This window comes from Sciurus carolinensis, chromosome 5 (assembly GCF_902686445.1).
Source record: "Sciurus carolinensis chromosome 5, mSciCar1.2, whole genome shotgun sequence".
NCBI classification, from domain to species: domain Eukaryota; kingdom Metazoa; phylum Chordata; class Mammalia; order Rodentia; family Sciuridae; genus Sciurus; species Sciurus carolinensis.
This window is the reverse complement of record NC_062217.1, coordinates 102,666,262-102,954,619: the sequence shown is the minus strand read 5'-3', so window position 1 is coordinate 102,954,619 and position 288,358 is coordinate 102,666,262. Positions and strand designations below refer to the sequence as shown.

The following is a 288,358-nucleotide window of genomic DNA, read 5'->3' as shown; positions in this document are numbered from 1 at the left end:
TAAAGAACTCAAAAATATCAGTGAAAAATAACAAGTAGTTCAATCAGTAAATGGGCAAAAGAATGAAACAGAAACTTCTCAAAAGAAGAAACACAAATAACCAACAAAGTATGAAAAACCTTCAGCATCTCTAGCAATTAGGGAAATGCAAATTAAAATACACTAAGATCTCATCTCACTCCAGTCAGAATGGCAATTATCAAGAACATGAATAATGATAAATGCTGGTGAGGATGGTGGGGGGAAGGTACACTGTTACATTGTTGGTGGGATAGCAAACTAGTACAACCATTCTGGAAAGCAATGTGGAGATTACTCAAAAAACTAGGAATGGAATCAACATGTGACACAGCTATCCCACTCCTCCTTGTATATCCGAAAGATCTAAAATCAGCATACGATAGCAATACACTTCAGTGTTTATAGTAGAATACAGTAGCCAAACTATTGAACCTGTCTAGATATTCATCGGTGGATGAATGGATTAATAAAATGTGATAAATATACACAATGGAGTTTTACTCAGCCCTAAAAAAAGAATGAAAGAATGGCATTTGCCAGCAAAGGGATGGAAAAGGGAAAAATCATGCTAAGGGAAGTAAACCAGACTGAGAAAACTAAAGGTTAAATGTTTTCTTTCATATGTGGAAGCTAGAGCAAAATAAGGGAAAGAAGACAGTGGGGGAAGGAGTCAGAGTTCATAAAGATACAGTAAAGAATAGTAAAGTAAATGTAGGAGAATGAGAGGAAGGAAGGAAAAGGGGAAGATAAATGGAATGAAATTAACAAAATCACACTATGACCATATATAAAGATACCAAAGGGAATGTCACTTTCATGCTTATGTAAAAGAAAGGACGTTTAATAGAGAAGAGAGGGAGGCTAGCAGGAAGGAAGCAAGTGAGGAAAAGAGGGGGAAAGGGCCTTGAATTCAACTTCCTTGCAGGTAAGATTTAGTCAAAATGAACCCAAATACTACATATAATTATGGTACTCTAATAAATATATCTTAAAAAGAAGGAGTATATTAAGGCACATGGGACTTTATCCGACATGAATAGCTCAAATTTTAATCACATATATGACAGCTAAACTGGTCAGAGCAGAAACATATCTTAAATGCAGACTGAGGCAGTATCATGAAATACAACATTTTATAAAACATGTAACAAGTTTCCTGATATTTTCAAAGTGATTCAGCTTATGTTATAACATAAAATGCCCAAATTAACAATTACGTTAGTGAGTTAACTTCACTCACCTTCCATTACTACATTCAGAAATGATGTTGAGCATCCATTAGAAGTCAACATTTGCAATAAATAATTTTAGCCATAAAGGCCATCACTTAACTTTAGGATGAGATAGTCTTTTGTTTTAAATCTAAATAATGTAGTCATGCATAGCATAACAATTCTTTAATAGACAACACACTGGATATATAACAGTGGAAACATAAGAGTATACTGCAGGGTAGACATCTTCAGTGAGTGTGAGTACAAGCTTATGATTGCATAATGATGAAATTACTAAACAATGCCGTTGTTCTCAGATCTTATCCCAATCATTAAGTGAAACATGACTACATATATTAAATTATACAAATATCATAATGCTGAAATAAGAAGTTTGAAACTTTACTGAGGATTACTTTACCTCAATTAACTTATTTCTTGCAGCACTCAGTTCCATATCTCTTGTTTTAAGAGAGATTTCAAGTTGTGTTTTTATTTCCCTTTCTTTATTATAATCTTCTTCTTTTTCTCTTAACTTGGTCTTAATTTTATTTAAAAAATATTCAGCATTACTTCTCCTCTTCTCCTCTTCTTGTAGGTCACAGCTGCAGTTAAATAGGTTATCTTAAAATTCATTTTGTTAGAAAGTGAAAAGTTCATTTTGTGATCTGGCTCTTCATATGTTAATTTATCATTCTAATCAAAAATTCTGTGTTCTCAAATACATTTCCCTTCTTGTTTTCATATTTTATTTTCTTCTTCAATCTTTCTCAAAGGGGATATATGTATATATAGATATAGAAGATTTAGACACAGAAAGGTAATAAAGAACATTCCATTAGTGGTTAAGAGTCTGTTATAAATAACTCTGGTAGAAATTATGCAAAAAGAATTTTGAGATGATTCTGTAAATTGACAAGTTGAAACTTAACTTTCAGGCAAAGTCATGTTTCCTCCTCAATTCTAAATAAAATTTAAAGATGTTTAAAAAATGTATTTTTTACAAATCAGTTTATAAGTTTACTAGAAATAAGGTTTTATCTTCATGAAACACTGAACATATTCCTAGCAATGATTCACAATGTAAGATATAGCACCTTTTTATATTGTTTTCACACAATACATATCAGCACATTAATATAACCCAAGGCTAGTCCACGGAGTCTAATTCCTGTTATTACACTTTTAGTTATTTCTTTCTGGGTGACACTTTCAACTGATCTTGTTGACTATTTTGTACTTTATAAACAACTTACAAATCACCCTTGGAATAAGAAAGGGCCTTATATTTAATCCAAAAATAAAGAGTAAAATGTCCTTTTACCAGAGAAATTTGAACTAATTTTATTTATTTATGAGAAAAGGTGAATAAGCTAGTCTGTAATCACTTTTCAATTCATAGTTTCTTTCATGGGTCCTAAGAATAAAACAGTACCTGGGGATATAGCTCAGTAGTAGCACACCAACCCACTTGAACAAGATCCTGGGTTTTGATCCCAGACACCAGAAGAAAAAAAATATGTAATTTTTCAAAACATGTTCTTGGTTGAAGAAAATGCCCATTTCATCTCTCCTGGAACTGTAAATTAACATAAACTTTCTAGAGTACAATTTAGAAATCCTGATCAAATACTTTTTAAAAAATCTCTCTACTTTAATCAAATAATTCTATTTTGAAGAATGTAGTAAAAATAAACATATAGAAAATGATTTCTATAAATGAGGCTTCTTGAAGCAATGATTGCAATACAAATGTTTTTAAAAGAATGAAAGACAACCCAAAACTTCATTTCTTACAAAATACTGAGATTCCTGTAAAGTAAGCTTCTATGTAGCCAGTAACATTATGATTGGAGAGAATATGCATTTAATTAGTAGAAGCAATCATTTCTACTGACTTGTTATTATGTCCAAGATTTTCACACTCCACATAAATAAGAAATTTACTCCCTTATGAAATGCCAAAAGGTAAGTCAGGAAATACATTATATCCCCTACATATCTGTAGTTAAAACAAAAAATCATTCAAACATTCCTCTAAGTTTAGGATATTGTACCTCAAATTAAAGAGTTTTTGTTTCCACTCTGCTTTTTTATGCTCTAGCTTGCATTTCACTCTCATTGCTTCTAATAGCTTCATCTCTAGTCCACAAACTTTATCTTCCATTTTTGCAAGTTCTTCTGTAAGTAGTAAACACTGTGAACAGTGACATTTTTTATGTTCTATTCTTTGAGAGGAAATAACTGCATCCTCAATTTTGGATAGACTAACAGAATCTATATGAGGGAAAAAATAAGATAGAAGTAAAATATTTGAATATTTTTCATATAGGAATGACTTACATTTTCACATGCACTCATTCCTGCACTGAACAAATTCATGCAGTCTGCCTACAATTTCAGGCATATTATATATTATATAGGTAGACAAACCTATCAGACCCATGTTCTTCTTTAGCTTAAAGTGTAGAGGAGAAGACAAAAAAAATGCATAATGTAAGGAAACAGTTTTGTAATCACATAATGGAATCAAATCTACAGAAAGATTTCCCTGAGGAAAATATGGCTCCCCAGAGAAATGAAGAATGATTAGGAAGTAGCTGGGTAGAGGGTGAAGAAGAGCATTCCAGTCAACATACAGCATGCACTGAATGAAGCTCTATTACAGTCTGCTTCTGGTCAAAATGGAGTAACACGTACTCACCTGAAATACCCAAACCCAAACAGGCAAAATACATTAAATACCAATTTTCAAGACAGTGGACTTCAGACAATGAGGACAATGTTCCCCGGAAGACAGGAAACAAATGATGTAAGCTTTGCAAGTGTGTCATCTCCCTGTTGTGAGAGAGCTTCCAGCCCTGACTCAAGGAGAACAAGCAGTAGAGTCTATCAGCCTCCCTGAGCTGAGATAATAGGGCTGAGATTCTGGTAAAACCAAGGCACAGAGAGATCTCAGGATAGAGCAGGAGAGGAGAAAGCACTACAGAGAAAGAATCCTGGAGATCTTCAGAGGGACCCTTTTGAATATTTAGAAGACCAGTGGACAACAAACCCATGAGTGCCAAGAAGCAACTTGAGATCAAAGGCAAAAGCACTGCAAAGCATTGGAGGAAACTGCCTTCGGTTCACAGAGTGCCAGGAAGTGTGTCTCTTCCTACAAGTCAGTGTGGAATATCCAATATTTCACAGGACATGGGAAGAGTCATCAACAAGTCCCAGTAGTGGAGAATTCATAACCAGTTGATCACCTGACAAATCATAAAAACAAGACTGGGAAGAATCAAGCTCATTACCAGTACCCTAACTGAATTCCAAAATAAAATTCAAAAGGAGAATAGGAGGCATGAAAGATATACTTTAAAAAGAAACACAAATTACACTTGTAGGGAGGAAAACCGACAGAAATCAAAGAGCACAATGACAGGTAAGCCCAACTACATTAACCATTGAACAAAACAGGTTTGAACTCTGTGGGTTGTCTTATACAAGGATTTGTTTGTTATTTGAGGAAATTAGAAACAATTTGAAACAACTCAGAGAAGTCAGGAAATGTCATAGTACATAACTACACTACTCTAGTAATTTTGTAGTCACCTCCTATGGGTACTGAGGTGAACTCAAGTGTTACAAGCATCTGCTTAAAAGGTCACTTGAGTTGATCAACTCCATGGGAGCAGTTTACCTCCAGTAAATTGACTATCACTGTAAGCAGTGATCTCTCACAGTTTTTTATACTCCCCCCACAACACCTTTAACATACAAAATGTTGTTTATATTATGAAGAAAGTTTTGGTCAACAGCAGTCCTTTAGTAACTCTGATTTTGCAGGGTTCAAATATACACTCAGATTTTTTGACTGCAGAGGTGGTTGGCACTCCTAACACCAAGACTGCTCCAGGGCCAAATGCATATAACAATTATATTAAATCAAAAAGTTCTAACAACTTCAATTAAAAGGCAGTGTGGACAAAACAGTCTGATTCAACTACACTTCCTGGAAGAAATATGCTTCCTACAACCATAAATTTCCTACAAGAAATACCTTTTTAATACAGACACAAATTGGTTAAAAATATGAAGAAGACAAACCATACTGACACTTGGTAGAATGTGGCTTAACAGGAATGGCTATTTAAGGGTATAATTACAAAACACTAACAGCAATAGACATGGTCATTTCACAGTGATAAAAGATTCAATTAATGAAGAAGACACACAATCTTGAGTGTTTATGTACCCCATACAGATGCAAAATTCACGAAAAAAAAAAAAAAACTGATAGAACTACACACAGTAATAAGCAAATGTACAGGTATCATCTAAGAGCCCAAAGCCTCTTATTCAGTAAGTGAGAGAAAAAATAGGCAGAAAGTCGGCCAGAATGTAGAAGAGTTCACCACCACCTTTCTTCTCACCAAATTACAACATGTGATAACACCATACAATAAATTGTAATTAAAGATTGTCATAATGATTTAACAATGCACGGTAATGTGCCTAATTACAAAGTCATCAGATCGGAAATCAACAACAAATATATGTTTATTTTCTTTATCCATTCATCTGTCAAAGGGCATGTAGGTTGGTTTCATAATATCTATTCTCTAGAAAGAATTTTACATGATTCTAAAAGAGATGAAAGATAATCAAGGTGACAGATATCTGAAACATGCTTATCTTATAATTACACATAATATATATGAATTGAAATGTCACAGTTTACACCATATATATGTCCAATTACTGTGTCAGCTAATAATAAAATGGTTTACAAAATAAATTAAAATGCTGTAACACAAATATCTGTAATTGAACAAATACATAAGTTAGACTTCATCAAAATTTAAAACTGAAGCTCTTAAAAATAAACTGTCAAGAGGAGAAAATATCAAGTCACAAAGTGGTGAAAACATTTTGCAAAAAGAATAGCTGATAATGGAATGGTATCCAGATCATATAATGAACTCTCCATCCTCATCAAATAATGAAAGAAACTAATTTTTTAAGTGGCAAGAGACAGTGGAATGAATCTGACAAGTCTTTCCAATGTACTTATTTGTGAATCTCAACTGTGTACATCCACAAGACTAGAATCCTAACGGCAATAAATTATATTTCATGCTTATATAAATATATCAAAATGGATTCTACTGTCATGTATAACTAAAAAGAACAAATAAAGAGAATTGAAAGGATAAATTGTGGGAAGTCATCCTTATTTAGTAGAATCAGACTAGGTTAAGCAATGGGATGCAGAGGCCTGGCTTGCCAGGAAGCATGCGTCGATGCACGGGAGTGGTTCCCTGTCTCCTTCTGGAATTTTCCCCCTAAGAGGATGGCTCTCCTAACTCCACCCTATCCTGTCCATCACAGAAGAAGCTCCTCCCCATCCTTGCCTCCTTTTACCTGTGCATCTATGAATAACAGACAGTTGGACTACTGCAGGTCTAATGTTGTAAAGAGGCCAGAGCTGGTATGGCCAGACCCGTTACACCCCCTCTCTCATAAAAAGAGTATTGGCTCTTGTGTGTTTATTGAGGAATGGATAGAAAAACCACCAACATCCTCCTCTGGCAGTCAACCCTTTCCTCCTCCACGTGGGACACAACACAGAGGACCCCAACAATAAATGACCAAAAAGTTATCCAAATTAATAATAAGCTCAGGGAAACATGCTCAACATTAATTGTCATTAGTGTAATGCATATTGAAACCATACTGATGTGTACATGTGTGCAGAGCACCCCCATTAGAATGATTATAATTGTAAAAATTGACAATACTATGTGAGATTCAAGATATAAAAGAATGGGACCTCTCATATCATGGGCATAGAAAATGGTGGAAATATTTTGGAAAACAGTTTGACAGTTTCTTAATCAGGGAATATAAAGGGGCATGAAAACTATTTTGTGAGTATTGGGTTTCTTAACTATCTTTTGTAATTTGTTATTTTTCATTACACATGACAGTAGAATGTATTTTGGGAAATTATACAACATAGAGTATAACTTATTCTATTTAGGATCCTATTCTTGTGGTTGTACAAGATGCAGTTACCCTGGTTGTGTATTCAAATACAAGGAATGGAAAGTTATGTCTGATTCATTCTACTGTCCACTCCCTTCCCTTCTTTTCTCTTTGTCTAATATGATGGATTTCAGTTCTTCCTCTCCCCACCCTCCCTTGCTTTGGGTTAGCATCCAGGAATCAGAGAGAACTTTTGGCCTTTGGTATTTTGAGATTGGCTTATTTCACTTAGCATGATATTCTCCAGTTCTATCCATTTACTGGAAAATGCCAAAGTTTTATTCATTTTTATGGCTGAGTAATATTCCATTGCATATATCTACCACATTTTCTTTATCCATTAATCCATCGAAGGACACCCAGGTTGTTTCCATAGCTTGTCTATTGTGAGTTGACCTGCTATAAACATTGATGTGGTTGTGTCACTGTGGTAGGCTGATTTTAACTCCTTTGGGTGTATACCAAGGTATGGGATAACTGAGACAAATAGTGGCTCCATTCTAAGTTTTCTGAGGAAACTCCATATTGATTTCCAGAGTAGTTGCACCCCAATTTTTAGCCCACCAGCAATGTATGAGTGTTCCCTCTCCCCCACATCAGCACCACTAACATTTATTTTGCTTGTATTCTTGATTATTGCCATTCTAACTGGAATAAGATGGAATCTCAGTGTCAACATCTTGATTATGGTATTTAAACATGTTTAATACATATGTCAAAATTTGTCAAATCACTCACATTATATATGTGCACTTTATCATATTTCAATAATAACTCATGAAAGGTTTTGAAAACTAAAAGCAGTACTGCAAGGCCAAACATCTAAGACACTGTTTGGGACACAGAAATGCAGAATAAAGTTAGATAACTGAACTCTTTAACCTTATAACAAAGATAAGTGAGAGTTTTCAAGGGAGGGGTTAGTATAATCAGATCTGAATTTTAAAAAATGTGTAATTATGAGAGCAGGCTTGAGCATGATTTCAGGAGGTCAGGCAGCAGGAAAAACAGGTCTAAGGTTACTGCAGACTTCAGATAGAGACAATGGTAACCTGACCTGATAATGATCAAGGCATAAGAGAGCAACACAGCCAATAAAAGTAGTTGAGGTGCATTCACAAAGAAAAGTGCACTGGGAATTATCATAGCTCTTTGGCTAAGGCTGTAACATAGTTCTCCATCTATTTTAATATAAAGTATATTTCTGATAGAAACAGATATAACACATCACTGCTCCACAGTGCAGTGCCCTATACTATACTATTACTATAATATATATAAAAGGCCTAATTTCTATGCAAAGGTCCTACCTTTACATGATGTTTTGTGTTGTTCAATCAACAGCAAAATTTTCTTATAATTAGGGTGAGCCAACTCAAAATCCTTTGAGGCTGTTTCAGATGATTGGTTTAAGTTATCAAGGTCTTCCATGGCATTGGCTTGTTTTTCAACCTATAAAAACCAATATGATTTCCAAGGAAGAAATAAAAAATTACTTATAGGTAAATGAGAACACCAATACAACATATCATAATTTCTGGGATACTATGAAAGCAGTGCTAAGAGGAAAGATCATGGCATTGAGTTCATACATTAAAAGAATAAAAAGTCAACAATTAAATGACCTACCATTACAGCTCAAAGTCCTAGAAAAAGAAACAGATCAACACCAAAAGCAGCAGAAGACAGGAGATAATTAGTATCAGAGCTTTATTTATTAATGAAATTGAAACAAAAGTAATAATTGAAAAACTTGACAAAACAAAAAGTTGGTTCTTTGAAAAAATATACAAAATTGATAAACACTTAGCCACACTAACAAAGAAGACAGAGAAAACTCAATTCATTAAAATTCATGATGAAAAAAGAAATATCATAACAGATATTACTGAAATACAGAAGATAATTAGAAATTATTTTGAAAATTTATACTCCAATAAAATAGAAAAACTCAAAGACATCAACAAATTTCTAGACATATGTTCTATCCAAAACTGAAACAGGAGGCCATACACAATTTAAACAGACAAATTTCAAGCAGTGAAATAGAAGATGCCATCAAAAATCTACCAACCAAGTAAAGCCCAGGACCAGACAGTTTCTCAGCTGAGTTCTACAAGACCTTCAAAGAATAATTAACACCCATATTTCTCTAGTTATTCCATGGAATAGAAAGGAGGGAACCTTTCCAAACCTATTCTATGAGGCTAGTATCACCCTGAAACCAAAACCAGACACATCAAAGAAAGAAAACTTCAGACCAATATCTCTGATGAACATAGACACAGAAATTCTCAATAAAATTCTGGCTAATCTCATATAAAAACATATTAAAAAGATACTGCACATGATCAAGTGGGGTTCATCCCTGAGATGCAAAGTTGGTTCAACATATGGAAATCAATAAATGTAATATTATATCACATTAATAGACTTAAAGACAAGAATCAAATGATCATTTCAACAGATGCAGAAAAAGCATTTGACAAAATACAGCACCCCTTCAGGTTCAAAACACTAGAAAAACAAGGGATAGTGGGAACATACCTCAACATTGTAAAAAGTTAGCTATGTTAGGCCCATGGCCAACATCATTCTAAATGGAGAAAAATTGAAAGCATTCCCTCTAAAAACTGTAATAAGACAGGGATGCCCTCTTTCACCACTTCTGTTCAATAGCATCCTTGAAATTCTAGCCAGAGAAATTCAACAGATGAAAGAAATTAAAGGGATACAAGTAGGAAAAGAAGAGCTCAAAGTTTGCCTATGTGCTGACGACATGATTTGATATTTAGAAGATTCAAAACATTCTACCAGAAAACTTTTAGAACTCATAAATGAATTCAGCAAAGTAGCAGGATATAAAATCAATACCCACAAATCAAATGCATTTCTATTCAAAAGTGACAAATCCACTGCAAAAGAAATTAGGAAAACTATCCCATTCACCATAGCATCAAAAAAAAAAAATACTTGGAAATCAATCTAACAAAAGATGTTAAAGACTTCTACAATGAAAACTAAAGAACACTAAAAGAAATTGAAGAAGACCTTAGAAGTTGGAAAGACCATGTTCTTGGATAGCCAGGATTAATATTGTCGAAACAATCATACTACCAAAAGTTTTATACAGATTTACTGCAGTTCCTATGAAAATCCCAATGACATTCTTCATAGAAATAGAAAAGGCAATCATGAAATTCATTTGGAAAATTAAGAGACCCAGAATAGCCAAGGCAATTCTTAGTATTAAGTGTGAAGCAGGAGCCATCACACTACCAGACCTTACACTATACTACAAAGCAATAGTAAAAACTGTATGGTATTGGCACCAAAATAGACATGTAGACCAATGGTATAAAGTAGAAGACACAGAGACAAACCCACATAAATACAGTTATCTCATACTAGACAAAGGTGCCAAAAACATACATTCAAGAAAAGATAGCCCTTTCAACAAATGGTGCTGGGAAAACTGGAAATTCATATGTAACCAAATGAAATTAATCCTCAGTCACCCTGCACAAAAATCAGTTCAAATTGGATCAAAGACTTAAGCACTAGGACAGAGAGAGACCCTGCACCTAACAGAAGAAAAAGTAGGACCAAATCTTCATCATGTCAACTTAGGACCTAACGTCCTTAACAAGACTCCTAAAGTGTAAGAAACAAATTTAAGAATCAATAAATGGGATGAATTCAAAGTAAAAACCCTCTTCTCAGCAAAGGAAACAATCAATAACGTGAAGAATGAAGCTACAGAATAGGAAACTTTACCACACACACCTCAGATAGAGCACTAATCTCCAGGATATATAAAGAACTCAAAAAACTTAACACCAAAAATACAAAGAACCCAATAAATAAATGGGCACAGGAACTGAGCAGACACTTCACAGAAGAAGATATACAATCAATCAACAGATATATGAAAAAATGTTCATTATCTCTAGCAATTACAGAAATGCAAATCAAAACTAAGATTTCATCTTACTCCAGTCAGAATGGCAATTACTATGAATACAAGCAGTAAGAAATGTTGGCAAGGATGCAGGGAAAAAGGTACACTCATATTGATGTTGGGATTGCAGATTGGTGTAACCACTTTGGAAAGCAGTATGGAGATTCCTCAGAAAACTTGGAATGGAACTACCATTTGACCCAGCTATCCCATTCCTTGGCCTACACCCAAAGGACTTAAAATCAGCATATGACAGTGACACAGCCACATTAATGTTTATAGCAGTCCAATTCACAATAGCTAAACTATGGAACAACCCAGATGCCCTTCAACAGATGAATGGATAAAGAAAATATGATACATATACACAATGAAATATTACTCAGCCTTAAAGAAGAATGAAACATGGCATTTGCAGGTAAATGGATGGAGTTGGAAAATATCATGCTAAAGTGACATAAGTCAATCCCAAAACCCAACGGCCGAATGCTTTCTCTTGATAAGTGGATAATGATCCATAGAGGGGGGAAGGGAGGGAAGAATGAAGGAACTTTGGATTATGCAGAGGGGAATGAGGAGAGGGGTGGGCTGGTAGGGATGTGAAGGATGGTACAATAAGAGAAACATTATTACCCTATATACATGTATGAGAAATAATTTTTAAAAATTAAAAATAGAAATAAATAATAAAAATATGATTTCAATATGTCTTCCAAATATATATACCATGTACTAAATTCATGGGAGGGAGCAATTGTCTGTCATTTTATATTCAACAACACAGGTACTTGTTAAAAGAGCTAATTTCTGTTAAAAGAGCTAGTGACTGCTTCTTAATCACTTTCTCAAAGTAGAAGTCTTTTTTTTTATTATTGTAAACAAATGGGATACATGTTGTTTCTCTGTCTGTACATGGCGTAAAGGCATACCATTTGTGTAATCATAAATTTACATAGGTTAATGTTGTTTGATTCATTCTGCCATTTTTTCCCTTCCCCCCACCCCTCCCACCCCTCCCCTCCCTCTATACAGTCCTTCCTTCCTCCATTCCTGCCCCCTCCCTAAACCCAACTCCAACCCCAACACTAACCCCTCCCACCCCCCATTATGTGTCATCATCCACTTATTAGCGATATCATTCTTCCTTTGGTTTTTTGAGATTGGCTTATCTCACTTAGCATGATATTCTCCAGTTTCATCCATTTGCCTGCAAATGCCATAATTTTATCATTCTTTATGGCTGAGTAATATTCCATTGTATATATATACCACATTTTCTTTATCCATTCATCAATTGAAGGACATCTAGGTTGGTTCCACAATCTGGCTATTGTGAACTGAGCAGCTATGAACATTGATGTGGCTGTATCTCTATAATATGCTGATTTTAAGTCCTTTGGGTATAGGCCAAGGAGTGGGATAGCTGGGTCAAATGGTGGTTCCATTCCAAGTTTTCTAAGGAGTCTCCACACTGCTTTCCAGAGTGGCTGCACTAATTTGCAGCCCCACCAGCAATGTATGAGTGTACCTTTCTCCTCACACATCTTCCCTTTGTTAGTGGAAAAAAATCCTTTTGTATAATAATATGAGTTAGTTTCTCAAAACTTACTATGTAACCACTCTGCATGTTTCCAGCACTCTACATGGGTTCAACTTCTTTGCATCTTCACAATTCCACAAGGCAGATAGCATATTAGGTATTTATAAGGGAAGAAACTAGGCAAAGAAAGACCAAGTAACTTGCTCAAAGGCATACAGATGGTCAGCAGCAAACCCAGAATACATGTTTCAGGTTCTAAACATGTGTTTCACAATACACTGTAAAAAATGTTTTAAGAGATATAATAGCAGATAAGTCTACATTATCATCCCTTATCTGGTGATAATTATAAATAATAATTTTTGAATCTTGCCAATATTTTTTAAATAAAGAGTTTAAGGCAATTTTGGAAACCTAGTTTTGTTTCAATAACTGGAGAATTATTTTTTTCTACAGAAATTTACCAACAGGCATCATTATCTATTCATTAGTTTATTTGTACATTTCACAAATACTTTCTCAGCACAGAATCCATTTTTAATGCCACTATTGATATGAAGAAACAAGAGTTGTATGCTTTAAAACTTTAAAATCCCAAAGCAATATTGGATCTAGGTTGTCAATTGTTCACATTTCTGTTGTGTACAAACAAAACCTTCCATTTTCCCAGACAACTATTAAGTTGATACACCTGATATTTTAGAGCACCAAACAAAATCATAGCTACACATGATGATTCCCAAGAATTAGAACGAAATGTGTTTAAGAGGCATCATCAAACTGTTGTAAGTGTACTTTAATTGTGAAATTATCAGTGTGCTATAGAACCAACCTCATTTTTTAAATGAGTTCATACTGCATTAGTTTATGGAAATGGCATTTCACCTACTTCCTTATTGATGAGTATTTAGACTATTTCCAACTTAATATGACAGTGCTATAATAAACACCCTTAATATACATATTAATGTACATATTTATATAAAAGTCCTTAACATATATATTGTGTGTTTAATGTACCTGTTACGATTATTAGATATATTCGCCTACTGTGTATTATGTATAACATATATTTGTCCTTAATATATGTGTGCAGGTAATGCATTTACAAGTCATCTTTTCTATTCCAAGAAGGATATAGTAATAGAAGTGAAGCTTTTAGGCTTGAGGAATAATATTTTGAATCTTTGGTACATACCACTAACATATCCTTCCAAAAGTGCTGAACAATTTAATGCAAGAACAGTGTATGAGAATGTCTTCTTCCTCACAGTGGTTATTATTTTGTAAACAAAATATTAATCAATACATTTGGAATAAAATGGTACCTCATTGTTTATTTTCATTTTTCTGGAAACCCTCCAAGGTTGAATATCCCCAGTTAAACCTTAATATTTCTTAATCATGAGTATTAGACCAAATTAGTATGAGATTTAGAAGAGAATAACAATTATCTACTGTGAAATACTGCCATAGGCTTACCCATCATGTTTTTGATACTTCCTAACAGAAAAACATTCATGATCAGTTTTTTTGCTCTCTCTCTTTTCAGGTGATTCATCATCTTCTTTTTCAGCACCTTCACATAGGTTTTGTGATTCTTTTATTTCAATTGGGTGCTCCTTGTTTCTTTCTTCAACCTTTAAATGAAAACTGATACTTTTTAATAAAAAGGTTTCTCTTTCTGTTTTCATCCTTAATTTTACCACCTGACTTAGTTTAATTGTCACTATTTCAGCCCATAAAATATTTTGTCCTTCCTTTAATTTTATAAAATGTCATTGAAAAGTTTTGTAAATTCTGCTTTGTTTTTGAGTGGAGGAAACAGAATTCTTCAAAGTATCAAATAGAACAATTCTTCAATCTATGCTTATATTTTGATCCATTCTTTGCTATCTAACATTTACATTCCCTGTATGACTGGCAGATGCAGAAAGAAAAGGACATGAAAGGAGTCCTCTTTTCTCTTTACTACCTGGATATTAAATGAATCATCCAGATTCAGAGACTGCATCTGTGGGCCTCAGTAAACACAGGAAGATTTCCCCTTTCTTCTCTGGTCTTTACCCCTTTCCTTTTGCAATTTTTTTATCATTTGGATCCAGGGAAAGCAATACAGTGAAGGTGCTCACTGCACTGTATGCACTAAGTTTGCTGCAACACAAGGAACAGGACAAACCTGCTGCCTTGTAACTGGAGTGCTGGAAAGTGAGATGCTTCCCAGACTGGTTTTCTACATTAGCCCCACTATCCACCTGGGAGTAAATTCAAGAAAGATTTAATGAGTCTATTAAAGCTCCCCAGTGACACTACCTAGCATCTTGGTGGCATAGAAAAATACTGCAATTTCATAATGCTGGATCAGATAAATTATCCAGAATTTCATATCTAAACAGAAATATTAAATGCAACCAAGGCAAAGTGAAGCAATGCTTTCTTGGGAGATGGGAAGCCTCCCAGTTCACAGGCAACTACATTTATTTTAAAAAGGATATCTCTATATTTTTGCTTATATTTAAAACTCAGTGATCTTCGAAGTCCATGTTTATATCAGTATTAAGTACAAACTTTGGGGCTGAGATTTAATGCTTTTTTATGTGATAAAATCATTTCATACCAAAATTAACAAATTTTCCAAAATGACCTAAAGGGCTGCCTGAAACAGAAACATTTAAAAGTAATGATTTTTAAAATGCAGAACTACATATACTTAGTCAAAAATGTTTAAAGTGCTCATATTAGAATTATAAGTTTCAATCATTTGAGTAAAACAGATAAATGTATACAGATGGAAACACAATAAACAGATTAGTTTGGCTGGAAATATATGTCACACCTCCCCAAACTAGGCACATGGATATATTCTATCTCAGTCATGACTTCCTTCCCCTGACATTTCCATATTTTTGTTTAAATAAATGCTAATTAATCTTAGTCCAATAGGAAAAACCAAACAGAAAACACTTCAAGTTTATTACATCCTGTAAGCAATTTTCTCTATACTTATTTTGGTTCAGAAGGTTACATGGTACAGGACTAAATTTCCCAGTTCATATGCACTTGAAAGATTGATTGATTTAAGATAATGAGGAAGAAAGATCATGAGAATGTTTTCTCCTATTTATGGAGAGAGCAACGAGAATCTATTTCTAGATAAAATTTCATATTTATATAACCCCATTTAATACATGAGCTTTTTAAAAGCAGGAAATCAGAATATAATCGATAGAAGAACCAAAAGTAGCAACAAGAGAACATCTATCCCATTTTGAAAGTAATCTTTTGCTTTTTCTAATGCCAAGACCTCTACCTGTACCATGCCTATCTCATTCCTAAACCTTCCCTTGCCTTGCAGTAAGTGATCATCTAGACATTCTTTCATTATTCTGTCACTATGTGGTAGAGAGAAATTCACCTTTTCTAATTCAGTTCCCATGCTCTTATGGCTGTCAGCACTGCGATGATCATATAATGACTTCTGGAACACATCTTGTATTGATTTTGTTTTCTTATAAGTATCTTTAACAGTGTAAATACTGTGCCTTTTCATTTGAGTCATGTGATTCACTTCTTGGGAGTAGGTAAGACGTGAATCAAGATGGGTTTTTGACTTACTAGACCTAGGTATATGTCCAACATTTAAATTCCAACCAGGAGTACTTATGTTCATAGTTGATTTTATTTGCAGAAGAAATTCTTGATCTTCATTCATTGTATCTATTAACAACTTCTGGTTTGTTTTTTGTATTTTCTGTATTATAAAAATCGTCCTCTTCAGACTTAGAAACATGTTCAGTTTCTAATTTGTGATTTTCAGGCTCTAATTTATTTTCACTTAGATGCATCTCAGAAGATGAATAGTGAGAATGCTCCAGGAATTCAGAGCATTCATGAGAAGGAAAGATATTTTCAACACTGGGTTTTTTTGGTTTAAGACATTTCTGCAGTACCACAGAGACAGACACTCCAGAAGCAACTTTTTCCTTACAATCAAGTACATGACTTGTCAAATTAAAGGGTGTTTTCTTTAAATTGGTTCTTCCTTTGGAGTTATCATATTTTAAGAGCCAATATCAGTATACACCAAACAAGGCAGTGTATGGATATGAAGGACCTGAATCCACTGGATGACAGGAATATGGGCTTGGCAGGGTGAACCGGGGTCTCCCTGCCCCCACAGCTGCAGTGGGAAAACACTGCAGTTCAACTGTACAGTCAGTGACCAGGTGAGACTGAGAACACATGTAGAATATTAAGAGAATTTCTAAAAAAAAAAAATAGGCTACTGTACATTTTGGCTAGGTGGGAGAGGGTAAGATTCCCTCTGGGGAGACAAGTGAAAGAATTCTAGCAATTTCAAGAAAACTGGACACTATGATAGGCTAAAAAAAACTAGAGTTAATATCCAAGATACACAAAGAACTCAAAAAACTTAATATCAGAAAAGAAGCACAAATAACACAATCAGTAAATGGGCAAAGGAACTGAATACACACTTCATAGAAGAAGAAATACAATTGGTTAAAATATGTATATGAAAAGATGTTCAACATCTCTAGCAACTAGAAAAAATGCAAATTAAAACTACAATGAGAATCCATCTCACTCTATTCAGAATGGCAATTATTAAGAATGCAAGTAACGATAAATTTTAGCAAGGATGTGGGGGGAAAGTTCAGTCATACATTGCTAGTAGGACTGCAAATTAGTGCAAGTACTATGGAAAGTAGTATGAAGATCAAAGAAAACTTGAGAGGAACCACCATTTAAACCAGTTTGCCTACTCATTGGTTTATACCCAAAGAAGTTAAAATCAGCATACTATGGTGATGCAGCCACATCAATGTTTATAGCAGCCCAATTCACAATAGCCAAACTATAGAACCAACCAAAGACTCCTCTCTTCAACAGATGAGTGGATGAAGAAAATGTGGTATACACAAAATGGAATATTATTCAGCCATAAAAATGAATGAAACTTTGGCATTTTCCAGTAAATGGATGGAAATGGATACTATCATGTTAAGTGAAATAAGCCAATCCCAAAGGATGAATGTTCTTTCTAATATGTGAATACTAACCCAGAACAAGGAAGGGGAGGGAAGGAAAGAATAGAAGATCATTGGATTAGGAAAAGTGGAATGAAGGGAAGGGAGAGGGATAGGATAGGAAAGACAATAGAATGAATTAGACATAACCTTTCTTTGTTCATAAATGAATACATGACCAGTATAATTCCACACTGTGTAAAACCACAAGTATGGGATCCTAAATGAAATGGGTTGTACTTCATGTATGTACGATATGTCAAAATACACTCTACCGTCATATATATCAAAAAATACCAAATAAAAATTTTTAAAAATAAAATAATCGAAGAGAAAAAACCAGTAGAGTTGAGTATAGTTTTAGAATTCCATGTGCTCTATCCTAGGTATTTTTAATGGCTGGGTAAGGAATTATTTTTTCCAGGGGTCCTTTGTGTAGGCTTACTGCATGGTTAACCAGAAATCCCTTCAGGTTTTTTTATACCTGCAAAACCCACCTGCATCATTAATTGACTGGGGCTTCAGGATTCAACTGCAAGTCAGGCCTCTTAGTATATCATTTGGAATTGCCATCTGACTGTTATTACACTTGTTCAGATGTCTTAGCACATCTGTGTCCTAGCTTGTCTATGGGAGCTAAGTGGGTACAATTCTGATTTATAATTAGTGGTTTGATCCTAGCAACAGGGAACAAATTCAGCACTGTGAGCTTTCCTCAGGACTTATTTACTAAATTTCTAAAAATATGTAGATTAATATTTGCTTATGTTTCTATACATTACAACAATAAAATGATTGTGATGATGTTGTCTGGCACCCTGTTTACCAGTCACTCCAGAATGTGAGGAGAAAATGACAGACAAATGCCACCTACTGTTCTCTCTGTCCAGAATGTCCTTCTCCTAGATTTATGGGTCTGGTTCCTTCCATTCCATAACTTGTCAGCTTAAATGACAGAACTGGAAAGATCTTCTTTGATTCCAGAATTCCACTCTTGCTCCTATCCACTTCTGAACAATACATAAACTACTTAAATTTAAAAGAAGTGTGAATTATATTATCTTCCACTTCTTACTTAAAATGAATTTTGAGTCTTTCAGAAGAATCTAGTTTACATTTCCTGCCATCCTTAACTTCACTATTTTTTGTTGGGTTTGCATTACATTCTGTGTCTCCACTTTCTTTTTCAATCTAGATATTTATATCGCACTTCTTTGAAGAATACTTCCCATTTTTTCCCTTCTCACCTTCAGATTCACCTAGCTCTTCATTTACTTTTCTTTCTAATTCTCTCCTTCCATAATAACATACCTGAGAATTGTTTACTACTAGCAACTTCTATGAATCTCAATCCTCTTGGTGCAATACTTATTTTCTATTGTGACCCAGTAGGGGTCTTATATTTCCTTCTTGAATTGTCAAAATCATTATGAGGATATGGGAGATAATATGTTAAATAAAGAATTGAGAGAAAAGCATTAAAAGATGACTGACCTTTAAGTGAAGTGTTGAAGGTGCAGTATTATGCAAGCTCATTCCTTTGATATGTCTTCTATCAGTGGTGGAAATCACAACTTCTTTTTGACTCTCAGAATTACTGATGGCAAGCAAGGCTTGATTTTCTTGTTTTGTAGGTTCATATTTTATTTATGGTAATAAAACAAAGAAAAAATACATAAAATTCTTGGAAATTTCTAGTCAATAAACAGCACAAGAATGGGTAGTTTTCAAAGAGATTACCATCATCCCCGGATTGCTGGAAATTTTCACGTACTTCTCCTTTTCCTTCATGGACATTCTAGGAAGGGAAAAGAAAAATAACACAAGTGTAATGAGCAAACATTCAATACACTTTCTTCTCAGCAGCACACAAATTATTTTCTAAAATAGACCATATCTTAGGCCACAAAGCAATGCTTACTACATATAAAAAATTAGAGATAATACCTTGCATACCACTGGATTATAATAGGATGGTATAGAAATCAATACTATAAGAAAAAAAGAAGCTACTCTAACACTTATAGACTAAATACTATATTACTGAATGAACAATGGGTAGCAGAAGAAATAAGGGATGAAATTTTAAAAGGCTTAGAGATAAATGAAAAGAGTGACACAACATATCAAAATCTCTTGAACACTGTAAAGGTGGTTCTTAGGGGAAAGTTCAGTGCACTGATCTCATTCTTGAAAAGAACAGAAAATCAGTTTTTAGAGGGAATGCTTTCAGTTTCTCTCCATTTAGAATGATGTTGGCCTTGGGCTTAGCATAGATAGTCTTTAAAATGTTGAGGTATGTTCCTACTATCCCTATTTTTCTAGTGTTACGAGCATAAATGGGTGCTGTATTTTATCAAACACTTTTTCAGCATCTATTGAGATAATCATATGATTCTCGTCTTTAAGTCTATTGATGTGATGAATTACATTTATTGATTTCCAGATGCTGAACCAACCTTGCATCCCAGGGATGAATCTCACTTGTGACCTCGGTGCACTATCTTTTTAATATGATTTTGTATGCAATTTGCCAGAATTTTGTTATGATTGTTTGCATCTGTGTTCATCAGGGATATTGGGCTGAAATTTTCTTTCCTTGATGAGTCTTTGTATGGTTTTGGTATCAGAGTGATACTAACTTCATAGAATGCATTTGAAAGGGTTCCCTCCTTTTCTATTTCATGGAATACTCTGAGGTGTATTGGTATTAGTACTTCTTTGAAGGTCTTTCAGAATTCAGCTGAGAATTCATCTTGTCTCAGGCTTTTCTTAGTTGGTAAGCTTTTGATAGCTTCATCTATTTCATTGAGTGAAATTTATCTGTGTATATCCTCCAGATTCAGTGTGGGAGGATCATATGTCTCTAGAAAATTGTCAATGTTTTGAGATTTTTGTATTTTGTTGCAGTATAGATTTTCAAAATAGCTTTTAATTACTTTTTGTATTTCATTGGTGTCTGTTGTAATATTTCCTTTTTCATCACAAATTTTAGTAATTTGAGTTTTCTCTCTCCTTTTCATTAGTGGGGCTAAGGGTTTATCAATTTTGTTTATATTTTCAAAGAACCATCTTTTTGTTTGTCAGTTTTTGAAGTGTTTCTTTTGTTTCAATTTCATTTATTTAAGCTCTGATACTAATTATTTCCTGTCTCCTACTACTTTTGGTGTTGATCTGTTTTTTATCTAGAGCTTTGAGATGGAATGTTAGGTCATTTATTTGTAGACATTCTTTTATTGAATGTGCTCCATGCAATAAATTTTCCTCTTTGTACTGCTTTCATTTTGTCCCAAAGATTTTGATTTGTTGTATCATTGTTCTCATTTACCTCTTAGAAATTTTTTATCTCCTTTCTGATATCCTCTGTTATCCATTCATCATTCAATAGCATATTATTTAGTCTCTAGGTCTTGAAGTAGTTTCTGTTTTTTATTTTATCATTGATTTCTAATTTCATTCCACTATGATCTGATAGAATACAAGAAAGGGATGCCCTCTTTCACCATTCTATTCAACATCATCCTTGAAACACTAGCCAGAGCAATTTGAGAGACCACAGTAATTAATAGGGGTATGAATAGGAAAAGAAGATCCTGAGCCATCGCTATTTGCCAATGAGATGATAGTATACTTAGAGAACCCAAAAAAATACCACCAGAAAACATCTAGAACTAATAAATGAATTCAGCAAAGTAGCAGGATGAAATCAACATGCATAAATCTAATGCATTTCTATTCATAAGTGATGTGTCCTCCAAAAGAGGAATTAGGAAAATACTCCATTCACAATAGCCTCAAAAAAAAAAAAATAATTGGGAATCAATCTAACACAAGAGGTGAAAGACCCCTACAATGAAAACTACAGAACACTAAAGAAAGAAATTGAAGTAAACCTTGGAAGATGGAAAAATCTCCCATGTTCTTGGATAGGCAGAATTGATATTGTCAAAATGGCCATTCTATCAAAGTGCTATACAGATTCAATACAATTCCAATTAAAATCCCAATGATATTCCTCACAGAAATAGAAAAAGCAATCATGAACTTCATCTGGAAGAATAAGAGACCTCGAATAGCCAAAACAATCCTGAGCAGGAAAAGTGATACAGGAGTTATCACAATACCAGACATCGAAATATACTACAGAGCAATAGTAACAAAAGCGGCATGGTATTGGCACCAAAATAGAGAGGCAGACCAGTGGTACAGAATAGAAGACATAGAGATGAACCCACATAAATACAGTTACCTCATACTAGACAAAGTAACAAAAAACATACAATGGAGAAAAGATAGCCTCTGCAACAAATGGTGCTGGGAAAACTAGAAATCCATATGCAGTAAAATGAAATTAAACCCCTATCTCTCACCCTCACAAAACTCAACTCAAAATGGATCAAGGACCTATGAATTAGACCAGAGATCCTGGACAAAATGAAAGAAAAATAGGCCAAAATCTTCATCACTTTGGCTTAGGACCAGGTGTCCTTAACAAGACTCCCCATGTGCAAAAAATGAAAGTATCAATAAATGGGGTGGATTCAAACTAAAAAACCTTTTTCACAGCAAAGGAAACAACCAATAATGTGAAAAGAGAGACTACAAAGTGGGAGAAAATCTTTTCTACATGCACTCCAGATATAGCACTAATCTCCAAAATTTATAAAGAACTTACAAAATTTTACACCAAAAACACAAAGAACCCAATCAATAAATGGGCTAAGGAACTTGGCAGACACTTCACAGAAGATATAAAAGTGATCAACAAATATATGAAAAATGCTCAACATCTCTAGTAATTAGAGAAATGCAAATCAATAGCACCCTAACATATCATTTCACTTGCATTATAATGGCATTATCAAGAGTACAAGCAATAATAAATGTTGGCATACATGTGGAGAAAGAGGAACATTCGAACGTTGCTGGTGGAGTTGCAAATTGGTGCAGCCACTATGGAAAGCAGTAAGGAGATTCCTCAGAAAACTTGGAATGAACTCACCATTTGACTTAGTTATCTTACTTCTCAGTTGATACCCCCCAAAATTAAAATCAGCATACTATAGTAAAGCAGCCACATCAATGTTTACAGTAGCTCAATTCACAATAGCTACATTATGGAACCAACCTAGATACTGTTCAATAGATGAATGGATAAAGAAACTGTGATATATATACACAATGGAATATTATTCAGTCATAAAGAATAATATTATGGATTTTGCAGATAAATGAATGGAATTGGAGAATATCATGCTAAGTGAAATATGCCAATATAAAAAAACCCAAAGGGTGAATGTTTTCTCTGATAATTGGACGACAATACATAACAGGGGTAAGAGAAGAATAGAGGAACTTTGGGCTGTGTAGAGGCAAATTGGGGGAGGGAAGCAGGTAGGGGAAGGAAAGGTAGTGGAATGAGATAGACATTATTACCCTATGGACATGTATGATTAAATGAATGGTGTGAATCTACATCATGTACAACCATAGAAAGGAAAAGTTTTAACCCATTTGTTTACAATCAATCAAAATGCAGTTTGTAAAAAATAAAAATAAATTAAATTTTATAAAAAGAATAAAAAACTAACAAATAAATAACCAAACATTATATCTCTAGGCCCTGGAAAAAGAAGAACAAAAAAAAATACAAAAAGCAGCACAAGATAGGAAATAATTAAAATTAGAGCCAAGATCAATGGAATTGAAAGAATAAATTTGAAAAAAAACCAATGATCAAAAACTTGGTTCTTTGAAAAAAAAAAAAGCAATAAAATCGATAAAACCCTAGCTACACTAACCAGAGAACAAAGGAAATAACTCAACTTTCTAAAATTCATGATAAAAAAGAAAATATCACCATGGACAACAGTGAAATTCAGAGGATGATCAGAAACTATTTTGAAAACTTATACCCCAATCAAATAGAAAATCTTGAAATTGACAAATTTCTAGAGAAAGATTACCTACCCAAATTGAGCCAGGAAGACATAGAAAATTTTAACACATGAATTTCAAGCAATGAAATTTAAAATACTATCAAAAGCCTACCAAAAAAGAAAGCCCAGGACCTGATGGAATCTCAGCCAAGTACAACTAAACCTTCAAGGAAGAACTAACATCCATCCTCCTCAAACTATTGTAAGAAAAAAATAGGAGGGAACACTACCAAACACATTCTATGAACCTAGTATCACCCTGACTCCAAAACCAGACAAAGACACAAAAGGAAAGGAAACTTCAGGCCAATAACCCTGTTGAACATAAGTGCAAATGTTCTTAACAAAATACTGGTGAATCTCATACCAAAACACACTAAAAATGATAGAGCACCATGATTACCTGGGTTTCATCCCAGGGATGAAAAGTCGGTTCAACATACAGAATCAATAGATGTAATTCACCACATCAACACACATAAAGATAAGAATCACGTGCTTATCTCAATAGGTGCAGAAAAAGCATTTGAAAAAATAAAGGTTCAAAATACAAGAAAAATGAGGGATAGTAGGTACATATCTGAACATTGTAAAAGCTATTTATGCTAAACCCAAGGCCAACATCATTCTAAATGGAGAAAAACTAAAAGCATTCCTCCTAAAAACCAGAACAAGGCAGGGATCCCCTCTTTTACCACTTCTGTTCAAAACAGTCCACATTACTCTAGCCAGAGTTAGGCAAAGAGAGAAAGAAAGAAATCCATAAAGGAAAAGAACAGTTAAAACTACCTCCAATTGAATGTGACACAATTCTACACTTAGAAGACCCAAAAAAGTGGGGTTGGGGATATAGCTCAGCTGAGAGTACCTGTCTCACATGCACAAGGCCCTGGGTTCAATACCCAGCACCACAAGGAGAAAGAAAAAAAAAAAAAAAAAACTGCACCAGAAAAATTCCAGAACACCTGAGCAAATTCATTAACCTAGCAGCATACAAAATTAATACCCATGATTCAATTTCATAAAAGTAAACTAAAACAATTTATGGGAAATAAGGCAACACAGATAAAGGTAATCAAAAGAATATCATGTATAAAAGAAGATGAAAATCAGACAATACATGTGAGAGAATAAATCTCACCAGAGTAGGTAAGCAAGTGTGAATTATGAGTGAATCCAAACTGAAAATAAAGAAAAATGACACAAGGAAATATATACCTCTCTACCATTCATCCTGAATGTAAATGGGTTTGATTTTTCAATTAAAAGACATTAAGTAGAATACCGAAAAAATATGAAATGTGAAAAAAATCAAGATCCAACAGTATCTTGTCTGCAGGAAACACACCTCACATGCAAAGAGACTCACAGAATGAAAGGATGGAAAATGGTATTCCCATTTCCTATAAATGAAGTCAAAGCAAGGAGCAGTAGCTCTTCTCATATTTGCCAAAGCAGACTTCAAGCCACAGTTAACCAGAGATGACAAAGAAGATAATTACCTATTGGTAAAAGGAATAATCCAACAGGAGTATTTAATGACTGCAAAGGTTTATGCCCTGAATATCAGTGCCCCCAATTTTGTGAGACAAAAACTACTCAAATAAAGTAACAGATGGGCCCCAGTAAAATCAGTGTGTGTGACTTCAATATACCACTCTCACCAATACTATGTCATCCATACAAAAAGTCAACAGTTACTAGAGAGTTCAACTGCATTTTTGATCAAGAGGACTATACAGATGTCTATGGAATATTTTCCTGGACAACAGGAGAATATTCTTTCTTTTCACAGAAATTTCTCTAAAGCAGACTCTAATTAGGCCATAAAAGCTATTCTTAGCAAATACACAAAGCAATCAAATTAATCCCTTGCATGTTATCAGATCATAATAAAAATACCATTTCAAACCCATACCAAGAAAATGACAGAAATTTTGAGAATGAGCAATACACTTTTGCATGAAGAATGTTCCATCAAAGAAATTGGGGTAAGTACTAAAAGTCTTTTAGAATCAACTGAAAAAGAGAAACACATCCCAGAAGTTAAGCAGGGCAAAGATGGAAATTTTTAAATACAGATACATACCATAAAAAATCAGAGGAATCTCAACTAACTCACCTATAGATGAATCCTGAGGTCTCAGGGAAACAAGAATAATGTAATTCCAAGTCCAGTGCAATGAAAGAAATGATAAGTATTAGTGCCAAAATTAATGAAATGGAAATGAATGAACAATAAAAAGGATAAATGAAACAAAGAATCAGTTCTTTGAAATGATAAACAAGATTGGTAAACCCTGAAGCAAACTAACCAAAGTACAGAGAGAGAAGATACAAATGAATAAAGCTACAGACAAAAAAGTGGATTTTAGACACTTCTGAAATCCAGAGGACCATTAGGGACTATTTTGAAAAGTGAAATGCCAATAAATGGGAAATCCATAGACTTGTTAGGATGACTTACATTGCATAAACTAGAAAATGTAGAAGAAATGGATAAATTTCTAGACAAATATGACCTACAAAACTTGAATCAATAGGATACAGGATATCTAAATAGACCCACAGCATGCCATTATACTGAAGCAGAAATGAAATGCCTACCAAAAACAAAAGCTCAGGACCAGACAGATCCATGACTAAATTTTGCCAGACCATCAAAGATTAACACTGATGCTCCTCATACAATTACATGGGCTAGAAAAGGTAGGATCCTGACAACCTCGTTCTATAAGGGCAATATCACTCTAACAGGAAAACTGCATAAGAACAAAACAAGGGAAGAAAAGTATTTAATATTATACTTGAGGAAGTTATTTTGAAAAACCCTCATGAAATACTTGAAAACAATTTCAACGACACATTAAAATGATCACACAACCTCATGAAGTTGACTTAATTCCAAAAATGCAAGGATGGTTCAACAAGTGCAAATCTATACATATAGTACACCACACAGAGAATCAAAGACAAAAATCTCATGATCATCACAATAGATGTAGAAAAAGTCTTTGATAAACTTCAGTAGCCCTTCATAAGAAAAGTCTTAAGAAACTAGGGGCAGCAGGAACTTGTTATAGTATTACAAAGGCTATGTATGCCAAACCCAAAGCCAATGGCACATTGAATAGTGAAAAATCTACAGCATTTCCTCTAAAATCAGAAACAAGTAAAAGATGTGCATGCTCACCACTCCTATAGAAAATAGCACCTGAAATTCTAGTTACAGCAATTAGAACAGGGAAGAAAATAAAAAGAAAGGAGTAAAGATGTGCATGCTCACTACTCCTATACAAAATAGCACCTGAAATTTTAGTCTTAGCAATTAGAAAAGGGAAGGAAATAAAAAGTAACAAATCAAATTATCCCTATATACAAATCATCTGATCCTCTTTCAGAAGGTCCTAAAAGCTCTACCAGAAGAACGTAAGATGTGATTAAAAAATTTGGCAAAGTAGCTGAAAATGAAATCAACATAAAAATATAAATAATATTTCTATACAACAAAAACAATCTCACTGAGGTATGGGGTTTGGGTTCAGTGATAGAAAATACTTACCTGGCACATGTGAGGCATGGGTTTCTATTCTCAATACCAGATAAAAATAAATAAATGAAATAAAGGTATTGTGTCCATCTACAACTAAGTAAATCTCAGTGAGAATGTAATCAGGATAACAACACTACTCACAAGAGATGCAAAAAAAAAAAATATATGGAAATAATTCAAACCAAGGAGGTGAAAAAACTATTCAAGGAAAATTGCAGAATGATGAAAACAAAATTGATGAAAAACACAAGGTAGAGAGACATCTTATATTCAAAAACAAAGGCACCCTGAATATGGGGAAGATATTCAAATACAGAAAGTGGTTCACAGATTTTTTAGGCTGTCCCTATCAAACCTCCTAAGTTACTATTCATGAACTGGAAAAATTATTCTGAAATTCATATGGATGAAAAACAGACCAACAATAGACAAAGGAAACCTGAGATATAAGAGCAATGCAGGAGGCATTACAATACCCAATTTCAAACCACAACACAGAGGAACAATCGGGAAAAGAGCATGATGCTGGCATTAAAATAGAAATACAAACCAGAATTGACTGAACACACAGAGACAAACACACATGGTTGGAGTTGTCTGATTCGTGGAAACAAGGCCAAAAACATTAGTACAGGAAAAGACAGTTTTGTTTTGTTTTGTTTTCTAAAAGTGCTGGCAGCCAAGGAAAGAATAAAGAACAGGAAGAAAGTTCACAAAAGAGGAGAAAATCTTTGTGCACTAATCCTCTCAGAGGGCATTAATAACAAGAATATATAAAGAACCCTAAACACTTAACATCATAAATACAATTAACCCAATTGATAAGAACTTAACGGACATTTCTAAAAGGAAGAAACACAAATAATTCATTATATATGAAAAATGTTCAAAATATCTAGCAATGAAGAAAATGCAAGTCAAAACTCCACAAAGATGTCCTCCCTCTAATTTGGAATGGCAACCATCAAGCATATAAATGATATTAAATGTTGATGAGGATGTGGGGATAAAAGTTACCCCCAGACAAGGAATGAAATTATCATAGGATTCAGCTATTCCACTCTTTGGTGTATACACAAAATTTGTAAAATCACCAGAACATTTGGAATACAAGTCCATCAAGGTCAATAGCAGCATAACTCATATTAGCCAAGATGTGATGAATGGAATATAAAATTCATTGTATATATATATATGACATTATATATATAATTAATTATATATATACATATATGACATTATATATATATATATATATATGACATGGTATTACTTTGTATTAAAGAATGAAATTATGCTATTTGTCAATACATGGTTACAACAGGAGAATGTCAGGATAAATGAAATAAGTCAAATAAAAAATTTGAGTGTTGAAATGATTTTGCTCAGAGACAGGAGATAAAGCAAACCAAGAGGGACAAAGGTGGGATGGATATCACAAAGTTAAAGGGAAGATTAGTAGAGTGGAAAAACAATGAAATATGAGACAGAGTTATGAGGACTGAGGAGTATTACATAAGGCAAGGGCACATAGAAGGAATCTGATGAAATTAAACTTCATGCATGAAAATACATAATGGAGAATTCCACCTTTATATATATGTTATATATTAATTAAAAATAAATTAATATATATTAATTAAAAATAAATATATATTAATATGTATGTTAATTAAAATATATATTAACTAAAAATAAATGAGTGGAAGGTTGACTACTAGAGTAGAAGATGATGAGGGGTAAGTGAAGGGAAAGGGAGGAATTAGGATCTGAAATAGTGTAAAAAAATTCATGTTTCCTAATATCAATATGAACCCAACTATTATATACACATTTAATGCAATACAAAAGCCAAAAAATGGCATTGGGCAAACTGGATATTCATTTGTAGAAGAACAAAATGAGATCTCTAATTCACACCTGTAGAAGATGACACAAAATGTATAGGGACATAAGAACAGAATTAAGGCAACTGCTGGCAGGAAATCTAGAGGAAACACCTCAGCATATAGGCACAGAATACACTTTATGAAGAGGAATAATACAGGTAAGGAAATAATAGCAAGAGGGAGAGTAACTGATGTATAACAAAATATTCTGCAGAGCCCAGAACCCAGTAACAGAGTGTATAGCATGAAAGAAGAACCAAGCCACTTACTCCTTGACAGATGATTACTAGATTAAATATACAAAAAACTAAAAAAAAAAAATTCAGCACTGGAAAGACATTACAACCCTTTTAACCAATGGCAAATGAACAAAGAGTTAACTAAAGAAGTTATAACCAGTCGACTATTATGTGAAAAAAGATTCAATGTCTTTTGCCAAAGGGACATGCAAGCGAAAATTATGTTGAGATTCCATCTTAACCCAATTCTGCAAGCAATACTCAAGAATACACAAAGTAAACACTGATGAGGATCTGTGTAATAGGAATCTATCAGTACTCTTCATGAGGATGCATATTATTACTTCCACTACAGGAAGCAGAATGGAGGTTTCTCTTCAAATTAAAAATAAAATTTCCCATGGCCCGGTTATACCACTGCCCACTAGTATTGAAAAAATACAGTCAGCATACAAACAATGGATTCTTATTGAGCCATAGAAATGGTGCCATGTGCAGGGAAATGGATGGAAATGGATGGGATTGTGTTAAATAAGCCAGACTCAGAAGTAAACATGTCATATGTGAAAAAGGTCATCATGAAATGTGTAGGAAGACTATAAGTGAGAAGGGTGAGGAAAAAATTGGAAGGAAGAAAAATGGTAAGGCTATATTTTGAGACTGACATTCATCAAACTAAGTTACACACACATACAAATATGACACAACAAAACCCTCTATCCTCTACAACAAATGTTGCACTGGTATGAAACTTTGACCCTCTTAATTATTTTCAGTCAATAATTCCTTAGTGCTAGGATACAATATGTATTCCAAGTATCAATGAGAAGGGAAGTAAAGAAATTTTTTTATTAAGTATCTAAAATGTGTAGGCATATATTTCTATGTGTTTCTTTACTATATAATCATAAAATGACTTTGGTGATGTTATCTCGCACCCTGCTTCCCAGTCACTACACAATGTGAGGTGAATGATGGAAGACAAATTTTCACTCTGTGCAGAAGGTTCTCCTCTTACACATTTATGAATCTGGCTCCTTCCCTTCCTTTATGTGTCAACTTAAATGTCAGAGCTGGGATAAATTTCAATGATTCCAGAATTCCCCTCACAGATCTATCCACCTCTGAATTATATATAAACTCTTCAAATATAAAAGAATTGAGAATTACATTTCCTTCCACTTATTACTTATAATGAATGTTGAGTCTTTCAGGGGAATTGAGTCCACACTTCTGCTATCCTTAATTCCACTATTTTTGTTGGGTTTTCATTACATCCTTGGTCTTCACTCTCTTATTCAATCTACATATTTACATTTGCTCTTTATAAAGAATACTTCCCATTTTCCGTCCATCTCACCTTCAGGTTCAACTAACTACTCATTTAATTTTCACTCTAATTCGTTCCTTCCACAGTAAGGATACCCAAAATTTATTTACTCCCACCAACTTATACAAATCTCCATCCTCTACATATGTCTCTCTTGGTGCTGCACTTATTTTCTATTGTGATCTAGTAGGGGCCGCATATTTCTTTTTAGGATCATTGCCATCATTATGAGGCCATGGGAAGCAATAAATTTAAAAAGGAGATGGAAACAAGTATTAAAAGACACCTTACCTTTGAGACAGGTGATGAAAAGGGAGCGTCATACAAACTCTTTTCACTGACATGGCTTACACTAGCAATTGAAACCATATGCTCTCTTTCACTCTCAGATATATTCTTGTCAAGCAAAGCTTGATGTTTTGGGTTCCCAGGGTCGCATTGTACTTTTATGGTAATAAAACAAACTAAAAAAAAAAAAAAAGAATGGATGAAATTCTCTATTATTTCAAGGTAATAAACAGCACAATTTGGGAGTCTTCAAAGAGATTACCATCATTCCTGGATTGCTGCAATTTTTCACACACTTCTCCTTTTCCTTCACAGACATACTAGGAGAGACAAAAAAAAATGAAAAGTGTAATGAGCAAGCATGAAATAACACTTTCTCCTCAGTAGCACCCAGATCATTTTCTCAAAAAGACCACATCTTAACCTACAATGCAATACTTAGTACATACAAAAAATTAGAAATAATACCTTGCACTGCATCAGATTATAATGGAATGGTTTAGAAATCAACAACATAACAAAACAGAAACTACACTAACAATTCCAGATTAAATAATACACTACTAAATGACCAATGGATAGCAGAATATCAGGGATGAAAGTTTAAAATGATTAAATGTAAATGAGAATAGGGGCAATACATATCCAAATCTCTGAAGCTCTCTGAAGGTGGTTCTAAGAATAAACTTCATAGCACTCACCAGATTCATTAAAAGAATAGAAAGTCAACTAATAACCTAACATTACATCTCAAAGCCCTGGAATGAGAAGAAGAAATCAACACTAAAAGTTGAACAAGACTGGAAATCATTACAATCAGAGCCAACATCAATGAAACAAAGTTTCAAAACAATTGATAAAAAATTGGTTATTAAAACAAACATGTACTTGATAAAAGTTCAACCTAGATGAACCAAGAATGAAGGAAAAAAATCAAATTCCTACAATTTGTGAAGGAAAAGGAAATATCACTACAGAATAAAAGGAAATTCAGATGATAATCAGAAATATTTCTGAAAACTCATACTCCAATAAAATAGAAATCATGAAGACACTGACAATTTTCTAGAGAAAGATTACCTACCTATTCTGAGCCTTTCAGTCACAGAACATTTTAACACATCAATATCAAGCAATAAAATTGAACATACTTTCAAAAATCTGCCAACAAAGAAAAACCCTCGACCCAATGGAATCTCACCCAAGCACAACTAGACATTCAAAGAGGAACTAACATCAATCCTCCTCAATTATATGAAAAATAAAAGGAGGGTAATCATCCAAAGTCATTCTGTGAACCTAGTATCACCATGATTTGAAAAACAAAGACACATCAAGGAAAGAAAACTTCAGGTCAATAATCCTGAGAACATGAATGCAAAAATTCTGAATAAACTACTGGGAAATTGATACCAAAACTTATTAAAATGATAGCACAACATGATCAAGTGGGTTTTTTCACAGGGATGCAAGGTTGGTTCAACATATACACATCAATACATGTAATTCTCCACATCAGTACACATAAAGACAAGGATCACATGATTATCTCAATAGATACAGCAAAAGCATTTGAAAAGATAAAGATTCAAAACATAAGAAAACAGAGATAGAAGGAATATATCTGAACATTGTAAAAGCTATTCATACTAAATCTAAGTCCAAATCATTCTTTTTTTTCTTGTTGTTCTCATTAGTTGTACATTACAGTAGAATGCATTCGTACATTTTGATAGATCATACATAAATGGAGGGTAAGTTATGATTCTTCTGATTTTACATATTGTAGGATCACTTCGGTCATGCAGTCAGATATGTACATGAGGAAAATAATGCCTGTTTCACTCTATTATGCTTCCTAGGCCCATACCCCTTCCTGTCCCTTCACTCTGCTTTACGTGATATAAAGTAACAATATTCTTTCCTCTCTACCCCGCTATTGTGAACTAACATCTGCACATCAGAGAAAATTGGGCCTTTAGCTTTTTGCTTTTAGCTTATTTCACACAAAATGATATTCTAAGGCTGCATCCATTTACCAGCAAAGACCAAAACACTATTCTTCTTTAAAGCTGAGTAAGGCCTTTCTGCAAAGAGCCAGCTCCGGGTCGCGCAGTCAGCGGCGAGCTCCGGCCCACAGGCACCTTCATGGACCAGGGCACGGCAGCCAGGTACTTCCCCAGGCAGCCCTGCTCCCTCCAGCGGTGGGCTCCTTTCATGGCCAGCTTCTCGGAGCAGGCCACCCAGTGAGAGCCTTTCTGCACAGACCCAGCTCCAAGTCCCGGAGCCAGCAGCAAGCTCCAGCCTACAGGCAGCCTCTGGGACCCGGGCAGGGCAGCCAGAGACTTCTCCAAGCAGCCCTGCTCCCTACGACGGCAGGCTCCTTCCACGGGGTGATCCAAGATGTCGGACTGGAGGGTGACTGCATCTCCTATCCCTCCAGAACCCAAGATTTGAGAGGGGGAGGCATTGAGAGTCTTGGACTAAAATAGGGCCATGGGGTGAGTCTCCCCCACCGGGTGAAGCTCGCCCGGGCAGCAGGTCCGGACAGGGGCTGTTTCTCAGAGCAGGGCAGGGCAGCTAGAGTCTTCCCCAGGCAGGCCTACTCCCTCCGGCAGCGGGCTCCTTCCACAGCCAGCTTCTCGGAGCAGGCTGCCCAGTAAGAGCCTTTCTGCACAGAGCCAGCCCAGGTCGCAGAGCAAATGGTGAACTCTGGCCTGCAGGTAGTCTCTAGAACCAGGGCAGGGCAGCCACAGAATTCTCCAAGAAGCCCTGCACCCTCCAGCAGCAGGCTCCTTCCACGGGCCAGCTTCTAGGAGCAGGCTGCCCAGTGAGAGTCTTTCCACACAGAGACAGCTCCAGCTCTGGAACCAGTAGCAGGCTAGGGGCAGCTTTCTTCTGAAGCACTGCATTATCAAGTTCCTCCAAGACTTCAGGCTACTGAAGGCTGGGAGGTGATATACTGGAAATCTACAGGGACACTATAAGCCAATAGAGGAAATCTGCAATATCTCAGAGTCCCACTGATATCTGACCAATATGAGAAAACAAGGGAAGAAAATGTCCCAAACAAACCTAGATATTATATCAATAAAACCCCATGACAGCACAGCAGAAGAAATGTTAGAAAGGGAGTTCAGAATGTACATAATTAAAACAATCAGGGAAACAAACAAGGAGATGAAAGAGCAAATGCAGGCATTGAAGGAGGAGATGAAAGAGCAAATGCAGGCATTAAATGATCGCACCAATCAACAGTTAAAAGACCAAATACGGGAAGCAAGAGATCATTTCAATAAAGAGTTAGAGATACTGAAAAACAAACAAACAGAAATCCTTGAAATGAAGGAAACAATAAACCAAGTTAAAAACTCCATAGAAAGCATAACCAATAGGATAGAACACCTGGAAGACAAAACCTCAGACATTGAAGACAAAATATTGAATCTTGAAAACAAAGTGGCAAAATAGAGAAGATGGTAAGAAATCATGAACAGAATCTACAAGAATTATGGGATATCATGAAAAGGCCAAATTTAAGAATTATTGGGATTGAGGAAGGCTTAGAGAAACAAACCAAAGGAATGAACAATCTATTCAATGAAATCATATCAGAAAATTTCCCAAATCTGAAGAATGAAATGGAAAACCAAGTACAAGAGGCTTATAGGACTCCAAATATACAAACTTACAACAGAACCACACCAAGGCACATTATAATGAATATACCTAACATACAACATAAAGACAGAATTCTAAAGGCCGCGAGAGAAAAGAATCAAATTACATTCAGGGGGAAACCAATACGGATTATCAGCAGATTTTTCAATCCAGACCGTAAAAGCTAGAAGGGCCTGGAACAACATTTACCAAGTCCAGAAAGAAAATGGATGCCAACCAAGAATCTTATACCCAGCAAAACTTACTTTCAGATTTGACGACGAAATAAGATCCTTCCATGATAAATGAAAACTAAAGGAATTTACAAAAAGAAAGCTGGCATTACAGAACATTCTCAGCAAAATATTCCATGAGGAAGAGATGAAAAACAACGATGCAAATCAGCAACGGGAGGAACTAGCCTAAAGGAATAGCCAAATAAAGGAGAAAACAAATCATGTCGAAAAATAAAAATGAGTTAAATGACTGGGAACACAAATCATATCACAATAATAACCTCACATGTTAATGGCCTGAACTCATCAATCAAAAGACACAGGCTGGCAGATTGGATTAAAAAGAAAAATCCAACAATATGCTGCCTCCAAGACACTCATCTCATAGAAAGAGATACCCATAGACTAATGGTGAAAGGATGGGGAAAAACATACCATGCACATGGACATAGCAAAAAAGCTGGAGTATCCATCCTCATTTCAGATAATGTGGACTTCAAGTCAAAGTTAGTCAGAAGGGATAAAGAAGGACATTTCATACTGCTTAAGGGAAGTATAAATCAGTAAGACATAACAATCATAAATATCTATGCCCCAAACATTGGCTCATCAATGTACGTCAAACAAATCCTTCTCAATTCCAGAAATCATATAGACCACAACAAAATAATAAGAGGGGATTTTATCACACCTCTCTCACCACTGGATAGATCTTCCAAACACAAATTGAACAAAGAAACCACAGATCTAAATAACACAATCAACAATTTAGACTTAACCGACATATATGGAATATACCATCCAACAAAGAACAAATACACTTTCTTCTCAGCAGCACATGGATCTTTCTCTAAAATAGACCATATTTTATGCCACAAAGCTACGGTCAGCAAACACAAGAAGGTAGACATACTACCTTGTACTCTATCAGATCATAATAGATTGAAATTAGAAATAAAACAGAATAAAAAACAGAAATTTCTCCAATACCTGGAGATTAAAAAATAAACTATTATATGATGAATCGATAACAGAAGACATCAGGAGGGAAATAAAAAAATTCTTAGAAGTAATCAAGAACAAAGACACTTCATATCAAAATCTCAGGGACACTATGAAAGCAGTACTTAGAGGAAGATTTATTTCATGGGGTGCATTCAACAAAAGAAGTACAAATCAACAAATAAACGACTTAACACTACAGCTCAAAGCCCTAGACAAAGAAGAGCAGAACAACACCAAAAGTAGTAGAAGACAGGAAATGCTTAAAATCAGAACCGAAATCAACAAAATTGAAACAAAAGAAACAATCAGAAAAATTAACAAAATAAAGAGTTGGTTCTTTGAAAAAATAAACAAAATTGATAAACCCTTAGCCACACTAACAAAGAGAAAGAGGGAGAAAACTCAAATAACTAAAATTCAGAATGAACAAGGAAATATCACAACAGAAACGAGTGAAATAAAAAACATAATTAGAAGCTGTTTTGAAAATCTATATTCCAAAAAAACAGAAAGCCTCGAAGACACCAACAAGTTTCTAGAGACATATGAATTACCTAAACTGAACTAGGAGGATATACACAACTTAAATGAATCAATTTCAAGCAATGAAATAGAAGAGGTCATCAAAAGCCTACCAAAAAAGAAAAGTCCAGGACCAGATGTGTTCTCAGCCGAGTTCCACAAAACATTTAAAGAAGAGCTCATTCCAATACTCCTCAAACTATTCCATGAAACAGAAGAGGAGGGAACCCTCCCAAACTCATTCTATGAAGCCAATATCACACTCATACCTAAACCAGACAGAGACATATCCAGGAAAGAAAATTTCAGACCAATATCCTTAATGAACATCGACACAAAAAATCTCAACAAAATTTTAGGAAATCACATACAAAAATATATTAAAAAGATAGTGCACCATGATCAAGTGGGTTTTATCCCAGGGATGCAAGGTTGGTTCAACATCCAGAAATCAATAAATGTCATTCACCATATCAACAGACTTAAAGTTAAGAATCACATGATTATTTCAATAGATGCAGAAAAAGCATTCGATAAAATACAGCATCCCTTCATGCTCAAAACACTAGAAAAAATTGGGGTAGTGGGAACATTCCTTAACATTGTAAAGGCCATCTATGCTAAGCCCATGGCCAATATCATTCTCAATGGTGAAAAACTGAAAGCATTCCCCCTAAAAACTGGAACAAGGCAGGGATGCCCTCTTTTACCACTTTATTCAACATCGTCCTTGAAACTCTAGCCAGAGCAATTAGACAAACCAAAGAAATTAAAGGAATACAAATTGGAAAAGAAGAACTCAAACTATCCTTGTTCCTTGATGACATGATTATATATTTAGAGAAACCTGGAAATTCCACCAGAAAACTTTTAGAAAGAGAAGTAAGGAAAACTACCACATTCACAATAGCATCGAAAAAAATAAAATACTTGGGAATCAATCTCACAAAAGAGGTGAAAGACCTCTACAATGAGAACTACAGAACACTAAAGAAAGAAATTAAAGAAAACCTTTGAAGATGGAAAAATCTCCCATGTTCTTGGATAGGCAAAAATAATATTGTCAAAATGGCCATACTACCAAAAGTGCTATACAGATTCAATGCAATTCCAATTAAAATCCCAATGATGTACCTTACAGAAATAGAGCAACCAATTATGAAATTCATCTGGATGAATAAGAAAACCAAAATAGCTAAAGCAATCCTCAGTAGAAAGAGTGAAGCAGAGGATATTGCAATTTGAGATCTTCAACTCTACTACAAAGCAATAGTAACAAAATCGGCATGGTATTAGTACCAAAATAGACAGGTAGATCAATGATACAGAATAGAGGACATGGACACAAACCAAATAAATACAATGTTCTCATACTAGACAAAGGGGACAAAAATACACAATGGAGAAAAGTAGCCTCTTCAACAAATGGTGCTGGGGAAACTGGAAAACCATATGCAACAGAATTAAATTAAACCCCTATCTCTCACCCTACACAAAACTCAACTCAAAATGGATCAAGGTCCTCAGAATCAGACCAGAGACCCTGCATCTTATAGAAGAAAAAGTAGGTCCAAATCTTCAACTTGTTGGCTTAGGATCAGACTTCCTTAACAGGACTCCCATAGCACAAGAAATAAAAGCAAGAATCAACAACTGGGATAGATTCAAACTAAAAAGCTTTCTCTCAGCAAAGGAAACTATCAGAAATGTGAAGAGAGAGCCTACAGAGTGGGAGAATATCTTTGCCAACCATACCTCAGATAGAGCGCTAATTTCCAGAATCTATAAAGAACTCAAAAAACTCTACACGAAGAATACAAATAATCCAATCAACAAATGGGCTAAGGAAATGAACACACACTTCACAGAAGAAGATCTACAAGCAATCAACAGATATATGAAAAAATGTTCAACATCTCTAGTAATAAGAGAAATGCAAATCAAAACTACCCTAAGATTCCATCTCACCCCAAATATAATGGTGATTATCAAGAACACAAGCAACAACAGGTGTTGGCGAGGATGTGGGGAAAAAGGTACACTCATACATTGCTGGTGGGGTTGCAAATTAGTGCAGCCACTCTGGAAAGCAGTGTGGAGATTCCTCAGAAAGCTTGGAATGGAACCACCATTTGACCCAGCTATCCCACTCCTTGGCCTATACCCAAAGGACTTAAAATCAGCACACTACAGAGATACAGCCACATCAATGTTCATAGCTGCTCAGTTCACCATAGCCAGATTGTGGAACCAACCTAGATGCCCTTCAGTTGATGAATGGATAAAGAAACTGTGGCATATATATACATTGGAATATTACTCCGCCATAAAGAATGATCAAATTATGGCATTTGCAGGCAAATGGATGAAACTGGAGAATATCATGCTAAGTGAGATAAGCCTATCTCAAAAAACCAAAGGACAAATGATCTTCCTGATAAGCGGATGATGACATATAATGGGGGGTGAGAGGGGTTAGCGTTATGGTTAGGGTTAGGTTTAGGGTTAGGGTTAAGCAGGGGGGCAAGAGTGGAGGAAGGAAGGACTGTATAGAAGGAAAAGAGGGGTGGGGGGGAAGGGAAAAAATAACAGAATGAATCAAACAACAACACTCTGTGTAAATTTGTGATTACACAAAGGGTATGCCTTGGCTCCATGTACAAACAGGGAAATAACATGAATCCCTTTTGTTTACAATAAAAAAAATAAATAAATAAATAAAAATAAAGCTGAGTAATACTCCTTGGCACACGCATATGTGTCTCTGTATGTTTGTGTGTATGTATGTAGTGTGTGTGTGTGTGTGTGTGTGTGTGTGTGTGTTTTATAAAACACATTTTCTCTATCCAGTCATCTGTAGAGGGGAACCTGAGTTCATTCAATAATTTAGCTATTGTGAGTTGAGTTTTATAAACATTAATGTGACTGTGTCACTCTAGTATGCTGATTTTATAAAATTTGAGTATAAGCCCAGTAGTGGGATAACTGGGTCAAATGTTGGTTCCTTTCCAAGGTTTCTGAGGAATCTTCATAGTGCTTTCAATAATGTTGCACAATTTTGTTTTCCACCAGCAGTACATAAGTTTCCCACATTCTCATCAACATTTATTGTTGCTTGTATTCTTGAAAATCACTATTGGAAGTGAAGCACGAGACACAATTCTGGAACTCAAACTATACTATACCTATAGTAAAGGACAAAAAAAAAAAAAAAAAAAAAAAAAAAAAAACATAATGGTATGGGCACCAAACAGGAAAATAGACCAAAGACACAGAATAGAAGACACAGAGACAAACCCACATAAATAAAATTGTACCATACTAGACAAAGGTGCCAAAAACATTCATTGAAGGAAAGAGCCTCTTCAACAAATGGTGCTGGGAAAAAATTGAAAGCCATGTGTAAAAAAATGAGAGTAAACCTTTATCTCTCACCCTTCATGAAACTCAATTCAAGGTCGATCAAATCAGACAGTAGAACAGAGACCCTGCAACTCCTAGAAGAAAAAGTAGGCCCAATACTCACCATGATTGCCTAGGATCTGACTTCCTGAACAAGACTCCTAAAGGTATGAGAAGTTAAATCAAGAATCAATAAACGGGACATGTTCAAACTATAAAGCTTCTTCTCAGCAAAAGAAACAATAAATAATGAGAAGAGAGAGCCTACAGATGGAAGGAACATCTTAACCACAAGCACGTAAGATAAAGCCTGAATCTCTAGGACATATAAACAACTCAAAAACTTAATATCAACACCATTTTAAATGTAGAAAAAATAAAGCATGCCTTCTAAAAATTGGAACAAGATAGGGATGCCCTTTAGCCACTTCTGTTCAACAGAGTCCATGTAACCCTAGCCAGAGATATTAGGCAAAGAGAGCAAGAAAAGGGATACACACAGGAAAGAAGAGCTAAAACTAGGTCTGTTAGGTGAGGACAGATTGTATACCTGTAAGACCCAAAAGGAATGCACCAGAGAAAATTCTAGAACTCCTGAAAAATTTACCAGTTTAGAGGCATACAAAATTAACACCCATAAATCAATTTCATAAGAGTACTGAAACAATTCATGGACAATAAGGCAGCACTGCAGAAGGTTCTCAAAAGGATCCTACATAAAAAGAAGATGAAAATAAGATGCACATGTGAAAAATAAATATCACTAAATTAGATAAGCAAATGTCAATAAATAGTGACTCTAAATTTAAAAATCAAGCAAAAGGACATGAGGAAATACATCCCTGTCTACCCTTCACACTGAATGTAAATGGGCTTGATTCTACAATTAAAGGCATTAAGTGAAATAGTGAGTGAAAAAAATCAAGAGGCAACTGTATCTTGTCTGCAAGAAATACACATCACAGGCAAAGAGACTCACAGTATGAAGGGATGGAAAATGGTATATCCTTTTCATATAAATGGAAGCCAAAAGCAAGGTGAGGTGGGTATTCTCATGTTTATCAAAGTAGACTTCAAGTCAAAATTAGCCACAGGTGACAAAGAAGATCAATAACTATTGGTAAAAGGAATAGGCCAAAAAGAATGTTTAATGATTGCAAACATTTACACCTTGAACACTAGTGCCCCACATTTCATGAATCAAAAAATACTAAAAGTAAAGGGACAGATAGGCCATGTACCATAAGTATACTTCAATATACCACTCTCAACAAAACCTATGGCATCCAGAAAAAAAACTCAACATTCAACGGAGTTCAACTGTACGTTTGATCAAAAGGACTGTACAGATGGATGTCTATGCAATACTTCCTCAGACAACATTAGAATAATCATTATTTACATAGAATTTTCTCTAAAGAAGACTGGAATTGTCATGAAAGTTATTCTTAGCAAATACACAAAAGCAATGAATGTAATTCCTTGCATAATATCAGATCACAGGAAAGAATATTTCAAACACACACCAAGAAAAACACAGAAACACTACAATCCCTTACACAGTGAGAAATGTACTTTTGCATGAACAATGTGTCATCAAAGAAATTGGGGGAAGCATTAAAAGTCCCTTTGATTCAATTGAAAAAAAGAAAAAAACCAGAATATATGAGATACATTGTAAGCAGCACTAAGAAGGAATTTATAAATATGGTTATCTTACTTATAAATCAGAAGAAACTCAAATAATTCACATTTGGATAAATTTCAAGGACTTAGGGAAAGAAGAACAAACCAATGCCAAACCCAGCAGAATAAAACAAAGGATAAATAGTTGTGCCAAAATTTATGAACTACAAAAAAACAATGACTAATACCAATGATAAATGAAACAAGGAGTTGGGTCTTTGAAAAGATATAACAAGATTAAGAATCTTGAACCAAACTAAACAAGGAAAAGAGAGAAAAGATACAAGAACTAATGCTGATGTTTCTCAAAAAATAGATGGCAATTAAAAAAGGGGAGAAAATTGACAAAAATGGCATTATATGAAGGCAATGTCATCCTTATAGCAAAACTGCCAAGGAAAAAAAACAAGGAAAACCTTATTTAATAATATTTTTAAGATATTTTCGAACATGCTCATGCAATACTTCAAAACAATTTTAATATCGCATTTAAATGATCATACACCATCATAAAATTGGTTTAAATCCAAAAACTCAAAGACAAGTCAACACATGCAAACTAATGTAGTACATCACACAGAGGAATCACAAACAAAAACCTCATGATCATCACAACCGATGTATAAGAAGCCTTTGACAAAATTCAAAGTTCCTTCATGAGAAAAGTCTTAAGAAGCTAGAAACAGCAGGAACTTTTTATAGTAATACAAAGGCCATGTATGCCAAACCCAAAGCCAGGGGCACACTTAATGGTGAAAAGTCTACAGCATTTCCTCTAAAATCAGAACAAGTAAAACATGTGCATGCTCATCTCTCCTATACAAAATACTGCCTGACATTTTAATCAGAGCAATTAGACAAGGGAAGCATATACAAGGTAAGAAGTCAAATTATCCCTATTTACTGATTACTGACATTCTTTGAAGGAAGATCATACAGGATCTACCAGAAAAATTTTAATATGTGATAAACAAATTTGGCAAAGTAGCAAAAAACAAAAACAACAAGTATCAATAATATTTCTACACAACAAAAGCAATCAAACTGAGGGCTGGTTTGGGCTTGGTGGTAGAACACTAGCCTGGTGTGTGTGAGGCACCAGGTTCAATTCTAAGTACCATATAAAAATAAATAAGAAAAATGAAGGTATTCAATACATTTACAACTAAATAACTTAAAAAAATACAATCCCACTGAAAATGAAATCAGGATAACTGAAACTCATAATACATGCAAAAAAAAAAAAAAAACAATAGACAAGAAGAAAGGAAACCAAGCAGGTGATGCAAATATTCAAGGATAATTGCAGAACAATGAAAAAAACTGAAGAAGATAGAGTCTCCTCATATATTAATTAAAAGGCAACCTTATTTGGGGAAGATAGCCAAGTACAGAAAGTGGCTCACAGATTTTATGCAATCCCTATCAAACCTCCATCGAAGTATTCACGCAACTGGAAAAATTATTCTGAAATCCATATGGATGAAAAACAGACCAAAAATACACAAAGGAAACCTGAGACATAAGAGCAAAGAAGAAGGCATCACAATACTCAATTTCAAAGCAAAAGACACAGTAATCATCAGGAAAACAGCATGAAAATGGCACTAAACCAGAAACACAAAACAGAATTGATGGAAGTTACAGAGAAGAACCCACCTGGCAGTCATCTGATATTTGGACACAAGTGCCAAAAACATATGTATGGGAAAAGTCAACTTCTTTTTTTGATAAGTGCTGGCAGCAAAGGAAGTGATAAAGTGCATGAATAGAGAATCCACAACATAGGAGGAAATATTTGTCCACTACTCCTCTGAGAGGGCATTAAAAACAAGAATGTATATGGAACTCAAAACACTTAACATCTAATACAATTAATCCAATTAATAAGAACTTGACAGACATACCTCAAGAGAAGAAACACACATGGTCAAATATACATGAAGAAAATGTTCAAAGTATCTAGTAGTCAAGTGAAAACTGCAGAGCTTTCTTCTCTTCACAGAAAGAATGGAAATCATCAAGAATATTCGTAATAAATGTTGGTAAGAATGTGGGGGGAAAGGTACACTCACACATTGTTGGTGGGAGCACAAATTAGTGCAACCACTCTGGCAATTCATATGAAAATTCCTCAAAAACTAGAAATGGAACCACCATGTGATCTAGCAATTCCTATCCCAGGTACATATCCACAAGTTGTAAACTCCGCAGACAACAGGGATACAATTACATCAATGTCTATCCCAACACAAATCAGAGTAGTCAAGACATATTGAATGGATTATAAAATGTGGTATATGAACAGAAAGAAGTGTAACTCTGTCTTAAGAAATGAAATAATGCCATTTGTCAATGAATGTATAAAACTAGAGAATATCATGCTAAATAAAATAAGTCATATGAGAAAACTGATTTCAAAAGTTTCCTCACATACAGGGAAGCTAAAGTAAACAAAGAGGAACAAGTAGGAATGGATATGATTAAGTTCAATGAGAGATTAATAAAATGGAAAGAGCTAAATGGGGAGGGAGAAGGGATCAGGCAGGGAAGGGAACTTGGAAGGAATTTGACAATATTACTCTTCATGTAAGGAAATACAAGATAGAAGATCCACCTTTTATGTATAACTATGAATTAAAAATAAATAAATAAATGACTGGAAGATACATCAGTGCAGTAGAAGAAGGTGAGGGAAAGGAATGGGAGGAACCAGGGTCTGAAATGGTATAAAAAACATACATTTATGATTATATCAGTATGAACCTCACTATCATGTACATGTTTAATGCAATGTAGGAGCAAAAGCAAAGGTCTCAGGAAAGTGGATGTCATATGTAGAAGAATGGAAGTAGATCTCTATTTCTCCACATGAAGAAGACAATACAAAAGCTTTAACAAACCTAGATATAAGAACAGAAACCTACAACTATTTGCAAGATTTGGGAAAACATCTCAGCATATAGACATGGAGGATGGCTTTAGGAAGAAGAATATTACTGCTGAGGAAATAACAGCACAAAGAGATAAACAGGAGTGCATCAAAATAAAGCCTTCTGAAGAGCAAAGGAAACAACTAAAAGAGTGATGAGACAGTGTATACCACGGGAGACAATGCATGCCAGTTAAGTTTTGACACAGGATTAGCATACTAAATATATAAACAACTAAAGGAATTCAGCACTGGAAGGACAAACAACCCTTTTAACCAATGGCAAATGAACAGACAGTTAACTAAAGGAAAGGTATAATTGGTCAATTCTTACATGAAAAAAGATTCAATATCTTTTGCCATAAGGAACATGCAAGTCAAAATTATGTTGAGATTCCATCTTACCCAATTCAGCAAGCAATACTCAAGAAAACACAATAAATACTCACGAGGATCTCCATAATAGGAATCTATCAGTACTCTTCCTGAGGATGCATATTATTACTTCCACTACAGGAAGCAGAATGGAGGTTAATCTTCAAATTAAAAATAAAATTTCCCATGGCCCAGTTATACCAATGCTCACTGGTATTGAAAAAATACAGTCGTCATACAAACAATGGATTATTATTCAGCCATAGAAATGGTGCCATGTACAGGGAAATGGTTGGAACTGGATGGGATCGTGTTAAACAAAATAAGCCAGACTCAGAAGTAAACAGGTCATATGTGAAAATGGTCATCATGAAATGTGTAGGAAGACCATAAGTGGGAAGGGTGAGGAAAAAATCTGAAGGAAGAGGAAATGGTAAGGTTATATTTTGAGACTGACATTCATCAAACTAAGTTATACACAAATAGGAGTATGACACACAGAAACACTCTATCCTCTATAACAAATGTGCTGTGGTACGAAACTTTGACCCTCTTTTTATTTTCAGTCTTCAATTCCTTAGTGCTAGGATACAATATGTATTCCAAGTATCAATAAGAAGGGAAGTAAAGAAATTTTTATTAAGTATCTAAATGTGTAGGCATATATTTTTATGTGTTTTATACTGTATAATCATAAAATGATGTTGGTGATGTTATCTCACACCCTGCTTTCCACTCACGCCAGTATGTAAGGTGAACAATGGAAGACAAATTTTCATTGTGTGCAGAAGTTCTTCCTCTTATACATTTATGAATCTGGCTCCTTCTCTTCCTTTACGGGTCAACTTAAATGTCATAGCTGGGATAATTTTCAATGATTCCAGAATTCCCCTCACAGACCTATCCACCTATGAACTATATATAAAATCATTAAATATAAAAGAAGTGAGAAGTATATTTTCTTCCACTTCTTACTTATAATGAATCTTGAGTCTTTCAGGGGAATCTAGTCCACACTTTTGCTATCCTTAACTCCACTATTTTTGTTGGGTTTTCATTACATCCTTTGTCTTCACTCTCTTATTCAATCTACATATTTACATTTGCTCTTTATAAAGAATACTTCCCATTTTCCGTCCATCTCACCTTCAGGTTCAACTAACTACTCATTTAATTTTCACTCTAATTTGTTCCTTCCACAGTAAGGATACCCAAAATTTATTTACTCCCATCAACTTATAGAAATCTCCATCCTCTACATATGTCTCTCTTGGTGCTGTACTTATTTTCTATTGTGATCTAGTAGGGGCCTCATATATCTTTTTAGGATCACTGCCATCATTATGAGGATAGGGGAGACAATAAATTTTAAAAAGGGATGGAAAACAGGTATTAAAAGACATCTTACCTTTTGGACAGGCGATGACAGGGGAGCATCACACAAGCTCTTTTCCTTGACATGGCTTTTACTACCAGTTGAAACCATATGTTCTCTTTCACTCTCAGCAATATTGTCGAGCAAGGTTCCACGTTTTGGGTTCCTAGTGTCACATTTTACTTTTTTGGTTATAAACAAAGTAAAAAAAGTAGATGAGACTATTATTTCAAGGTAATAAACAGCACAAATGGGGAGTCTTCAAAGAGATTACCATCATTCCTGTATTGCTGCAACTTTTCACACACTTTTCCTTTTCCTTCCCAGACAAACTAGGAAAAACAGTAAAAAACATAAAAACTATACTGAGCAATCATGAAATACACTTTCTTGTCAGCAGCTCCCAGATCATTTTTTCCAAAAGACCACATCTTAGTCTACAATGCAATACTTAGTACATACAAAAAATTAGAGATAATACCTTGCACTGCATCAGATTATAATGGAATGATTTAGAAATCAACAACATAACAAAACATAGAAACTACACTAACAACTCTAGATTAAATAATGCACTAGTGAATGGCCAATGGATAGCAGAAAATCAGGGATGAAAGTTTAAAATGTTTAAACGTAAATGAGGATAGGGGCAAAACATATCCAAATCTCTGAGACACTATGAAGGTGGTTCTATGAGGAATTTCATAGCACTCACCACATTCATTAAAAGAATAGAAAGTCAACTAATAACCTAACATTACATCTCAAGGCCCTGGAAAGAGAAGAACAAATCAACACTAAAATTAGAAAAGAACTGGAAATCATTATAATCAGAGCCAACTTCAATGAAAGTGAAACAAAGTTTCAAAACAATTGATGATAAAAAATTGGTTGTTAAAACAAACATGTACTTGATAAAACTTTAACCTAGCTGAAACAAGAATGAAGAAAAAAATCAAATTCCTACATTTTGTGAAAGAAAACAAAATATCATCGCAGAGTACAGGGAAATTCAGACGATAATCAGAAATATTTTTGAAAACTTATACTCCAATAAATTAGAAATCATGAAGACATTGACAATTTTCTAGAGAAAGGATACCTACCCTAAACTGAGCCTTAAGGACATAGAATATTTTAACATATCAATATCAAGCAAAAAATATTGAACTTAGTATCAAAAGCCTGCCAACAAAGAACAACCCAGAACCCAATTGAATCCCAGCCAAGTACAAATAGACATTCAAAGAGGAACTAACATCAAACCTCCTCAAACAACTCTGAAAATATAAAGGAGGGTAATCTTCCAAAGTCATTCTGTGAACCCAGTATCACCATGATTTGAAAACCAAACAAAGACACACCAAAAAAAAAAAAACTTCAGGACAAAAATCCGGGGAATATGAACTCAAAAATTCTGAATGAACTACTGGGAAATTGATACCAAAACTTATTAAAATGATAGCACAACATGATCAAGTGTGCTTTTTCACAGGGATGCAAGATTGGTTCTACATACACACATCAATAGATGTAATTCACCACATCAATACACATAAAGATAAGAATCACATGATTATCTTATTAGATGCAGCAAAAGCATTTGAAAAGATAAAGATTCAAAATATAAGAAAACACGGAGATAGGATTATATCTGATCATTGAAAAAGCTATTCATACTAAATCTAACTCCAACATCATTCTTTTTGTTGTTGTTGTTCTCATTAGTTGTATATGACAGTAGAATGCCTTTATACATTTTGATAGATCTAAATAAATGGAGGGTAAGTTATCATTTTTCTGGTTTTACATATTGTAGTATCACTTAGGTCATGCAGACAGATATGTACATGAGGTAAAAAATGCCTGTTTCACTCTATTATGCTTCCTAGGCCCATACCCCTTCCTGTCCCTTCACTCCTCTTTATCTAATATAAAGTAACAATATTCTTTCCTCTCTACCCCGCTATTGTGAACTAAAATCTGCATATCAGAGAAAACATTGGGCCTTTAACTTTTTGCTTTTAGCTTATTTCACACAAAATGATATTATCAGGCTCCATCCATTTACCAGCAAAGACCAAAACACTATTCTTCTTTAAATCTGAGTAACACTCCATGGCACATGCACATGAGTCTCTGATATAAAACTCATTTTCTCTATCCATTCATCTGTAGAGGGGGGAAGCTTGGTTCATTCCATAACTTAGCTACTGTGAGTTGAGGTACTATAAACACTAATGTGACTGTGTCACTCTACTATGCTGATTTTAAGCACTTTGAGTATAAGCCTAGTACTAGGATAACTAGGTCTAATGCTGGTTCCATTCCAAGGTTTCTGAGGAATCTTCATAGTGTTTTCCATAATGTTGCATGATTTGATTTTCCACCAGCAGTACATAAGTTTCCCACATACTTATCAACATTTATTGTTGCTTGTTTTCTTGAAAATCACCATTTAAAAATGAAGCTAGAGGCACAATTCCAGAACTCAAAGTATACTATACCTATAGTGAAGGAAAAAAATAAAAAAGATAGAATGTTATGGGCACCAAACAGGCCCATAGAACAATGATACAGAATAGAAGGCACAGAAACAAACCACATAAATAAAATTATCCCATACTAGACAAAGGTGCCAAAAACATTCATTGGAGGAAAGATAGCCTCTTCAACAAATGGTGCTGGGAAAAAATTGAAAGCCATGTGTAACAAAATGAAATTAAACCTTTATCTCTGACCCTTCATGAAACTCAACTCAAGGTCGATCAAAGTCTTAGACACTAGAACAGAGACCCTGCGACTACTAGAAGAAAAGTAGGCCCAATCTTCACCATGTTGGCCTAGGATCTGACTTCCTTCACAAGACCCCTAAAGGTATAAGAAGTTAAATCAAGAATCAATAAATCGGACATGTTCAAACTATAGAGCTTCTCCTCAGCAAAAGAAACAATCAATAATGAGAAGCATACAGAAGGAAAGAAAATCTTTACCACGTGCACCTCAGAAGAAACCTGAATCTCTAGAACATATAAACATTTCGAAAACTTAATACAAAGGTCATCCTAAATGGAGAAAAATGAAAGAATATCCTTTAAAAAACTGGAACAAGATAGGTATGCCCTTTAACCATTTCTGTTCAACAGAGTCCATTGTCACCCTAGCCAGAGCTATTAGGCAAAAGAGAGCAAGAAAAGGGATACACACAGGAAAGAAGAGCTAAAACTAGGTCTGTTAGATGAGGACATGATTGTACACCTGTAAGACCCAAAAGCAATGCACCAGAGAAAATGCTAGAACTCCTGAAAAATTTACCAGTGTAGGGGCATACAAAATTAACACCCATAAATCAATTTTATAAGAGTAAACTGAAACAATTCATAGACAATAAGGCAGACTGCAGAAGGTTTCAAAAGGATCCTACATAAAAAAAGAAAATGAAAATAAGACACGCATGTGAAAAATAAATATCACTAAATTAGATAAGCAAATTTCAATAAGTAGAAACTCTGAATTTAAAAATAAAGCAAAAGGACATGAGGGAATACATCCCTGTCTACCCTTCACACTGAATGTAAATGGGCTTGATTCTACAATTAAAGGCATTAAGTGAAATAGTGAGTGAAAAAAATCAAGAGCCAACTGTATCTTGTCTGCAGGAAATACACACCACAGGCAAAGAGACTCACAGTATGAAAGGATGGAAAATGGTATTTCCTTTTCATATAAATGGAAGCCAAAAGCAAGGAATGGTAGGTATTCTCATGTTTATCAAAGTAGACTTCAATCCACAAATAGCCAGAGATGACAAAGAAGATCAATAACTATTGGTAAAAGGAATAGGCCAAAAAGAATGTTTAATCACTATAAACATTTACACCTTGAACATCAGTGCCCCACATTTAATGAAAAAGTACTAAAAGTAAAGGGACAGATAGGCCATGTACCATAAGTATACTTCAATATACTACTCTCAACAAAACCTATGGCATCCAGAAAAAAAATTCAACATTCACTACGGAGTTCAACTGTACGTTTGATCAAAAGGACTGTACAGATGGATGTGTATGCAATACTTCCTCAGACAACAGTAGAATAATCATTATTTACATAGAATTTTCTCTACAGAAGACTGGAATTATGTCATCAAAGCTATTCTTAGCAAATACACAAAAGCAATGAAAGTAATTCCTTGCATATTATCAAATCCCAATAAAGACCATTTCAAACCCACACCAAGAAAAACACAGAAACATTACAATCCCTTACACAGTGAGAAATGTACTTTTGCATGAACAATGTGTCATCAAAGAAATTGGGGGAAGCATTAAAATTCCCTTTGATTCAATTGAAAAGAGAAAAAAAATAGAATCTATGATTTACATTGTAAGCACCACTAAGAAAGAATTTATAAATATGGTTACATAACTTATAAATCAGAAGAAACTCAAATAAATCACCTGTAGATGAATTTCAAGGACTCAGGGAAACAAGAACAATCCAATGCAAAACCCAGTAGAATCAAAGAAAGGATAAATAGTTGTGCCAAAATTTATGAATTAGAAAAACAATGAATAATACAAAAAATAAATGAAACAAGGAGTTGGGTCTTTGAAAATATAAACAAGATTAAGAATCCTTGAACCAAACTAAACAAGGAAAATAGAGAAAAGATACAAATGAATAAAGTTACAGGCAAAAAAAAAGGTGAATCTTATAATAGACACCATTCTGAAATCCACCAGATCACCAGGTACTATTTTGAAAAGTTAAATGCCAATAAGTGGGAAATCCAGAGGCCTGTTGACATAAATTACATCATAAAATCTAGCAAATGGAAAGAAAATTGAAAATTTTCTGGACACATATGATCTACAAAAATTGATCAGGAGGAAAGAGGAAATTTAAAGAGAGCAAAAGCATGCCATTGTACTGAAAGAGGAATGAAAAACTTTCTACAACAACAGCCCTGTACCACACACATTCATGGCTACATTTTGTCAAAGCTTCAACAGAGAACTAATACTGATGTTCCTCAAAAAATAGATGGCAATTAGAAAAGGGAAGAAAACTGACAAAAAATGACATTATATGAAGGCAATGTCACCCTTAGCAAAACTGCCAAAGAATGAAACAAGGAAAGAAACTTATTTAATAATATTCTTAAGATATTTTAAAATGTGCTCATGCAATACTTCAAAACAATTTCAAAATCGCATTTAGATGATCATACATCATCATAACACTGGTTTAATTCCAAAACTGCATGGACAAGTCAACACATGCAAACTAATATATGTAGTACATAACACAGAGGAATCACGAACAAAAACCTCAAGATCATCGTAATCGATGTATAAAAAGTATTTCACAAATTTCAAAGTTCCTCCATGAGAAAAGTCTTAAGACGCTAGAAACAGCAGGAACGTGTTATAGTATTACAAAGGCTATGTATGCCAAATCCAAAGCCAGGCTTTTGGTTTGGCATACATTAAGTTTCCACACTTAATGGTGAAAAGTCTACAGCATTTCCTCTAAAATCAGAAATAAGTAAAAGATATGCATGATCATCTCTCCTATACAAAATAGTGCCTGAAATTTTAGAGCAATTAGACAAGGGAAGCATATACAAGGTAAGAAGTCAAATTATCCCTATTTACTGATTTCTGACACTATTTGAAGGAAGATCCTACAGGCTCTACCAGAAAAATTTTACGATGTAATAAACAAATTTGGCAAAATAGCAGAAAACAAAATCAACAAGTATCAATAATATTTCTACACAAAAAAAGCAATCACACTGAGGGCTGGTTTGGGCTCAGTGGTAGAACTAGCCTGGAGTGTGTGAGGCACCAGGTTCAATTCTCAGTACCATATAAAAATAAATGAGAAAAATAAAGGTACTCGATACATTTACAACTAAATAACTTAATACAAACCCACTGTGAATGAAATCAAGATAACTGCAACTCATAATAGATGAAAAAAAAATAGGAAGAAAGCTCACCGAGCAGGTGATACAAATATTCAAGGATAATTGCAGAACAATGAAAAAAAAACAAAGAAGATAGAGTCTCCTCATATATTAATTAAAAGGCAACCTTATATGGGGATGATAGCCAAGTACAGAAAGTGGTTCACACATTTTATGCAATCCCTATCAAACCTCCATTGAAGTATTCGCGCAACTGGAAAAAATATTCTGAAATCCATATGGATGAAAAACAGACCAAAATTACACAAAGGAAACCTGAGACATAAGAGCAAAGAAGAAGGCATCACAATACTCAATTTCAAAGCAAAAGACACAGCAATCATCAGGAAAACAGCATGAAAACGGCACTAAAACAGAAACACAAAACAGAATTGATGGAAGTTACAGAGAAGAACCCGCTTGGAATTCATCTGATATTTGGACACATGTGCCAAAAACATATGCATGGGAAAAGCCAACTTCTTTTTTTTGCTGGCAGCAAAGGAAGTGAAAAAGTGCATGAATAGAGAATCTACAACAAAGGAGGAAATATTTGTCCACTACTCCTCTGAGAGGGTATTAAAAACAAGAATGTTTATAGAACTCAAAACACTATATATCAAATACAATTAATCCAATTAATAAGAACTTGACAGACATACCTCAAGAGAAGAAACACACATGGTCAAATATACATGAAGAAAATGTTCAAAGTATCTAGTAGTCAAGTGAAAACTGCAGAGCTTTCTTCTCTTCACAGAAAGAATGGAAATCAACAAGAATATTCATAATAAATGTTGGAGAGGTTGTGGGGGGAAGATACACTCACACATTGTTGGTGGGACCACAAATTAGTGCAACCATTCTGGTAATTCATATGGAAATTCCTCAAAAACTAGGAATGGAACCACCATGTGATCTAGCAATTCCTATCCCGGGTACATATCCACAAGTTGTAAACTCAGCAGACCAACAGGGAAACAATTACATCAAAATCTATAGCAACACAAATCAGAGTAGTCATGATATATTGAATGGATTATAAAATGTGGTATATGAACAGAAAGAAGTGTAACTCTCTTAAGAAATGAAATGATGCCATTTGTCAATGAATGTATAAAACTAAAGAATATCGTGCTAAATAAAATAAGTCATATGAGAAAACTGAGATTTCAAATGTTTTCTCCCATAGGTGGAATCTAAAGCAAACAAAGAGCAACAAAGTAGAGATGGATATGATTAAGGTCAATGGGGGATTAATACAATGGAAAGAGCTTCATGGGGAGGGAGAAAGGTTCAGGCAGGGGAGGGAATTTGAAGGAATTTGACAGTATTACTCTTCAAGTATAGAAATATATAATAGGAAATTCACCTTTTATGTATTAACTATGAATTAAAAATAAATAAATAAATGAGTGGAAGATAGATCAGTACAGTAGAAGAAGGTGAGGGGTGAGAGGTGAAGGAAAAGAATGGGAGGAACCAGGGTCTGAAATGGTATAAAAAACATACACTTATGATTATATCAGTATGAACCTCACTATCATGTACATGTTTAATGCAATGTAGGAGCAAAAGCAAAGGTCTCAAGAAAGTGGATGTCATATGTAGAAGAATGGAAGTAGATCTCTATTTCTCCACATGAAGAAGACAATACAAAAGCTTTAACAAACCTAGATATAAGAACAGAAACCTACAACTATTTTCAAGAAATTTGAGGACACATCTCAGCATATAGACATGGAGGATGGCTTTAGGAAGAAGAATATTACTGCTGAGGAAATAACAGCACAAAGAGATAAACAGGAGTGCATCAAAATAAAGCCTTCTGAAGAGCAAAGGAAACAACTAAAAGAGTGATGAGACAGTGTATACAATAGGAGACAATACATGCCACTTAATTTTTGACACAGGATTAGCATACTAAATATATAAACAACTAAAGGAATTCAGCACTGGAAGGACAAACAATCCTTTTAACCAATGGCAAATGAGCAGACAGTTAAATAAAGGAAAGGTATAATCGGTCAACACTTACATGAAAAAAGATTCACTGTCTTTTGCCATAAAGGATATGCAAATGAAAATTATATTGAGAGACCATTTTACCCAATTCAGCAAGCAATACTCAAGAATACACAATAAATACTCATGAGGATCTCCATAATAGGAATCTATCAGTACTCTTCCTGAGGATGCATATTATTACTTCCACTACAGGAAGCAGAATGGAGGTTAATCTTCAAATTAAAAATAAAATTTCCCATGGCCCAGTTATACCAATGCTCACTGGTATTGAAAAAATACAGTCGTCATACAAACAATGGATTATTATTCAGCCATAGAAATGGTGCCATGTACAGGGAAATGGTTGGAACTGGATGGGATCGTGTTAAACAAAATAAGCCAGACTCAGAAGTAAACAGGTCATATGTGAAAATGGTCATCATGAAATGTGTAGGAAGACCATAAGTGGGAAGGATGAGGAAAAAATCTGAAGGAAGAGGAAATGGTAAGGCTATATTTTGAGACTGACATTCATCAAACTAAGTGAACACGTATAGGAGTATGACACAGAGAAACCTTCTATCATTTATAACAAATGTGCTGTGGTACAAAACTTGGACCCTCTTATCATTTTCAGTCTACAGTTCCTTAGTGCTAAGATACAATATGTATTCCAAGTATCAATGAGAAGGGAAGTAAAGAAACTTTTCATTAAGTATCTAAAATGTGTAGGCATATATTTCTATGTGTTTTATACTGTATAATCATAAAATGATGTTGGTAATGTTATCTCACACCCTTCTTCCCAGTCACTCTACAACGTGAGGTAAACGATTGAAGACAAATTTTCTGTGCAGAAAGTCCTCCTCTTACACATTTATGAATCTGGCTCCTTCCCTTCCTTTACGTGTCAACTTAAAGGTCATAGCTAGGATAATTTACAAGGATTCCAGAATTCCCCTCACAGACCTATCCACCTCTGAATTATATATAAACACTTCAAATATAAGAGAAGGGCGAAATATATTTTCTTCCACTTCTTACTTATAATGAATCTTGAGTCTTTCAGGGGAATCGAGTCCACACTTCTGCTATCCTTAATTCCACTATTTTTGTTGGGAATACATTACATCCTTTGTCTTCGCTCACTTATTCAATCTAGATATTTACATTTGCTGTTTATAAAGAATACTTCCCATTTTCCTCCCATCTCACCTTCAGGTTCAACTAACTACTCATTTAATTTTCATTCTAATTCTTTCTTTCCACAGTAAGGATACCCAAAAATTATTTACTCTCACCAACTTATACAAATCTCCATCCTCTACATGTCTCTCTTGGTGCTGCACTTGTTTTCTATTGTGATCTAGTAGGGGCCGCATATATCTTTTTAGGATCACTGCCATCATTATGAGGATAGGGGAGACAATAAATTTTAAAAAGGATTGGAAAACAGGTATTAAAAGACACCTTACCTTTTGGACAGGCGATGACAGGGGAGCATCACACAAGCTCTTTTCCTTGACATGGCTTTTACTACCAGTTGAAACCATATGTTCTCTTTCACTCTCAGCAATATTGTCGAGCAAGGTTCCACGTTTTGGGTTCCCAGAGTCACATTTTACTTTTTCGGTAATAAACAAAGAAAAAAAGTAGATGAGACTCTCTATTATTTCAAAGTAATAAACAACACAAATGGGGAGTCTTCAAGGAGATTACCATCATTCCTGGATTGCCGCACTTTTCACACACTTCTCCTTTTCTTCCCAGACAAACTAGGAAAGAAAAAAGAAAAATAAAAACTATAATGAGCAATCATGAAATACACTTTCTTGTCAGCAGCTCCCAGATCATTTTTTCCAAAAGACCACATCTTAGTCTACAATGCAATACTTAGTACATACAAAAAATTAGAGATAATACCTTGCACTGCATCAGATTATAATGGAATAATTTAGAAATTAACAACATAACAAAACATAGAAACTACACTAACAACTCTAGATTAAATTTTGCACTACTGAATGGCCAATGGATAGCAGAAAATCAGGGATGAAAGTTTAAAATGTTTAAATGTAAATGAGGATGTGGCAAAAAATATCCAAATCTATGAGACACTCTGAAGGTGGTTCTATGAGGAAAGTTCATAGCACTCACCACATTCATTAAAAAAATAAAAAGTCAACTAATAACCTAACATTACATCTCAATGCCCTGGAAAGAGAAGAACAAATCAACACTAAAAGTAGAACAAGATTGGAAATCATTACAATCAGAGCCAACATCAATGAGATTGAAAGTTTCAAAACAATTAATGATTAAAAATTGGTTGTTAAAACAAACATGTACTTGATAAAACTTTAACCTAGATGAACCAAGAATGAAGGGAAAAAATCAAATTCCTACAATTTGTGAAGGAAAAGGAAATATCACCACACAATAAAAGGAAATTCAGATGATAATCGGAAACAATTTTGAAAACTTATACTCCAATAAAATAGAAATCATGAAGACATTGACAATTTTCTAGAGAAAGATTACCCACCTAATCTGAGCCTTGAGGACCTAGAATATTTTAACACATCAATATCAAGCAAAAAAAAATGAACATACTATAAAAGTCTGCGAACAAAGAACAACCCAGGACCCAATTGAATCTCAGCCAAGTACAAATAGACATTCAAAGAGGAACTAACATCAGTCCTCCTCAAATAATTTTATAAAAATAAATGGAACATAATTTTCCAAATTCATTCTGTGACCCTAGTATCACCAGGATCTGAAAACCAAACAAAGACACACCAAGGAAAAAAACAAGAGGCCAGGTGCGAGGCGCCCTGGCTGTCCGGAAGATGGCTCAAGACAGGCCTTTACTTCCTGTGCAGGAGGCCTTGAAGAAGTGCTTCCCGGTCGTGGAGGAGCAGCACGGCCTGTGGCAGAGCACTCTGCGGGACTGCTCGCCCCTCCTGGCCTCGCTCAGCAACCTGGCAGAGCAGTTGCAGGCCGCACAAAGCGTGCGGTTTGAGGATGTGCCGGCGCTTCGGGCCTTCCCCGACCTACAGGAGCGGCTGCGGCGCAAGCAGCTGGCGGCTGGGGACACTGTCCTGGACAAGCTAGGGGAGAAGCTGTAAGGATTTCCTTGGTGCTCTTTAGGAAGATCTTCAAACTGGGTGCTTTTAAATAGCTAGGTTCATCCGAAGGGTGTTTTTGCTCGAGAGCATGACAGTTGGTGGCGTTTCAGCCTTTCCTCCTTTCCTTCTGTTGCAGCCAGACCACTGTCAAAAAAACCATATTCTAAAAAAAAAAAAAAAAAAAAAACAAACAAACCATTTTCTGGCATTTCCCTTTCAGAGGGCAGGCATGGTAGTGGGCTTAGTAGAAATTACAAAAGCACAAAGGAAAAGGAGTGGAGAAGGCTTGTTAGCCCTGCGCTATAGTTGTCTTGGTAAAGGCAATAAGGAACTATGCTGTAAGCTTGGTAGGTGCCAGAACTGAAGGTTTTATGTACATTACCCATGAGCCACAACCCCAGCCCCATCATTTTGTTCTGCTGTACACTGATGTCTCTGTGCCCAGCATATCTACAAGCTCTGTTTTTTGCCTTTTAGATATTTTTTCTCTCAGTAACCTACAGGTTATTGAGACAGGGCATATGTGGCCTTTTTTTGACTCCAAACAAATAAAGTTCTTGTGTATAGTGTCTGTGTCATAGATGAATAGGAAACTGTTGTTTGTGTAAAATACATTTTTTTCTTTTGTACACTTGTACACTTGTAAAAAGCGACATTTGTGCCTTTGATGCCAGGCACAAGGTGCTGTAAAGACAACAGTGAAGCAGCCTTGAGTTGAAGAGATGTTGTGCTATGTTCTAAGAAAGTGATGTGTGCAACCTATGGAGGGAGGAAACCTCTGGGAGGAGGTAATGTCAAAGTCTGAAGGATGAATTTGTGTAAAATGAGCCAAGATGTGGGTATGAGTACTGTTGCTGGAGTAGGGGATGTAAGAGATGAGGTTGGACAGGTAAATCAGCTCATGTGATGTGTTAGCTGTGTTGAGCATATGATCTGTAGATGTGGCTTTGGCTTCTAGATTGAGAGAACTTTGGTGAGGAGTGGAGGCAGAAATCCTTAGAACCCCCTAATTCATCACAACTTCTGTACAAATCAACTCCTTTTATCAGTAGTAACTGTTAAAGGACTCTGGTAATCAGTGTGATTCATAACAGCCAAAAAGTGGAATCAATCCAAATGTTCATCACATGAATAGGTAATATATGATAGATCCATACATTGGAATGTTACTCAGCCATTAAAAGGAATTAAGCACTGATATATGCTACAACATGGATGAACCTTGAAAACATTATGCTAAGTGAAAGAAATCAAATACCAAAACAAAACAAAACACATTGTATGATTCCATTTCTCTGAAATATCCAGAATGGACAAATCCAGAGAGGTAAAAAGTAGATCAGTGCTTTCCTTGGGCCAAAAGGAAGAAGGGAAGTGGAATAACTACTAATGAATTCAGGATTTCTTTTGGGGGTGATGAAAATGTTCTGGAATTAGGTGGTAATGATGGTTGCATAGTGGTTGGTGACTATATGAAAAAGTACTAAATTGTATACTTATTTAAAAAAACTAAGAAGCTTTAATTTTGAAAGTTTCAAGTTCAGAGTGAAGTTGGAATGTGTAGAGAATTCCCTTGTACCTTCTGCCTCCACACATGTATTACCTCCACTCTTACCTGCATGACAGTGGTAATGTTTGTTACCATCAATGAATCTATAGTGATATGTCATTATCCCCAAAAGTCCATAGTTTCCATTGGCTTTCCTGTTGGTTTTGTATGTTCACTGGATTTAGAGAAATGTGTAATGGCATGTATATACCATTGTAGTATTATGCAGAGTAGTTTCATTGTAAGTTGTATACTTTTTGAGAGGGAGGGTGCCAGGGATTGAACTCAGGGGAATTCAACCACTGAGCCACATCCCCAGCCCTATTTTGTATTTTATTTAGACAGGGTCTCGCTGAGTTGCTTAGTGCCTTGCTTTTGCTGAAGCTGGTTTTAACCCTTGATCCTCCTGCCTCAGCTTCCCGAGCCATTGGAATTATAGGCGTGTGCCACCATGCCCCGCTAAGTTGTATACTTTTAAAGTGTGAATTGCTTCTCAATTATTGATTGATTGATTGTTTTGGTACCGGGGATTGAACCCAGGGACTCTCTACCACTGAGCCACATTTCTAGCCCTTTTTATTTTTTATTTTTTATTTTAAGACAGGGTCTTGCTGAGTTGCTGAGTCTGACTTTGAACTCTTGATCCTCCTGCCTCAGCCAACCAACCTGCTGAGCCACTGGGATTTACAGATGTGTGCCACCATGCCCAGCTTGTTTCTCAATTTTAAAAAATGGTATATAGCTCAGCGGTAGAGTACTTACACTACACTACAAGAACAAAAATACCAAAAATTCCCAGCGAAAGCCTGCCTTCCAAGAGGCACCTGTTTTCCTTCAGATAGTGACTTTTAGTTGTTTGGTCATGATTTACAGGAAGAAATACATTTTATGTCATGATCCATACATGTGCATGTGCATACATATGTAACTGAAATATTCCATAAAACACATGTGCATACATATGTAACTGAAATATTCCATAAAACAATGCTAGGAGTGTTGCATTCTGATATTTTGCCTTCTGTTTTTTTTTTTTTTAATGCTGTTCATAATCTACAAGTAATTAGATCTCATAGTATGAAAAACAGCATTTGAGAGGGTCAAGTATTTTTACTTCAATTGATTACATTTTTGTGTGTGGGTGTTGGGTTGTTATTCTGTTTCTCATTGTGAGTCATGGTCAAACATTTTTGAAAGCCACAGTACTAGGCTGGGAAATGCCTTCTATTTTTGGAAGTTGTAGCCTTTGTCTTGATGGCTGGGTCCCTTGGGGTCACGGATGAAACCATAACCTAGGCACTGCTCTAAGCACTTTATATGCATTATTGCATTTGGTTTTTATCATAATTTCATTCATTCACTCATTGATTTGTTGAATAAGTGTTTACTCTATGTGCTAGTCTCTGTTCTGTATTGTGAGCAAAACAAACTGTTTTTATGCATGGGGAGAATAAATAACTTTCCTAAGGTCAACAGTGGTTTGTGCATCCTGAGCCCACACTTGACCATTCAAGAATTTTCTGGAAAGAGCTAGGGAGCATGTAGATAGGAATGGTTTGTTGCTTCAATACCGTTTTATTTCCTTTCCTTGTACATGGCATGGGTCTGTGAGTGAGCATTTGCTCCCCTTACACAGGTTATTTATTTATTTATCTATTTATTTATTTATTTTTAGAGATGGGCAGTACTGGGGATTAAGCCTAGGGCCTTGCACATGCTAGGTAAGCATTCTGTCTCTGAACTCAGTCCATCCTTAACCCCAGAAATGTCCCTTGGTCTTTCCTTTCTTTGGCAACTGGGCTTATCCCACAACTTTGAGAGCAATATAACTTCTTCAGCCTCTCCATCATAAAGTCATTTCTTAATTCTTGATCTACTTGTACCTCCAAAGCAATACCACCAGTCTCCTTAGCTCATGTTCTCAACTGGGGGCAGTTTTTCTGGGAGGGGATATTTGGCAATGTCTAGAGACATGGTTGTGATGTGGAGACAGTGAGGGCGTGGTTTATTTCTGTCATCTGGTGGGGAGATGCCAGGTGTGCTGGTACACATCCTGTGTGTGTGGGGTGGCCCTCCGCAAAGCAGAATCATGCGATTCAAAATGTCAGCGGTGCCAGGGTTGAGAAGCCCTGCTGCCTACATTCTCATGTCACCTAATTCAGACTCTTCCACAGAGCCACTCTCCTCAAGGTACGAGACACAGTCAGCAGCCACGTGGAGCAAGTGTTTCGGATCTATGAGCAGCATGCAGACGTGGTCGGCCTTGATGCTGTTCTGCAGCCCTCAGCTCTGAGCCCGTCTGTGGCTGACATGTTGGAGTGGTTGCAAGATATTGAGAGACATTACCGAACTTCATATCCTTTGCATACATTTCAGATAATGCCAGAGATGTTCCAAAGTCTTTTTAATTTTTCAATCCCAAGATTAGAAAACTATAGCTTGGATCCATTCTCTTTGGTTCTTGAACTTGAATTTCTCCTGCATTACTTTTTACTATGGTTTCTCAAATAATTGGTTGAGTAGCTGCCACCTGCCAGTCACTGCCGTGGGTGCTAGGAGACAGATATTAAAAAGGAAAAATATGTCGGGCGTGGTGGCGCATGCCTGTAATCCCAGCGACTTCAGAGACTGTGGCAGGACGATCTCAAATTCAAAACCAGCCTCAACATCTTAGTGAGACCCTAAGCAGCTCAGCGGGACCCTGTCTCTAATAAAATATGAAAAAAAAAAGGGCTGGGGGTGTGGCTTAATGGTTAAGTGCCCCTGGGTTCAATAAATAAAAAGAAAGAAAAATATTTGGAGAGTATCAGCTAAGTACCATGGAGCATAAAGCAGGGAATGTGAGGTGTGGTGGTGGGGCTGTGATTTTATAAGGGTGGTCAGAGTGGCATCATGAGAAACTGACATTTGAGCAAGGTACTGAAGCAGGCAAGGGGAACTGTGTGGATATTTGGGAGAAGAATGTTCCAGGCAGAGGGAACATCAGATGCAAAGGCCTGAGGTGACAGCATGCCTGGTATATTCAGGAGGCCAGTGTGGCTAGAGCAGGGCATGGGGGAGTCTGCTAGGTGTTGAGGTCCGTGAGGAGGTGGCTGGACTTCAGAGGGGCCACACATGTCTCTGAAAGGATTTTGGCTTTTGAGAGACAGAGAGCTATTAGATTTTCAGTAGAAAAGTAGCAGAAAAGATGTATGTTTTCAATGTTACCATGCTGTATCCTGGGGAAGTGTTGGGGGTGGTGGAAGGCAAGGCTGGAAGGAGAAGACTGGTTAGTTGAAGGTCTGGCCATTTGGTCTCCATTCTCACCTGATAACCTGCATCTACCCTCTGGCTCAAGTGTCTACTTTCATTGTTGACTCTAGTCTTCAGCCTCAGTTTCTCTCCACCTGAATTGCTCAAGAACATACAAAGTCAAATTTAAAGTTGAACTCTTCAGTCTAGCCCTCAAATTCAAACCCCTTTTCTTTTAGTTTAGAATCACACTGTCTGTCCTCGTCTGGGAGTGTAAGGGCAGTCTCTGCTTTTCCTTTCTGCTTTTTCTTTCAGTTGCAGCAGTAGTAGTGATGGTGGCGACAGTTTTAGTGACAATGGCAACAGCAGCAGGGCAGACATTACTGGGTACTTAGCATGTGCTAGGCTCTTTACACAGGCACTTGGCAGGCACTTTAATTCTGTTTCCTTGGTGCTGCTTTTCCAGTCATGTGCCACATAACATTTGGTCAGCAGTGGTATCACACATACCACAGTGGTCGCTTAGGATCGCATCACCTGGTGATATCAGAACTGTCTTAGTTGGTGTAAGTGCACTCTGGGACGTTTGCACAGGATGGCATTACTTACGATGCGTTTCTCAGAATATATCCCTATCGTAAGCTATGTGTGACTTTTTCTTCTCTATTCCTTCTGCCACCTCCACAGTTTTGTTTGGGCTCTTAATCATCTGTAGCTTGTTGGCAGCCTTCTTTGTCTCTGACTTTTGCCCCTCTAAGCTATCTCTGACTTCTGTATATCTTCAGGAAGTCTGGTTCTGAGCAGGTTGCCCGCATAGCATGTTCCAGTAGCTTCGGCTGCTTGTGGATGCAGTTCAAAATGCCTGCCTTGGTCCTCACTGTTCTCTGTGTTCTGGCTCAACCAACCTTTCCTACTACGTGCTGAACACCTGGCAGCCAGGCTGGAAGGTCTGCGATTCCCTGAAGGCACTCGCTGCTTCCGCACTCCTGTGCCTTTGCTTTTTGTTTAACTTCTGCTGAGTTTTATCTTTCATGTCACTTTGCTTCTTATTAGTTTCTGCTTTTGTCCTCACAAAAGACAGTCTAGATTTCAGGAACAGTATCTGATTCTTGTTTTCTGGTGTCATCAAGCCATATTATTAGAGTTGCTCAGAAAATATTGTGGCACAGTTTAATCTTGCTCCTCTCCCCAGAAAAATGTAATGATGTCTCTACTTTCACTTGATAGTTCCCTGTAGCTCTCATGAGGTACATTTTCCGCCCTTCAGCATTATTCATTTTCTTTTTGAGCTGTCCTTAACTTCCAGGAAAGTACTTGAAGAGAAAGTATCTCTTTTCTTCCATCCAGTGGGGAGACTTGGCAGGCATCCAAGCACTGCCTAAGGCCTGGGACCAGATTTCAGAAGATGAGCACCAAGATCTTGTACAAGATATCCTACTGAGTGTTTCCTTCTTCCTGGAAGAGTAAGGAAACTTCGTGTTATGTGAAGACCAGAAGCACCACAGTTGAAGATGGACATTGCTGCCCACTGTGATATTTCTAAAGAAGCATCAGGATAACAACCTGACCTATTTGAAATATCAGTGCCTAGGACTGGATCTTGGGAGGATCAAGGGTAGAAGTCTCTGGGGCTTCTCATGCCAGATCAAGGTTCCATTCATGGTTCATGGGCCATTGCTGGCCCTTTCAGGGAAGCGGGTGGAGATAGAGAGAAAGCAGGCAAGGCAGTACTGATAAACCTGCCAGTCTACATTATAAGGCCCAAAGTGGTAGGGAGGGAAAGGACAGGAGATAAAGGGCAGAAGTCACCCCTGGCATTATCTGAATCACCAGTCTGATTGACGTCAGGTCCTGGAAAGGTGTCTGTACCTGACACCTTGAAGATTGAGAAAGAGGTTTTGATGATTTAAAGAAATAAGGATATGTTTGTGGTGGGGTGCAATTCAGTAGTAGAGCTTGTGTTTGGCATGTATGAACCCCTGGTTCAATCCCTGGCACCAAAAAAGAAAAGGGTGACAGGTTGCAGAAGTTCCTTATCAAGCCAATTTCCATTTCCAAAACCTGCCACCAGGGGGAGGTGGTGCAGTACGAGTTGTCTGGAAGCTTTTGTGGAGAGCAGGTCCCCCTTGCTCATACTCTGAGAGAACAGTAACTAGGGAAATGATACTCCCAAAATGGCAGGGTGTTTTTGGCCACAGCTGGCATGGCACTTGCGTTTACGTTTGGAGTAGCTGCACAGGTAGGGAAAGCCAGCACAGGGCAGGTGACCGGGCTGCGGGTCTGAAGCCCCTGGCCTTCATCTGTGCCCAAGTCTCAGGCTGATGGAAAAGAACTTAGTAGAGGTGTTTTTCAAAATGAAAATGACTGTTTTTTCTTATTCTGCTTTTTTAAAAAAATTGTAAGATAGCTAGGAAAAATTTAACAGGTATAAAGGTATAAATATATCAACTCTACCAGGGACATTTTGATATATTTTCTTTTAGGGGCCACTTATAAATTTTTTTTAATTTATAATAATTTATAATTTATAATTTAAATTTTATAAATTTAAATTATAAATTAATTTATAATTTAAATTTTTTTAAACATATGCCATCAATATATACTGTTGTGTTTTTTTTTTTTTTTTCTGATACTGGGGATTGAACTCAGGGGCACTCCACCGCTGAGCCACATCCCCAGCCCTATTTTATATTTTATTTAGAGACAGGGTCTCACTGAGTTGCTTTAGCGCCTTGCTGTTGCTGAGCCTGGCTTTGAACTTTTAATCCTCGTGTCTCAGCCTCCAGAGCCGCTGGGATGACAGGCATGCGCCACTGCACCTGGCTATATACTGTTGCCTTTTAAAACTTAACGTAGTGTGGCATCTTTTCATACATGTAAATATACCTCTACACAATTACACACCATTATATGTATCATATATATATACATATATATATATAATGTTATGAATGTTATGTTTTACATTTTACATTTTTATCTTACATTTTACATATAATTTTTCTACCTATAAAGATAATGCATTCTGATGTGGAAAAACTGAAGTATTACATAGAAATGCACTTTATCCACCTACCAAATAACTAGTATTAATAAAATGCTATTGTATTCCTCTAGGAATTTTTAAAAATCTGTCACATACATAATTATTTTAAATAAAACTTAAAAACAAAAACAAAAAAAAACAAAACAAAAAAAAACAAGAGGCCAAAAATCCTGAGAATATGAATGCAAAAATTCTGAAAAACTACTGGAAAATTGATACCAAAACTTATTAAAATGATAGCACAACATGATCAAGTGTGCTTTTTCACAGGGATGCAAGGTTGGTTCAATATACATACATCAATAGATGTAATTCACCACATCAGTACACATAAAGACAAGAATCACATAATATCTCAAGAGATGCAGCAAAAGCATTTGAAAAGATAAAGATTCAAAACATAAGAAAACACAGAGATAAAGGAATATATCTGAACATTGAAAAAGCTATTCATACTAAATCTAAGTCAAACATTGTTCTTTTTTGTTGTTGTTCTCATTAGTTGTACATGACAGTAGAATGCATTCATACATTTGAATAGATCATACATAAATGGAGGATAAGTTATCATTTTTCTGATTTTACATATTGTAGGATCACTTAGGTCATGCAGTCAGATATGTACATGAGGTGAAAAATGCCTGTTTCACTCTATTATGCTTCCTAGGCTCATACCCCTTCCTGTCCCTTCACTCCTCTTTATCTAATATAAAGTAACAATATTCTTTCCTCTCTACCCCGCTATTGTGAACTAACATCTGCATATCAGAGAAAACATTGGGCCTTTAGCTTTTTGCTTTTAGCTTATTTCGCACAAAATGATATTATCAGGCTCCATCCATTTACCAGCAAAGACCAAAACACTATTCTTCTTTATAGCTGAGTAATACTCCGTGGCACATGCACGTGTATCTTTGTGTGTTTGTGTGTATGTATGTACTGTGTGTGTGTTTGTGTGTGTTATATAAAACATATTTTCTCTATCCAGTCATCTGTAGAGGGGAACCTGAGTTCATTCAATAATTTAGCTATTGTGAGTTGATTTACTATAAACATTAATGTGACTGTTTCACTCTAGTATGGTGATTTTAAGCATTGTGAGTATAAGCCCAGTAGTGGGATAACTGGGTCAAATGCTGGTTCCATTCCAGGGTTTCTGAGGAATCTTCATAGTGCTTTCATAATGTTGCACCAATTTGGTTTTCTACCAGCAGTATATAAGTTTCCCACATACTTATCAACATTTATTGTTGCTTGTATTCTTGAAAATCACCATTTGAAAATGAAGCTAGAGGCACAATTCCAGAACTCAAACTATACTATACCTATAGTGAAGGAAAAAAAAAAAAAAAAAAAAAAACAGAAAGGTATGGGCACCAAACAGGCCCATAGACCAATGATACAAAATAGAAGACACAGAGACAAACCCACATAAATAAAATTATCCCATACTAGACAAAGGTGCCAAAAACATTCATTGGAGGAAAGAGCCTCCTCAACAAATGGTGCTGGGAAAAAGTTGAAAGCCATGTGTAAAAAAATGAAATTAAACCTTTATCTCTGACCCTTCATGAAACTCAACTCAAGGTCGATCAAAGTCTTAGACACTAGAACAGAGACCCTCCGACTACGAGAAGAAAAAGTAGGCCCAATACTCACCATGTTGGCATAGGATCTGACTTCCTTCACAAGACCCCTAAAGGTATAAGAAGTTAAATCAAGTATCAATAAATGGGACATGTTCAAATGATAAAGTTCTTCTGAGCAAAAGAAACAATCAATAATGAGAAGAGAGAGCCTCCAGATGGAGAGAAAGTCTTTACCACATGCACCTCAAATGAAGCCTGAATCTCTAGGACATATAAACAACACAAAAACTTAATAACAACACAGTTCTAAATGTAGTAAAAATGAAAGCATACCTTCTAAAAACTGGAACAAGAAGGGGATGCCCTTTAACCACTTCTGTTCATGAGTCCATGTCACCCTAGCAGAGCTATTAGGCAAAAGAGAGCAAGAAAAGGGATACACACAGGAAAGAAGAGCTAAAACTAGGTCTGTTAGATGAAGACAGATTGTATACCTGAAAGACCCAAAAGCAATGCACTAGAGAAAATTCTAGAACTCCTGAAAAATTTAGCAGTGTAGGGGCATACAATTTAACACCCATAAATCAGTTTTATAAGAGTACTGAAACAATTCATGGACAATACATACGGCAGACTGCAGAAGGTTCTCAAAAGAATCATACATGAAAAGAAGATGAAAATAAGACGCGTATGTGAAAAATAAATATCACTAAAGTAGATAAGCAAATTTCAATAAGTAGTGACTCTAAATTTAAAAAAAAGCAAAGGACATGAGGAAATACTACCCTTCAAACTGAATGTAAAAGGGCTTGATTCTACAATTAAAGGCATTAAGTGAAATAGTAAGTGAAAAAAATCAAAAGTCAACTGTATCTTGTCTGCAGGAAGTACACATCACAGGCAAAGAGACTCACAGAATGAAGGGATGGAAAATGGTATTTCCTTTTAATATAAATGGAAGCTAAAAGCAAGGAGATGTAGGTATTCTCATGTTTATCAAGTAGACTTCAAGCCACAATTAGCCAGAGATGACAAAGAAGATCAATAACTATTGGTAAAAGGAATAGGCCAAAAAGAATGTTTAATCACTATAAACATTTACACTTGAACATCAGTGCCGAACATTTCATGAAACAAAAAGTACTAAAAGTAAAGGGACAGATAGGCCATGTACCATAAGTATGAGTAACTTCAATATACCACTCTCAACAATAACTATGGCATCCAGAAAAAAATTTGATATTCACTATGGAGTTCAACTATACTTTTGATCAAAAGACTGTACAGATAGATGTCTACACAGTACTTCCTCAGATGACAGTTGAAAAATTATTATTTTCATAGAATTTTCTCTAAAGCAGACTCAAATTAGGTCATAAAAGCTATTCTTAGCAAATACACAAAAGCAATGAAAGTAATTGCTTGCAAGGTATCAGATCACAGGAAAGAATATTTCTATCCCACACCAAGAAAAACACAGAAATATTACAATCCCTTACACAGTGAGAAATGTACTTTTGCATGAATAATGTGTCATCAAAGAAATTGGGGGAAGCATTAAAAGTCCCTTCGAATCAATTGAAAAGAGAAAAAAAACAGAATCTATGATTTACATTGTAAGCAGCACTAAAAAGGAATTTATAAATATGGTTACATAACTTATAAATCAGAAGAAGTTCAAATAAATCACCTGTAGATGAATTTCAAGGACTCAGGGAAACAAGGACAATCCAATGCCAAAACCAGTAAAATCAAAGAAAGGAAAAATAGTACTGCCAAAATTTATGAACTAGGAACAAAATGAATAATAACAACGATAAATGGAACAAGGAGTTGGGTCTTTGAAAAGATAAAGAAGATTAAGAATCCTTGTTTGAACCAAACTAAACAAGGAAGAGAGAGAAAAAATACAAATGAATAAAGTTACAGACAAAAAAAAAGGTGGATCTTATAATAGACACCATTCTGAAATCCACCAGATCACCAGGGACTATTTTGAAAAGATAAATGCCAATAAGTGGGAAATCCAGAGGCCTAGTGGGACAAATTACATCATAAAAACTAGCAAATGGAAAGAAAATTGACAATTTTCTGGACACATATGATCTACAAAAATTGATCAGGAGGAAAGAGGAAATTTAAAGAGAGCAAAAGCATGCCATTGTACTGAAAGAGGAATGAAAATCTTCCTACAAACAACAGCCCAGGACCACACACATTCATGCCTACATTTTGCCAGACTTTCAAAAGAGAGCTAATAATGATGCTCCTCAAAAAATCAGATGGCGTTTAGAAAACAGGGAGAAAACTGACAAAAATGGCATTATATGAAGGCAGGGTCAGTATTATAGGACTACTGCCAAAAAAAAAAAAAAAAAAAAAAAAAGGAAAGAATCTTATTTAATAATATTCGTAAGAAAGATATTTTCAAATGTACTCATGCAATACTTCAAAACAATTTCAACATAGCATTTAAATGATCATACACCATCATAAAATAGGCTTAATTCCAAAAATTCAAATACAAGTCAACACATGCAAACTAATAAATGTAGTACATCACACAGAGGAATCACAAACAAAAACATCATGATCATCACAATCGATGTATAAAAAGCATTTCACAAAATTCAAAGTTCCTTCATGAGAAAAGTCTTAAGAAGCTAGAAAAAGCAGGAACGTGTTATAGTATTACAAAATCTATGTATGCCAAACCCAAAGCCAGGGGCACACTCAATGGTGAAAAGTCTACAGCATTTCCTCTAAAATCAGAAACAAGTAAAACATGTGCTTGCTCATCTCTCCTATACAAAATAGTGCCTGAAATTTTAGTCAGAGCAATTAGACAAAGGAAGCATATACAAGGTAAGAAGTCAAATTATCCCTATTTACTCATTATTTGACACTATTTGAAGGAAGATCCTACAGGCTCTACCAGAAAATTTTTAAGATGTGATAAACAAATTTGGTAAAGGAGGCAAAAACAAAATCAACAAGTATCAATAATATTTCTATACAACAAAAGCAATCAAACTGAGGGCTGGTTAGGGCTCAGTGGTAGAATACTAGCCTAGCATGTGTGAAGCACCAGGTTCAATTCTCAGTACCATATAAAAATAAATTAAAAAATAAAGGTACTCGATACATTTACAAGTAAGCAACTTAAACAATACAATCCCACTAAGAATGAAATCAGGATAACTGCAACTAATAAGAGATGCAAAAAAAAAAAAAAAAGGAAGAAAGCAAACAAGCAGGTGATACAAATATTCAAGGAAAATTGCAGAATGATGAAAAAAACCTGAAGAAGACAGAATAATGAAAAGGCAACTTTAATATGGGGAAGATAGCCAAGTACAGAAAGTGGTTCACACATTTCACGCAATCCCTATCAAACCTCCATCGAAGTATTCACGCAACTGGAAAAAATATTCTGAAATCCATATGGATGAAAAACAGACCAAAAATACACAAAGGAAACCTGAGACACAAGCGCAAAGCAGAAGGCATCACAATACTCAATTTCAAAGCATAAGACACAGCAATCATCAGGAAAACAGCAGGATACTAACAATAAATCGGAAACACAAAACAGAATTGATGGAAATTACTGAGAAGAACCCACTTGGAAGTCATCTGATATTTGGACACAAGTGCCAAAAACAAATGCATGGGAAAAGTCAACTTTGTTTTTGTTAAGTACTGGCAGCAAAGAAAGTGATAATGAGCATGAATAGAGAATCTACAACATAGGAGGAAATATTTGTCCACTACTCCTCTGAGAGGGTATTAAAAACAAGAATGTATATAGAACTCAAAACACTTAACATCAAATACAGTTAATCCAATTAATAAGAACTTGACAGCGATCCAAGATGGCGGCCTAGAGGGTGACTGCACCCCCAGTCGCTCCAGAACCCAGGAGTTAAGAAGGGGAGGCATTGAGAGACTCGGACTGAAATAGAGCCACAGGTGAGTCTGCCCACTGGGTGAAGCTCGGCCCGGGTGGCAGGCCCATATGGAGATGGCTTATCGGAGCCGGGCAGGGCAGCTAGAGTCTTCCACAGGCAGCCATGCGCACTCCGGTGGTGGGCCCCGCCTACACAGCCAGCTTCTCCAGGTTCTCAGAACGGGCCCGCTAGTGAGAGCCTTTCTGACCAGAAAAAGCTCCAAGTCCCAGAGCCAGCGCAGCGCAGCGTACTCCGGCACACAAGCAGCTTCAGGGACCAGGATAGGGCAGACAGAGACTTCCCCAAGTAGCCTGGACCCCTGCGGTGGGAGGTGCCTTTCAAGGCTTGCTTCTCGGAGCAGACCGCCCAGTGAGAGGATTTCTACATAGAAACAGCCACAAGCCCCCTAACCAACGGAGAGCTTCGATCCACAAGCAGCCTCTGGGACCAGGGCAGGGCAGCCAGAGACCTCTTCAAGCGGCTCTGCCCACTCTGGCCACAGGCTCTCTTCACGGGGCGATCCAAGATGGTGGCCTAGAGGGAAGCTAATGAGGAGATGAAAGAGCAAATGCAGGCATTGAAGGAGGAGATGAAAGAGCAAATGCAGGCATTAAATGATCACACCAATCAACAGTTAAAAGACCAAATACGGGAAGCAAGAGATCATTTCAATAAAGAGTTAGAGATACTGAAAAACAAACAAACTGAAATACTTGAAATGAAGGAAACAATAAACCAAGTTAAAAACTCCATAGAAAGCATAACCAATAGGATAGAACACCTGGAAGACAGAACCTGAGACATTGAAGAAAAAATATTGAATCTTGAAAACAAAGTTAACCAAAAAGAGAAAATGGTAAGAAATCATGAACAGAATCTACAAGAATTATGGGATATCATGAAAAGGCCAAATTTAAGAATTATTGGGATTGAGGAAGCCATAGAGAAACAAACCAAAGGAATGAACAATCTATTCAATGAAATCATATCAGAAAATTTCCCAAATCTGAAGAATGAAATGGAAAACCAAGTACAAGAGGCTTATAGAACTCCAAACATACAAAATTACAACAGAACCACACCAAGGCACATTATTATGAAAATACCTAACATACAAAATAAAGACAGAATTTTAAAGGCCGCGAGAGAAAAGAATAAAATTACATTCAGAGGGAAACCAATAAGAATATCAGCAGATTTTTCAATCCAGACCCTAAAAGCTAGAAGGGCCTGGAACAACATATACCAAGCCCTGAAAGAAAACGGATGCCAACCAAGAATCTTATACCCAGCAAAACTTACCTTCAAATTTGATGATGAAATAAGATCCTACCATGATAAACAAAAGCTAAAGGAATTTACAAAAGGAAAGCCAGCATTACAGAACATTCTCAGCAAAATATTCCATGAGGAAGAGATGAAAAATAACGATGCAAATCAGCAACAGGAGACGCTAGCCTAAAGGAGTAGCCAAATAAAGGAGAAACCAAATCATGTCAAAAACAAATATGAGTCAATTGACTGGGAATACAAATCATATCACAATAATAACCTCACATGTTAATGGCCTGAACTCATCAATCAAAAGACACAGGCTGGCAGATTGGATTAAAAAGAAAAATCCAAAAATATGCTGCCTGCAAGAGACTCATCTCATAGAAAGAGACACCCTTAGACTAAAGGTGAAAGGATGGGGAAAAACATACCATGCACACAGACACAGCAAAAAAGCTGGAGTATCCATCCTCATTTCAGATAATGTGGACTTCAAACCAAAACTAGTCAGAAGGGATAAAGAAGGACATTACATGCTGCTTAAGGGAAGCATAAATCAGCAAGACATAACAATCATAAATATCTATGCCCCAAACATTGGCTCATTCACGTACGTCAAACAAATCCTTCTCAATTCCAGAAAACAAATAGACCACAACACAAAAATACTAGGTGATTTTAACACACCTCTCTCACTACTGGATAGATCGTCCAAACAAAAATTGAATAAAGAAACTATAGATCTCAACAACACAATCAACAATTTAGACTTAACAGACATCTATAGAATATACCATCCAACAAAGAACGAATACACTTTCTTCTCAGCAGCACATGGATCCTTCTCTAAAATAGACCATATTTTATGCCACAAAGCTACTGTTAGCAAATACAAGAAGATAGAGATACTACCTTGTACTCTATCAGATCATAATGGATTGAAATTAGAAATAAATGACAGAATTAAAAACAGAAACTTCTCCAATACCTGGAGATTAAATAATACACTATTATATGATGAATGCATAACAGAAGACATCAGGAGGGAAATAAAAAATTCTTAGAAGTAAACGAGAACAAAGACACATCATATCACAATCTCTGAGACACTATGAAAGCAGTACTTAGAGGAAGATTTAATTCATGGGGCGCATTCAAAAAAAGAAGTAGAAATCAACAAATAAACAACTTAACACTACAGCTCAAAGCGCTAGAAAAAGAAGAGCAGACCAATACCAAAAGTAGTAGAAGACAGGAAATAGTTAAAATCAGAGACGAAATCAACGAAATCGAAACAAAAGAAACAATTGGAAAAATTAACAAAATAAATAACTGGTTCTTTGAAAAAATAAATAAAATTGATAAACCCTTAGCCACACTAACAAAGAGAAAGAGGGAGAAAACTCAAATTACTAAAATTCGGAATGAACAAGGAAATATCACAACAGACACGACTGACATACAAAACATAATTAGAAGCTATTTCGAAGATCTATACTCCAACAAAACAGAAAACCTCGAAGACATCAACAAATTTCTAGAGACATATGAATTACCTAAACTGAACGAGGAGGATATACACAACTTAAATAAACCAATTTCAAGCAATGAAATAGAAGAGGTCATCAAAAGCCTACCAACAAAGAAAAGTCCAGGACCAGATGGGTTCTCAGCCGAGTTCTACAAAACCTTTAAACAAGAGCTCATTCCAATACTCCTCAAACTATTCCATGAAATAGAAGAGGAGGGAACCCTCCCAAACTCGTTCTATGAAGCCAATATCACCCTGATACCTAAACCAGACAGAGACACGAGGAAAGAAAATTTCAGACCAATATCCTTAATGAACATCAATGCAAAAATTCTCAACAAAATTTTAGCAAATCGCATACAAATACATATTAAAAAGATACTGCACCACGATCAAGTGGGTTTTATCCCAGGGATGCAAGGTTGGTTCAACATCAGGAAATCAATAAATGTCATTCACCATATCAACAGACTTAAAGTTAAGAATCACATGATTATTTCAATAGATGCAGAAAAAGCATTCGATATAATACAGCATCCCTTCATGCTCAAAACACTAGAAAAATTGGGGTAGTGGGAACATTCCTTAACATTGTAAAGGCCATCTACGCTAAGCCCATGGCTAATATCATTCTAAATGGTGAAAAACTGAAAGCGTTCCCCCTAAAAACTGGAACAAGGCAGGGATGCCCTCTTTCACCACTTCTATTCAACATCGTCCTTGAGACTCTAGCCAGAGCAATCAGACAAACCAAAGAAATTAAAGGGATACGAATGGGAAAAGAGGAACTCAAACTATCCCTGTTAGCTGATGACATGATTATATATTTAAAGGAACCAGGAAATTCCACCAGAAAACTTTTAGAACTCATAAGTGAATTCAGTAAAGTAGCAGGATATAAGATCAATGCACATAAATCTAAGGCATTTTTATACATAAGCGATGAATCTTCAGAAAGAGAAATTAGGAAAACTACCCCATTCACAATAGCATCGAAAAAAATAAAATACTTGGGAATCAATCTCACAAAAGAGGTGAAAGACCTCTCCAATGAGAACTACAGAACACTAAAGAAAGAAATTAAAGAACACCTTAGAAGATGGAAAGATCTCCCATGTTCCTGGATAGGCAGAATTAATATTGTCAAAATGGCCATACTACCAAAAGTGCTATACAGATTCAATGCAATTCCAATTAAAATCCCAATGATGTACCTTGCAGAGAAATAGAGCAAGCAATTATGAAATTCATCTGGAAGAATAAAAAACCTAGAATAGCTAAAGCAATCCTCAGTAGCAAGAGCGAAGCAGGGGGTATTGCAATACCAGATCTTCAACTCTACTACAAAGCAATAGTAACGAAAACGGCATGGTATTGGTACCAAAATAGACAGGTAGATCAATGGTACAGAATAGAGGACATGGACACAAACCCAAATAAATACAATTTTCTCATACTAGACAAAGGTTCCAAAAATATGCAATGGAGAAAAGATAGCCTCTTCAACACATGGTGCTGGGAAAACTGGAAAACCATATGCAATAGAATGAAATTAATCCCCTATCTCTCACCCTACACAAAACTCAACTCAAAATGGATCAAGGACCTCAGAATCAGACCAGAGACCCTGCATCTTATAGAAGAAAAAGTAGGTCCAAACCTTCAACTTGTTGGCTTAGGATCAGACTTCCTTAACAGGACTCCCATAGCACAAGAAATAAAAGCAAGAATCAACAACTGGGATAGATTCAAACTAAAAAGCTTTCTCTCAGCAAAGGAAACTATCAGAAATGTGAAGAGAGAGCCTACAGAGTGGGAGAATATCTTTGCCAACCATACCTCAGATAGAGCGCTAATTTCCAGAATCTATAAAGAACTCAAAAAACTCTACACGAAGAATACAAATAATCCAGTCAACAAATGGGCTAAGTAAATGAACACACACTTCACAGAAGAAGATGTACAAGTAATCAACAGATATATGAAAAAATGTTCAACATCCCTAGTAATAAGGGAAATGCAAATCAAAACTACCCTAAGATTTCATCTCACCCCAATTAGAATGGCGATTATCAAGAATACAAGCAACAATAGGTGTTGGCCGAGGATGTGGTGAAAAAGGAACACTCATACATTGCTGGTGGGGTTGCAAATTAGTGCAGCCACTCTGGAAAGCAGTGTGGAGATTCCTCAGAAAGCTTGGAATGGAAACACCATTTGACCCAGCTATCCCACTCCTTGGCCTATACCCAAAGGACTTAAAATCAGTATACTACAGAGATACAGCCACATCAATGTTCATTGCTGCTCAATTCACCATAGCCAGATTGTGGAAACAACCTAGATGCCCTTCAGTTGATGAATGGATAAAGAAACTGTGGCATATATATACAATGGAATATTACTCCGCAATGAAGAATGATAAAATTATGGCATTTGTAGGCAAATGGATGAAATTGGAGAATATCATGCTAAGTGAGATAAGCCAATCTCAAAAAACTAAAGGACGATTGATCTCGCTGATAAGCGGATGAGGACATATAATGGGGGGTGGGAGGGGTTAGCATTAGGTTTAGGGTTAGGTTTAGGGTTAGGGATAAAGAGAGCGGTAAGAATGAAGGAAAGAAGGACTGTATAGAGGGAAAAGAGGGGTGGGAGGGGTGGGGGGGAAGGAAAAAAAATAAACATCATTGCCCTATGTAAACATATGATTACACAAATGGTATGCCTTGACTCTATGCACAAATAGAGAAACAACATATATCCCATTTGTATACAAAAAAAATTAAAAAAATAAAAAAAAGAAGTTGAAGTTATTTTCATATAATACCAAAGAACACATTGAGGAGGAGGAAGAGAGAATATTTAATTTTAACCAAGTGTATCTTCCCTTTTCTACTCAAAGATAGCCAAAAATGTAATCTAGATACTTCAAAACCAAATTCAGAAATAAAGATCCACCTTTATATTCTTTCCACATAGAAAAAAAAAAAAATAAGAACTTGACAGACATACCTCAAGAGAAGAAACACACATGGTCAAATATACATGAAGAAAATGTTCAAAGTATCTAGTAGTCAAGGAAATGCAAGTGAAAACTGCAGAGCTTTCTTCTCTTCACAGAAAGAATGGAAATCAACAAGAATATTCATAATAAATGTTGGTGAGAATGTGGGGGGAAAGGTACACTCACACATTGTTGGTGGGACCACAAATTAGTGCAACCACTCTGGCAATTCATATGGAAATTCCTCAAAAACTAGGAATGGAACCACCATGTGATCTAGCAATTCCTATCCCGGGTACATATCCACAAGTTGTAAACTCAGCAGACCAACAGGGATACAATTACATCAATGTCTATAGCAACACAAATCAGGGTAGTCACGATATATTGAATGGATTATAAAATGTGGTATACAAACAGAAGAGGTGTAACTCTGTCTTAAGAAATGAAATAATGCCATTTGCCAATGAATGCACAGAACTACAGAATATTGTGCTAAATAAAATAAGTCATATGAGAAAACTGAGATTTCAAATGTTTTCTCCCATAGGTGGAATCTAAAGTAAACAAAGAGGCACAAGTAGGGATGGATAATGATTAAGGTCAATGGGAGATTAATAAATGGAAAGAGCTTCATGGGGAGGGAGAAGGGTTCAGGCAGGGGAAGGAATCTGACAGTATTACTCTTCAAGTATGGAAATATATAATAGGAAACCCACATTTTATGTATAGCTATTAATTAAAATTAAATAAATGAGTGGAAAATAGATCAGTACAGTAGAAGAAGGTGAGGGATGAGAGGTGAAGGAAAGGAATGGGAGGAACCAGGGTCTGAAATGGTATAAAAAACATACATTTATGATTATATCAGTATGAACCTCACTATTATGTACACGTTTAATGCAATGTAGGAGCAAAAGCAAAGGTCTCGGGAAAGTGGATGTCATATGTAGAAGAATGGAAGTAGATCTCTATTTCTCCACTCGAAGAAGCCAACACAAAATCAATAACAAACCTAGATATAAGAACAGAAACCTTCAACTATTTGCAGAAAATTTGGGAAAACATCTCAGCATATAGACATGGAAGATGGCTTTAGGAAGAAAAATATTACTGCTAAGGAAATAACAGCACAAAGAGATAAACAGGAGTGCATCAAAATAAAGCCTTCTGAAGAGCAAAGGAAACAACTAAAAGAGTGATGAGACAGTGTATACCACGGGAGACAATGCATGCCAGTTAAGTTTTGACACAGGATTAGCATACTAAATATATAAACAACTAAAGGAATTCAGCACTGGAAGGACAAACAACCCTTTTAACCAATGGCAAATGAACAGACAGTTAACTAAAGGAAAGGTATAATCAGTCAACTCTTACATGAAAAAAGATTCAATGTCTTTTGCCATAAGGGACATGCAAATGAAAATTAGTTGAGATTCCATCTTATGCAATTCTGTAAGCATTACTCAAGAATACCCAAACACTGATGAGGATGTGCGTAATAGGAATCTGTCAGTACTCTTCATGAGAATGCATATTATTACTTCCACTACAGGAAGTAGAATGGAGGTTAAACTTCAAATGAAAAATAAAATTTCCCACGGCCTGGTTTAACCACTGGCCTCTAGTATTGAAAAAATACAGTCATCATACAAACAATGGATTATTATTCAGCCATAGAAATGATGCCATGTACAGGGAAATGGATGTAACTGGACAGGATCCTATTAAACAAAATAAGCCAGACTCAGAAGTAAACAGGTCATATGTGAAAATGGTCATCATGAAATGTGTGGAAAGACCATAAGTGGGAAAGGTGAGGAAAAAATCGGAAGGAAGAGGAAATGGTAAGGCTATATTTTGAGACTGACATTCATCAAACTAAATTTTGAGTATGACACACAGAAACCCTCTATGCTCTATAACAAATGTGCACTGATACAAAACTTTGACCCTCTTTATTATTTTCAGTCTACAATTCCTTAGTGCTAAGATACAATATGTATTCCAAGTATCGATGAGAAGGGAAGTAAAGAAATTTTTTGTTAAGTATCTAAAATATGTAGGCATATTTTTCTATGTGTTTTAAACTGTATAATCATAAAATGATGTTGGTGATGTTATCTCACACCCTGCTTCCCAATCACTCCACAACGTGAGGTGAACGATGGAAGACAAATTTTCACTGTGTGCAGAAGGTCCTCCTCTTATACATTTATGAATCTGGTTCCTTCCATTCCTTTACGGGTCAACTTAAAGGTCATAGCTGGGATAATTTTCAATGATTCCACAATTTCCCTCACAGACCTATCACCCTCTGAACTATATATAAACTCTTTAATTATAAGAGAGGTACAAAATATATTTTCTTCCACTTCTTGCTTATAATGAATTTTGAGTCTTTCAGGGAATTTGAGTCCACACTTCTGCTATCCTTAACTCCACTATTTTTGTTGGGTATACATTACATCCTTTGTCTTCGCTCTCTTATTCAATCTACATATTTATATTTGCTCTTTATAAAGAATACTTCCCATTTTCCTCCCATCTCACCTTTAGGTTCAACTAACTACTCATTTAATTTTCATTCTAATTCTTTCCTTCCACAATAAGGATACCCAAAAATCATTTACTCCCACCAACTTATACAAATCTCCATCCTCTACATGTCTCTCTTGGTGCTGCACTTATTTTCTATTATGATCTAGTAGGGGCCTCATATTTCTTTTTAAGATCACTCCCATCATTATGAAGATATGAGAGACAATAAATTTAAAAAGGAAATGGGAAACACATATTAAAAAACACCTTACCTTTGAGACAGGTGATGACAGGGGAGCATCACACAAGCTCTTTTCCTTGATATGGCTTTTACCTCCAGTTGAAACCACATGTTCTCTTTCACTCTCATTAATATTTTTGCCAAGCAAGGCTTGAAGTTTTGAGTTCACAGGGTCGCATTTTACTTTTGTGGTAATAAAACAAAGTAAAAAAATTAGATGAGACTCTCTATTATTTCAAGGTAATAAACAGCACAAATGGGGAGACTTCAAAGAGATTACCATCATTCCTGGATTGCTGCAACTTTTCACACACTTCTCCTTTTCCCTCATAGACATACTAGGAAAGAGAAAAAAAAAAAAAAACGTGAAAAATATATTGAGCAAGCCTGAAATACACTTTCTCCTAAGCAGCACCCAGATCATTTTCTCAAAAAGACCACATCTTAGTCCATAGTGCAATACTTAAAACGTACAAAAAATTAGAGATAATACCTTGCACTGCATCCGATTATAATGGAATGGTTAAGAAATCAACAACATAACAAAACATAGAAACTACACTAACAAATCTAGATTAAATAATACACTACTAAATGGTCAATGGATAGCAGAAAATCAGGGATGAAAGTTTAAAATGTTTAAACGTAAATGAGGATGGGGCAAAACATATCCAAATCTCTGAGCCACTCTGAAGGTGGTTCCATGAGGAACATTCATAGCACTCACCACATTCATTAAAAGAATAAAAAGTCAACTAATAACCTAACATTACATCTCAATTCCCTGGAAAGAGAAGAACAAATCAACACTAAAAGTAGAACAAGATTGGAAATCATTACAATCAGAGCCAACATCAATGAAATTGAAAGTTTCAAAACAATTAATGATTAAAAATTGGTTGTTAAAACAAACATGTACTTGATAAAACTTTAACCTAACTGAAACAAGAATGAAGGAAAAAAATCGAATTCCTACAATTTGTGAAGGAAAAGGAAATATCACCACAGAATACACGGAAATTCAGACGACAATCAGAAACATTTTTGAAAACTTATACTTCCATAAAACAGAAATCATGAAGACATTGACAATTTTCTAGAGAAAGATTACCTACCTATTCTGAGACTTGAGGACATAGAATATCTTAACACATCAATATCAAGTAATAAAATTGAACATACAATCAAGGGCCTGCCAAGAAAGAACAAATCTCGACCCAATAGAATCTCACTCAAGTACAACTAGACATTCAAAGAGGAACTAGCATCAGTCCTCCTCGAACAATTCTATAAAAATAAATGGAACGTAATTTCCCAAATTCATTCTGTGACCCTAGTATCACTATGATTCCAAAACCAAAAAAAGACACACCAAGGAAATAATACTTCAGGCCAATGATCCTGAGAACATCATCACAAAACTTCTGAAAAAACTACTGGAAAACTGATACCAAAATTTATTAAAAACATACTACAACATGATAAAAGGGGTTTTCACAGGGATGCAAGGTTGGTTCAACAAACACACACCAATAGATGTAATTCACCACATCAATACACATAAAGACAAGAATCACATGATTATCTCAATAGATACAGCAAAAGCATTTGAAAAGACAAAGATTCAAAACATAAGAAAACACAGAAATAGAAGGAATATATATGAACATTGTAAAAGTTATTCATAGTAAATCTAAGTCCAACATCATTCTTTTTTGTTATTGCTGTTCTCATTAGTTGTACATAACAGTAGAATACATTCATATATTTTGATAGATCATACATAAATGGAGGACAGTTATCATTTTTCTGATTTTCTATATTGTAGAATCACTTAGGTCATGCAGTCAGATATGTACATGAGGTAAATAATGCCTGTTTCACTCTATTTCACTTCCTAGGCCCATACCCCTTCCTCTTGCTTGACTCCTATTTACCTCATATAAAGTAACTCTATTCTTTCCAATCCACCCCGTTATTGTGAATTAACATCCACATATCAGAGAAAACTTTAGGCCTTTGGCTTTTTGATTTTAGCTTATTTCACACAAAATGATATTCTCCAGCTGCATCCATTTACCAGCAAATCCAAAATTCTATTCTTCTTTAGAGCTGAGTAATACTCCATGGCACACGCACGTGTGTCTGAGCGTGTGTGTATGTATATAGTGTGTGTGCGCGTGTGTGTGTGTTATATAAAACACATTTTCTCTATCCATTCATAGGTAGGGGAGCACTTAGGTTAGTTCCATAATTTAGCTATCATGAGTTGAGGTACATTAAACTTTGATGTAACTGTGTCACTCTAGTATGCTGATTTAAGCACTTTGAGTATAAGCCCAGTAGTGGGATAACTGGGTCAAATGCTGGTTCCATTCCAGGGTTTCTGAGGAATCTTCATAGTGCTTTCCATAATGTTGCACCAATTTGGTTTTCCATCAGCAATACATAAGTTTCCCACATTCTCATCAACATTTATTGTTGCTTGTATTCTTGAAAATCACTATTTGAAAATGAAGCTAGAGGCACAATTCCAGAACTCAAACTATACTATACCTATAGTGAAGGGAAAAAAAAAAAAAAGAGAGAATGGTATGGGCACCAAACAGGCCCATAGACCAATGATACAAAATAGAAGACACAGAGACAAACCCACATAAATAAAATTATCCCATACTAGACAAAGGTGCCAAAAACATTCATTGGAGGAAAGAGCCTCTTCAACAAATGGTGCTGGGAAAAAATTGAAAGCCATGTGTAACAAAATGAAATTAAACCTTTATCTCTGACCCTTCATGAAACTCAACTCAAGGTCGATCAAAGTCTTAGACACTAGAACAGAGACCCTCCGACTATGAGAAGAAAAAGTAGGCCCAATCTTCAACATGTTGGCCTAGGATCTGACTTCCTTAACAAGACTCCTAAAGGTATAAGAAGTTAAATCATGAATCAATAAACAGGACATGTTCAAACTATGAAGCTTCTCTTCAGGAAAAGAAACAATAATGAGAAGAGAGAGCCTCCACATGGAGAGAAAATCTTTATCACATGCACCTCAGAGGAAGCCTGAATCTCTAGGACATACAAACAACTCAAAAACTTAATACCAACACCATTCTAAATGGAGAAAAAATGAAAGAATGCATTCTAAAAACTGGAACAAGATAGGGATGCCCTTTAACCACTTCAGTTCAAGAGTCCATGTCACCCTAGCCAGAACTATTAGACAAAAGAGAGTAAGTAAAGGGATACATACAGGAAAGAAGACCTAAAACTAGGTGTGTTAGATGAGGACATGATTGTATACCTGAATGATCCAAAAGCAATGTACTGAAACTTCTAAAACTCCTGAAAAATTTAGCAGTGTAGAGGTATACAAAATTAACACCCATAAGTCAATCTTATAAGAGTAAACTGAAACAAATCATAGACAATAAGGGGCGCACTGCAGAAGCTTCTGACATTAAAAGAAGATGAGAATTAGACGCGCATGTGAAAAATAAATATCACAAAAGTAGATAAGCAAATGTCAGTAAGTAGTGACTCTAAATTTAAAAATAAAGGAAAAGGACATGAGGAAATACATCCCTGTCTACCCTTCACACTAAATGTAAATGCTCTTGATTCTTCAGTTAAAGTCATTAAGTGAAATTGTGAGTGAAAAAAATCAAGAGCCAAATGTATCTTGTCTTCAGGAAATAAACATCACAGGCAAAGAGATTCACAGTATGAAGGGATGGAAAATGGTATATCCTTTTCATATAAATGGAAGCCAAAAGCAAGGAGTGGTAGCTATTCTATTGTTTATCAAAGTAGACTTCAATCCACAATTAGCCAGAGATGACAAAGAAGATCACTACCTAATGGTAAAAGGAATAGGCCAAAAACAATGTTTAATCACTGTAAACATTTACACCTTGAACATCAGTGCCCCACATTTCATGAAACCGAAACTACTGAAAGTAAAAGGACAGATAGGCCATGTACCATAAGTATGAGTGACTTTAATACACCACTCACAACAATAACTATGGCATCCAGACAAAAATTCAACAGTCTCTACGGAGTTCAACTATACATTTGATCAAAAGGACTGTGCAGATGTCTATACAATACTTCCTCAGACAACTGTAGAATAATCATTTTTTTACATAAAATTTTCTCTAAAGCAGACTCCAAATAGGTCATAAAAGCTATTCTTAGCAAATATACAAAAGCAATGAAAGTAATTCCTTGCATATTATCAGATCACAATAAAGAACATTTCAAACTCACACCAAGAAAAGGACAGAAAAAGTACAATCCCTTAGACAGTGAGAAATGCACTTTTGCATGAATAATGTGTCATTAAAGAAATTGGGGGAAGCATTAAAAGCCCCTTCAAATCAACTGAAAAGAGAAACAAAACCCAGAATCTATGGGATAACAATGTAAGCAGCACTAAGAAGAAAATTTATAAATATGGTTACATAACTTATAAATCAGAGGAAACTCAAATAAATCACGTGTAGATGAACTTCAAGGTCTTAGGGAAACAAGAAAAATCCAATGCCAAAGTCAGCAGAAAGAAAGGATAAATAGTAGTGCCAAATTTATGAACTAGAAAAACAATGACTAACACCAATGATAAATGAAACAAGGAACTGGGACTTTGAAAAGATAAACAAGATTAAGAATCCTTGAACCAAACTAAACAAGGAAAAGAGAGAAAAGATACAAATGAATAAAGTTACAGAAAAAAAAAAAAAAGGTGGATCTTATAATAGACACCATTCTGAAATCCAGCAGACCCACAGGGACTATTTTGAAGACTTAATGCCAATAAGTGGGAAATGCAGAGGCCTGTTGGGATAAATTACATCATAAAAATTAGCAAATGGAAAGAAAATCAAAAATTTTCTGGACACATATGATCTACAAAAATAGAATCACGAGGAAAGAGGAAATTTAAAGAGAGCAAAAGCATGCCATTGTACTGAAAGAGGAATGAAAAAGGTTCCTACAAACAGCAGCCCAGGACCACACACATTCATGCCTACATTTTGCCAGAAAATCAGATGGCAATTAGAAAACAGGGAGAAAACTGACAAAAATGGCATTATATAAAGGCAAGTCACCCTTATAGGACTACTGACAAAACAAACAAACAAACAAACAAACAAGGAAAGAATCTTATTTAATATTCTTAAGAAAGATATTTTCAAATGTTTTCATACAATACTTCAAAACAATTTCAATATCACATTTAAATAATCATAGACCATCATAACATTGGTTTAATTCCAAAAATTCAAAGACAAGTCAACACATACAAACTAATAGATGTAGTACATCACACAGAGGAATCACGAACAAAAACCTCATGATCATCACAATCGATGTATAAGAAGCCTTTGACAAAATTCAAAGTTCCTTCATGAGAAAAGTCTTAAGAAGCTAGAAACAGCAGGAACGTGTTATAGTATTACAAAATCTATGTATGCCAAACCCAAAGCCAGGGGCACACTGAATGGTGAAAAGTCTACAGCATTTCCTCTAAAATCAGAAACAAGTAAAAGATGTGCTTGCTCATCTCTCCTATACAAAATAGTGCCTGAAATTTTAGTCAGAGCAATTAGACAAAGGAAGCATATACAAGGTAAGAAGTCAAATTATCCCTATTTACTCATTATTTGACACTCTTTGAAGGAAGATTCTACAGGCTCTACCAGAAAAATTTTAAGATATGATCAACAAATTTGGTAAAGGAGGAGAAAACAAAATCAACAAGTATCAATAATATTTCTCTACAACAAAAGCAATCTCAATGAGGGCTGGATTTGGGCTCAGTGACAGAGCACTAGCCTGGCGTGTGTGGCACCAGATTCAATTCTCAGTACCATATAAACATAAATAAGAAAAATAAAGGTACTCGATACATTTACAAGTAAACAACATAAAACAATACAATCCCACTGATAATGAAATCAGGATAACTGCCACTCACAATAGAGGCACAAAAAAAATAGACATGAAGAAAGAAATCCAAGCAGGTGATACAAATATTCAAGAAAAATTGCAGAATGATGAAAAAAACTGAAAAAGTAGAGTCTCCTCATATATTAATGAAAAGGCAACCTTAATAAGGGGACAATATACATGTACAAAAAGTGGTTCACAGATTTTATGCAATCCCTATCAAACCTCCAATAATACTATTCATGCAACTGAAAAATTATTCTGAAATCCATATGGATGAAAAATGGATCAAAAACACACAAAGGAAACCTGATACATAAGAGCAAAGAAGAAGGCATCACAATACTCATTTCAATGCATAAGACACAGCTATCATCAGGAAAACAGCAGGATACCAGCAGTATATCAGAAACACAAAACAGAATTGATGGAAGATACAGAGAAGAACCCACTTGGAAATTATCTGATATTTAGCCACAAGTGCCAAAAACATATGTATGGGAAAAGTCAACTTCTTTTTTTGACAAGTGCTGGCAGCAAAGGAAGTGATAATGAGCATGAATAGAGAATCTACAACATAGGAGGAAATATTTGTCCACTACTCCTCTGAGAGGGCATTAAAAACAAGAATGTATATAGAACTCAAAACACTTAACATCAAATACAGTTAATCCAATTAATAAGAGCTTGATAAACATACCTCAAGAGAAGAAACACACATGGTCAAATATACATGAAGAAAATGTTCAAAGTATCTAGTAGTCAAGGAATGCAAGTGAAAACTGCAGAGCTTTCTTCTCTTCACAGAAAGAATGGAAATCAACAAGAATATTCATAATAAATGTTGGTGAGGATGTGGAGGGAAAGGTACACTCACACATTGTTGGTGGGACCACAAATTAGTGCAACCACTCTGGCAATTCATATGGAAATTCCTCAAAAACTAGGAATGGAACCACCATGTGATCTAGCAATTCCTATCCCGGGTACATATCCACAAGTTGTAAACTCAGCAGACCAACAGGGATACAATTACATCAAAATCTATAGCAACACAAATCAGAGTAGTCACGATATATTGAATGGATTATAAAATGTGGTATACAAACAGAAAGAAGTGTAACTCTGTCTTAAGAAATGAAATAATGCCATTTGCCAATGAATGCACAGAACTAAAGAATATTGTGCTAAATAAAATAAGTCATATGAGAAAACTGAGATTTCAAATGTTTTCTCCCATAGGTGGAATCTAAAGTAAACGAAGAGGAAATAGTAGGGATGGATATGATTAAGGTCAATGGGAGATTAATAAAATGGAAAGAGCTTCATGGGGAAGGAGAAGGGTTCAGGCAGGGGAGGGAATTTGAAGGAATTTGACAGTATTACTCTTCAAGTATGGAAATATATAAAAGGAAATCCACCTGTTATGTATAGCTATTAATTAAAAATAAATAAATGAGTGGAAAATAGATCAGTACAGTAGAAGAAGGTGAGGGGTGAGAGGTGCAGGAAAGGAATGGGAGGAACCAGGGTCTGAAATGGTATAAAAAACATACATTTATGATTATATCAGTATGAACCTCACTATTATGTACACGTTTAATGCAATGTAGGAGCAAAAGCAAAGGTCTCGGGAAAGTGGATGTCATATGTAGAAGAATGGAAGTAGATCTCTATTTCTCCACTCGAAGAAGACAACACAAAAGGGTTAACAAACCTAGATATAAGAACAGAAACCTACAACTATTTGCAAGAAATTTGAGAAAACATCTCAGCATATAGAAATGGAAGATGGCTTTAGGAAGAAAAATATTACTGCTGAGGAAATAACAGCACAAAGAGATAAACAGGAGAGCATCAAAATAAAGCCTTCTGAAGAGCAAAGGAAACAACTAAAAGAGTGATGAGACAGTGTATACCATGGGAGACAATGCATGCCAGTTAAGTTTTGACACAGGATTAGCATACTAAATATATAAACAACTAAAGGAATTCAGCACTGGAAGGACAAATAACCCTTTTAACCAATGGCATATGAACAGAGAGTTACCTAAAGGAAAGATAGAATCGGTCAACTCTTACATGAAAAAGAGTCAATATCTTTTGCCATAAGGAACATGCAAGTCAAAATTATGTTGAGATTCCATCTTACCCAATTCAGCAAGCAATACTCAAGAATACACAATTAAACACTGAAGAGGATCTGCATAATAGGAATCTATCAGTACTCTTCATGAGGATGCATATTATTACTTTCACTACAGGGAGCAGAATTGAGGTTACTCTTCAAATGAAAAATAAAATTTCCCATGGCCCGGTTATACCACTGCCCACTAGTATTGAAAAAGTACAGTCAGCATACAGACAATGGATTATTATTCAGTCATAGAAATGATGCCATGTACAGGGAAATGGATGTAACTGGACAGGATTCTGTTAAACAAAATAAGCCAGACTCAGAAGTAAACAGGTCATATGTGAAAATGGTCATCATGAAATGTGTAGGAAGACCATAAGTGGGAAAGGTGAGGAAAAAAATCGGAAGGAAGAGGAAATGGTAAGGCTATATTTTGAGATTGACATTCATCAAACTAAGTTACACACGTATACAAGTATGACACAGAGAAACCCTCTATCCTCTATAACAAATGTGCACTGGTACAAAACTTCCACCCTCTTAATTATTTTCAGTCTATAATTCCTTTGTGCTAAGATACAATGTGTATTCCAAGTATCAATGAGAACGGAAGTAAAGAAATTCTTTATTAAGTATCTAAAATGTGTAGGCATATATTTCTATGTGTTTTATACTGTATAATCATAAAATGATGTTGGTGATGTTATCTCGCACCCTGCTTCCCAGTCACTCCAGAATGTCAGGTGAACAATGGAAAACAAATTTTCATTCTGTGCTATAGGTCCTTATATATCTATGAATCTGGCTCCTTCCCTTCCTTTACGTGTCAAGTGAAATATCATAGGTGGGATAATTTTCAATGATTCCAGAATTCCCCTCACAGACCTATCCACCTCTGAACTATATATATAAAATCTTTAATTAAAAAAGAGGTGAGAAATATATTTTCTTCCACTTCTTACTTATAATGAATATTGAGTCTTTCAGAGGAATCTAGTCCACACTTCTGCTATCCTTAACTCCACTATTTTTGTTGTGTTTCCATTACATCCTTTGTCTTCACTCTCTTATTCAATCTAGATATTTACATTTGTTCTTCTTTAAAGAATATTTCCCAACACCGCCTACCCCTGCACCAAAGATGGGCGCCATCACTTGTCAGTCACAGTTGCGGAGTGAGCTAGTGGGTGATTCAGGCTGCCTGCATCCCAGAGGTAGCCTGAGGGCCCCCAATCCCCCTGCCTTGCAGAGCTAGGCAGGGGGCAGCCAACCTGCCCTACCTCCAGGCAGAAGTCATGAGCCATCACTGTTCGACCCTGCCCGACCACTATGTGGAGGTCTGCTGACATCGGGGAGCAAGCCGGCAGAGGAGCCAGCCCGCCTGCATTGTGGAGCTAGTCAGAGGCTTCTTTATAGGCTGGTGCAGGCATTTTGAATTATTCCTGAGGGCGTGGACATCATCATTGGAAGTGCAACTCCCTTCCTGAGACACCTACAGGAGGCTAGAGGACCTTTGACAAGACCCAGGAGTCAAGAAGAGGAGGTATTGAGAGACTCAGGACCAACTCAGAGCCACCTGGTGAGTCACTCCCACTGGGCGGGTTCCCCGGATTGGGCAGTAATCCCAAAATGCAGGGAACATCATGGAGTAGAGTGGCCCAGTGAGACTCCCCTGCTGGAGCCAAGAACCCAGTCAACCAGGAGCATTGCAGAGGAGGGCCGCAAAGCGAGAGGCTTAGACGTAGAGTGAGGGTCCAAGGCCCAGGCGATAGCTCCAGTCCCCAGGGAACGTAGCAGAGGAAGGCCGCTCAGTGTGGTAGTCACTCACAGGGCCAGGCTCCCCACCCCAGGCGGTAGCTCAGGACCCATGGGAACATCGCAGAGGAGGGCTGCCCAGTTCAGGTGATGGTTCTGGACCGAAGGGAACTTCTCAGAGGAGAGCTGTCTAGCGAAACTTCCCCACCGGGTGAGTCTTCCCCACTTTGTGAGGCTTTCCCACCAGGGCAGTAGAATCAGAGACACAGACCCAGATCAGACGTGCCCCAGTCCGCAGTCTAGTCCCCCTTTGACTGACCATCAGTCAACAAGTGGAAGTGCCTCTACCCACTGACAGGTAATATATACCACCAGAAGGCCACCAACCCTAGAGGGGCAGCTTCCTAGTGCACTATCAAGTTCCTCCAAGACTTCAGACTACTGAAGGCTAAGAGGTGAGTTATTAGAAATCTACAGGGACACTATAAGTCAATAGAGGAAATCTGCAATATCTCAGAGTTTCACTACTAGAAGGGTAGACACCTGAGAAATATGAGAAAACAAGGGAAGAAAATGTCCCAAACAAACCTAGATGGCATAGCAATAAAATCTAACAACAGCATGGCAGAAGAAATGTCAGAAAGGGAGTTCAGAATGTACATAATTAAAATGATCAGAGAAGCAAACGATGAGAGGAAAGAGCAAATGCAGGCTTTGAATGATCACACCTCTCATCAGTTAAAAGAGCAAACACAGGAAGCAAAAGATCATTTCAATAAAGAGTTAGAGATACTGAAAAAAAACCAGACAGAAATCCTTGAAATGATGGAAACAATAAACCAAATAAAGAACTCCATAGAAAACATAACCAATAGTACAGAACACCTGGAAGACAGAACCTCAGATATTGAAGAAAAAATATTTAATCTTGAAATCAAAGTTGACCAAACAGAGAAGATGGTAAGAAATCATGAACAGAATCTACAAGAATTATGGGATATCATGAAAAGGCCAAATTTAAGAATTATTGGGATTGAGGAAGGCTTAGAGAAATGAACCAAAGGAATGAACAATCTATTCAATGAAATAATATCAGAAAATTTCCCAAATCTGAAGAATGAAATGGAAAATCAAATACAAGAGGCTTATAGGACTCCAAATGTATAAAATTATAATAGACCCACACCAAGGCACATTATAATGAAAATAGCTAACATACAAAATAAAGACAGAATTTTAAAGGCTGCAAAGGAAAAAAAAAACAAATTACATTCGGGGAAAACCAATATGGATATCAGCAGATTTCTCAATTCAGACCCTAAAGGCTAGAAAGGGCCTGGAACAACATTTTTCAAACTCTAAAGAAAACAGATGCCAACCAAAAGAATACAGGCAACAATAGGTGTTGGCAAGGATGTGAGGAAAAAGGTACACTTATACATTGCTGGTGGGGTTGCAAGTTAGTGCAGCCACTCTGGAAAGCAGTGTGGAGATTTCTTAGAAAACTTGGAATGGAACCACCATTTGACCCAGCTATCTCACTCCTAGGCCTATACCCAAAGGACTTAAAAGCAGTATACTATAGAGATACAGCCACATCAATGTTCATAGCTGCTCAATTCACAATAGCCAGATTGTGGAACCAACCTATATACCCTTCAATTGATGAATGGATAAAGAAACCATGGTATATATACAAAGATATATTACTCAGCCGTAAAGAATAATGTAATTATGACATTTGCAGGCAAATGGATGAAATTGGAGAATATCATGCTAAGTGAGATAAGCCAATCTCAAAAAAACCAAAGGATGAATGAGCTTGCTTATAAGAGAATGATGACACATAATAGGGGTAGAAGGGGGGCAAGAATGGAGGGACGAGGGATTGTATAGAGGGAAAAGAGGGGTTGGAGGGGTGGGGGGAAGGAGAAAAGAATTAACAGAATGAGTCAAAAACTATTACCCTAGGTAAATGTATGATTACACAAATGGTATGCCTCTACTTAATGTACAGAGAAACAAGATGTGTCCCACTTGTTTACAATAAAAATAAATTAAAATTTTTTAAAAAAATTTTTTAAAAACAAAATATTTCCCATTTTTCTCCCTTCTCGCCTTCAGGTTCAACTAACTACTCATTTAACTTTCATTCTAATTATTTCCTTCCACAGTAAGGATACCCCAAAATTATTTACTCCCACCAACTTATACAAATCTCCATCCTCTACATGTCTCTCTTGGTGCTGCACTTATTTTCTGTTTCTGCACTATTTTCTATGTGATCTAGTAGGGGCCTCATATTTCTGTTTAGGATCACTGCCATCATTATGAGGATATAGGAGACAATAAATTTAAAAAAGAGATGGGAAACATGGATTAAAAGACACCTTACCTTTGAGATGGGTGATGACAGGGGAGCATCACACAAGCTCTTTTCCTTGATATGGCTTTTACTACTAGTTGAAACCATATGTTCTCTTTCACTTTCAGAAATATTCTTGTCAAGCAAGGTTCCAAGTTTTGGGTTCACAGGGTCGCATTTTCCTTTATGGTAATAAAGTAAAAAAAAAAGGATGAAACTTTCTGTTATTTCAAGGTAATAAACAGCACAAAGGGGGAGTCTTCAAAGAGATTACCATCATTCCTGGATTGCTGCAATTTTTCACATACTTTTCCTTTCCCTTCACGGACAAACTAGGAAAGAAAAAAAAAAAAAAGAAAAGAAAAGTGTAATGAGCAAGCATGAAATACACTTTCTTCTCAGCAGCACCCAGATCATTTTCTCAAAAAGACCACATCTTACTCCACAATTCAATACTTAGTACGTACAAAAAATTAGAGATAATACCTTGCACTGCATCAGATTATAATGGAACGGTTTAGAAATCAACAACATAACAAAACATAGAAACTACTCTAACAACTCTAGATTATAAAATACATTACTGAATGACCAATGGAGAGCAGAAAATCAGGGATGAAAGTTTAAAATGTTTAAATGTAAATGAGAATATTGGAAAAACATATCCAAATATCTGAGACTCTCGGAAGGTGGTTCTAAGAGGAAAGTGCATAGCACTCATCTCATTCATTAATAGAATAGCAAGCCAACAAATAAATAACCTAACATTACATCTCAAGGCCCTGGAAAGAGAAGAACAAATCAACACTAAAGCAGAACAAGACTGGAAATCATTAAAATCAGCAAAAATCAATGAAATAAAAATAAATTTTCAAAAAAAGTCAATGACAGAAAATATTGTTTTGCTAAATGAATTATATATTGATAAATGATTAGCCAAATAGAACAGAGTGAAGTACAAAACTCAAAATTTCTAAAATTCGTGACTTAAAAGAAAATATCAACACCAAGAACACTGAAATACAGGATAATCCAGAACTTTTGAAAACTTATACTGCAATAAAATATATAATCTTGAAGATATTGACAAATTTCTAGTAAAAGAATATTTACATAAATTTAGCTAGGAGAACACAGAATTGTAACAGATCAATTTCAAGGAAACAAATTAAAGAATCTATCAAAAGTCTTCCAAAAAGAAAAGTCCCACCCAATGGAATCTCAGTTGTGTTCAATAAGACTTTCAAAGAAGAACTAACCTCAATCTTCCTCAAACTATTCTGTGAAAAAGAAAAGGAGGGGACTCTTCCAAATTCATTCTGTGACCCTAGTATTATCATGATTCCAAAACTAAACAAAGACACATCAAGGAAAGAAAACTTCAGGCCAATAATCCTGAGAACATAAATGCAAAAGTTCTGAATAAAATACTGGCAAATTGATACCAAACATTTTTAAAAAGTATAGTACACCATGAGCAGTTAGGTTTCATTCCAGGGGTGAAAGTTTGTTTCAACATAAGGAAATTAATAGATGTAATTCACCACATCAATACACATAAAGACAAGAATCACATGATTATCTCAATAGATGAAGCAAGGGCATTTGAAAAAAAGTAAAGTTTCAAAACACAAGAAAAATTGGAACTAGCAGGAACATATTTCAACATTGTAAAAGTTGTTTACATTAAGCCCAAAGCCAACATCATTCTACATGGAGAAAAACTGAAAGTATTCCTTCTAAAACCTGGAACAAGACAGGTGTACTCACTGTCACCACTTGTATTCAACATAGTTCAAGTTAATCTAGTAAGTTATTAGACAAAAGAAAGAACAGGGATACATACAGGAAAAGAAGAGCTCTGTTTGATGATGACATGATTCTATACTTAGAACACTGAAAAACACTGGACCAGAAACACTCTGGAAGTCATGAAAAAATTCAGCAATGAAGCAGCATACAAAATTAACACCCATAAATCAACTGCATAAGAGTAAACTAAAACAATTCATGGATACTAAGGCAGCACTGAAGAAGGTGCTCAAAAAAAAAAAAAAAACCTACGTAAAAAAGAAGACAAAAATCAGACAATAGAGCATATGATAGAATAAATCCCACCAGAGCAGGTAAGCAAGTGTGAATTATGAGTGAATCCAAACTGAAAATAAAGCAAAATGACACAAAGAAATACATATCTACCATTCATACTGAATGTAAAAGGGCTTGATTCTTCAATTAAAGGCATTAAGTGGACTATTGGATGAAAAAATCAAGAGCCAACTGTATCTTGTCTGCAGGAAACACACAACACCTGCAGAGAGACTCACAGAATGACAGGATGGAAAATGGTATTTCCAATTCATACAAATGAAAGTCAAAACCAAGAAACAATAGCTCTTCTCATATTTGACAAAGCAGGTTTCCAACCACCATTAGCCAGAGATGACAAAGAAGATCACTACCTACTAGTAAAAGGAATAATCCAAGAAGAAGTTTTAATGACTGTAAAGTTTTATGCCCTGAACATCAGTGCCCCACTTTCTAGAAACAAAAACTACACAAAATAAAGGGAGAGACAGGCCCCGTTAAATAAGTGTGGGTCAATTCAATATGCCACTCTCACCAATAGCTATGTTATCCTGACAAAAACTCAACAGTTACTACAGAGTTCGACTGTACTTTTAATCAAAAAGACTTCAGATATGTCATGGAATATTTCTTCAGACAACAGAATAATCATTCCTTTCATAGAATTTTCTCTGAAACAGACCATATATAAGGCCAGAGAGGCTATTCTTAGTAAATACAAAGCAATCAAAATAATTCCTTGCATATTTTATCATATCAAAATAAAATAAGATTTCAAAAGCATACCAAGAAAAATGAAAAATAGAAAAAAAAATAGTATGATCACTTAGAGAATGAGCAGTACACTTTTTCATGAAGAATGGGTCATCAAAGAAATCAGGGGAAATATTAAAAGACCCTTAAAATCAACTGAAATGGGAAATACATATCACAATCTACAGGATACAATGAAAGCAATGTTAACAAGGAAATTTATAAATATGGCTACATACCTTAAAATGAGGGATTTTAGTAGAGGGATCTCTACTAAATTAACTATAGATGAATCTCAAGGTTTTAGGGAAACAAAAACAACCCAACACCAAATCCAGTAAAGAATGAGGACTGTGTTAGTCAGTTAATGCTGCCATACCACAACACCATGGACCCCACAGTTGAAACAATAAAATTTATCTTCCCTGAGTTATGGAGGCTGTGTTTTTATAAGAACACATTGAATCATGAGAGATCTATCCTCATGATCTCACATAAATTTAATCACATCTCAACAACATCTCTGATTATCACAGTGTTGGGTGTGACATGTTCTATATATGAATGTGAGAAAAGGGTGTGATTCAGTTCATAGCAAGAATGTAAGCCTCTTAAGCACCATTATGATAGATACAGGGAATAGAAAGAAAAGTCCAGCATACTCATTGGCATAGTGGGTGTTGTATTTTAAAAGACTCATAAAGTTTATGTAACATTTATATTTCAGTCAGTTGTGAAATAGGCAGATGGAAATCAAAATATCCCATTTAATACTGAAAGAACTTAGGCTAAAAGATGTGGTTTAGACCTGCTGAGAAATAGACTTGAAAATAATATACCTGATAATTAAACTTAAGTCCCAAAATAATAGAACATTTTTCAGATTATAGACTCTCCCTAAGCATGAAGTTGCCCTTGTCAATTTCTTCTTCCTGACCGATCAATTAGATACATCATTCTTATTTAAGTATGAATGCATAGTAGAGATATCCAGGGAGTGTTCCCCTAATAGAGATCACTAGACAAACAGCAATGAGGTTTAAACATTCTCATAAGCAATTGCAGATTATCTCCTTCACTTAGTTTTAACTACGTCTCTGTCTACCAGGGATGAGCTCATTCTCTCCATCAGGAGGGATTAGCACTTTTAAAAGATAATCCACTTTCCTGAGAAAAGTCTCTAATGCTAACTCTTTCATTAGATCTTCTCATCCAACAGTAGGAAGATTATCTTTTGACACTGGGGTGCTGTAAATGGATCAAGAAAGTATACTATCCTGTATGTAAAATTTAGATCTAGCTGTGGCCTAAAACTGGTAATTTATCATTATTCTTTTTCATATATCAAATCATATAAAGGTATTTTATTCCACAAACCCCTTCAGATAGTTTGTTATGAGAGTAAATAGTAACATATAAAGAAAAAAGACTACAGTACAATATTAGAAGTTTGAATGTAGGTCTTGTGAACATTCCAGAAAGAAAGCTGAGTTTAACAGCTAAAACAATTGATTTTGTTTTGTTTTGTTTTGTTCTCAGTTAAAAGGTAACACAGACTCAAATTCTCCCCGCACCCCCTTGTTACTATTTCTCATGCAGTGAGGCTATTTTTAGTAACAGGAACTTGACATCAACTGAATATTTGCAATAGTGGGAATCTTGGGCCTTCATTTTCTGTGACTCACCCTTTGACTTGCTTTCCCAGGAGGAATCCCTGGACACCCATTTGCTTCCTCCTTAGAGTGGAGTCCAGGGCTGAGAACCTCCAGGCCAATGAGCCAGGATCACAGCTCTGAGCTCTGAGCAACTAATTCCAGCTTCTTTCCAAATAGTGCCCTATGCTGACCTTCTCTTCCTGATTTTCCAGAGTCTTGTAAATTTACCCAAACGTGTCTATTAACACCTAGAGTGTTGTCCTTAAACTCTTTTTGGAGGTCTTTTCTTAGATTGTGTTGATTTTCTCCTCTTTCCCTTTCTCTATTTTTTTTTTTTTAGATTCTGAATCTGTTCCCCTTCCTTGATTAACCTTTTATTAATATCCATCACATATTAATTTATTTAATCCTTAAAAAAAAACAGTTGTGTGATTTTACTGAATAGACAACCATATTGGAAAGGTTAATAAATATTCATGATGTCAAAATAATTGTGTCTAAATTATTTTCATTTTAAAATTCAGAGGTATATTACCATTATACCTGATTTATATAGTTTCCTGAATTTGTGTTTGACCTTTATTTATATTTTTAAAAATTTTTATTTGGATTATTAAATATATAAAATCAATAATATAAAAATGAAGCAAGATCCATTTGATAATCTTTATCAATAATTTTGTCAGAAATGGAGTTTTAGTCAAAGTGGGAGAACATTTATTTGATGACAATTTTAGATACTAAAACTATCAGTTTTTCTAAAATATAGAGATACAAAAATGGAGGAACACATGCATGAAGAAACTTGTTCACTGATATAAAAAGGTATGTGAGAATCACTCCATCTAAGCTAATTGTTAATGCTAAATTAGAAATCATCATAAATAAAGATGATTCTTCTATCAGAAAAAAAATGTTCTCCTATTTTCTTTCCATATGTTATGATAAATATAAGAATCAACCACTTAGAAAATGTTAAAACCACTGGTTAATCTGCTAGTTAGGCATGATATGTACTTATCCCATTTTAAAATTTATCTCAGCAAAATTTTTATTCTGGTCTCTATAATGTTAATATCTCATAATTTGTACATTTAACAAGTATGAATGGGACAGGAGTTTTTCCAAGTCAATGTATTTTTAAGTATCGATAACATAAAATTATCAATATTGCACAGGACGAGTTAGTCAGGTTCCTATCATTTTAGGATATTGTCAAAAATGGAGATAAGCAAATATCGTAACAGAGCCTAAATTATGATTTTAAAATACTTTTTTCAATTGGTAGTTTCCCATTGTAGAAAAAGTGTTCTCAAGATTGTCACTGTGTTTAAACAGTTTACTCTGTAGCCAAGTGTGGTGAAGAGGAGTTACTGTTGGGGGGATTTCTATGCTGGGTAATAACAGGTGAGCAGGGGATGAACTGTGTATTCTGCCAGCACAATTTAAACCAGTAGAATTGTTTTCCTTTAATTTCAGTTTAATGTCTCTGAAAGGTATTTATGGAGTTTGTATTCTTTTATAAATATGTTTGCATCCTCACCATTAACGCAAATCCTTGAATTTGATTTTTCTGTTCAGGACAATGTAACTAAATTCTTTTCTCCTAAATAACTGCATTTGAATTAACAGCAAAAGTCACCAGTTTATTTTCATTGGAGATAAAGGACTGGAAATATTCAGTAGCAGAGTATGGTATGGAATAGAATCTGTTTATCCTTTTTGTGATTCTTCATTTAGTAAAAGAATTGTGGTTTGGTTTGTAGACATTTTGGAAAAGACACTGTAAGACTAGAACATGTTTATGAACTTGTCATTACTAGACAGACATCAAACTAGATTTTGTTCATCAATAAGAAATATGTGGGATAAATCAACAAGAAATAGTTTGAAACAGGTTAAGACAGTTACTAAAATCTTGTTATTTTATTTTGGGATATTTACCTGAAAACGTGGCAGAAGATGGCAGTATAGATCCTTTTAATTTAGACAAAGTTTAACATTCAATTTATTTAGAAAGTATTAATATATAGAAAAACTTTTCAGTAAAATAATTTATAATTTTGTCATTACTTAAATGTCATTTGGTTGAAGTCATGTTTTATATTATTACTATTATCAGACAGTTTATTACATAAAATGTCATTTCTTATATATAAACATATCAACTGATAAACTATAAGACTGTTTAGAAAAGTAAAATTTAAACAAATACTACCTAATGTAATTATTTTTAATTTGTAATGTCACTTTCCATGGAGTTAGATGCATATTTTAATGATAAATACATAAGATTTCAACAATAATACAATCATTAAAACTCATTCTGGAAATTTTTTTAAAATATGGAAAAGGTGAAAAAAATCAAAGATTATTTTCTTGGTAGTAGTTTACTTCCTCAGTGTGTTCAGCAACTTTGCTGAGACTTTTCTGGCAAAGTGAATTAAAATAATCAAATGGAAGATATACCAGAACTAACATAAACCAATAGAGAAGGTAAATTAACCAAAGAACATGGAATACCATAAATCGATTAACATAGAAAAAAACAATCAGTTGCTACATTGTAATGGTTGAATTGAATTACTTAAGTAACTTTTTTAATAAACTGTGACCTATGTTGAATTTACAAGTATATTATAACTTTAGACCTAAGCCTGACTTTAGCAGCTCATCACCTAATTTTTTAAGTTCATTTTGTTTAATTGAACTCTTCATTTTTCAAATGCCTCATAAGATAATATAAAGCAAAATATATTGGAAAGTTCATTTTAAAAAGTTAGCATTGAAGCTCAGAAAATAGGGTTTATGTGTTACTTTCCTGATTCCAAATACTTCCATTTCAACAGCACTTTTTTTAGCAGTGCAATAAAATAATAGTGCATGGATAAACTTATATAGAAATACTTTTATCTTCTGAAATGTACAGAATGACTTTAGGTAGAATCAATATTCGATTTTTAACCAGTATGTTAGTATTTAAACCTGTGAAAACAAAAATAAAACAATGTTACCTTACCAATATTCCTTTAATCCTTGATAACTCACAATTAAAAGAGATAGGAACAATATAAACAATGATTTTGAGAAGGGAAGAAAGCTCTTTCTAAATTATCAAGACATCTAATATTTTTTCACCAGAACATATTTTGACATGGTTCTTTTTATTATGTTGTGTTGTGCTATAGGGAGAATTGGTAGCTTAAAATTGTATACTCTCAAATGCTGACCCAGTCTTAACATCTATTAAAATAATACGAAAATAGTAATACCATGTTAAAACACATAATTATAATAGCATTAGTTTTACCCATCTACACACTCAACTGCATGGTCAAGGAAAAATTAAGCCAAAGTGAACAGGAATTGTTATTTCAAATGCATCATCTGTTTTGTTCTTTAAAAATCCATTTTTTTTCTTTTCATAATCTCTAATGCAAGCATACAAAGAAAATATTATTAATAAGCATTGCAATATGTGAAATACTAGCTAATATCTTGTGTATCTGAAATGTATAAACTAGAAAAATTTAACAATATATTTTCATGTGTGTCTAAGTATAATAAAGAGTAGTGAGTTGGGGATAATAAATAAGTTAGCTGGATAGTAGAAATCAATGAAAGAATAAATTCAAGTCTCCTGTGTGGCCCATAGGATTGTCTAACACAAAATATGTATGTCAAAGGAAGCACTAGAGAAGAGAGACTCACTGACATATAATAGAAGGCATATAATAGCCTCTTTCACGGGCTACAGGGGAAGCTGTCTTCTTAGGAGAGTGAAAAACTTCAAGACTAGAGAGTAGATAGGAAATGGGTAGAAGTTAAATTTAAATGAAGAAAGATATCCTAAGAATTGATATTGCTGTAAGGTGTAACCATGGAATGCTGGAACAGAAGAGGGAAATGGGTAAAATGATAAGGAAACAGAATGTGCATGCATTTTCCTTTATGATTAGCAATGCCAGGTATGTTGGATTTAGTAGGCAAAACGTAGTTCTGAAGAAATAATAATTTAGGAATTTACCTGGCAGATGGTAGATTTGCAGTCCTTCTTTTTGTCCTTATAATATAATAGGTAGATACGATTTAGAGCCAGTTGAGATATATATATATATTTTTATTGTAAACAAATGGGATACATGTTGTTTCTCTGTCTGTACATGGCGTAAAGGCATACCATTTGTGTAATCATAAATTTACATAGGGTAATGTTGTTTGATTCATTCTGCCATTTTTTCCCTTCCCCCCCACCCTTCCCACCCCTCCCCTCCATCTATACAGTCCTTCCTTCCTCCATTCCTGCCCCCCTCCCTAAACCCAACTCCAACCCCAACACTAACCCTTCCCACCCCCCATTATGTGTCATCATCCACTTATTAGCGATATCATTCTTCCTTTGGTTTTTTGAGATTGGCTTATCTCACTTAGCATGATATTCTCCAGTTTCATCCATTTGCCTGCAAATGCCATAATTTTATCATTCTTTATGGCTGAGTAATATTCCATTGTATATATATACCACATTTTCTTTATCCATTCATCAATTGAAGGACATCTAGGTTGGTTCCACAATCTGGCTATTGTGAACTGAGCAGCTATGAACATTGATGTGGCTGTATCTCTGTAATATGCTGATTTTCCATCTCACCCCAATTAGAATGGCGATTATCAAGAATACAAGCAACAACAGGTGTTGGCGAGGATGTGGGGAGAAAGGTACACTCTTACATTGCTGGTGGGGCTGCAAATTAGTGCAGCCACTCTGGAAAGCAGTGTGGAGATTCCTTAGAAAACTTGGAATGGAACCACCATTTGACCCAGCTATCCCACTCCTTGGCCTATACCCAAAGGACTTAAAATCAGCATATTACAGAGATATATTTTTTAACTTTAAATTTCATATTCTCTGATATTTAATAAACTGTTATCATCTTTCCCAAAACTATCAAAGGCATAATTTTTAAACAATGTTGATAGATTTTTTTAAGAAAGATTGATAAATTAACTCCTTTAATTATGCTATTTTTCATATTGTTACCAAAGAACTTAAAAAGGGATGGAGGAAAAGAAAGAAGATGATTTTCCAATAAATGCAATTCATTTATTTCCAATAAATTCCTGTAATCTAACTTATTTGCTTTTTCAGATTCCTATTGACTGGGGGAAAATATGTCTATAACATGTACAATTGTTCTGTATGTCATCTGGGTAATATATTAATAAATAAATTTTTTATGATTGCCATAGTTATACAGCAAGATTTTAAAAAGAAAGTTAAGAGAAAATACATTAACTGTTCAAATCCCACATTGCCTATTCCATGCCACTGCAGTGTAATAAGTGTTGGAAAGATTAGAAGGCAGATTCTGATGAAGGAAACTTGATGCTTGAACTGCGAAAGTTTGTAATTTCATTATTGGCCTCTAACCTCAGTGTGATAGAGGTTGGGTCCAAGAGCCTTATGATGCAGTTAGACCTTGGCTTTACCTAAATCTAACCAACTATGGTGGATGAAAATAAAGCAAAGCCAGCACAAGTCTCTATGAAGAAAGTAAAGTGAGTCAAGAAAAGAAAAACAGAAAGTAGTCCCTACAGGGTATTGTTAAAAATCAGTTTGACAAATGATACTAATAAATAGGCTGAGTACTTGAGGACTGAGAAGAACTCATTGAATCTTAAAATAGATAAATTATTGACAACCTCAGTGACTACTGGAGAAAACAAATCAGAAGTTATACAGAAAATCTGAAAAGAAAAAATATATGTGAGGAACATGCAGTCTACTTTCAAAGAACACTATTCCATTCTTAGCATATAAAAGTATATTTTTAATGTACTATAATTGCATGTATGTTTCTGCATCTTACAAGAAAATTGAATTTATTTTTTTAATTTTATTTATTTATTTATTTACATTTAAGTAGACAATTATTGTACTGCTCAAGAATAACATTATTTTCCAACTAACCTTTGTCATGAAAGAGAACTATCTAAATCACAAAGCGTAGTGGTTTTTTTTTTCCCATTGTACACAAATGCAGTACAAATTTTCATTTCTCTGCTTGTACACGATTTAGAGTCACACCATTTGTTTCATCATACGTGTACATAGGGAAGTGATGTTTGTCTCATTCTACCATCTTTCCTTCCCCCTGCACCCTCCCCTCCCCTCATTTTCCTCTACACAATCCAAAGTTCCTCCATTATTCCTTACTCCCAAACCCCGTTATGTATCAGCATCCATTTATCAGAAAGAACATTGGCCCTTTGTTTTTTTGGGATCGGCTTATCTCACTTAGCATGACATTCTCCAGCTCCTTCCATTTACCTGCATGTGCCATAATTGTATTCTTTTTTATGGCTGAGTAATATTCCATTGTGTATATTTACCACAGTTTCTTTATCCATTCATTTACTGAAGGGCATCTAGGTTGGTTCCACAATCTAGCTATTGTAAATTGAGCTGCTATAAACATTGATGTAGCTTCTTTACTGTAATGTGCTAATTTTAAGCCCTTTGGGTATAAGCCAAGGAGTGGGATAGTTGGGTCAAATAGTGGGTCCATTCCAATTTTCTAAGAAAGTGCCATACTACTTTCCAGAGTGGCTGCACTAATTTGCAATCCCACCAGCAAGATATGAGTGTACCTTTTTCCCCATATCCTATCCAACACCTATTGTTGCTTGTATTCTTGATAATAGCCATTCTAATTGGAGTGAGATGAAATCTTAGGGTAGTTTTGATATGCATTTCTCTAATTACCAGATATGTTGAATATTTTTTCATATATTTATTGATCAATTGTATATCTTCTTATGTGAAGTGTCTGCTCAGTTTCTTAGTCCATTTATTGATTGAGCTATTTGTATTTTTAGTGTTAAGTTTTTTGAGTGCTTTATAAATTCTGGAGATTAGTACTATATCTGAAGTGCATGTAGTAAAGATTTTCTCCCACTCTATAGGCTCTCTCTTCACATTATTGATTGTTTCCTTTGCTGAGAAAAAGTTTTTTTTTAGTTCGAATCCATTCCATTTGTTGATTCTTCTTTTTATTTCTTGGACTTTTGGAGTTTATTAAGGAAGTCAAGTCCTAAGCCAACATAATGAAGATTTGGGCCTATTTTTCTTCTATTTGTTACAAGGCCTCTGGTCTAATTCTGAGGTCCTTGATTCATTTTGAGTTGAGTTTTGTGCAGGATGAGAGATAAGGGTCTAATTCTATTTTGCTACATCTGGATTTCCAGTTTTCCTAGCACCATTTTTTGAAGAAGTTATCTTTTCTCCATTGTGTTTTTGGCACCTTTGTCTAGTATAAGATAACTGTATTCATGTGGATTTGTCTCTGTGTCTTCTGTTCTGTACCATCAATCTATCTGTCTATTTTGGTGCCAATATCATGCTGTTTTTGTTACAATTGCTCTGTAGTACAATTTAAGGTCTGGTATTGTGATGCCTCCTGCTTCACTCTTTTTGCTAAGTATTGCTTTGGTTATTCTGGGTCTCTTATTTTTCCAAATGAATTTCATGATTGCTTTCTCTATTTCTATGGAAAGAGACATTAGGATTTTAATTGGAATTACATTGAATCTGTATAGCACTTTTGGTAGTATGACCATTTTGACAATATTAATTCTGCCTATCCAAGAACATGGGAGATCTTTCCGTATTCTAAGGTTTTGGTTAATTTCTTTATTCAGTGTTCTGTAGTTTTCATTGCAGAGGTCTTTCACCTCTTTTGTTAGATTGATTTCCCAATTGTTTTATTGGGTTTTTGTGACACTACTGTGAATGGGGAAGTTTTCCTATTTTCTCTTTCAGAGGATTCATCACTTATGAATAGAAATGCATTAGATTTATGACTGTTGATTTCATACCCTGCTACTTTGTGGAATTCATTTATTAGTTCCAGAATTATCTGGTGGAATTTTTTGGATCCTCTAATTATACAATTATGTCATTGGCAAATAGTGATTGTGTGAGTTTTTCTTTTTCTATTAATATCCCTTTAATTTCTTTCAACTAATTGCTCTGGCTAGAGGGTAATGTGTCTTATTCTCTACGGAGAATATTCTTTAGTCCTTGTGCTTCCTTCAGAAGAATTTTTGTATCTTGTTCTTTGATTTTTTTCTTCTACATTTATTTAGTATATCCCATAAGAATTTTTTGATACTTACATCTCTTTGATATTATGACAATATATAAAATCTCTAGGGGAACAGGTAACTGTGCTTTATTATATTTTCCAATGCATTTTAACAGATACAGTGAATTTTTCAAAGAGCATAAGCACATTTCTCTTTGACTTATTAGCAATTGTTATCAAAGTGGAATTTCATAATATGGAAAGTTTAAAAAGCTTAGTCTTTTGTGTATGTTTGTGTGGTTGCATGTATGAAAATTTACAACTTGGTGGAAATAGGAAGGACCAAAATAATAGAAAATCATAAGGAGAAGTACTGAGTTGGAGAACTTCCATTGCCATCTACCAAGACTTTGCAATTATAATCCATAACCCTGCATAAGACTGGACCCAAAAGAAAAAAGTAGACCACTGGAACATTACAGAGATTCAATAAACATACTAATACATAAAGGATCTCTAGAATTTTTTTTACATAAAAGTAACACTAAAATATAGTCTGGGAAATATATTCTCTTTCATTGATTGAGTTGACTCAATTTGTTCACTATGGAATCATTGAGATTCATGGTACTCAATCTATAAAATCAATGTTTTACAGATTGTAAAACCATGGCAATTGGTACACTTGAAAAACACTAAACTAAAACATAAATTTTGATAAACTTTACATTTAAATTCAAGAGTTTAAAAAATACCCAGACACTGCTGATATTGTAAAATTGTAGTTCATGAAATAGAATAAAATATTTGTGTATATCTGGCAAAATACTAGTGTACAGAATACATTAGGTAAGCTAAAACATGAATAGGAAAAAAGACAATGTAATAAAATTTTGCATGTGTTAAACCATCCTTGTATGCCATGGGTAAGTCTTGCTTCTCACAATGTCTGATACTTTTAATGTGCCATTGAATATTTTTTCTCAAATTTTGTTGAGCATTGTGCATCATTGAATATCAGGGATATTGGTCTGTAACTGTTTTCTTGTAATTTCTTTGTGTATATCAGGTATTGACATAATTCTATTCTAGTGTAAGGAACTTTAAATGTTCTTTGATTCAATTTTGGGGGTAGTTTGAGAAAAATTGCAATTAATTCTTCTTTAGCGTCTGGTAAAATTCATTGTTGGGCCATATGGTCCTTCTACAGATTTTGGGTTTAGTATTTTTATTTGTTTGTTTCTGTTTTGTTTTGTTTTTCCCTAAAGCTTTCATACAGCAAAGGAAACAGAGTGAAAATACAAAGTATAAAGTGGAGAAAATATATTTGAAAAAATATTCTAGTTTCTAAATATATTTGAAAATACCCTAGCTTCTAATATTCTAAGTTAATCACTAAAGTATTTAATGGCAAGAAAAATGTACTAATAGACATTTCTCCAAATAAGACATAAATGGCCACAAGGTGTATAAAAGAAAAATGCCAAAAATCAATATATAAGGGAAATGCAGAATAAGTTATCATTAAGATGGATATTTTATAAACAAAAATGAAACAAAACAAAACAAAATAAAGGGTAAGTTTTAGAAAGATGAAGAGGAACAGGAATGAAAACCCTTATTCACTGTTGTAGGAATGTAAGTTGTTATAGTCAATGTGAAAAAGAATACAAGGATTCCTCCTAAAATTTAAAATAGAAGTGTCATATAATACAGCAATTAATACAGTTTAAAATTAACAAATATACATTTCTGAGTATATATTCAATTATATTAATCAAGGTCTTAAAGATATATATGTACCCTCATACTTATTATGGTATTTTTCTATCAGCCAAAATATGGAAACAGCACAAATATCTATTGACAGATAAATTTCAAAAGAAAATATGGCATATACACACAATGAAATATCATTCTGCAATAATAAGCAAGGAGATCTTCCCATTCGTGACACCATGGGTGAACTGAGAGGACCTCATCCTGAGTGAAAAGGACAAGAGTTGCATGATTTCCCCTACATGAAGTAAGTAAATAAAATATTAAAATTTATAAAAGCAGAGAATTAAACAGTGTTTGCCAGGGTTGGCCTGAGGGAAATAGTTCCTCAATAGGTATAGAGCTTCAGTTCTGTATACTAAGGAAGTTCTAGAGATCCTCTGTACTTACAGGTAATGATAGGGTATATATTGAGAATACACCTCATGTTTACCACATATTAAACAAACAAAACCCAAAGGAAGTGTTGGAGATGAGGAATATACTTAGTATCTTGACTATTGAATGTAATGATGGTTTCTTGGGTGTATGCACACATCCATACACATAAATATAAATATTTGTATGCATATATATGCAACTTTTCATATATCAAATATAACTCAAAAAGTGTAAACAAATCATATTATAAATTATATGCCCAGTCTCATTCAAAATATTAAATTGAAAAATATTTCCTTAACAGGTACACTTAATGATAATACAGAAAGTGACAAATCCCACCATTCTGTTGAAATAAAATATTTGAATAAAATAAAAATTGTATTTGCTGAATGAAATAGTTGAAATTAAATATTTGAAAATATAGAAATAAAATATTTCAATTACTCATTGACCTGTTCAATGACAATGAATCGATGAATTTAGAATTGTTCCCCTGTAGTCAGCTACATTTCATGTAATGATTATAAGCATAATACAGTTTATTTTATAATTTTATAATTCCTATATTAATAGAGTACTCATAAAATTCATTAAAACTTACCAGAGGTTCCAGGAAGTGTTAGATTAAAATATTGAATATAGCAATAAAATACATTGCTTATAATATTTTATTAGTAAATGTTTATGTTATTAATGACACATTTTGTTTTAATGCCTTCTTATTTAAATACTAATGATTAAAAATTTTTAGTATGATTAAACAAAAATTATACACTTAATTAAATCACCATTATGACCATTATGTGGATAATGCCATGAAAATACACTACGTTTATCTTTTCCTGAATTAGCAATAATAATTTAGTATGCATGAAATATACAATGATTATAATTATTATTGGCTGGTTTATATTATCATTGTATTTTAAAAAGATCCTGATAACATAAACCTAATTTTAATTAAATCTTAACTTATGTATTTTTGTACCAAAGGGAAATTTTTTCACATACATAATATATTTCTGTATGCAATTTGTGTCTCTATGCACAATTATATATTTATATATACATAAATAATAATGTACTTCTAATGCTCTCATCTTTACCATGATTTAAAGACATCAAGAAAATGTACCATGATGCCAAAAGTAATTTGTCCCCTTTGATTTTATTTTCAAATCAACTAATTTAAATTTTAAAGAAAACTAATAAAACAATTTTTCAAAATATAGTAAATTTGGGGGTAAGTCATAAAGATATTTCATTTCAGCTCATACCTTTTAATTTAGGCAATTCTGTAATAAGGGGATGTAGTGTCATTGAATCCAAGCAACTGTGAATACATATAATTGGCAAATGAACAACCAGCATTTCAGAACTGGTACTTGAAAACTTTATAAGGCAGATAACTGATCTCTGCATTGTTCAAGACCAGCAGGTGTTCTCACAAATTACCTGAAGTAATTTGCAGTAAAGAACCGCCACAAAGCTTCACATTAAATATGGTTATGATGTTTGTAGTTTTTTTCTACAGAAGTAAATCAAAGGTAATTTCATTTTTTTCCAGGTATTTATTAGTTACCATATAATTATTAACTTTGCCTACAAAAAAATACGTAAAATACATATTTTTAAAATGCAAGGTGGCATTTCCAAGAGCTTAAGTTACCTAAATAGTTAAGATTTAAATTTTTATTTTTAATGAGAAATTTTTATAGCTTAAATATAAACACATTTTGCACCTGTGCAAAATATTTTCCTTTATTTTTTTTTCTGTAGGATTCTTTCTAGGTTCATTTGTTTATTGTATTAAACATTTTATTAGAAACAAAGAAAAAGAAACACATTATTCTTTGCCTCCTCGGGTTACAATCATCAAAATCACTCTTCTATTTCTATGTTTTGTCCCACTAGAGGTCCTTAGGGACGTTCTCCTCTGATAGCAATGCTATATTCTGAAATACTCTCTGAAGGACTTGCTGATACTGTTATACAATAAACCTTCTTAATTCATAGTCAGACTATTCTCTAACAGCGAAATGTGTAGTATAATAAATACATAGTGAAGTAGCATTCATTTATCATTATCAAATATCATGCACTGAATAATATATATTATATATTATATAGTTTTATACAATGGTGGTGCACTTGGCTTGTTTACACCAGCATCACCATGAACACACAAGCAATGCACTGCATTGTAACATTTTAACAGCAGTAAGATCACTAAGCAACTGGAGTTTTCAACGTCATTATAATTGGATGGGATCATTATCATACATGTGCATCACTGGGTAAGACATCTATTATGCAGTGTCTCATAGCAAAATATTATTATCTCTTATTCAGGCTTCTTTGCTACAAATTTTTCTCTCTAATACAGACACTTAAACTTTAATGTTTATAAATTAGAAAAATTTAAAGTTGCTGAATTGATAAACACGAGTGATTTACATAATTTGTGGCAACAGTTAAGAACAAAGTCTACAGGAGGAAAGTATAGATTCATTGTATTTACTATAATTAGAATTTTATAATGTAATTAAAATGAACACTTATTCTTTACACATGGTCTGATACATGTCCCATAATTTTGAAAAAGTTTAAAGTTAACAAATAAAACTTGATCCTTATGCTATGGGCAAGAAATACCAATTGTAGAGACAATTATCACATTTTACTCATTTTCTTCAAATCTAACCACATTTTCATTTTGGGAAGATAAAAACTTCTCAAAGAAATGTCTCTTTTTAAGACAATTAACTAATTTTGGGAGATTTTTATATAAGATTAGAAAAACATTTCATGCCAAAATGTTATAGTTCTCTATGAATTATAAAATGTACATCTCTCAATGATGTGTATCCTTACGTTGCAGGTTGAAAAAAAATAGAATTGCCACCAAATTTTAAGGCTACTTTGGCAGGCAACATAAATATATGATTTAAGAAACACACAGGATCTCATTTTTATTAACTTGATTTGTACATATTTATTTAGTTATTTTTGTTTAGTTTTCAAAATTACTTGAAAATAATATGTAACACAAATTTGGAAGCTTTTGATTTTTGCATTTTCAAAACTGAAGAATTTTAATAAAACAGAAAAGAAGAAGAAGGAATAAAAAAAGAAAACTCTGAAAGTCATTTTAGGAATTCCAGAGCTTAATTGGTTACCATCTTCCATCTCAAAATGAACTGTATAAAAATAACGAGAGGGATATAAACTAATATTTAAACAAATGAGTTGAAAACCTCAGGTAACTGAAGCATGTTTCTGAGTGTAGATAGTCTGCAGTAGGAGGACTGTGCCTCAGGTACAGAGGTAGGAGGCACACAAGGACCTATGACAGCTCCCCAGGCAGACTTGTCCTCCCTTACGCTTCACACTGGGAAACATACACCACCCTCCCGCCCATCACCATTAATCTCAGAGCACCTTTCTTACAGGGAAAAAAAATCTAGACAGCACCAAAATTCTCTAAATGCTAATGGAAACTGAAGGACATGTATCCATACGGAGTTTATGGAGTTGTCTCTATCCAGGAATCCAAAAATAAATTATACCCCACTGCTGCTCTTAGCTTGGTTAAGCCCCTGATGGTGGCTTGATTCTCTCACACATACAGAAAACATTATAGTTGTGTTTATTGAATGTTTTACATTTAAATATAATCAGAGTTGTACTTAGTACTTATGTTATTACATGATAGCATATTTGACAAGAAAATTTATCAGTTTTTTGTTTCAGATGACTGAGGCAGGAGGATCACATGTTTAAAACCAGCCTCAGTACTTAGCAAGGCCCTAAGCAACTTATTGAGATCCTAAAAAACAACAACAACAAAAAATGGGGGTCTGGAGATGTGACTCAGTGGTAAGTGGTTAAGCACCTCTGGGTTCGATCCCTGGTACAATAAATAAATAAGCAAATAATCATTTTTAAGAGTTATAATGCCTACCTTTGGGCTCATAATGACTTATGTAATGTTAAGAATTTATTTGTGAATGCATGTATTTAACATATTGGTTATATTTATAATAGCAAATCTTCATTTTATATCTTTGTTACTTCTGAATTATTTTTTCCACAAAAAGTTCTTTTTAAATAACACATTTTTTACTACCCTTATTATGATGAGATCCATTTATTACCTTCATTGACCCTAATTAAAAGGTATGATTAAAATGTACTGATAATCTCTGCTGCTTTAAATAACCCACATGTAGTTTCCACTCCCCCTGCCTCAAAATTTATCTTTATCTTTAGGAACACTAAAAATAATTCTTAATTTATGCAGAATTAATTTAGTGTTTTATGACTCTTCAACTAGAATACATCAACATATGATTAACTCTCTAAGGTTTGCCTTTCAAATGATTGATTTTTAGAGAGTTATTTATGTATGTACAGTTTCTTCCAGGAAACACAAAGGATTTTCCCTTGAGGGTTTTTGAAACACAAAAGATAGCACTGTATAATTTTTGCAAATGAACTTTTTTTTTTTTTTTTGTGGTGCTGGGGATTGAACCCAGGGCCTTGTGCTTATGAGGCAAGCACTCTACCAACTGAACTATATCCCCAGCCCCAAATGAACTTTTAATAAGATGATACTGCCAAACAGAAACAATTTATATGCAATTGTAAAATACAAATACTTAATGTTGTTTTTTTAAGGCACTGACTGGCATTGCATCAGTCACCTCCATAAGTCGCGGGTGTTGATTTTTTAAAAACATTATTGATTTGTTAAAGAAAATGGTATCATGGGCCCGTTATTCTCCTCATTATGAAACAATAAGTGGTTAGAGGTTTTAAAGTAGTGGCTCAGCTAGGAGAATCTATTTTTAAAGGATTAGCTTTAGACTTCTCCTCTAGAGCATCTGTTTATAATTTTAGGACCATTTGGGAAATAATCGAAAATATAACACAAATGGTATGCCTTTACACCATGTACAAACAGAGAAACAACATGTATCCCATTTGTTTACAATAAAAAAATCATAAAAAAATAAATATTAAATAAATAAATTAAAAAAAAAGAAAATATACTTTTTTTTTTTTTTTTTTGCAGTGCTGGGGATTGAGCCCAGGGTCTTGTGCTTGCAAGGCAAGCACTCTACCAACTGAGCTATCTCCCCAGCCCAGAAAATACACTTTTTATTAGACCAGCCTTTACTTAAGTTCTTATAACTTAATGATGATTGGCACATTATGCCACATAAAATATCAATGCCACATAAAATATATTTTGTGTAACCTTAGGTAAAGCTAACAATAAAGCATGCTTCCCTGCTTAAGCTGCATTATTATCAAACTGGCATATGGTTATCATTTAATTTCTTTCTCATTTATGGTTGATTATTACTTTCACTCTCTCCACTCTACCTTTACATCATCAATTTCTTGGTAGTATTATAAGCATTACAACTATCACAGAAGAAAACATAGAGTTTTAAGGAGCACTCCTAAATACAGGAGATCTGTGTCTACCCCTAAATTGTATATGGGGATAATGACATTCTGCCCTTCATATTTAAGATTCTGCAGTGACAGCATGTAACAGATTGGATTGTATTTTGTTCCATTTGTGATACCCTGTTACCAGAGGCCTATCAGACTAATGAACAGCATGGTTATAGTCTTACAAATCTGACTTGTAAGAGAATTCAACATACTATAATTATTTTTAAATAAATTTACATGCAAAAACTATGTTTTTTCTGTTCAACCTTCTGGTGAACTTATCACTTGTTCACAATAATGCTATTGTAATCTGGATTAACTCTTGCTGGCCTAATTTATCTATTTGTATTCTATTGTGGATTATAGTAATAGATGTCACCACATCATTGGGTCTGATTGTACTTTGAAGTGTCTAAAGCCACGCCAGCTGACCCTAGTCTAAGAGAAAATGTGTGTATGGGTCCAGGAAGCTCTCTCTATCATGTTCAGAAGTACTATCTGCAGATGAGATGTAGGACTGCCAGCTGCATGGACGATCTCAGAAAAGCTTTCCATTCCTTATGCCTTGGATAGACCCACAGCGTCTAAGTGGATATTTATCTTCTTCATGTGACTGTCCAATGTAATTAAATTGATGTAATGACAGTTCCATTGTGTCAAAACACTACATCAGTGTTGCAGTGTTACTTCAGTTGATTCTCAAACTGGCTTAAAAAAAAAAGAAAGAAAAAAAACCTCACTGTTATCAAACGATGTCCTGTGGATTTGCTTCTACTCAAACTTGATAATGGAAACTTTTGCACCAACACGAAAATTTCCCATAACGAATGTACTAGCAAAAGATCTAAAAAATATGCAAGTGCCATATTTTGAGGCAAAATTGTAGACAATGACCTTACTATTAAAATCGAACATTATAGTTCAAATTATGGGGTTTTATAGTTCTATCAACAGAAGATGTTTAACTTAAAGTAGTTAACTTTACAAAATGTTAGACTTAACATTTTAACATTTAGAGCACTAAAGTATAAGTTATATGTATATTTGTTAATTTTTAATTTGAAATGAAAATTATTTTCAGCCTTCTGCTAATATTAATCCAGTCCCAACATTATAAAATAAGACCATCAATTATCTATGCCTTTCCCTGTAATTTTCTGTTAGAAGACAGTTCCTGACAGTCTAAGGTTCAAGCATCAAAATTTCATCTCAGATCTCTTTTCTCTCAGTACATGGAAATAATGGATATAAAAATTATCCTCTTTGCTTTCAGTTCAATGAATTATGACCTTTTAATTTTTATAAGGAAAAGATAAAACAGATTTCTGTTCAGGTGCTATGCAATATCTCTTTTCATTAAAATCTAAATGCTTATTTTTCCATTCGTTTTGCTTAACCATGGAATTTTGAATTCCTACCCTCTTGTGCCTTGACCTTAGATATTTCTAGCAGATGAGTGGGAAAATTCAAGATGTGTTTATCAATATCATGTGCATCAATCAGAAAGAATGGAAAAGGAAACAAAGAAAAATTAAGGAAACACACATAATAAATGTAGGAAGCATCTGTACCCCAAGGACTGGGTCCAAGGTTCAGAAAGCTGGGACCTGTGAGTTAATTTCAGTTGTTCACCTATTTTTCAAGGCAAATACACAATGAATTTCATCTTTTTAAACTTTTATAAATTGTCTAAATATACTATAATTGATTTCTCCTCTGGGTACCTAAAATACTTGCTATATGGACTTCTAATGAAAATTTTGTCAACCTCTGAAGTAAGAAAGAAAGGAAAATGTTGGAGGTATAGTATCTAGAATCCTGGAGAACAGACTTTAAGGAGCTGGGTCTGTCACCCTTTACTAAACCTCCTGAGGGACTTGTCTTCAGGATGCTTCTGACAAGGCAAAATAAGTTGATGACTAGAGTCAGCTGAGGCTGGCAGTCTGCAGGACTTGCTGGGGCAATGGAAAGGAGCAGTGTACACAGAAGCCCAAGTCCTCCTTCCCTTCCATGTTCAGGAAACTTCTATTCTTCTCTACCTGTCTTTTTCAGAGCTAAGGAGCTATCTTCACGATACTCTGGAGCTTTGAATATCTAGAGATGAAAGACTTTTACTTATTAACTTACTTGATATTCTGGATAAGTCTGAATTATCTAACAAGTAGGAAGTATGCTTTGATTTAGGTGAGATAATTTTCAAGGTAGAGGGGATAATGAAGACATTCTTAAGAAATACATTAAAACATACCTGAGGCTATTAAGTATGTTTTCCTTGGCTTCTACTCTCATTCTAGGTTATATATTTACTGTTAATGTATGAATATTGATAACTTAAGGGTTGTTTGATTCTCTGTAGTCCTTCCTTTTATTCAGAGTAAAGAATTTTGATTTTCACATAGTCTCTTTGCATAGGTACACAATTAGGGTTATAGAAAGCTTAATAAATACTAACTACATCTGTGTTAACAACATCCTTATTTTATTTCCCTCCAAGAAATTCACATAGGTCAATCGAATTAAGTATTTGTTATTATTATAACTCAGGATTTTACTTTTAGAAGAGTAATGCACAAATGAAAATTAATGGAACCAACCATTACTTCCTCTCTTCTACCCATTCCACTGAGTCATAAGTGAGCATTTATTTGTCACTGGATTTACTAAGCAGTATGCTCTCTGAAGTGAACTCATTAAATTTTGGAAAAAAATTGTACAATTTGAATCTTACATAAAGCAATTTTCTTGGTAAAAGGGAGAAATAGGTATTATATTAATAAGAATAAAACTGTGGGGGTTAGGTTGACTGAAAAATATACCAGGGTTAAGAGGTATGTATTATTCTTCTAGGACTACAATAGCAAAATGCCACACACCATTGCTTAGTCAATAGTATCATTTTTTTCAGTTCTTGAGAATGGAAATCCAAGATCAAGGTGAAAGTAGGGTTAGTGTCTGGTGAAGATGGGCAGCGGTCCTCCTTCTATGCTCACATGACTTCTTCAGTTTGTGTGGAGAGAAAATAAGTGACTCATTCTAATTGGAATGTTCATCTAATGGGATTAGTGCTCTGTTTGTAAGACATCATTTAAGCTCAGTTTCATCCCCATAGTCCTCATCTTCAAATACAGGTATGCTGAAGGCTAAGGCTTTAATACATGCCTTTGGTGGGGACATAAACATTGAGTCTATGACAACAAAAGCACAACAAGAGATTACCTGTGCATGCATTTTATCTTCTTTAGCTCTCTAGAAAAACATCTTTTGTCTGTTTGTTTCCTTGCAGTAATTGTAAAATGTTACACGATGAAGTCTGAAACAACGTCTTAGTTTGAGATGTTATAACAAAGTTCCATATACCATGTGGCTTATAAATGATAGAAATTTATTTCTCACAGTTCTGGAGGTTGGAAGTCTCCTATCCAATTGTATGGCCAGGACAGTTCTAATGTGGACCCTTTTCTGAATTGTATACTCTCTGCCCTTTCTTGCATCCTCACAAGGAAGAAAAGGGGCTGGAGAGATCTCTTAAGGTTTCCTTTATACAGGCACTAATTCCATTCCTAAGGACCCCACCCTCATGATGTAATTACACCCCCAATGCTGCTCCTCTAATACCATTACATTGGGGTTTAGTATATCAGCATAAGAATTTGAGGGGCACACATTTAGTCCATAACAAAGAACATGAGCACACTAGATCAGAAAGGACTCACATTGTAATACAGACAAAACCCAACTGAAAGTGAGCATTTTACTTTGAGTAAAAAATTGTCTTCTATATGTGCTTGCAACATTTGTCCTTGTACTGGACCAACACAAGGGACATTTTCTTCATTTAAAGTATTTTCCTATGTTGCTTATAGAATATTTTGTGTAAGATCAAGAGTGTGGGAGTTACATGCTTCATAACACAAGAGGAAATCTGTAGTGAAATGCGACAATTAAAGAAACAGGTTCATTTGCATGTTGAGCTGTTGCTGAATCAAACAAGGTTATTTTGTTCTAAAAAGTGAGAAGAATACATTCACATATTTAAATTTCTTTCCTTTTCATATCAACCAAGGGTAACACACATACCAAGAAAAAAAGATACAATTGAATTTTTACAAGGTATCTTTAAAAAGGTATTTTAAAAGGTGATAGATTAAAAGATAGGTCACAAGGGGTCCTGGAGGTACTGTGACAGTGAACTTCCAGGCAACAGCAGGCAGTTGGCGCTCCACTGGCGGTCCAAAGTCAGTCTGCTGGCTGCTGTGGGACAATTGGCAGATAAGGTGTGTAGCAGATATGCTGTTAACAACGCCGGGACCATGCTAATGACCAGGACGGTGACTCCAGGTTTTCAGATGTAATTTTGGCAACAATTTTGGCAACCAAGTTTGAAATGTGCGGCCAAAAACTTGAAATGAAGATAGATAATGTGCTGTTTGTTGGGTACACGACACTGCTGCAGCATGCTCTGGGGCAGGTCTCCAAAACAGATCCGTCTGGAAGAGGGAAGCGCCTACCATGATTCTTTTTAATGTGGTGTTCGCCCTGAGGGCCAACGACGACCCTTCGGTGATCAACTGTCTGCATACCCTGTCCCGGCGCATTGCCACGGTCCTGCAGCATTAGGAGCGACACTGCCAGTACCTCACTCGGGAGGCCAAGATAATCCTGGCGCTGCAGGATGAGGTGTCCGCCGTGTCTGACGCAAATGAGGGTCCGCAGTCCCCGTTCCATCACATCCCGCCCAAGCGACCTCAAGGAGGCGTACGACAGCCTGTGCTTGTCTGGTGGGTGGGGCTCCACATCAATAGCTGGCTGGAAGTGAGCTTCTGCCTACCGCACAAGATCCACTATGCTGCCTCCAGTCTGATCCCCCTCTGAGGCCATTGAGCGGAGCCTGGAAGCCATCCGCCCCTACCATGTCTTGCTACTGCTCAGTGATGAGAAGTCCCTGCTGGGTGAGCGCCCCGTCGACTGTTCCCGGCTCTGGTGCGGATGATCAAGACCACGTCTGCTGTGAAGAACCTGCAACAGCTAGCCCAGGACGCTGACCTGGCTTTGCTGCAGGTGTTCCAGCTTGCGGCTCACCTGGTGTACTGGGGCAAGGCTGTCATCATCTACCCTCTGTGTGAGAACAACGTCTGTGTGCTGTCTCCAGCCAGCGTGTGTCTGTACCCGCACTGGCTAAGCAGTTCTCCCACCAGTGCCCATCCTACGACCTGCCATCCATCCTTGCCTAGTTCTCCTTGCTCATTTCCTTGTCGGAGTTCAGGAACCCTGGCGCCCCCTGCAGGAGACCCAGCTCATCCAGAGGGTGGTGTGGATACTGCAGCACTGGCTCCTCATCCAGCTGCACACCTATGTCTGCCTGATGGCCTCCCCCAGTGAGGAGGAGCGCCGCCTGCGGGAGGAGGACGTCCCTTTCACTGCCCGGGTCGGTGGCCGCAGCCTCAGCACACCCAATGCCTTAAGCTTTGGCTCTCCAACCAGCAGTGAGGACATGATCCTCACCAGCCCCAGCATGGACAACTCAGTGCAGAGCTGCTCCCCAGTGGGGATTCACCACTGAACAAGTTGATGACAGAGAGCCTGTGGCCAGTCTGTCAGAGCACGAGCGGGCAGCCATCCTCAGTGTACCTTCTGCCCAGAACCCTGAGGATCTGCGCATGTTTGCCAGGCTCCTTCACTACTTCCGCGGCCACCACCACCTGGAGGAGATCATGTACAGTGAGAACACTGGGCGCTCCCAGCTGCTCCTGCTCTTGGACAAGTTCTGCAGTGTGCTGGTGCTGACCGCCCAGGAGGACGCTGTCATTGCTGTCTTCCAGGCGCTGCTCACATGAGCCAGGAAAAGAATGGGGCGTGAGGGTAGGCACTGTGGGTGGCCAGTCCTGGCCTGACTGAAGACCTGCAGGGCCCTTGACCTTCTTGCCACAGGCACCTTACTCCCGTTCAGCAGCCGCTGTGGGGTCATCACCCTCTGTGCTCTTAACTCGCACCTGGTCCTTGCAACAGCCTTAGCATCACCAGGCTGAAGGGGACTGTCTAGACTTGTGTCTGGTGAGGACCGTGTCCTTACATGTGTACAGAGGCTGTTCACATGTACGTACTTGATGTGACTCTGCCCCACTCTGTGTGGCTGTCGGCTTGTGTGGCCCCCTCACCCAGCACCACTTCTGCTCACCATGCACTGCATCCCTCCCAGACTGCTGTGATCTTCTCCTGGTCCCAGCCTCGCCACAGCACACAGGCCACCCTTGTGGGTGGCAGCTGAACTTCCTGCCAGGACCCTGCCCCAGAATGTGCATGTACTGTGTGGTTCTCCCTGTTGATCCTAACCCAGGAGGAAGGACTGGCTTTAGGCATATGCTGATTAGCCAGGGACTCTGCAAAGACAAACAGCAAAGTAAAAGCCTTTATTTGGTTTTTAAACAATTAAAATGCCTTTCTGAATGGGGAAAAAAATAGGTCACAGAGGCATCAGGGCTCTTATTCTAAAAATAATTTCAGTAAACCATATATAAATTAATAACCAGAATTATAGCAGTAAGATTGCATAGAAAGGGATGAATTTAGGATATATTTAGAAGATAATACACGTGTTTCAATGGTAACTTAATATAGAATAAGATACACTTCCATGGTATTACTAGGCAAACAAGGTATATGCTTTAATTCTTAGTTTTCTTTAAATACAGTTAATAAAAGTGCCCTCAGTTTTATAATGAAGATTGAATGAGATATTTCTGACTTCATGAGCATTATATCACTGTAACAGATACTTGAGATTATCAATTTATTATTTATTTTGACCCATAGATTTGGAGGTTCATGGTGGTTTGTCCCCCATTGCTTTTTGTCCTATGATGAGACAGCACATCCACCACAGCTGAAGTCCCTGGTAAAGAATGGTAGGGAAGTGAAGAGAAAGAAGAGACCAGGGTCTCCCAATTTTCTCTGAGGACATACCCCCAGTGACTTAAGACCTCCCACTGGGTCCAACCTCTTAGTTTCCACCACAACCCAAAAGTATGATGCTGGGGACAGTTCCCTAAATACAGTGACCTTTGGAGACACTCCAGATCCATACTATGGTGCTCAGGGTCTTGATGAGGAATGACTTAGTGCATGTGATGTCACCTTCTGTTGGTAAGGAGTAAACAAGTTTTATTCATTAGAAATATTTGAAAATGGAACTTATAGAGATGATACTAAAAACTTCATAACATGATTTTATTACAGTTGTATATGTATCACAAAGTAGAATGATGGACTGTTTTAATAGTTTATAACTAGGATCCTTATTCTCAGAGCCTAGTTATTAAATAATTAATATGAACTCACAAAATTTCACTACAATTATTTACCAGCTAAATTACCAGCTAATAAATTACCAGCTAAAATAACTGGTAATATAATTTGAGGATTTTTTTAAAAAAAACTATTCCTTATAGTAGACAAAAAGAATACAAATTATGTTTTCCTGTTTCTGACATTTATAGGATTTGTTGTATAAAACATATAAAAATACTTTTATTTTAAAAATTTAAGATTAGTTTAGATATTATTCAAATACAAAATTCTACAGAGTTTTTAAAAAACCTTGTTCAATTTTGAGCTTTTATAATCCGATAAACCACTAGTTCCACCATTTTGGGGGTACTTTTTTTTCATAAGTATTTACCATAAATATTTTAAATGTGTTTTTACATACGTGGAAGATACAGGAAAAAAACACTAATAAATAATTTCAAATAATTCTCATCTTTGGTACTATTTTGCATTCATGGAATGTACAGAAATGCAATAATAATGTAACTGTTTCCCTCAGATTTTCCACATTGATCCATTTTGTGGGTCTAATTTTTTCATGAACTTGAGTAAAACCTGAGACATATTCCAAGATTATTATTTATTGACACTCCTTAATACCAACTTTCAGATAATTTTGTCTCCAAAAGTGATAGTTCAATAATAAACTTGACCACCCAAGTGCATAGTAATATTTCTGAACTTCTTTAAAAATTAAATTTTTTCTCCTATCCCAGTATAGCTGCTTCTTCTACAGATGTCTGGAGCAGGACAAGGAAGTATTACCATTTTTCTTCTGTTCACCAGTGTTGCTTTTCCTCAATGTCCTAATCCACTCGTAGTTCTTTAACTTCCTTTTCTGATTCTTCCAGGTCTAGAGGGAGGAAGAAGAGGGAAAAGATGTAATGAAGTGGTTTATTGAATTGAAACATATTGATATAAGATTGTGTTGGTTTCTTATAACCAAGGAAGATATTGAGAGTGACATTTCCCATTGAGATGACATTTGTAGATTTTTTAGAGACTTTCTTTTCTTATACATCAATACCCTTTGAGTCCCTTAACACTTTCGCCTTCATCTGGTTACTTAGCATGTTGTCAGCTTCTGGTTTATGATAGTAGACCTCCACTGATTTTGTCTTTTGACATTTCACCCATAACTGTCTTGGAGATTATCCTTTTAAAATGTGCCCAGGTCAGTTTTTATTGTTGTCCATATCTAAGTGGAATATATCTAATGTTTTCCAACATATAAGTATAAGAATGTTTCCAACATAGCTTATTTGCATTCAGAAGGTCAGGTGATCATCTAATCAAGCTATCAGAATTTCAAGGCATGTGTGTGGAACCAACCATTGTGTACCCTTCTCCCAAACATGTCAAGGGAAATAGGCTAGATTCTCTTAATGATCTCTTGAGACTCTTTTTCTTGGGTTAAGAATGAAGTGGAAGCATCATCATCTGTTAGAGTTCCAAAGAAGGAACTTATACTGTATTAACAGTACATCCCTCCCATTTACCTCTTCAACACTACTGCTTTCATACAGTCTAAAGAGATAAAAACTCAAAGTTTACACATTAATTTTTGACTGCTTTTTTTACTTGTCCCTTTCCAAGTGATCTGGGAGCTCACAGATGTGGGGGTTGTTAATACCAAGACATTATGGGATTGAGCTGGTAGAAATCACATTTGGTGTCTTAGTACAATATGCAAAAGATTATAAGTGAAATGTCAGAGTAGTACAGAAAATGCAGACAGAGTCTTTAAATCATTTTTAGTGCTTTCTTAAATTATCTCATTATTAATTTCCTGCTAGGAAATCACTGCCCAAACAATGTATATAATTTTGAGATAAGTAATTATTAATTCTTTTATACTGATAGCTGAATGAATGGAAGATTTTTCAAATTTTATATTTCAGGACACAGATGTTTTAAGCATTTATTGTAAAATAAAATTCGGTGTACAATTGTGTATGAAATACATCACTCACTGCAGAATTTGTTTATCTTTTCAAGAGTTTTCTTGAGCTGCATAATTGATCATGCACATTTCATACTATTTTAGATCTGTGCATTTTTGCTTTTGGTATAATTTAGTTCCAACTGTGTTAGAAAATGAATATCAAATACTATCTGGAGGCAAACTAAGGGGAAAAGTGTTTTATCTGGTTAATTTAAATGTTAGGTCGTTAATTATATTCTTCCTCATCAGTTTTTTTTTTTTTTTAATTCCCAAGACAGAGTATTTCCATTCAAGTCATGTAAGTAGGCTCTAAGTCACAGCCATATCTGAGAGAGTTGGACATGTTTAATATTTAAAGTTTCACCATCTTTATTCCATTCTTTTTCTAGCTTGATTCCATGTACTTTAGAGGATAGAAAATTAGAAAAACAAGCAAAATGTTGTTCCCCAACTACTCAGAAGTTACATTTCTTCTGGTAGGCACATTCACATGAATGAGGCTTGCAAACAGAAAAGAGAAATGTGTTTTTTAAAAAGGAATTCCTGCCATATGCAATAATGTGAATGGGCCTGGAGAACAGTAGGATTCATGAAATAAGACAGACATAGAAGGACAATGCTACCTGATTCCATTTATATAAGGAATCTAAAATGGTGAAATGCAGAGAATCAGAGAGTGGGATTGTGGTCCAGGGGCTGGGGAGAAGAAATGAGGAGGTTGTTCAGAGTTTAAAAGGCTTCAGTTTTAGAAGAATGAGTCCTTGAAAGCTACTGTATGTCATAATGCCTATAGTTTACAGCACTGTCTTGTGTACCTAAAACTTTGTCAATAGTATAGATCTTCTATTAACTGTTCTCATCACAAATCAAATAAAACCTTTTGGAGTTGATGGATGTTTATGATACTGCTTATAGCAATGATTTTATGGCTATATCCTTATCTCATTAAAATGTATACAATAATGTGGACATCTTTCATATGCAATCACACCTGTATAAAATGGTTAAACTAATAAACAATAATGACAGCAGTTCATTATCACATTTCTGCTACAGAGTTTTCAGGGTAAGAGCTATAAATACATCTTAAATGAATGTGAGAAGTTGTAAACTTATCCATTCAAATTGCCTCCAGTTCATTTCCACTTTAATTTATATATACTCAGGAGTAGTTTATCTTATACTGGAGGTCAGCAAAAGGAGAAAGACTCCTGAAGTTTTCCCAGGCAAAGGAATGACACTTCTTCTGATGACCCTCTCCTTCCACTCTCACAGCCTCCAGATCAACTGCTAGTCAGATTCCTGCCTCCTTCAGGATATCAAGAACCCGAAGGATAAAGGTAATAAAATAAGAGAATTGAAACATTTCATTCTTATAATAGCAAGAATCTGAGAAATGTGTGTGAGAATGTATATTTCTTGTGTTAGATACATAAAGGCAGATAATTATATATTAAAATAAATACACTGATTATAGATTAACATTTGAAGATACATTTTTATATCAACATACTGGTTCTAACAGCTCTCAGTGACCATCAATTTTTTTTTTTAGATTGCTTTTGGTTTTGATTAATAGCTTATAACCTCCATTCAATAGAACCTATGGTAAATGAAGTTTAGATATTAGAAGTTGGTAGAAGTTAAGATATTAGAAGTGTAGTAGAGAGGAATTAATCTAAATGTCTGTGGAAAAGTTGCTCAACTCCTACCTGAATGCATCACAGAAAAAGCTGTGAAAAATATTTCTTTTTTATTTTGGAAAATGCTTTTGAAGACAAATTCAGTATAGTTGAACAAGTTCTGTCTATAGTTTGGGAAAACCAGTAGAAGACACAACCTCTGAAATAAGATTCCATTTCATCAGTGTTGGCATTTTTGAGTGAAAAAGACAGATGTCAACATGTAAACTGCAAAACAAACAAAAAAGAATTTGTCATTTAAGATAAAGATAGGTGGAAGAGTCTGAAGAACCCAAGGAGAAGAAGCAGCAGCGCTGCTGCAAGCCAAGAAAGCCCACCCGCCACGACAGGTCCCCCGGAGTCCCCTTCCAAAAGGGGACCCATCCCCATCCTGCGTCACTAATGGAGGACGTCGTCCAGATTCTCCTTGTTTTCATGGATTCAGGTGCTGGGGAATCTGGTAAAAGCACCATTGTGAAACAAATTAGGATCCTGATGTTAATGGGTTTAATGGAGATAGTGAGAAGGTCACCAAGGTGCAGGACATCAAAAACAACCTGAAGGAGGCCATTGAAACCATGTGGCTGCCATGAGCAACCTGGTGCCCCCTGTGGAGCTGGCCAACCCTGAGAACCACTTCAGAGTGGACTACATTCTGAGCATGATGAACGTGCCTGACTTTGACTTCCCACCTGAATTCTACGAGCATGCCAAGGCTCTGTGGGAGGACGAGGGAGTGTGTGCCTGCTAGGAGAGCTCCAATGAGTACCAGCCGATCGACTGTGCCCAGTACTTCCTGGACAAGATTGATGTCATCAAGCAGGCCGACTATATGCCAAGCGACCAGGACCTGCTTCGCTGCCGCGTCCTGACCTCTGGAATCTTTGAGACGAAGTTCCAGGTGGACAAAGTCAACTTCCACATGTTCGATGTGGGCGGCCAGCCGGATGAACGCCGCAAGTGGATCCAATGCTTCAATGATGTGACTGCCATTATCTCTGTGGTAGCCAGCAGCAGCTACAACATGGTCATCCTGGAGGACAACCAGACCAACCGCCTGCAGGAGGCTCTGAACCTCTTCAAGAGCATCTGGAACAACAGATGGCTGCACACCATCTCTGTGATTCTGTTCCTCAACAAGCAAGATGTGCTCGCTGAGGAAGTCCTTGCTGGGAAATCGAAGATTGAGGACTACTTTCCAGAATTTGCTCGCTACACGACTCCTGAGGATGCCACTCCGGAGCCCAGAGAGGATCCCCGCGTGACCCGGGCCAAGTCCTTCATCCGAGATGAGTTTCTGAGAATCAGCACTGCTAGTGGAGTTGGGCGCCACTACTGCTATCCTCACTTCACCTGCTCTGTGGACACTGAGAACATCCGCCGTGTGTTCAACGACTGCCGCGACATCATCCAGCGTTTGCATCTTTGTCAGTAAGAGCTGCTCTAAAGAGGGAACCCCCAAATTTAATTAAAGCCTTAAGAGCAATTAATTAAAAGTGAAACGTAATTGCACAAGCAGTTAATCACCTACCATATGGCATGATTAACAAAGCAACCTTTCCTTTCCCCCCGAGTGATTTTGTGAAACCCCCTTTTCCCTTCAGCTTGCTTAGATGTTCTAAATTTAGAAAGCTTAAGGCGGCCTACAGAAAAAGAAAAAGAAAAAGGCCACAAAAGTTCCCTCTCTCGTTCAGTAAATAAAATAACAGCAGCAAGCAGAAATAAAGAAATAAATGAAACAAATGAAATAAAAATGAAACAAATGAAATAAATATTGTGTTGTGCAGCATTAAAAAAATCAAAATAAAAGTTAAGTGTGAGTAAAGAAAAAAAAAGATAAAGATAGGTAATGAGGACTATATTGATCCACAGGGTTGTTTTTGCAGTGACTGAAATTGTGGATTTTAAGAACAAAAGCAATGAACAATCCAATAAATGCTATTTTGATCTATATAACAAGAAAAAAGAAAAACTATGGGTCTGGTGAATGAGGACTGATATGATCCACAATGAGAAAGTCATGCTCCCTCATCCAATTTGGTCTTGCATCTTCACACAATAATGATAACTCTATCGGCATCATGCTATTGTATAGGAATTCTGTGTGTGACAAGATAGAACCTTTGAAGATGCTTCTTAGAAATAGGCATCACAATGTCAGAAAAATTATTGTTATGTAAAAAAGTCATCAGATTCATTAATCATTCTCTACATTTCTGTCTCCCATAAAATTAGTTGTTGCCTCTGACATCTAAATTTTGCTTCCCTCTATCACTCTACTGTGCTTGAAACACCTCCCTTGTAAACTTGAGAGTTGATAGTGAACCACTAGATATTTATTTCATTTGTTTGCCAAATAAGGCCCCTACTTTTGGTTTTGCAGTGAATGCACCAGCTCTCCTCTGCCTCCAGGGAAGGAGTCAGCTTGTTCTGTTATCACTTTGCTGAAATCTTTATGTACTTCAATTATTCTGTTCCCCATTTCTGAAGGGCTTTGATTTTATGACTTGAAATATGTTACCATGGAAAACGTTTCCAACTATATTGAATAAAATATGTGATGGAGACCTTAAATGCTCACCTTTGTAATGCCACTTTGATGCCACATTGGCTTGCACCTGTAGATGCCCTTTTCTCTCTGTCTCTCTGTCAACTTATAAATATTCAGTCCCTCTATTATCTCATATGTCAATCTGCTATAGAAATTTTCTTTTTCATAGCAGATATATCAGAACTTCCTATTTAAGCTTGCAATGTTAAAATAGCTTTCCTTTTATCTGGTATTTTTCACTATCTTCTATTTGTTCCCATTTCTATTATATTTTCTCAAATATTAGTCACATAACTTAAATTTGAAAAATGTAGAAAAATAGAAAGGCAGGAAATATAATGTATATTTTTTAGATTGTGTTAATAATTTTATTTTCTTAATTATTAAATGCATATTTAATATAAAAGTCTATATACATACAGAAAAATACTCATTAGATAAGTGAAATTATAATCTATAGGTAGTATTATATGCAGTATTTGTTAAATTCAAAATTTAGTGCTATTTTACCCAATTGCCATTTCTATTTTCTCTTAATCTGTTACTCTAAATCATCTTTTACACTCTTCAGTGTTCAGCATTGAATTTTAGTTGTTCATTGACTATATTTAATCTATGTCTTTTAGGTAATTGGTAGCACATTCAAATAGATGTTTACCTAGCTTATGTATTGCCAGAGATATGTCTTGATTTATACTTAAAACCTCACAAATATGCTTTTTCCCTTACAACTCAATCCAAATGGTTCATGTCTAAAAGCCATTGCTGTTTCTTCAACAACAGCTGACAGAACTTTGAAACAGTCTTTGCATTTCTCAGGACACTTGCTCCTCCAGGTTTCCATGGAGTCACAGTCTTCTGAGTTTTGCTGTACCAGTGGTGCTCTCCATGTTCAGCCTTCTTGCTGTTTATCCTCTTTCTAAACTTTTATGATTGCTGTTCAGCAGTTGTTCTTCAGACTGCCTCCCATCTCTAGATACACCTATTTTTAATTGTAGATCTACTTAAATAGCTCCAATAAATCTGCTAATGGTTTCTAAATTTGTACCATTAGGCAGGTCCTATCCTCGGAGTTGACTCATCCATTAACACCTCCACCTAAAGAGTCATTTGAATCCCTGTTGTACCACTGCTCATGTCAAAGTGAATTGCTATTTTTTCTTATTTTTCCTATGCAACTTTTCATTCTTTGTTCTTAAAAAGTCTAGTGGATTTTCCACAATGTATCTTGGAGATTTTATTACTTATGAAACTTTCTTTTTGCCATTAGGCAAGTTACACCTGCCTTTGGATCCACATATATTCTGGAATTTAGTCAATCTGTCAATTATTAAGTAATTAGTTTTAAAACTATACAAAAAAAAAAAAAAAAACCCTGCCACTTTCCTCAGAGGTGCTTAAATAACACATGTGTGATTAAATGCTTGGCAGAAAAACCTTAAATCATTTGCTCTGATGATTTCAGGGCAGAGATTTGTGCTCATTTTCAAACAGTACATGGGCTATTTTGATTGAACTAGTGGAACACTAAGCCATGGTTTTATGTTGGTAGAAACTGCTAGAATACCATGAGGATCATTATCTTCATTTGAAGGTAAATGTTATATATGGAGGGATTAGCATGGAAGTTCAGTTGTGGAATATTTTTAAAAATAGTTTTATCATTTTAAAGCTGAACACATTTGTTACGCTTAGAATTTCAGTTGAATTTGCACAACATGATCACAGACTTTTTACAAGAGTGTCATTTGAACTAATCCATTAGCCTTGTCCAAATTAGCCCACTTGTTTGTAAGGTATTAAATGCACTACAAATCCTAACATGTTTGTTACGCTCCAGAATCATAGCACCTGTTAAACAGCCCACTGCAGCTGTACTTTCAGCAGATTACAGGCCATTAGGCAAGTTATACAGTACCTTCTTTTAATAACCTAATTTCTCTTCTTTTGCATGAGACTTTATGGTTCATAACATGAGAACTTTTTCATGGCCCTTCACTGATTGAGATGAGGAGAATGGTTTTAAAATTATTAGGATTCTTAGATACAATTTGCAAATGCTGAGATAAAATGCAATAGTAAATATTTTACTGTTTTAATACAATTTATGATTTTTTTTCACTTGGAATGGGATGGCTTTGGATTTATCATGCTCTTTTTTTCCTACAATTTCTTGAAAATAAGTTAAGTATAAAACTATGGGGTAAGGAAGCACAAAAACCCGTATTACAAGTTTTTGTTAGGGGTCCAGACAGTTGCCAAATGGAGGAAACATCTGGCATCTATTTTATTCTCTCATTAATTTTTAAGCATTTGCAGGTTGTCTAAATCATCAAAACCCTCCGGTGCATGCAGACACATACACACAAAATTACATTTAGAGTAACAAAGAATGTAAAATAGATGAGGCAATCTATTCACTTATTCAAAATTCAGGAGGGTCCAGAAGCTTGAGTCACTCTGCTGTGTACTGCCAATAAAAAAGGGAGAAAATGTAGCAGGCTGACTAGGTCCCTGTTCTCAGAGAGCATACGTTTCCTTTAGAAAACAGACTTTAATCAAATTAATCAGGAAAACAGTAATAGCAACACATTATATTATATATTTGTGTGTATATGTATGTATGTAGATAGAGAGAAATGATAAGTAGATAGATACATATATGTATATCTATATAAATAACCATGTATGTGCATATACACACATATATGTATCAGATACATATGTAGGTGATTTTTATGTGTGTATATATGCATATATATAATGGTGAAGTAGAAATATTTGAATATGTACACATATGCATACACCAAAAAACTAAGAACATTAAATATGCTATGGTTCACCACAAGTATAATTTTCATTGAAATATATTATTAAATAGGTGACATTAGAGTAGGCCATGTGAGAGGGACTATAGAATACAAGATTGTTCCTGGTGAAAGAACCATACATACAGAAATTCTGTATAAGGGTGAAGCAAGGAGAATTTGGAAATTTTAAACAGAATAATATGCCTGGATCACAGATAAGGGCAAAGAGTTCATTTGAAGAGTCTGCATAGATTCTCCTGGACCAGTTCATTCAGCACTTCATAACCAGTCTGCTTGTTTGTTTGTTTACTTGTTTGTTTGTTTTGTTTTGTTTTGTTTTGTTTGTCTTAATGCTCAGTGCAATGATAAACCAGAAGTGCTTTTAGACATGGAAGTCTTATGATCAGATTTGCATTAAACACTCCTTTTGCTGCTTTATGGAGCATGGTGATAGATAAAGAAGGGAAGTGCTGTGTGATGAGTGGATATAAATATGGTACTAGGCCAAAGAAGATTAAAAATCTTGTCACATGTTCCTCAGATAGAACATAAATATCCAGAATATACAAAGAACTCAAAAAAACTTAACACTAAAAAACCAAATAAACCAATCGAAAAATGTGTAAAAGAACTAAATGGATACTTCTCAAGAGAAGGAATACACAGTCAACAAATACATGAAACAATGTTCCATATCTCTACCAATTAGGGAAATGCAAATCAAGACTACTTTGATATTTCATTTCATTCCATTCATAATAGCAATTATTAAGAACACAAACAATAAAATGTTGGTAAGGATGTGGGGAATAAGGTACACTCTTGGTGGAATTGCAAGTTACAACATGCACTCTGGAAAGCAGTATGGAATTTCCTCAAAAAAGACTAGTGATGGAACCACCAAATGATCCAGCTATCCCACTCCTCAGTATATATTCAAAAGATTTAAAATGAACTCTTCATTTTACAAAACAGAAATGTTATAATCATTTAAACCTTTTTTATTATTTAAAAGTCTATTTTGTCTGATATCAGTATAGCCATTCTACTGTGTTTTGTTTACTGTTTTCATTGAGTGTTTATTCTTCCTTTTTTAACTTTGAGCCTTTTAGCATATTACAGTGATGCAAACATTTCAGCACAATTCACAATAGCCAACCTATGGAGCCAAAGTAGGTGCCATTCAACAGATGATAGATAAAGAAAATGTAGTACATATGCACAAGGAAGTATTACCCAGCCACAAAGAAGAAAGAAAGTTTGGCATTTGCTGGTAAATGGATGGAACTTGAGACTATCATGGTGAAATTAGTCAGTCCCAAAAAGTCAAAGGTCAGATGTTTTCTTTGATAGAGGAAAGGCCAAAATAAGATGGAGGGTATTAAAAAAGAAAGAGGTAAAGTGGAAAATAGTGAGAGAGAAAATAGAGGAAAGATCAGTAGAGTAAATGAAGGGAATTCAGGAGGAGGAAGAAGGGATAGGAAAAGGGAAGATCAGTGTAATGAATCTGACCAAACATTTGCATCGCATGCATGGATATGGCATGATGGGTCCCAGCATTGGTATATCCACAGGACACTAGTTAAAAGAAAAAAGTAAACTGTAAATAGTTTGATAGAGGGATTGGAGGAGTGGAGGGAGGAGAGAGCAGGGGGTGGGGAGGAGTACTGGGGACTGAATTGGAGCAAGTTGTTTTCCATGTTTGTGTAATTATGTCAGGGTGTATTCTGGTGTTGTACATAGCTAAAAAGATTTCTTTAAAAAAAGAAGATCTCATTTTGAAATAAACTTCAAACTAAGGAATCAGTTCCTACTTCAGTTTTCATAGCATTTTACTGCATGTATATGACCCCTGCATTAAATGAAACAATGAATTCATGGAAAAAGGCATTGTGGGAGTAAATAAGAATGTGAATTATTTGAGAGCATTACAACATACTTTGCCATTTTAGGTATTTGAGGCATCAATATTATACATCATGTCCCTCCATAATTTTTTTTCCTGTTTACTATAGAGATAGTAAAAATATTTTGTTATTTATAACCATTCTTATGGTTTATTAATGAACTTCTTAGAACTGAAACAACTACGTATTCCTGGAATAAATCTCTCTTGACCATGGTTAAGTTTTCTCATTAAAATAATTGTTTCTTTTCTTCAAATTTAAATTGTGATAAAATACACATAAGATCTGACATCTTAACCATTTTAAGTGTACAGTTCAATGATATAAAGTATGTTTATATTGTTATACAGTAATCACTAAGATTTAGAACTCTTCATTTTACAAAACAGAAATCTTCTAATAATTTAAACCTTTCTTATTGCTTAAAATCTGTTTTGTCTGATATCAGTATAGCTGTTCTACTGTGTTTTGTTTACTGTTTTCATAGTGTTTATCCTTCTTTTCTTAACTTTGAGCCTTTTAGAATCATTGTATCTAAAGTGAGTCTTTTTTATTGCTGCCTTATAATTATATACAGTAAGATTCATTATGCCATATTCACACATGCACATAATTTGATCATATTCCCACTACTATCCCTTCCCTACCCCTCAGCAAACTAATTTTTAAGAAGACAATAAAGAATAATTTAAAATGAAGAATGGTTTAAAATAATTTTCATAAAATGAAACAATAAGCAAACAATGAAACTATAAGCAAAACTAAATAAACAAAAAATAAAATATAATGATAATTTAGAAAAGGATTGACTGATGCTTACTAAGAAACTGTGGTTTAAAACTTACTTTTAGAGGTTGATTAAGTAGTATTAAATAACTTTCTAAATAAATCTGTAATATTTGTCCTGGAAAAATACTACTGGAAAACCCTACTTCTACCTACTGTTTACAGAAAGTTGAATATTCTATGCAAGAAAATTGATTGACTGATTTAAACTAATTAACTTATTTAAAGGCAAATGGAATTTTATGAAATAAATCATATTTTGTATTTTTCAGTATGTCTACACATACCTAATCACTTCTTCTAATTATATTTGTATAAGTAGTAAGGGAAGTTTTTAATTTCTCCATTTAGTGGAATGATAACTGAGAAAATCAATGTGGACTGACTTGAAATTAGAACAAAACTTGAACAAGACTTTCTTATCATCTTTCTGTAATTTACTCTGCTGAATGCATAATGATGAGGTTATAGGATTAGAACATGAGAAAATTTCATATTTTCTTTCTTTTGGTATTTGAAGAGAATGTACTGATCTTATTAATATTCTAACATTTTCCTGGCCATAACACTGACAGTGGGAACATTCATATGAAAACAACATTTTATTTTAAATTGGTCTGCTTTACAGATGACTTTGATGTTTTAAATTTCTAAAATTTCAGTATTAATTTCAGTTTTACTGTGCCTAAACTGTATAATTTGTGAATTTTTCCCTCTTACTCCAGAAATTTTTTATGTTTTATATCATTAACTGTACAATTTTGAAGATAATATGGGTGTGATACCTATACACATAGAAGATCAGAATTTTTAGGACTAGATGAAGAGAGAGATTAAAAAATAAAAGGGATAGAAAAGAAAGACAAGCAAAAAAAAAAAACAGAAGAAAGTACAGTGAGTGGGCTATACATAAAATTTTTTGCAGCCTAATTTCATCATGGTAGGATGAAGAATGTATCTTTGGCACTTAATCCTATAATACATAGCATCAGGACTTATGCCTGACCAAGGGCCAGTGGATTTGTAGGGAAGGAAAGAAGAAAGTCAACCATGCATTGAGACTTAATGACTCGTGGACTTTCTTATGTCAAACTTACATCATTTTATATTTTACTAGATTGCACTTTTGAATTCACTTTGTAACTATTTTAATGTGATTTATTCATATGAACATTTAATCATTTTATAATATAAGGAATATAATACAAAATATGGGGATTCTGGTTAATAATTCATAGTTTTTGGTCTCCATTGTGTTAAGATGGCACACAGGGGAAACGGCCTTTGAAAAAAAATTAAAAATTGATATAAGACTAATTCCCAGATCTTAGTTTCTAATGCCATTTTCCAACAAAATAAACTTGGAGAAATTACTGATTCTGGAGATAAGGCAAGAATATGCAAAATAAGACTGAAATAGCCTCTAGTTCCAGAAAGGAAATATTCATAAAACAAAAGGATGGGGGCTGTCAAAGGGACATGGAAGCAAACTAAAAGACAAACCTATAAACCAGAGTTTTAGCAACTTGAGCACCAATAAGGAAAGTATGATTATATTATAATCTAAAGCAAGAAATAAATATCCATAAGTCCAAATTGATAAAAATATATGATTGACAAACTAAATAAATGGAGATGAGTAGACAAATATCCTGTAATTATAAATATTTGTTTGGTTACTGATGCCTCAAGGATATAAAGCACAGCTTCTTTCCAAAGAATAGAGCATGAAAAGAAGGCAAAAATTTAGTTAGTTTTAATTGAATACATACAATCTCTGGTCTGAAATAAAGAGCACACTGTCAATTAAATAACCTTGTTGGTAATAGATATCTTTCCCATGATATGCTGAGGTGGCACTTTACTTCTGTGTCTTCCTCTTAAAACCCCTAGTAATGACTCAACACCTCCAGTCATGAGGGAAACTTTAGATAATCTTAAATGGTGAGACATTTTACAGTATGTAATCAGTAATTGTCAAACTATAAACATCATCAAAACAAGAAATATCTGCAATCTTGTCACAGTCCAGAGGGGACTCATGACACATGAATATTAAATAAAATATGGATGCTGGATGGAATATTCTAGATCAGAAAAAAAATTAATTAGATAAAAAGAAAAAATACAAATAAACATGTCCTAGTGTTAATGTTGATTCGTTAGCCGATTCAAATATGCCATTCAAGTGGGAGATGCTAATAAGAGGAAAACCTGGAGTTGGGGTAGAGAGATACCCTCTGTACCAACTTTGTAACTTTTCTGAAGTCTAAGACATTCTATTATTAATGTTTGTGTAAGAATTCATATAGTGATTTTATTTATTTATTTACTTTTTATTTTAAACATATGCCTTTAGGAGCCTGGATAGAGTTTATAAAATGTCGATTGTGTATGTGAACCTTAAAGTAGCGTAGTAAGCCTATGCTTATGATTGCATTTTGTTGCTATATTTACCCATTTAAAGCAGCTCATATACTTATAATTAGAACTATTAGTCAGTTTTTGATTTTTCTGTGTTTTTCATAGTTTGTTTTCATATTCATGCTTAAAGACAATGTAAGAATAGACAAACTATTATGTTTATTATTGCAGTATTGAGATTGCTTTGGTTTCTCTTATTCCCTTTGGCAGTCATTACAGTACCTGATACACAGAACTCTGCCACCATCACAAGTGACAAAACCTAATTAAAAACAAAGCAATATAATGAGTCTAAATTTTTCTTCATGGGATGGGGAAAACAACCCAAATTAGAAACACTTACAGATTGGGGCCAATGTTTACTCCTAAACTCCACTGCATCTAAAGATTCCTGTCACATGTATACATCTGTTTACTGTTTTCTAAAAAAGCATTAAATGTCATTTTTGTAATTTTAAAGTAGTCTGAGGTATAATTGTAACAACAAATTGCATATATGTAATCATACAATTGAATATGTTTTGACAGTTGTGTGAAGCCATCACCACAGTCTAAGTCTACTTATTGAACATGTGTAGTATGCCAAAGGCATTCCTCTCACCCAACTATCCCATCCCTCTCCTTCCCTAATGAATCAGCCACTAATCTTTTATTTCTATCACTGAAGACTAGTCTACATTATCTACAATTTCATAGAATTTGAATAATATTTTGTACTATCTATTTTCATTTAACAGAATTAGTTTGAGATTCATCCCTGTTGCTGTGCATATTAATAATTTTCTTTTTTACTGTTGAGTAGTGTTCCCTTGAATGGATATACCAAATTTGTTTTATCATTTATCTTTTGATGGATATTTGTGTTTCTAGCTTTCAGTGTTGCAAAGAAGTTGGCATGAACATTCAATCACGAATTTTCTTATGGACAAAGGTGTATTCCTGTATCTCTAAATGAAATGGACTTATCATAAGTAGGCAGAGTTAAATTTTAAGAAACTGTTCCAACTTTTTGGAAAGTCAATGTATCTTTTTCATTATTCACAGTGGTGTTTATTTTTTTAAAAGTAGATAGATTATATAAAGCAACAAAGAATAATAAAATATACTGTGATGATAAAAAGTAGCTAGCCCTTGCTAGGCACAGTGGCCCATGCTTGTGATCCCAGGAAGTTGGGAAGCTGAGGCAGGAGGATTGCAAGTTTGAAGCCAGCCTCAGCAACTTAACCAGGCCCTAGGCAACTTAGTGAGACCCTGTATCAAAATAAAAATAAATAAATAAATAAATAAATAAATAAGGATTTGGGATGTAGCTCAACACCCTTGGTTAAAAAAGAAATCATGTTTTACCTAAATAGTACATTCTCTCAAAATGTACACTTCTTATATCTCATTGTAGATTCCTAAGCACAATGTTTTCTTATAACAATAAAATAGTGTCAAGTAGGAAAATTAGCTTTTCAAAATTCAGAGGTTTACAAAATTGATAGAAAAATCTAGGGCTGATTTTAACCTAGTATTGTGGACTGAATGTTTTTTGTGCCCCCACCCCACAAATTCATATGTTAAAGTCCTAAGACCTAATGTGACTGTAATTACAGTTAGGGTCTATGAGGAAGTGATAGGGCTCTCTCTCCCTGGACCCTCAACCATGTGAGGACATAGAACATGGCCATCTGCAAAACAGGAAGAGAGCCTTCACCAACAACTAAATTGGCCAGAACCTTGATTTTAGACTTACTACCCTCCAGAATTGTGATAAAATAAATTCCTATCACCTAAAAAAAAAAATCTAGGGCATGTGTGATTGAAGTTAATTTTATGTAGTTAGATATTTGTCAACTGTGCTAAGATAAGTTCAAACTGTCTACATTTCTGAGATCCTAAATAGTACGCTGAACTTGAAGTTCACTTTTATATCTCATATTTATCACGTGACAGCATTATCACTCAATCTTGTGTTTCAGATTATCTGACAGCAATTAATAGATATTATCTAGAAATACATATAAATATATAATATTATATCTATACATATATATAAATCATTTCTTTATTAAATTCCCTAAGGGTGAGTGTAAGACAAAAATAACAGAAATGGTTTTCAAAAAATTTGAACTATTTACCTCACCTATTACCTTATTACAGTAGGAAAAAACTTAGATATTATATCATTCCATGTTTGATTTTAAGTACCTTTGTAAATGAGAGAAGTCTGAACTTTCATTTCATAATTTCTATTATATGTTTTGATAGTTTAATCTATCTTTTTATAACTTAAGCAGTGATGCTTGTTTTTCAGAAGAATCAGGGGTCAGTAGATCTGCATTATCAAGATGGTAAATTCCGCTAGCACAGAACTGTAGAAGCATCTGGAATATTATTCCAAAGATTAGCACCATGAACATATCCCAGACTACTTATAGGATAAGACGTGAAGGGAGGGAAAGATTCTACAGCAGTAATAGTTGGGGATTTCAACACTACACTTTCCTCAATAGAGAGTTCATCCACAAAGAAAATCAACAAACACAATGGAATAGAGCCATATTATAGAGTAAATGAGCCTAACAGACATTGGTAGAACTTTCCATCCTATATGTGCATAATATACCTTTTTCTCAATAACACATGGAACATTCTCCAGGAATGTAATCATTTGCCAGGTTATAAAGCAAGTCTCAGTAAACTCTAAAAAATTGAGAAGTTGTCATGTTTCTTCTCTGATCACAATAGAATTAGATTAGAAGTCAACAATAAGAGGAAATGTGGAAATTGTACAAATACCTGGAAATTAAACAATGTGCTTCTGATAACAAATAAGCCAATGAAGAAAGTAAAAGAGAAATGTTTAAAAATTGTTGAAACAAGTGAAAATGGAAACATAGCATACTAAAAAACTTATTGTATTTATTAAAATAGTCTAACAGGAAATTTTGTAGCCATTAGTGCCTCCACCAAAAAAGGAGAAAGATTTCATATAACATAACAGTCTGAGTCAAGGGGTTAGAAAGACCAAAGCAATTCCAAAATTAATACAAATTTTAAAAGTAAGTATTAGATCAGAACTAAAAGTGAAGCTAAAATATACAAAAGATTAACAAAACAGAAAGTTGGTTTGTTAAAAAGAAAAACAAAATGGAAAAATTCTTAGCTACGCAAAGAAGGAAATAAAACCCATAGACAAATAAATAAAATCATAGACATGTGTCTCATTTTTACCATCCTTCTCATCCCCCAAACCCCACCCTCCCCTCACTCCCCTATGCACAATCCAAAATTCCGTCATTCTTCCCTACCTCCCCTGCCACTATGGATCAGCATCCACTTATCAGAGAAAATATTCAATCTTTGGTTTTTTGGGGATTGGCTTATTTCACTCAGCATGATATTTTTCAACTCCATCCATTTACCTGCAAATGCCATAATTTCATTATTCTTTATGGCTGAGTAATATTCCATTGTGTATATGTACCACATTTTCTTTATCCATTCATCTTTCCACTGGTTCCATAGTTTAGCTATTGTGAATTGAGCTGCTATAAATGTTGATGTGGCTGTGTTACTATAGCATGCTGATTTTAAGACCTTTGGGTATAGGCCAAGGAGTGGGATACCTGGGTCCAATGGTGGTTTAACATCTTTTCATCATTAAAAAATCTTTCCACCAATTACCTATAGAAGAAGTATAGTACAATAAAATAAAGGTCACATAAGAGCAACACACAGTTAACATCATACTGAATGGGGCAAAATTGAAAGCGTTTCATCTAAAATCTGGAATAAGATAAGAATGACCATTTTCACACATCTTACTAAACATAGTACTAGAAGTCTTAGCTAGAGCACTTAGGCAACAAAAATAAATGTAAAGCATCCAAATAAAAGGAAGTCAAACTCTCATTGTTTCAGATGCCCCGATCTTCTGTAGCAAAAAAAAAAAAAAAAAAAAAAATCCTAAATATTGCGCATACTCACACAATTAAAAGGTTTCTAAAAAGAAAACTCTTAGGATTGATTTATTTATTTTGATCTTGTTTTATTCTTAGCATAGTTAATGCAATTTTGTTTACCTTTTTAACAAATTAACTTTTTGTTTTATTCATCTTTTGTATTTATTGTTTCAATATTATTTCTGATGTAGTATTTATGATGTCATAGAATGACTATGATTAGAAAAAAATTCAAATAGAGAAAGGGGAACTCTCATGCACTACTGGTAAACTTAGTAGTGACATTGTGAAAAGCAGTATGGAGATTTCTCAACAAATTGTAAACATATGTACCATATGATCCCCCAAATTTATGACTGGGTATATATCTAAGGACAAAAAATATGAAATTCAAAGAGATAACTGAATTCTTATGTTTATTTCAGCAGTATTTACAATAGTCAAAATATGGAATCAAACTTGATATTCATTGATGAATAATGGATAAAGAAAATGTGGTATCTATACACAAATAAATAATATAAGCCATTAAAATAAAAAATAAGGTGTACAATTTGCACAACATGGATGAGTTTGGAGGATATCATGTTAAGTAAAATAAGTCAGACACAGAAAGACAAATACTGCATGTTCTCTCATATATGAAAGCTAAAATTTTGATTCCATCAATTTAGAGAGTAATTGTCATTATCAAAGACAGGAAAGGATGGTCTATAGGAAGATAAAGGAGATTCATGGGTACTTGAAATGTTCTATTGCCAAGTAGGGCAACCATATTTGAGCACAATTAATTGTTTTTTTCAAAGTACCTAGTAGAGAAGATCTTGAATATTACCTTGACAAAGAAATGAAAATATTTGAGGTGTTGGATATGTCAATGATCCTGGTCTGATTATTATACTGTATACACATATAGTACTATATCACCCTGTATTCTATGTATTATTATGTTTCTACTTAAAATAAAGAAAGAAAGAAAGAAAGAAAGAAAGAAAGAAAGAAAGACACACACATTCTGGAGATTGTGTTCTATATAAGTTTTACTATGGATTGATTTATGTATTATCTATAGCAGATATGCATGTTAATTTTTATTTTTATGAAAAATTCAGCTTGAGAAATTTAAGTAATCAGGACAGGTCATTCTCTGAATATCAAAGTGAGAATAAGAATTCAAGTTTTCCTAATTGATAAACTGTGCCCTTGATATTACTTGCATTAGGATTATTTCTAAGCACCAAAACCAACTAGAGTATACACAATGTGCTGAATATAAAGCAGCCACCCAGCAGCGATCGGAGGAGAGAGATTGGGAACTCACAGAGAAGTTGCCAGCCTGACCCAGCAGTCAGCTATTGTGGGGTTCAGACAGTACCTGGACCAGTGTGATTGAAAATGAGCCCAGGGTGATTCAGGTGCCAGACACAAAGGGGAAAGGACTCCCTTTGTTGTTGGTGTCCCATGTAAACAACTGGAAAGATGCCAGTAACCAGCCAGACCAGTGCACCTGCACTCCAGGTCTGATTCTTGGTAATTCACATCCATTATGGTGAATATGTGAGACCAGTGAAGGTACAGACTCCTCACTCTAAAAGTAGAATTTTCAGAGGACCCTGAGAACCAGACATTCAGAAGAGATTGCAACTGCCCAGCTATGAGGGATGTGGATCACATCTTAAATAGCCATGGACAGGGTTCCAAAACTTAGCCACAACTAAACTGCCCCTACCTGAAATTCTAATTTAAACTCTGCAACAGCTCCACTACAGGAGTACATCATTCATTAGCACACTTCAATCTATCTCATTCTTTACTGGGAGATGGGAAACTGAGAGTTATTACAACCAGCTTTGGCACTGGCTATAACAGCTAGCAGCTTGGTGAAAAATATAAACAAATGGGACTTAACAACTCCCAGACCATGAACTAAGGGTCAAAAATTCACCATCCCCACCAAAATACAAAGACAGGAACAAAAGTATAAGCAATAAACTTTGATTCTAACCAACAGTTTTGACCACCTCAGCAGAAACATATTTTTTATTTCTCATTGAGGTTTATTTACTATCCTCCCTTTTCCTTTTTTAAATTTGAATTTTTCATTTTTTAAAACTATTTTATTTTTTCCAATAAGCATGATTGTGTGTGTGTGTGTGTGTGTGTGTGTGTGCGCGCGCGTGTGTCCTTACTGCATAGATAGGTTTTAACCTATATATTCTCTAAAACACCATCAAGATAACAAAGCAAATAATCATTGGGATAGAAGAACATGGAGGTACAGGCTAAGGGCATTAAGAAATTCACAATTTTTATTGGAAGAAGCCTACCTATTTTTATTTCTGGTAAAATAATACCAGAAAATTTTCCTAACCTTATAAATGAGGTAGACATCTTCAAACAGGATGCATACAGACCCAAAATAGACAAGATTAAAAAAACATTCCAAGGCACATCACAATCAAAATTCCCAAAATAGAAAATGAGAATAAAATCCTGCAAGAGATAAATGCCAGGTCTCATTTAGAGGCTAACTTATAAAGTTCACTTCTTTTTCTCTTTTTAATTTTGTTTTAATTTTTACAGACTGCATTTTGATTAATTGTAAACAAATAGGGATTATCTTTTCATTTCAGTGGTTCTGCACAATATAGATTCATATTATTTGTGTAATCATACATGTACATAAGGTAATGATGTCTGTCTCATTCACCATTTTTCATATACCCCCTACCTCTTATTTCCCTCTATGTAATCTAAAGTTCCTCCATTCTTCTTTCAACCCCACTGCCCACCCCCATTATATATTATCATCCACTATTAGAGAAAACATTCAGCCTTTGGTTTTTTGGGGATTGGCTTATTTTACTTAGCATGATATTCTCCAACTCCATCCATTTATCTGCAAATGCCATAATATTGTTCTCCTTTATGGCTGAATAATATTCCATTGTGTATATATACCACAGTTTCTTTATCCATTCATCTGTTGAAGGGCATCTATGTTGGTTCCACAATCTAGCTATTGTGAATTGAGCCACTATAAACATTGATGTGACTGTGTTACTGTAGTATGCTGATTTTAAGTACTTTGCATATAAACCAAGGAATGGGATAACTGGGTCAAAATGTGGGTCCATTCCAAGTTGTCTGAGGAATCTCCACACTGCTTTCCAGAGTGGATGCACCAATTTGGAACTCTACCAGCAATGTAAAAGTGTTCCTTTTCCCCTACATCCATGCCAACATCTATTATTATGTTCTTGATAATAGCCATTCTAATTGGAGTAAGATGAAATCTTAGAATTGTTTTCATTTGCATTTCTCTAATAACTAGCGATGTTGAACACTTTTTCATATATTTAGTAGTTGCCTGTATATCTTCTTCTGTAAAGTGTCTGTGCAGTTCCTTGGCCCATTTATTGATTGGGTTCTTTGTATTTTTGGTGTAAAGTTTTGTAAGTTCTTTATAAATTTTGGAGATTAGTGTTTTAACTGATGTGCATGTGGAAAAGATTTTCTCCTGCTCTGTAGTCTCTCTTTTCACATTATTGATTGTATCCTTTGCTGAGAAAAAACTTTTTAGTTTGAATCCATCCCATTTATTGATTCTTGCTTTGATTTCTTGTGCTTTGGGAGTCTTGTTAAAGAAGTCTGATCCTAAGCCAACATGCTGAAGATTTGGGCCTGCTTTGTCTTCTATTTGGTGTAGGGTCTCTGGTCTAATTCCTAGGTCCTTGATCCATTTTGAGTTGAGTTTTTGTGCAGGGTGAGAGATAGAGGTTTAATTTCATTTTACTGCATATGGATTTCCAGTTTTGCCAGCACCATTTGTTGAACAGGCTATCTTTTCTCCATTGTATGTTTTGGCTCCTTTGTCTAGTATGAGGTAACTAAATTTTTGTGGGCTTGTCTCAGTGTCCCCTACTCTGTACCATTGATCTACCTGTCTATTTTGGTGCCAATACCATGCTTTTTTTTTTAATATTGCTCCATAGTATAGGTTATGATCTGGTATTGTGATACCTCCTACTTTACTTTTTCTGCTCAGGATTGTTTTGGCTATTTGAGGTCTCTCATTCTTCCAGATGAAGTTCATGATTGCTTTCTCTATTTCTATAAGGAATGCCATTGGGATTTTAATTGGAATTGCATTGAATCTCTTTAGCACCTTTGGTAGAATGACCATTTTGATAATCTTAATTCTGCCTATCTAAGATCATGGGAGATCTTTCGATCTTCTAAGGTTTTTCTTCAATTTCTTTCTTTAGTGTTCTGTAGTTTTCATTGTAGAGAACTTTCACCCCTTTTGTTAGATTGATTCCAACGGTTTTTCTATTTTTTTTTTTTGAGGCTATCATGAATGTAGTGGTTTTCCTAATTTCTCTTTCAGAGGATTCATCACATATGAATAGAAATGCATTAGAGTTGTGAGTATTATTTCTATATCCTCCTACTTTGCTGAATTCATTTATTAGTTCTGGAAGTTTTCTAGTGGAGGTTTTTGGATCTTCTAAATATAGAATCATGTCATCAGCAAATAGTGAAAGCTTGAGTTCTTCTTTTCCTATTTGTATACCTTTAATTTCTTTGGTCTGTCTAATTGCTCTGGCTAGTGTTTCAAGGACGATGTTGAATAGAAGTGGTGAAAGAGGGCATTCCTGTCTTGTTCCAGGTTTTTAGAGGTAATGCTTTCAGTTTTTCTCCATTAAGAATGATTTTGGCTGTGGGCTTAGCATAGACAGCCTTTACATTGTTGAGGTATGTTCCTACTATTCCTATATTTTCTATTGTTTTAAGCATGAAGTGTGTTTTAAGGGGTGCTGTATTTATCAAATGTTTTCTCAGTATCTATTGAAATAATCATATGATTCTTAAATCTGTCTATTGATGTGATGAATCACATTTATTGATTTCTGGATGTTAAACCAACCTTGCATCCCTGGGATAAACCCCAGTGGATCATGGTGCACTATCTTTTTAATAAATTTTTGTATGTGACTTGCTAGTATTTTGTTAAGGATTTTTGCATCTATGTTCATCAGGGATATTGGTCTAAAGTTTTCTTTCCTTGATGTGTCTTTGTCTGGTTTTGGTATCAGAGTGATTCTAGCCTCATAGAATGTGTTTGGAAGGGTTCCCTTCTTTTCTATTTCCTGGAATACTTTAAGGATTATTGGTATTAGTTCTTCTTTAAAGGTCTTGTAGAATTTGACTGATAATCCATCTGGTCCTGGGCTTTTCTTGGTTGGTAGGGCTTTTGATGACTTTTCTATTTTGGTGCTTGAAACTGATCTTTTTAAATTGTGTACGTCTTCCTGATTCAGTTTGGGAGGATCATATGTCTCTAAAAATTTGTTCATGTCTTTGATATTTTCTATTTTGTTGGAGTATAGATTTTCAAAGTAGCTTTCAATTATGTTATGTATTTCAATGGTGTCTGTCATGACCTTTTCTTTTTAATCACAAATTGTAGTAATTTGAGTTTTCTCTCTCCTTCTCTTCTTTGGTGTGGCTAAGGGTTTATCAATTTTGTTTACTTTTTCAAAGAACCAACTTTTTGTTTTGTCAATTTTTTGAATTGCTTCTCTTGTTTCAATTTCACTGATTTCAGCTCTGATTTTAATTATTTCCTGTCTTGTACTTTATTTGGTATTGATCTGTTCTTCTTTTAATAGGATTTTGAGATGTAATGTTAAGTCATTTAGTTGTTGACTTTTTTTTTTTTTAATGTATGGGCTCAATGCAATGAACTTTCCTCTTAGTACTGCTTTCAGAGTGTCCCCGAGATTTTGATATGTTGAGTCATTATTATTCTCATTTACCTCTAAGAATATTTTTATTTCTTCCCTGATGTCTTCTGTTATCATTGCATCATTTGATGGCATATTATTTAGTCTCCAGGTGTTGGAGTAATTTCGGTTTGTTATTTTATCATTGATATCTAATTGCATTCCATTATGGTCTGATAGGGTACAAGGTAGTATCTCTATTTTTTGTATTTACTAATGACTACTTTGTGGCATAGCATATGGTCTATTTTGGAGAATGATCCATGAGCTACTGAGAAGAAAGTATATTTGCACGATGATGGATAAAATACTCTGTAAATGTCCATTAAGTCTATATCATTGATTGTTTTATTTAGTTCTATAGTTTCTTTGTTCAGTTTTTGTTTGGAGGATCTATCCAGTGGTGAGTGTCCCCTGCTATTATTGTGTTTTGGTCTATTTGATTCTTAAAATTGAAAAGGGTTTGTTTGATGTACATAGATGCTCCATTGTTTGGGGCATAAATATTTAAAATCATTATGTCTTGCTGATTTATGCTTCCCTTAAGCAGTATAAAATGTCCTTCTTTATTCTTTCTGACTAACTTAGGTTTGAAGTTCACCTTATCTGATATGAGGATAGAAACCCCTACTTTTTTACTGAGTCCATGTGCATGTTATGTTTTTCCCCATCCTTTCACCTTTAGTCTGTGGATGTCTTTTTCTATGAGATGAGTCTGTTGAAGGCAGCATATTGCTGGGTCTTTCTTTTTAATCCAATCTGTCAGTCTATGTCTTTTGATTATTGAGTTTAGGCCATTAACATATAGGGTTATTATTGTGTATGATTTGTATTCCCGATCATTTTGCCTTATTTTTGGTTTTTAACTTGACTTTGTTCCTCCTTTAATTGACTTTTCCTTTAGGATAGTTCCTCCCTTTGCTGACTTGTACTGTTGTTTTTCACTTCCTCCTCACAAAATATTTTGCTGAGAATGTTCTGTAGTGCAGGCTTTCTATTTGTAAATCCTTTTAACTTTAGTTTATCATGGAAAGATTTTATTTCATTGTCAAATCTGAAGGCTAGTTTTGCGGGGTATAGGATTCTTGGTTGGCATCTATGTTCTTTCAGAGCTTGAAATATATTGTTCCAGACCCTTCTTGCTTTTAGGGTCTGGGCTGAGAAATCTACTGATATCTGTATTGGTTTCCCCTTTTAGGTAATCTGATGCTTTTCTCTTGCAGCCTTTGAAATCATATCTTTATCTTGTGTGTGAGGTACTTTCATTATAATGTGCCTTGGTGTGGATCTTTTGTAATTCTGTGTACCTGGTGTTCTGTAAGTATCTCGTATTTTGTTTTCCATTTCATTTTTCAGGTTTGGGAAATTTTCTGATATTATTTTGTTGAACAGGTTGTTCATGCCTTTGGTTTGTATCTCTGTGCCTTCGTCAATCCCAGTAATTGTTAACTTTGGTCTTTTCATGATATCCCATAATTCTTGAAGGTTTTTACCATGATTTAACATCTTCTCAGTTTGGTCAACTTTATTTTCAAGATTAAATATTTTGTCTTCATTGTCTGAGATTCTGTCTTCCACAAGATCTATTCTGTTGGTGATGCTTTCTATTGAGTTTTTAATTTGGTTTATCATTTCTTTCATTTCAAGTATTTCTGTTTGCTTTTTTTTTCAGAATCTTTATATCTTTATTGAAGTGTTCTTTTGCTTCCTGCATTTTCTCTTTTAACTGTTTATTGGAATGAGTACCCATCACCTGCCTTTGCTCTCTTATCCCCTCTTTTGTTTCATGGATCATTTTAATTATGCATATTCTGAACTCTTTTTCTGTCATTTCTACTGCCATGCTGTCATTGGATTATATCAAAATAGCATCTTGGTTTGTTAAGGACATTTTCTTCCCCTGTTTTTTCATATTTTTTTCTGTATATTCCCCTCTAGCAGTGAAAATCTGAGGTACTGAAGTTTCCCTCCTGCAGGTTTACTGTGACCCTGCAGTTTTCCAATACCTCTCCCTGAAGGGGAGATCAATACTAGTAGTATCCAACACAAAGAAAATGCATCTCCAAACCAGATAGCCCCTATAAGGACTTTAACATTATTATAATGAAAAGGATGAGTTTGATTATTATTTACAGTATTTCTAGCTGTGAACAAAGAGGATGGGGAAGGGTGTAGGATGTAAGTGAGTAAATAGAGGTAACTGTCAAAGGGCTTCTAGTCTCCTGTAGGTGTCTTAGGAAGTGAGCCACCCTTCTAATGATGGTGGCTGTGCCCTAAGTAATAATTCAAAATTGCTGCACCAGCCTCCAAAGAAGCTGGGGAGCCCTGCAAGGGCATACCGAGTCAGTGTGGGTGGGCGGGTGGGCAGCCAAGATGTCCCGTGTCCCTCTGCAGTGGGGGGGGGGGGGCAGACAGGCGCAGTGTCCTTAGTTCATTTTCAGTGGGGGGGGGGGGCGCAGTGTCCAGAGTCCATCTCCTAATTTTTTGGAATTGTACTTTTCTCAATTTAGTCACATAACATTTAGTTAAATATTTTAGTAACATGTACAAAAAATTCTTTACCATAATTCAAAATTCTCAAATTGTTGAAGGAAACATTATACTGCACTAGGAAAGGGAAAGACTGCTTTCTAGTGCCACTCTAGATTGAACAAAACAATGTCATCTGGTTGATAAAGGTGTACATACCTAGATGTTTACTTCTTAATTCAGGTTGTTTGTATATTTTTTGTACTTTTTCCTAAACGTAGTTTTATTTCATATCTCATTGTAAAAGTGGTATTTTGTCATTTCCTTCTTGTATTTATATGTTCCACCTTTCAATACTCCAAAATATTATCTGTGCCTGATCTTGATTTCATGAGTTCTTTAAATGGTTTGAAGTACAACTTTCATTACCTCTTAATACTTAGGATGAGTGTGATTGGAAGTGGACTTGAGGTTGTTCATTAGAATAGGAGATAAAAATATAGAGTTCTTTTATACCTCCAGATCCCCAAAAGACTGTGAATAGATAATGTGAGCAGAAACAGTGAACAAAGCAGAAAGGAAATACCTCTGTGGAAGGTATCAAGTTCTCATCACAAATATGTGTCTATTATCTAATTTTATCTGAGTCACTGTGATTTCTAAAGTCTCAAGAGTTTATATGGGGATTTCTCCTTCCAATTAATGGAAACTTTCTGTTACTGAAGTGCCCCCATTTAGTGTATGTTGAATGGGAAAATTTCCTACTAGCTAACATATGCAACAAAGAGCACAACTGCATACTCGAAGTTTGTTTAAATATTAGAAAAATATAAGTGGAATATAATTCCATTTTTCTACACAAAGGGTCATATTAGTTTTACTGCTTTAGACCATTTGTTAACTAACCTCCCTAAAGTCAGTTTCTTCATTTCTAATGTCAGAATAATGTAGCATCAAACTGGGCTGTCTCCATATATAAACAAGAGCAGTACATGCAGCCCTTACTATTGTATCAGACATATCTATAAAAGTTACATACATACCTTCTATTTTACATTCTGTGACTCTCATCCAGCTGCTAAATTAAATAATGTAAATATGAAATTATTCCAACATACATCCAAAATTGCTCTAAAAAAACATTTTCAGCATGTATGAATTTTTAGCCATCCATTAACTCTCTACTAGGAGGTGCTATGTAATAGGCTGTTTGTTCTCCAGTTACAGGAAAGATACTTTTTGTCTTCGTAATAAAAAAAAAACACCTTAACTGCTTATTTCTTTAGTTGTATAAGAAGTCTGAAACATCCAGGAAGTGGGGAGGAAAGTTTTAATTAAAAAAAAAAACTATGTTGTTAATGAAGAAATCAGTCCATTTACAATTACTGAAAACTCAAATTGAATGGAGACTAATCATGGAAATTTTAAGCAAATTTTGCAAAAGTAGCAGTAAGTAAAAAGAGTGAGAGTTACCATTAGCCCTTTCATACCTTGATTCCAGAGTCAAGGTCACTCTCTATTAAACTATCATCCAGAGGACACAATATATTATTTATGATGGTATCCTAAACTTACATAATGGTGATGGCTAATTGGTGCCAATTGATGACTCATTAGGCATCAAGACATTTTCATTTCTGTTTCTGAGACAAGCTCTCATCTGAAGGACAAGGGAGAAATACTAGTGTAAGGATGAGTATCCATCCATGGTCCCTCTTTTCGTGGAAATGTGTTCTTTGAATGGAAGCAGTTTCCCACTGGATAGTAAGTTGTAAATGCTAAAATTAGTATGCACTTTTGAATTCCTGTTTATTACAGACAATAACACAAATAATTCATGTTGGAAGAGTAACAGAGATATATGAAGCCTTTCACCAGTACCTAAGTGATGAAGACTGTTGGAAATTATGTCAAATTGTGGAAAATATATTTGTATTCAATATATTTAATACCATTTACAAAAATTAAAGAAATTTTCATGGGGCAACCAATCACTGTTTGAGATCTTGAGGCTTTTAGTATATGACTTCTGAGTATATCAAGGGGGCAGAAAGTTATTTTTATAATTTTCTAAAATCTGAAATATTACCAGACCCACAAATTATTGAGTATTTCTTGTTAATATTGAGAAATACTGTTGACTTGATTAATTTCTCTTCATTCTTTAAAAATATGCCTTATTGCTTCTACCAAAAGAAAAATTAAAGATGAATTACTAATTACTTGCTTGTCTTCACCACCAAATGGGAGGTGATTGCAAAGGTTTATAGTCAAGTATCAAATTAGATATTATATGTCTTATTTAATGGGGTCAAGGTTACTCAGGTTTTTACACTTAAATAGGAGAAATATAGAGAAATAATATTTAATTGATTCAATACATACAACTTTTGCAATATTTTGCAAAACTGATGAGGTTAATTTTATTTGAACATATTAAATATAACTCAATTTACACATACAACTGCTGTCAATAAAACTTGTAAGCATGAAAGCAAGTCCTGTAAATAGGCAGACCATTGTTAATGAAGATAAGAATTTCAGCAACAAACATTAAATGCTCAATAAAAATGAAATACATTTTCAGTGTGGAATATTGTTAAAAAAGAAAATACATTGCTTAAAATAAATATATAAACCTATTCATGAAACCTGTTGTAAATCTTAATATCCACTATCTAGATGTTTAACAAAGTATAAAAGAACAGATACTAGAACATATAATGAATTATTAATACTATTAACCTACATAGTTAGGGAGAATATATGGCCTGGGTGGGAAATATGTTCACTGTCTTCAGTGTAGTGATTATATCTGGAAATATGGATTTTTAAGTTGTATCAAATGAAAAGGATTGACAATGTTTAAAATTTTAATAATAATTATTACCTCTTTTTATAAATTATTATGCATATACACACATGCATCATGACATGCATCCTATTATTCTCTATGCTTTTTTCAAATTAAATTATTTTAAATCTAGATGTATGTATATGTAATGCATAATATATAACATGTTTTGTATCATACATATTGCACATACATTGCAAAAGGCAGATTAATTGTTCCCAAAAGATGTCTGTATAATTTAGGGTTCTCCAAAGAAACAGATTTATAGTGGTGGATTGCCTCATATGAGTAGAAAACTTGAGCATTTCCTTGATCTGCTGTCTGCAAGTGGAGACTCAGGGACATCAGTGGTATAATTCAAAGTCTTGGAGCTGCAGAGCCAAAAGTAGACTGTTGACTTGAAGACCTAAAAGCCAGGAGTGGTTACCTCAAGCAATCAGGCAGAGTTAATTGAACCTTACTCCAACATTTTGTCCTACAGCAGTCCCCACTTACCCACCATTTTACTTTCCATTGTTTCAATTACCCACAGTCAACCAAAGTAGTGTGAGTACAGAACAATTGTGATATTTTGAGAGGGGCAGAGAAAATCTACACTTGCATAAATTTTATCATAGTACATAAATATAACTGTTCTATACTTATGAATTATTATATTCTCCTACTCTACTTAATATAGTAATTAAAATTTATTATATAGATGTATGTATGGAAAACTACAATGAAAATAGCTAGGATTTGTTATTGTCAGCATTCTCAGACATGTACTGGGGATCTTGAAGCATATTCCCTGTGGATAACAGGGACTACTATATAGGTCTTCATTGGGTTGGATGATACTCTCCAACCCTGTGGAGCACCATAAAAAATTGACCTGCTTGGAAGTATAACATGAATAATGTATTTTGCCTAATTTCTTCTCTCAAATTTCCATCTGTTTATAAGAATTACTGCCATTTGTTATCCATTGACAACCAAATTCACTTTGTTGTCAGTGCCACATGGAACATTTTGTAAAATAGACCATATTCTAGGGCACAATGAAAATTTTAGCAAATAAAAACAAACTAGAATTATTTTCTTCCTATCAGATTGTCATTGATTGAAATCTAAAATCAACAAGATTTTTAAAGAGAAAGTACTCTAACACCTGAAGATTAAATGATACACTTTTAAAGAAGACCAGAATTTGTAGAAGAAATCAGGGGAAAAATAAGGTCTTAGAAACAAATGACAACAGAGATAGAACATATCAAAATCTGTGAGACTGTGTGAAGGCAGTTCTAAGGGGAAAGTTTATAGCACCGGGTTCCTATATTTAAAACACAAAAAAAAGATACAAAATTAATGTTCTAATATACACCTCAAAGCTGTATAAAAAGAGCAAGTTAACACCAGAATCAGTAGAAGGTATAAACAAATAATAAATACTATTCACTACCTAAATAGAGTTAAGGACAAGAATAACAGGAATACATCATGAATGTACAAAATGCATCTGATAAAATGAAGCACCCACTCATGTTTAAAACACTAGAGAAACGAGGGAGTGAAGAAATATTTCTCAGCATTGTAAAGGCTATAAGTGACAAACCCATGCCAACTTCATACTGAATGGAGAAAAACAAAAGAATTTCCTCTAAAATGAGGAACATGTCCAGCATGTCTGCTCTCCCATTTCTATTCAATAGAGTCCTTAAAGCTCTTGTTCATCAGGAAAGAGAATAAAATTAAAGGGATACAGAATAAGAAAAGGAGAGGTCAAATTATTTATTTGCTAATGGCATAATCCTCTATTTAAGAATACACCAAAAATTCCAACCGAAGACTTCTAGAACTGATCAATTAAGCAACATTAGCAGGATACAAGAGCAGGACAAATCAAGCACGTTCCTTTATTCCCACAATGAATCTGTGGAAAAAGAATTAGATAAACTGTTTTACTCACAATAAGGTCAAAATAACAAAAAATAAAGGAACTTAGGAATAAATCAAACCAAGAGGGTGAAATACCTCTACAGTGAAAACTATAGAGACATACATTTTTTTTGAAGGTATTCATTTCTGACCACTCTGGGGAAGATCAGTAAGAAGCTGCCAAACCAGCTCTGGAGTTGCAACCCTGTGGAGATGTCAGGGATGGAAGGTACCCAAAGCCTCCCCTCCTGATTATCCTGACCATTTCTTACTCATTCCTTATGTGCACTACAAAATTCAGTGTTAATAGAATCCAATGGTAAGAACAATTCCACATTGGTGCAGTTTACTTTTATGTAAATAACATGAGATGGTTTGACATTTCCACATCCCAAATCCCATGTGTTCCTTCTCTACTTTGTTTAGCAGAAACCATGAGGAGATTTGGGGTGTGTAGGCAGGTGGTGGTGCAGCCAGTCACTGCTGAAGGCTAGCCACATCTCACTTCTACACATGGGATTATGGAGATGATATGTGCTCCAGTATCTTCTCAGATATGACTTTTCCAACTGCTGCCACCCGCCCTCTCCACATACCTCAGGGAAGGACCTGTTGACTAGGAGAGGGATTCCTTCAGGTCAAGGTCACCAGTTCACAGTAAGTCATGTCTACACTGGCTCAAGGGGAGAATCTCCTCCCATACTAGAAGAAGGGGAGTGAATCTCTGGCCACACTAGGTCAAGCCAATTGAGTGCTCACCTACAGTGGCTCAAAGGAAGAATCTACCCTGAATAGGGGAGAGAGGCGCAGTGGATCAAGATGTGCAGAGGATGGATCCTGTGCCCGTGCCCTCACCCTGAGGCACTCTCTTTATGTTTTAACCAAACTTTTATATCTTTTTAGTCTTTGAACATCAATTTTATTATATAAAAAAGGAAGCAATATTTAAAGAAACATTGCTATCATCCTTGGAGCACGGGGGAAAGGACAGAGAAGTGTAGGGCAGGGGCAGTGTCCCAGGGGAAACAGATTCTGATTTCTCTCACAGGTGCGGGCAGAGGATACTCCCGATGTCCAGGTGGATCCAGAGATGCTCCTGGCTGAAACCCATGCAGAGAAGCCTGAGCCAATATGCACACCTGGCTCCTGCAGTTGTTTAGAGTCTATAGTGACTCATGCTCATCTTGTGATGTAAGAATCCACAGAGCATAGGTCCTCTGACTGGCCATCCATTGGTTTTGTCTGTCTCAGGTCTGCATTTATACTGGAATCGCCCAGTGTCTGAATCTAGCACATTCAGTTCTCCCTGGATAAGAGTCACTTTTATGGGGACACAGCATATAAAACACAGTTGTTAAATGCAGGCAGTGGTCCACCTTGTCACACTCCTGCAGACATTGCTGTTGTCCTGAGTTTGCCTTTGGTGGAATATTGGGAGAAATTGCTGCTATCTGCTGGTGCAACATCCCTGAGGATCCTCCTGGATGTAGGACTCAGGGTCAGGCAGGAAGGTAATCCAGGAAGCAGAGGTCTTTGCACGCAGCGAGTGGACATCAATGAGTCAGGCTTAACCTTCTGATAATCTCCTGCCCTGACTGCTTGGATTCTGCAGGGAGTTGTTGTTCATAGGGAAAGGAGAAGGTATGGAGTGCACAGTCGCTGGCACACTTATTTGGTAGAACTGGGAAATTGGATTGATCCGTAGGTCATGGTTGAGGCCCAACACTCTGACCCCCCCAGGATTCCCCTGGAAAATACAGCCTTGCCTCTGGTGCATGTGGGACTGGAGTATCATCTGATAACCATTGCATCAACGAACTTTCTATCGGCTGGACACCCAGGTGTCGTGTGGGTTATAACCCATGTCAAACAGGACTGTCATTATTCCGGGGTCTGGGTGTTTGGGGAGTGGTTCAATAAGTTGATGGACTGAATACTCCTCACCCTCACTCAGCCATGGGTGCTGAAGGATTTACTCTAATGCAGTCCACTTCATGGAGGTTCTTGGTCAGAATTTTGTGGATGAGCCATCATTTTTGGATGGGAGCATGATCAGGAATGTGGTATCTTGCTTCCATGATCTGTGTCACCAGCTCCCAAAGATCTTCATAAATGGGTGTCTCCATGACAATAGAAAATACAGAATGACACTTAGACTCCAAACATCCTTGGGGGTGGGTTAAGTCTTATATTCTTCCTGCTGGATGATATCAGGGGCATGGTATAGGAGAGTGACCTGGAACCAGATCAGTTGCTGCTCAGGTGTGAACTTCATGCATATGCCAATATCGAGGAGTTTGAGGTTGTCTCTAGCATCCACCGTGATGTTCTTGACTTCAGGTCTCAGTGCATGATGCCCTTGTGGCAGTTGCCTATTGCACACAAGATCTGCCTGAACATTCTCCAGGCATCCTCCTCTTGCATGCCATCAAACTGGATGTGGTCAACTAGCTGTCCTCCCTCACCAGCATGCTCCATCATGATATAGATATGTTTACCTATTTCAGTAACCTGAAATAGCTGGGTCACATGGGATGTTCCAGGCCCATCACCATAATCAGTTCAGAGTGGAATGAGATGTTTCCTTTATCCTTTGACAGGTCTTTTACCACCACCTCTGCCCCAGTGAGGAAATGGTGGGCTAGTTTCACCTGGAAACACCCACCACACCCAATGACCCTCAGAACCTCATAACAATCCCTGAAGGCTATCTCATCACAGGACATGGTCCCCTGCAACACTGCAATAGACTGACTGCTCTTTCTACCCATCCTAAGCAGGAACACCAACTAAGGATGCTACATGAAAAGAAAATACAAGCCAAAACAACATTGTAATTACCTTATAGCACCATGTAAAGCAGATGCCATCTACTCTGAGTAAGGAGATACCTGGCAAACACCTTGGGGCCACTAGGATTAAGTTCATACACCTTGAGCTCCCATTGGTCTCTGCAGTAAAGTGAGTTATGGTGATGGGGGAGGAGTTTGAGATTTGGAGAAATGGGAGAGAGAAATGGGGTTTGGCGTCCCTGCCAGTTAGTTTTGTACTAATTTTTCTTTTGTGTTAGCAAATTGCAGTGGTATTGTTTGTAGAATTTCAGGATCAAAGCAAATGCCATGCAAAGGATTCTTATTTACAGTCAGTGTGAATATAGAGCTATGATATTTATTTCCTGCCACTTTTGTTTATTTCTAATGCTTAATTTAGACTTGATTCTCCTTGGTTGAGTATCCTTTTAGTGAGTTTCACCCCCTGGTGGCTCTCAGTCTTATTTTTTTTTTTCAGCATAAAATATTTCATTGAGTAAGCTTTGTAGTGCAGTGTTCCTGGTTATATAAATTCTTTTATATTTGGCATGGAAGGTTTTTATTTCATTTTCAATTCTGAAAAATAATTTTGCTGGATATGTTATAAATAATTCCAAGCCCTCCCTGCTTTTATGGTTTGGATTGTGAAACCATTTGAAATTCTAACTGGTTTACCTCAAAATGTGACTACCTTCTTTTGTCTTGAGACTTTTAACATTCAAACCTTAGTCTGTATATAAGGCAATTAATTATAACATGTCTTGGAGAGGATCTTTAGTGATCTTGCCTATGAGGGTTTCTATGAGAATCTTGAATTTGGATTTCTATCTCATTCTTAATGTTCTTAAAATTTTCTGATATTTATTGAAAAGTTTGTACATTCCTGTACTGTGTATTTTGGTGCCTTCCTGTGTGACAGTTATTCTTACCTTTGTTTTTTAGGATTTCTTGAATATTCTGGTCTTGGTCTCTTAACATCTTTACTGCTGCCTTTATTTTTAAGATTGTATAGTATGAAAAAATGTTCAGCATCTCTAACAATTGGAGATATACAGATCAAAACTAATCTAAGATTTCATTTCAATCCAATCAGTATGAGAATTATCAAGAACACAAGCAGCAATAAATGTTGGCAAGGAAGTGGGGATAAAGGTACACTCATACATTGCTGGAGGGAATGCAAAATGGAGATTCCTCCAAAAACTTGGAATGGATCCACCATTTTATCTAGTTATCCCACTCCTTGCTTTATACCCAAAGCACTTAAAATACACACACTAGAGTGACACAGCCAGTACAATGTTCATAGCAGTTCAATTCACAACAGCTCAACTATGGTATCAAACTAGATGCCCTTCAATAGAAGAATGGATAAGTTTATATATATATATATATATATATATATATATATATATATATATATATTTATATATGATGGAATATTACTCAACTTTAAAGAAAAAGAAAATAATGGCACTTGCCATTAAATGGATGGAGTTAGAGAATATCATGCTAAGTGAAATAAGCCAGACCCAAAAAAACAAAGGCTGAATGTTTTCTCTGATTTGTGGAAGTTAATTCACAATAAGAGGGTGATAGGGTAGAATAGAGTTAGTTTATATGAGGTAGCGGGGAGTGAAGGGGGAAGGGCTATGGGGGAAGGAATGATAGCAGAGGTGATCCTGAAATATGTATAACAGAAAAATGTGAGATTACACTATTTATTATGTATGATCTATCAAAATGTATAAATGCATTCTATTGCCATGTACAACTATGTAGAACAAACAAAATGAAAAAATAAAAGATGAAAAAAGCCAATTACTTAAAAAAAAGATTATATACTTTGTCTTCCAGGTCTGAGAATCTGTCTTCAAAGTGGTCTAGTTTACTGGTGATGTTTTCCATTAAATTTTTAATTTAATTTATTGATTCTTTCCAGGATTTCTGTTTGGTTCTTTTTTAGAATTTCTCTTTTTAAAAATCTTCTTTCACTTCCTGTATTTTCTAATTCCTTACATCATCTTTTAGTTCAGTGAATATTTTAGCTATAAACTTTCAAAATTCTCAACATTTCCTTTACTGTGGTATTAACAGGATCAGTTGTTGATGTGTTGTGGACTGCTTGGGGTGGTTGGTTTACTTGCTTTTTCATACCATTTTGATGTGTACACATCTTCTGGAATGATTATTAATTTTACAGGTTTTTTCTTTTTCTTTTACTTTTTTCTTTCTTTCTTTCTTTCTTTTTTTTTTTTTTTTTTTTTTTTTACAAAGGATTGAACCCATGAGTGCTTAACCAACAGTGAGACTCATCTCGGGCCTATTTTTTTTTTTTTTTTTAATTTTGAGACAGAGTCTCCCTAAGTTGCTTATGGTCTCAGTATGTTGTTTAGGCTGGGCAGGAACTTTGTGATCCTCCTGCTAAACCTCCTGAGCCACTGACCTTACAGGCATGAGGCTCCACACCTGGCAATTACTTCTCCTTTTATACAAGAGATAATTTAGTTAGCTTTTTTGTGTAAGTGCCCTGGACTGGGCAAATATCCAGGTATTGTTACTTCCACTCACCATGTGTCATCTGCTTTTCCCAATTTCAGCATTACTGACAGAAGATACTAAACCCTATTTACTACAATTGATTCAGAGCAAACTCAGGCACTAGTAAAAGTTACAGCACAGGGGACTTGATGAAAAAATTCTCTGCTCTTTCCACACGCTTGGAATAAAACTGTAGTAACATGGAATAGATTGAGAAATGAATTATTAACAATAGTAAAATTACTCATACATTATGTAGGAGATGAAAATAATAGAATTAAAAAGGGCATGAAGAAATGAAAGAGAAAAGGAAAAATAGAAATGAATAATCCAAACCAAATTAAAAAGTAGAAAAAGACGGATGGAGGGATTTGTTGGTAGCAGTTAATATTAGAGGGAAAAGAGTGACTAAGAGGAGCAAGTGTAAATCTGACCTAGGAAAGCAAAAATAGAATTGTTTCCAGGTACTGTTTTAAAATATTACAAGAGTACAGTCAAATGGGTTGAGGATATAATATTGATGAAAGGTGAACAGTTATTGATTTGAAATAAAAAGTAAAATACAAGATCAAAATTGACATTAGAGTTACATATAATAATCCAGGCCAAAGTGAATAAAATGGTCTTATTGAGTCTTGCTTGTGTGGATTTCATCAGGATTCGGGACCTTTAGAAGATGCCCACCAACCTTCAGCTTTAAGTCTATGTTTCTCTGGGCGTGGCAAGAGTGATTACACCAGCTCACTCTAAAACAATTCTAGGAGAGTCCCTCCAATCTTTGGTATATCTAGGTACCTATGAGCTTCCTGTCAGTTTGGAAGAGAGGATGTGTAATTTTCTGTGACTAAGCTGCCCTGTTATACCGTTAGGAGGTGGTGTCTTCTGTGCCCTCCTGAAGAGAACTCCATGTATCCAGTGCTGTCAAATCCAGGGTGTGGTACCCAGTGGATATTTTGAAGAGTGTGAGGTGTTGCAGTGTAAGGTGGAGGTATTTTGCTTGATGTGATGCTGGGTGGCCCATGGGGCAGGGTGGTATATGGCTGCTGCCCTCTGGGGTGCACAGGTCACTGCTCAGTACACTTGAGCCTGGGCACAGTGGGAGGTGGATGGTGTTTGTGGGGTGGTGCAATGTAATTCCCTTTGTGGCATGGAATGTCCAGTATGCATGAGGTTTTCCACTGTCTGCTGTGGTTTTCCTTAAAAATGACCTTTTCTGGGTCCTTGATGGTGCTGAATCTGGGTGGCAGCTGTGTACTGGCAGTACAGGAGCTCGGAAAGGACTTCTTGCACTTCACAGAGGAATCTTGGACTTGTATCAGAAGGCATCTGGTTTCATTCAACTCTACCTGAGCCAAACTACAAGCCCCCCTAGAGGAGGAACTCTCCTACAATGGGATCTGGAGCCTTGCACCTTGAGTTCGGCTTCTAGCGCCTTCCCCACCACCTCATGTCCTAAACCTCCACCAATTCCTGGGTGGAGGAACCTGGGGCTGACTGAACACCTGTGACCACATAGGTGCTGTCCATCACCCATGTAGGTGGGGGTTTCCTGATCTGCACAGTCAGCAACCATCCAGCCTGCTCTTCCATAACCTGAGCCGGGTAACTGAAACTATCTGCATATGTTCCAAGTGAACTGCCCATGCGCACTGAACTCAAGGTGATGTCACGAAGGGTTGCTAGGTAACCAGTATTCCATTGTTGAGGGATAACTGACGCTGAGCTGTTCAGTCCCCACTCATAACTGACCGCTGAGCGGTTCAGCCCCTACTTGGTGGCCACTCGTTGGCGCGACTAGGTGAACTCTTCTCGATTTCAGAAGTGTTGAAACGCCCCAGTGCAATGAATGGGGCCTTGGAGGCCTAGCCATGGCCTCCAAATTAATTCAGACAGAGAGTTTTATTACCCGGAGATTGCGGAAAACTATCCTCAGGTTTAAGGTTCCCTCCAGGATCCACAGGGCTGCGTGTTTCGGCAATGTGGAAAAAGTGAACCGTATCCTTGCTTATGGGGAAGATGTGGATAAAAGAGACAAGAAGAACAGGTAATAGGGTGGGGGTGGCAGGGTGCCAACCCGGGAAGGTGTGGCAGAAGCCGCCTCCTTCCCGACTGGGACCAGGGGGAAGGAGGGAAAGGGAGGCCAGCTCTCATTTCACCAGGATGGTATACTTTCCTACCCTCACAGTCGCCTCAACACCTGGGATCTAGAGACCTTGGTGATGTCTAGCACCCAGGCAGTCTTATTGAGTAGCAAAACAAACCATTAGTCTTCCTCCCAGTCACTTAAAATTCTCCCAGAGAGCACCTGATTGACTATTTAAAAGTGATTTAAATCACAAAATAATGTACACATAATTTTATGTACACAGCATTTTATTTTTAATGTAAACATTTTTTTAAAAGCATGTTATGTACAGTGTAGAAAAGTACAGCAGGAGACAAAAACATTTCCCATAATATAGCAACTTAAGGGCAAAAATAATTCTTTGAATACAATCCGCAGTCCATTCGCATCAGTGTAAACCTATGGATATGTGTTCTCTACTGAGGCCCTTACCAGGACATTTTGAAATGACAAGATGGCTCCTTGTTCTTTCTGGTTTTTGTTTCTAATGTTATTTCACCTTAGCATATTTAGGGGTGCCAATTACACTCCTCAATAGATTTTCCTTATTTCTTTTATGCTCCACTTGTACTCATTCATCAACTTCTGAAGGGTTACTCAGTGTTGTCTTGAGCAACCAAACATCTTCATAACCAGATTTGTCGACAAGCCTGGATTTCCTGCAAGCCCTGCACTAACTGCTGTTAGTTCCCCTGAGAGAGACTAGAATTCACTGGAAGCTTTCACACTTAATGAAGCAGCGAACACATTGAGATTTTTCAATGCAGTCATGTTGTGCAAAGGGCGGCATGGTGGCTGCCCTAGCCAAAGCCAGGCACTGAACCCTCTCCTGGGGCCTCCTCTCAGTGTCCTTTGACCTCAGGGAGGTCAGGACTACACCCTGGAGAGGAAACCCCTACCTGAATGGGGGCTGTTAGTAGGGCAAAATGGACTGCAGTGGTGACACAGCCTGTCTCCTGGACCTTGAGGCCAACACAGGTGCAGAAATGGTATACCTGTCATTCCATACCTAGTTCCACCTGGATGGAGCATTGCTAACTGCAACTCTAAAATGCCTAGGATGCTAGAACCCAGGGACTCTCAACATTAGCCCAACTCAGTAGGACCAGAAGGCCCGGGTACTGCATGGTAAAGAACAGGACCCTGGCAAAGGCCACCCATGATTGTGGGGTGTGGCAAGGCAACCTAATGCTGCTGACTTTGGTAGGTGCCTGGCAGTGTTTGTTCACAACCCCAGGAAGGACTTCTTGCACTTCACTGAGGAATTCTTGGATTGGCAGCAGGAGGCCTTTGGATTCATTCAGCTCTACCTGGGTGGTAGATGCAAGCACTGCTTGGCTTTGCGCAGCAAGGGGAACTCGCCTGCAAAGGAATGGTCTAATGGGCCTGCAGTCTTTCACCTCCAATTCTACTTCCAGTACAACCTTACCTCCCAAACCTCTGCCTACTCCTGGGTGGAGGAGCCCAGTGCTGACTGGAATGCAGGTGGCAGGTCTTCCAGGAAATGTCGGCCATACTGGCTGCACCCATACTGGTCATTCTGCATAGCGGGTATGGGGGTTTCTTCATCATGCGCTGTACCATGCTGCTGGACTGGCAGCCTGGAAGATCACGAGTGGAGGAGAATCACTGAAGAGTTGTACAGGGACCTCTTTTAGGCTCACTGTAAATCCTGAGTTTCTCTTGAAAAATAGTTGAACTTTTCAAGACCTCCCTGAATGTCACTGATTTCCAGTCGATCACGATGTGTTATATCTCAGAGATATTCATAGTATTTACAGGAGAAATCTCTCCTTTCCAAAGGGCTGAAGTCACTTTGAGAGCTAAGGTTGAGCACATACAGTGCCACTGTCCTCTGAGCTCTACAAACTCACTTGTGTTCAGCAGTATTATTTGTGAATGACCATTCTGCCCTTAAAAGATAGCAGACCTCAGAGCTGCCTTGCTGGGATGCTGTGGCAGACTAGGTTGGCTCACCTATTGGATTCTTTAGGTGGGTAAAAGTGCTCTCTGATGTCCTAATGAATCTTCTTACTTTCCTAGGACCCCACTCCATTATGCCAGTACCTACGGACATTCAGAAGTGGTGGCCCTGTTAATAAAGAAGCAATGCAACATTGAAATTTCTGATAAGAAGTACAAAACACCACTGATTAAGGTACATAGATTAGTAGCCTAGGGTTTCTGCAGGAGGTGGGCTTGAAATGCTTGAATAAAAAGTGTTTAATATAATTTAAACATAACTAATTTGTGAACCTTGTGAAATGTTTGGCTAGCATATCTTGAATTTATGGTACATTTCTTGTTATAATGCTAACAGGCGGTAGAACACCAGCATGAAGAATGTGTAGAAATTCTTCTCAATAATGGTGCCAATCCAAATGTTCAGGACATTGATGGACACTCTCCTCTCCACTGGGCCATCTTTTGTCAGACCATGGCAATAACTGAAACACTGCTTTCACACAATGCCAATATGGAATTACAAAACAAGGTACACATCTTCTGATTTTATTTCTAGATTGTTTGAAATACATTTGTTTTAATAGTGAGATATGTAGTGTCCATTTCCATATTTAGAAACTTAAGCATTCACTGCAGGAAAATGTGTTAAAAACAATGGGCTGTGGAAGACTTCAGTTTAAGTACCGATACTATAAGAGAAATATTAGAAGGTACAGCTTTCTTGTATGCACCAATTGCAAATATTTGTGAAAACACTGCATTTTTAAAGGTAAAACATTTCCTGTTTCCAAATTATGTTTTGCACCCAAACTTTTTTCTAAGTAGTATAAAACAAAACAGGGAAACAAATTTTGCCCTGGAAATAGTCTGTATCTTAAAACTCAAACAAAAGTATTTCACAATAAATGGTGATCTCATTGCTGTGGGAAAAGGTACATAAGAGTTAATTATCCCACTGTGGTAAGGCTTGATCAGGAGCAATGGAAAAGTGGAGAATGTAAACCATATCCAGGCCAATGTGGAAATTAGATAATTAAGGAAAAATAGTAGGATGAGTTTATTTTTTGTAAATCTTTTCCCAGTTCCTGTATATGGATGAGGTGCTAGTCAATTTGGGGAATAACAATGCTTAATTTAGGAAAGGAAGATGCAGAGTTGCAAACATGTCTAAAGAGCAGTTTTAGGAGGATTGCATATGAAACCAAGCTGCATTTTGAATTTACTGGTCCATATTCTCTCACTGCCTAGGAAACTTACATAGAATCTTTGGTATATGCCTGTCTCTTGGTTTTGTTTTTGTTTGGCAACTGTCCAAATTACAAAGGGATTCATCCCTGTAAATGAGAGATGAGATAAAGAGATGAAGAGATGATTGTCTGCTCCTCTAGTTCTCTACTAGAATAGTATCTCAAAGTGACCTGGGGAAGATTTTAACAATTTAGAAACCTACCCTCTTCTTTGGAGGTTTATACTCAGTAAATCCAGTAGGTCCTGGACATAGATATTTACAAATAGATCCTGAGATTCCCACCCTACTCCTAGAGATTTATCACTAAATTGAGAAGTGTAATATAGAAATTCCCAGATCTCTGAAACTGAAGAAATACCTGGGAGAATTGGAGTTTGACTTTCTTCCAATCTCCGTTTTCTGACAATATTAGTTTAACTGACAATTGTTTTTCTGTATTTCCATGACTGGGAAATTAAAAGAAGTAGGATTAGTGGTACATTTTTGGCTTACAGAATCCATTTTTCCTTCCAACAACAGTAATCATACACCATTATTCAAAAGGTGTTGAGAAATTTTTGATGGCTAGTCTTTCAATAAGCAAAGACTGACCTTTTAAGAAGTTTATGTTTCTGTTACCATTTAGTTCATTGGGTCAACAAATGCTGACTTTAAGAATGATTTTCTTGGTTAGAATAATAGCAAGTATTAAACATTTTTAGCAGCGGCTAGATGCTAGACTGTCTCAGTAGATCTGTTGTGTTTCTGGGGCTCCAGTTTCATCAGCTTAGCAGTTTTAAAAACAAAACCATGTAGTAAGACCATAGGGGGATCCTCTTAATAACTTAGTGTCAGCATTCCTATGCAACTAAATTTTATTAAAATAATAGTCTGGGAAAACAGTAAACAAATGGAGTATTAGGTCATAGATGGTGTTGAAAAAATTTTTTAAATGAAAATATGAATTTTTTGTATTACATTTTAAGACATCATTTTTTTGGTTGAAAAAATGATATTCAAGAAAGGAAAGATTTTGCATGCAAACACTTGCATTGTACATGACAATTTGGAATATCCACAGCAAAGATCAAGGGCTTCAGACTCAATATAACCCATGGATATATTTAATTTGTCTTCATTCATTGAATCAATATTTAAAATGCAGGTGAGTTAGTGTTTTTCTTGATGGTAAAATCAATCCACATATATCAATATAAATTTTTGTTGATTCATAATATTTTTGAAATAATAACTTTAAATTGCAATTAAAATGGAATCAGAGTAAAACAGAACCTAAAACATATATGTGCACTCTGATAGTGATAATAATAATAAACCAGGGTTATCATTATAAATGAGAATATATTTTGTGTTGAGTTTTATAACAGGTAATAAAAACAGCTTTCATTTAATAATGGAAGTAAATGCAGGGACCAATTAGAAATGAAATGAAAGTTATTTGAAGCCTCTTTCAATTCAAAACCCATTTTCTTAGTGACCCACTTGGAGGAGGAGTGCCTGACATTGGTATCTGGGATCCTGACACCATAAATGGAATCAAGAGGGTTAGTACTACATGGAGGAAGCTTTCTCCTTATTGGAAAGCTTTTAGAGCTGTCTCCCTTCAACTCCTATTTCTTCCAGTGTGACTGTTTGAGACACAAAAATTGGTTAAATTGGTATTAATGACAAAGGACTTCGTAAAATATTATACTTCATTATAATATTTCTCTGAGAATGGATCAAGGAATCTTCATGATGAGGTTTGGTATTTCTTGAAAAGTACACATTCTTTGAAAAACAGATGGATAATCCGCACACTAGAAAAGAATATTTAGCTCATTAATTCCAACAATACTTAAATCCTTTACCTTTTATGTTTTGGTGTTTGGGGTTATGGTGATAAAAGACCTAGTTCCTGTCCTCAAGAAGTTCTTGGTTTAGATGGAAGCTGCAAACACACAAATTTAAGGTCCTATGATACTATGATAGAGGCCAAGATTTCTGGAAACTGGTAGGTCTTTTATAAGATTTCTGCTTCAGTTGAGAAATTTGGTGAATAATTTGTTGCTTTCTAGGATGGGCACACGCCATTGTTACTTGCGCTGAAGCACAATAAACAACAAGTGGCAGAACTTCTCATTCAGAATAAAGCAAATATACATGTAGTCGACAAGGAAAACAGGTAAAATGGTGACATTTTTTGAAGTTTAATGGAATGATAATAATCATTGAAGTAAATAATATTAGATTAATGGGAAGAAGAATAACATAATTATTGGGATGAAGTAAATCATAAGAACACAAATCACCTTTTAGAAAAGTAATTATTGGGACGAGGTAATACAAATAACATTATGTAGTACAATTCAGATTTTATTATAATATTGGTTGATGTTTGTCATTTGTAATCTGTTTATTGGTCATAGCATCAATCCATTAGCCAAAGGAGTTTCACATTAGCTTCATCCGTTTTATATAGTATGGGCTCTTTGTTTACTTTTTCATTCATTACTGAAATGCTTAACCCTTCAGCATATTTCAACTTCTACTTCTTTGTATTTTTTCTTTAATAGTGTGCTCTATTGAACATAAGTAGGCATTGAAAATCATTTACTTTTGGATGAGCCTTTGCTTTAAACTTTCTTTGAAGAACATGGATTTTTGGTTATCTCTGAGTATTAATTGCTATTGTCAGATTATGTTCAATTCCTCCTTTTGATTTCTAACATATTTTGATGGACCTGAGCAAAGGGAAATAAAATAGCTTTAGTGTTATAAATATTTGCTAATAAACATAAGTCATAAGTGGGTGAGAAGGACTCAAGTGATAGGTGTGGATCCAAACATGACTGGTTTGGATTCCTACCTTTGCTAATTTCGAGGTGTGTCACCTTGGAAGAATTACTCATCACTAAATATGTTTCTTGAGATGAAAATGTGGAAAATATAAGCTCAAAGGATGATTGGAAGACTGTGTAGATTGCATCAATTTCAGTGCTTAGCAGATGCTTATCATCATCAATATCTGAAACTGTGATGACTGTTATCATCACCATATTTATTCCTATTGTTAAACCAGCAAATATCTTACATATTTGACCTTTTTAGGTAACTGAGTTATAACATATTACATTAGACTAGGGAAAAATGGATTATCCTTCAGTTAAATCTTTACCTATTTTAGTTAAATGACCTTTTCATAGTTATTGTCCATCAAAGGACTTTAAATTTGCAACTTCTTCTATGTAATACCCCATTGAAACAAGAGGTTTCCTGTTTGGGTTTTCTATTTGACTTGGAGGCAATATGTAAAGATGAATACTTTAAGATACTTATGTGTATTAATATATGTAAAGATTTAGTTCTACACAACCAAATTCAAAAAATATATCAAATTATCTGTTTAAATAACTTTTAAAGACAATTCATCATTTAAAGTATCTAAGGGGTGAAATTATCTCTTTGTTATTTTAGAACAGCCCTCATGCTGGCTGCAAAATATGAAGCAAAACATGTAATTGAGATGCTTTTTCATGGAGGTATTGATGGCTTAGCAGAAGATCATTCTGGAATGAGAGCGTTATCCTATGCTCTTGCAAGTGGTTTCAATGTGTAAGTGTCTACATTAAAATACTAATTAAACGGAGGTTCAAAATTTTTACAACTATTGCATCTTACACATCAATGATATTTCATAGTTCAGATATGTTTGGAATGCAGTGACTTTGTCCTCTTTGTCAGTCTGGACCCCTGCAAAAGTCTAGACTAGTTAGAAGGAGAAATGTGTGCAGGTTTTATTTTAGGACCTCTCCCTCTCTCTTTTTCTTTTTCTTTTTTCTTTTTTTGGTTCTAGAGATTGAACCCAGGGTCTCAGGCATGGGAGGCAAGCACTCCAGCACTGAGCTAGAGTCACCAGTCTGTCTCAGGACTTTTAAAACCTTTATCCTTAGGAATTCCAGCAATATCCATTACATTCCAAGTATAACCCCTGCATGTGGGGCACAAATAGCATCATATCTTTGATTTTTATTTTTGAATTTTGGAGTCTTGCAATGTCAGTTTACCAGAAGTTATCCTTATTTTTGCTGGGAAGTAGCAATTCAAATTTCTCTGTGGAGTTTCTTATGTCTAAGAAAGAAAATTTTCTTTCACTGGAGGGTGGGGAAAAAAAGAACTTTTCAATCATTCTTTTGTTTCTGTTAATTCTGTTGCTACAGTGTTGCAATTAAAAGTAGTCCTGCAGTCTGACGATGATTAGCTTTACTACTACATTGTTCTGACTGACCCAGATCCCTGAGTCTTCATGGTAATACCCACTTACACTTAAAAGTTACATTTTTTTCCTTTCACGTACAGCCATTGTTTCTCAATGGGCACTCTGCTTTGGTTCAGGATTCCTAGCTTTATCCACCCCACAGTGAGCACACTGATCCTGCCCTTCAGCTTTATAACCTTATGTGGAGCTCACATGCTAGCTAAATGTGTGATGAGTGGTCCTTTGAGGCTTTTGTTTGTCATTTGGCCCACACATATCATTTGGCATCATTCAAAACTATGGGATAGCCTCAAAAAATGTTACAGGAAGAGTTGAGAGTTCCCTTTTATCTTTTCTAACAGATCTGTACCACAAAGCCTCATTATATCTTGTGAAGCACAGTTTCTTTGGTTGTGGGAGGCCCCAGGTTAGAGGTTCCCAGTGAGGTTGCCAACTTTTGATTGATACCTCACATGATATTTTTCCCTGCAAATGAAAATTTACCCAGCTACTAGGATCTGTTTCTCATTTTACAGAATATTTCATTTCTTTCTCAAAAGGAAGGCATTAAACAGAATTCTCAGAAATTAAAGTAGATTCATTGCATCTAAAAGAGCTAAGCCTCATTATGACACATCGGTATCCATGTATAAAAGAGGGTTGCTTCTTTCAAGTTAGCTAGAGATCAACATAGAAATTAAGCCTCACTCTGAACAAAGATCTGCTGTAATAGTAATAGTCCAAGCCCAGTGATTAATTAGTTTCATTATAAGAGGATATTTGTCTTTCAATTATATTTAAAAATAAATCGAGTTATAAATTATTAAATAGGTGATTTGTCCTAAACAAGAAAGCACAGAGAATATCACAGTCTGTGGCCCAAATTAAGACTCATGAGCATTTGTTAACAATTGTAATATTTGATCATTAGAACCTGTGAAAAATTGGATTTTACTCAGGTTTCAGAGTTCAGCATGAATGTACAAATTATTCCATTACTTTACTATTTCTCTCAGCATGGTTTATATTCTCTCATTAAATCTTCACAACAACCTGGTGAACTAAAGCAGTACAATCCTTATTTTTTAGGAGGAGAAATGATTTGTGCAAGAACAAAGAGCTACTGGTTGTAGAGAGAGGACATCTTCTGAATTCAGGATACTTTCCTTTATGTCAGGCTATTCTAGTTAATGTCTTGAGTCTTGAGTAGGTGAAATTCACTTCATCTTACTTCTTTCTTCTTTGGTTACAACTTATGTGTGCAGTGGCATGTGCTTCAACCTCAGCTACTTGGGATGCTGAGGCAGTTGGATCACATGAGCCCAGGATTTCAAGATTAGCCTGGGCAATGTGGTGAAACCTTATCCCCATAACAAAACAAACACCCCCTCTCCAAACAACATAAAAATAACTGTAAGGTTAATAACCTGTAGAGAAAACTTGCACATTTGAAATATATGGGGTCAAGTACTGATATTAGGTTTGATGCTATCTAAAATAATTTTCACAATTTGGTTAGTATTTCTCTTATCAGCATTGATACTAATTTCATTACTTTTTCATAAACTGTAATAGGAAATTAATTTTGGATTTTACTAGAGAAGCATATGAACATATTAAAACCAGGAAAGCAGGTAAGACCTTTTAAAAAATATATTTTTACTTGTAGATGGACCAATATTTTTAATTTTTTTTAATTTGGTGCAGAGTATGGAACTTAGTTCCTTTTGATAGTGAATTACTCTTAGTGTTCCTACCCTGTATAAGAAAGTATGATCAGAAAGGAGTGGCAACAAATCAATGTGTATATGGCATTCATATTTTTCTTAATTTCCTTCTTAATATCCTGTAATTTAGAATTATTTCATTGTAGAAAATTTAAAAGCTGAAATTTATAATCTGAAATTTAAATGTTTTCTGAAAAAATTTCATTAATTAAAATTTAGCCTCAGACATATTACCTTTGCTTAAATAATATTTTAAAATTAGTATGTTGTATGTTGTTTCTATAGTTACATTATAATAAATTGGGCTTGCTATAAAAATGGACAGTGTTTTTATTGTAAAAATGACTGCATTCCACTCTAACATTCCCAAGCAGGGATATCATACTTGAGTCCTATCTATCTCCCTACTTTCTATCTCTCCCTTCTCTCTCCCTCTCCCAGTCTTCTTCCTTTTCCCTATTCATCACTTCTCTTTTCAGAGTATCCTTTTATTAATTTATTTTCCAGACTGCACGTGTAAGGGAAAACACATGATACTTGACTTTCCTGTTTATTCTGCATTATATGATAAATGCCCTTTCATTTTCCATTTCTTCCCCTCTTGTGCTTGAAATACATCATTGTGTACTGATTTGGTTTTTAAATTTTCAGTTTAAAAAACTGTGTTGTTCTTATAGGTTTGCCTGTATAAGTGGTTTGACTATTCCCTTTTGTAACTTTCAATATTCTTTCTGGTTTTTGTGTTTGTGACAATTGTGTATAATAATATAATGTGGAGAGTTTCTTTTGTGGTCAGGTTCAATTGGGGTTCTAAATGCTTTCTGAACTTGGATGTCAATATCTTTCTGAAGACATGGTACATTTTCCGGTATTATTTTACAGAAAAAGTTTGCTATGCCTACAGTCTATACCTGTGCTCCTTTGTATGTAACCTTGATTCATATTGCATTAATTGCCTATCAGTAATATAATTGATATCCAGTGTAGGATAATCTTCAGGACTGGTCCCAAAGGATTGTATTTAAAAAATAATCAGTCATTATTTCTACTATTTTATATTTTCTGTTGTTAATAACATATTTATTTCACCCTTTTCCTTTTTAGAGATTGATGACTCTTTATCCAGGTATGATTTTTACAATTAGAAAAGAAAGCTAATGAAACTAATAAAGTTAATGAGGGAATGCAGACAAAAGGAAGTAAAATTTGTTGGATGTTCTAGTCCTATCCAGACATCATAATATGTGCTTAAAACTTTCTTATAGTCATCACAGCATCTTTGAAAGAAACTGTGCTCTTACAACCTATTAATCAGTGATTAAGCAACTGTCATTCAAACAAGTTGACTAATGAGTCCATGATCTCATAATTTACAAGTAGCTGACCTATGATTTGATCATGAACCTGATTGACAAATTCATTCTCTTGCCCTTTCCATAGATTGATAGGGATGTGTGGCACAAAGGATCAAGATGCAGGTCCATATCAGATGAATTCATGAATTCAAACTTAGTTGTCTTTTAACATTTAAATTAGACATTTCCTGAAAAACATGTTTATATTTGAAGAATTTGTGCTAATATTTTTGAAATTTGCAATGACACACCGTACATTTTTAAACTTCAAACCTTTCAGGGCAAATCTCACATAGCCAGGATCATAGGAGCAAGGGTTTTATATAAGCAAAGTTAGGTAATTATTGGTGAAGAATACCTATGGTTTAACTGTGATATATATGAATACATAGTATTAATTGCATTAATCTTCTTAAACACATATTTAGAAAATAGTTTAATTGATTTTTCTAGTTCTTGACTTTCCAGTTTGATTTTCTCATCTGGCTAGTACCACTGTCTAGTTCCATAAACATTTTTATTTTTTTATCATTTTTGCTTTTTCTATGGCTGTAATCATTTCTTGAATTTTTAAAATTTTCTATTCCGCTTTTCTTGGTGTTTCTTTTTGACTTTTAAAATGTTACTATCAGCTCTGTACCTCTTTTTTTCTGTATATACTATCAAAATCACAGAGAATAACAGAAATTTAAAGAATCTTAGTAATTAGTCAAAAAGTCTCTAATACTTCAAAATATTTTCTGTATTCTGCCTGATTGGTTGTTTTGATGGTTAACATGAAGCTTAAATATATTAAAGGATATTATCTGGTTGTAGAAAGTAACAGCAATGAGATTTGAACATATGTTCCTTAATGGGAGGCCAAAACTCTCCTATATTGTCTTAGATCATGTGAGAGTTTCAACAATAAAATGGGAGAGTGAGTCTAGTGAACCCAAATATGGATGATCAGAAAAGAATTATTAAGTGAACCTGGAGTTAGAAAATCACAATAGAACTAACAAAGGGAGAGCATGTTTGAAGAGGAAAAACACTGAATTGTGTAGAAATAATTGTTTTTTCCAAAAGAGATCAACATATTGGGGTTTTCACCTTGTCTGATGAAGATAAAATGAGAATTTGGGATATGGATGTTGGGAACTATGTAGAAAATCATATTAAAAGGGAGTTTGCAGGAGTCCAAAACATGTTGTTGCTTTCATGTTTGTAGGAATGACAGACTTCAGTGTTTCTGTTGAAAGGTGTTAAAAACTTTTCAGCTACTGAGAAGAATCTGTAGAGTATATAGGAATATGATGGTAGTATACCAAACTTCAAGCACCAAAGACTAGAAGTTGCTAAACCACATGATCTATGGCCCAGAGCAGGCATATGCTCACTTCCACCACTTTTGCCAAGTCTCTCATGTCCTTCCTATGTACAGGTAGGGTAGGATAGGGTTCAATTTGACAGAGCTATCATGGAGTGTCAGTTGGATGGTTGGTAATGTGCTTATGCTGAGACCAGTGACTGAGACTCCATTTAGCTTGTTTTCTTGGAGTAGGGAAAGAGTCACACTCACTCACGGTCCTTGGAGCCAACCTTGTTTCAGGAAACTGCATCTTCATCGGGTGAATATTTAGAGGTCCTGCCGAAGATGGCCATGGGAGTGCAAACCCACAGGAAGGAAGATATTTAGATAGTACTTGGGGAAACAGAAGTCCAAGTAGCATTCCTCTACTTCATAGGCAATCATTTCCATTGAGTGAGTGTCCGTGAGTGTTTTAAAGTGCTTGATATATTTTGTGGCCCTGAATAAGGCAGGAACTGTACTGGGAAATTAATTGAAATTTAAAATTTGTAATGTTTCAATCTCTCTAATAAGAATGGGATTCCCAGTAACAGCATATATATTTGTTGTTTTTTCTTTGGGTCTTCATCTTTCAAACCATTAAAATGTTTCAGGGAAATCTCTGTGCTATTTTTGCATAAAGGGAATCAAGAGAGGGACACTTTAGCAGGTGGTTTCCAGGCTGAAGCACCAAAGCTGAAATTTCAAGTTAGCCATCTTAGTCTCTGATCCAGGGAGATACAATGGAGCAAAAGCAGTATATCTTTTTACCTCATATTAGATTATTAGGTTTGTTTCAATTCAGGCCACAAAGTTTATGTTGGCCACTTAGTGGATTTTTCAGTTCAGCCTTCAGGACAGAGAGGTTTGGAAAATACATTATTCTCAGTTCTCTGTCATTGTATTGGCCATCATTCTTTGAAATGGAACCAAGTGTGACTTTACTGAATGATTTATAGAATGGGAAAAGCAGAGGCAGAAAGAGGTAAACAAAAGTTTTCTTAAAATGGGAGTCATATTTTAATCCTATGAGTCCAAACCCTCATTTAATATAGTGATATCCAAACATTCACCAGGTTTTATTACTTTAAAAACTGGACTGGACTCACCCATTTTTGTTATGTATCTTTGCTCAGAAGTTCTGCCTCTGCACCTGATCTTGATGATATCAAGCCTACTTCAGAAAAGGGCAACAATAAATCTGATATCAAGGTAAATGCCTTCTTGTCAAATTAATTTTCTTGCTTTGAATTCTGTTTGTGAAGTGCTTAGTCTTACCATTTAACAATGCTTTCCTTGTCATCTTATTTGGAAATTTTCTCAGGAGAAATTATCTTGCACAATTGTGTTGAATTTTTATTTTTACCTTTGTAAATAGCAATGTTCCATCAATGTTCCATCTATTTTCAAAAGTAGGGACTTTTGAAAATCCATAACAGGAACAAAATTATATTTGGAAAAGCATTCTTTTTGAAAAAATATTTAAAATGTAGATGAACACAATACGTTTATTTTATCTTATGTGTTCTGGGGAGTGAACCCAGTGCCTCACAGGTAGGCAAGTGCTCCACCACTGAGCCACAAGCCCAGCCCAGGAGAAGCATTCTAATAGCACAGGAAATATGAGATTTGGGAAGGATTATTTGGGTAAGTTCACTGTGACTTGTAAATGAACTTAATTAATTATACTCAGGACTAAATAAATCTTTAATGGTTTGGGTAAGTATTTATGAGTCATGTAATTTTCCTGATGCCTTAGTTTGAATACTATAGAGAACACTGCATACATTTTTTTTTTCTCCTGGATGTTTTAAATTTTAGTTCATAAACTTTTTGGAGAACTTTTCTCTATTTCCATCCTGGGTTCCATATTTACATTTAAACTGTGAGAACTTGTTAAAAAGGAGAAATTTAAACCTGTTTCTCAACATTTCTATTGTAAAGGTATTGTACTTTACTGGACCTGCCCCTTAAAAGTGCATATAAATTTCTTAATCTAAATGAAGACTAGATATTTTCTGCAAATAAAAGCTAGTTGTTGAAGCAGAAAGTCTTAAAAACCACAAGGCATAATTTGAATTTCAGAAAACTTTTTGCATTGTAGCATTTTAAAATAGACACTCTGAATCTTTATGTCATACTCAGATTTCAGGTTTAGAAATTTGTGTACTTAGTTACTTAAATATTTATTTTAAAAGTCTTTTGTCCCTCTGTGCTACTGCAAGATAGGAAACGTGGGTATTTCTTGGAAAACTGAGAAGAGTGTTTTGATGTGAAAGACTGTTACATACATTGTGAACATGAATCAATGGGAAGAAAATAAGATATCTATATAATGAAGTGTTTTAAGTAATAAACCTGAGGTAGCAAAATATTAAGGCTGTTGGATTTCTGAAAATATGGTTTAAGTTTACATTCTCTTTTAAAGTTCAAGAGGTAAAAGTTCTGGTGAGTTATCATAAACTAATGTCATAAATAAGAAGCAAATAAAAACATATAACAAATATGAAATTAGATAGTAGAATATCCCTCACTTCTTCCAGCTTTGAGCTAAGATTGGAGTTTAGATCAAAATTTGTAAAACTTTTTTTGAGGCCCAACCCATGTGCTATTAAATATATCTTTTTTTTAATGTACTTTTTAGCATTCTGATTATCAGTTTTCTCTTTCAGAGGGAAATTGGGGAAAATTATTTTCCATACTAATAATGTTACAGATTTCAGAGAGTGGTTCATAACTACAGTTAACAAATTGAATTCCTTTTATACTAATAAAACTGAAGGCTTTTTTATACAAATTTTTATGCAAAAAATGATAGTGTAATAGAAATGAATATTATCAGTATTAATATTTTGGTCAAAACTCTATGTTGTATTTCTTTCCATGCTTTGCTCTTCCTTCCTTTCCTTTCTTCTTTGGCTTAAATGCATGTTACTGGTCATGTCTGTATCTTTCTGTTTGGTTCTTCCTCCTCCATTACCTTTCTAAAAATGTTTTACCCCTAGACTCAGTATTTCTTTTTAGAATACATTTCTTTAGAGTCTATTCTTTTCAGTCACCTGTGCCTCCATGATGACTTCTTTACTTAGACTTCCTGTTTTCCATTTGCTGTGTGTGGCTTTCCTTCATCCATCTTTGTCCTACAGAATTTATTCTTGCCTTTCTGGGATGGACCAAATATATGTAATCATATGTCTTTAGCTGTCTGACATACAGGGTAAAAGGAACTTACTTATTGTTTGTGACCCTATCCAATCTTAGTTACATATTGTTCTCAAAACTCAGCTTTTGTGTTTTTCCCCCCAAGAGGTAGTTTGTGCAAATAAAAACCATGGAAACATTCAGAACATCACAAGTAATTACTTCAGATTTCTTAAAACATCAGATTTTTACAAGTATACTGAGCTACAGATGGATCAAAGTTTTACCCCACATTATTATGCTCAAGAAAAAAATCCATTGGGTATCACAGTATTTGTGTAATAACTGACTAGAGGTAAGGAGAGTAATATTTGGAATTGTCTCTCTCATTTCTTATAATTCTCAACCCATGTGAAAATGCAAGTCATTACATGGCAGAATTGGGATTTGAATGTACATAGGAATAATTCAGAAATGTGTGTTCTTTCAATGTGTCTTGTAGTAATGCTGAATATTACAATCATTTTATCAAATGTTATGCTTGTTACACATAAGTCTTTTTCATCCTCCCCAGAATGTCCCTGAAAAAAAAGAAGTATGTGGAGATTTTCAGCAATCTGAGAATGATGGTAATGTATTTGAACTCTGCTCATTCTTGTGCTCTTTATTGAGTTCAATTATCAACATTTTCACATATTCTTTATTTTGTTTTAATTTAGATAGAAGCAAAATGTGACATTGAGAAACCAACAAATGTCATAATTTTTACTTAATCAATTAGAGGCAATTTGAGGAACAGTAGACTCACATGTCATATAATCATATAAGTGGTTCTGAGTGTTTCATGAATGACATATCCTGTTACATTCTATCATCAGCTTTGACATTTTGTCCCACAACTCCTAGGGCTGTGAGTCCCTCCTCTGACTAGACAGCAGTTTATGCTACACTAATCTGCATTTTTACTTTGGTAAATGCACACTTTCCTATATGTATATTTTTTTAAGTACCACGGATTGAACTCAGGGTCACTTAACCACTGAGCCACATCCCCAGCCATTCTTGATATTTTATTTAGAGACAGGGTATCACTGATTTGTTTAGGTCCTTGCTAAGTTGCTGAGCCTGGTTTTGAACTCCCAGTCCTGCTGCCTCAGCCTCCTGAGCTGGGATTATACGTGTGTGCCACCAAGTGAAGCTCATATAATATTAATTGTCAGTGGAAAAATAAACTTGCATTTGGAATCTTAACTTCATATTTCATTAAGCCTGTGTTCCTGGTTTTTCTGCAGTATGTCTCTCATGTTTTTTCTCCTAAACATAAAGAATAAGCCCAAAGCTAAAGTAGTCATCATTAAACCATGCATAAGTATTCTTTTCTGTACAAACTCTGCATAAATTTATGGTTGTTTTTGATACATTGTTGTATAATTGATTATATGTCCCTTTTACTTTTCAGTATTTCAAAAGAAATGTCCTCAAGACAGGGTAAAATATTTCCATTTTTATATAGAATCATTAACTATATATTGTATGATGTATACAATTTTAATATAATATCTTGTTTCTGAACCCATCAAGCCTGCCATTGAAGACACAAATGAAGCAAGTAAGGCATTGGAAGTGAATGCTGTAAGGACATTCAAACCAGGTAAATTTTGTTATACAAATTTTCAGGGAAGAACTACATTAAGATATTGAATTATAAGCAATCTTTCAGTCCTTGTTTTTTTCCAAATCCTATGGTATGATTTCACTAAAATAATTCAAATGTAAAAGTCAGTGTCCATGATTTAAATATGATATTTTTGAGCACAGGAAAATGATTTTTTATATATTTAACCTTTGTCTTAGACGCATCTACATTTAAACCTTTGTTAAAAATATTTTTCAGCACATTACAACTCTATATTGTATTGGGGTTTATTTTTGTCATAACTATTCATGTGTGGAGCATAATTTGCTCCACCTAAGTTTTTAGTACCACTTTCCCTCCCCTAGTCCCTTCTGTTGTTCTTCCTCCTCAAATCTGCTGGCCATCCATCTCTTTATTTACCATCATTAAAATTTGTGTTTGTACATAGACACAGAGGTAAATTTTTTGTGTTATATTCATATATGTGCCTAGCATAATTTAATCAACTTCTTTTCTTTCAGATTTGCTCCCTTTTCCTGTGCCTCTTCTCTCCCCATATATCCTCTTCTTCTATTCCACTGATATTCCTTCCATTTTCATAGACTTCTCCCCATTTTCTTCATTTGGCTCTAGCTTCTGCATATGAGAGAAAAACATTCTGCCCTTGACTTTCTGAGTCTGACTTATTTCACTTAGCACGATCTTCTCCAGATACATGCATTTACAAGCAATGCCATAATTGGTTCGTATGGCTGAGTAAAAATCTGTTGTCTCTATACCACCTTTTCTTCATCTGTTCATCTACTAATGTGCACTTAGGTCTGTTCCATATCTTGGTCTTGTTAATTGCAGTGTTACGAAAATCGATGAGGCTGTATCTTTGTAGTATGCTGATTTAGTTCTTTTGAATAAAGAGTGAGGAGTGGGATAGCTGGGTGGTTCCATTCTCAGCTTTTGAGAAGTCTCCATACTGTTTTCCAGAATGATTTTATTAATTTTAAGTCCCCATCAACAATGTGTGAGTGTACATTTTTCCCCTAGTCTTCTCCAGCATTTATTATTGTTTGTATTCCTGAAAATTACCAATCTAATTGAAGTGAGATGAAATCTCAATGTGGTTTTCACTTGGATTTCCCTGATTACTAGAGATGTTGAACTTCGATGTGTTTCTTGGGCATTTGTGTTTTTTCTTTTGAGAAGTGCCCATTTAGTTCTTTGGCCCATTTATTCATTGGTTTATTTGTTTATTTTTCAGTGTTAGGCTTTGGGGTTCTTTAAATATTCTGGATATTATTCCCCTGTTGGAGGAGCAGCTGGGAAAGATTTTCTCCTATTCTGCATGCTCTAATTGTTTGCTTTGCATGCTAAACTTTGATGTCATCCCACTTGATGATTCTTGATTTTCTTTCTTGAGTTTAAGGTTTTCTTAAGTCATTGGCAACTGAGTAAATAACTTTTAGTATCGACCCTTCTTTTCTTTCAGCAGTTGCTAAGTTTCTGCTCTAATTCCTATGTCATTGATCCACTTTAATTTATTTCTGTCCAGGTTAAAAGATATTTCTTCTGGATATGGACATAGAGTTTTCTCAGCACCATTGGTTATAAGGTTATCTCTTCTCCAATGTATATTTTTTTCACCTTTGTCAAGTATCAGGTGACTATGTGAATTTCTCCATGTGTTCTATACTATTCCATTGGTCTCATGCATGTTTTGATGCAATATCCTGATGTTTTTGTTACCTTAGGTGTGTAGTCTAATTTGATATCAGATATCGCAATGCCTTAGCTTCTCCCATTATGTTTTAGTATTGATTTGAGTATTCTGAATCTTTTGTTCTTCCAAATGAATTTTAGAGCTGTTATTTTCCAGTTTTGTGAAGAATGTCATTGATTTTGGTGAAATTGAATTGAATCTGTGTAATATTTTTTGTAGTATGTCCATTTTGACAATATTAAAACTACCCTTCCAAGAACAAGAAAATTACTTCCTATTCCTTGTCCTTTCCTCCCTTCTCCTTCACTTCCTCCTTTTATTCATCTTCTCCTCTTCCTTCTCCTTGAGTTTATTAATGGTTCTATTTAAAGATTATTAGCATATCAACTATTCCTCCTTGACAACTTGCTACAGCCTCCTCAGAAGTTCCTTGTAATCTTCTGTAAGACAATTACATATGAATCAGATTAATCAAATTTATAAGAGTCATCTTTCCAGTGGGTTTTTCTGTGGGAGAAAAAGCCTTGTTTGCATCACAGAGAGAGAGAAAAAAATAGCTGAAACTAAGAGATTAGCAAAAGAGGATTAGTGAGAATAACCTCATCAACTTCTATCAAGCACTTCTCAATGGAAAACTGGATTTTCTTTGTAAGTGATTGTCCCTGGTCTGCTTCCTGCATTTTGCCACTCTACTCACTATACTGCTCACAGATCTAGCTTCCTTGTGGTGAGGAGTTTCATCCTAACTAGTTTGATTGAAAACCTGCAGACACTTTTGTACCATGGCCCAATAAGTATACTCCTTATAATTGTTCTACTGACAGTATTCCAGAAAATTCCTGGTATTTGTCTGGCACTGTCAGTTTTATACTAATGATTTTGCTTTGTTGGTATTTAAGCAGTCACTTGGGATTATGGGCATGAACACATCAGTTTATGAATCAAACACTGAGAAATGTTCTTTCTTCTTTCATTTGATAAATCCAAAAAAAAGGGTACATAAGAGTTTTTGATGCCTTAATTGCCTGCCACTAAAATAAATAATATTCATTCAAGAAGAATATCCAGGAATGGTCCAAGGGAATACTTTGTAAGAAAATATCAGTGTCATATATTTTTAATTTTTTATTTTATACTGTTTATTAAATTTACCATTTTCTTTAATAACAGATGAGAATTCTAAAAATGAAACTTCAACCAGGTAGGGTTTTATAGGTTTAAAAATTGTATTTTTAAATACTGTAGCACACAGAGAAAAGGAGATTTGAGTGTTCTGTTCTGAGCTAGAGATCCTATCATGTGTGTCTGGCACTTTTTTTTTTTTTTTTTGGTTCCAGGAACACTTAGCAAGTAATCCATCCCCTGTTCTTTCTTATTGTTTATTTCAGAACCGGGTCTTGCTAAGTTGATTAGGATCTCCCTAAGATGCTGAGGCCAGTCTCCATCTTGTGACCCTCCTGCCTCAGTCTCCCAAGTCACTGGAATTGTAGACATTCTCCACTACATCCAACCACTTGTTTTTCTTGTAGTAATTACAGAAGCTTGAAACTATCTGCATTATTATTACCTATTATTTACTGATGAAGCCACTGTCAGAGATTTTGACTAATTGTCCCATGATTCCCTAATTAAGAAGTAGGTGGCCTATGGTTTGACGTTCTCAAGCTTTGCTGACAAATCCATTCTCTCACTCCTGTGATAGAGAACAATGTGGCATTAAGATCAAGATGTAGATTCATACCAGATGAATTCAGAAATTCAATCTCCTTTTTTTGCTCATTTTGATTCAGATTTAACCTGGGAAGCCTGGATATAGTGCAAGTTTGTCTTAATATTTTCTATAGATGTGTTGGTAACCAGTACCTTTTATAAGATTGAATATTTTGGGAAAAATCAAACAGAGCTGTAGTTATAGTACCATGGGTTTTAATGAACAAAAACAAGCAAGTCTTGGAGAATAATTATTTTATTGGAAGTGTGAAATATTGATGTGTAGCAAGTTATATAACATTGTATTAATTATTTTTGGAATCTCTTAGAATATATTTTAATTGATATCTCTATTTTTGGTTTGCTCACTTTGGATTTCCCTTCAAGTTACAACCCCTATCTAGTTCTATCTAGATTCTTCTTTCTTTATAGTCTGTTTGCTTTTATATGACTATAATCTTTTCTTGTTTTTATATTGTTGTCATTTTTTAGTTTCTCTCCTACTTTTCTTTGTGTTTCTGTTGACATAGTAAAAAAATTCTGTCAGCTAAGATTCTTCTTCTATATACTGAATCAAGAACCCAGGAAATTTCAGGGTTTCAAGGAATCTTAGCAACCAATCAAAGATCCATGTAGTACTTCCTAATGTGTTTAATTGTATGGTCAAATTGTTATGATCAACAACCTGTGAGTTAAAAATATTATAGTGATTTTTCTGTATATAGTAAGTGGTCACAGTCAGATTTGAACTCAGATTCCTTAATTATTAGCCCAGTATTCTGCACTTTCACTATTCTGTATGTATTTTTGTTCATTTATTTTTCATTGGTTCTTTTGAGTTACACATGACAATAGGAGTCATTTGACGTAATTATAAAACATGGAATATATCTTGTTCTAATTCTGTCCCTAGTGCCTCTTATCCCTGCCCCCCAACCCAGCTCCCCTTGTTCTAATCCACTGATCTTTCTGCCATTTGCCTATTGATATTTGTTAAATTAATTTCTTTCAGATGTGCACAATGGCTTCACTATGATGTATTCATATATGTACATAGAAAAATTGTGCCAATTGTATACCAGTGTCCCCCCTTTGCTCATCCCTCTCCCTGCCCTTCACTCCCATTTGTCTATTCCACTGAAATTCAATTCTCTTTTTTCATCTTCCCTTCCTTTATTTTGGATTAGGTTGCACATACCAGAGAAAACATTGAACCTTTGATATTATAGGAATGGTTTACTTCACTTAGAATGATAGTTTTCAGATCCACCCATTTATTAGAAAATATCATCAAATCATTTTTATGACTGAGTAATACTCCATTGTATCAATATACATTTTCTTTATCCATTTATCTGTTGAAGGGCACCTAGGATGGCCCCATAGCTTAGATATTGCTCTGCTATAAACATTGATGTGGCTGCCTCACTGTAATATGCTGATTTTAGTTCTTTGTGTATATATACCAAGGAGTGGTATACCTGGGTCAAATGGTGGTTTCATTCCTAGATTTTAGAGGAATCTCCACACTGCTTTTCAGAGGGGTTGTACCAATTTGCAGTCCCACCAACAAAGTATGAGTATACCTTTTACCCCTCATCCTTGCCAACCTTTATTGTCACTGGTATTCCCAAATATTGTCAATTGGTTGGAGTGAGATGGAATCACAGTGTAGTTTTAACTGCTTTAACAATAGAATAGGAGAGCATGTCAAGTGAACCAAACTGAAAAGTATATGAGTGAAGTTATGCATGATCCCCATCTAGAGCATCAGAATGTAAGTAAGAGGAGGACAAGTTTGAAGAGGAACAAGGCCAAGTTTTAGAGGCCTAGGTTTTGAGGAAAGTGATCAGAGTATTAGGTTTTGTGGTCAATTTGATCAAGACCAAGCAAACATTAATGACAGAGACCACTGGGAGCTATCTAGATAGACTTATTTAAAAATTGGTGCCCCAGGGAGTACTGAATAGGTTGTTACCTTCTTTTAAGCTTTATTGGATTGTAGGCAAAATCCACATTTCTGTGGAAAGATGTTAAAATAATTTGAGCCACTGGGAAGAGTCCTCAGAGCAGAGGAATGTGAGGATGACTTAGAGTCCCTCAAGCACCATGGGACTTGAAGTTCCTGAAGTCCATGGTTGTATTGCCCCTAAATGTCTACTCTCCCTCATCCAGCTCACTGATACCATTCCTATGTAGGGTAGGATAGTGGTACAATTAGTTGACAGAGTCATCATGAAACTTCAGTTGGGTAGTTGGGTAACATGTTCATGTTTAGGTCATTGACTGAGATGCCATTTAGTTTGTTTTCCCAGAGTGGGAGATAGAACTCCTACTCTTGGTCCTTTGAGCACAACCTTGAGTCAGAAATCTTCATCTTCTTAGGATGAAGATTACAAAGTAGGGGATTGCCTTTGAGTCCTACAGGACAGTGTCTTTAGAGTGGGAGCCCACATGAAGGAAGTTACTTAGATTGTACTTAGGGAAACAGAGATGCAGCTTCCAGTAGTCTTTCCCCTTAAGTATTTGCATTCCTACAGAATTACTTGCCATTTTTCTGAATAGGAAAATGAGTTGGATTTTATAATGTATAGTATCTCCATCTCTCAGAGAAAATTATTCTCAGTAACAGTATACAATTTTTTTCCACTATTTTACAATCATCTTTCAAACAATTAAAATGGATTGGGTAACTCCTTATGGTATTTCTGGGTAAGGGGAAGAACAGGTTCTTTTCAGTAGGTAGTTTCCTTGCTGAAAAACTGAACCTGCCCTTTTCAAGTGAATCTGTTAGTCTTTGATCCCCGGGAGAGAGAAGGATGAATGGAGAGTGTATCTTCTACCTAATCTGGGCGATCAGTTTTTATTTCATTTCAGATAATAAAAGTGATTTCCATCATCACTCGGATTTTCAGTTCAACCTTCAGGACAATTTTCTCTTAGAGTTTTATTCTCAGGTTCTGCCAACATATTGGCCATAATCTTTGAAATGGAGCTAAGAATGCCTTCATTTCACATTCCATGGATTGGGAAAAGTGGAGGTAGATAGAGATTAAAAAAAAAAAAAGACTTCTAAAAAGAGAGACATTTCCTGGTAAACGGATGGAGTTGGAGAATATCATGCTAAGTGAACTAAAAAACCAAGGGCTGAATGTTTTCTCTGATATGTGGATGTTAATTCACCATAAGGGTCAGGGGGAACTAAGGAATTATAGAGTTAATTTTATTAGGAAGAGTGGAGTGAAGGGAGGTAAAGGGAGTATGGGGGTAGGAAGGACAGTAGTGTGAAATAGGCATTATTATGTCTTGTACATATATGACTGCATGACCAATGTCATCCTAGAATATGTACCATTAGAAAATGAGAAATTACACTTTACTTTTGTATGATCTATCACAATGTATAATCGCATTCTACTGTCATGTACAACTAATTAGAACAGACTAAAAATTATTTAAAAAGGAGGTCATATGTTAATTATATCTGTCTAGAAACCTCTTTAATATAGTGATATCCAGATATTCACCAACTTTTATTTCTTTGGAAACCTGGGCTCAATCATTTTATAAATTCATTTTTCCTCTAATGATTGTCAAGGAAATCTGGACCTGTTGAACCTGGGCCTACATCCTATGGGAGCAATAGTAAATCTTATATCAAGGTAAGGTGTGCATTTGTGAAATTAATGTTTTTGGTATGAATTTTGTGAATTGTGTACCATTAGCAGTGTTGTTTTCTATTGGAATTTTGCAAAAGAAACCTATTATGTGGACTTTATATTTTTCTTTTTTTATTGTAAATAGTCTTCAAACATTTAAGGGTAGTAGCCCCTGGAAAATAACATACTGGAAAATATGTAATAATATGAGAATTGCATTAGATAGAGCCTTCCAACTGTAGAGAGATAATGAAATTTGGTCAATGATTCTTTTGTTTCATTTAGCTTACTCTTACCTAAGTCCTAGTGATGTGAATTATACAATATTTAATTCTAAATTAATTTCTAATTAATTAGTTTTGATAATTATCATGATGACTTTTGTTTGAAAGCTGTATGGCACATTGCCTGTAATTTTGTTTTCTTCTCTCTCTAATATACTTTATATTTTAGTATCATTTTATTTTGGGAAGAGCTTTTTCTCTACTTTAATCCTTGGTTCTAATTTTACACTAGAATAATGTTAGGAACTATGAAAATTTAGAAATTTTAAAAACGTTTTTCAAAATTTGTATTGCAAAGGTGTTGCCCCATGTTTTCTTCATGCTTCCATTGAAAGAGTATTTAAATCTATCTGAAGGATTTGTTCTACAAAATAACCAGTTCTAGAAGAAAAGACTCGGTGGCCATAATGTATAACATTAATTTCAGACTGTTTTTGCATTGTTGTGTTTTCAAATATCCACTCCAAGACCTCATGTCACATTCTAAGATTCAAATTTTAGAATTTTCTGTACTTATTTAAATGTTTGTTTTATTTATTTATTTTTTATTATTATTGTATACAAATGGGATACATGTTGTTTCTCTATTTGTACATGGAGTCAAGGCATACCATTTGTGTAATCATACGTTTACATAGGGCAATGATGTTTGATTCATTATTTCTTTTCCCTTCCCCCACCCCTCCCACCCCTCTTTTCCCTCTATACAGTCCTTCTTTCCTTCATTCTTACCACACTCCTTATCCCTAACCCTAAACCTAACCCTAAACCTAATGCTAACCCCTCCCACCCCCCAATATATGTCCTCATCCACTTATCAGCGAGATCATTCATCCTTTAGTTTTTTGAGATTGGCTTATCTCACTTAGCATGATATTCTCCAGTTTCATCCATTTGCCTGCAAATGCCATAATTTTATCATTCTTCATTGCGGAGTAATATTCCATTGTATATATATGCCACAGTTTCTTTATCCATTCATCAACTGATGGGCATCTAGGTTGGTTCCACAATCTGGCTATGGTGAATTGAGCAGCAATGAACATTGATGTGGCTGTATCTCTGTAGTATGCTGATTTTAAGTCCTTTGGGTATAGGCCAAGGAGTGGGATAGCTGGGTCAAATGGTGTTTCCATTCCAAGCTTTCTGAGGAATCTCCATACTGCTTTCCAATCAGAGAAGCAAATGAGGAGATGAAAGAGCAAATGCAGGCATTAAATGATCACACCAAAGAGTTAAATGTTTGTTTTAAATGTCTTCTGCCACTCAGTATTATGGAAAATTAGGAAACAGTTTTGTGTATCTTGGAACAGTTAGATTATAGATTTGAATGTAAGAAAGATGGATACATTTGACATGAACAAATGGGCAGAAAATAAGGTTTCTACTTAATGAAGTTTTCTACATAATATTATAATCAGGAAGTAGCTAATAATTAGGGTTATTGAATTTCTAAAATGTGACTTAAATTTATATTCTCTTCTACATTATAGAAGTTATCATTTCAGGTGAGTTATATTGAAATAATGTCACAAATTAGAAATAAAAAATTAGAGAATTTTCATAAATATTAAACTAGATTTTAGAATGTCAATAGATTCTTCCTATGTGAGTTTTGGTTGGGTTTTTAGATTATAATCTCTTAAACATTTTTGACGTCCCACTGATGTGCTGTTAGATGTCTTTTACCGCTATACATACATTTTAGAATTCTGATGGCCAGTTCTTTCTTTCAGAGGGAAATATATGAAATATCTCTTTTTCTATTTCTCTTTATCTCTCCTGATAATGTCAACAGATTTCAAGTAGTAATTTATAATAATACTTAACCATTGAATTACTACTTTTATAGTAATATAACTGAACACTTTGTTATAGAAATACTAAACAAAAAAGAAACAGTAATATAATACATATCAGTGTTATCAGTATTTATCAATATATTATTATTTTTATTATTATTATTATCATTATTTGTAGTGCTGGGGACAGGGTCCTGTCCATGTGAGGCAAGCATTCTATCAACTGTGCTATATCCCCAGCCCTATCAGTAATATTAATTTGAAAAAAAAAAAGACTGAGTTACATTTCCTTCAATACTTTCCTCTTAATTCCTTTCTTTACTTCCTTACCTTAAACTCTTATTTAGTTGGTAGGTCCTATCTCTAACTATTTGTCTATTCCTCTTTCTTTGTGTTTTTAAAAATTATTTATTTCTTGACTCTATTTCTTTACAGAAAACCTTTTTGTAGCCATATGTGCTTTGTATAGTTAGACTCCTTAGTTGCTGTGTGCAGCTTTCATTCACCAAAAATTACCCCATAAGATTTATTCTTGTCTTTCTTGGATGGAGCTGAATGCATGTAATCATTTCTCTTTTGTTGTTTGGCACACAAGTTGGAAGCATTTTATAGTCTTTGTGACACTAACACACCTTAGTTACAAAGTAGTCCAAAAAACCCAGATATATGTCTTTATCCTCAAGAGATGTTTCTTGTAAATAAAGAAATCATGCAAACACATTGAAAACATAAGTAATTACATTTAAATGTCTTAAAATTCAAGATTTTTACAAGTACTCCAAATCCCAGATGACTAAAATATTTCTCCAAGGTTATTTTGGTTAAGAAATTAGTGTATTAGATGTAATACTATTTGTGTAATAATCAATTCAAGTTAAGGGGCAACATTTTTGAGATATCTTTATCATCTCACCTAATACTTAACCCATGAGAAGATGCAGGTCATGAATAGCTGAATTGGGGTTTGAATGTATTTGCAAAAATTCAGAACCCACTGTGTCCTATACTAATGCTAAATATTATGATGATTTCTGTCAAATTTAATGCTTATTACTTGTATCATGCTCTGTCCTTCCTAGAATGTCCCTGAAGGAAATGGTACAGAATGTGAAAATTTCTGGCAATCCAGGAACGATGGTAATCTCTTTGAAGACTGCCCATTCTTATGCTGCTTATTAACTTGAAATTACAGAGTTTCATATGTATTTTACTGTTTTTTATCATAAAGCAAAATGTCATCCTGAGAAACAGGAATATCACCCCTTTTTGGACCATGATATTTCTGAGAGTGAAAGGAAATGTGTGATTTCAACCCTTCCTGTAAGAACTATCAAAGTAAAGAGCTTGCATGGTACTCCTCCTTCCTCAACTGACACAAAGGTAAGGTGCCTTGTAATACTTTTTTTTCCCACCCCATTGTTTACATATTATCTCCCATATTCTCATAATGATGACAGTGATCCTAGAAAGAAATATAAACTCCCTCCTAATTCACAATAGCAAATAAGTCTAGCACCAAGAGGGACATGTGCAGGATTGAGAGTTGTGGAAGTTGGTAAGAGAAATCAGTTGTCAGATATGCTATTGGGGAAGGAAAAATTAGAAAGAAAACCAAGTGAATAGTGGTGAATCTGAAGGTGAGAAGGGAAAAATGGAAAGTGTTCTTTAAAGAAGAGCAATATAAATACCTATATTGAATAGAGAATGAAGACAGAGGGTGTAATGCACACAACAAAAATAGTGAAGTTAAGAATAGCAGGAACTGTAGACTTGATTCTTCTGAAGTACTGGAAATTCATTTTAATTAAGAAGTGAAAGAAAACATAATTCTCACTTCTTTTAAATTCATGGAGTATTTATGTAGTTCTGATGTGGATAGGTATGTGAGCGGAATATGGAATCAGTGAAGATCTTTCCAAGTGTGGCATTTAAGCTGAGAAGTATAGAAGGGAAGGAGCCAGCCACATAAATGTTTAGGGGGAAAAACATTGTCGACAGAGAACATTGTTCTAGTATTGGTCTCCTGAGATTCTGGAGTGAATGGGAACAGGGTGTCAGAATACATGACTACAATCATTTTATGATTATAAGGTGTAGAAATATAGGCAAATTTATGCCTATACATATTACTTAAATAAATTTCTTTGTATTAATACTTTTAATAATCATTTTATGTTATCACTAATGAATTACAGACTGAAAAGTATGAAGTTGGCCAAAGTTTTATACCAGTGCACATTTTTTTAAGAATAGAGGGTTTCACTGTGGTATATTTGTATACTCATATAACTTAGTTTGAAGAATGTCACTCCCAAAACACAGCTGTACCATTCCCTCCTCTTTCTGTCCATTCCTCTACCTTCCCACTTATGGTCTTCCTTCCACTGTTATAATGTACATTTCCCCATATTACATGTTTCCTTCTGAGTGTTCCTTAATTTGTTTAAGATGATGCTGCCCAGTTCCATCATTTTTCCTGAACATGACAAAATTTTTGTGGTTAAATAAGAATTCATTTTGTGTATGTGGCCTGTATTTTTTCAGTGTATAATAGGGAGTTGGTATAACTGGGCCATATGTTATTTCTATTTTTACTTTTATGAGTAACCTCCATCCTGATTCCAATAGTAGATTTAATAATATTCATCCTCACCAGCAATGTAGAGGAATTCCTATTTCCCACATCATCCTCATCAGTGTTCATTACTTATACTATTGAATGTTTCTTTTCCAAATGTTGCACTTTGAAATAAATTTTGATTTGCATGTTCCTGATGGTTAAAGACAATGAAAAACTATCTGCTCGTGTCATTGCTTAAATGAAAGTTGAATCCTTTAGCGCTTTAATTATTTAGTATGCTAATAATCTGTCACAGAGTAACTGGCAAGGAATGTCTCCATGCTTTGCACTTTCTCTATACTGTTAGTTGTTTTCTTTACTCTCCTGAAGATTTTATTTTGATGCACTCCAACTTGCTATTATTTCCATGGCTCTTATATTCCTTTTTATATAGTGTTAGTCCATGCCTATATGTTGAGGTGTTTCCCCTTCATATTCTGCAAGTGGCTGTAATGTTTCTATGTTTTATCTAGGTTTTCTATCCCCTTGGTGATGTCTTGTACTTGGGCAGCAATAGAGATGTAGTTACAATCTTCTGCATGTGGATATCCAGTTTACCATTGCCATTTTTAAATTTTTCTTGTTTATTAGACTTGCACATAATAGTTGGATTCATATTGATACTGTCATTCAGTGGGTTCTTCTCTGTATCTTCTGTCAATTCTGTTTTGTGGTTGTGTTTTAATGCCAGCATCATGCTGTTTTCCTGACTCTGGCTCTGTGTTATGCTTTGAAATTTGATATTGTGATGCCTTCTACATTGCTCTTATGTCTCAGGTTTCCTTTGTCTATTTTTGGTCTGTTTTTCATCCATGTGAATTTCAGGATAATTTTTCTAGTTGCATGAAGAATATCATTGGAGGATTTATAGGGACTGCATAAAATCAGTGAGCCACCTTGTGTATGTGGATATTTTCCCAATACTAAGTCAGTCTTTTCATGAGTAATAGAGGTTTCTCTATGATCTTGTATCTTCTACAATTTTGTTTGTGTCATTCCATATTTTGCTTGAATATTTATATCACCTTCATGGTTTGGTTTATTTCTATTTAAAACTTTCCTTCTATTGTCAGAGTAGTTGTTACCCTTATTTTGTCCTCATTGGGATTTTTTTTATCATATAGATATTTATATTTTATGTTTATTTTGTTCTCAGCTACTTCACAAAATTCTTTTATCCCTTATCCCATCTTACCTTTTTCTGGTGGAGCCTTTCGGGTCTTCTAGCTAGCAGAGAATCAGATAATCTGTAAATAGGGATAATTTGAGTTCTTACTTTGCATTTCCTTCCCTTGTGTAATTGCTCTGACTAAAATGTCAAGTGATATTTTGTATGAAAGTGGTGAGCATGTTCATCTTTTCCTTATTTCTGATTTTAGAGGGAATGCTTGCAATTTTTTACCATTCAGTATGCCCTTGGCTTTGGATTTGGCATACAGTTTTTGTAATACTATATCAAGTTCCTGCAGTCCCTATTTTCTTAAGATTTTTCTCTTGAAGGTCTGTTAAATTTTGTCAAAGGCTTTTTTGTACATCTAATGAGATGATCATGAGGTTTTTATCTTTGATTCTCCTTGTGGTGTAGTGCATTTATTGATTTGCATGTGTTGAACCATCCTTGCTTTTTTGGAATTAAACCAATTTTATGTTGTTGTATGATCATTTAAATGTGTTGTTGAAATTGTTTTCAAACATTTCTTGAGGTGTTTTGTAACTGTGTTCCCATAAATATTACTAGATAAGTTTCTTTTTGTATTCTTATGTGTTTTTTGTATAAGGTACATATTGACTTCAAATTATGTGTTTGCCAGTTTCCTCCCTTCCCTCTCCCATGTAATTTTTTGAGGCTCATCAGTGTTAGCTGTTTTTGATGGTCTGTGAAAATTTCAACCATGAGTATGTCTGGTCCTGGTCTTCTGTTTTTGGAAGGCTTTTCATTACTGCTTCACTATAATGGCAAGCTATCAGTCTGTTTAGATTTCCTGTATACTCTTGATTCAAGTTTTTTAGGGTCATATGTGTCTAGAATTTTATCCATTACTTCTTCATTTTCTAATTTTTATAATGTAAGTAATTCTGATAGTCCTCTGAATTTCCCATTTTTTGGCATTGAACTTTCCAAAATAGTCCTTAATATAGTCTTCTGGATTTCAGAAAGGTGTCTGTTATAAGGTATACTTTTTTCGTCTGGAAATTTACCCATTTATATCTTCCCTCTTTTTATTTTGGTTGGTGTGATTCTGGCTTTATCTGTTTTGTTTATCTTTTCAAGGAACCAAATCTTTGTTTTATTTATCTTTTTAATTTTTCATTCAATTCTAATTTATTAATTTTGGCACTATACTTATCATTTCTTTTTTCTACTGCATTTAGAATGAGATTGGTCTTTTTTCCCTAAAACCTGGAGATTCATGTGTCATATATCTAGTTGAGATCCCTCTGATCTTTTAGTTAAGTGGCCACATTTATAATAAACTTCTACCTTAGAACTGCTTTTAGTGTATACCACAGATTGTGGGATATTTCCTTTTTAATTGATTCTAAAGACTTTTGAGTACTTCCACTGATTTTTTAATGACCCATTGATAATGTGAAAGTGTATTGCTCATTCTGCAAGTGACTGTACTGTCTCTCTCTTATTTCATGGTGTGATGTTGAAATATTATTTTATTATCATCAGATAATATGCAAGATATTAATTTGATTGCATTTTGTATTTGCTAAGAATAACCTTTGTGGTCTAATATAGAGTCTGTTTTAGAGAAAATTCTATGGAAAGAATTCTCTTGTCTGTGGAAATATTCCATAGACATGTTAACTTCATTTGATGAAATGTACATGTGAACTTAGTAGGAACTGCTGATTTTTTGTCTGAATGACATAGGTATGGTTGAGAATGGTATCTTGAAGTGACCAAAACTAATTTCACAGAGGCGCATCTGTCCCTTTACTTTGCACAATTTTTGTTTAATGAAATTGGGGCCACTGATATTCATGGCATAAATATTTAGAGTCATTAAAACTTCTTGTTGGATTATTCCTTTAACATTTCATAGGTAGTGATTTTCCATGTAATTTCTGGATTATGGTGTTTTAGCAAATATGAGAAGAGCTACTGCTGCTTGCATTTGGCTTCTATTTGTATGAAATGGAAATACCATTTTCCATCCTTTTATTCTGTGAGACCTTTTGAACATGATGGTTGTTTCCTGCATTCAACATATAGATGGGTCTTGACTTTCATCATTTCATGTTTTAATTAATTTCTTTTATGAAAAAGGAAGTACACTTTCATCCAGTGTAAATGATAGAGAGGTATGTATTTCTTCATTTCATTTTATTCTTTTTTTAACAATTGAATTCAATATAATTCATAAAATTGCTTATGTACTGTAGCAAGATTTATTAATTCACATGCTATATGTCTGATTTTTACTTTCTTTTATATGCAGGATTGTTTTGATTATATTCAGACTTGCTGCCTTAGTGGTCACAAATTGTTTTAAATTACTCTTATGCAAATGATTTACAGGTGATAATTTTGAATCTTGCTAGTTTACTGCATTTGTTCCAGAGATCCAGAATGTTTTCTTGGAGCTTCTAAAAAGCAAATCATGTTGTCATCAGTGCTAGCATAAGCACTTCTTTTTCTGTATGTATCCATTTTCTATCTCTATATTATTTCTCTCCTTTGCCTAAGAACTCTGATGAGAGTAACATGGACTATGTTGGCAGAAGAGGAGAAAGAGGGCTTCTCTGTCTTATTCCAGTTTTTAGAAGGAACCCTCTCAATTATTCTCCATTTAAAATGGTGTTGGCCATGTTTTGAACTTTAAAAGGGAGACTTATGTTTTCTTACTACCTCATGTTTTGGGGGTTTTGAACATTTATTTTGTTAAATGCCATTCCTGAAAAATTGAGGTAATCAAGTGATTGTTGTCTTTATGTTTAGATGCGGTGATTCATAACTCTTGAACCAAACAATCATCCTCAGAATGAAACACACTTGGTCATGGTGTGTTATGAATTTAACGTGTAATTTAATGTGATTTAAAAGTATTTTGCTAAAAAAATTTACATTTATGTTCATCAGGATTAATGACTTGAAGATTTAGTTCTTTGATGGGTCCTCTCTCATTTGGAAGCAGGGAGACCCCTGCATTATAAAATGAGTTTGGAAGAATACGCACAAATAGTTTGCTGCATGAGGTCAGAAGATCTAGAATTTTTCAGGTGCATTTTTTGGGTCTTCTAAATAGAGAATCAAGATACTGCTAAAGAGAGGTTGGTTTAGCTCTGACTTTGTGTGTATGAACCCTTTTCCTTTCTACTATATTCCTAATAGCTCTGGTTGGCGCAATGAGCACCATGTTGTACAGAAGTGGTAAAAGCGGGCATCCCTGATTTCTTGCAACTTTTGCAGGAATGCTTTCAGTTTTCTCCCTGTAGATTGATGTAGGCCTTTGTTTTAGAGAGCATAGCTTTTAAAATGTTGAGGCATGTTTTTACTCCCCCGTGTTTTTCATGTGCTTTGAACCTTTATTTAGTCAAATGCTTTTCTTGTATCTACTGAGATAATCATGTGCATCTCTTTTTATGTGTATCGATATGGTGAATCCCATCAATTGAACCAAGCATTAATCCCTGGAAAAGGAACACACTTTTTCAAGGTACCCCTATCACTTTAATGTGTTTTTGTGTGTGATGCGCCAGCATTTTCTTAAGAACCTTTGCATTTATGTTTTTTTTTTTATTTGATAAAATGTTATTGACATGATGTGTTCATCAGGGGTATGGTCAAAAGTTTTCTTTCTTTGATGGGTGGTCTTCTCCTTTTGGAATCAGGGTGATGCCAGCTTCAAAAAATGAGTTTGGAAGGATCCCTTCCTTTTCTTTTGCATAGAATATGTTGGAGAGGATTTTTATTACCTCTTAATTGAAGGTGTGGTTAAACTCAGCTGAGATTCCATTGGGTCCTGGGCTTTTCTTGGTTGGAAGGCATTTCTAGTATCTTCAACTTGATTCTTTGAACTTGATCTCTGTAAATTTTCTATGTCTTCCCTGCTCAATTTGGGTAGGATATCTTTCGCTAGAAATGTGCCAATATCTTCCTGATTTTCTCGTTGATTAAATTAGAAGTTTTCAAAACAGTTTCTGATTATCCAGGGTTTTTGATCTCGTCCATGGTGGCATTTCCCTTTAAATCCCATATTGTAGACAACGGAGTCTTTTTCCTTCTTTCCCTTCTGACAAAGGCCAAGGGTTTATCAATTGGATTGCTATTTTTTTTCAAGGAACCAAATTCTGTGTCTCATTGAAACATTTGAATCTTTCTTATCCATTACATTGCTTTTGGTTGTGACATTCATTATTTCAGGTCTTGTTATGCTTGTACGTTTGATTTTGTTCTCTGTGTTCCAGGGCCTTGATGTACAATGTTAGGTTGTTTAGTTGGAGACTTTCTGTTGTTTTAATGAATGAGATCAGTGCTATGACCTTTCTTCTGAAAATTGCCTGCAGAGCCTATCAGTGATGAGGATATTTTGTTTTGATAAACTCTTTGGTCTCTGAATATATTTAAATTTCATCCATGATTTCCTCTGCTCTGTGGTGGTCATTCACTAGTGTACTGTTTAGGCTGGAGAGGTTTGCGTAGCTTCTACTTTTTAGTACATTGCTGATTTCTAATCTCTTTCCATTATCATCGGACAGAAGACACAGTATTCCCTCTGATTTTTTCATTGGTATGAAGCATTGCTTTGTGTCCTAAAATATGGTTAATGTCAGAAAATGATCTGTGTGCTGCTGACTTTAAATAGTATTGAATGCTTGCTCATTACAATTATCATGTTTTTCTTCATCCTAGAGTATCCGTGGAGGAAAAGGTGAAGGTTATGAAAATTTCTTTCAATCCTGGAGCGAGGGTAATGTGTTTAAAGATGTTCTCTTCCTGTGCTGCTTATTGATTCTAAATTACAAAGTGTTTCACTTGTATTTTACTTTGTTTTATTATTATAAAAGAAGAATATGACCCCCAGATGCAAGGAGAAAATCGAACCTTGCATGACGTGGACAATTCTGACAGTGAAGTGGAACCTTTGTTTTCCAGCCGGCATGTGAGATGCCTCAGTGTAAAAAGTTTGCCTGAGATGACTCCCTCGTCCTGGCCTGAAAATGTAAGGTGCCTTCTAATACTTTTCCCCACCCCCTTTTTGACACATCACCTCCCATAGTCTTTAATGATGACAATGATTCCAGAAACACAAAGCCCCTACTAGTTCACAATAGCAAATAAGTGTATCCCCAAGGGAGACGTATGTGGAGGACTGAGATGCAGAGGTTTGGGTAGGAGTAAACTGTTGACTTCTACAGGGTAGTTGGGTGCGTATTGATGCCGTCATGGCTGAATGTTGTTTACAGGATTTCAGACCCTGGTTCCCACATCCCTTTCCCTTCAATCTCACCTTTGTCTTCTCTGCTGGTCTAACTTCAACTCCTTTATTTATTAAGTTTTAATAGGTGCTTCATAGATGTGCTTAAAGGTGGAATATGGTATTCTCACACTTTCAAATAGAGTAATTTTGTCGCATTCATTCCACATTCTCTCCCCTTCCCTATCTCTCTTCCCTCCCCATCACTCATTTTCTACTCTACTAGTCTTCCCTTTAACTCCATGGTATCCATCTTGCCCCACACCCATTTTGTATATCTTAGGTTGCGTTAGGTTCAGCCTAAGAGAGAAGTCATTTGAACACCAATTTTTCTCCTATGACTCATTTCATTTACCACAAATGTGTCACGTTCCATTTATGTACAGGCAAATGGCATAAGGTCGTTCTTTAATACAGAGGAAACCTTCTTCATGTGCATATACCATATTTTATAATCCATTCTAAGGTGTCAGTGTTTCCTTTGTGAGTTGTTCTGGAAAAGGAAATGATGTACCTGTCTCCCTCTTGGTCTGCTGGTTTTACAATTACATTTGGACAAATACCCAGGAGTGGGATAGCTGGATCACGTGGGTGTCCTATTCCAGTTATTTGAGGAATCTCTGTATAGCTTCCTGGAACTGCTGCACTAATTTGTAGTACCACATAGAGTGTGTGAGGGTACCTTTCCCCCACATCCTCATCAACATTTATTACATATATTCCTGATGATTGCCATTCTGACTGAAGAGAGGAAATCTCTGAGTAATTTTGTCTTGCCTCTATCATGATTGCAAGACATTTTGAACATTTTGTTCATATGTACTTGAATATTTGCGTTTCATCTCTTGGGAAGTGTCTGCTCAGTCTTAATTGATTGGTTAAGTGTATTGATGATGCCAAGCATTTTGAGTTCTGTATATACTTTCGTTGTGAATGCCCTCTCAGAGTAATACTTTACCAAGGGTGTCTCCTATTCTGAAGGTTCTCTCTTGCTGCTCTTTATCCTTTGCCTTGCTGTCAGACCCTTTAAAAGAAAAAGAAAAAGCTGTCTATTCCCGTGTGTATGTTTTGGCCCTCGTGTTCAAGGATCAGATGACTGCAGACTCCAGTGGGTTGTTCTCTGTACCATTCGTCAATTCTCCTTTCTGTGTCTGTTTTTTAATGCTGGCATCACCTTGTTGTCCTGACTCTTGAACTGTGTTATCCTTTGAAATTGGGTATGAGGATGTCTCCCGTTTACTCTTTTTTCTGACGTTTCCTCTGTTTGTGGTCCGTTTTCCATACGTGCGAATATCAGGATAATTTTCTCCAGTTGCAGGAAGAATATCATTGCAGTATTTCAGGGATTGCATGAGATCAGTGAAGCACTGTGGGTATGCAAATTTCCCCAGTACTAGGTGTTCCTTTTCATGAATAATACAGGTCTCTATTTCATCTTGTGTCACCTCTAATGTTGATTTCTCTCTTCTGCCATTTTGCATTCATAGCTGTATAAGCTCCTTCATTTGGTTTATTCCTATGTATAACTTTTATCTTACTGTGAGTGGAGTTGTTATCTGGATTCCATTCTCAGTGGACTTGTCTTTATTGTGTAGGTATAATCCTCGCATTTTTATGTTGTCTTTGTGTTCAGTTACTTTACTACGTTAGTAAATCCCATCTGAACTTTTTCCCATGAAGCATTTCGCATCTTGGACCAGTGGCCATGATATTCCTTCAGTGGGTTTAGTTTAACCTCTCACTTTGTATTTCTTTCCCTTGTCTAGTTGCTCTGACTAACATTTCATGTGCTTTTATGTCCAGGAGTGGTGAGCATGCACATGTTTTACTTGTTTCTGATTTCAGGGGAAATGCTTTCCATTTCTCACCATTCAGTCTGCCATGGCCTTTTGATGTGGCATACACAGCTTGCACAGTACTGATGCAAGATCCTGCTATCCGGAGTTTCTTAAGACCTTTCCAATATAGAAATGTGAGATTTTGTCAAAGGCTCTTATACATCTACTGATATGATTGTGAAAGCCTTTTCCTCGATCCTCTGTGTGCTGGACTGCATTTACTGACTTGTATGAATGGAACCATCCTTGCCTTTTTGGAATTAAACCAATATTACGATGTTGTATGACCATTTAAATGTGTTGTTGAAATTGCTTTCAATCATGACGTGAAGGTATTGGCAAATATATTCCTCAAGAATATTATTGAACCAATTTTTTCCTTGTTATGTTCTTATGCAGTTTTCCTATGAGGACGATATTGCCCTCATAGATAGTGTTTGCCATTTTCCTCCATTCTCTCCCCCATGTAACTTTTTGAGGGGCATCAGTGTTAGCTGCTCTCAATGTTTGGGGAAATTTCAGCCATGAAGGTGTCCAGTTCTGTGTTTTTGATTTTGGAAGGCTTTCCATTACTGCTTGAATAGAGTGCATGCTATTGGTCTGTTTCGATTTCTGGTGTCCTATTGATGCAACGTTTAGAGGTCATATGTGTCTAGAAATTCATTCATTTCTTCTCTTTTCTAGTTTTTATAATTTTTCAGTCATCCCATCAGGTCTCTGGAATTCCCTTTTATTGGCATTGAACTTTTCAAACAAGTCCTTAATAGTCCCCTGAATTTCAGAATGGTTTCTGTTCCAGATCCACTGTTGTTGTCTGTGAACATATTCATTGGCATCTTCCTTGGTGTTTCCTTCGATCAGCTTGCTTCAGTGTTTTATCAAACAGGTTGACCTTCTCCAAGAACCAACCCTTTGTTTTATTTATCTTTTCTATTGCTAACTCATTTTCTCATTTCTTATTTTGGCACAAATACGTATCGTTTCTTCCTCTCTGCTGACTTGGGGTCAGATGGTTCTTTTTTCCTTCAGACCTCAAGATTAATCTGTGGTTAATTTAGTTGAGATCTCTGTGATTTTCAGGTACATTGATGAACTTCCATCTTAGCACTGCTTTCATTGTATCTAATGGATTCTGGGATGTGTTTCTCTTTTCCCTTGATGCTGAGGGTCATTAAAAACTTCCCCCGTTTCCTTGTTGAGCCATTCCTTTTGCAAATGCATATTGCACATTCTCGTAGCGACTGTACTGACTGTGTCCTCTTGGTTGTTGTATTTTCAAAGAGTTATTTTATCATGATCTGATAATGTGCCAGGAATAGTTTGATTGCTTTATGTACTTTTGTACAAATAGCTTTGATGTCCAACATACAACCCGCTTTAGAGAAACTTTTATGAGAAGACTGAGTATTTGACTATTCTCTAAAGAAATAGTCCATAGACATGTGCAAAGTGCTTTTGATCCAGAGTTCATTGGATGGGCGGAGTAACTGTTCATTTGTAGTTTGGAAGGCATAGCAGTTTGTGAGAGTGGTATATTGATGTGACCCACGCTGATGTACCTGGAACTCATCTGCTCCTTTACTTTGAGTGGTTTTTGTTTCTTGACATTGGGGGCAGTGAAGTCCAAGCATCATTATTTCTAGCCCTTAAGGTTTCTTGTTGGATTATTCCTTTCACCAGTTGGCAGTGATCTTCCTTGTTTGTTCTGACTCGTGGTGGTTTGAAGTCATTTGGGAACATGAGAAGAGCCACTTCTCCTTGCTTTGGGCTTCCACTTGTAGGAAATGGAGTACCATTTTCCATCCTTTCATTCTATCAGTCCCATGGCATGTGATGTGTGTTTTCTGCAGACAAGATAGAGATGGGTCTTGACTTCTGCATTCAATATTCCACCTAATGTCTTTGAATTGAAGAACCAAGCATGTGAACATTCAGTATGAGTGGTAGAGTGGTATGTATTACTTTGGGTCATTTTGCTTCGTTTTCAATTTTGGATTCACCCCTAATTCACATTTGCCTTCCCTCTATTGTGATGGTACATGCTCTATTGTCTCATTGTCTTCGTGTGGTATAAGTAGGATTGTTTGGAGTACTTTCAGCAGTGCTGCCTTAGCGGTCTAGAGTTGTTGGAAACTACTCTTCTGCAGTAGATTGATGGGTGTTCCTTTTGTATGTGGCTAGTTTGTGGCATGGGCCATGAGTTCTAGAATTTTTCAGGTGCATTTTTTTGTTCTTCTAAATTGAATCCAGATATTGGCAAAGAGAGGTAGGTTTAGCTCTTACATTGTATTTTTTTGTTGCTACGAAGCATTACTTTGTGTCCTAATATATCGTTCATTTCAAAAAATGATCTGTGTGCTGCTGACTTTAAATAGTATTGAATGTTTGCTCATTACAATTATCATGTTTTTCTTCATACTAGAGTATCCGTGGAGGAAAAGGTGAACGTTATGAAAATTTCTTTCAATCCTGGAGCGAGGGTAATGTGTTTAAAGATGTTCTCTTCCTGTGCTGCTTATTGATTCTAAATTACAACGTGTTTCACTTGTATTTTACTTTGTTTTATTATTATAAAAGAAGAATATGACCCCCAGATGCAAGGAGAAAATCGAACCTTGCATGACGTGGACAATTCTGACAGTGAAGTGGAACCTTTGTTTTCCAGCCGGCATGTGAGATGCCTCAGTGTAAAAAGTTTGCCTGAGATGACTCCCTCGTCCTGGCCTGAAAATGTAAGGTGCCTTCTAATACTTTTCCCCACCCCTTTTTTGACACATCACCTCCCATAGTCTTTAATGATGACAATGATTCCAGAAACACAAAGCCCCTACTAGTTCACAATAGCAAATAAGTATATCACCAAGGGAGACGTATGTGGAGGACTGAGATGCAGAGGATTGGGTAGGAGTAAATTGTTGACTTGTATAGGGTAGTTGGATGCGTATTGATGCCGTCATGACTGAATGTTGTTTACAGGATTTCAGACCCTGGTTCCCACATCCCTTTCCCTTCAATCTCACCTTCGTCTTCTCTTTTTGTGTATCTTCAACTCCTTTATTTATTAAGTTTTAATAGGTGTTTCATAGATGTGCATAATAGTGGAATGTGATATTCTCATACTTGCAAATAGTTATTTTGTCAATCTCATTCCACGTTCTCTCCCTTTCCTCATTTGTCTTCCATTCCCATCATAATTTTCTCTTAATCTTCTTTTTAACTCTATGATATCCTTTCCCCAGCTGACACTGTATATTTTCACTTACTTTTATTTCATCCTGAGAGAGTAAATTTTTCAAAACTGATTTTCTCACTGTGCCTTTTTCACTTAGCACAATATCCTATTTTACCATCTCTGGCAAATGGCATAAGGTCTTTATAATACACATGAATACATCTTCATGTATAGATAGTGCATTTTTTACCCTTTCAATATGTCTTTGCTACTGTGAGTTTTGCTGGTGAAGGTGTTTATGTACTTGTATCCCTATTGGTATGCTCATTTTACAACTTTTGGACATATGCCCAGAAGTGGAATAGCTGGATCACATGGTTGTTCCTTTCAAGTTATTCGAGAGTTGTCCATATTGCTTTTCAGAATGGCTGCACTAATCTGTAGTCCCACAAAATATTTATGAGATACATTTTTCCCCACATCCTCAGCAGCATTTACTCTGTGTACTCTTGATGGTTCCCATTCTGACTGGAGAGGAAATCTATGAGTATTTCATCTGTTTTGAATTGCATTTAACATGACTGCTAAGCATTTTGAACATATTTTCCATATTTATTTGAATGTTTCTTTTTCTTTGGGAAATTTCCATTTCTTCCTAATTTATTGGGTTAATTGTATTCATGATGCTAAGCATTTCCAGTTTTTTTATATACTTTTGTTTTCAGTGTCATCTCAGAGCAATAGTTTGCAAATTTTTCTTGTATTGTTTAGATTCTCTCTTCAGGCTCTTTATCATTTCTCTTGCTGTTTGCCCCTTTTAAAGAAAAAGAAAAAGCTGTAGCCAAGTGGCTTCTTCTCTGTATCTTCCATCAACTCTGGTTTGTGTGTATTTTATTGCCAGCATGATGCTGTTTTCCTGATTATTGCTCTGTGTTATATTTTGAATGTGAGTATTTTGATGGCTCTGCATTGCTCTAGATCCTTTTGTCTATTTTTGGTCTCTTTTCATCCATGCAAATTCCAGGATAATTTTTTCCAGTTGCAGGAAACACACCATGGGAGTTTTGATTGGGACTGACTAAAATCAGTGAACCATTTGAGTATGCAACTATTTCTCCAATACTATGTCTGCCTTTTTATTAACAAGTGAGGCCTCTCTATCAATCTTGTTCAATTTCCATTTCTCTTTCTGCCAGTTTGCCTGCATAGTTTTATCAACTCCCTATTTTGGTTTATTCCTATGTATAATTTTTCTTCTATTGTGAGTGGAGTTGTTATCTGCATACCATTCTCCATGGGGTTGTTTTTATGGTATAGATATATTCTTCATGTTTTTCTTGATTTTCTTTTCAGCTACTTTACTAAATTGGTTGATCCCATCTTAAGTTCTTTGGGTGGAGCCTTTAGGATCCTCTAATAGAGGATGTGATGTTTTGTCAATAGGGTGAATTTGACACTCACTTTGTATTTCCTTCCCTTGTCTAATTGCTCTGACTAAAATTTAAGGTGCTGTTTTTATAGGAGTCATGAGCATGCACATCTTTTACTTGTTTCTGATTTTGGGGAGAAAGGCTTTCAGTTTCTCACCATTCAGTCTGCCATTGGTTTTTGATTTGGCATACACAGCTTCTGTAATCCCACAGCAAGATCCTGCTGTCCTAAGCTTCTTGAGACTTTTCTAATATAACACTGATGAATTTTGTCAAAGGCTCTTATATATCTATTGATATGACTGTGAGATTTTCATCTCTGATGTTCTTTGTGCTGTACTGCATTTACTGATTTGCATATGTTGAACCATCCTTGTGTTTCTGGAATTAAACCAATATTATGTTGTTGTTTGACCATTAAAATGAGGGTTAAAATTTTTTTCTAGGTTTTCATGAGGGTTTTGGCACTTATGTCCTTCAAGAATACTATTAAATATGTTTCTTTCCTTGTTTTGTTGTTATGCTGTTTTTCTATAAGGAAGACATTGCCCTCATAGAATGTCTCTGCCTGTTTTCCTCTTTTCTATGTAATTTTTGGAGGATCATCAGTTTTACTTGTCCTTTGATGTTCTGAGAAATTTCAGCCAGGAATATGTCTGGTCCTGGGCTTTTGTTTTTGGAAGTCTTTTCATTAGTCCTTCAATATAATGCCAAGGCATTGGTCTGTTTAGATTTCCAGTGTTCTCTTGGTTTAATGTTTGTAGGTAATATATGTCTAGAAATTCATTCATTTCTTCTACATTTTCTTATTTTTATACTGTAAGTGATTCCAGCAGGCTTCTAGAATTCCGTTTTATTGGCATTGAAGTTTTCAGCATGGTTCTTGATTGTTCTGTGGATTTCAGAAAGGTTTCTCTTCAAAAGTCACTTTTTTGTCAGAAATTTATCAATGATATCGTCTCTCTCTTTACTTTGTTAGTTTGGTTCAGTGTTTATCAAACTTCTTGATGTTTTCAAAGAACCATCTCTTTGTTTCATTTATTCTTTGTATTACTTATTCATTTTCTAATTCATTTAAATTGGCACTAATAGTTATTTCTTTCTTTCTCTTGTTGCATTATGATGTCAAGACTTACCTCTAGTTAATTTTAGTTGCCTTCCATCAGATTTGCTGTTAAGTAGTCCCATTTATACTCTTCCACCTTAGCACTGATTTCATTGTATCCCAGAGATCCTATGATGTGTTTCTCTTTTCAATTGATTCTAAAGGTCTTTAAATATTTCCCCTGAGTTCTTTGAAGAGCTATTCATACTAGAAAAGTATACTGTTCATTCTCACAGTGATTGTACTGATTCTTTTCTTTTGGGTTGTGTGGTTTTGAAAACTTATTATCATCAGATACTATGCCAGTAATTATTCTGATTGCATTGTGTATTTGAGGAGAATAGCTTTGATATCCAACATGGAGCCTGCTTTGGAGAAAATTTTATAAGAAGAATGAGTATTTGACTTGTCTCTAAGAAATATTCCATAGACTGTACAAAGTGCTTTTGATCCAAAGTACATTTGACTTGTGTAGTAATGGTTGATTTGTAGTAGGATGTCAAAGCTACTTGTGAGTGTGATATATTAAAGTGACCTATCCTCATCTTCCTGGGGCTCATCTGTCCCTTTACTTTGAGTGGTTTTGTTTCATGAATTTGGGGGCACTGAAGTCCATGGCATAATTACTTATAACCCCTTATGCTTCTTGTTGGAATATTCGTTTCACCAGTACATAGATCTCCCTTGTTATTTCTGGCACATGGTGGTTTGAAGTCTTTTGGCAAATATGAGAAGAGTTACTGCTCCTTGCTTTGGGCTTCCATTTGTATGAAATGTACATAACATTTTCCATCCTTTCATTCTGTGAGTCTCTTCACATGAGACATGTTTCCTGCAGACAAGGTACAGTTGGGTCTTGACTTTTACATTCAATATTCCACTCAATGTCTTTTAATTGAAGTATCAAGTCCATGTACATTCAGTATGAGTCGTAGAGTGGTATGTATATCTTTGTGCCATTTTATTTTTAATATTGCATTCAGCCCTAATTCACATTTGCTTCCCTTCTCTTGTGATATTCATTCTTACACATGCTCTATTGTCTCATCGTCTTGCTCTTTTCTATGTAGGATTCTTTTGAGTACCTTCAGCAGTGCTGTGTTAGTGGTCATGAGTTGTTGGAGTTTACTCTTATGCAATTGATTTATGGGTGTTCATATTGTATGCTGCTAGTTTGTTGCATGGGGTCATGAGTTCTAGAATATTTCTGGTGCATTTTTAGGGTCTTCTAAAGAGAGAATCATATTGTTGTCAAAGTGAGCTAGGTTTAGTTTTATTTTCCTGTAAGAATTCATTTGCTTTCTCTTATTTTCCTAAAAGCTCTGGCTAGAGCGATGAGGGACTATGTTATTAAGTAGTAAAAGAGGGCATCCTTGTCTCATTCCAATTTTGGGGGGAATGATTTTAGTTTTTCTCCTTTTTAGCATAATGTTGGCCATTTTGTAGAGAAAATAACTTTAAAAATGTTGAGGCATGTTTTTACTCTCCTTTGTTTTTCTTGTGGTTTTAACCTTTATTTTGTCAAATGCTTTTCCTACATCTAGTGAAATAATCATGTGAGTGAGAAGGGGCTGTGGAGGGACTGCCAAGCTGTGCTGCCATAGAGACCCCCAGATCACCTTGCCAAGCCCATGTTCCTGACAGCCAGTAAAATCCAACTGCTTTTGCTCCTCAGGTCCTTCACATCCACACACTGCCTTATTTGATGTCTATTGATATTGGCTCTTAATATGTGATAACATCAAAGAAAGAACCATTTTAAAGAAAAGACACTCAAATTTGACAAGTCCTATACTTGATTGTTAGGAAAGTTTGCTTCTGGTTGTCTGTCTCTGTAGTAATGCAGAAATGTCTTAAATAAAAAGAACCCAGACTTGAAAATATATGTCCTTCTCATACATGCTCTGGAACATTCTCACAAATTATGTTCTCAGATGCATCTAAGTGAAAATAAATTAGAGCCTGAAAATGATCAACTAGAAAGTGAACATGCTTCTAACACTGAGGAGGAGAATTTTATAATAATACAGAAAATAAAAATGCAAGGAACCCAGAAGTTGTTATAATGAAAGAAGACCAAGAATTTGATCTGCAAATAAAACCAACCATGAACATAATTACTCCTAGTTGGAATTTAAATGTTGGACAAATGCCTAGGTGTAGTAAGCCAAAAAACTATCTCGATTCACATCTTACCTACTCCCAAGAAGTGAATCATATTACTCAAATGAAAATGCCAGTATTTATACTGTTAAAGATACTTATAAGAAAACAAAATCAATCCAAATTTTGTTCCAGAAGCTACTCTGTGATCATTGCAGTGCTGATAGCTATAAGAGTATGGGAACCGAATTAGATAAGATGAGATTCTATCTACCACATAGTGACAGAATAATGAAAGAATGTCCAGATGACCAATTACTGCAAGGCAAGTGAAGGTTTAGGAATGAGATAGGCATGTTACAAGTAGAGGTCTTGGCAATAGAAAAAGCAAAAGTTCACCTTCAGAATGAGATAGATGTTCTCTTGTTGCTGCTCTTGGTTTTTCTCACTATCAATTATATTCTGATTTCCTGCTTTTAAAAAGCTCATGTATTAAATGGGGTTATCTAAATATGAAATTGTATCTAGAAATAGATGCTTGCTGCTCTCTCCATAAATAGGAGTTCAGGAAAATATTCTCATCATCTTTCTTCTTCATCAGTTTTCGTCAATCAGTCTTCCAAGTGCATATGAACTGGAAGATTTAGTACTATACCATATAATCTTCTGAACCAAAATAGGAATAGAGGAAGTTGCTTACAGAATGTAATAAGCTTGAAGTGTTTTTGTTTGGTTTTTGCTATTGAACTAAGATTAATTGGCATTTATTTAAACAAAAAAATGGAAATGTCAGGGGAAGGAAGTCATGACTGAGATGGAATATATCCATAGCCTAGTTTTGGGAGGTGTAACATTTTCTTCCAGTGAAACTAATCTGTTTATTGTGCTTTCATCTGTATAAATTCATCTGTTTTACTTAGACAATTGAAACTTATAATTCTAGTATAAGCACTTTAAACATTTTTGACCAGTACATATAATTCTGCATTTGTTGTTGTTGTTGTTGTTGTTGTGCTGAGGATTGAACCCAGGGCCTTGTGCTTGCAATACTTATGCATTTTTTATATCACTACTGTTTAATGTTTCTGTTTCAGTCAGCCCTTTAAGATTTTTTTTGAAAATGTTAATTTTGGTATGTATGATTTTATTCCATAAAGAAGCATTAAATCTCAGTCCCAAATGTTGGACTTGACACTAATGTAGAACATGGACTTATGAAGATCACTGAGTTTCAAATATAAACAAAAATATAGAGATACATTTTAAAACAAATGTAGTGGCAAATGAACTGGGAGGCTTCCCATCTCCCAAGAAAGCATTGTTTCACTTTCCCTGGGTCACACTTAACATATCTGTTTAGTATGCAATTCTAGATAATTTATCTGAACCAGCATTATGAAATTGTGGCATCTTTCCATGCCACCAAGACGCTAGGTAGTGCCACTTGGGAGCTTGGGCAGACTCATTAAATCTTTCTTGAATTTACTTCCAAGTAGGTAATGGGGCTAATGTAATGTAGATAACCCATCTGCAAAGCATCTCATTTTCCAGCACTCCAGTTACAAGGCAGCAGGATTGTCCTATTCCTTTTGTTGCAGCAAACTTTAGTTCATACAGTACATTGAGCACCTTCACTGTTTTGCTCTCCCTGGATCCAAGTGACTAAAGAATTGCAAAAGGCAAGGGGGAAGGACTAGTGCAGAAAGGGGAAATCTTCCTGTCTTTACTGAGGCTCAACAATGACACAGTCCCTGAATCTGGATGATTCATTTAAGATCCAGGTAGTAAAGAGAAAAGAGGACTCCTTTCATGTCGTTTTCTTTGTGCATCTGCTAGTCATACAGGAAGTGTAAATGTTAGATAGCAAAGAATGGATCACAATGAAAATATGGAATGAAAAATTGTTCTATTTGAAATTTTGGAAGATTCTGCTTTCTCCACTCGAACAAAAATAAAGCAGAATTTATAAAAATTCTCAATGACATTTTAGAAAATTAAAGGAAGCAGAGAATATTTTATGGGTTGAAGTGACAGTTAAACTAAATCAGGTGGTAAAATCAAGGATGAAAACAGAAAAGAAACCTTCTTATTGAAAAGTAGCAGTTATCCTTAGTATCAAATATTCCTTAAAGGTTGAGGAAAAAAACAAGGAGCACCCAGCTGAAAGAGACAAATCACAAAACCTATGGGAAGGCACTGAAGAGGATGATGATCATGATGATGATTATGATGATGAATCAACTGAACAGAAAGAGAGCAGAAAAACTGACCATAAGTGCTTTTCTCTTAGGAAGTTTCAAGAATATGATGGGTAAGCCTGTGGCAGTATTTCACAGTAGATAATTGTTATTCTCCAAATCTCATTCTCATTTGGTCTCATAGTTCATGATTAAGGTACATTAAGCTTTAACTAGGGATATTCAACCTTGGAGGGTTTCCAGGAAAGTGAAAATAAAAAATGAGATCGATTTTATTCCAAATTTGTTAATGAACATTTTATCTGCAAAGTAATGATAAACATTGGGAACTATGAGGAAGAAGACATTCTCATATACTGTTCCTACATTAAATTGGTCAGCACTTTTGGAAGGGTACGTTAGTGGCATGTACCAAAGATTAAAAATATTATTCCTCAAAACTAAAAGCTTCACATCTATTACTAGAGCCTTCTTGGAATGGAAAAGTTGACTTGTAAATGCATTACCTACACACACATCTAAGGGACTAACATTGCATGTTATACATAATAAACAGTAGGTGAATATACTAATAGGCATAACAGGTACATTAAATATACAATATATATAGAAAACATTTTTACAAATATATACATAAATATGAATATTAAGAGTGTTTATTATAGCACTGTCATATCATTAAATTGGAACTAGTCTAAATACTCATCAATAAGGAAATAGTTAAATTGTCATATCCATAAACTAATATAGTATGCACTCATTTTAATAATGAGGATGGTTCTATATCAGACTGATAATTTCAGAATTAAATATATTTACAACAGTTTGATGACACCTCTTAAACAAATTGTGTTCAAATTCTTGGGAGTATCATCATGTGTAGCTATGACTTTTTTGTATGGTACTCTAAAATGCCAGGTGTATCAACTTAATAGGTGTTTGAGGAAAATGGAAGCTTTTGTTTGTACCCAACAGAAATGTGAGCAATTGACAAATTACTACCCAATATTGCTTTGGCATTTTAAAGTTTTAAAGCATACAAACCTTGTTTCCCCATACCAACAGTGTCATTAAAAATGGATTCTGTGCTGAGAAAGTATTTGTGAAATGTATAAATAAACTGTTGAATAGATAAAGATGCCTGTTGATATATTTCTTTAGAAAAAATAAATCTTTAGTTAATTGAAACTAAACTAGGTGTTCAAAATTGATTTGGTCTAAACCCTTATTTTTAAAATATTGGCAAGATTCAGAAATTATTATTTATAATTATCACCAGATAAGAAATGATATTGTAGATTGATCTGTTGTTATCTCTCTTAAAACACTTTTTCAGTTTATTGTGAAACACATGTTTTAAAACCTGAAACCTGTATTCTGGGTTTGCTTCCTTTGAGCAAGTTACTTACCCTTTCTTTGCCTACTTTCTTCTCTTATAAAATACCTAGTGTACTATCTGCCTTATGGAATTGTGAAGATGAAAAGAATTTGAACCCATGTGGAGTGTAAGAAACATGCACAGTGATTACACTGTAGGTTTTGAAAACCTAACTCTTGAAGTTATACAAAAAGATTTTCTCTTGTAGAAGGATTTAAGTCATATTTTACTAATGGGTTTGAGTTCTTGGTAAAAATTTGTCTTTTATTTTGATTATAATAAAAATTTTGTATTTATTTCTATCAAATAATGCATGCAACATACTTTGGCTTTGACTGTCAAAAAGTGTGATCTAAATTTTGGTTTTATTATGAACTTACGGTTAGTATTATTTTGTCCCTTAATGTTACTCTTTCTGTTTATGATTGAAATTTAAATAGCCTGTAGAATTTATGAATAGGAGAAATGAATTAAAAATGTAGATATTTTATATACAAAGATACTAGACATCCTTATTTATATATTAATATCTACCTGAAAAGGTTTTATGTCTGTGTTTTTTTTCTTTTCATAGGCTCAGAGAAAAAACATCTAATGAAGAAAAGGTATGGTTAAAAATAATAAAAGAGTATTGTATTGAAAAATACACTGTGAAAGGCTAGGTGATTCAGTCTAAAACTATGTTGTAAAATGTAACCTGGAAAAGTAGAGAATCTATTGTTAGGTAAAGACTTCTACTTTGAGAAAGTGAATAAGAAACAGTCACCATTGATAAAAGTATCCTTTTGACAGAAACTAGCTCTTTTACAAGCACCTGTGTTGTTGCATATAAAATGACAGAAAATTGTTCCCTCTATGAATTTGGTACATGATATATATATTTGGAGGATATTTTCAAATCATATTATGTTTACAGGTCAAAAAACAAGCCCATGCCATGGAAGACCTTAATAACTTAAGTCAGTCATCTGAAACAGCCTCAAAGGATTTTGAGTTGGCTTACCCTAACTATGAGAAAATTTTGCTGTTGATTGAACAACACAAAATGTCATGTAAAGGTAGGACCTCTGCATAAAAATTAGGCCTTTCATGTATATTATAGTAATAGATGCACATGTTGCTGAGCACGGCACCATGGAGCAGTGATGTGTTATATCTGTTCCTATCAGAAATATACTTTGTATTAAAATAGATGGAGAACTACATTACACTCTCAGTCAGAGAGCTATGATAATTCCAACTGCACTTTTCTTTGTGAATGGCATTCCAACTACTTTTATTGGCTGTGTTGCTCCCTTGTGCCTTGACCATTATCTTGTCAGGGTACCATTGTCTCTATCAGAAGCCTGCAGTAAACCTTGACCTGCTTTTCCTGCTGTGTGGCCTTGTGAAACTATGCTCAAGACTACTGTCATAATTACACATTTTTTAGAGTTCAGATTTGATCATGTTAACCCTTCCTTTGAAACCTGGCTCTCACTTATCTTTGCTATAAGGTTAAAGATTTCAGTCCTCTGGCTTTATCCTGCATTGCTGCATCCTAACCAGTGTCTTTGATGTTTGTCCTTGCAGTGCAGCTTTATGCTTTCAAAAGCTTTAGTGAAATACTATTGAAATATATTAAACAGAGCATATATAAAGTGTGCAGTTTGACAAGTTTTGACGTGTGTATTAAACACATGCTTAAACACCATAATCCAAATATTCAACATCTGTAGCAATTGCAGAAAAGCAAATTAAAACTACAATCAGCTGGGTGCAGTGGTGCACTTCTGTAAACTCAGCAGCTCAGGAGGCTGAGGCCAGTGAATCTTGAGTTCAAAGCAAGCCTCAACAAAAGTGAAGTGCTAAACAACTCAGTGAGGCCTTGTCTCTAAATAAAATACAAAATAGGGCTGGATATGTGGCTCAGTGGTCAAGTACCTCTGAGTTCAATCCCTGGAACCTGCTCAAAAAAAAAAAAAAAAAAACTGAGATTCCATCTCACTTCAGTTATAATGGCAACAATCAAGAATACTAGCAACAATAAATGTTGGTACAGTTGTGGGGGAAAGGAAACACTCATACATTGCTGGTGTGGTTGAAAATTGGTGCAACCACTCTGGAAATCAGTGTGGAGGTTCCTCAGAAAAGTTAGAATGGAACCACCATTTTTACTAATTACCCCAGTCTTTGGTGTATACAAAAGGAGATAAAATCAGCATACTACAACATTGATAAACATCAATGTTTATAGCAGATCAACTCACAATGGTAAAGTATGGAAACAACCTAGGTGTCCTTTAGTGGGTGAATTTATAAAGAAAATTTGGTATGTATATGCAATGGAATATTAGTCATAAAAAAGAATGAAAATAATGGCACTTGCCAGTAAATGGATAGAACTGAAGAATATCATGCTAAGTGAAATAATTCATTCTCCAAAAAGCCAAAGGCCAAAAGTTCTCTCTGATACATGGATGCTAACCCAGAATAAGGGATTGTGTGGAAAGGAAGAATAGGAATCCATCAGATTAGACAAAGGGGAACAAATGGAAGAAGTGGGGAGGGGAATAGGAAAGACAGTAGAATTAATCAGACAGAACTTTCCTGGCCTTGTATTTGAATACATGATAAGAGTAACTGCATCATGTACAGGCACAAGAACTGGCTCCTAAAGAGAAATAAGTTACATTCTATGTATTACAATTTCCTAAAATTCATTCTACTGTCATATATAATGAAAAGAACACATGAAAAAAAGATAGTTAAGAAACCCTTACTCACAAAATATTCCTCATGCCCCTGTATATTCCCTGATTAAGAAACTCTCAAACTGTTTTCCAAAATATTTTTACCATTTTCTATGCCCACAGTATGAGAGGTCCCGTTCTTCCCTATCATCAATATCAGAGTATCGTCAACTTTTAATAATTATATCATTCTAATGGGGGTGCTCTGCACACATGCACACATCAGTATGCTTTCAATATGTGTTACACTAATGACCAATAATGTTGAGCATATTTTCACGTGCTTATTATTAATTTGGATAAGTTTTTGGTCATTTATCCTTTCAATTCTTTCTTTACTTGTTCTTTTTAGTTATACGTGACAATAGAATTGATTTTGATATATTTGCAGAAGCATGGAATATATCTTATTCCACTTAGTTTTCCAGTCTTGTGGATGTACACAGTGTTGAGATTCACTGTGGTGTATTCAAAAATGTGCACAGGAAATTTTTTCATTCTTTCCACTGTCTCTTACCACTTCAAAAGTTAGTGTCTTCATTATTTGATGAGTTTGGAGAGTTTGTTATATGGTCTGAATACCATCCCATTATTAGCTGTTCTTTTTGGACAAAGTTTTCACCACTTTGTGGTTTGATACTTTCTCCTCTTAATAGGTTCTTTTTAAGAACTTCAGTTTTAAATTTTGATGAAGTCTAACATGTATTTGTTCAATCACAGATATTGTCATTTGTGTCACAGCATTTTAATTCCTTGTTAAACCATTTTACTTTTAGCTGACACAGTAATTGGACATATTGGTGGGGTAAACTGTGACATTTCAATGCATAGATACAATGTGCATTAGTAAGATAGGTGTGATTCAAATATGTCACTTCAGATATATTTCATCTCTTTTAGAATCATGCAAAATTCTTTCTGGAGAATAATTCTTACAAAACCAACCCAGGTGCCCTCCAGCAGATTAATGTAAAAAGAAAATGGAATATATACACATACAAGTGCACACACACACACACACACACACATATAACGGCCTATTACTCAGTCAAAAGAAAGAATTATGTCATTTGCCAGACATACTTTTGTTGTTGATTTCTGATCCTGATACTGTGCATCATTAAATTATTATAACAATCTTTACAATTCATTGTATAATCTTAGCATATGTTCCATTTTGGCAAGAAGAAAGGTGGTGTTGAGCTCATACTTTCTTGCTGACTTTCTGCCTTCTTTTTCTGTTATTGTGGGGTGCAACTTAAGAACAGACTGATCACCACTGAGAAGGTCAAATTTGTGAGTCTTTATTAAGCCATCCAAGTGACTGTCTCACACAATGCCCCAAAAATGGGTATTGGAGAACAGCCCTGACCATAGGGTTGCTGGGGTTTTATACCATAAATCAGTACATCAATAATAAGTTAGTATGATGATACATACTAACATCATGGGATCTGAAATCATTAGCAGAGGGGGAAGTGAGTCAAAATGACCTTACTTAGGTGCAAATTAATGAATAGTTACTAAAATCTAAACAATCGCTGTTGACATCACTGTTAACATGGTACATTGTTTAGGAAACTAGGAATCGAAAAGAGAACAATTTTCATTATACAAGAATTGTCATTTCATCATTTTGTATTGCCAAACAAGTCATGCTAAGCAACTGTTGATGGGTACAGAGGTGGGGCGTTCCCATGGGAGAAGCATTTACAATATTAACATGGAGTCTCAAGGTAAAATGGAGTCTGTTTAGTCATCGCCCATAATGCCTTGGCCTATAACATTTCCATGGAGTCAAACATGTCCACCCATCATACTCTCACTTGTTGAGTAAGGGGTTTTGGCCCCTCGGATGATAATTGTAAACTTGCTTATTTCTGTTTGTAATTCAGTTTTTTGCCTTATGAATTTTGCATCTGTTTGGGTACAAAACATTCAAGATTGTGTATATTCTTTATTAACTGAACTTTTATCACTGTGAAATGACCATGGTTATTGCTGTTAGGGTTTTATACTATGAAATCTAATTTGATCTTTAAATAGCCATTCCTGTTAAACCATCTTCTCTCAATTGTCATGTGGTTTATCTTTTTTCACATGCTTAATCAATTTGTATCTATATTAAAAAGTATTTCTCATAGGAAATGGGAAGCATATGGTTGCAGGAAGCATATTTCTTCTAGGAAGTGTAGTTGAATCAGACTATTTTGTCCATACTAACAACCTGTCTTTTAATTGAAGTTGTTAGACCTTTTTGATTTAACATGATTGTTATATACATTTGGCCCTTGAGCAGTGTTGGGGTTAGGAGTGCCAACCAGCTGTGCAGTCAAAAAATATGAGTGTATATTTGAACCCTGCAAAATCATAGTTACTAGTAGACTGCTGTTGACCAAAGGTTTCTTCATAATATAAACAATTAAAATATTTTATGGGTTAAAGGTGTTGTATATGGGGAAAATATACAAAAACTGTGAGGGATCACTTTGTACAGTGATAGCCGGTTTACTGGAGACAAACTGCTCCCATGGAGATGATTAAGTCCCAGGTGACCTTTTAAGCAGATGCATATGACACTTGAGTTCACCTCAATACCCATAGGAGGTGACTACAAAATTGTAAGTGCAGTTATGAACTATAACATCTGCCTTCTCTGAGTTTTTTTAAATTGTTTCTAATTTCCTAAAAAAAAAAAAATCTGTGTATAAGACAAACAACAGAGTTCAAACCTGTTTTGTTCAATGGTTAATGTAGTTGGGCTTAATTGTCATCATGCTCTTTGATTTCTGTCAGTTTTCCTCCCTACACGTGTAATTTGCATTTCTTTTAAAATTATATCTTTCATGCCACCTGTTCTCCTTTTTTATTTCAAAATTCAATTTTATTTACATTCTAAAATAAGTGACACACGATCTCATGTTTCAAAATTCATAAGGAGTCCCCGAATCACTCAGCTCCCTCCCTACTACCAGTGTTGCCAGATTCTTAGATTTCTATTGGGAGATGTTTTTACATATGCAATTATATGTATATACCATTCTCCATTCTTTCTACAAATGGCATGTACTTAATAAAGTGTTCTGTGCCTTACTTTTCTCACTTAACAATATGTCTTAGAGAATGTTGTATATTATCAGCACATAAAGGGCTTCCTCATTGTTTTATGGCCACAGAGAACTCATTATATGGAAGCATCATCATTTATTTAACCAGTTCTCAATAGATGGGACATTTAGGTTGTTTCCAAAATTTTGCTATTTCCAACAACAAAGCAGCAGTGAAAAACTTGTATAGACATTATTCCTCACAGATGTGAGTATGCCCATTAATGCTGTAAATATTATAAAATGGATGCTGACAGTGTTTTCTGCTACATGGGTCTCTTCCTCCTTTGCTTTTTCAACCTCTGGTTGACCCAAGTGATTTTTACATGTATGGGCAGTGGGTTGTTCTAATGCCCTAAAGCAACCTTGAAACCCTTGTGTTTATTGAAGAGACAAATGTTTACTTTGATTCTTAAAATTTTTATGCTTTTTTTTCAGGGGGGTGGTACTAGGGATTGAATTGAAGGACACTCAACCACTGAGCCACATCCGTAGCCCTATTTTGTATTTTTTTAGAGACAGGGTCTCACTGAGTTCTAGGTGCCTCGCTAAGTTGCTGAGGCTGGCTTTGAACTCTCCATCCTCCTGGCCCTTTTTTTTTTTTTTTTTTTTTTTTAATTTTATTTCAGGATTCAGTTAGGTTATTGATAACGAGTTTGGTTCTTCTAGTCTTGTTTTTATGATTTGTCAGTTGATCAGCTGGTTATGAATTCTCCACTACTGGAACTCGCTGATGACTCCACCCATGTCCTGTGACATTTCAGATATTCCACAGACTGATAGGAAGAGACACTGCTCCTGGCACTCCATGAACAGAAGACAGTTTCCTCTGATCTTTTGCAGTGCTTTTCCCTTTGGTCTCAGTTGCTTCTTGGCACCTGTGTGTTTGTTGTCCATTGGTCTTCTAAATATTCAAAGGGGGCCCTCTGCAGACCTCCAGGACTCTTCCTCTGTACGGCTTTCTCTTCTCCTGCTCTGTCCTGTGATCTCTCTGTGTCTTGGTTTTACCAGAATCCCAGCTCCATCACCTCAGCCCAGGGAGGCTGATGGACTCTACTTCTGCTTCTTCTCCTTGAGTCAGGGCTGGGGAAGCTGCCTCACAACAGGGAGATGGCACACTTGCAGAGCTTACATCATTTGTTTCCTGTCTACTGGGGAACACTGTCCTCTTGGCCTGTCTTGAAAATTTCTATTTAATGTATTTTGCCTGTTTGGGTTTTGGTAGTTTCAGGTGGGCTCAGGAAGCAGAGCCTGTTACTCCATCTTGGCCAGAAGCAGATTGTAATAGAGTTTCAGTACATGCTGTGTGTGGACTGGAATGCTCTTCTTCACCCTCTATCCAACAACTTCCTGATCATTCTTCATTTCTCTGGGTAGCCATATTTTCCTCAGGGAAATCTTTCTGTAGATTTGATTCCATTATGTGATTACAAAAGTCAATTTCCTTACATTATGCATTTGTCTTCACCTCTATACTTTAAGCTAAAGAAGAACATGAGTCTCATCTGATAGGTTTTTCTGCAGAATATATTATATTGTGCCTGAAACTGTAGGCATTCTGCATATTTGTTCAGTGCATGAGTGAGTTCCTGTGAAAATGTAAGTCCTTCATGTATGAAAAATATTTAAATATTTTACTTCTATCTTATCTCCCTTATCCAGATTCTCTTAGCCTATCTGAAATCAAGGATGCAGTTATTTCATCTCAAAGAACAATAGAACATAAAAAATGTCACTGCTTGCACTGCATCCCGCTTATAGAAAAACTTGCAAAAATGGAATATGAAGTTTATGGACTAAAAATGGAGCTATTGGAAGCAAAAAAAGTAAAATCCAAGCTAGAACATGAAAGAGCAGAGTGGAGACAAAGACTCTCAAATATGAGGTATGATATTCTAAATTTAGAGAAATGTTTGAATGATTTTTTAAAATTTAACTACAGATACATAGGGGACTTTTAGTATTCCCTGACTTACCTTTTGGCATTTCATAAGGAAGTCAACTTACTATTCTGGAGTGTGAAAATCTTGGACATAATCACAAGTTGGTAGGAATGATTACTTCTACCAATTAAATGCTTATTCTCCCCAGTGACAATGTTACTGGCTACATGGAAGCCCACTTTACAGGAATCTCAGTATTTTGTTATAGATGAAGATTTGGGTTGTCTTTCATTCATTTACAAAAAATTTGTATGGCAATCATTGCTTTAAGAAGCCTCATTTATAGAAATCATTTTCTACATGTTTATTTTGACTAAATTCTTCAAAAGTAGGTTTGGCTAAAGTAGAATCACTTTTTTTAAAAAGCATTTGATCAGGATTTCTAAATTGTACTCTAGAAAGTTTAAGTTAATTCACAGTTCCAACAGAAAATGAAATGGGCATTTTCCTGAACCAAGAAACATGTTTTGAAAAACTATACATTTTTTTTCTTCTGGTGTATGGAGTCAAACCCAGGAGCTTGTTCAAGGGGGTAGGTGTGCTACTGCTGAACTACATCCCCTGGTACTGTTTTATTCTTAAGACCCATGAAAGAAAATATGAACTGAAAAGTGATTACTGATGAGTTTATTCAACTTCTCTCATACATAAGTAAAATTAGTTTCAACTTCTCTAGTAAAAGAACATTTTACTCTCTCTTATTGGATTAAATACTGGTCCTGTCTTTTTCCAAGGCTGATTTTTAAGTTGCTTATAAAGTACATAATAATCAAGATCACTTGAAAATATAAATAAAAAATAAATGATTAAAAGTGTAATAACAGGAATTAGAGTCCTTAGACTAGCCTTGGGTTATAGTAATGTGCTGATATGTGCTGTATGAAAACATGGGAAGATACTCTCTAGTACTGTGAATCATTTCTAGGGGTACACTTAATGATAAATTAAGATAAAACCTTATTTTTAGTAAACTTCTAAACTGGTTTGTAAACAATTTTTAAAACAGCTTTGAATTATATTTAGGCTTGAGGAGGAATCATGTGTTTGCATGATTCCTGTAAATTGACAAGTTGAAAGCTAAACAGGTTATCTTAAAATTCATTTTGTAAGAAAGTAAAAAATAAAAACTTTCAACTTGTCAATTTACAGAATTATCTCAAAATTTCTTTTGCATAATTTCTACCAGAGTTAATTATAACAGAATATTGCCCAGTAATGAAAGGTTCTTTATTACCTTTCTATGTCTAAATTACCTTTATATATATATATATATATATATATATATATATATATGTATCTCCCTTGAGAAATATTGAAGAAGAAAATAAAACATGAACACAAGAAGGGAAACTTGTTTGAGAACACAGAATTTTTATTAGAATAATAAATTAACATACAAAGAGACAGATCACAACATGTAATTTTTACTTTCTAACAAAATGAATTTTAAGATAACCTATTTAAATGCAGATGTCACCTGCAAGAGGAAATTACAAAGAGAAGAGATCCTGATTACTTTTTTAAAAAAATTAACCTGCTAAGAGAAAGAGAAGGGGATTGTAATACAGAAAGGGAACTAAAAAGACAACTTGAAATCTTCCAGACAATAAGAGCTAGGAACCTGAATACTTCAAGAAATAAGTTATTTCAGGTAAAGTAATCCTCAGTAAAGTTTCAAATTTCTTACTTTATTTTAACATTAATTATGATATTTGTATAATTTACTATATATGTCATGTTTCACTTAATGATTAGGATAAGATCTAAGAAATACATTGTTCAGTAATAATTTCATCATTAGGCAATCATCAGCTTGCACTCACACCATGCAAAAAACTGAAGATGTCTACCCCACAATATACTCTTATGAGTATATTACTCTTACATATCCAGTCTGTTGTCTAACAAAGCATTGTTATTCTATGCCTGACTACATTATTTAGGTTTAAAACAAAAGGCCATCTCATCCTAAAGTTAAGTGATGGCATTTTTTATTGCAAATGTTGACATCAAATAAATGCTCAGCATGATTTCTGAATGTATTAATGGAAGGTGAGTGGGGTTAAATCACCAACATAATTGTTATTTTAGGCTTTTATGTTATAAAACAGGCTAAATCACTTTGAAAATATCAAGACATTTGTTAAAAGTTTTGTAAAATGTTGTATTTCATGATACTGCCTCAGTCTGTATTTAAGATATGTTTTTGCTCTGAAAATTTAACTGTCATTTATGTGATTAAAATTTGAGCTCTCCATGTGGGATAAAGTTCCTTGATATATCCATGTGGGATGAAGGCTCCTTCTCTATATTTTTATCAGAGGACCATAATTATACATAGCATTTGGGTTTTGACTCAGTCTCATCTGCAAGGAATTTGATTTCAAGCCCCATTCCCCCTCTTCCTCACTTCCTCCTTCTCTATCCTCCCTCTCTTCTCTATTAAACATCCTTTCTTTTACATATGCATGAAAGTGAAATTCCCTTTGGTTTCTTTATATATGATTATATCACGATTTTGTTAAATTCATTCCATTTATCTTCCCCTTTTCCTTCCTTCTTTCCTCTCATTCACCTACATTTACTTCACTATTCTTTCCTGTATCTTTATGGTTTCTCATCCCCTCCCCCACTGCCTTCTTTCCCTTATTTTGCTCTAACTTCCACAGATGAAAGAAAACATTCAACCTTTGATTTTCTCAGTCTGGTTTATTTCCCTTAGCATGATTTTCCCCATTTCCACCCCCTTACTGGCAAATATCATTCTTTCATTCTTTTTTATGGCTGAGTAAAACTCCATTGTGTATATTTACCACATTTTCTTAATCCATTCATCCATTGATGGACACCTGGACTGGTTCCACAGTTTGGCTACTGTGAATTTTTCTTCTATAAGCACTGAAGTGTATTGCTATGGTATGCCAATTTTAGATCTTTTGGGTATACAGTGAGGAGTGGGAGAGTGCGATAGCTGTATCTTATGGTGATTCCATTCCTAGTTTTTTGAGTAATCTCCACATTGCTTTCCAGAGTAGTTTTAATAGTTTGCAGTCCCACCACAATGTAATAGTGTGCCTTTCCCCCACATCCTCACCATCATTTATCAGTGTAATAGTGTTCCTTTTCCCCCATATCCTTGCCAGCATTTATCATTCCTGTTCTTGATAACTGCCATTCTGACTAGAGTGAGATGAAATCTTAGTGTAGTTTTAATTTGCATTTCCCTGATCACTAGAGATGCTGAAGAGTTTTCATATATTATTGGTCATTTGTGCTTCTTCTTTTGAGAATTTTCTGTTTAGTTCTTTTGCCCATTTATTGATTGGACTATTTGTTTTTTTGTCATTGATGTTTTTGGGTTTCTTAAATATTCTGGATATTAGTCTCCTCTCTGAGAAGTAAATAGCAAAGAATTTTTCTCATTTCATAGGCTTTCTCATCACTCCTTCAATTATTTCCTTTGCTGGGTAGAAGTTTTTTAATTTGATGGCATCCCATCTCTTGATTCTTGATTTTATTTCTTGAGCTTTAGGACATCAGTAATTGAACCCATACGATGCAATGTTGACCTTATGTTTTCTTAGAGCAGTTTCAAGGTTTTTGATCTAATTGCTTAGTTTTTATCTATTTTGATTTGACTTTTGTTCAGAATGAAAAAATGGGATCTAAATTTATTCTTCTATATAGGGATATGCTGTTTTATTAGTACCATTTATTTAAAAGGCTGCCTTTTATCCGACCTATATTTTTGGCATCTTTGGCACATATCCCATGGCTGCATAAATTTGGGTTTGTCTCTGTGTCTTGTCTTCTATTTCACAGTCTTTGTGTCTATTTTGATGCCAATACCATGCTGTTTTTGTTACTATAACTCTATACTCTAATTTGAGATCAAATATTGCAATGCCTCCTACATCATTTTTCTTTCCCAGAAGTGCTTTGTCTATACTGGTTCTCTTATTCTCTCAAATGAATTGTTGTACTGTTTTTTCTACTTTTGTGAAGGAAGTATTGGTATTGCATTGAATGTGTATACTGCTTTTGGGAGTACGGTCATTTTGACAATATTAATTCTACCTATCCAAGAACATGAGGAGGTCTTTTCATCTTCTGAGGTCACTTTCAATTATTTTCTTCAGTGTGCTATGATTTTCATTATACAGGTCTTTCTCCTTCTTGATTAGGTTAATTCCCAGGTTTTTTATTTATTTATTTTTGATCATATTGTGAAGGGTGTGGCTTTTCTCATTTCTTCTCTGAGTCAGAGTATAAAAAAAGATATTGATTTATGAGTGTTGACTTTGTATTCTGCTACTTTACTAAGCTTATTTATCAACTCCAGAAATCTTCTGGTGGAATTTTTTTGGGTTTTCTAGGTGTAGAATTTTTTCATCATCATACAGTGATAGTTTCACTTCTTCTTCAATTTGTATTCCTTTATTCCTGATTGCCTTGACTAGAGATTTGAGAACTAAATTGAATATAAGTGGTGAACATGGACAATTGGACCAGATCATGATGGAATGAAAGTATAAATTAGCAGTAAAATATAATGAAGAAGCTGCATAAAGACATGGAAATTAAGTCTTCTAAATGAAGAATGAATTCATGAAAAAAATGAGAAAAGAAACCAATAAATTCTTAGCAACAAATGAAAACAAACATATCAAAATATTGAAGACACTATTAAAGCAGTATTAAGAGGGAAAATTCATTCCTTTAGTGCCTACTTTATAAAAATAGAACCCAAATAAATAATCTATGCTGCACCTCAAATCCTTAGAAAAAGAACAAATAACTCCAAAGTCAGTAAAATTCAAAAAAAATAATAAGAATCAAAGCCATAATTAATGAAATTGAGAATAAAAAACAATTCACAGGATCAATGCAACAGAGTTGGTTCTATGAAAAGATAAATAAGATTGATAAGCCCTTAGCCAAACTAACCAAAAGAAAGAGAAGACTCAGATCAACACAGGTAGAAATGAAAAAGGAGATATTACCACAGATACTTCTGAAATTCAAAGGACTGTTACAAACTATCCAATAAACTAGAAAAATTTAGAAGATATAGACAGGCTACTTCTTTTTAGCAGTTTTTTTTTTTTTTTTTTTTTTTTTTTTTTTTTTTTGGCGAGGGGAGTTCTGCTTTTATAATGAAGGTTGTAGACTTACCTCCCCTGCTGGCATGTGATCAAAAACTTACTGAAATATATCTCTATGTTTTAGAGGGACAAAATGCCACCCAGACACTACTTTTTTAGAGAACAGAATGCTAGAACATTATAAGATGGTATTCTGACAAATCATTCTTGCAAATGACAGAGATAGATATGCAAAATACAAATGATTCCTGATTACTTTCTTGTTTTCAAACATGTATGTGCATGCATTCATATGTGTGCATACTTTAAACAAAAGCTATATGCATCAGGGAATGTGTAGAGAATTTTAAAGTCATTATATCCTTAATATTTTGGGGACAGGGCATTTTTATCCCATTGGATAAAGTAACACTCTTATTTCAACTCGTCTTTTCTGCAGTTCAGTAGTCCCTTTCACAATGGCTTCAGCCAGAGAAAAGACTTTTAGTATATTTCATAGCAATCCATGATTTTTTCATAATCTCCAAACCATTGCTACAAATAATAGATGTTCTAGTTTGGGGCAGTGATTTTACCCCCTTGGCATGTTAACATGGAGGTCTGCTTATAAGTCCCACTAGTAAGCAAGGAAGAACAGTGCAGCCAGTAGAAACTTTAGTTTGGATATCCTTCCCTCCATTTTGAGAAGTAAAAGAGTTTCCTCCGAGTAATCTCCTCTTTCAGTACAAAGAGTTTCTGAAAACACGGATTAGTATACCACATTCTTAGTGATGATCATTTTTTTCCTAATAAAATAGGTCATTGTATTTTCTCTATTTCATATTTACTCATATTTCAAAAATTGTAGTAAAAAAAATAAATATAACTAAACAGAAAACAATTTCAGGATTTTCTGAGAAGAGCCTTATACATATTACTTTATTTGGTCTTAAGATTTTTGAACCATAAGCCTTCTTTTGTATTTATATATTTAGAGGACAGAAATTACTGTCTTGGTGGAAGAGAACTAGAAATGGAGTCAGAGGACTGGGGGGAAAATCCTGAAGCTTGCTTGCACTTTGACTTGTTTTTGTTGTTGGTGGTGTGTTTTTTAAAATTCGTTCTAATTGGTCATACAAAGCAAGACAATTCCAAGAACCAAAGGCCAAATGTTTTCTCAGATATGCAGATGCTAATTCACAATGGGGGTGGGGAAGTTAGGGAAAAATAGAGGATTAGGCAGAGGGGAGTGAAAGGAGGGGAGGAGGTATGGGGTTAGGAGGATAATAGTTTGCTTACACTTTCAACCTCACCCTTTTTCAGAATAATGGATTAAAAAAGAATTCACTGGTATATGTAGAAGTGCTGAGTTTAGAGCTTGGATTTAATTAGATGTAATTCTTATAATGAAATACAAAAATATTAGAAAATTAGAATACATGTAGAACATTTTTGGGAAAGGAAACCAAAGAACTTTGGGAAATTTTCATCAGTAAAGTATATATACTTCTATAGCTCTCAAAATGGGATGCCTCTGTATATTAGTTATCAGTGTATAAATATTTTTTTAACATGGTCAAACCTACTAATCACTTATTCTATGTCTCATATTTTTTTGTAACTCAGAAAAAGTGTTCTTTAATTCTGAGAGTCTTAAAATTATCATTTCTTTCATACTCTCATAGATTTCTTTTCTTCAGTTAACTTTTTGAACTTCTGGAAATGTATGCTTTTATGAGCTCTGAAATTTAGATCTACTTTTTCTACAGTTAGATATACATTTATTGCAACCATTTTGATGTACATAATAATAGGCTATTTTGTTATTTCAGAGTAAATTGTGATCTATCATTTTGCTGAGTGCTACCTAAATATCCTCTTGGTTTTCTTAGGATTTTACTAGTGATGAAAGAGGAAAAGATCAACTAGATAAATATCAGAGAACAGAAGATACAAATTCTATGACAAGACTAGAAATAAACACAATAAAACAAGAGAACCAAGAAAAGGAAAAGAAATACTTTGAAGATATTGAAATTGTTAAAGGAAAGTATGATCTTCGAAAACCAATCAAAAGGAAAGTGGCAGAAACACTTAGAGATAATCCATTCCAGCATAATGAGCAATTCAATAACATTAAATGTGAGATTATAAAGCTAAATTTTCAAACTGAGGATGAAAAACAAAATAGGGAAAGACTAGAAACAGAAATCAAGTCTTACCATGAAAGATTGACTGCTGCTCCGTCCTGTCCTCATGAAAGTCAGGTATCAAAAGCATACCAAGAACTTGCTTTCCACAGAGCCAGAGATGAATATTTGCATTCACACACTGAGATAAATTGTAATAACTCTCACTGCAAAGTTAATAGTGAGGTTTTATCACAAGAACTTCTTAAGTATGAAAGAAAGATCGATAGCCTAGAAAATAAGTTACGTCAGACAGAGCAAGTATATGAAAAAATCACATTGGTTTTAGAATATGTACGAAGAAACCTAAGCCAGAGAGAGTGTCGTGTGAAGGAAATCACGCACACATGGCAAAGTGAACAAACTAAAGGGAATAAATATTATGGGAAGCAGAATTCCACAGAGGAGAGAACAAAATTGCAAAATGAAAATACATTGGTTCAACAATTGCAGGAACTTTACAGCGAAATTGACAGTAAAGACACAGTAACACGTATCCAAGGCGAATGTCATGATATTGTACAAAAATTTCAAGTTAGCAATAAAGAACACAATCTCATCCTGGAAAAAACCTTTGAGAAATTAAGCAATAAGTGGTGTCATTCTGAAGATAGACTGCATCCATATGAAAATGAGAAAACAAAGACAAGTAAGTATCAAGAATGAAAAATATGAATTGTCTTTGAAGGAAAGTTCAAAGTAATGGTTTATTATGGTTAAATGTGGAATCTAGTTGTATGAGAAACTACATCTACTATAAATGTATTTACTATATCAACTCTAAAATGTAACCTCACTTCTGCTGAATTCAACTTAGACCTTTTTCCCAACACAAAGCAATAGTCCATGTTTGAAGTGATGTCTACCAATTTCCCTGCTCTGGTCATTATACATTATATGCATGTTTTGAAATATCATACTGCACCTTATAAATATGTACAATTATATGCTAATTAAAAATAATCAGGGTTACATAGAACTGCATTCAAAATTTACCAAAAAGGGAAATGATTGAAAATGTTGGATCTGAGATAGGCTATACTTTGGGTAAAGGCATTGTATTTCCTATGAAGCTTGAAGACATTAATTTACAAAGTTTTAGTATACACACACACACACACACACACACATATACATATATACTTAAGTTAATAATGTCATCTTTTTGTTTGAATTCAAATTTAATTAAGCTTATAGATCTGCTAGTTTGCAGGAACATATCATGCAAGGTGGATACAATCATCAATTTTCAAACAAAACAAAACAAAAAAATTGATCCAGTTCCAGAATAAATAAGCAGCACTAAAAAAAAGAAATGTGAACTGCTATAGATAATGGGGCCCTGAAAGACCACACCAACCAAATATAATGTATGGATCTCTCCTGGAATGTGATTAAGAAAAACAAATGTAAAAAGATTTTGAAAACTTTTCAATGTTAGACTTACAGAAAGGTTGCTATAGTACTAAGAATTCCCACATATCCTTCATGTGTTAAGGACTTACCATGTTTACTTTATCACTCTTGCACACTGCTAGGAATTGAACCCAAGTTCTTGCTCAGGCTTAGCAGTGAGCTATGCCCTACCCCTGAATAATATTTTTAATGTCTTTAAGTTGCCATGTTTGAAGACCATGATGAAGCAGACAAACAGAAATGCTCATAGACAGAGGAGCTTAAGTGTAGATGATATATTTTGTAATAGCTCTCCTTCACAAGCATTTTATCTATTCTATTTGGTGATTTAATTTTTATTCATGCCAATTTGAGAAGAATTTTAAAATCACCATCTCAATTTCTTTATGACCATTAACTGTTTCAAAGCATTTGCTTTTCATGAAATCATAATATGATGAATTTTGGCAAAATCATAGTTGATTTACTCTATCCTCTGTTTCTGCTATTAATTGCACAAGTTCACAGATAACTTGTTCATACTTGTTAGTATTGTAGCTTTCTATGGTTCATTAATTGGGTATTGAATCTCCATTTGAGACTATCAAAGTGTGGCAGGATTCATGTACAGTAGGAATGGAGTGAGGAGTGGAACAAGTTGTAGGAGCTGTGGTCAGGGAAGGAGGCAGACAAGGTTACCTAGGTCTCCTTTTTATTCTGAGATGGGAATCTATTGGAAAGACATGAGCAGAGGACTGAATGTGTGAGGAATTCTGGTGTTAATTTGAGTTTCTAAATAAAAAGTTGGGGGGTAATATTCTCCTCTGTAGAATTCTCCAGCCCTAGTTCAATCTACATACCCATATCTGTTTGAGAATTCAGTAGGTGTCAAGCATTGCAAGCAATCTTCATCAGGGGAGGAATGGAGAGAGGGTGAAACTTGTCTAAAGATCGTAGGATTGATTAGACATGAAGACAACACCTTCTGTGTCCTTAATGGAATTCAGAAATAATGTTTATCTACAGTAGGTGGATTGATGTACATGGTGATATTTTTAGAGAAATATGTAAGAGTTTATCAACATACAGAAATAATAAGGTGGTTTATAAAATTATTAACACATATTTTATCAGGTGGAAGTGAGACGAATTCAAGGAGTGGCTTCACTAGAAGTTTCATCTGATTATTATCTTAATTAAGAAGAGGAGTCAGACACAGGATTTCAGAAGAAACTAGGTCAAGTCACAAGTCAAATATGTATGAAATTGGACATTTAATAGTCAATCTATAAGTTTGTTAAACAATAAAGTGTTTTAGAACACTAATAATTCAGTGCATAGCATTATTTGGATTTCCATTATAATTTATTTTATTACAATTTTATTATTATTGTCTTTATGGTAAACTTGTTTTTGTTTTTCAGTTCTGGGGTTGAACCCAGGACCTTGAACATGTAAGGAGTGGGTGTTCTCATATTAATCTTATGATTCCAATACTTGTCATGCTACCTGACCATACAAATGCTGAACTGATAAAGGAAGAATGGGGGAACCTGAAGCTCTGATAGCCACAATGATAATTAAAGCAGTGTACAACTATGGGCATATTATATTCCATAATAATGTTTTACAACATGCCCAGTAAAGAGTGAAATCTTTGAGAGAAATAATGTAATAATTAATTGTTTTCTATTTGCCACAGAATTTGAATTTGGACTTGCTAGAACTTCCAAAAACATACTGCAGTAAAATGTGTAGTCATTTTATAATCATTTAAAAAAATTTTACCATGTGTTCTACTGCTTTCAAATCCTATATTTTTATTTTTTGCTTTTCTAAAGCTTATTATATATTTCTGGTTTAGCATTTCAAGTTTCCCCTTATTTTAACTTTCTATACATTTAGTTTTCATGTCTTAGTTGTACTTTTTTTAACTATTTCTACTTTTTTTTTCTTTATTTTTAATGTATTCATTCTGGTCAATCCTTAATTAGTAATCTTATATTACTCATTTTCAGACTTTCAAAAATAAATGCAGAGGACTGTGTTTTCTCTCAGAACAATGTTAGCTATGTTTGCTGTAAAATATTTCTTTGTAGCAAAACATTTTGTCATTATTCCAAATTCCTCTTTAATCCAGGGGCTATGTAGACAAATGGATTGTTATTTTTTCCACTCAAGTGGCTTTAAACTTTAATTTTGGCAGTAAAGTAAGCATATATTAAATTTTAAAATATTTGAATCTTTCTTGGCATCTACAAATAAATTTGAATTCCAAGTATGCACCCATTTGATTTTTATGTACTCAAACTATCCAAAAGTCAGCTGGTTAAACACTATCCTAACAAGCATGTGGTCATTAATAACTTTATGAATCTAAATATCACATTATTGGTGCTTTTTTCTATTTTCCCATTTTTATTTCCAAATATGTATCTAAAGATTTAGACTAACATTTAATTTAGTTTGCTATTTCTAATACTGTGGTCCTTAACAGTATTTTAATGTTATTACAATTACTATAGTGTGATCAAGGTTACATGCTTTTTTTCACAATTTTTGATTGGTGCCTTGTAGTTGTACACAATGATGGGATTTGTCATTACGTATTTATGCATTGGTACAATATGACAATACAGTTTGACCAACCTCACTCTCTAACACTTCCTCCCTCCTACACTCCCTCCCTCCATTTGATCCCTTTCCTTTACTGATCTTCGTTTGATCTTCATAAGATTAGACCCACGTTTATTTATGGCTTTCCTCTCTAGCTTCTGTTTGTGAGAGAAAACAAACAACACTTGACCTTCTGAGTTTGATTTATTTTGCTTAACATAATTCATTTTGCTGCCAGTCACAAAATTTCATTTTTTGTTCTCCCTGAATAAAATTCCATTGTGTATGTAGACCACAATTTCTTCATTCACCCTTCTGTTGATGAACACCTACACTGGCTCCATAGTTTGGCAATTGTGAATTGTGCTACTGAAAATGTGGGTATGCATGTATCCTTGTAGAAAGATAACTTTAATTCTTCATGAGAAATGCTGAAAGATGGTATAGCTGATAGTTCCATGTCTAGTATTTTGAGGAATCTCCATACTGATTTCCAGTGTGGTTTTACTAATTTGCCATCCCAATAACAGTACAAAAGCGTTCCTTTATCTCCACATCCTCTACAGCATTTATGATGTGTACTCTTGACATCTGTCATTTTGACTGGTGTGAGATGAAATCAGTATAGTTTTGATTTGCCTTTCCCTTATTGCTAATAATATTGAACAAATATTTGTAGGCTATGTGTATTTCATCTTTTGGGAATATTCTGTTTTCTTCCTTTGCCTGTTTGCTAAGGGTTATTTAATTTTTTGGCATAAAGTTTTTACATTTTTTATATATTCTAGACATTAAAGCTCTGTCAGAAGAGTAGCTAGAAAAGATCTTCTCCCATTTTATAGGCTCTGTTTTCATGTTTCTAACTGTTTCCTTTGTTGTACAAAAGTGTTTTAATTGAATGTTATCCCATTTATAAATTCTTGGGGTTATTTCCTAAGCTTAGGGATCCTAAAATGTTTTGTTATTTTTCCACATTAGTGGATTTAGATTTCATTTTTGTTGATGAGAATGTGTAAGTGTGTGTTTGTGTGTAATACACAATGTCATGAAGTTGAATAAAAGTGAGCACATACTAAATTAAAAAAATATTTAAAATGTTCTTTGTGTTTACAACTAAATTTGAAGTGCAAGTGCATATGCATTTGAGTTTTACATACTCAAAACTGCCTACATGCCCGCTGATTAAATAGTATACTAAATTTATGGAACTAATTGTCACATTATGGAGGATTTACTTGTATTTTCCAATTTTTATTTCCAAATATGCACCTGAAGGTTAAACCAACATTATTTTACCATGTCAATGCTGTGACCTTACCAAAATTTTAATGTATTACAACTATTATAGTGCAATCACCTTTCTTTAAGTTTTCATTTTAAGTACTGACATGTTTTCTTCCTGAAGAGAAAGAAAGTCTAAGGCCTTAAATATTTCTCCTTTGTTAATTCAATTTTTTGGTAATAGTCTTAAAATTAATGTTCCAGGTTCTATTATAAAGAACTTTGGAATCCTCCTGCCTCAGCCTGGGGAATGGCTGGGATTTCAGGCATGCACACTGTACATAGCTTCTCAATCTTATTAAGGGGATAAAGAAGGCAAGTGAAACTACAATACTGATAAGGAGAAAGAGAAATAATCACAAGCCTAGAAGAAATTTTTAATGTTTTTAGTAATGCACTATAGTTCTACATAATATGGGGATTTTGTTTTTACATAACCATATATACATGAAATAAAATTGGCTCCACTTCAGTCCCCAGTACTTTCTCTTTCTTCCCCTTCTCTCTTCCCTTTTCCCATTCCTCTACTCTAATCCTCTTCTATTTATTTATAGTTATTTTAAATTATTGCTTTTGAAATATATATAAAGGTGAAATCTACTGTAGTACATTCATATATAGCATACATTGGTCAGTTACATTCCATCAGTCCCCTCTCTTCTTCAATCTCTTCTGCTCCACTGATCTCCTATTTTCATGGGATCCCCCTTCCACCAACTTTAAATTCTTTTTAATTTTTCTAATTAATTTTACATGACAGTAGAATGCATCTATGCATTTTGATAAACCATACATAAGTGGAGTATAGTTTCTCATTTTTCTGATTCTATATGTTGTAGGATCACAATGATCATGCAGTCATATATGTACATGAGGTAAATAATGCCTGTTTCACTCTACTATCCTTTCTACCCCAATATCCCTGCCCGTCTGTTCACTCCCCTCAACCTAATCTAAAGTAACTCTATTCTTCCCTAATGCTTGTTATGAATTAGCCTCAGCATATCAGAGAAATCATTGGCATTTGGGTTTTTTGGGGGATTGGCTTATTTCACTTAGCATGATATTCTCCAACTACATCTATTTACCAGCAAATGCCATAATTTCATTCTCGTTTCTGACTGAATATTCCACTGTGTATATATACAACAATTTCTTCCTCCATTCATCTGTTGAAAGATGCCTATGTTAGTTCCATAGTTTGGCAATTGTGAGTTGAGCTGCTATAAATATTGATGTAGCTGCATCACTGTAGTATGCTTATTTTAAGTCCTTTGAGCATAAACCAAGGAGTAGAATAACTGGGTCAAATGGGGGTCCATTCCAAGTTTTCTGAGGACTCTCCATACTGCTTTTCCAGACTGCACCAATTTGTAGTCCTACCAGCAATGTATGAGTGTACCTTTTTCCCCACATTCTTTCCAACACTTATTATTGCTTGTATTTTTTAAAATTTATTTTTATTGTAAACAAATGGAATACATCTTGTTTTTGTTAAGTAAAGGCATACCATTTGTGTAATCATACATTTACATAGGGTAATGGTGTTTGATTCATTCTGTTATTTTTTTCCTTCCCTCCCACCCCTACCACCACTCTTTTCCCTCTACATAGTTCCTCCTTCCTCCACTATTGCCGCCCTCCCACCCCCATTATGTGTCATCATCTGCTTATCAGCGAGATCATTCGTCCTTTGGTTTTTTGAGATTGGCTTATCTCACTTAGCATGATATTCTCCAATTTCATCCATTTGCCTGAAAATGCCATAATTTTATTATTCTTTATGACTGAGTAATATTCCATTGTATATATATACCACAGTTTCTTTATCCATTCATCAGTTGAAGGGCATCTAGGTTGGTTCCCCAATCTGGCTATTGTGAATTGAGCATCCATGAACATTGATGTGGCTGCATCACTGTAATATGCTGATTTTAAGTCCTTTGGGTATAGGCCAAGGAGTGGGATACCTGGGTCAAATGGTGGTTCCATTCCAAGTTTTCTAAGGAATCTCCACACTGCTTTCCAGGGTGGCTGCACTAATTTGAAACCCCACCGACAATGAAGAATGTACCTTTTTCCCCACATCCTCGCCAACACCTATTGTTGCTTTTATTCTTGATAATCACCATTCTAACTGGGGTGAGATGGAATCTTAGGGTAGTTTTGATTTGCATTTCTCTAATTGCTAAAGATGTGGAACATTTTTTCATGTGTTTGTTGATCAATTGTATTTTTTGTTCTGTGTGTCTGTTCAATTCCTTATCCCATTTATTGATTGGGTTATTCATTTTTTTGGAGTTAAGATTTTTGAGACTTTTATATATCCTATAGATAATGCTTTATCTGAGGTGCATGTAATAAAGATTTTTTCCCAATCTGCAGACTCTCTCTTTACATTATTGATTGGTTTTTTACAGAGAAGATTTTTGCTTTTAGTCCATCCCATTTATTGCTTCTTGATTTAACTTGTTGTGTTTTAGTGGTCTTTCCTAGGCAGACATGGTCAAGATTTGGGCTTACTTTTTCTTCTAGAACTCACAGGGTGTCTGTTCCAGTGCCTAAGTCATTGATCCACATTGAGCTGAGTTTCTTGTGAGGTGAGAGATAGAGGTTTAACTTCATTTTGTTACATTGTGTTTCCATTTTTTCCCAGCACCATTTGTTGAATAAGCTATCTTTTCTCCAGTGAATGTTTTTGGTACCATTGTCTAGTATTAGATAACTATTTATCTAGGTCTGTCTCTGTGTCTTCTATTCTGTTCCATTGGTCTGTGCATACGTTTTGGTGCCAATGCCATGCTGTTTTTGTTACTATAACTCTATAATATAGTTTGAAGTCTGGTATTGTGATGCCTCCTGCTTTGCTTATTTTGCTAGGGATTGCTTTCCTTATTTTTCCAGATGAAATTCACAATTGCTTTTCCTAATTCTACGAAGAATGTCTTGGCATTTTAAATAGGAATTGCATTAAATTTGCATAATGCTTTGGTAATAAGGCTATTTTGACAGGGTATATGAACTTGAATACTCAACATACAATAAAGAAAAAAATAAAATATCATGATCATATTACACAAGAACACTGGGACAACATCAAGAGACTAAACTTGAGAGTCATTGTGATAGAAGAGAATATTGAAATACAGGTGAAAAGTATTCAGAACCTCTTAAGTGAGACAGCATAAATATTTCCCCACCTTAGAAATGACAAATATGCATATAGGTTACATACAGGGTCTCCAACAGACAAGACCAAAAAAGTTCCTCTTCAAGACACATTTTAGTTAAAATGCAAGAAGTAGAAAATAAGGAACCAGTATTAAAAACCACAAAAGAAAAAACATCAGGTCACATTTAGAGGTTCACTTCTCACTTCTCGACTTAGACCCCAGAATCAAGAACAGCCTAGAAGAAGATATTCAAACCTATAAAAGATAACAATTGCCAGCCAAATTTGCTATATCCAGAAAAGCTATCTTTCAGAAATGATGCAAAATAAACATTTTATGATAAGGATAAACTGAAAGGATTCCTGACCACTAAGCCATCACTACAAAGAATACTTAAAGATATATTGCATAAGGAGAAATCCCACCACAAAATCCCAATTCCCTAAATATATGAAGCTCACTAGAAGAGCAACTAACTAAATGAAAATCAAAACAGATTGAAATACAGGAAACATTTGTGTACAATGAATCAAAATGCAGTCTGTAAAAAATTAAAAAATAAAAAATAAACTAGGAACAGCAGAACTTGCTATTACAAAAGTTATGTATGCCAACCCCAAAGCCAATGACATACTTAATGATGAAAAATCTACAGCATTTCCTCTAAAATCAGAAACAAGTAAAAAATGTGCAGCCTCACCACTCCCATATAAAATAGCAGACCAACAGGGATACAATTATGTCAATGTCTATAGCAACACAAATCAGAGTAGCCAAGACATATTGAATGGTATACAAACACAAAAAGTATAACTCTGTCTTAAGAAATGAAATAATACCATTTGACAATGAATGGATTGAACTGGAGAATATCATGCTAAATAAAATAAGTCAACAGCATACAGATCATTTCCTGAAATAAACCATATCTTAGGCCACAAAGCAATGCTTAGTGCATACAAACCATTAGAGAGAAGTCCTTGCATACCATCAGATTATAAGGGAATGAATTCAGAAATCAACAATATAATGAAAAATAGAAGCTACACCAACACCTCTAGACTAAAGAATGCACTACTGCATGAACAATGAATAGCAGAAGAAATCATGGATGAAATTTAAAAATACTTCAAGGTAAATGAGAATAGCAACACAACATATGCATATCATTGAGACACTTGCAGGTGGTTCTCAGAGGAAAGTTCATAGCACTGATCTCATGCATTAAAAGAACAGAAAGTCTCCAAATAAATAACTTAACATTACCTTTCAAGGTCATGGAAAAGGAAGAAAAAATCAAAACTAAAAGCAGCACAAGACAAGAAATAATGAAAATCGGAACCAAAATCTGTGAAGGGAAACAAAAATGTTTCAAGTGAATCAATGATACACAAAAATTGATTCTTTGGGGGAAAAAAAGATAAAGTTGACAAACCCTTGGCCATACTAACTGGAGAAAGAAGGAAAAACTTAATTGTCTAAAATATGTGATTTAAAGGGAAATATCACCATGGACAACATTGAAATACAGATGATAATCAGAAATTATTTTGAAAAATTATAATCCAATCAAATAGAAAATTATGAAGATACTGACAGATTTCTAGAGAAAGATTACCTACCAAAATTGAGCCTATAAGTCACAGAAAATTTAAACAGATCAATTTCAAACAATGAAATTCAATAAGCTATCTAAAGCCTCCCAACAAAGAAAAGCCCAGGACCCAATAGAATCTCAGCTGAGTTCAACCAGACCTTCAATGAAGAACTAATATAAATCATTTTCAAAATATTCTAAGGAAAAGGATGGGATCCTTTCAAACTCATTTTATGAAGCTGGGATCACCCTGATTCCAAAGCAAGACGAACACACATCAAAGAAAGAAGATTTCAGGGCAATAATCCTGATGAACATAAATGTAAAAGTTCTGAACAAAATACTGGTAAATTGCATACAAAAACACATTAAAAAGATAGCACACCATGATCTAGTATGTTTCATCCCAGGGATGAATGGTTGACTCAGCATACAGAAATCAATAGATGTGATTCACCACATCAATACACATAATGACAAGAATCACGTGATTATCTCAGTAGATGCAGGAAGAGCATTTGAAGCTTCAAAACACAAGAAAAACAAGGGAGAGTAAAAACATACCTCAACATTTCAAAAGCTATTTATTTTAAAACAAAGGCCAACATGATTCTGAATGGAGGAAAACTGAAAGTATTCCTCCAAAAATTGAAATAAGACAGGGATGCCCTCTTTGAACATTTCTGTATAAAATAGCCCTCGTCACTCTAGCCAGATCTATTAGGCAAATAACAGAAAGAAAAAGGATTCATACAGAGAAATAAGAGCTAAATCTAGCAAAAGGATTCTCTATTTAGAAGAGAAAAATCCTAGAACTCACAAACCCATGCAGAAAACTAGCAGGATACAAAATAAACACCAATACATCAACTGCATAAGAGTAAAATAAAACAGTTCATGACATCTAAGGAAGCATTCCTGAAGTACTCAAAAGAATCTTATATATTAAAAAGATGAAAATGAGACAATAGAGCATGTGAAAGAATAAATATCACTACAGAAGGTAAGGAAATTCGAATTATGAGTGAATCCAATATTAAAAATAAAGTAAAATGACAGAAATACATGCCACTCTACCTTTTATACTGAATGTAAATGGGCTTGGGTCTTCAATTAAAAGAGAGTAAGTGAAATATTGAATGAAAAAAATCAAGATCTAACTGTATCTTGTCTGCAGGAAACACACATCGCATGCAAAGAGACTCACAGAATGACAGGATGGAAAATGGTACTTCCATCTCATACAAATGGAAGCCTGAAGGAAGGAGCAGTAGCTCTTCTTGTATTTGCCAAAAGACTTCAAACCACCATGAGCCAGAAATAACAAGGAACATCACTACCTACTGGCAAAAGGAATAATACAACAAGAAGGTTTAATGGCTGTAAATAAGTATGCCATGACCATCAGTGCCCCCAATTTCATGAAACCAAAACCACTCAAAAGTAAAGGGAGAGATGAGCCCCAGGAATATCAGTGTGGGTCACTTCACTATGCCACTCTCACCAATACTATGCCATCCAGACTAAAAACCAACACTTACGACATAGATCAAATGTACAGTTGATCAAAAGCACTTTGCAGATATCTATGGAATATTTCTTCAGACAACAGTAGAATAATCATTCTTTTCATAAAATGTTCTCTAAAACAGGCTCTATGTTAGCCATAAAAGCTATTCTTAACTTTTATGCTAATATGCAATAATTACTTGCATATTAACTGATCATAATAAAATAACATTTCAAAACTACACCAACCAAAAAGAATCAGTGTAATCGCTAAGAGAATGAGCAATATGCTTTTGCAGAATGAATGGCTCATCAAAGAAATCAGAGGAAGTATCAAAAGACCCTTAGAATCAACTGATAAGAGAAACACATCCCAGAATCTATGGGATAACATGAAAGCAGCGCTAAGATGGAAGTTTATAATTGACTATGTATCTGAAAATCAGATGGATCACAACTAAACTTAACTACAGATAAATCTTGAAGTCTTAAGGAAACAAGAACCATCCAACTCCAAATCCAGTAGGAAGAAAGAAATGATAACCATTAGTGCCAAATTTGATGAATTAGAAAATGAATAAGCAATACAAATGATAAATGAAATAAGGGGTTGGTTCTTTGAAAAGATAAACAAGTTTGATAAATCCTGAACAAAAATAACCAAAGTAAATAGAAAGAAAATATGAATGAATAAATTTACAGACAAAACCATGGATCTTGAAAAGAAACTTTTCTGAAATCCAGAGGACAGCTGACTACATTGAAAAGTTCATTGCCAAATAGTTTGCAAGAGTCTCATGTTAACAAATGCAAATAAAAACTGAAGCAATGTTGCATTTTTTTCAGTTAAACACAACTATTGATGATCACCCTAACCACTTCAAAATGTAAGACATTACTCTAGAATTGTGACATAATGTGAACATTTCTATTATTATACATTAAACATATCTCGTCATCTGTCACTGAGTTTATTCAATTGGAATGATATTTTGTTTTATTCACAAATTAATCCTGAGATGTAAATTGATGCAATAATAGAAATATTATAAAATAATTTGAAGATTAAATGATACAAAGCATTTATAATTATAATGTCTTACACAGTTCTTGATAAATAGTAAAGTGAAATTATGATTGAAATCGCTCTGCTTAGTGAAATCCAATAAGCAATACATTTCCCATTATTTTCTTTCCTTAAAGATAAAAAGTGGCACTTTTGACACACAATTTTATAAATGTCTATCCAATTTCTTTCAATATTCCCATTTAGAAGAAAAACAATTTGATTTTTCCATTTATTTTTTCTAAATCAATAAATTTTTCTTTGCACTTATTTTCTTTTCATTGTATGTATCTAAAATATATAGAGCAGAAATACAATGCATTTCACTAAATGTGTCATGCATTTATTATTAATTTAATTCTTAAAATTACTTGTAATGGATACACATATGTGGCTACTTTAAATGCTGACATGGAAATCAAGATATTTTTCTGGTAATATACAGGTTATTTGGTCAATTTTTGTTGTATATTTTGTAGTTTTTAAACTGTATGTAATTTTTACTTCTAATATGATAATTAAATCACAGATTAATTATCAAAAAAAAAAAAAAAGAAAAGTTCATTGCCAATTAAAGGGAATTCCAGAGACCTGATGGGAAGACTTAAACATTATAAAAATTAGAAAATAGAATAAATAAATAAATAAATAAATAAATAAATAAATAAATAAATTTCTAGACACATGACCTACACAAATTGAATCAGGATGATACGGGAAATCTAAACAGACAATTAGCATGTCATTATATTGAAGAAGAAATGAAAAGCCTCCCAAAAACAAAAGCCCAGGGCCAGACACATTCATGGCTAAAATTTCCCAGACCATCAAAGGACAACTAACACTGGTGCTCCTCAAAAAATTACGTGGGAGAGAGAAGGGAGGAAGCTGGTAAACACATTTTATGAGGGCAACATCTTCCTTAGAGGAAAACTGCATAAGAACATAACAAGGAGAGAAACTTATTTAATAATATTTTTGAGGACCATATTAAATTCTTGGAAACAATTTCAACAACACATTTAAATGGTCATACAACTTCATAATACAAGTTTAATTCCAATAATGCAAGGACAGTTCAACTCAAGCAACTCAATAAATATAGTACACCACACAGAGAATCAAGGACAAAAATCTCACCATCATATCAATAGATGTATAAGAGCCTTTGATAAAATTCAACAGTCCTATATTAGAAAAGTCTTAAGAAACTAGGGACAGTAGGATCTTGCTATAGTATTATACAAGTTGTGTATGCCAAGTCAAAAGTCACTGGCAGACTGAATGGTGAAAAATTGAAAGCATTTCCCAGAAATCAGAAACAAGTAAAACATGTACACGCTCACCACTCCTATACAAAATAGCACTGGAAATTTTAGTCAGAGCAATTAGACAAGGGAAGGAAATACAAAGTAAGAAGTCAAATTATCCTTATTTACTGAATATCACATCCTCTTTTAGAAAATCCTAAAGGTTTCACCAGAAGAATTTAAGATGGGAAAAACAAATTTATTAAAGTAGCTGAAAACAAAATCAACATAAAAATATAAACAATATATCTATACGATAAAAACAACCCCACTGAGAATGGAATCCGGATAACAACTTCACTCAAATGGTAGAAAAATTGCACATAGGACTAAACCAAACCAAGTAGGTGATATAACAATTCAAGCAAAATTGCAGAATGATGACAATGAAATTGAAGAGGACCCTAGATGATACAGACCTCTATTATTCATAAAAATGCAGACTTAGTATTGGAAAAATATCCACACACACAAAGTGGTTCACAGATTTGATATAATCTCCATCAAACCTCCAACAATATACTTCATGCAACTGGAAAAAAATTATCCTGAAATCCATATGGATGAAAAACAGATCAAAAATAGACAAAGGAAACCTGAGACATAAGAGCAATGCAGAAAGCATCATAAGACCCAATTTCAAAGCATAACACAGAGCAAGAGTCAGGAAAACAGCATGATGCTGGCATTAAAACAGACACACAAAGCAGAATTGACTGAAGATACAGACACAAACCCTCTTGGCTGCAGTCATCTGATTCTTGGATACAAGTGCCAAAAACATATAAATGGGAAAAGACAACTTTTTAATTGTTTTTTAAAAGGGCTGGCAGCAAGGGAAATGATAAAGATCATGAAAGAGAGGATTTTCAGTATAGGAAACAAATCTTTGATCACTTCTGAGAGGGCATTTGTAACAACATTATAAAAAGAACTCAAAATGCTTAACATCATGAATACAATTAACCCAATTCATTATTACTAAACAGATATTTCTCAAAAGAAGAAACATAAATGTTCAAATACATGTGACGAAACTGTTCTAAATCTCTAACAATCGCATTAAAAGCAAATCTAAACTACTCAGAGATTTCCTCTCTCTTCAATAAGAACAACAACCATCAAGAATATACATGATGAATGTTGGTGAGGATGTGGGGAAATAGTTACCCTTACATATTGTTGGTGGGAATACAAATTAGTGCAACCACTCTGGGAAGATTCCTCTATGGAGATTCCTCAAAAACTTAAAATGGGACCACCATATGATCCAGCTATTCCACTCCTAGGTTTATGTCCAAAAGTTCTAAAATGAGCACAGCGATAGGAGTAAAAGTACATAAGTACCTATTCTGGCACAACTCACAGTAGCCAAGGCATACTGAGTGGATTATAAAATACAGTATATATACATGAAGAAGTTTTACTATGTTTAAGGAATGAAATTTTGCCAGTTGCCAATAAATGGATGAAGCAAGAGAATATTATGGTAAATGAAATAAATCATATGAGAAAATCAGTATTGAAATGTTTACTCTCTTAGGTCAAAGGTACAGAAACCTAAAAGGGACAAAGGAGGGTGGTGGATATCATGGAGTTAAAGGGAAGATTAGTGGAGCAGAAAAAAACTGATGGGGAGGTAAGAGGTTTAGGCAAGGGGAGAGAATGTGAAATGAATTTGACAAAACTACCCTACTTGCATACATAAAAATATCATGATGAATTCCACCTTTAGGTATATCTATAAAGCACCAATTTAAAATTAATAAATAGAGGAGTTGGAGGTGGCCAGTAAAGAAGAGGAAGCTGAGGAAGGAGGAAAAGGGAAGGTGGGAACCAGGGTCAGAAATGATGTAAATAACATACTTGAATGACAGTATCAATATGAATCCAGTTCTTATGTACACGTCTAATGCACTATAAAAGTAAAACAAATGGCAATGGGTCAACTGGATATCCATATGCAGAATAATAGAACTAGATCTCTATTGCTCCCCATGTACAAGATATCACCAAAGGGATAGAAAACCTAGATATAAGAATAGAAACATTACAACTCCTTGCAGGAAATGTAGGGGAAATACCTCAACATATAGTCATAGACTGAGACTTTATGAAGAGGAATATGATAGCTGAGGAAATAATAGCAAGGTGAGTGCATCAAAATAAAATCTTCTTAAGAGCCAAGAAAACAACTAAGGGAATGAGGAGAAAGTATATAGCACGAGTGACGTACCTTGCCAGTTACTCTGTGACAGATGATTAGAATAAAAAATGCTTAAACGATTAAAAAAAATCATCCCAGAAAGATAAAAAAATCCACCCATTTAAGCAATGGCACATAAACAGAGAAATTCATACCTCTTCAGCATTCATACTGAATGTAAATGGGCTTCCTTTCTCAATTAGAAGATATTAATTGGAACATGAAATGAAAAATCTCAAGACCCAACTATATGTTGAATGCAGGAAACACCCATCACATTCAAAAAAACTCACAGAATCAAAGGAAGGAAAATGGTATTTCCATTTCATACAAATGGAAGTCAAATGCAAGAAGCAGTATCTCTCTTATATTTGCCAAAAGACTTCAAACCACCATGAGTCAGAAATGACAAAGAAAATCCCTACCTATAAAAGGCAGAAGGAATACTCCAACAAGAAGTTTTAATGGCTGTAAATATTTTGCCCTGAACATCAGTGCCCACAATTTCATGAAACAAAAACTACTCAAAGTAAAGCAATAGATGGGCCCCAGTAAATCAGGGTGGATCACTTCAATATACACTATCACCAATTGCTATGTCATCCAGACAAAAAATCAACAGTTACTAGAGTGTTCAACTGTAACTCGATCATACAAACCTCACAGATGTCTATGGAATATTTCCTTAGACAACAGAATACTCATTCTTTTCATAGGATTCTCTAAAATTCTCTATTGTGCCATAAAGTTTATCCTTAGCAAACCCACAAAGCAATCAAAATAATTCCTAACATTTTATCTAATCATAATAAAATGACATCTCAAAACAACATCATGAAAAAATAAACAGTACAAGCAATTACAGATTGAATTGTACACATTTGCATAATAAATGGGTTATCAAAGAAATTGGTGTTAAAAGACCCTTAGAACCAATTGAAAAGAGAAACACATCCCAGAATATCTGGGATACAATGAAAGCAGTGCTAAAAAGGAAATTTATAAATATGGCTACCTACCTTAAAAATCAAAGGGATCTTAACTAAATAACCTATAGATGATTCTACAAGTCTTAGGGAAACAAGAACAATTCAATTCCAAATTCAGAAGAAAGAAAGAAATGATAAGTATTAGTGCTAAAATTAACTAAATGGAAAATTATTGAACAATACAAAGGAAAAATAAAACAAAGAGTTGGGTCTTTGAAAAGATAAACAAGATCAATAAACCCTGAACCAAATTAAGGTAAAGTCAGAGAAGATACAAATCATTAAATCTACATATAAAAGAAGTGGATCTTATAATAGACACATTTCTGAAATCCAGAGGAGCATTAAGGACTGTTTTGAAAAGTGCAATGCCAATAAATGGGAAATCCAGGGACCCATCAGGATGACTTACATTATAAAAATTAGAAAATATAGAAGGAATGGACAAATTCCTAGACAGGTATAACCTACAAATTGAATCAAGAGATACAGGAAATCTAAACACAACAATAGCATGCCACTATATTTAAGAATCAATGAACAGTATTCCAAAAACAAAAGCCAAGATACAGACATGTTCATGGCAGAATTTTACCAAACCATCAAATGAGAACTAACACTGATGCTTCTCAAAAACTACTTGGGATAGAAAAGGGAGGAAACTGGCATACACATTCTATGAGACCAGTGTCATCCTTATAGGAAAACTGCACAAGAAAAAACTAACAAAGAAACTTATTTAATAATGTTCTTGAGGAACATATTTGCAAAAACCCTAATGAAATACTTGAAAGCAATTTCAAACAACACATTTAAATGATCATACATCATATAATTGGCTTAATTCCAAAAATCCAAGGATGGTTCAACAAATGCAATTCAATAAATGCAGTTGACCACAAAGAGAAACATGGACAAAAAATCTCATGATAATCTTAATAAATGTAGAAAAAAATCTTCAAAAAAATTCAAGGTTTTTCAAGATGGCAAACTAGAGGGTGGCTGCATTTTATGTTGTTCCAGGACACAGGATTCAAAAGAGGAGATAGTGAGAGACGTGGGACCAACTCAAAGCAAACGAGTGAGTCTCTCCCATTGGGGAGGCGTCCCGGATGGGGCGGTAGTCCCAGAACGCAGGGAACTTTGTGAAGTAGAGTTGCACAGCGAGATGCCCCTCCCCCCGCTGGAGCGGTAAACACAGACAACTGGGAACATCGTAGAGGTGGCTGCTCAGCACAGCGCTTGGACTTGGAGCAACCACTGGGGCTCCGGGTGGCTGCATGAGGAGGAGCTGTGTAGCGAGCTGTTTGGACTCAGAACAACCGCTTCTGAACACCGGGGGGCTGCCCAGAGGAAGAGGAGGAGCGTGGCGGGTCACTTGGTCTATGAGTGACTGCATCAGAGCTCCAGGTGGCTGCTCAGAGGAGGAGGCGAGTGGTGAGTTGTTTAGACTCAAAGCGACCGCTCCTGAACACCGGTGGCCTGCCTGGAGGAGGAGCGCGGTGGGTTCCTTGGTCTCAGAGCGACCGCTCCTGAACACCCGGGGGGCCACCCCGAGGAGGAAGAGGAACAGGGCGGGTCACTTGGACTCGGAGGGACTGCCTAGGGCTACAGGCGGTTGGCGGGAGGAGGAGACGTGAAGTGAGTAGCTTGGACTCCTAGTGACTACGTCAGAAACCGGGCAGCTATCTGGAGGAAGAGGTGTGTGGTGAGGCTCTGGGTCTCGGAGCTATTGTACAGGGCTCCAGGTGGCAGCTCAGAGGAGGGGCCGCAGAGCCAGGTGATTAGGTGCAGAGCAGGGTCCCAGGACCTAGGTGGCTTCTTGGTGGAAGAGCCGCACAGAGAAACACTTAGGGCAGAGCGAAGGTTCCAGGACTGTGGGCAGATTCTCTGAGGAGAGGCAGCCTAAGGAGACTCGTCTGCGAAGGGTGAGGCTCCCAGGCCCAGGAGGTAGGTCCGGGCCACTGGGAACGTTAAAGAGGAAGGCAGCCCAGTCCAGGCGGTAGTTGTAAATTGAGGGGAACCTCTAGGAGGAGAACAGACCAGCAAGACCTCCCCACAGGGTGAGTCTTCCCCGCTGGGTGAGGTTTTCCCACAAGGACAGTAAAACCCAGAGACACAGGCACAAACAGGCCTTGCCTCAGCCCGCAGCCTAGTTCCCCTTTGGATGACCACTGGTCAACAAGTGGAGGCGCCTCTACCCACTATCAGGGAATATACCCCACCTGAGGGTCACCAACCCTAGAGAGGCAGCTTCCTTGTGGAGTACCGCATTATCAACTTCCTCCAAGACTTCAGGCTACTGAAGGATAAGAGGGGATATACTAGCAATCTTCAGGGACATTATAAGTCAATAGAGGAAATCTGCAATATCTTAATGATCCACTGATTCCTGAACATTATGAGAAAACAAGGGAAGAAAATGCCCCAAACAAATCTAGATGTTACATCAATAAAATCCAACGACAGCATGGCAGAAGAAATGACAGAAAGGGAGTTCAGAATGTACATAATTAAAATGATCAGGGAAGCAAACGATGAGATGAAAGAGCAAATGCAGGCATTGAATGATGAGATGAAAGAGCAAATGCAGGCATTGAATGATCGCACCAATTGACAGTTAAAAGAGCAAATACAGGAAGCAAAAGATCATTTCAATAAAGAGTTAGAGATATTGAAAAAAAACCAAACAGAAATCCTTGAAATGAAGGAAACAATAAACCAAATTAAGAACTCCATAGAAAGCACAACCAATAGGATAGAACACCTGGAAGACAGAACCTCAGATATTGAAGACAAAATATTTAACCTTGAAAACAAAGTTGAACAAACAGAGAAGATGGTAAGAAATCATGAACAGAATCTACAAGAACTATGGGATATCATGAAAAGGCCAAATTTGAGAATTATTGGGATTGAGGAAGGCTTAGAGAAACAAACCAAAGGAATGAACAATCTATTCAATGAAATAATATCAGAAAATTTCCCAAATCTGAAGAATGAAATAGAAAATCAAGTTCAAGGGGCTTATAGGACTCCAAATACACAAAATTACAACAGACCCACACCAAGGCACATTATAATGAAAATACCGAACATACAAAATAAAGACAGAATTTTAAAGGCTGTGAGAGAAAAGAACCAAATTACATTCAGGGGAGAAACCAATACGGATATCAGCAGATTTTTCAATCCAGACCCTAAAAGCTAGAAGGGCCTGGAACAATATTTTTCAAGCTCTGAAAGAAAATGGATGCCAACCAAAAATCTTATACCAAGCAAAACTTACCTTCAAATTTGATGATGAAATAAAATCATTCCATGATAAACAAAAGCTAAAAGATTTACAAAAAGAAAGCCAGCATTACAGAACATTCTCAGCAAAATATTCCATGAGGAAGAGATAAAACACAAAGAAGCAAATCAGCAAAGGGAGGAATTATCCTAAAGTAACTGTCAAATAAAGGAGGAACCAAGTTGTGTCCAAAAAATAAATAAATAAATAAAATTTTAAAAATGAACCAAATGACCAGGAATACAAATCATATCTCAAAAATAACCCTGAATGTTAATGGCCTGAATTCATCAATCAAAAGACATAGACTGGTAGATTGGATTAAAGAGAAAGATCCAACAATATGTTGCCTGCAAGAGACTCACCTCATAGAAAGAGATACCCGTAGACTAAAGGTGAAAGGATGGGGAAAAACATACCATGCACATGGACTCAGCAAAAAAGCTGGAGTATCCATCCTCATTTCAGATAATGTGGACTTCAAGCCAAAGTTAGTCAGAAGGGATAAAGAAGGACATTTCATACTGCTTAAGGGAAGCATAAATCAGCAAGACATAACAATCATAAACATCTATGCCCCAAACAGTGGCTCATCCATGTATGTCAAACAAATCCTTCTCAATTTTAGAAACCGAATAGACCATAACACAATAATACTAGGCGATTTTAACACACCTCTCTCACCACTGGACAGATCTTCCAAACAAAAATTGAACAAAGAAACCATAGATCTCAATAACACAATCAATAATTTAGACTTAACAGACATTTATAGAATATACCATCCAACCAAGAGCGAATACACTTTCTTCTCAGCAGCACATGGATCCTTCTCTAAAATAGACCATATATTATGCCACAAAACTAATGTCAGCAAATACAAGAAGATAGAGACACTACCTTGTATTCTATCAGATCATAATGGATTGAAGTTAGAAATAAATGAAAGAGTAAAAAACAGAAACTACTCCAACACCTGGAGATTAAACAATATGCTATTATATAATGAATGGATAACAGAAGATATAAGGAAGGAAATTAAAAAATTCTTAGAGGTAAATGAGAACAAAGAAACATCATATCAAAATCTCTGGGACACTATGAAAGCAGAACTTAGAGGAAGATTTATTTCATGGAGCGCACTTAATAAAAGAAGTAAAACTCAACAAATAAAAGACCTAACACTACAGCTCAAAGCCCTAGAAAAAGAAGAACAGAACAACACCAAAAGTAGTAGAAGACAGGAAATAGTTAAACTCAGAGCTGAAATCAACGAAATTGAAAAAAAAAAAACAATACAAAAAATTGACACAATAAATAGTTGGTTCTTCAAAAAAATAAATGAAATTGATAAACCTTTAGCTACACTAACAGAGAAGACGAGAGAAAACCCAAATCACTAAAATTCGGAATGGACAAGGAAATATCACAACAGACACGACTGAAATACAAAACATAATTAGAAGCTATTTTGAAAATCTATACTCCAACAAAATAGAAAATTTCGAAGACATCAACAGGTTTCTAGAGACATATGAATTGCCTAAACTGAATGAGGAGGACATACACAATTTAAATAGACCAATTTCAAGTAATGAAATAGAAGAAGTCATCAAAAGCCTACCAACAAAGAAAAGTCCAGGACCAGATGGGTTCTGAGTCAAGTTCTACAAAACCTTTAAAGAAAGCTCATTCCAATACTTCTCAAAGTATTCCATGAAATAGAAGAGGAGGGAACCCTCCCAAACTCATTCTATGAAGCCATTATTACCCTGATACCTAAACCACACAGAGACACATCAAGGAAAGAAAATTTCAGACCAATATCCTTAATGAACATCGACGCAAAAATTCTCAACAAAATTTTAGCAAATAGCATACAAAAAGATATTTAAAAGATAGTGAAATAAATACAATTTTCTCATACTAGACAAAGGGTCCAAAAATATGCAATGGAGAAAAGATAGCCTCTTGAACAAATGGTGCTGGGAAAACTGGAAAACCATATGCAACAGAATGAAATTAAACCCCTATCTCTCACCCTACACAAAACTCAACTCAAAATGGATCAAGGACCTCGGAATCAGACCAGAGACCCTGCATCTTATAGAAGAAAAAGTAGGTCCAAATCTTCAACTTGTTGGCTTAGGATCAGACTTCCTTAACAGGACTCCCATAGCACAAGAAATAAAAGCAAGAATCAACAACTCGGATACATTCAAACTAAAAAGCTTTCTCTCAGCAAGGGAAACTATCAGCAATGTGAAGAGAGAGCCTACAGAGTGGGAGAAAATCTTTGCCACTCATACTTCAGATAGAGCGCTAATTTCCAGAATCTATAAAGAACTCAAAAAACTCTACACGAAGATTACAAATAATCCAATCAACAAATGGGCTAAGGAAATGAACAGACACTTCACAGAAGAAGATGTACAAGCAATCAACAGATATATGAAAAAATGTTCAACATCTCCCTAATAAGGGAAATGCAAATCAAAACTACCCTAAGATTTCATCTCACCCCAATTAGAATGGCGATTATCAAGAACACAAGCAACATTAGGTGTTGGCGAGGATGTGGTGAAAAAGGAACACTCATACATTGCTGGTGGGGTTTCAAATTAGTGCAGCCACTCTGGAAAGCAGTGTGGAGATTCCTCAGAAACCTTGGAATGGAACCACCATTTGACCCAGCTATCCCACTCCTTGGCCTAAACCCAAAGGACTTAAAATCAGCATACTACAGAGATACAGCCACATCAATGTTCATTGCTGCTCAATTCACCATAGCCAGATTGTGGAACCAACCTAGATGCCCTTCAGTTGATGAATGGATAAAGAAACTGTGGCATATATATACAATGGAATATTACTCCGCAATGAAGAATGATAAAATTATGGCATTTGCAGGCAAATGGATGAAATTGGAGAATATCATGCTAAGTGAGATAAGCCAATCTCAAAAAACCAAAAGACGAATGATATCGCTAATAAGTGGATGATGACACATAATGGGGGGTGGGAGTGGTTAGTGTTAGGGTTAGAGTTAGGGTTAGGGAAGGGGGCAAGAATGGAGGAAGGAAGGACTGTATAGAGGGAAAAGAGGGGTGGGAGGGGTGGGAGGGGTGGGGGGGAAGGGAAAAAATAACAGAATGAATCAAGCAACATTACCCTATGTAAATTTATGATTACACAAATGGTATGCCTTTATGCCATGTACAAACAGGGAAACAACATGTATCCTATTTGTTTACAATAAAAAAAATGCAAACATTAAAAAAAAAAATTCAAGAGTCCTTCATGAGAAAAGTCTTAAGAAACTAGGGACAGCAGGATCTTGCTATAGTACTACAAAGGCAATGTATGCCAAATCCAAATCCAATGGCATACTGAATGGTGAAAAATTGAAAGAACTTCCTCTAAAAACAAACATGAAAAAGATGTGCATGCTCATCATTCCTGCCCAAAATATCATCTGGAGTTTTAGTCAAAACAATTACACAAGGAAAGGAATAAAAATAAGAAATCAAATTATCCCTCTTTACAAGAATACCTGATCCTCTTTGAGAAAATCCTAAAAGGTCCCCCAGAAGAATTTAAAATGAGATAAAATTTTAGTAAGGTAACTGAAAACAAAATCAATATAAAAATCTAACTAATACATCTATACATCTATACAATAAAAACAACCCAAATGAGAATGAAATCTGGATAACTTCACCCACAATAGAAGAAAAAGTATACATAGGAATAACCCAAACCAGCACGGTGATATAACTATGCAAGCAAAATCCCAGAATGATGAAAATAAAATTGAAGAAGACAGAAGACAATATAAGGGCCTCTTATATTCATGAAAAGGCAACTTAATATAAGGAAGGTATCCATGTACAGAAAGTGGTTCACAGATTTTATGCAATCCCTTCTTAACCTCCAATAATATACTTCATGCAACTGGAAAAAAATTATCCTGAAATCCATATGGATGAAAAACAGATCAAAAATAGACAAAGGAAACCTGAGACATAAGAGCAATGCAGAAAGCATCATAAGACCCAATTTCAAAGCATAACACAGAGCAAGAGTCAGGAAAACAGCATGATGCTGGTATTAAAACAGAAACACAAACAATAATTGACTGAAGATACAGACACAAACCCTCTTGACTGCAGTCATATGATTCTTGGACACAAGTGCCAAAAACATACATGTGGGAAAAGACAACTTTTACTTTAAAGGGGCTGACAGCTAGGGAAATGATAAAGAGCATGACAAGAGAATCTTCAGAATAGGAGAAAATCTTGGACCACTACTTCTCTGAGAGAGGATTAATAACAATAATATATAAAGAACTCAAATATTTAACATCATAAATACAATTAAACCAATTAATTAGAAATAGACATTTCTGAAAACAAAAAACACAAATGGTCAAATACATAGGAAAAAATGTTCAAAATCTCTAGCAATTGTGTCAAACTCGGCTGAGATTCCATCTCGTTCCGGACTTTTCTTGGTTGGTAGGCTTTTGATGGCTTCTTCTATTTCATTGCTTGAAATTGTGTAAATTATGCATGTCCTTCAGATTCAGTTTGGGTGGATCTTATGCCTCTAGAAACCTGTCAATGTCTTTGAGATTTTCTATTTTGTTGGAGTATAGATTTAGAAAATAGCTTCTAAGTATGTTTTATGTTTCAATGGTGTCTGTCATGATATTTCCTTTATAATCACAAATTTTAGTAATTTGAGTTTTCTCTCTCCTTCTCTTTGTTAGTGTGGCTAAAGATTTATCAATTTTGTTTGTTTTTTCAAAGACCAAACTTTTTGGTTTGTCAATTTCTTCAATTGTTTCTGTTGTTTCAATTTCATTGACCTCAGCTCTGATTTCAATTATTTCCTGTCTTCCACTACTGGTATTGATCTGTTCTTCTTTTCTAGGGCTTTGAGCTATAATGTTAGGTCATTTAATTGTTGACTTTTTCTTCTTTTATTGAATGTGCTACATGCAATGAATTTTCCTCTTAGTACTGCTTTCATAGCATCCCAGAGATTTTGATATGTTGTATCATTGTTCTCATTTATCTCTAAGAATTTTTTATCTCCTCCCTGATGTATTCTGCTATCCATGTACATTCATTAGTATATTATTTAATCTCCAGGTGTTGGAGTAGTTTCTATTTTTTATTTTATCATTGATTTCTAATTTCATTCCATTATGATCTGATAAAATACAAGACAGGGATGCTCTTTCACCACTTCTATTTGACATCATCCTTGAAACACCAGCCAGAGCAATTTGACAGCCCAAAGAAATTAAAGGAATACCCATAGGAAAAGAAGAACTCAAGCTATCACTGTTTGCCAATAACACGCTACTATATTTAGAGCATCTAAAAACTTCACCATTTGGAAAAATAAGAGACCCAGAATAACTAAAGCAATCCTTAGCAGGAAGAGCAAAGCAGGTGGTATCAAAATACCAGAACTTCAACAATACTACAGAGTAATAGTAACAAAAACGGCATGGTATTGGCACCAAAATAGACAGGTAGGCCAATGGTCAGAATAGAGAACACAGAGATAAACCCACATCAATACAGTCATCTCATACTAGACAAAGGAGCCAAAAACATACAATGGAGAAAAGATAGCCTTTTTGAAAAAATGGTGCTAGGAAAATTAGAAATTCGTATGAAACAAAATGAAATTAAACCCCTATCTCTCACAATGCACGGAACTCAGTTCAAAGTGGACGAAAGACTTAGGCACCAGAACAGAGACCCTGCACCTATTAAAAGAAAAATGGGTGCCTTACTTTTGTGTCAGGTGAGGAAGGAGGAGTACCATGCAAGTTAATACACTGATATCTTAACCGAAATAAACTTGGAGAAATATTTTAGCCATCTGGGATTTGGAGTACTTGTAAAAATCTTGAATTTTAAGACATTCAAATATAACCACTTATGTTTTCAATGTGTTCTCATGATTTCTTCATTTGCAAGAAACACCTCTTGAAGAGAAACACATACATCCAGGTTTTTAGGACTACTTTGTAACTTAGGTGTGTTAGTATCACAAAGAGTAAAATGTTTCCAACTTGTGTGTCAAACAAAACAAAAACGATGACATGCATTCAGCTCCATCCAGAAAGACAAGAATAAATCTTGTGGAGCAATGTTTGGTGAATGAAAGTTGCACGCAGCAACTAGGGAGTCTAACTATATGAACTACCAATGGCTACAGAGATGGTTCAAATCACAGACTCTAACAAAAAGGTTTTATGTAAAGAAATAGTCAAGGAATAAATAAATTTTAAAAAGACAAAGAAAGAGGAATGAACAAAAAGAGAGAGATAGGACCTACCAACTAAATAAGAGTTTAAGGTAAGGAAGTAAAGAAAGGAATGAAGAGGAAAGTATTGAAGGAAATGCAACTCAATCTTTTTTTCAAATTAATATTACTTATAGGGCTCAGGACATAGCACAGTTGGTAGAATGCTTGCCTCACATGCACAGGACCCTGGGTTCAATACCCAGCACCACAAATAATAATAATAATAATAATAATAATAATAATAATAATAATAATAAAAAATACTTACAATGCTGATATGTATTTTGCCACAGTTGCTTTTTTTTGGCTAGTATTTCTATAACAAAGTATTTACTATTTAGTGTTTATTTTATTACTATAAATTTAGTAATTCAATGGCTAAATATTGTTTTAAACCTCTACTTGGAATCTGTATCATTATCAGGAGAGAAAGAAAAATGGAAAAAGAAATATTTCATAAAATTTCTTCTGAAAGAACTCATCATCAGAATTCTAAAATGTCATACATTTTGTAGAGTGGTAAAAGACATATGTAATAGCACATGGGTGGGGTATCAAAAAAAGTTTAAGATATTATAATCTAAAAACACAACCTAAACTCAGCATTGGAAGAGTCTATTTACATTCTAGAATCTAGTTTAATATGTATAACATTTCTCTAATTTGTTTGCTTCTAATTTATAACATCATTTCAATGTAACTCACCTGAAATTATGCCTCCTATAACTTTGAAGAGAACATAAATTTAAGCTATATTTTTAGAAATTCAACAGCCCTAATTATTATCTACCTCATTGTTATCAAATTATGTAGAAAACTTCATTATGTAGAAATCTTATTTTTTGCCCATTTATTCATGTCAAATGTATTAATAACTTTCTTACAGTCCATTCTGTATTCTAGGTGCTCCAAGATACACAAAACTGTTTCCTAACTTTCAGTAACACTGAGTGACAGAAGATCTTTAAAATGAACATTTAAATAAATAAGTAAAGAAACTTCTAAAATTTGAATCTCAGAATGTGACATGAGGTCTTGGAGTGGTTATTTTATAACATGACAATTCAAAAACAATCTGAAATTAACATTATACAAAATGATTAGTGTGAGCCTTTACTTCTAGAACTGGTGATTATTTTGTAGAATAAATCCTTCAGATAGATGAAGAGATTTAAATACTCTCTTAATGAAAGTACTCAGAAAATATGGGGCAATACCTTTATAATACAAATTCTGAAAAACAAAATCTCTAAATTTTCACAGTTCTTAACATTATTCTAGTGTAAATCTAGAACCAATAGAGAACAAATAGAGATAAAGCTCTTCCCAAAATAAGATGATACTAAAACATAAAGTGTATCAGAGAGAAAAAGAAAAAACTATAGGCAACATGCTGTACAATTTGCAAACAAAAGTCATTATAATAATTATCAAAACTAATTAATTAAAACTTAATTTAGATCTAAATATTATATAAGTCATGTCAGTAGAACTTAGGTAACTGTAAACTATACATAACAAAAGAATCCTTGATCAAATTTTTTTATTTCTCTGAAGTTGAAAGACTCTACCTAATGCAATTACTGTTTTATTACAATTTTCCAGTACATTATTTTCCAGGGGCTATCTCCCTTAAGTGTTTGCAGACCACCACTATTTACAACAAAAAAAAAGAAAGAAAAATTTAAAGCTTGCATAATATTGCTTTTTTTGCAAAATTCCAATAGAAAATAATAGAAAGATCACTGCTAATTTTAATGGTACACAATTCACAAAATTCATGCCAAGAACATTAATTTCACAAAAGCACACTTTACCTTGGTTTCAGATTTATTGTTGCCCCCATTGTATGTAGGCTCAGCTTCAACAGTTCCAGATTTGCTGGATGATTATTACAGCAAAAATAAATAACAAAAAAAATGAGTGAACCCAGGTTTTCAAAGAAAAAAAAAGCTGGTGAATATCTGGATATCACTATATGAACTGAGGTTTCTAGAATGATATAATTAACATATGACCTCTGTTTTTCTTAATTTTATTTGTTGTAATTAGTTGTGCCTGACAGCAGAATGTTTTTATACATTTTTATAGATCATACATAAATGGAGTGTAATTTCTCATTTTTCTGATTGTACACATCGTAGGATCGCATTGTTCATGCAGTCAGATATGTACATGAGGTAAAAAATGCCTGTTTCACTCTACTATGCTTCCTAAGCCCATAACCCTTTCTCTCCCTTCACTCTCCTCTCTCTAATATAAAGTAACTGTATTCTTCCCTAACCCCCCACTTATTGTGAATTAACATTCTCATATCAGAGAAAACATTCAGCCTTTGGTTTTTTCAGTTTGACTTAGTTTGCTTATCATGATATTCTCCAGCTCCACTCATTTACCAGGAAATGCCTCTGTTTTTAGAAGCCTTTTTTTTAACCAATTTCTGCCTCTGCTTTTCCCAATCTAATGAATATGAAATGAAAGTATTATTAGTTTCATTTCAAAGATGATGGCCAATATGTTGGCAGAACCTGAGAAAAAAATATTTTTTAAAAATCATCCTGAAGGCTGCACTGAAAATCCAAGTGATGATGGAAGTCACTTTTCTTACCTGAAATGAAACAAAAACTGATATCCCAGATTAGGTAGAAAGATACAATGTCCCTTCATCCTTGTCTCTCCCAGCGATCAAAGACTAAGCCAGATTAACTTGAAAATGACAGGTTCAGTTCTTCAGCATGGAAACCATCTACTGAAAAGAACTTACTGCTTCACTTTACCCAAAAATATCATAGGGAGTTACCTGATCCATTTTAATTATTTGAAAGATGAACAAAAATAGTGAAAAACAAGTGTGCATATTGTTACTAAAAATACTTTTCTCTGAGGGATGGAGGCACTGTACATTATAAAATCCAACTCATTTTCTTATGTAGGTCCTACCTTACTCAGTACCACATTAAATAGCAAGTAATTCAAAATTCTGTAGGCATTCAGATACTCAAGGACAAAGACTGTTGGCAAAGTAGAGTACTCTGTTTCCCTAAGTACAATCTAAATAACTTCCTTCCTGTGGACTCTCACTCCAAAGGCCCTCTCCTACTTTTAAATCTTCATCCTATGAAGTTGAAAATTCCTGAATCAAGGTTGGGCTCAAAGACCAAGAGTGGGAGATCTATCTACCTGCTCCTGGAAATGGCTCACTCACTGGCCTCAACATGAACATGTTACCCAACTGTTCAACTGAAACTTCATGATGGCTCTGCCAACCAATCATACCCCTACCCCACCCTAAGTATAAATGGTATCAGTGAGTTGGATGAAGGTGAGCAGATACCTTTTGGGAGCAACAGAACCATGGAGTTCAGGAACTTCAAGTCCCATGGTGCTTGAGGGACTCTAACCCATCCTTGCATTCCCCTCTGCTCTGGGGACTCCTCCCAGTGACTCAAATTATTTTAACATCTCTCCAAAGAAACTTGAATTTTGCACATTCCTCTAATAAAGCAAAAAGAATGAAACAACCTGTTCAGCACTCCCTGGGGCACCAATTTTTAAATATGTCTTTCTAGATAGCTCCCAATGGCCTCTGTCATTAATGTTTGTTTGGTTGCGATTAATTAGCCAAAAAACCTAATATTCTGATCTATTTTCCAAAACCTATGCCTCCAAAACTCAGCATTGTTCCTCTTCAAACTTGTCCTTCCTCTATTACTTACATTCTGGTCCTCTAGATGGGGATCATGCATAACTTTGCTCTTTTTCAGTTGGGTTCACTTGACATGCTCTCTTATTCTATTGTTAAAACACTAAGCTATGTGCAAATTAAATATACACTGTGATTCCATCTCACTTCAACCAGAATGACAATTATTGAGAATAGAAGTAACAATAAAAATTGGCCAGGATGTGGGGGAAAAGGCATACTGATACATTGTTGGTGGGACTTCAAATTGGTACAACCCCTCTGGAAAACAGTATGGAGATTCCTCTAAAAACTAGGAATGAAACCCCCATTTGATCCAGTCATACCACTCCTTGGTATATATCCAAAGGAACTAAAATCAGCATACCACACTGAGGAAGCCACATCAACATTTATAGCAGAGCAATATCTAAGCTATGGGGCCATCCTAGGTGCTCTTCAACAGATAAATGGATAAAGAAAATGACGTATATATACACAATGGAGTATTACTTGGCCATAGTGAATGCTTTGATGACATTTTTAAGTAAATAGATGGATTTGGAGACAATCATCTAATTGAAATAAGCCATCTCCATAAAACCAAAGGTCAAATGTTTTCTCTGATATGTGGAAGCTAATTCAATATAAAGGGGGGGAGCATAAAAAAAAGAATAGAATTTCAGTGGAATAGACAAATGGGAGTGAAGGGAAGGGAGGGGGATGATCAGAGGGGGGACACTGGAATGAATCTGATATAATTTTCCTATGGACTTATATGAACATACCATAGTGAAACCATTGTGTACATCTGCAAGATATTAATTTTTAAAATATCAATGAGTAAATGGCAGAAAGATCAGTGGAATAGAGGGAGGGGAGCTGGGGTTGGGGGCAGGGAGAAGAGGTACTGGGGACTGAAATAGAACAAGATATATTCCATGTTTTTATAATTATATAAAATGACTTCTATTGTCATGGATAGCTTAAAAGAACAATTGAAAAAAATAAATAAACAAAAAATATAGAACAGTAAAATTGCAGAATATTGGCCTAATAATTAAGGAACCTGAGTTCAAATCTTACTGTGGTCACTTAATATATATAGAAAATCAATTTAATATTTTTAAGTTGTAAGTTTTTGATCATAGCAACCATTTGGCCTGGACTTTAAACACGTTATGAAATACTAGGAGGGACTTTGGTTGCTAAGATTCCTTGAACCCTAAATTCTCTGGGTGCTTCATTCAGTATATAGAAAAAGAGGGATATTTAGCTGACAGAATTTTCTTAAAATAGCAATACAAACACAAAGAAAATTAGAATAGAAAGTAAAAAATGACAATAAAAAAACAAGACTATAGTCATATAAAAGTAAAAATACTATAAAGAAAGAAGTGTCTAGATAGAACTAGAGAAGGGTTGTAACCTGAAGAAAAATCCAAACTGAACAATCAGAAAATAGAGAAATCAATTAAAATATCTTTTAAGAAGATTCCAAATATTATTAATATAATGTGACATATCATGACCTACACATCAAAATTCCACACTTCCAATAAAATAATTATTCTCCAAGGTTTGCTTGATTTTGTTCATGTAAAATCCATGGTCCTATAATCATAGATATGTGAGATTTTTCCCAAAAGATTTGATGTTAAAAAAGGTACTTGGTTACCAATGCAACTATAACTCTTACACTATATCCAGACTTCCCAGATAAAGTCTGAATCAAAATGAATACATGAGATTGAATTTCTGAATTCATCTGGTATGGATCAACATCTTGATCTTAATATCACTCAGATCTCTATCAATCTGTGCACAGGGGTGACAGAATGGATTTGTCAGTTAAGCTTGCAGGTCAAATCACAGGCCAGGTACTTGTTAGTTAGGGAATCATGAAAAATCAGTCAAAATCTCTGAATGACAGTGGCTTCATTAGTAAATAATAGATTATAATAATGCAGATAGTTTTAAGCTACTGTGAATACTATAAGAAAACAAAAGTGGCTGGGTGTGGTGCAGCATGCCTGTAATCCCAGTAACTTGGAAGGCTGAGGAAGAAGGATCCCAAATTCAAGACCAGCCTCAGCATTTAGTGAGATCCTAAGCAACTTAGCAAGACGCTGTTTTAAAATTAAAAAATAAGAAAGAACTGGGGATATGGCTCACTGGCTATGTGTCTCAGGGTTCAATTCCTGGTACAAAAACAACAACAACAACAATAACAACAACAACCAAAAAAGTGCCAGGCACATGATAGGATCTCTAGCTCAGAACAGAACACTCAAAACATCCTTTTCTCTGCATGCTATAAGTACTTAACGAACACAATTTTTAAACCTATAAAATTCTACCAGGTTGAAGTTTCATGTTTAGAATTCTCATCTGTTATTAAACTTAATCAACAGTATAAAAAAAATGTGATAAGTAAAAGTATATGATTCTGATATTTTCTTACAAAGTACTCCTTTGGGACCAAAAGTCAAGGGTGGAAGGTTTTTCCCTCATATGCAGAAGCTAGAGCAAAATGAAGAAATGGGGGAGAAGTCTATGAAAATGGAAGTTACACCAGTGGAATAAAAGAAGGGGATATATGGGGAGAGAAGAGGCGCAGGAAAAGGAGCAACTATGAAAGAAGTTGATCAAATTATGTTAGGCACATATATGAATATACCACAAAAATTTTCACCTCTGTGTCTATGGACAAACACAAATATTAAGGACTGTAAATAAAAAGATGGATGGCCAGCAGAGTACAGGAAGAAAAACAATGGAAGGGAGGACGGAAGGAAAAGTGGTACCAAAAACTTAAGTGGAGTATCTTATGTTCCATGAGTGAATAGTAGTGTCAAAAATAAACCCCAATACAATAGAGTTATAATGCACTAATAAATAATTTTAACAAAGATTTAAATGTAGAAACATCTAAGACAAAGGGTAAATTTATAAAAAATCATTTTCCTATGCTCAAAAATAATACATTTAAATCATGGACATGGACTTTAATGTTTGAATTTTTTTATGTGAAATCCTACCATACAATTTGGAAACAAAATAAGGACTGAAAGGCTGCTTACACTTCAATAGCTTAATGTAGTACTTCCCAGAAAATTTGTATAGCAAAATTTACCTGGTTTGAATGTCCTTACAGCATTCAATTCCAATACCTTACTTGCTTTATTTGTCTCTTCAATGGCAGGCTTGATGGGTTTGAAAGCAAGATATTATATTAAAATTTTATGCACCATCAATATATAGTTAATGATTCCATTCTAAATGGTGAAAAACTGAAAGCATTCCCCCTAAAAACAGAAAAAGGCAAGGATCCCCCCTTTTACCACTTCTGTTCAACATTGTCCTTGAAACTCTAGCCAGAGCACTTAGACAGACCAAAGAAATTAAAGGGGTACAAGTAGGAAAAGAAGAACCCAAACTATCCCTATTTGCTGATGACATGATTATATATTTAGAGGAACCTGGAAATTCCACCAGAAAACTTTTAGAACTCATAAGTGAATTCAGTAAAGTAGCAGGATATAGGATCAATGCTCATAAATCTAATGCATTTTTATTCATAAGTGAAGAATCTTCAGAAAGAGAAATTAGGAAAACTACCCCATTCACAATAGCCTGAAAAAAAAAAAAACTTGGGAATCAATCTGACAAAAGAGGTGAAAGACCTCTACAATGAGAACTACAGAACACTAAAGAAAGAAATTAAAGAAAACCTTAGAAGATAGAAAGATCTCCCATGTTCTTGGATAGGCAGAATTAATATTGTCAAAATGACCATACTACCAAAAGTGCTATACAGATTCAATGCAATTCCAATTAAAATCCCAATGATGTACCTTACAGAAATAGAGCATGCAATCACGAAATTTATCTGGAAGAATAAGAAACCCAGAATAGCTAAAGCAATCCTTAGCAGGAACAGTGAAGCAGGAGATATCACAATACCAGAACTTCAACTATACTACAAAGCAATAGTAACAAAAACGGCATGGTATTGGCACCAAAATAGACATGTAGATCAATGGTACAGAATAGAGGTCATGGATACAAACCCAAATAAATACAATTTTCTCATACTAGACAAAGGGGCCAAAAATATGCAATGGAGAAAAGATAGCCTCTTCAACAAATGGTGCTGGGAAAACTGGAAATCCATATGCAACAGAATGAAACTAAACCCCTATCTCTCACCCTGCAGAAAACTCAACTCACAATGGATCAAGGACCTTGGAATCAGACCAGAGACCCTGATCTGGTCCAAATCTTCAACATGTCGGCCCAGGATCAGACTTCCTTAACATGACTCCCACAGCACAAGAAATAAAAGCAAGAATCAACAACTGGGATAGATTCAAAATAAAAAGCTTTCTCTCAGCAAAGGAAACCATCAACAATATGAAGAGAGAACCTACAGAGTGGGAGAAAATCTTTGCCACTCATACTTCAGATACAGAACTAATCTCCAGAATCTATAAAGAACTCAAAAAACTCTACACCAAGAGTATAAATAACCCAATCAACAAATGGGCTAAGGAAATGAACAGACACTTCACAGAAGAAGATCTACAAGCAATTACAGACATATGAAAAAATGTTCAACTTCTCTAGTAATAAGAGAAATGCAAATCAAAACTACCTTAAGATTCCATCTCACCCCAATAGAATGGTGATTATCAAGAATACAAGCAACATTAGGTGTTGGCGAGGATGTGGGAGAAAAGATACACTCATACATTGATGGTGGGGTTGCAAATTAGTGCAGCCACTCTGGAAAGCAGTATGGAGATTCCTCAAAAACCGTGGAATGGAACCACCATTTGACCCAGCTATGCCACTCCTCGGCCTCTACTCAAAGGACTTAAAATCAGCATACTACAGAGATACAGCCACATCAATGTTCACAGATGCTCAATTCACAATAGCCAGATTGTGGAACCAACCTGGATGTCCTTCAATTGATGAATGGATACAGAAACTGTGGTATATTTATACAACGGAATATTACTCAGCCATAAAGAATAAAATTATGGCATTTGTAGTCGAATGAATGAAACTGGAGAATATCATCTAAGTGAGATAAGCCAATCTCAAAAAGCCATAGGAAAAATGATCTCGCTGATAAGCGGATGATGTCACATAATGGGGGGGTGATAGGTGGGCAAGAATGGAGGAAGGAGGGACTGTATAGAGGGAAAAGAGGGGTGGGAGGGGTGGGGGGGGAAATAACAGAATGAATCAAAAGCTATTACCCTAGGTAAATGTATGATTACACATTGGTATGCCTCTATTTCATGTACAAACAGAGAAACCAGAAGTATCCCATTTGTTTACAATAAAAATAAATTTTAAAAAATCTAGTCTCCATTTAAATAAAGAGATTTATATACACTTTTAATAGGAAGTTTCCAAAAAGGAAGTACAATACCTTACAATAGAAATGTTGAAAAACAGGTTTTAAATTTTTCCTTCTTAACAATTTCTCACAGTTTAAATGTAAATATGGAAACCAGGATAGAAATAGAGAAAAGTTCTCCTAAAAAGTTTATGAACTAAAACATAAAGCATCTAAGATAAAAATAAAACATATGCAATCTTCTTTATAATATGCAAACTAAGGCATCAGGAAAATTACATGACTCATAAATACTTATCCAAACCATTAGAGATTTATTTAGTCCCAAGTATAATAAATTATGTAAGCTTATTTAAAAGTCACAATAAACTTACCCAAATAATTTTTGACAAAAATCTCATATTTCCTATGCTATTAGAATGCTTCTCCTGGGCTGTGGTTGTGACTCAGTGGTGGAGCACTTGCCTACCTTTAAGGCACTGGGTTCCCTCCGCAGATGACATAAGATAAAATAAATGTATTGTGTTCATCTAAATCTAAAAATAGTTTTTTTAAAAATAATGCTTCTCCTAATATAATTTTTCTACTGTTATGGATTTTCAAAAGCCCCTACTTTCCTAAAATATTAGATGGAACACTGATATTTACAAAGGTAAAAATAAAAATTCAACACAACTGTGCAAAATAATTTCTCCTGAGAAAATTTCCGAATAAGATAACAAGGAAAACATTGTTAAACTATATAAGACTAAGCACTTCACAAACAAAATTCAGAGCAAGAAAATTAATTTGACAAGAGGGCATTTACCTTGGTATCAGATTTATTGTTGCCCTTTTCTGATGTAGGCCTGATATCACCAGGACCAGGTCTCTTTGCAGAACTTCTGAGCAAAAATGTATACCAAAAATGGGTGAGTCCAGTCCAGTTTTCAAAGTAGTAAAATCTGGTGAATATTTGGATATCACTATATTAAATGAGGGTTTGAACTGATAGGATTAAAATATGACCTCAATTTTTTAAAAAAAACTTTTGTTTACCACTTTCTGCCTCTGCTTTTCCCATTCTATAAATCTTTCAGTGAAGTCACACTTGGTTCCATTTCAAAGAGCGATGGCCAATATATTGGCGGAGTCTGAGAATAATTTGTCTTCAAAAACTGTCCTGAAGGGTGAACTGAAAAGTCAAATAAGGGGCCAACATAAACTTTGTGGCCTGAACTGAAACAAACCTAATAATAACATGAGGTAGAAAGATATACTGTTTCTTCTCCATTGTCTCTCCCTGGATCAAAAACTAAGGAGGCTAATTTGAAAATGTCAGCCTTGGTGCTTTAGCCTGGAAACCTCCTGCTAAAATGTCCCTCTTGATTCCCTTTACACAAAAAGAGCACATGGGTTTCCCTGCAACATTTTAATGGTTTGAAAGATGAAGATCAAAAGAAAAAAAGAACAAAAGTATATGTTGTTACTGGGAATTTCTTTCTTAAAGAGATTGAAACATTACAAATTTTAAAATTCAATTAATTTCCCAGTACAGTTCCTGCCTTATTCAGGGTCACAAAAAATATCAAGCACCTTAAAACACTCACGGACACTCACTCAATGGAAATGATTGCCTGTGAAGTAGAGGAATGCTACTTGGACTTCTGTTTCCCCAAGTACTATCTAAATATCTTCCTTCCTGTGGGTTTGCACTCCTATGGCCCACCTTCGGCCAGGACCTCTAAATCTTCATCCTATGAAGACGCAGTTTCCTGAGACAAGGTTGGCTTCAAGGACCATGAGGGGTGTGGCTCTTTCCCTACTCCAAGAAAACAAGCTAAATGGAGTCCCAGTCACTGGTCTCAGTATAAGCACGTTACCAACCATCCAACTGACGCTCCACGATAGCTCTGTCAAATTGAACCCTGTCCTACCCTACCTGTACATAGGAAGGACATGAGAGACTTGGCAAAAGTGGTAGAAGTGAGCATATGCCTGCTCTGGCCATAGATCATGTGGTTCAGCGACTTCTAGGCCTTGGTGCTTGAAGTTCTGTAAACCACCCTCACATTCCTATGTACTCTACAAATTCTTCCCAGTAGCTTAAAAGTTTTTAACACCTTTCAACAGAAACCCTGAAGTCTGTCATTCCTACAAACATGAAAGCAACAACATGTTTTGGCCTCCTTCAAACTCCCTTTTAAGATGATTTTCTACATAGTTCCCAATATCCATGTCCCAAATTCCTGTTTGTCTTCATCAAAGGTAAAAACCTCAAAATGTGATCTCTTTTGGAAAAACAATGATTCCTACCCAATTCAGTGTTTTTCCTCTTCAACATGCTCTCCCTCTGTTAGTTCTATTGTGATTCTCTACCTCCAGGTTCACTTAATAATTCTCTTCTGATCATCTATATTTGGGTTCACTAGACTCACTCTCCTATTTTATTGTTGAAACTCTCACATGATCTAAGACAATATAGGAGAGTTTTGGCCTACCATTAAGGAACATGAGTTCAAATCTCATTGCTGTTACTTTCTACAACCAGATAATATCCTTTAATATATTTAAGTTTCAGGTTATCCATCAAAACAAACCAATTGGGCAGAATGCTTAAAATATTTTGAAGTAAGAGACTTCTTTGACTAATTATTAAGATCCTTTAAAATTCTGTTATTCTCTGTGATTTTGATTGTATCTATAGAAAAAAAGAGGTACAGAGCTAATGGTAACATTTGAAAAGTCCAAAAGAAACACCAAGAAAAGCAGAACAGAAAGTTTTAAAAAATTCAAGAAAAGATCATAGTCACAGAAAAAGCAAAAATGATAAAAAAAGAAAAATGTTTATGTAACTAGACAGGGATTCTAACCTGATGGGAAAATCAAACTGGGAAATCAAACACTAGAAAAATCAATTAAACTATTCTCTAAATTAATCTTTAAGAAGATTAATGCAATTAGTACTATGTATTCATATATATCACAGTCGTCATAGGTATTCTTCACATTCACAAAAATAATTCTTCGCAATAATTGCCTGACTTTGCTTATATAAAACCCTTGCTCTTCTGACCTCAGCTATATGAGATTTGCCCTGACCATTTTTAAGTTAAAAAATGTACGGTGTGCTGTTGCAAGTTTCAAAAATATTATCACAAATTCTTCAATTATAAACACACTTTTCAGGAAATGTCTAATTTAAAAGTTAAGAGCTAACTAACATAAATTCATCTGGTATGTTCCTGCATCTTGATCTTTTGTGCCACACAGGTCCCTACCTCTATGGAAAAGGGCAAGAGCATGAATTTATTAGTCATGCTCATGACCAAATCATAGGCCAGCTACTTGTAAATTGCAAGATCATAGGCCCATTAGTGACCTTTTTTGAATGACAGTTGCTTAATCACTGATTAATAGGTGTAAGAGCACAGCTTCTTTCAATGGTGCTATGATGACTATAGAATTTAAGCACATATTATGGTGGTGGCTAGGACTAGATCATCCACAAATTTCATTTCCTTTTGTCTGCATTCCTCATTAGCTTTATTAGTTTCATTTAGACTTCTTTTTTAATTGTAAAAATCATACCTGATTAAAGAGTCGTCACTCTCTATAAAAGAAAGGATGAAATAAATGTTATCAACAATAGAAAAATATAAAATAGTAGAAATAATGACTAATTATTTTTTAAAAACAATCCTTTGGACCAGTCCTGAAGATTATCCTACACAGGATATCAATTATATTACAGATAGGCAATTAATGCAATATGAATCAAGAGTATATGCAAAGGAGCACATGATAGACTATAGGCATAGCAAACTTTTTCTGTAAAATAATACCAGAAAATGTACCATGTCCTCAGAAAGATATTGACATCCAGGTACAGAAAGCATTTAGAACCCCAAATGAACTTGACCACAAAAGAAACACTCCACATCATATTACTATATACAATTGTAAAAAATATAAAACCAGAAAGAATATTGAAAGCTACAAGAGAGAATGATCAAACCACTTATACAGGCAAATCTATAAGAACACAGATTTTTAAACTGAAATTTAAAAAAAAAAATCAGTACACAATGATGTATTTCAAGCCTAAGAGGGGGAAAAAAAGTGGAAAAAAGAAATGGTATTTATCATATTATGCAGAATAAACCAGAAAGTCAAGTATCATGTGTTTTCCCTTACATGTGCAATCTGGAAAATAAATAAATAAAAGGATGTTCTAAAGAGAAGTGATGACTAGGAAGAGGAAGAAGACTCGGGGAGGAGAGAGAAGGGAGAGAAAGAAATAGGATATCCCTGCATGAAACTGTTAGAGTGGAATGCAGTCATTTCTGCAAAAGTAGGAGTCAGTATTTACAATAAAAAGTGTCCATTTTTATAGCAAGAACAATTTACTATAATGTCACTATCGAAGCAACATACTAATTTAAAAAATATTATTTAAACAAAGGTAAGATTTCTGAGGCTAAATTTTAATTAATGAAATATTTTTTCAGAAAACAGATTAAATTTCAGATTATAAATTTCAGATTATAAATTTTCTACAATGAAATAATTCTAAATTACAGGATATTAAGAAGGAAATTAAGAAAAAATATGAATGCCATATACACATTGATTTGTTGCCACTCTTTGGGATCAAACTTTCTTATGTAGGGTAGGAACACAAAGGGTAATTCACTATCAAAAGGCACTAAGTTCCACACTCAGCACCAAATAAAAAAATAAAAATATTGTGTCCATCTACAAGTAAAAAATACTTTTTTAAAAAGACTTACCTGGCTAGTGAGAGCCTTTCTGACCAGAACAGCTCCAAGTCCCGGAGCCAGTGCAGCGCAACGTACTCCGGCACACAAGCAGCTTCAGGGACCAGGATAGGGCAGCCAGAGACCTCCCCAAGTAGCCTGGACCCCTGCAGTGGGAGGTGCCTTTCAAGTCTAGCTTCTCAGACCAGACCGCCCAGTGAGAGGTTTTTCTACATAGAACCAGCCACAAGTCCCGAACCAACGGAGAGCTTCGATCCACAAGCAGCCTCTGGGATCAGGGCAGGGCAGCCAGAGACCTCTTCAGGCGGCTCTGCCCACTCCGGCTGCAGGCTCTCTTCACAGGGCGATCCAAGATGCGGCCTAGAGGGAGACTGCACCCCCAGTCGCTCCAGAACCCAGGAGTTAAGAAGGGGAGGCATTGAGAGACTCGGACTGAAATAGAGCCACAGGTGAGTCTGCCCACTGGGTAAAGCTCGGCCCGGGTGGCAGGCCCAGATAGAGGTGGCTTATCGGAGCCAGGCAGGGCAGCTAGAGTCATCCACAGCAGCCCTGCGCACTCTGGCGGTGGGCCCCGCCCACACAGCCAGCTTCTCCAGGTTCTCGGAACGGAACTGGCCCGCTAGTGAGAGCCATTCTGACCAGAACAAGCTCCAAGTCCCGGAGCCAGTGCAGCGCAATGTACTCCGGCACACAAGCAGCTTCAGGGACCAGGATAGGGCAGCCAGAGACCTCCCCAAGTAGCCTGGACCCCTGCGGTGGGAGGTGCCTTTCAAGGCTGGCTTCTCAGACCAGACCGCCCAGTGAGAGGTTTTCTACATAGAACCAGCCACAAGTCCCCGAACCAACAGAGAGCTTCGATCCGCAAGCAGCCTCTGGGATCAGGGCAGGGCAGCCAGAGAACTCTTCAGGCAGCTCTGCCACTACGGTCGCAGGCTCTCTTCACAGGGCGATCCAAGATGGCGGCCTAGAGGGTGACTGCACCCCCAGTCGCTCCAGAACCCAGGAGTTAAGAAGGGGAGGCATTGAGAGACTCGGACTGAAATAGAGCCACAGGTGAGTCTGCCCACTGGGCAAAGCTCGGCCCGGGTGGCAGGCCCAGATAGAGGTGGCTTATCGGAGCCAGGTAGGGCAGCTAGAGTCTTCCCAAGGTAGCCTTCCACACTCCGGCAGTGGCAGTGGGCTCCTCCCACACGGCCAGCTGCACGGTGCAGGCCCACAGTGAGAGCATTTCCGCACAGAACCAGTTCCAAACCGTGGAACCAGTAGGGGGCTAGGGGCATTTTCTTTCGGATGAGCTGCTTTATCAGATTCCTCCAAGACATCAGGCTACTGAAGGCTGGGAGGTGATACACTGGAAATCTACCTGGACACTATAAGCCAACAGCGGGAAAACTGCAATATCTCAGGGTCCCACTGACAGCTGACAATATGAGAAAACAAGGGAAGAAAATGTCCCAAACAAACCTAGATACTACATCAATAAAACCCAATGACGCACAGCAGAAGAAATGTCAGAAAGGGGAGTTCAGAATGTATGTAATTAAAACGATCAGGGAAGCTAATGAGGAGATGAAAGAGCAAATGCAGGCATTGAAGGAGGAGATGAAAGAGCAAATGCAGGCATTAAATGATCGCACCAATCAACAGTTAAAAGACCAAATACGGGAAGCAAGAGATCATTTCAATAAAGAGTTAGAGATACTGAAAAAAACCAAACTGAAATCCTTGAAATGAAGGAAACAATAAACCAAGTTAAAAACTCCATAGAAACATAACCAATAGGATAGAACACCTGGAAGACAGAACCTCAGACATTGAAGACAAATTATTTAATCTTGAAAGCAAAGTTGGCCAAACAGAAAGATGGTAAGAAATCATGAACAGAATCTACAAGAATTATGGGATATCATGAAAAGGCCAAATTTAAGAATTATTGGGATTGAGGAAGGCTTAGAGAAACAAACCAAAGGAATGAAACAATCTATTCAATGAAATAATAATCAGAAAATTCCCCAAATCTGAAGAATGAAATGGAAACCAAGTACAAGAGGCTTATAGAACTCCAACATGCAAAATTTACAACAGACCCACACCAAGGCACATTATTATGAAATACCTAACATACAAAATAAAGACAGAATTTTAAAGGCCGCGAGAGAAAAGAATCAATTACATTCAGAGGGAAACCAATAAGAATATCAGCCGATTTTTCAATACAGACCCTAAAGCTAGAAGGGCCTGGAACAACATATACCAAGCCCTGAAAGAAACGGATGCCAACCAAGAATCTTATACTCAGGCAAAACTTACCTTCAAATTGACGATGAAATAAGATCCTTCCCATGATAAAAAAAGCTAAAGGAATTTACAAAAAGAAAGCCAGCATTACAGAACATTCTCAGCAAAATATTCCATGAGGAAGAGATGAAAAACCAACGATGCAAATCAGCAACAGAGGCGCTAGCTAAAGGAATAGCCAAATAAAGGACGAAACCCAAATCATGTCAAAAACAAATATGAGTCAATTGACTGGGAATATATCGCATTCCCTCTGCCCGCAGAGAGAGACACGACAAACGTCTGAAGCTTTGGAAGTTTATTGTGCACAGTCTTCCTTTCTTTCCCTCTTTTCTATCCCTTTCTCTCTTTTCTTTCTCTCGCTCTCTTTCCCTCTGCTTAACTCTCGCCTGCTCCGGTCGCTCCGCTTCTCCCGCTTGGCTCACGCCTGCTTCGGCCGCTCCGCTTCTCCCGCTCGGCTCATGCCTACTTCGGCCGCTCCGCTTCTCCCACTCGGCTCTCGCCCTCGCTCGCACTCTTCTTCCTCGCTTCTACTCCTACTCCCAGCTTCTCCTACTCTCAGCTTCAGCTTCTCTCAGCTTCTTCCTTACTCCCCCACCCACCAAGCTTATATACACTTCAACCAATCAGGGAAGAGCACACGAGGTAAACACGCGGACAGCTGCAGGCATAGAATAGGTACACGAGGGGGGCATGCTCTAATCACATCGTTAACTAGCCAATCATTGGAATTTGCTGGTTGTTTACTGTATAGCTGGCCGCTTTTGGCTCTGCGCCAGGCGCCATCTTGACCGTGCCCAAGGCTGGGGGTCCCGGAAACCCCGACAGGAATACAAATCATATCACAATAATAACCCTGAATGTCAATGGCCTGAATTCATCAATCAAAAGACACAGACTGGCAGATTGGATTAAAAAGAAAAATCCAACAATATGCTGCCTACAAGAGACTCATCTCATAGAAAGAGACACCCATAGACTAAAGGTGAAAGGATGGGGAAAAACATACCATGCACACGGACACAGCAAAAAAGCTGGAGTATCCATCCTCATTTCAGATAATGTGGACTTCAAACCAAAACTAGTCAGAAGGGATAAAGAAGGACATTACATGCTGCTTAAGGGAAGCATAAATCAGCAAGACTTAACATCATAAATATCTATGCCCCAAACATTGGCTCATCCACGTACGTCAAACAAATCCTTCTCAATTCCAGAAATCAAATAGACCACAACACAATAATACTAGGTGATTTTAACACACCTCTCTCACACTGGATAGATCGTCCAAACAAAAATTGAATAAAGAAACCATAGATCTCAATAACACAATCAACAATTTAGACTTAACGGACATATATAGAATATACCATCCAACAAAGAACGAATACACTTTCTTCTCAGCAGCACATGGATCCTTCTCTAAAATAGACCATATTTTATGCCACAAAGCTACTGTTAGCAAATACAAGAAGATAGAGATACTACCTTGTACTCTATCAGATCATAATGGATTGAAATTAGAAATAAATGACAGAATAAAAAACAGAAACTTCTCCAATACCTGGAGATTAAATAATACACTATTATATGATGAATGGATAACAGAAGACATCAGGAGGGAAATAAAAAATTCTTAGAAGTAAACAAGAACAAAGACACATCATATCAAAATCTCTGGGACACTATGAAAGCAGTACTTAGAGGAAGATTTATTTCATGGGGTGCATTCAAAAAAAGAAGTAGAAATCAACAAATAAACGACTTAACACTACAGCTCAAAGCACTAGAAAAAGAAGAGCAGACCAATACCAAAAGTAGTAGAAGACAGGAAATAGTTAAAATCAGAGCCGAAATCAACGAAATTGAAACAAAAGAAACAATTGGAAAAATTAACAAAATAAATAGTTGGTTCTTTGAAAAAATAAATAAAATTGATAAACCCTTAGCCACACTAACGAAAAGAAAGAGGGAGAAAACTCAAATTACTAAAATTTGGAATGAACAAGGAAACATCACAACAGACACGAGTGAAATACAAAACATAATTAGAAGCTCTTTTGAAAATCTATACTCCAACAAAAAAGAAAACCTCGAAGACATCAACAAATTTCTAGAGACATATGAATTACCTAAACTGAACGAGGAGGACATACACAACTTAAATAAACCAATTTCAAGCAATGAAATAGAAGAGGTCATCAAAAGCCTACCAACAAAGAAAAGTCCAGGACCAGATGGGTTCTCAACCGAGTTCTACAAAACCTTTAAAGAAGAGCTCATTCCAATACTCCTCAAACTATTCCATGAAATAGAAGAGGAGGGAACCCTCCCAAACTCATTCTATGAAGCCAATATCACCCTGATACCTAAACCAGACAGAGACACATCGAGAAAAGAAAATTTCAGACCAATATCCTTAATGAACATCGACGCAAAAATTCTCAACAAAATTTTAGCAAATCGCATACAAATATATATTAAAAAGATAGTGCACCACGATCAAGTGGGTTTTATCCCAGGGATGCAAAGTTGGTTCAACATTCGGAAATCAATAAATGTCATTCACCATATCAACAGACTTAAAGTTAAGAATCACATGATTATTTCAATAGATGCAGAAAAAGCATTCGATAAAATACAGCATCCCTTCATGCTCAAAACACTAGAAAAATTTGGGGTAGTGGGAACATTCCTTAACATTATAAAGGCAATCTACGCTAAGCCCATGGCTAATATCATTCTAAATGGTGAAAAACTGAAAGCGTTCCCCCTAAAAACTGGAACAAGGCAGGGATGCCCTCTTTCACCGCTTCTATTCAACATTGTCCTTGAGACTCTAGCCAGAGCAATCAGACAAACCAAAGAAATTAAAGGGATACGAATAGGAAAAGAAGAACTCAAACTATCCCTGTTCGCTGATGACATGATTATATATTTAGAGGAACCTGGAAATTCCACCAGAAAACTTTTAGAACTCATAAGTGAATTCAGTAAAGTAGCAGGTTACAAGATCAATGCTCATAAATCCAATGCATTTTTATACATAAATGATGAATCTTCAGAAAGAGAAATTAGGAAAACTACCCCATTCACAATAGCCTCAAAAAAAAATAAAATACTTGGGAACCAATCTCACAAAAGAGGTGAAAGACCTCTACAATAAGAACTACAAAACACTAAAGAAAGAAATTCAAGAAAACCTTAGAAAATGGAAAGATCTCCCATGTTCCTGGATAGGCAGAATTAATATTGTCAAAATGGCTATACTACCTAAAGTGCTATACAGATTCAATGCAATTCCAATTAAAATCCCAATGATGTACCTTGCAGAAATAGAGCAAGCAATTATGAAATTCATCTGGAAGAATAAAAACCTAGAATAGCTAAAGCAATCCTCAGTAGCAAGAGCGAAGCAGGGGGTATTGCAATACCAGAGCTTCAACTCTACTACAAAGCAATAGTAACAAAAACGGCATGGTATTGGTACCAAAATAGACAGGTAGATCAATGGTACAGAATAGAGGACATGGACACAAACCCAAATAAATACAATTTTCTCATACTAGACAAAGGTTCCAACAATATGCAATGGAGAAAAGATAGCCTCTTGAACAAATGGTGCTGGGAAAACTGGAAAACCATATGCAATAGAATGAAATTAAACCCCTATCTCTCACCCTACACAAAACTCAACTCAAAATGGATCAAGGACCTCGGAATCAGACCAGAGACCCTGCATTTTATAGAAGAAAAAGTAGGTCCAAATCTTCAACTTGTTGGCTTAGGATCAGACTTCCTTAACAGGACTCCCATAGCACAAGAAATAAAAGCAAGAATCAACAACTGGGATAGATTCAAACTTAAAAGCTTTCTCTCAGCAAAGGAAACTATCAGAAATGTGAAGAGAGAGCCTACAGAGTGGGAGAATATCTTTGCCAACCATACCTCAGATAGAGCGCTAATTTCCAGAATCTATAAAGAACTCAAAAAACTCTACACGAAGAATACAAATAATCCAATCAACAAATGGGCTAAGGAAATGAACAGACACTTCACAGAAGAAGATGTACAAGCAATCAACAGATATATGAAAAAATGTTCAACATCCCTAGTAATAAGGGAAATGCAAATCAAAACTACCCTAAGATTTCATCTCACCCCAATTAGAATGGCGATTATCAAGAACACAAGCAACATTAGGTGTTGGCGAGGATGTGGTGAAAAAGGTACACTCATACATTGCTGGTGGGGTTGCAAATTAGTGCAGCCACTCTGGAAAGCAGTGTGGAGATTCCTCAGAAAGCTTGGAATGGAACCACCATTTGACCCAGCTATCCCACTCCTTGGCCTATACCCAAAGGACTTAAAATCAGCATACTACAGAGATACAGCCACATCAATGTTCATTGCTGCTCAATTCACCATAGCCAGATTGTGGAACCAACCTAGATGCCCTTCAGTTGATGAATGGATAAAGAAACTGTGGCATATATATACAATGGAATATTACTCCGCAATAAAGAATGATAAAATTATGGCATTTGCAGGCAAATGGATGAAACTGGAGAATATCATGCTAAGTGAGATAAGCCAATCTCAAAAAACTAAAGGACGAATGATCTCGCTGATAAGCGGATGAGGACATATAATGGGGGGTGGGAGGGGTTAGCATTAGGTTTAGGGTTAGGTTTAGGGTTAGGGATAAGGAGAGCGGTAAGAATGAAGGAAAGAAGGACTGTATAGAGGGAAAAGAGGGGTGGGAGGGGTGGGGGGGAAGGGAAAAAAATAAACATCATTGCCCTATGTAAACGTATGATTACACAAATGGTATGCCTTGACTCTATGTACAAATAGAGAAACAACATGTATCCAATTTGTATACAATTAAAAAAATAAATTAAAAAAAAAAAGACTTACCTGCTTTCCTGGTTGTGTATGTTCATATTCTGCACTAGTATGTTCCAAAATTATTTTCCTATTATGATATATGAAAAAGTAATGAAATTAGTTATCAATGCTGATACGAGAAATACTAACCAAATATAAATTGTGAAAAGTGTTTTAGATAGAATCAAAGTTAATATCAGTACTTGACTCCATATATTTCAAATGTGCAAGTTCTCTCTAGAGGTTATTAACCGCACAGTTATTTTTATGTTGTTCGGAGAGGGGGTGTTTGTTTTGTTTGGGGATAAGGTTTCACCACATTGCCCAGGCTAATCTTGAAATCCTGGGCTCATGTGATCGAACTGCCTCAGCATCCCAAGTAGCTGGGGTTGAAGCACCCATAAGTTGTAATCAAAGAAGAAGTAAGGTGAAGTGAATTTCACCTGCTCAAGACTCAAGACATTAACTAGATGAGCCTGATATAAAGGAAAGTATCCTGAACTGAGAAGATGTTCTCTCTCTACAACCAATAGCTCTTTGTTCTTCCACAAATCATTTTTCTCTTAGGTTCAAATTCTCCTTCTAAAAAATAAGGATTGTACTTCTTTGGTTGACCAGGTTGTTCTGAAGATATAATGAGAGAATATAAACCATGCTGAGAGAAATAGTAAAGTAATGGAATAATTTATACATTAATGCTGAACTCTGTTTGAAACCTGAGTAAAATCCAATTTTTCATAGGTTCTAATGATCAAATATTACAATTATTAACAAATACTAATGAGTCTTAATTTGAGCCACAGGCTGTGATATTCTCTGTGCTTTCTTGTTTAGGACAAATCACCTATTTAATAATTTATAACTTGATTTATTTTTAAATATAATTGAATGACATAAATATCCTCTATAATGAAACTAATCAATCACTGGGCTTGGACTATTACTCTTACAGCAGATCTTTGTTCAGAGTGAGGCTTAATTTCCATGTTGATCTCTAGCTACCTTGAAAGAAACAACCCTCTTTTATACATGGATACTGATGTGTCATGATGAGGCTTAGCTCTTTTAGATGCAATGAATCTACTTCAGTTTCTGAGAATTCTGTTTAAAGTCTTTTTTTTTTTTTTTTTTTTTTTTTTTTGAGGAAGAATTTTAATATTCTGAAAAATGAGGCACAGATCCAAGTAGCCAAGTAAATTTTTATTCTCAGGGAAAACAAATCATGTAAGGTACCAATAAAAGTTGGCACCCTCACTGGGAAACTAACCTGGGGCCTCCCACAACCAAAGAAAATTTGTTCCAAAATCTATAATGAGGCTTTGTGGTACAGATCTGTTAGAAAAGATAAAAGGGAATTCTCAACTCTTCCTGTAAAATTTTTGAGTCTATCCCATAGTTATGAATGATGCCAAATGATATGTGCTGGCCAAATGATAAACAAATGCCTCAAAGGACCACTCATCATGAAGATCTAGGCTAGCAATGTGAGCTCCACATAAGGTTGTAAGTTGAAGGGCAGGATCAGTGTGCTCACCGTGGGGTGAATAAAGCTAGGAATCCTGGAACGGGGCCAAGATGGCGGACTAGAGGGCGGCTGCATTTCACACTGCTCCAGGACGCAAGATTCAAAGAGGAGATAGTGAGAGACTTGGGACCAACTCAAAGCTAGCCGGGTGAGTCTCTCCTGTTGGGGAGGCGTCCCGGATGGGGCGGTAGCCCCGGAACGCAGGGAATTTGTGAAGTGGAGTTGCTCGGCGAGACGCCCCTCCCCCCACTGGAGCCGTAAACACGGACAACTGGGATCATCGTAGAGGAGGCGGCTCAGCATAGCGCTTGGACTCGAGCAGCCGCTGGGGCTCCGGGCGGCTGCCTGGGGAGGAGCTGCGTGGTGAGCTGTTTGGACCCAGAGTGACTGCTTCCGAACACCGGGGGGTTGCCCGGAGGAGGAGGAGAGGCCCAGCGGGTCGCTTGGGTCTAGGAGTGACTGCATCAGAGCCACGGGCGGTTGCCAGAGGAGGAGCTGCGTGGTGAGCTGTTTGAACTCAGAGTGGGCGCTCCTGAACACCGGGGGACTGCCCAGAGGAAGAGGAGGAGCGTGGTGGGTTGCTTGACCTAGGAGTGACTGCATCAGAGCCACAGGCGGTTGCCAGAGGAGGAGTTGTGTGGTGAACTGTTTGAACTCAGAGCTAGCGCTCCTGAGTGCCGGGAGATTGCCCGGAGGAGGAGGAGGAGCGTGGCTTGTTGTTTGACCTGGGAGTGACTGCATCAGAGCTGCGGGCGGTTGCCGAAGGAGGAGCTGCGTGACGAGCTGTTTGAACTCGGAGCAGCTGCTCCAGAACACTGGTGGCCTGCCTGGAGGAGGAGAGCGGTGGGACGCTTAGTTCTGTGAGTGACTGCATCAGAACCACAGGCGGTTGCCAGAGGAGGAGGCGAGTGGTGAGTTGAATTGGACCTAAAAGCAACCGCTCCGGAACACCGGTGGCCTGCCTGGAGAGGAGCGTGGTGAGTCACCTGGTCTCGGAGCCACCGCTCCTGAACACCCGGGCGGCTACCCCAAGGAGGAGGAGGAGAAACAGGGCGGGTCACTTGGACTTGGAGTGACTGCCTAGGGCTACGGGTGGTTGGTGGGAGGAGGAGACCCAAAGTGAGTTGTTTGGATTCCTAGTGACTGCGTCGGAAACCGGGCGGCTGTCCGGAGGAGGAGGTGTGTGGCGGGTCTCTGTGTCTCGGAGCTATTGTACGGGGCTCCAGGTGGTGGCTCAGGGGAGGGGCTGCATAGCCAGGCGATTGGTGCAGACCAGGGTCCCAGGAGCTAGGTGGCTTCTTGCTGGAAGAGCCGCCACAGAGACACGCCTAGGGGCGGAGCGAAGTTTCCAGGGCGGCGGGCAGATTCTCTGGGAGAGGCAGCCTAAGGAGACTCGCCTGCGAAGGGTGAGGCTCCCAGGCCAGGACGTAGGTCCGGGCCCCTGGGAGCGTTGCAGAAGAAGACAGCCCAGCCCAGGGGGTAGTTGTAGATTGAGGGGAACCTCTAGGAGGGCAACTGACTAGCGAGACGTCCCCACCGAGTGACTCTTCCCGGCCGGGGAGTTTTCCCACAGGGACGGTAAAGTCAGAGACATAGGCACAAACAGGCCTTGCCTCAGCCCGCAGCCTACTTCCCCGTTGGATGACCACTTGGTCAACAAGTGGAGGCACCTCTGCCCACTAGCAGGGAATATACTCCACCTGAGGGTACCACCCCTAGAGAGGCAGCTTCTTCGTGGAGCTCTGCATTATCAACCTCCTCCAAGACTTCAGGCTACTGAAGGATAAGAGGGGATATACTAACAATCTTCAGGGACATTATAAGTTGATAGAGGAAATCTGCAATATCTTAATGACCCACTGATCCCTGAACAATATGAGAAAACAAGGGAAGAAAATGCCCCAAACAAATCTAGATGTTACATCAATAAAATCCAACGACAGCATGGCAGAAGAAATGACAGAAAGGGAGTTCAGAATGTACATAATTAAAATGATTAGGGAAGCAACGTGAGATGAAAGAGCAAATGCAGGCATTGAACGATCGCACCAATCGACAGTTAACAGAGCAAATCAGGAAGCAAAAGATCATTTCATAAAGAGTTAGAGATATTGAAAAAAACCAAACAGAAATCCTTGAAATGAAGGAAACAATAAACCAAATTAAGAACTCCATAGAAAGCACAACCAATAGGATAGAACAGCTGGAAGACAGAACTTCAGATATTGAAGACAAAATATTTAACCTCGAAAACAAGTTGAACAAACAGAGAAGATGGTGAGAAATCATGAACAGAATCTCCAAGAACTATGGGATATCATGAAAGGCCAAATTTGAGAATTATTGGGATTGAGGAAGGCTTAGAGAAACAAACCAAAGGAATGAACAATCTATTGAAGAAATAATATCAGAAAATTTCCCAAATCTGAAGAATGAAATGGAAAATCAAGTCCAAGAGGCTTATAGGACTCCAAATACACAAAATTACAACAGACCCACACCAAGGCACATTATAATGAAATACCTAACATACAAAATAAAGACAGAATTTTAAAGGCTGTGAGAGAAAAGAACCAAATTACATTCAGGGGGAAGCCAATACGGATATCAGCAGATTTTTCAATCCAGACCCTAAAGCTAGAAGGGCCTGGAACAACATTTTTCAAGCTCTGAAAGAAAATGGATGCCAACCAAGAATCTTATACCCAGCAAAACTTACCTTCAAATTTGACGATGAAATAAGATCATTCCATGATAAACAAAAGCTAAAAGAATTTACAAAAAGAAAGCCAGCATTACAGAACATTCTCAGCAAAATATTCCATGAGGAAGAGATAAAAACAAAGAAGCAAATCAGCAAAGGGAGGAATTATCCTAAAGGAACTGTCAATAAAGGAGGAACCAAGATGTGTCAAAAATTTTAAATATGAACCAAATGACTGGGAATACAAATCATATCTCAATAATAACCCTGAATGTTAATGGCCTGAATTCATCAATCAAAAGACATAGACTGGCAGATTGGATTAAAAAGAAAGATCCAACAATATGTTGCCTGCAAGAGACTCACCTCATAGAAAGAGATACCCATAGACTAAAGGTGAAAGATGGGGAAAAACATACATGCACATGGGCTCAGCAAAAAAGCTGGAGTATCCATCCTCATTTCAGATAAGTGGACTTCACGCCAATGTTAGTTAGAAGGGATAAAGAAGGACATTTCATACTGCTTAAGGGAAGCATAAATCAGCAAGATATAACAATCATAAACATCTATGCCCCAAACAGTGGCTCATCCATATATGTTAAACAAATCCTTCTCAATTTTAGAAACCAAATAGACCATAACACAATAATACTAGGTGATTTTAACACGCCTCTTCACCACTGGACAGATCTTCCAACAAAAATTGAACAAAGAAACCATAGATCTCAATAACACAATCAATAATTTAGACTTAACAGACATTTATAGAATATACCATCCAACCAAGAGCGAATACACTTTCTTCTCAGCAGCACATGGATCCTTCTCTAAAATAGACCATATATTATGCCACAAAGCTAATGTCAGCAAATACAAGAGATAGAGACACTACCTTGTATTCTATCAGATCATAATGGATTGAAGTTACAAATTAATGAAAGAGTAAAAAACAGAAACTACTCCAACACCTGGAGATTAAACAATATGCTACTATATGATGAATGGATAACAGAAGATATTAGGAAGGAAATTAAAAATTCTTAGAGGTAAACGAGAACAAAGAAACAACATATCAAAATCTCTGGGACACTATGAAAGCGGGTACTTAGAGGAAGATTTATTTCATGGAGCGCATTTAATAAAAGAAGTAAAACTCAAAAAATAAATGACCTAACACTACAGCTCAAAGCCCTAGAAAAAGAAGAACAGACCAACACCAAACGTAGTAGAGACAGGAAATAGTTAAACTGAGAGCTGAAATCAACAAAATTGAAACGAAAGAAACAATACAAAAAATTGACAAAATAAATAGTTGGTTCTTTCGAAAAAATAAACAAAATTGATAAACCTTTAGCCACACTAACAAGAGAAGACGAGAGAAAACCCAAATCACTAAAATTCGGAATGACAGGAAATATCACAACAGACACGACCGAAATACAAAACATAATTAGAAGCTATTTTGAAAATCTATACTCCAACAAAATAGAAAATTTCGAAGACATCAACAGGTTTCTAGAGACATATGAATTGCCTAAACTGAACGAGGAGGACATACACAATTTAAATAGACCAATTTCAAGTAATGAAATAGAAGAAGTCATCAAAAGCCTACCAACAAAGAAAGTCCAGGACCGATGGGTTCTCAGCCGAGTTCTACAAAACTTTTAAAAGAAGAACTCATTCCAATACTTCTCAAAGTATTCCAGAAAATAGAAGAGGAGGGAACTCTCCCAAATCATTCTATGAAGCCAATATTACCCTGATTCCTAAACCAGACAGAGACACATCGAGGAAAGAAAATTTCAGACCAATATCCCTAATGAACATCGACGCAAAAATTCTAAACAAAATTTTAGCAAATCGCATACAAAACATATTAAAAAGATAGTGCACCATGATCAAGTGGGTTTCATCCAGGGATGCAAGGTTGGTTCAACATCAGAAAATCAATAAATGTCTTCACCATATCAATAGACTTAAAGTCAAGAATCACATGATTATTTCGATAGATGCAGAAAAAAGCATTTGATAAAATACAGCACCCCTTCATGCTCAAAACACTAGAAAAAATAGGGATAGTGGGAACATTCCTTAACATTGTAAAGGCCATCTATGCTAAACCCATGCTAATATCATTCTAATGGTGAAAAACTGAAAGCATTCCCTCTAAAAACTGGAAACAGGCAGGGATGCCCTCTTTCACCACTTCTATTCAATATCGTCCTTGAAACTCTAGCCAGAGCAATTAGACAGACCAAAGAAATTAAAGGGATACGAATAGGAAAAGAAGAACTCAAACTATCCCTATTTGCTGATGATATGATTGTATACTTAGAGGAACCAGGAAATTCCACCAGAAAACTTTTAGATCTCATAAGTGAATTCAGTAAAGTAGCGGGATATAAGATCAATGCACATAAATCGAAGGCATTTTTATATATAAGCGATGAATCTTCAGAAAGAGAAATTAGGAAAACTACCCCATTCACTAATAGCTTCGAAAAAAAATAAAGTATTTGGGAATCAATCTCACAAAAGAGGTGAAAGACCTCTACAATGAGAACTACAGAACACTAAAGAAGAAATTCAAGAAAACCTTAGAAGATGGAAAGATCTCCATGTTCTTGGATAGGAAGAATTAATATAGTCAAAATGGCCATACTACCAAAAGTGCTATACAGATTCAATGCAATTCCAATTAAAATCCCAATGATGTACTTTACAGAATTAGAGCAAGCAATTATGAAGTTTATCTGGAAGAATAAAAAACCAGAATAGCTAAAGCAATCCTTGACAGAAAGATTGAAGCAGGGGGTATCACAATACCAGATCTTCAACTCTACTACAAAGCAATAGTAACAAAAACGGCATGGTATTGGTACCAAAATAGAAAGGTGGATCAATGGTACAGAATAGAGTGACACGGACACAAACCAAATAAATACAATTTTTCTCATACTAGACAAAGGGGCCAAAATATGCAATGGAGAAAAGATAGCCTCTTCAACAAATGGTTGCTGGGAGAATTGGAAATCCATATGCAACAGAATGAAACTAAACCCATATCTCTCACCATGCACGAAAACTAAACTCAAAATGGATTAAGGATCTCGAATCAGACCAAGAGACCTTGCATCTTATAGAAGAAACAGTAGGTCCAGAGCTTCAACATGTCGGCTTAGGACCAGACTTCCTCAACAGGACTCCATAGCACAAGAAATAAAGCAAGAATTAATAACTGGGATAGATTCAAACTAAAAAGCTTTCTCTCAGCAAAGGAAACTATCAGCAATGCAAAGAAAGAGCCTACAGAGTGGGAGAAAATCTTGGCCAATCATACTTCAGATAGAGCGCTAATCTCCAGAATCTATAAAGAACTCAAAAACCTCTACACCAAGAATGTAAATAATCCAATTCGACAAATGGGCTAAGGAAATGAATAGACACTTCACAGAAGAAGATGTACAAGCAATCAACAAACATATGGAAAAATGTTCAACATCTCTAGTAATAAGAGAAATGCAAATCAAAACCACCCTAAGATTCCATCTCACCCCAATTAGAATGGCAATTATCAAAGAATACAACAACAACAGGTGTTGGCGAGGATGTGGGGAGAAAGGTACACTCTTACATTGCTGGTGGGGCTGCAATTAGTGCAGCCACTCTGGAAAGCAGTGTGGAGACTCCTTAGAAAACTTGGAATGGAACCACCATTTGACCCATCTATCCCACTTCCTTGGCCTATACCCAAAGGACTTAAAATCAGCATACTACAGAGATACAGCCACATCAATGTTCATAGCTGCTCAGTTCACAATAGCCAGATTGTGGAACCAACCTAGATGTCCTTCAATTGATGAATGGATAAAGAAAATGTGGTATATATATACAATGGAATATACTCAGCCATAAAGAATGATAAAATTATGGCATTTGCAGGCAAATGGATGAAACTGGAGAATATCATGCTAAGTGAGATAAGCCAATCTCAAAAAACCAAAGGAAGAATGATATCGCTAATAAGTGGATGATGACACATAATGGGGGGTGGGAAGGGTTAGTGTTGGGGTTTGAGTTGGGTTTAGGGAGGGGGGCAGGAATGGAGGAAGGAAGGACTGTATAGATGGAGGGAAGGGTGGGAGGGGAGGGGGGAAGGAAAAAATGGCAGAATGAATCAACAACATTACCCTATGTAAATTTATGCATTACACAAATGGTATGCCTTTTAGCCATGTACAATAGAGAAACAACATGTATCCCATTTGTTTAAAATAAAAAAAAAAAAAAAAAAAAAAAAAAAAAAAAAGCTAGGAATCCTGAACCAAAGCAGAGTGCCCATTGAGAAACAATGGCTGAGCATATCAGCATATGTATATGTGAAAAGAAAAAATGTTAACTTTTAAGTGTATGTGGGTATTACCAGGAAGACTCAGGGATCTGGATCAGTCAGGACAAAGTAGTAGTAAAGTTAATCATTACCAGACTACAGGACTAATTCTAACTGCAACACTGTAGCAACAGAATGGACAGAAACAAAAGAATGGTTGGAAATTTCTTGTTTTTCCACCCTCTGGTGAAAGAAAATTTTCCTCCTTAGACATAAACTCCTTTTCTGTTAACCTGACATTGCAAGACCAAAATAGCCCCCTAAAAAATCAAAGATATGATGCTATTTGTGCCCCACATGCAGGGGTTATACTTGGAATGTAATGGATATTGCTGGGATTCCTAAGGATAAAAATTTTAAAAGTCCTGAGACAGGGACTGGTGACTCTAGCTTAGTGCTAGAATGCTTGCCTCTCATGCCTGACACCCTGGGTTCAACCCCTAGCACAAGGAAAGAAAGGAAAGAAAGAAAAGAAAGAAAGAAAGCGTGATAATAATAGTCATCACAGTTTCAGAGAATAATGATCATAAGCATTTGTGAGGCACTGAAATCTTTACAATCTACATAACCTTCCAACCATCCTTCAAGCATATATTATCCACATTTTCATGTCAAGGAACATATTTAGTGATGAGTAATGATTCTAAGGTGACACACATGGCAATTAGCAAAGGTAGGAATTCAAACCAGTCATGTTTGGATCTAAACCTATCACTTGTCTCTTTCTCACCCACTTATGACTTATGCTTATTAGCAAATATTTATCCCACTAAAGCTACTTTATTTTTCTTAGCTCAGGTCAATTAAAAAATACATCCATCAAAATATGTTAGAAATGAAAATGGAGAACTGAACGCAATCTAGCGATAGTAATTAATACTCACTTAGAGATAACAAAAAATCCATGTTCTTCAAAGAAAGCAGTTTAAAGCTAAGGGTCATTCAAAAGTAAATGATTTTCAATGCCTACTTATGTTCAATAGAGCACTGTTACAGAAAAAATTCAAAGAATCAGAAGATTAAATATGATAAAAGGTTAAGAATTTCAGTATTGAATGAAAAGTAAACAAGAAGCCCATACTTTATAAAACTGATGAAACTAATATGAAACTCCTTTGGTTAAGGGGTTGATGCTACGACCAATAAACTCAGATTACAAATGACAAACATCAACCAATATTATAATAAAATTTGAATCATACTATAAAATGTTATTTGTATTTCCTAGTCTGAATAATTGCTTTTCTAAAAGGTGATTTGTGTTCATGTTTCACTTTATCCCAATAATTGTAAGTTAATATTCTTCTTCCCATTAATTTATTATTCTTTACATAAATTATCATTCCATTAAACTTCAAAAAATATCACTATTATACCTTTTCTCATTGTCAATTAAATGTATGTTTGCTTTATTCTCAAAGTGCTGCCACACGTTGTTTATTGTGCTTCAAGTAAAAGTGGTGTGTGCCCATCCTAGAAAACAACAAACAAATTATTCACAAAATTTCTCAACTGACGCAGAAACCTTATAAAGATCTACTGGGTTCCAGAAAGCTTGGACTCTGTCATAGTATCATGGTATTTTAAAGTTGTATGTTTGCAACTTCCATCCAAACCAATAACTTCTTGAGGACGGGAACTAGGTCTTTTATCTCCATAGCCCCAAACACCAAAACATAAAAGGGAAAGGATTTAAGTACTGTTGGAATTAATGAGCTAAATATTCTTTTCTAGAGTGCAGATTATCCATCTGTTTTTCAAAGAATGTGTACTTTTCAAGAAATACCAAACCTCATCATAAAGATTCCTTGATCCATTCTTAGAGAAATATTATAAAAGTGTTCATTATATATCCAGTATTAACAAAGTCCTTTGTCATTATTAATACCAATTTGACCAATTTTTGTGTCTCAAACAGTCACACTGGAGGAAATAAGAGTTGCAGGGAGACAGCTCTAAAACTTTCCAATAAGGAGAAAGCTTCCTCCACGTAGTACTAACCTACTTGATTCTATTTATGGTATCAGAATCTCAGATACCAATGTCAGGCACTCTTGCTCCAAATGAGTTACTAAGGAAATGGGTTTTGAATTTAAAGAGGCTTCAAATAACCTTGGTTTCATTTCTAATTGGTCCCTGCATTTGCTTCCATTATAAAATGAAAGCTGTTTTTATTACCTGTTAGAAAGTTCAACACAAAATATATTCTCACTTATAATGATAACCCTAGTTTATCATTATTTTCACTATCATAGTGCACATGTATGTTTTAGATTCTATTTTACTCTGGTTCCATTTTAATTGCAATTTAAAGTTATTATTTCAAAAAATTAATGAATCTACAAAAAGTTATATTGATCTACATGGATTGATTGTACCATCATGAAAAACCTAACTCACCTGAGTTTTAAATGTTGACTCAAAGAATGAAGGCAAATTAAATATATCCATGGGTTACATTTAATCTGAAGCCCTTGATTTTATCATTGCTGTGGATATTTCCAAATTGTCATGTACAATGCAAGTATTTGTATGCAAAATCTTTCCTTTCTTTAATATTATTTTTTCACCCCAAAAATGAGGTCTTAAAATGTAATACAAAAAAATCGTAATATCTTCATTTTAAAATTTTTCCAACACCATCTATGACCTAATACTCCATTTATTTACTGTTTTCCCAGACTATTATTTTAATAAGATTTAGTTGCATAGGAATGCTGACACTAAGTTATTAAGAGGATCCCCCTCGATGTTTTCTACATGGTTTTGTTTTTAAAACTGCTAAGCTGATGAAGTTGGAGCCCCAGAAACACAACAGATCTACTGAGACAGTCTAGCATCCAGCCTCTGATAAAAAATTTCAATACTTGCTATTATTCTAACCAAGAAAACCATTCTTAAAGTCAGCATTTGTTGACCCAAAAACCTAAATGGTAACAGAAACATAAAACTCTTAAAAGGTCAGTCTTTGCTTACTGAAAGACTAGCCATAAAAAAAAAAAAAACTTCTCTACACCTTTTAAATGATAGTGAATGGTTAATGTTGGAAGGAAAAAAAGTTGTATTCTGTAAGCCAAAAATTTATCACTAATCCTACTTCTTTTAATTTCCCAGTCGTGGAAATAGAGAAAAACAACTGTAAGTTAAACTAATATTGTCAGAAAGAAGAGATCAGAAGAAAGTCAAACTCCAATTCTCCCAATATTTCTTCAGTTTTGGAGATCTGGAAATTTCTATATTACATTTCTCAATTTAGTGATTAGTCTCTAGGAGTTGGGTAGGAATCTCAGGATATATTTGTAAATATCCACATCCAAGCCCTACTGGATTTACTGAATATAAACCTCCAAAGAAGAGTGTAGGTTTCTAAATTGTTAAAATCTTCCCCAGGTCACTTTGAGATACTATTCTAGTAGAGAACAAGAGGAGCAGACAATCATCTCTTCATCTCATCTCTCATTTACAGGGATGATTCCTTTAATAATTTAGGCAGTTGCCATACAACAAAAATAAAAACAAGAGACAGCCATTTACCAAAGATCCTATGTAAGTTTCCTAGGCAGTGAGAGAATATGGACCAGTAAATTCAAAATGCAGCTTGGTTTCATATGTAACCCTCCTAAAACTACTCTTTAAACATTTTTTTAACTCTGCATCTTCCTTTCCTAAATTAAGTATTGTTATTCCCCAAATTGACTAGCACCTCATCTATATACAGAAACTGGGAAAAGATTTACAAAACATAAAATCGTCCTACTATTTTTCCTTAATTATCTAATTTCCACATTGGCCTGAATATGGCTTACATTTTCCACTTTTCCATTGCTCCTGCTCAAGCCTTACACAGAGGGATAATTAACTCTTATTTACCTTTTCCTACAGCAGTAAGATCACCACTTATTGTAAAATCCTTTTGTTTTGTTTGAGTTTTAAGACAAAGCCTATTTCCAGGGCAAAATTTGCTTCCCTGTTTTGTTTTACACTACTTAGAAAAAAGCTTGGGTGCAAAACATAATCTGGAAATAGGAAATGTTTTACCTTTAAAAATTCAGTGTTTTCACAAATATTTGCAATTGGTGCATACAAGAAAGCTGTGCCTTCTAATACTTCTCTTATAGTATCGTACTTAAAGGGAAGTCTTCCACAGCTCATAGTTTTCAACACATTTTCCTGCAGTGAGTGCTTAAGTTTCTAAGTATGGAAATGGACACTACATATCTCACTATTAAAACAAATGTATTTCAAACGATCTAGAAATAAAATCAGGAGATGTGTGCCCTATTTTGTAATTCTATATCGGCGTTGTGTGAAAGCAGGTTTTCTGCCATTGCTGTGGTCTGACAAAAGACGGCACAGTGGAGAGGAGAGTGTCCATCAATGTCCTGAACATTTGGATTGGTGCCATTATTTAGAAGAATTTCTACACATTCATCATGTTGGTGTTCTACTGCCTGTTGGTATTACAACAAGAAATGTACCATAAATTCAAGATATGCAAGCCAAACGTTTCACAAGTTTCACAAATTAGTTATATTTAAATTATATTAAACACTTTTTATTCAAGCATTTCAATAAAATCCACCTCTAGTAACCCTAGGCTACTAATGTATGTACCTTAATCAGCGGTGTTTTATAGTTCTTATCAGAAATTTCAATGTTGCATTGCTTCTTTATTAACAGGGCCACCACTTCTGAATGTCCATAGGCACTGGCATAATGGAGTGGGGTCCTAGGAAAGTAAGAAAATTCATTAGGACATCAGAGAGCACTTTTCCCCACCTAAAGAATCCAATAGGTGAGCCAACCTAGTCTGCCACAGCATCCCAGCAAGGCAGCTCTGAGGTCTGCTATCTTTCAAGGGCAGAATGGTCATTCACAAATAATACTGCTGAACACAAGTGAGTTTGTAGAGCTCAGAGGACAGTGGCACTGTATGTGCTCAACCTTAGCTCTCAAAGTGACTCCAGCCCTCTGGAAAGGAGAGATTTCTCCTGTAAATACTATGAATATCTCTGAGATATAACACATCATGATCAACTGGAAATCAGTGACATTCAGGGAGGTCTTGAAAAGTTCAACTATTTTTCAAGAGAAACTCACGGTTTACACTGAGCCTAAAAGAGGTCCCTGTACAACTCCTCAGTGATTCTCCTCCACGCGTGATCTTCCAGGCTGCCAGTCCAGCAGCATGGTACAGCGCATGATGAAGAAACCCCCATACCCGCTATGCAGAATGACCAGTATGGGTGCAGCCAGTATGGCCGACATTTCCTGGAAGACCTGCCACCTGCATTCCAGTCAGCACTGGGCTCCTCCACCCAGGAGTAGGCAGAGGTTTGGGAGGTAAGGTTGTACTGGAAGTAGAATTGGAGGTGAAAGATTGCAGGCCCATTAGACCATTCCTTTGCAGGCGAGTTCCCCTTGCTGCGCAAAGCCAAGCAGTGCTTGCATCTACCACCCAGGTAGAGCTGGATGAATCCAAAAGTCTCCTGGTGCCAATCCAAGAATTCCTCAGTGAAGTGCAAGAAGTTATTCCTGAGGTTGTGGATGATCAGTGCTGGGTACCTCCCAAATTCAGCAGCAACAAGACTGCCTTGCTGCACCCCACAATCATGGATGGCCTTCATCAGGGCCTGTCTTTTACAGTGCAGTAGTCGGGGGTTTATGGTCCCACTGGGTTGGGTTAAGGTTCAGAGTCCCTGGGTTCTAGCATCCTAGGCAGTCCAGAGTCCCAGTTAAGGATGCTCCATCCAGGTGGAGCTAGCTGTGGAATGCCAGGGATACAATTTCTGCACCTGCGTTGGCCTCAAGGTCCAGGACACAGGCTGTGTCAGCACCGTAATCCATTTCCCCCTAGTAATGGGCCCCACTCAGGTAGGGGTTTCCTCTCCAGGGTGTAGTCCTGACCTCCCTGAGGTCAAAGGACACTGAGAGGAGGCTCCAGGAGAGGGTTCAGTGCCTGGCTTTGGAAAGGGCAGCCACATGCCCTTTGCACAACAGAAACCCATGACTGCATTGAAAAATCTCAATGTGTTCGCTGCTTCATTAAGTGTGAAAACTTCCAGTGAATTCTAGTCTCTCTCAGGGGAACTAACAGTAATTAGTGCAGGGCTTGCAGGAAATCCAGGCTTGTCAACAAATCTGGTTATGAAGATGTTTGGTTGCTCAAGACAACACTGAGTAACCCTTCAGAAGTTGATGAATGAGTTCAAGTGAAGCATAAAGAAATAAGGAAAATCTATTGAGGAGTGGAATTGGCACCCCTAAATATGCTAGGGTGAAATAACATTGGAAACAAAATCCAGAAAGAACAAGGAGCCATCTTGCCATTTCAAAATGTCCTGGTAAGGGCCTCAGTAGAGAACACATATCCATAGGTTTACACTGATGTGAATGGACTGCGGATTGTATTCAAAGAATTATTTTTGCCCTTAAGTTGCTATATTATGGGAAATGTTTTGTCTCCTGCTGTACTTTTCTACACTGTACATAACATGCTTTTAAAAAATGTTTACATTAAAAATAAAATGCTGTGTACATAAAATTATGTGTACATAATTTTGTGATTTAAATCACTTTTAAATAGTCAATCAAGTGCTCTCTAGGAGAATTTTAAGTGACCGGGAGGAAGACTAACAGTTTGTTTTGCTGCTCAATAAGACTGCCTGGGTGCCAGACATCACCAAGGTCTCTAGATCCCAGGTGTTGAGGCCCCTGTGAGGGCGGGGAAGTCAAGCATCATGGTGAAATGAGAGCTGGCCTTTCCCTCCTTCCCCTATCATATTGGCCTCACCTTCCCGGGTAAGCCCCATGTCACTAGGGCCCCTTCCCCCAACCCCATTACCTGTTCTTCTTGTCTCTATCATCCATACCACCTTCCCCAAGAGCTTCACTTTCTCTAAATTGCCCATACTAGGTGCCACCCAGATTCAGCAGCATCAAGGTGAACTCAGGAAAGGTCATTTCTGAGGATAAGCACAAGCATCCAGCCAAAAATGTCATGCATACTGGACACTACGCCCCACAATGGGCTTGCATAGGAGCACCCCACAAACACTATCCACCTCCCAGTGTGCCCAGGTTCAAGTATACTGACCAGTGACCTGTCCACTCCAGAGAGGGCAGCAGCCATATACACCCTGCCCAATGGGTCACCCAGCATCACATCAAACAAATTAAAATACCTCCACCTTACACTGCCACACCTCACACTCTCCAAAATATCCACTGGGTACCACACCCTGGATTTGACAGCACTGGATACATGAGGAGTTCTCTTCAGGAGGGCACAGAAGACTACATCTCCCAACACTGAATAACCAGGCTTCTTAATCACAGAAAATTAAACACCCTCTCCTCCAAACTAACAGGAAGTTAATAGGTACCTAGATATACCAAAGATTGGTGGGAACCTTCTAGAAATTTTTTAGAGGTGAGCTAGTGTGATCACTATTGCCATACCCAGAGAAACACACTTGAAGCTGAAGGTTGGTGGGCGTCTTTCTAAAGGTCCCAAATCCTGAGGAAATCCACACAAGCAAGACTCAATAAGAGACTTCTCCACTTTGGCCTGGGTTATTATATATAGCTCTAATGTCAACTTTTATCTTACATGATACTTTTTATTTTGAATTAATAAATGTTCACCTTTTATCAATACTACACCCTCAACCCATTTGCCTGTATTCTTGGAATGTTTTAAAGCAGTAACTGGAAACCATTCTATTTTTGTTTTCCTAGGTCAGATTTATACTTGCTCCTTTTGGTCCCTCTTTGCCCTCTTAATATTACATGCTACTAACACAAATCCTTCCATCTTTTTCTTCTTTTAAGTTGGTTTGTATTATTCATTTCTTTTTTTCTTTCCATTGTATCTCTACTCTTCATCTCCTCCATAATAGTAATTTTACTATCCTTAATGACCCAACCTATTCCAGAATGTTACTACAAATATACCCAGAATATAGGAACAGTAGATAATTTTTTCATCAAGTACCCCTGCCTTAAGGTTTATTATTATTAGTACATGAGTTTGCTCTGAAATGATTATAGTTAATAGGGTTTAGTATCTTCTCTCAGTGATGCTGAAATTTGGAACAGCAGATGATACACATTGAGTGGGAGTATCAATACCTGGATATTTTCCAAGCTCAAGGCTCTTAACACAAAGAAGCTCATTAAATTGTCCCTTGTATAAAAGTAGAAGAAATAGGTGTGGAGGCTCATGCCTGTAATCCCAGTGGCTCAGAAGAATTGGCCGGAGGATCACAAGTTCCAGCCCAGCCTAAGCAACTTAGGGAGATTGTCTCAAAATTACAAACAAATGAGCTGGGGATGAGGCTCACTGTTAAACACCCCTGGGTTCAATCCTTGATACCCCCCAAACAAAATAGAAGTAATAATCATCCCAAAAGATGGGTACACTCACAAATAGTATGAAAAAGCAAGGGAACAAACTATCTCAAATAGCCCACAATACTTCAAAAACTGATCCCATTGACACCATAGTGAAGGATATGTCAGAGAAAGAATTTACAAAGTTCTTAGCTTAGTTAAAATGAGTTAAAAGAAGATGTAGGGAATTAGAAAATACAGGAAGTGAAAGGTGATTGTTATGGCTTGGATGAGAGGTGTCCCCCAAAAGCTCACGTGAGACAATGCAAGAAGGTTCAGAGAAGAAATGATTGGATTGTGAGAGTCCTAACCTAACTTTGGAAGAGATTAACTGGTAACTGGAGGCAGGTGGAGTATGGCTGGAGGGAGTGGTTCATTGGGGTGTGGCTATGGGGATATATTTTGTATCTGGAGAGTGAAGTCTATCTATCGCTGCTTCCTGATGATGCAAGCTGCTTCCCTCTGCCACGCTCTTCTGCCATGATGTTCTGCCTGAGGAATGGAGTCAGCCTTCCATGAACTAAGACCTCTGAATCCTTAAGCCCCTGAATAGGACTTTTCTCCTCTACAATTGTGCTGGTCAAGTCTTTTAGTCACAGCAGCAAAAAAGCTGACTAAAACAATGATTTCCAAAAAAAAGTTAGAGAGGGCTGGGATTGTAGCTCAATGGTATCGCACTTGCCTAGCATGTGTGAGGCACTGAGTTTGACCCTCAATACCCCATAAAAATAAATAAATAAATAAAGGTATTGTGTCCATCTACAACTAAAGTATTTAAAAAAGAGATTCTGAAAAAGAATCAAATCCTGGGAAAACTCAATAAATTAAAAATTCCAGTGGAAAACATCACCAATAAGACAGATTTTGAAAACAGATTCTCAAGCCTTGAAGACAAAGTATATAATCTTAAAAATAAAGTCAATAGTAAAGCTGAGAATATTCAAGAAATTTTAGAAAACAAAGGTAAGAATCATTGGCATAGATGAAGGCACCAAAATACAAAAGTAAAGGAATGCACAAACTTCTCAATAAATACCAGAATATTTTCAAAACGTGGTAAGAAGGAGATGGAAATCCAAATACAAAAGCCTCTTAGAACCCCAAATAGGCAAGATCAATAGATAGTCTCCAAGACACATTATAATTAAAATGCCTAATATACAGACTAAGGTTAGAATTTTAAAAGCCTCAAGATTAAAAAAAAAAAAAGGTAGTCACATTTTGAGGTAAACCATTTAGAATTTCAAATGATTTCACAGTCCAAACCCTAAAAGCAGAAAAGGCTTGGAATCTTACATACCAACCAAGGTTAACATATTCAGCAAAACTGTCCTTCAGAATTGAAAATGAAATAAAAATCTTCCATGCTAAATATAAAAGAATTCATATAACCAGAAAGCCTGCACTACAAAACTCAATGAAATATTTTCTGCAGAAAAAAAAAAAAAAAAAAGAATCAGAGCCAGCCTAGGGATTAAACTCACTAAAACAGTAAACTAAAGGAGAATTGTCTGAATTAAGCATTAGAAATAAAATGGCAGGAAATAAAATCATCTATCTATAGTAATACCAAATGTAAATAAGAATCTTTTGCATGGCATTTGCTTGGACCCTGAAATTCTATAAATATTACCACTAGAGTTTGCTAACACAAATGCAAAATTGGTATGAACTAACTGACAGGGACTCCAAAGCCCATTACTCCTCTCCTTACACTATACCTCAGTTCACTACAGAGAGCAATGGGAGCTCAAGGTGTGAACTTTACCGCAACTAGTACCCTGTGGAAGGAATACTCTTTGGTTTGCTTCAAGACTTCTGCAAGGCCAAGAAGTCAGTGTTGTGTTTGAGTGGACACATTTCTAGAATCAGTGACAGTTGATCCCCTCTCCCTCCCTTTCCTATAAGAGATATGGGGAAAATTACATGGAGCTATCAATTTTCAACTGCCAGTATACCCAGATATGACTACAAATTTTTATTGATTGACTTACATTGTGTTGAAAGCCTCAAAGCAGAGCAAGAAGGGCTGAGGGAAAGAGGGATGGGAAATGGGAGAATTGCTGGAATTAAATTGACCAATGTGCCAGGTGTGGTGGCACACACTTGTAATCCCAGCAGCTCAGGAAGCTGAGGCAGGAGGATTATGAATTCAAAGCCACCTTTATGTATATCTATAAAGTGGTAGTTTTAAAACACTAAATAAACTGAAGGAAGGCCAATAGAATAGAAGTATGGAGAAAGGGAAGGAAGGAGAGGAGGGAAAGAAAAAGTACTGGGGACTGAACTGGAGGCAATTATATTCTACATATGTATAATTATGTAAAATGAAAATTCCAATATCATGTATAATGCATTAATAAAAACATTTGGAAATCTCTTCCAGACTCCTTGTTATTTCTCTTTCTTCTTACTAATATTGTAGTTTCACCTGCTTTCTTTTTCCCCTTAAGATTGATAAGCTGTGTGCAGTGGTGCATTCCTGAAATCCTAGGCATTGCCCAGGTTGAGGAAGAAGGAGTCCAAAATTTAAGCATTCTAGGCAACTTATTGAGAACCTGTCTCAAAAAAACTAAAAATAATAGTTGAGAATGTTCTCAGTGGGAGGGTGACCTGGATTGGGTTCCATAATTACTACTGAGGGAAAAAAGAAGATTGAGAGCTATAAATTTAATAATTACTTGAATTTTTCATCAACTTATTCCAGATAATGAATTTCCAAAGTCATTCATTTTTTTCATTGTAGTATTTTTTATTCTTTTAAGATGGGAGTGTTTTGTCACTCTC

At 35.4% G+C, this 288,358-nt stretch overlaps 3 protein-coding genes and 2 pseudogenes across 3 annotated transcripts; 4 read left to right on the top strand and 1 right to left on the bottom strand.

Moving 5' to 3' along the window:
* Positions 1-12,848: 12,848 nt before the first annotated feature.
* LOC124985686 (uncharacterized) lies at positions 12,849-46,359 on the bottom strand. The gene is made up of 7 exons (XM_047554349.1): positions 46,282-46,359; positions 31,318-31,375; positions 31,059-31,231; positions 19,558-19,615; positions 19,312-19,439; positions 14,252-14,409; positions 12,849-12,945 (listed from the first exon to the last, which is right to left on the bottom strand). Exons 1-7 carry the CDS (start codon positions 46,357-46,359, stop codon positions 12,879-12,881), a joined length of 720 nt encoding a protein of 239 aa, XP_047410305.1. The 3' UTR covers positions 12,849-12,878.
* Positions 46,360-57,065: 10,706 nt separating this feature from the next.
* LOC124985082 (uncharacterized protein C1orf109) lies at positions 57,066-64,371 on the top strand. Its single transcript, XM_047553458.1, has 3 exons — positions 57,066-57,356; positions 61,084-61,263; positions 63,451-64,371. The coding sequence occupies exons 1-3, from the start codon at positions 57,082-57,084 to the stop codon at positions 63,605-63,607; spliced, it is 612 nt and encodes a 203-aa protein (XP_047409414.1). The 5' UTR covers positions 57,066-57,081; the 3' UTR covers positions 63,608-64,371.
* Positions 64,372-116,125: 51,754 nt separating this feature from the next.
* LOC124985081 (GATOR complex protein NPRL3-like) lies at positions 116,126-117,711 on the top strand (annotated as a pseudogene).
* A 5,397-nt stretch (positions 117,712-123,108) lies between these two features.
* Positions 123,109-124,372, top strand: LOC124984961 (guanine nucleotide-binding protein G(s) subunit alpha-like; annotated as a pseudogene).
* Positions 124,373-159,666: 35,294 nt separating this feature from the next.
* Positions 159,667-282,831, top strand: LOC124985685 (ankyrin repeat domain-containing protein 26-like). Its single transcript, XM_047554347.1, has 26 exons — positions 159,667-159,797; positions 159,960-160,133; positions 162,911-163,017; positions 164,310-164,447; positions 166,666-166,724; positions 167,922-167,943; positions 170,639-170,714; positions 173,218-173,272; positions 174,103-174,131; positions 174,225-174,294; positions 177,164-177,194; positions 181,302-181,365; positions 184,528-184,585; positions 184,677-184,828; positions 191,935-191,992; positions 192,090-192,244; positions 196,760-196,817; positions 196,915-197,069; positions 204,280-204,458; positions 206,298-206,328; positions 206,640-206,781; positions 213,225-213,447; positions 215,048-215,156; positions 220,482-221,374; positions 282,349-282,501; positions 282,588-282,831. The coding sequence occupies exons 2-26, from the start codon at positions 160,077-160,079 to the stop codon at positions 282,829-282,831; spliced, it is 3,318 nt and encodes a 1,105-aa protein (XP_047410303.1). The 5' UTR covers positions 159,667-159,797; positions 159,960-160,076.
* Positions 282,832-288,358: the final 5,527 nt, after the last annotated feature.

Coding starts and splice junctions, on each gene's coding strand:
- LOC124985082 (XM_047553458.1), top strand. CDS start 57,082: ATGGCTCAAGACAGGCCTTTACTTCCTGTGCAGGAGGCCTTGAAGAAG. Junction 57,357..61,083: donor GACAAGCTAGGGGAGAAGCT/GTAAGGATTTCC, acceptor ACTCTTCCACAG/AGCCACTCTCCTCAAGGTAC. Junction 61,264..63,450: donor GAGAGACATTACCGAACTTC/ATATCCTTTGCA, acceptor ACTTCCAGGAAA/GTACTTGAAGAGAAAGTATC.
- LOC124985686 (XM_047554349.1), bottom strand. CDS start 46,359: ATGGTTTCAACTGGTAGTAAAAGCCATGTCAAGGAAAAGAGCTTGTGT. Junction 31,376..46,281: donor TGTCATCGCCTGTCCAAAAG/GTAAGATGTCTT, acceptor TGTCTCTCCTAG/TATGTCTGTGAAGGAAAAGG. Junction 31,232..31,317: donor GCAGCAATCCAGGAATGATG/GTAATCTCTTTG, acceptor TTTTTTTTTTAG/TTTGTTTTATTACCATAAAA.
- LOC124985685 (XM_047554347.1), top strand. CDS start 160,077: ATGGCAATAACTGAAACACTGCTTTCACACAATGCCAATATGGAATTA. Junction 184,586..184,676: donor CTGGCAATCCAGGAACGATG/GTAATCTCTTTG, acceptor TTTATCATAAAG/CAAAATGTCATCCTGAGAAA. Junction 215,157..220,481: donor CAAGAAATAAGTTATTTCAG/GTAAAGTAATCC, acceptor TGGTTTTCTTAG/GATTTTACTAGTGATGAAAG.